The 261,500-nt window shown below is 42.2% G+C and overlaps 1 protein-coding gene and 1 long non-coding RNA gene across 2 annotated transcripts; both read left to right on the forward strand.

Moving 5' to 3' along the window:
- Positions 1 to 761: 761 nt before the first annotated feature.
- On the forward strand, positions 762 to 166,967 carry LOC142210731 (synaptotagmin-1-like). The gene is made up of 9 exons (XM_075280104.1): positions 762 to 1,159; positions 119,269 to 119,435; positions 130,473 to 130,654; positions 141,400 to 141,516; positions 143,493 to 143,660; positions 144,710 to 144,877; positions 162,490 to 162,607; positions 163,434 to 163,567; positions 166,509 to 166,967. Exons 2-9 carry the CDS (start codon positions 119,276 to 119,278, stop codon positions 166,716 to 166,718), a joined length of 1,257 nt encoding a protein of 418 aa, XP_075136205.1. The 5' UTR covers positions 762 to 1,159; positions 119,269 to 119,275; the 3' UTR covers positions 166,719 to 166,967.
- Positions 166,968 to 168,836: 1,869 nt separating this feature from the next.
- LOC142210732 (uncharacterized) lies at positions 168,837 to 172,160 on the forward strand. Its single transcript, XR_012716995.1, has 2 exons — positions 168,837 to 170,610; positions 170,896 to 172,160. It is a non-coding gene; the product is annotated as an uncharacterized LOC142210732 (long non-coding RNA).
- Positions 172,161 to 261,500: the final 89,340 nt, after the last annotated feature.

Consider the following 261,500-nt stretch of genomic DNA (forward strand, 5'->3'; position numbering starts at 1 on the left):
TTGACCATCATTATTTTTTGACGTCATATTAGTCAGCTGTCGAGTGGCAGTGTAATAGATGCTAAGCAGTGGAGATTGCCCACTGTTATTGATCATTGGTATTGGGCACTAATACCATCATTGGTGGGGCTACAGAGTGGGCTAGTGGAAAATCAAGACCTGTGGCAGAATAAGTGAAAAAAGCAGCTGTAAAGTATAGGGGCAGCTTTATTCTTGGGGACATGACAGTTCCTTTTTAAAGGTGTTTTAGGATTTAATAAAAATGGTGTCCTTTAAGTGCAGGTAACCATATAAAGTAATGGAAATCTTCACTCCTTTGCAGTAATAAGGTCACATATATCATGCATATGACCACTGCAGCCAATGGCTTTATTAGTGATGCTGGCATTTATGACCCATGACTGCTGAGGCCACTCAATAGCTATAGCGGTCACATGAATGATATACCCAGTGCTATTATTGCAGGACTTGACTGGTAGTATTGCAGCAGGCGGCATTTAAAGGGTAAGTGTTTTTCATTATTTTAAACAGTTTCTTGTACTAAACCCATTTTAAAGAAATCCTGAAAAACATCTTTAATTTAGCTGAGAGTTACAGATCAGATGATCCATATTAATGTCTCCATGGATGGTATCAGATAACACAGTGCACTCTGCTACATCTACAGACTCAGCTCTGCTTTATCTGTTGGACAGGAGGTGTCTGGACTGTAGTTATGATGGCAGGTCTTCTGGATAAATACATGAGGAGTATCAGGGCTCCGGCACACAGAGAGGGAATGAAGGCAAGTTGTTAGCAACAGTTAGCATTAGGATTGGAAGGCTTCATTCATTCTCACCACCCTGCCTGTTAGAGACAGATGGATGAGTCCTTATGATACAGAAGATTCCTGGCTGTGTATGTGTTTGTCTCCACCTCCCAGGCTTGCTGGGGCTCCACCTTAGCCAAACAAGTCTGTTCTGACTGCTTGGTTCAGCACGGTGGGCTGTGGACAGCTCCCTCCACCAGCACAAAGGCGACATTCAGCACCTGGGAGAGCTGGACAGCAGCACCGGCTCCAGTCTGGGAACACTTTCTCCAATCTTCCTTTTTGCTTGCTTTGACTTGCTCATCTGCTTGGAAGAAGAATAGAAGAACTTAGAAGAACAAGCGAGAACAGGTAAGGAAAGCTCCTTACACTGCTCGGCTCTGCTATGCCTAGAGAGATTATAGTGATTTACATTGAAAACAATGCTAGTGGCATTGACCTAATGGATGAATTATATATAAAGCTCTATGTCACCGATGTATGGAGTCCAGCCTTCTCCTTCTATTTATGGCATAGTGTAGGATGTGTTTCTTAACATTAACCCATGCTTGTAATAACAGCTATACGTTGTGTCATCCTAAACCATGGCACATGATGGACTTGTGTGTTATTTAAGCAGAAATTGTCTCCCGTAGACGGACAATAGTGCAACATGTGGATCCTCCATTCTTGGACTACAAGTCTAAGCATTCCTGTATAGATGCAGAATGACAGTCATATGTTACATTCTTGCTATTACGGCTGACAGGCATGCTGAGATTTGTAGTTCCTCATGTAGAGAGACCTTGGTTGCTTTCTTCTTAAGTTCTATATTAGATGCCTTTAACTAAGGTGTGGCTTGGGAGGTGATTTTAAACTGCCATCATATTACAGGATTCATGATGTGTTTCTGAGTATTGCAGTATATGCATGTATAAGATAATGTGACTTTCCATCTTCCTGTCTGCCACCATTAGATAATAGCAATATATCTGCTGGTTGGTATATAATGCTGGCTTGTAAGATCCCTTCTGTTATCTCCATTTGTTATTCTCTGGTTTTTAAGTTTAAAGAGCTCAGGGAGGATGATGAAGAAACCTTCAAAGTTTGCAGCGTGTTGGCATCAGAGGGATTGTCCCCCTCCACCATGTGTTTTAATGGTTGTGGCTAAGTTTACTGTATCAATATTAATAAATTCTGGATAGTTCTGGTTCTTGCTGTACAGATTAGATTTTTTACACTAGGCGGATTATTATCTGATGACATTACACAATATGTTTCTTACCATGCAACCTCAGTGAGCTTAGACTATTCAGATCATAGGAGCTATTGTATGTAAATCTATATCTGTAAGTCAAGTAGAACCACAAGAAAAGCAAAAGTAATGACTCAAATACCAATGTTAATATTCAATTACTGTCAGTGCTGAAAATAAGGGATAAATATTTAATTGGTATTTAATGGAGAATTCGTGCCAAGCACCAGCAGTTCTATCCAAGCCACACATGTAATACGGACTGTTCCTGAACATCTCTGTTGCTTTATCTTCCATGTATAAGTGCAGAGCTGCCATTAGTAAGACACCTCTTAGCGACTTGAAAGGGTTAAGTGCCTGTATTGTTCCGCACCTGTGCACATTGATGTACTGTGTCTTTCAGGTGTATTGTTGTGGAGGGAGCAAACAATCACTTGTTTATGAGTTCATGGCGAATATTGCTGGCAGATATCTCACTTATCTGATTTGTTACCATGACTCCACTTGGGTAGTAGCACAAAACACATTCCAATCTCAGATAGGACTAATGAAATACTCTTGTCTCTTGCTACCGAAATACCGATTCTGGTTTAAGGGATATATTTTAGGAACATTACTGAGCCTTATATAAGTAGAAGCAATATACATTAATACTTGTGACATATACTGTGTATACCATAGAAGTCATGGGCTACTCCCAGGGGGAAAATACAGAAAAAATATATTATTTATTCATATTTCAGCATGGTATTCAATAAAGGTTGATATCGTCTTCAAGAAGCCATTCCTTTACACATGATGTGTCTTTGTGGTACAATTCTTGATCCGTCATGTTGTCATACAGTGTGGCATGCAGGAAACTATGGCCTACTCCAGGTATTATGTAAGTGATCTTAGGGAGAGAGAATTATTAGATATTTAACGGAATAATCCTTTGTGTTCGACATATAATACAATATGTAACAATATGTAGTGAATGTTAGTACATTGATTTATTACAAAGTGACATAAGATGTTTGGACAAATATCTGGAACATAGCGTAACCATTTCTACTTTTGTGGGGCCCTAAAGGATTGTTTGCTTTTTAGATGAATTGTCATGCATGGCAATGGCTGGCAATGACATACACTGCAGTGGGTAGCAATGTATGGTAAGCAGTGGTGCATATGCCAAGTGTAACCACAAGGCCGATAAATCTGATATATACCAGAAGAGTGTCCTTTATGTAATCATTCTAAATAGTGTAATACACTGCATGGTATCATATTTTTAATGGTGTGAGCCTATTGGTTTCAAAATTGGTCAAAAATGATGGAAAGATGCCTTTTAATAAATGACTGTGATGTGTTTTCTTATGTAATCCTTTGTGGCACTAAACTTAGACCTGTGTCAGTCAAGAGGAAAGGAGAGTGGTTATGATGGGATTATTGAGAAATAACAGGACACGTCCTTTGACCTTGTTAGTTGAACTGAAAGTTTATATACAAAGTAATAACAATGGATTCTCATCTATTAGGCCGGGTGGGGAGCTGTGGCAGGGGGTGTCAGTCATTCTGGAGGACCAAGCATGTCCATTCATTACTTGGACAGACCATTTATTTAAGACCTAAGAAATGTTACCCATAAGACTATTGTTGGTCAATTACTTGTTCAACGGATACCTTCTTCCTACATCACCATAAACTTTTATCAATGTCCACTATATAATACCAGCCATCATATTTACCTGCTACATCCATTATAGGATTCCAGCCATTATACATGTATATACATCAAATAAGTGATACTAACCGCCATGTATACTTGCTCGGTCCACTACATGACGCAAGCCATTATATATACATGCTTCATCTGTTTTGTCATCACATATTTCTTCTGCATTCACTATATGATTCCAGACGTCATATATACTTCACTAAAAAAGAACATCATATAAAATGACATCACTGAAAAACACCTGATGCCAGATGTGTCTATGCTGGATGTAGGCAGGCCCATGTAATATGTGTTGAAAACAGCGCAGAATGCTGATAAAACAAACACTCACTCACCTAAACCTGTGCTGTCTTCACCATAAATTACATGGGCCCGCCTGTATTCTGCTCCGAGCCATGGTTTCATTTGGCAGGTACACAAGACTTTTTTCAGTGATATGATCAGCCATCATTTATACCTGCTATCTTCAATATATGTAACCAGCCATCTTATATACTTGCTATGTCCACTATATTATATCAGCCATCGTACATACCTGCTATGTTTACTATATTATACCAGCCATCATACATACCTGCTATGTCTACTATATTATATCAGCCATCGTACATACCTGCTATGTCTACTATATTATACCAGCCATCATACATACCTGCTATGTCTACTATATCAGCCATCATATATACCTGCTATGTCCACTATATAATATCAGCCATCGTACATACCTGCTATGTCCACTATATAATACCAGCCATAGTACATACCTGCTGTGTCCAATGTATGATACCAGCTATCATGTACAGCTGTTATGTCCAATATATGATACCAACTATCATATATACCTGCTACATCCACGATATGACCACCAGCAAACATATATACTTGCTTTATCTATTGCCACTGTCCTCTGGTATTGGCTGCTGTATTACATATATATAACATTACGCAGATGTGTGAATGGTCTATGTTCAGGCTGGAATGTAGGCTTCTTATAGGGTGTGTTGTTTTTCTGTGTCATTTCTTGTATCCACCACATGTCAAAGACATCTGGCAGTGACTACAACATAGATGTTGGTTGTTGTAATAGATGAAAAAAAAATGTCAGTTTTTTCATTTGTTCTGTTTCTGAAGCAGCAGCTCCATTGAAATAAAATGTAAATTGCATGATATTTATCAGATACAAGACTCAGGTACTGATGAATGCGAAAATGTTAATATTGCATTGACAACCTGAACATCTGTGTGTACATAGTACAATTGTGTTTATGGTGTTGACATTTCTAATGGAACCAGATACATAAAGTATCAGAATCATCTGGTCCTTAGGGAAGACCACCCTTTATTTTACCACAAGGCTGAGTCCTGGGACTCCTGCAAAATGAAAATAAATGTAACATAAGTACTTCAGTTTTCCTCTTCTGCTGAGTAATTCATATTCTGATTGATATATATATATATATATATGGTGGCACTTAAGTTTAGACACCGTGTGCCGAAAGTCAATAAATAGGTGGTGTAAACTGAGACTAAAAAGATGAACAAGATGTATTATCTAGAATTATCTGATGATTTTTAAAACTGTCTAGTCTAAGTCTTCGCTGTCTAAAACTGTCTGGTCTAAATCTGAATTAAGTCTGAAAAAGTTGTTTCCCAACCTTTTCAAACTTAGCATACCCAATGATAAAGCAAATCGTGTACCAAGAGACAAAAAACATCCTAAGGACACAGACAGTGTTGTGTGAAGACATGCCGTCATGTTCCCAAAGTGTTACAGTCCCCTGGTAGATTTCCAAGGCACGACTATTGGAAATAACTGGCCTAAGACATGGTTAGTAAATTCTCCACAATAATGTAATAAGTTAGGACCCAATGGTAGAAGGTTTGTCCCATTGATCCATCACAGGCAATTTCAAGTATTGACCGACATTATCTGACTCCTCTTCTCTATATTGCTAGCCTATGTTTCAATGATGGCACTGGGACTTTGGAAAGTTATTTTGCAACCATTAGTATAAGTGTGATAAGACATACCCCTAAATTAACAGAAAGAAAAGTCTGTTTTCTACACGGAAAACGGCATTTTGCCTGTAATGGACTCTAAGTCCACATAGCAGTTAAGTCTCTGAGTATGGAGATCAATACAGTGTTTCGGATTCCAATGGAAAATAAAATGTACTGTGAAATGAAATAATTCTTGTGCTACTTTGCCACCAATTGAAATGCTACCTGCTGATTCCTTTAGGAGCAATTATCCAAAGTGCTCTATTTGTTCCATTTAGATGAAGCTGTGAGCCCTTTGGATTTGTAGAGTAGTACTGTTTCATTTCCATGTTGCCTTAGATTGTGCTTTAACACCTATTAAAAGGGTTTTCCCTCAAACATAACCAGAATTCGGTGTGTAGACAATGAAACATTATTACAAATATAAATAGTTAAAAAGTTTGGAAAGTTTATAAGGATTTTCTCTACCCATCTTAGAGGGTATGACCACGAATGCATAAGGTTTCTAGTGTTCGGCACTTGTCAGAAACCCATTTATGAGGTCCTTATGGTGGCTGGGTTATCTTCTTATGTTTATATTTTTTCTGGCTGCTAGTTTGTCCTCAATAATGAAATCATGGATGTATTTCTAACAAATACATTCATAGCCGCATCCATTGGCAACTTATCAAGGCTAAGGACGAGTACTATTCGAAAACTCCCCTTTCGAATAGCATGCACCCATAGGAATGAATGGACCCAGCCAGCACGCAGGAGGTTAAGCGACCGGCCGCCGGCAAAGTCAGTGTGCCGGCTGCTTCCATTCATTCCTATGGGTGCGTGCTATTCGAAACGGTCGTTTCGAATAGTACTCGCTCATCTCAAATTGTCACCACTAAAACAAATAGAGAAAATCTAAAAAACTCTGCAACATTTTTCATTATTTATACTGTATTTGCAAAAATAATTCACTTTCAATTGCCTACAAATTTAAATATAGTTATGTTAATGGGAAAACCCCTTTAAATATGACTTACATGTAAGCAGAATTAATGTATGAATGTTCAGTCCCATTGAGAATCATTAAGCATAAAGCATGGTCACATATAGTCGTGCATGTCTCTATGTATAGAGTATAATATATCATACATCTGTGAGGACAGTCACAATGGATTGAAGAGCTAGTAACTGAGTAAAACACAATCTAATGAAATCTTTTCTAACATACTACATGTCAATTAAAGATTTTCCTAATGAAATTATGTATCTGCAATTCATATTAACGTAAGCTATGTGAACAGAAACATAACTCTTGACCTGTGTAACAATAGCACATTTTCCATCTTTAATGCAATGGTCTACAACCCAAGGCTCACATAATGGTAAAAAAACGGCCATGTGATAGCCACCTTTATAAACAGTCTACGTAAATCAGTTTTTTCTCATGTCTGTTTTTATAATGAACCATTTTGCAGGTCATCAAAAACATTGACGTTCTATCTTTGTCCGTTTTGAAGGCCACACGGCCTTTATTGAAGTCAATGAATATGCCATCATGGCCATCAAAGCAGATTTGCATTCAAGTATGACTGTTAAAAACAGATCAATGGGTTGGGTTAAAAAAAAAGATCAATGAAAATTCATCCTTTTTTTTTAACCATTAAAAACAGATGTAAAACAGGTGATACTTGGACATCAAAAATGGACAAACGAACATGAATCAGATGCAAATGGTTGCACAACAGCCATTCTAGTACATTGGTAAGGGATTGCACCTATCATACAGGATAGACCTCCACTGGATGACTGGTGTCCAGTGTATCAGTAGGGGAAATAGCTGAAAGAAGAGAACATGTTTTATTCCTTCATTACACATATTGTACTTAGGTTACATACTGTATATACGTATGTTCATACACAAAATCTCGGCAACTTTTCCATTCTTGCCGGCCTGTGGTCAATCAGATGATTTTCAGTCTGTCCTTTCTCATATAGCTACTTCTCATCTGTTTCAAGCTTTACAAATCCTTCTTTAGTATGCCTTATACCAATCTAAATAGGCGGATTTAACCGGGAAATTAGTAGGGGATTATGGTAGTTACCTTAATGAACCCAACTAAGTGAATAGCAAGTATCACACATTTCTTATACACCACTGTGTAGTTTGTAGTTATACATTTGTGGTTTATTTAATATTCATTTATCAATGCAATTCAATGTTGGGTAGATGACATATGCTATATTGTTACTTATGGTAAATCCATCTGTCCATACTGATACCCTTTCATTACCATTAAACTTATCTCCCAGATACATCCTATAGGTTTATACACATTTTGTATCTTGCTAGGGCATACCTAAAGAATATTGTTACAGTCAGTCTTGGTTTCCTAAGTAAGATAAGATAAGATAATCCTTTAATAGTCCCACAGTGTGGAAATTTCAGTATGTTACAGCTGCAAAGTAAAACAGATACAGGATAATACACAGTAATATATTACAGAAGTAGACACACATATGCTGAGAAAGATATACTAGGAGTCCATAGCAGCTAAGGAACAGAGAAGAAAGAAGGAGAACATTCATAGTCATTTAGTTCTCTGTGCGGAGTGATCTTCGCTTGGTCTGATGTAGATTATACAGCCTGATCGCGGTTGGAAGGAAAGACTTGCGATAGCGCTCCTTCTCACACTTGGGGTGAAGCAGACGGTCACTTACAGTGCTGTCAAGTCCCATCATGGTCCCATACATGGGGTGGGATTTGTTCTCCCGCATGGAGGTCACCACAGACAGTGTCCTTCTGTCACCCACCACCTGTACTGGGTCCAGGGGGCTCGCCAGGACAGAGGCTGGCCCTTCTGATCAGCCTGTCAAGTCTATTTCTGTCCCTGGTTGATATACTGCTCCCCCAGCAGGCCACACCGAAAAAGATAACTGAAGCAACCACAGAGAAAAAGGCCCTAAGAAGTGTCCCCTGGACTCCGAAGGCCCTCAGCCTCCTGAGCAGGTAGAGTCTGCTGTGGCCCTTTCTGTGCAGCGACTCCAGGTGATCAGCCCAGTCTAGTTTTGTAGCATGCGACCATGATCTTTATGCAATTGTTTGGTTCCCAAAGTAGCTTGGTTATGCTTGTTCTTCAATTAGTATGGTTATCTATGGCTCCTCATGTAAGTACCATATACTCCTCAAGCAGCGTGGATATCATATATTTCTTTATTTGCATTTATTTGCAATGGTTTTCCTAAAATTGAATATACATTCCTAGTTACACCTGTAGTTATTGCTAATTCTCCTTCTAGCAAGTAGCATGGTTATCCCTGTTTTCTCACCTTGGCATATACAATACTATGGTTATCTTTGCTCATCCTTATTTCTTCATATGGTTACTCTTGAGCAGCATGGCTATCGCTGGTTTCTCGTGTTTTATGGTCACTCTTGGTTAATATTTTAATATGGTCCATCCTTAGATCCTTATGTGGTCATTCTCAGAAAGAAGTATTGCCTTTGTATTGTTAAGCTGCATTATCACACTTGGTTCATGAAGTTATATGAATATTCCTGTGCTTCAAGTAGTTTGATCATGTGTTGCTATTAATGAAATTTCACATGGTTACCCTTGGTTTCTTAAGCTGAATTGTCACACTTGGTTCACTAAGTAATATGAATATTTTTGTGTTTCAAGTAGTATTACTCATCTGCTGTACTCATGGGGCTCTGAATGGTTGCTCTGTTTGTCGAGTTGCATTTTCACCCTTGGTTTTAGAGATAATATGTTATCATTGTAACTCTAGTAGTTGGGCCATCTGTTGTTCCTCATATGGTTATCAGCCGTTTCTCCAAAAAACCCAGTTGGTTTCATAACTTGTTTTAACATCCTTGGTTCCAGTGGCGTAAGAAAAGTCTTGTGGGCCCTGTGCAAACTTTTGTCCAGGATCCCGCCCACACAGTATTATATGTTCCAAACTGCCCCTTCCACTCTGGTGCTATTATTATACTTTGGGGTCACCCCAGAGTATAATAATCAGAGGCCCAGGGAAGGTGAATAAAAATAACAAATGCTACTACTCACCTTGTCCCACCTTTCCTTGGCATCCTGGCTCCGGTTATATTAAGCATCTTCAGCAATCTTCCCACCTTCCCTGCTGAGGCCTGTGATTGGTTCTCAGTGGTCACGTGAGGGCGCACTGACGTCATTACGCCACTGTGCCCCATTCGGCCGCTGGGGCTAATCAAAGGCCTCAGTCACATAATGAAAGAGAACCAGAGAGGACGCTGGGCCCAGGAGATGTGACTATAACTATTTGTTATTTTAAGTCACCTCCCCTAGGCTAGCATTGATTGAAAAGAGGGCCGGCAATATGACAGGTCCCCTTTGCATTTACAATATTTATAGTGGTTGGGGCAGCAGGCTTTCCATAACCGCTTACATAGTGATCCCCGCCGGGCCTGGTCGTGGTCACACTCCCTGCGACCATGATCTTTATGCAATTGTTTGGTTCCCAAAGTAGCTTGGTTATGCTTGTTCTTCAATTATTATGGTTATCCATGGCTCCTCATGTAAGTACCATATGCTCCTCAAGCAGCGTGGATATCATATATTTCTTTATTTTCATTAATTTGCAATGGTTTTCCTAAAATGGAATATACATTCCTAGTTACACCTGTAGTTATTGCTAATTCTCCTTAGAATCTAATGTTGTGGTCATCCTGGTTCCTGAAGTATAAAGAATTTAATATTCCTATCCTTTAGCCCTTGCTATATAGTTTTACAGAATTTCTTTGTAAATATGTATTAGTAGTTATTTAACAACCTGCTGTTCGACTCATCTGGAATATGTATGAATTGGGAATTGAAGCAAAAAATTGTATTTTTCAAGAAATCATTGCATTTTCTTTTGTACCAAAATTAACTAAAGGTTAACGTCTATTAATTTACAACTCATTTAATATATTTCCTGCCAGTTTCTAAGACGGTTTTTATCCAGTTTAGTCTAATGAATTCATGGTAAGGTAGCACTATGTGTTATTATTTTATATCTGGCCACAAAGGTCTGACACAATAATAATTCAACTGGTTTCATTGTTGTCTAGGAGCCAATATCCATAGTTGCACTGGGGACAGATTAGCATTTTGAGAACTGTTCCTAGAAATGAAGCATTTATGATCAAATCATCAAATGATTCCATGGTAGAACAAGCAATTTATCATACACTAATGTGTTGTTTTTGTTGGCAGTCAGTGTTAAGCTGGGAGGAGCGATCACTGAGCGTGGAAGCCGTGCGGAGAACCTTCCATATAGTAGCAGCTGGATAATAGAACAGCCAAAACTTCTACTTCCAATTATGATGTTGTTGCAGAGGTGACAACTGCTGTTGTACCAGTATGTGTAACATCATACATGTCAGCAATACATAGACAGGAAGATATATCTTATTAATTAAAACAATGTTCCAATAACGATGATAAATACAACTTACACTAGGTTCACACTAGCGTTCGGGTCTCCGTTCTGTGGTTTCCGTCTTCTGCATGTAGAAGACGGAAACCTGTCAGATCGGGTCCGGCCGTGAGCAGTGGTAAGCGTTTTATGCTCTCCGCCGCGAAACCGTTTTTTTTTTACTAAGTACTCTATGTCCGACTCTGTGTCCGATTAAAAAAAAAATGGTTTCACGGCGGAGAGCATAAAACGCTCACCACCGCTCACGGCCGGACATCTTTCAAACCCATTCAAATGAATGGATTTGAAAGAGTCCTGCAGGCTTCCGTCTCCTGCCTCTGTTTTGTGCAGGAAACGGAAACCTGCAGAACGGAGACCAGGCACAGATGTGAACGAGCCCTAAGTAATGTATCACAATGGGCTCATGCTTGGACCATATACTGATTACTGTAAACACAGAGAAGAAAGAAAAAAGAAACAACGACGAGCGCTAATAGCGTGATACTGTACCGGCAAGGAGGCAAAACAAATGGTAGGAGGCTCACTTTAAGTTGTTGTGACAATACCTCATAACCACTATGTAGATACAGTATGTAGGTGAGGGGCCTCCAGGAATATGGAGGCCACCTCTGTAGATGTAGGGACCTCTGTAGCAGCAGTCAAACCCGTGGTACGCCAACCGGCAAGTGGAGGCATCTGGAATATCTAAAGAACAGGAAAAAAGCAGGGCAAGAGGCGCACTGGTCCAAATGTCAAATCTTTATCACACAATGTGTTTCGGATCCGCACACTTGAGAAAGGGTTTTTGAACCTGAATGCATTATATGATAATAATGATTTTTAGGTTTTTCCTGTTCCTTGGATTTATTCCAAACACAGTCAACAATGAAGTCACTTTCTATGTATTCTCTCAAAGAACTAAATAGTAGCATCAGAACAATAGTAACACAAACATGCCCATAATACTATACGTGCCATAAAGAACAGCCATTATTGTATGATAGACTCATAGTCTATATTATTGACAATAATATAATATAATCACAGAACCAACAGAAAGATCACTGGCACAATAGCCACACAAAGCATGTGCAGGCCATAGCAGTTTGATGATTCGCTCACATAAGTTAAAAAAGCTTTATGTGAATTATTCTTTAATTCTACCTTTTCATTATTTCCAATTTATTCCATTTAGTGGCATACAGAGAGGAGAGGGGTGTCCACTCAGGACATTTGGGTCTGCATTTTGTTTACATATAAAGCACTAAATTCATAAGAAAAGGTACAATAGCGGCAACACGGTGGCTCAGTGGTTAGCACTGCAGCCTTGCAAAGCTGAAGTCCTGGGTTCAAATCCCACCAGGGACAACATCTGCAAGGAGTCTGTATGTTCTCCCCGTGTTTGTGTGGATTTCCTCCCATTCTACAAAGACATACTGATGGGAAAAAAAATGTACATTGTGATCCCTATATGGCGCTCACAATCTACATTAAAAAAAAGGTACAATAGACTAACGTTGTGACCAACTGGCAGGTGGTGGCAGCTGGGTTAGTGAAAGTTGTAAGCGTTCCTGAAGAGATACTTTATAGGGTTCTCTTGAAGGTTGTGATTATGGGGGGCAGTTATATGTATCATATTAGATTCCAGAGTATAGGGGATGCACAGGAAATGTCTTTGAGCTGATTTTGTAAAGAGCGGATAAGAGCAGAATGAAGGAGGAGAGATTGAGAAGATCACAGATTAAATTTGGGGAGGTAGTGGTAGATTAGGTGAGAGATGTGGGAGAGGACAGGTTGTAGATGGCCTTGTATGTCTAATGCACAAGTTCTAGAAACAGAACAGCAAATGGGATGGGAATTAGAACCAACTAAGACTTATTCCACTTTCTCCAAGGATCTTAGGATAATAGCTTCATGGTTTCATTCTAAGGTATAGTTGTTCTTGTTCCCATTCCATAACACATTCCTTATCTCCACTGATTTCAGTCTCCCTCCATATTATTAAAAAACAAGTATGCAACATGTTGGCTCAGTGGTTAGCACTGGAGCCTTGCAGCGCTGGAGTCCTGGGTTTGAATCCTGCCAAGGACAACATCTGCCAGGAGTTTGTATGTTCTCCCCGTGTTGGTGTGGGTAAAGGTAATACATAGAGATCATGAAATATTACACGATAACTAGTTTTCCATTTGCTGAAGTCAGTACATTTTCCACATAATAAACTACACTGCAAAATTTATCATATTTCTTTTGTCATGAAGTCAAATGTAAAAAAAGGAGTAATCCATAACAAAAGAGTGTTGCTAAAACTTAACTTTTAATGATACATTTAGGGTGACTATAGGGTTGTATCCCTCCCACACCCCCATATTGACTCCATGTTAAGAGGCTGGTTCCAATAGACAACCCAAATGTTAAGAATGTTCTAATTTTTTATGTATTTGTTTTGGGACTTGGAGTCTTAATGTTTTAACTTCCATAATAAATGTTATGTTTTTGTAGTATTTATAGGGATCTATGCTTATAGTTCTATAAACTTACATTTCCAAAACAAAACCAAATTGTATACTGCCCCCACTTATCCAAATGATTCACCAATATTCGATCAATAAGTAATCTTCAATAAACCATACCTGTAAGCAGTGTAACAAATAAATGAAGGTAACTAAGCATCAGTATATAGAAAGGCAAGGGGAAAATCATGGCAATAAACTGTTGTGGCCCCGCAGGAAGATCTGTGCCAAGTACGTATAGGTAATGTATAGAGATGAGGGAATATTGCAGGATAACTAGTTCTCCATTTGCTCAAGTGACTACATAATGAATCGAACTGCAAAATTCATCTTATTCTTTTTGCCATGAAGCCAAATGTAAAAAGGGGCTACAAATCTTCTGCTTCAATCTCAGTGTGCCTGGATATGATGGCCTGCCTTCTGTCGCCTGCAATAACTGCCACTTAAATGGGAATCTGTTGCGCTAGTTCCTTGTAGCACCTAAAATAGCCTTAATCTCTAGCAGCAAGCAACAGCTGGAAGATGACTGGCAGAGAGATTCAATGTCTATATGCAATTACTGGGACTCTCACTACACTGTGTTTGCACATGATTCATACAATAATGACTGGAAGCTTTTTAATTCCATATACTGTAATGGTGCTTGACTTTCTGAGCAAAACATCTATTCACATCTTAACTTCATTACTGTCTCTTAGCTTTAGCTGTGGAGGGATGTCATTTTTCTTTAATGCTTTTAAATAAGAATTCTTATTTTCTTATTGAATTAAAATATCTAATTCAATTATACAATACTACTAAATAATAAATCTACTAATACAAGTGTCCTCAGAGGGAATATTTGTGTCCTCTCAGGCTGCAGGAGCCATATTAATATAATAGGAAAAACATGATCTTGCTTTGTCAAAGACCATCTTTATATGTCACTAAATGAGCAAAATCTAACGAGTATCATACTGTGTTGTTAACTATACACATACTGTGTGTACTTCCCATGTCACCAAATTAGGAGAGATAATATAATACAATAAAAAATAATACGTTCAAGGCTAAGGTCCCACACTGCAGAAACGCAGCTTTTTTTGTTGCAGATTTTGTTGCGCTTTTTTTGAGCCAAAGCCAGGAATGGATTGAGCAGAAGGGAGAAGTATAAGAAGTTCCTATATATTTCTCATTCCTTTTGTAAGTACTCCTAGGTTTGGATATATTAAAAAAAAAATGCCGCAAATCTGCAACAAAAGAAGCTGTGTTTCTGCAACATGGGGCTTTAGCCTAAATTTGAATTCTCATCACATGAAGAGGTAAAAGATCACCAGTACTGGATCACTAGGATTCAGCACTGCAACCCTTTTACAGTTTTGCTGGTATCCTAGTGGTATGCCATCACTTTATGAGATGGGAATACCCCTTAAAGCCATAAAAACGTGAAAAGCTTAGGTAATATAAATGATACTGTAGATGAAACTTATAGTAGACCTCCAATGGATATTGATCTAGGAGCGAGTTGATGCACTGTTATTATTGTACACACTTCCTCTGTTGGTTTGTAGACATCACACAATCACAGTTTTAATAGAAATGTCATATTCTTAGGAAAATTATAGCATATTTAGAAGTTGGTGAAAAAAGAAGGTAACTGTGAGAACTACCAATCACAATAGAGGACACCAAAGAGAGAATCTACGTGTCATGTATCTCCCACAGGCCTTGTATTAGGTATAACACAATGTATCCCTTGAATCAGTGCTTCAACCTTTTTTGCACCAGGGACCGGCTTCAAGCAAGACCATTTTTCCATTGCTTGGCAGGGTGGGGCATGGGCAGGGTTTTGGTTATATGGGGGCTGGGTTAAAGGCAGGCTCCACTGTGTGGACGGGAAGGGTCTCCATTGGGATGCTCTGGGGGGCAGGTGGGTGGGAAATGAGCATCTGAGCGGACATGGTGAATCGCTAGACACCGAGATTGGATACTTTGTGCTAGGCCACGTTCTTATGGTAACATGTAAACTATAGGGTAGCACAGCGTCCTGTAGCTGCTACGTGGCCTAGTGCAAAGTATTCAGCTAAGACTGAGGTCAGCTTGCCGTGGACTGGCAAAAAAAAAAAAAAAAAACAGCCCGGTTCTGGTCCCCAGATCTGTGATTGGGGACCCCTGCCTTAAAGTGCTTGTGACCAGCCATTGTTTCCTCATGTCGACAAACAGCCTTAGATTGGGATTTCCTATAATAGATTAAATAATGAAATCACAGACAAGTTGAAAAGATTAGCTTATCATATACCACATCAAATAATTCAGTAAAGTGTTATTTTAGGACACTTTGGGTGAAGAACATACTCACCTCTGTACTTTTAATACTCTATTAAATTTTGGTGCTTCTTGTCCTTGGGGATTAATATAATTTAAAAGCAATCTAGATGCATTAAAATGTTGTTTACCTAATTGTATCTACTGCAGAGAAATCATGACGATTAGAAATAAAGCAGAGAGGAAACAACCAGAATGACTTGTAGTTATATGGCAAGTATGAACTCATCCATAGACTAGTATGGACTGTACTATGAGGAGGGATTATGGCACATTGCAAGGCATATATCAATAATATTAAAATGTAATGACCATGGAAGATGCTAAAGAGCAAATATTCCAGCCTGAGATTAATTCTGCTTTATTGCTTATATGAGCTCACATACTTGTCTACAAAATAAGCTTCAATATAGCACATAGGCTTATTTCTCTAATGCACTGATAACAGAAAAACATCATAGAAGCAAAGATCCAGCTGTGCGGTATTTCCATCAGGCCTGGAGGATAATCCATCCTTTTCTCTTGATCTAATTTTCTTACTTGGGTGATGGATGGGACTTAGCAAGCACCGAGTGGGAGTATGGGTGTGGCAAAATAAGTCCTCCATATGAAATCTGTTATTACTGTGTATTTCCAAGTATTGTGTGTCCCTGTAGCTGCATCACATCCTCCATTAACCTGACAAAGACTCCGCACAATATCCTGCAGAAAAGAGCCATAAAATTGCTGGAGCCAGGTATTTGCGTGGCTTGCCTGCAATGAAATAGCAGGGACCCTGTCAAAGACTTGCTTATATTGGTAAGTGCCATGCGGTGAACTAGCAGGAACAACACAAAGTACTTAGTGCGCCAATTTTCAATTAAATGTCAGAGAGCAGAAAGTAAAATAGACAACGGCTGTTCCTCTATCACAAAATAGCAGGAAGCTTGTAAATAGGTAGGGTGTTTAGTGGCACGGTGTGTAAAAAGCAGCAGTATTTTATTAACTGCACAAATTAGCCAAATATGAATTTATTATTGTCTTCTTTTAAAAAAAATATTAAGCTTCTATATAGTGAAACTATTAGGCAATGAAATTGTGTTACTATCAGGTATTACTATCTACGTCACTATACAGAATAAAGAGAGTCACTTTCCAAGTCATTGCCCTGTACACATAAATCTGCAGAGGTTATCTCAGGTTCTAGGGATAATATCGCTCCTTAAGGAGAGATCACCTTCTCGGGCGTATGGAGTCTTACAAAAGCCTTTTTTGCTCCAATGGGGGATTATGGGAAAAATATGCAAATCTGTTTTCCAAGATGTAAATAGGAAAACAGTGCCTCTGCTTGCTGCCCTCTAGGAGCAGCCCCCTTAAACATCATGCCCAACTTTTTCAACAAGCCTTTAATGCTATGATGCGGGGATTAACCAAATCAGTATCCCAGCTTTGGACAGTGCTGCTTCGATCTGGTTGGATCTCCTCAGCACAGTGTAGGGAAAAATGATTTGGCAGAGAGGAGAGACTTCTAGACCAGGTTCTGGGAATAATATTGCTCCTTAAGGAGAGATCACCTTCTCAGGTGTATGGAGTCTTACAAAAGCCTTTTTCGCTCCACTGAAGTTATCTCATGAAGACAACCACTTTTTCTAATTGAAGATGAATCGGTAGTAAGCTGACTTCTAAAGCCCGCAGTGAACTGCTCAGTAGAAAAGTTGTCTCATCTACATAATACCTGAATTGACTGGGTCCACCCGGGCAAATTCATTGCTAGTGAGGCTTGTCTATGACATATAGAAAAAGGTCTGGGGGACAACTTCTTTACCTCTTTAGTGAAACAACAAAGCCTTGTTTGCTACTTGCAGCCTCATCTCCATAACAATTAATTTTTAAGATAGTAATATCAATTAGTTGAATATTGGCCACTAATTTTGGCAGGACCAGATGACCATCTAATGTGTATGGCCCTGTCCCTGCAGATGTCAGGAAACAACTAGCGTAATCCCCTTTTGTTCTCTATGGAAATAATGCAGTTCCAGAGGAGTCTAGAAGTTGCTTACTTCTCTTCCATTGGTCAAGCTGAGTGTCCTTGTGTCTGCAGGCCAGAAGGAATATCTCTCAGTTTAAACTACATGTATGGCCAGCTTCAGAATATGAGACTTGATATTTTTTTTTACTTTTGTATGGAATATAAGGCTGCAGAAAACCTCAAATACTGTTACGGGAACATTATGTACCTTTGTATGGCTCTGATCTAACATAGAACACAGAGGTGTGAATCTATATGAAGGTGTGAAGCAAAGTGTTAGGTTACATCTTATGTGCTTGCAGGCCTATAGGAGGCATCCATAGTCAATGTACAGTACAGGGTGTATGCATGCTATGCTATACTATACCATACGATACTATACTATACTATACTATACTATACTATACTATACTATACTATACTTGCGACACTCAAAGAGCATTGAAGGCAATTTGGAGAACAACTCCTTATATATGGTTTTTCAACCATCTGGTCACTAGGCTTTCTCCTGTAAATTGACCCAGTAACAAAAAATATCAGATTCCCATAGTGATAGTAACTAGAGATGAGCGAATACCGTTCGATCGAGTAGATATTCGATCGAATATTAAGGTATTAAAGTTATTCGATTCCAAACGAATACCACGTGGTAAACGCAGTGAAAATTCAAATCCCCTCCCACCTTATTACCTGGCGTTTTTTTGCACCAATAACTGTACAGGGAAGGTGGGACAGGAAACAGGAAAACGTAGGCATCGAAAAAAAAATGGGAAAAAGTCATTGGCTGGCGAAATCAGGTGACCTCCGATTCATAAGAATAGCGTCAGCCATATTCGTGTCATTTGCGGTTTGGAGTTAGATAAGGAGAGATGTTGTGCTGATGGCGAGAAAGGATTTAGGTTTGGATAGGCAGGAAAAATTAAAACCAACAGCTCTTTTAAGAGCTAAAATGCTTCACCAGTGTATATACACCACTAGTATATACACTTAGCTCGTAAAATTTCACAAAAGCCCTTTTTAGGGCTCAAATTCTCCACCAGTGGTATCCAGTCCACCAAGAAGGTCAGCTGTAACGACACATTAGTGAGCGTAACCATCCCACTACTGTGTGTGATGCAAGAATCCCTCATCGCCATCAGGGATAATGCATTGCACGCTGAGGAGTCGGGGATAGGAGCAGACCCATCTCAGCAGGATAGTCACTGCACACTCCTGTCAGCTTCTCAGCCTGTAATGATGAAGGAAGAGGAGGAGGATGATGAAGTGGCAGATGAGATGATTGTCACACACGAGGCTAGCGGGGAAGTGCAGTGTGTCCCATTACTTCAGCGCGGATGGGGCAAAGGGGAGGAGGAAGAGGAGGAAATGGACAGTGACCAGTGGGGGCAGTGAAGTCATGCCAACTAACACCCTGGCACACATAGCTGACTTCATGTTGGGCTCCTTTTCCAGTGACAAATGCATTGTCAAAATCCTGGAGAGCAACCAATACTGGATTTTTGCAATCCTCGACCCCCTGTATAAAAATAACATATCATCTTTCATTCCGGTAGAGGGGAGGGCCAATCACATTTATGATTTCCACAAGCAACTTGTGCAAAATATGATCGAAATGTTTCCATCAACTCTTGTTGGCAGCAGAGAGGACAGTTCCTCCAAGGTGTGGGACACCTTAATGGCACCCTCTCGCCAAACTACCACCACTGAGGGACCTAGTGTCACCAGGAGGGACAAGCATAGGCGCATGTTGTGGGAATACCTGGCCGACGACAGCCCTGTCCTCTCCGATCCCTCTGCGCCCTACACTTATTGGGTGTCAAAGTTGGACTCCGACAAGGCTCTATTCATCCATAGAGCATAATATTAGGCTCCTACAGTCCTCAATTCATCCCAAGTGCCAAAAACTAAAACTCTGCTGTTTAAAGGCTCAATTCACCCAAAGGGCCATAAACTAAAACTCTGCTCCTACAAGGCTCAACTCACCCCAAGGGCCAAAAACAATGCTGGTGCAAGACTCTACTCACCCCAAAGGCCAAAAACACTGCTGGTTTAAAGGCTTAACTCACCCCAAGGGCCAAAAACACTGCTGGTTAATGGATCAACTCACCCCAAGGGCCAAAAACACTGCTGGTTAAAGGCTCAACTCACCCCAAGGGAAAAAAAACTCTGCTGGTGCAAGGCTGAACTAACTTAAAGTGCCTAAAACTATGCTGGTAAAAGGCTCAGCTCACCTCAAGGGCCTCAATCTCTGCTGGTAGCTCAGCTTAAGGGCCTCTAACTTAATTTGGAAGGGCTCACGTGAAGGGTCAGAAAAGTAAATTTTGGAGGCCTCACCACATCACTCACACATAAACAATGACAGTTAAGGGTGGGGGCTTTTGGATTTCCCATTGCCTATGCCATCTGTGGTTGTCACGGGCAACGTGATTTAAAGGGGTGCATGCTAATGTTTCTTTAGCTTTAAATTTGTGTTTCTGTCCAAACTATTGTGGAGGAAAGAAGGTTTCCAAATATTTTTCAACTTTCATAGAGGTTCTTTTGAGTGTCTAAGTTGATAGGCTGTGATATTGTTGTAACACTGGGACTTGGGCGTGTTAGATGCCCCCAGACATGCTTCCCCTGCTGTCCCAGTTGCATTGCAGAGGTGCTGGCATCATTTCCTGGGGTGTCATAGTGGACTTGGTGACTCTCCTTAGTCGAATTTGGGTTCCCCCTGAAACGAGCATTTTTTCCCCATAGACTATAATGGGATTCGAACGAATATCGAATATCAAATATTTGACTACTCGCTCATCTCTTATAGTAACACAATTATGATTATTGCTTCCTAGCCTTTGGTAAAGCTGCATATTTTAGTCATATCTCTATGCTAGTTCATTATTTTACTCTAGATTATGGAAGTAAAGGGCTTGTACATCAGAGACACATCTCTATAGGTCTGGCTGATTAACTTGCAGGCTACTGGATGAAGTAAATGTATTAGGGCCGAATGTCAGACTCAAAGGCATTGACAATGCTAATGGCTGGTTTAAGGCCTAGTGAGGCTTTTGCTATTTTATCCTTCAACCTCTTCCAGTAGCTGTTTAATGATCGGTTAGATGTTTCTGCTTTTTGATATGAAGAGAATATAAGATGTAGATGTCTACTTGTTCACTGGTCAGAAAAGGAAGGAAATGCAAACCGTGGTGTCACTGCCATAGAAACTGCTGGGGTTATGGAGTCTATGGAGGATATCATGGTGCTGAAAATCACCCACCTCCAAATGGAGATTCTTTTTTATGATAAATTATCAATTTTTACATTGTCCTTGGAGTAACATAACTGTGAAGAGGAGGAAGGTGAAGGGGGCTGGGGGGAATAGGCATTTTACTGTGTTCCTTCTCCACCACTTGTATAGACTCCATGAGAATCAGAGAAAAAGACACTGGGAAAGATGCATCATGCCTTGTATGCCAGAACCTGGACCCGCCAGCTTTATGCTCATTGTGCCAGTTTACTATCAAAAATGATTCCTGAAATCTGTGCCAGTTGTAAGTAGAGGGCACACCTGATATATGAGGAGGTAAGTGCCTTGTCATAGATGAAGCGCACCCTCCACTGGTGCCTGGCATTGAAATTCCGTTCTTCATAAATCTACCCTAGAGTATTTTACAAAACTATGGAACTACCATAAGATACATTTATTAGATTCATTATTATTTTTGTAACCTTTTCTAGACTTGTGACATGCTAGTTGTTGGCTGCCTGTCATTTATGATTATTTTATGCCAGGGCAGAGGTTTGTACCGCACGCAGTACATGGGTATAGTTACATTGAGTCCGACTTTGGCCGCATTTGTTTAAGTTCACGGCCAGTTTCTGGTACAAGTCTTTGGTACAAAATATACAAAAAAAATACTCTATATTTAAACCAACTTGTCAGAGAATATCCAAGCAGAAAAAAGACAGAAATAGTAAATCTGCCCCTTGTCTCATAGTGTAGATCTTGGCCTGAATCCATTCCCTGGGTTTTGTCTGAAAGAATCAACACCATGTCTAGAGAGATGTCCATAAGCATAATATGAATTGGCATCCAAGGAAGACTAGTATGTCCACTGGCTTAGGAATTCAGAAGTAATTAAGCTCAGCCACAAGTTGTTGGAGGGCATTTAGGGATAAGTGTAGATCAGTATAGATGCCACACTCTCTCAGACCACTCATTAGAAGTTTCATACTGGTACCAAAGGATTATTCACACAATGGAAAATAACGGACATCACACGGCAGCATTAAATGCAATGCAAGTGCTATTCACATGATCATTGTAATGGACCTTCAAAATATACAGTACAGACCAAAAGTTTGGACACACCTTCTCATTCAAAGAGTTTTCTGTATTTTCATGACTATGAACATTGTAGATTCACACTGAAACCATCACAACTAAGAATTACCACATGTGGGATTATATACTTAACAAAAAGTGTGAAACAACTGAAAATGTCTTATATTCTAGGTTCTTCAAAGTAGCCACCTTTTGCTTTGATTACTGCTTTGCACACGCTTGGCATTCAGGAAGTAGTCACCTGAAATGGTCTTCCAACAGTCTTGAAGGAGTTCCCAGAGTTGCATATTCAATAGTTTTTGTTTGTCTTGTTGCAGATTTTATTGCCAAATTAAAATTTCACAGCATAGTTACAGATATGATCATGGAACCCAACAGATGCCATTACAAGTCAGTTGAGTCCACCAGCCACCATTGGTGATCCTTGTGCTAACAATAGAAATCATAAACATAGATGTGAATAGACAATTAATTAGTTTGTCTGTCTTATATTTATCTATACACAGATGTAGCCAAGGTTAGCTTGACATTTTCAAATTAACTGAATAATTGCAGCCAACTTCAGCTTTATTTTTGCAATGAATTCTGTTGTTGAGATATCGCAATGAAGCAAGTTTTCAGATTCAAATGAAAGAAGGCTATCTATCTATCTATCTATCTATCTATCTATCTGTCTATCTATCTATCTACAGTATCTATCTATTTACAGTATCTATCTATTTATCTATCTATCTACAGTACAGTAGCTATCTATCTATCTATCTATCTATCTATCTATCTATCTATCTATCTATGCATCTAACTTGATGCCTCAGTTAGAGAAATGCAGAGGTATATATGAATATTACAAGACACATTACACAGAACAGATATTATCTGCCTCCATGTTCAGGTGGGGATTCATTCTATCACCCAGTAGTGGCAGCTATCGTTACATTGATAGCAAACACAGGGAGTCTTTTTCTGACCCCTAACCACAGCTCTGCTACTCTCCTTCCAGGCCGTGGTTTGTGTAAGTACAGTATTGCGAAGCTATTTAGGTAAAGAACAATATGTCTATGTTATCTATGTTTTTTTGTATATGTATTTGTACTCACATAAATCTCTATAATTCTGGACACTTGACAAAATCTGGTGTGTGTCGCTATGTATGTCCCTAACCCCCACTATCCATAGTGGTACTGTAGGTGTATAATCTATCCACCCGTACAAGTGGTCCCTGTGTTCTACTTGATTTACTTTGTAATCCTAGACATCACTATATATAGCATTTTCTCATGCAGCCAGGAATACGTTAAAAGCTGGCATGAACAATCTTTTCACATGGCTGTGAAAGTTAACTGTTCATTGCAGCCCTGCCGAGTATATTGTTCGTACAGAATACCTTTTATATCCCGTTTCACCATTGGACCCCACAGCAGCTACAGAGTTTGTATTATGTTAGAATAGCTTGGGATCAAAGGGTAACAATAGTATTCACATTTCCTGGTCATGAAGTGTTTCCAATACACATTCAGCTTTTCTACCTGTGTCTTCATTCTGCAATGCGGTGGATATAAAAGGCAATATTGCTGAGAAAAGAACTTTTATGTTGTTCAAACATAGTTATTGCATTTATTGCAGACACTAGTTTACATTTTATCTCCATTTTTTACATATAATGGCTACACGCTGGACGAGCTGAGGCCTATAATGACTCATGTAATGAACACTGTTGTCATCGGGTGTAGGGTAATGAGAAGGATTCACTCGGGTAATTACCACTGGTTTAGTCGAGGAGAATTTCATTTAGGGTCCTGGCATTCCATGTTTGCATTTTGTTTTAAAGCAGTTCAATATATTACACAGACTGGAAGGGAGAAATAGAATAATGTACAGATCAACAGACACAGCAGTATTTGCATGCAACAGGAACCAGGTCTGTGGGATGCAACAAGAACAGAGGGGATGATTCTGTAAGGGGGGTGGGGGTGGGGGGGGTTCACACTACAAGTGTCTTAGGCTTTACAAAGCAACATTAATAGGTAAATTCAGTGGGAGACAAATAATGCAGCTTAATGGCAAATTCACCTAGATATGTATTTACACATGTATTACTGCATAAGTAACCAGCACTAGATTGTTTAATATCCTGACAATAGAGAATAACTAAAGCTCTATCAATTAAGAAATCAAAAAATAATCACTCCAATAAAAAGTGGTTTTGACCATTAGTACACTGCCTGGCCAAAAAAAAAGTCGCGTTGTGCAACAAGGTACCGTTGTATATTGGAATAACAATTAAGACTTAGAGTACATTCAGATGACTGAGATGCAAAATGGCTGTGAAAATGACCATTTTGGTATCCATGAAAACGGACAAAAATAGGACATAACTTATATTTTGATGGTCATGTGAATAGCCCCCATACACTGACATTGAATTTAATGCTACCATGTAATGTCCGTTAAAAAAACGTTGTGTGAATGTAGTCTTATGCATTCGGGTTTCCATTTGGAGCAGCAGTACTTTTGTCTTCACATGCTTCATGTAGAAACTGAGTGGAAAACACGCAGACCCCATTATAGTCTATGTGGTCCGCGGGTTTCCCATGAATTTCCATTCATGGGGTCCCCAAGCATACTCCCTGAACGCAGATGTGAACCGGGCCTAATATCTAATATGTAAAAAGTAACGCAGCAAGATAAATGGAAAAGGAAACATGTTTCTTAGAATTGGAGGAATGCTTTAAAGGGGTTGTCCAGGAAAAACTGATAATTAACCCTTAAAGTAAACTCCCTCCTCCCACCTAACATCTAATTTATATCAATTAAAAAAATCTATAATTACCCATATCTCTGGAGCGGTCATGTGACCACCCCAAGGACGCTTTCTGATAATCCGAAGACGTTCCATTTCACCACTTCTCCCTCCCCTATCTCCAATACTTATCCAGCCTTCTTGTGTCTGGGGAACGGTGCCTCCCTTCTTTCTGTCTTCTAGCAGTGGGCAGAATAGATTAGCCAGTGAGATGGGGGAGCATGGGAGGGGCTAGTAATGGGCGAGTTCAAAAGACTTAGTAAGATAGTGAGGGTGGGAGGGGCTAGTAATGGGCGGGATCGGTAGTCAGTGAGAGTGGGAGGGGCTAGGGAGACAGAGGGATTCATACCTCCCAACCGTCCCGATTTCCGCGGGATATTCACAAATTCGGTGTCCTGTCCTGCGGTCCCGGTCGGCGGGAGGTATGTCCCGATTTCAACTCCGGAGGACGCTGGTGAGTTGAACATATAAGCGAGTAAAGCAGGAGCTGTCACAGCTCAGCTCCTGCCTTACCGCTGCACTCTGGCTTCGACATGTGTAGGTGCAATGTGATGACGTCACATCGGGCCTACAACTATGTGAGTGGAGTGAGAGAGCGGAGAGAGTGGCGGGGGAGTGTTGGAAGGTGAGTATAATTATTTGTTTGTGTTAAACATTGAGGGGAACGTAATGTAGGGGGCCTATGAAACTTGGGGCATACGAGGAGGGGGGGAGAACGGCATGACACTGGGGCAGATGGGAGGGGGAGAACGACATTACACTGGGGCAGATGAAGGGGGTAGAATGGCATGGCATGGCACTGGGGCAGATGAAGGAGGGGAGAACGGCATGACACTGGGGCAGATGAAGGGGGAGAGAACAGCATGACACTGGGGCAGATGAAGGGGGGAGAACGGCATGGCGTGACACTGGAGCAGATAAAGGGGGGGAGAATGGCATGACACTGCGGCAGATGAAGGGGGAGACATGAATCTGGGGAAAGAGATGGGGGGACATGAATCTGGAGGCAGAGATGGTAGGACATGAATCTGGGGGCAGAGATGGAGGGGGGGACATGAAACTGGGGGCAGATAAAGGGGTTATATGAAACTGGGAGAGATGGAGGGGGGGAATATAATTTACAGGTGACTGTAGGAAGATGAAAAATGAATGAGAATGGGCGGAGTCAACATAAAAGTGGGCAGAGATAAGTTTGCCACGGTGTGCACACGCACCGCATATTTTGTCGCTCTTTTGGCTCTTCAAAAGTTCGGAGGTATGGGGATTTGTTATGCAGTGAGAGAGGACGGGGGGAAGGGGGATGAATGAGAGAGAACTAGTGTAGAAACTACACAGGAAGCTGCACAGAAAGAAGCTACAGCATATAAACAAGCACAGAAGATGCATCAGCAATCAGAGATACCCAGAGATCACTCCAAACACTGCTAAAGCTATATGTGTGCACTTATTAACCCTTCACTAGCACTAAAACACCGTTATAAAAAAAAAAAAATTCTGCCCGGAAAATCCCTTTAACTTCCAATTATTGAATGCAGTTTATTAAGCACAACGCAGATTTTTTTTTGTCTTTTTGAATCTAAGGGCGAGTTTTTTGGCAGTGGATTTTGAGGCAGAATCCGCCTCAAAATCTGCCTGCCAAAACGGCTCCCATTGACTTCAATGCCCTATCTTGCGCGGATTCCGCGGCTGACTCAGCACATTCATTTGGGCCTAATCTGGAGCGGAATGCTGTGACGGGATGCCGCTACACTGCATTGGCAATCTGTTGTGGCTAGCTGCACGGTTTGTTCACATGCGGAATCCATTTTCCGCTGTGTGAACATACCCTTACTGTCTATATCTGACTGTCAACATAAGCTAAGTAAGTAGAAGTACATATATTAGGCATTAAGAAAGCTTAAATGCTTGTGTTGTTTTTTTTCAAGTGCAATTCATGTACGTGTGGTATTTGTAACCTTTGTTACATGCAATTATCCTCTCTGTGTTCCACTATCCTAGAAGCCGCTTAATTGGCACTAAATGACTGATACATGGAATAATTTATGGTAATTTATACCTTCCTCTCTTCCTCATCATAATAATTAAGGGAAATGCATAAAAAAACATGTTATTAATGTTAAATTGTTAAGCAGGCAGAAGATTTTTGGGGAAGAGGGTTAACTGGTGGGAAATATAATTTTTTTTTTTTTTGCGCTAATATAATGATTCATTTAAGATCATGAGTCACCAAGGAACAATATAATGTACAACTATGGAGTAATATGGAGAATCACAATAGGTGATATCATTATGGTGTTATGCTACATAGTCATGGGTGTGCTTCATTCTATGCTTTATAAGCTGTACTTACAGGGAGCAGTACTGAAGGTAACCAACCATCTGCTGGCTACAATTCTGACTCCCTTATTGCTGGTGGCAATTCCACATACAAGAGGCTTATACTTGAAATCTGGCTCGAGCACAGATTAAAATAGAAGACGGAATGATTACTCATCTTTTCAGACTTGTAGATGGATTAGTACAGTGGGGCAGCTTTATCATATGCCTACCCCATTTTTCTGACCAGCGGTGAAAAAAATGTTGCAACATGGGTTTTTACACCACAATTGCCACTGACAAGAACGTGCTGGTGGTGGAACATCAATCATGCCAGATTTATCATTTATATATATATAAAGTGTTTTTTTGCCAATGTATAGCACAATTATTTTGGCACCGTACTACGTGGTTCTGATAGTTAAGCACTGTGAAATCTAAACTGCATAAGAGTGTTCAAACATGAGGCACCTCACTATGTACCATTTAATGTAAGACCAGCTCTCTGGATACCTAAAAACATTCTTGAGATTATAAGTGCATATGTTAGTCATGGAGGGTTGGATATTCCCTATTTCTTGTTCCCCTGATATAAGTGATATAAGCAAGTTCTATATGATAACCCCCATATTTAATATACTTGGTAGGCCATAAACTATCCTCTTGTTGGACAAAGAATTACTAAATGTCTATAATCAGTGTCAGAATTTTTTTAAAAATAGCACAAGTTTTTCACATTACTGAAGACAATATGGTGAAACACAAGTTGTTTTAAACACATGTATGTTAATAGGTTATTATGCTATGTTACATTTAATAGAAAATTTCCTAGTTGTAAGATATTAATGTATGTTGTATAAATGCTAATGTGTATTAGCATTTACCTAAATGGATGACCACACACTAAAAACAAAGCCGCCACCAAGTAATTCTAAAAATTCTATAAAAATATGATATACTAGTTGTTGAGAACCTTTTGATGTTAGCACAATTACTGAGCAATTCAAGATTTTCCCAAGTTTTATTCTATCCCACTTGTCGACATTAAAAATCCAGGCCTAGTTTTTCTGAATTTTGAGTTGAACAATTGGTGATCTGATGAACTGCTAATCTTGTGCCACCAAATTTGGTGTCTGTAGCATCATATTTATCGAGTTGACTGCATTTACAGTGGCTGTCCATTAGGTGTAATCATTTTTTATAGAATTTTCATAAGAGAACAGAATAAATGCACAATACAGAATGCAAACAATGGTGGTAACATCGTGGTAACACTTGTGCAAATGGAAGCCTAAGTCCAAGACATGTAAAGGAAGAGTAGAACAGAGGTGAAAAAAGAGAAGAGGAGGAAGGGGTAAACAAAAGGACATTGGGAATCAACAGACACCAAAGGGGAAAATAAAAAAAAAAGGGGTGAGGAAGGGGTGTAGGAAAACAGGTAGAGTCATGAAAATAAGTTTGAGAATTCGGATGACTCCTGAAACACCACCCACGGGCGCCAGAGGGTCTCAAACTTAGAGGAGGTAGGGGAATCCACCGCAACCAGAGCCTCCATCCACCTAATGCGGAAAAGCTCCTGGAGCCACTCCATCAGAGAGGGGGTTGTGGTTGTCCATTTAGGGCCATTTCACATACCAAACACATCACAAATTGTCCCACTGCTAGGATCCCCAGAGATCAGCTCTGATCTGTATGGAAAGTTGGCAGTCACTCTCCAATATTTAAAGGGGTACTCCCACGTCGCATACTCACCCGTCTTCGTTCCTCTAAAATCTTCTGTCTTCCGGCTTTGTTTCGTCATTGGTGGGCGGGGTCACATATGCAAAGCCAAGCGGCGAGATGCCGCCGGCCCTGCGTGCGCGCTCATACACCAGTCTACCCTTCACAATGCAAATACAGACCCGACACCCTGTGGGTCTGTATTCGCATTGTGAAGGTTAGACTGGTGTATGAGCTTGCACGCAGGGCCGGCGGCATCTCGCCGCTTGGCTTTGCATATGTGACCCCGGAGCAGAGCGGAACAGCATTGCTTCTGCCGCTGCTGGCTTCATGCAGGGCAGAAGCATAGCGATGTGCCTGTGCCGGCGTCTAACAGTCCCCAGCATCCGCCTATTACAGCGGATGCCGGGGAGTTAGACGCCGGCACAGGTGAAGCCAGCAACATCGCTATGCTTCTGCCCTGCATGAAGCCAGCAGCGGCAGAAGCGATGCTGTTATTCCGCTCCTCCGCCCCCCAGAATAGCAGCATCGCTTCTGCCGCTGCTGGCTCCATGCAAGGCAGGCACATAGAGATGTTGCTGGCTTCACCTGTGCCGGCGTCTAACCCTGTATTGGCGGCCCCTTCCCCCAAAGGGTAAACTACCCCCCCCCCTCCAGGCTCGCTCCCGTGCACTTAGCCCCTCCTCCCTCCCCCCTGAGAGCAGCAGACACATCACTTGACTCAGGAGCAGCTACGTCAGGGCTGTGGCCACAAAAAAATGAATAAAGTGAGATAGTGGACAAACAAAGCAGTTTTGCTGAAGCAGTGTATTTAGGAAAAGTCTTACATTCACATTAATAAGCATTATAGATAGGATCCTTGTGACGGGACAACCCCTTTAAGCATTACACAATGACAACTTATAATGCGGGACAGAATAGATCTTCAAGGTGAAAGACTACTCTCCTCTGCACATGGAGGATCCTGCAAATGGGATCCCTTCTATTAACTCAGAATACCTTACTAGGAAATATGAAAATGTTTTGTTTTTTCTTAACTGGGAGACCTATTTAATGGAAAATACCCAATCATCTTTCCGTTAAGTACAGGAGAAAAGGATATGTTCCACTGAAAGAGTATAGCTTTGTGCTGTAGATAGGTCCCATGATCCATGTATAGCAGAATATGAGCTCATGCACCTTCCAGCTGTTTTACCTTTCCTTGCCTGTCTTCCTGCCGACTTGCTTTATGACATAAAAATGGAGAAGATTTGGCATGTGAAACATACTAGATAAAAAGTCACCTGAACAAATGGGTTCATATAAGAATAGGAAAATAGTAATATTTATAGTGCTGATAAACACAACTATAGGTCACCAGGCAAGAGCAGTATTAACAGGAAGTAACAGGGGCAAATTAAGAGTGTGTCTATACTTACATATGCATGCCGGTGAGAAGTGACAAAGCGTGGGCGCAAACGAATGAAAGAACTTGCACATTCTAAAAAAGCAAGCCATGGTGTGAGATAAAGAACAAGAGTGGAAGGGGTGGGGGAGGGAGAAAAAAGAAACATTCAAATGGGTAAAGATAGAAATGGGAAAAAATAGAGAATTAGAGCTGAATAGTAGAAAACAATGGACGGCAGAAGAATAGAGAACATAGTGCTGCAAGAGATGTTTTATATAAAAGGAAGCTGGCAGATTAGAACATGACGAAGTCCTTTATAAAGCTTGTAATATAACATGAAAAGCCGCTAGAAGTGGAGAGACAATGCATTCTCTGAAATTATTAGCTGTGCAAACCTATTATGGGAGGAAAATAACAGAATTAAGATTCTTTCATGGTGCAGACTGTCCTTTCAGAAGACTGGAGAGGAAGGGAGGACCAGGGAAAAAATAGTCAGAAGACTGAGTCATTTTAGTCATGCACTAATTGTGGAAATACATTAATAGTTACAGACCATGTCACTTCTTATACATCGAACATGGCTTCTGCGCGATCAGAAGGAAGGAAATGGTTTAGGAAAAGGCTGCAAGGCAGATCACACCAGCCATGCAACCTAGAAATGAATATGTGGATTCTATGCGGTGCAATGAATTGTGGGTATACAGAACTCCTAAAAATAATGTTGGCTATGAAGGATAACAAAAATGATGATTGTGATTCTACCCCATAGCAAATCCCCTATCCGCCAATCCACCATGACCGTGTTCGGCAGCAGGCTAAGAACATGAAAAGCTTTGATTTATATTATAGCAATAATGAACACAATGATGTTACGGTAGGTGGATAATACACATAGTGGTGTCAAAAGCCTAACAAGTATATTACAAATAAGAAGTGAATTTATTATAATCGGGAGTCGCTATAGGTGAGGCTTCAGTTCGATATTATGTTTTCACATTGTGGAGGAATATATATTCTGCTGCCATAGCCTTTGTTCATTTTAGACACCTGAGATTACCAATGGAAACCATAAATGAGAAGACACGTTGGGGAAGAAAAAAAAAAACACAAAAAGAATATTTTTATTTATTCACTTTTTGTTCTATCATTTATATTCATTTGGTGCTATAATAATTTTTTTGCATTATCATCTTTATCCATTTATTTATCATCAGATTATTATAACCTTATTATTCATGTTTAGATTGATTTGTGCTTTTTGCCATATTTAGTCACACATAATTCATCATCAATTTTTCACATTTATTATCATAGATTGATGGATTTACACATTTATTAGTCATAGCAATTATTTATTCCTCACTTTTGCATTCCTTTTTTCTAATGTCACCTTGATCTGTATATGTTTTTTGTAGGTTTTAAATCTTTATCATTGAGCATTGTTTTGCAGGATGTGACATGTACTACATCGTTCCACTACTATGTAGTTTGCCATTGCTGTGTTGCATTAGCGACGTCACAGATGTGGGATTTTTCTACTCGACAGTGCCAGACAGATTGTAAGCCCAATTTTTTCCTATCACTATGTCTTTGGAGTATGGGAGGAAACGCAGGCAAACACGGGGAGAACATACAAACTCCTTGCAGATGTTTTGTCCTAGGTAGGATTCGAATCCAGGACTCCAGCACTGCAAGGCAACAGTGCTAGCCACTGAGCCACTGTGTTGCCCTGGATACCTAATTATTCATCTCTTCTAATCAAGCAACAGCTTGATAATTATTCACCATCTATTAAGTCACTTGTCTGGTGGGTTGGACATTGTATATAAGACTGCTACACTATGGATGAAGTCAACCCCCAAAAGAAGGCTGCATCCAAATTTGCATTGAGGCTTGGTGCCATCTGTGAGTGTCATATTTTCTTACACTGGGTAAGAAAATGGGAGTAATTTTATTATAGTACATATGATTGGTTATTGTTATTTGTATACTACATTATATGACTTGTTATATTTGTTCTATTATTGGCGATCCCTTTTTTACTACCGTTATTCCCAGTGATTGCAATATCTTGCTGCGGTTGTGTTCACCAGTAAATCACTGTGTACCTCGTGCTTTAAATATATGTAATATATATGTAATACAGTATATATGTAATAAAATTGATATATTTTAATTATTTTTGGCATGAGCTCTTTTTTTGTGGTTGATATTAAGTATCTTTTAGTTTGATTCTGTTCACGGTATGTAGATTTTTATGATGTTTGGCCGTTTGTCTTGTAGCTATATCATTTTTTTTACAATAGGTAGTGGTCCTGTGGAAGGGGTAAAAAACATAATAAACCATTATACTTATTTTCCCTCTCCTCCTCTGGGCCTCCTTGTTGTGTCTGGTGCTCTCTCTGGGTCTATTCTACTTTTGTCCTCCTGGGTGATGTCACTGCTGAGACCTGTGATTAACCCTGGGGCGCATGACGTTACCCAAGAGGACCAGAAGTAGACCCAGAGAGAGCACCTGATGCCACAAAAACGCCAAGAATCTGGGAATAATAAATACAATAATGTCACAATCCAGAGATATTCCCTGTATACTGCACATGGCCTCTTTCAAGCAATGCCTATTTAAAGAGCTTTAGTCCCCCCTCAGTGATAAGGGATAATGCACACAGTGATGTTACAGTACAGAGTTATTGCGCATTGTTATGTCACATTACAAGAATAATAAACAATGTGATGTCACTGTACAGATTGTAATGTTACATTACAGGGATAATAAACACTCTGATGTTGTAGTGACTGCTCTAAATTGGGTGTAGGACCCCTTTTGTTAACCCTTGCCCTTTACCTGCAATGTAGTCTTGACTAGAAATTTGACAGCTTTGTAATCAAACACTTATTGGCCAAAAAATTGATTCTCACACTTTTGTCGGAACTGGAAGGGTAGTTCATCAGAAGCATTAGTAAGAAGAAGTGTCTCTCACAAGTGTCTTGCACAGTCCTTGTACACAATTGGCTGTCACTTTCAGTGATTCACGAGGTTCATAACTGTCTGTAGAAGTCCATTTGTCTTGCGGCAAGCAGAGTAACACACGGTGTACATTGTTGCATACTTGTAATGTGTGGCTCAGATTTCCATCAGAGTTCTTAAGGGCGACAAGTCAGTTCAGCAGGTGAGGTGAACCCAATAAGGTAGATCAGCCTTGAAGTCAATGGATGTTATAGTGTAGGACAGTCACATACACCTCCATAATAGTCTGCCCCAAAAAAAGTAAGCAAACCACAGATAACCACCCTGTTCTTTGTTCTGAGTCCAGACTGACCTCTGAACATCAGTAGAAGTATAGTGAGGAAAAGGCCAACTTCTTTAGTTAGCAACGCTAGGTGGGTGAACATTAATGCCAAGTACCGTGTCCCTACCCAAAACAGGCTGGCGACCTCTGTTTAGGAACATACAGTATACAGTGTTATGTTTCTTTTGCTAACTGAAATTTGATTGTTGTACTGATGTTCAGAAGTTTTGTGTTACTGCTTTGTAATGTTCCTGTCTACCCAGAGGATGTTGTGTTAAGAAGCAACTCAATATAATATAATACAAGTCTGTTTTCAAAGTGATTCCAGCAAAGGATGATGGGAATGCAAATTGCTTAGTTGCTATATATGACAAAGTTAGGCATATCACCTGTAGGGGTAATTGTCTTTAACTAGGGCTTGAGATATTTCTTTCCTGACCCTGTTGTACATTGTTAGCCAATATTAAGATGTGTCTGTGCCTTTAAAAAAATGACACTGGCAGATGCCAAGTAATTGGCTATATGATGTCTTTATAATGAGGATGGAATATTAATCAGGAGCTGGAGGAATACAAACTTCCACATAGTTGTCATGAGTTAGGAATGGCTAATGTATTGTAATACTGCACTGAATATTATGTAAGCAGGAACAGAGCTAGAGACAGCCAGTCTGGTTTCTGCAGTATTACATTTGTCAGTAATAATTACATCAGTAGATGAGTGGCCGCTTCTTAGGGGAATTAGTCATGAGAGTCTATCCTGCATTCTTACAAGTGGAATTTGGAGAACAATTTCCCTCTAAAGTTTTGTGAATTTTGTGCCCTCTCTTACACTATATTCACACTAGCACTGTCTCTCCGATGGATCAGGACAATGGAGGACCAGAACAACAGCAGCAGACCCCATTGTCTATTATGGGGTCTGTCGGGTGTCTTTCTTTTTAAAATGAAAACGGCAGAGGAAAAGGGCCTCTGTACAAGACTTTTTCCTCCATCAATTTTTCAGGGACACTGCAATCCCAACAGGGATTCTGGTGCAGATGTGAACGTAACCTTATTATGTGAACTGTTTTTAGAAATATAGATTAGTTTGATCACATTGAATTCATTTTCTAGAAATGTTAGTTAAGGGGCAATTCGTAAATAGGCTATGGGCACCAAAAGTGCATCAAAATTGTGTTATAAATTTCTGACTCAAAAGTGGTATAAAATTAAACTAGATAGTAAAGATACACCAGATATATCATCCAGTATTAGTGTATATTCAGACTATTTTCAGTTTATACTGTCTTACTTTTAGTAAATTTGAGACATTGTTTATCTATTGCTAACCAGTTATCTCTGCCCCTTCCTCTTTTTGTGGAATTTGCCGGCTGCCTGTGGCATGCATGCTACTGTATAGGATACAACTTGCCTACTTATACCTTTCTTATGCCTTAGACCTGCACCTGCACCAGCATCATCCTGCTCACAATGAGGATCGGTCTATATAACTACAGCTGCTAACAGGCTTCAATGATCATTTGGGGTGAGCAATTGGGATCGGAAAAGATCGGATTCCGATCAGTGATCTAGTAAATTTCGCGATTGCGATCGGAATTCCGATCCCGATCTTTTTAGGTGGGATTGAGGTCAGAGGTTATTTCCCACAATACTTTGCTACTGGCCAAGCATTGTGGGAAAAGCTAACAATGTTAGCTAGGTCCCATAGGAATGAATGGATGCAGCCGGCACACAGCCTGTGCCTGTGTCCGGCCGCTTAACCCCCTGCGCGCCGGCTGCGTCCATTCATTCTAATGGGAGAGTAGCTAACATCTCTAGTAGGTAGCTAACACTAACTTGCACAGATCGCTGGTCCAGTCCCCGCTGTTCTTGCTCGTCTTCTCGCCTCGCTGCCCCAGCCTCCCAGGTTAGTGTTACAGACCTAGGAAGAAGGTGAGCTTGTGGCTTAGGAGAGTGTGGCCATGTACCGCCCACACACTCCTAAGCCACAAGCCCCACCTTCTTCCTAGGTCTGTAACACTAACCTGGAAGGGGGGGGCAGTGAGGCGAGAAGAGGAGCGAGAACAGCGGGGACCGGACCAGCGATCTGTGCAGGTAAGTGGACACCAGGGGGGAATAAGTAGCCAGAGGATTTTTTTAAATCACTACGCAGCATGGAGTCTAACAAGTATAGCATTCAATTTTTAGACTCCATGCTGTGTAGTGAATTGGATCGTTTTTAAAATCCGATCTTCAATTATTAAAAAAATCCCATTGACTTGCATTGGGATCGGAATTGGAATCGGGTTCGAATGGAAAATGATCGGAAATCGTATTTTAAAAACGATCCTGAAATCTCAAGAACGGCTCAGCCCTAGTGATCATATAACCAATAGAGGCATATCAGCTGCTATGGGGGTCAAACACAGAAAGGACCTTCCCATATGGTGCAGTTAACCTTGACAATGGATGATGAAAGAGGGCATGGAAAATTAAATAGGGCCAAATTCTAGAGTCCCTTGTGTATCCCTTCTCAGCCTTTTGCATTATTTTCTATACAGTGATATCAGAGAATACATGATAAACCTTCTTGTTTGCCTTATTCCTGTATTTTAATAACTTGGGGTATATTGCCCTGGTACTGTGACATTTCTGTTTCTATGATGCTGTAATGTCAATAGTAGTTTATTGTGTACTGTGACATAACTGTGTGCATTATCCCTGTACTTTACCTGTTTTGTGATCTCTATTCTACTACGGTATTGTAACATCACTGTACTATTTGTTCTGTGACATTAATGTTTGCATTGTCCTTGGTCTGCAGCATGACTGTGTACATTGTCTTTATACTGTGACTTCTTTTTGATCAGTATTTTACTATTGTAACATCGCCGTACTATCTGTACTGTAGCATTAATGTTATTATTATCCCTGGACTTTGGCATCACTGTGCACATTATCCTTATACTGCGACTTCTATGTGAGCACTATTACACTATTGTACCGTCCCTGCATGAGTTATTCTTTCATTGTAGCATAATTATGTGTATTGTGCCAATAATATTTGCATTTTTTTTGTACTATGACTTCACTATATTTTATGAGGTCCACCGGTGTCTGCGGGTAGCCACTATTTTGGTGGTCGGGCTTTCCATTGTTTGGGTCCTTCAGCAGACCCGAATGACAGAGAGCCCAGCGCAGCTGTGAACATAGACCCTAACATTTTTGTCCTGAGGTATTACTCTTAGTACACTTTCAACACCATCCATTTACTGGTGTGAGATTGCAACAATATTTACAGCTTTTTAAAAGTTACATTTGCTAAGTCTGGTGTAAAAACAGCCTGGCAGACTAATCACACCCATTTTTCTACCCAGTTTTCAGAATTGGTGTAAGGTCAGGTCCACACAATCTGAAAACACAGCGTTTTGGCTATGGAGGAAATGATGTGGCAAAAAATGCTGTTTTTACGTTACCTGCAAAGTTGATGGGATTCTGGCTAATCCCATTCACACATTTGAAACACGTCAATCATACCTACGGAAATGTTTCTTTATAGGTATGATACGGGCAGAAAGCTTGCATAGGAATACGCAATGCAGTTCCTGCGCAATCTCGTTTGGCTATGGCTCCCCAGATGGGGCTTTAGCCTAAAAATGCAAAATGGTTCAAAATGTTGTAAGACTCAGATAGTTGTAAATCTCTATTTTCTATGACCTTTATACTAAAATACTGAAATGCAGGGCTTGATAAACACCCAATATTTTTCTAGACACAATGGGAGAGATTTATCAAGGCCAGTACTGAAAACGTTGTCTTCTTATCTCATGTCCATTGGAGGGCATGACTGATTATGCCTTGTTCACATCAGCGTTTGGATTCCGTCCGGGGGAGTCTCTCCAATGCATACAGTAAAAATAGGAAGATAAGATATAACAGTGGAAGACTCAATCCAGTCTCCCATGATTCTCAGCCAGTAACTGCCTGCAGACATATTGGAACATCACATTGTGCAGTATGAACTTAACCTGTCAATCTTAAATACTTATGAATTAATTCATGGCTACTGGAGAAGATGTCATGGGGAACCTAGTTCTCCTTTACTTTTATTAAACAGTAGGGTGCATTATAGATTTATTATGTAGTGTACTGAATTCCTATCATGAAGACATTTAAAACAAGGAGCATAAGTATGTTATATAATTGATATGTTCATTACACTTTGGTAACCTGCAGTGCTGCAAGATGGAATTTAATACAATCTTATCACTTATTCCCAGTAGGCAATGTAGTTATCGTGCAGATTCTCTGACAAAAAGTGTCCTTATGCATAGAAGCATACAGCAATTATCTGCTCGTCCTTCCTCATGATGCTTCATAAAATGTCCTATAGAAGAGGCTCCTATAAAAGTGCATTACTATTGGGACAGCACATTGTAATAACGGCTAGGCATTGAGCTCATTGTATCCAGATGATTGGCATTGACTATCCTGGGGTGCAATGGACGCTGACATTTATCAGGGAGCATTCAGTGCTAATTTGTAGAGGGAGCTGTTGACCGAATAAAGATGCTCCATTGATGGTAAAGCTTAGGGCACCATTTCATTTGACTGCAGAATTTATAAACGGAGCAGGAGAAGAAATGTAATTTGACAAACTATTAAGATAAGGCTATACTTAAAGGTCTTTGGCTCAAACCCAAAAGCTCCCCCACCTGCCATATCTGTGTATAATACCGGTGTGTTCTGATGTGGCTAAGGGGCCATTAAAGAGATACTCTGGATGTCATGACTTCAATTATTGGTGTGGGAACCAGAATATCATACACTTTTCTATTACACAAGTAATTCAAATTTTGCTCACACATCTTCATTATATTAGTGCCTCAAAAAAAAAAAAAAAAAAAGGTATGGTCTGATGTTAATCCTGTGACTGGCACAGCGGGATGGAGGGCCCTGTTCGCAAGGGCTTACAATCTATAATATCTATGATCTAAAAATGGCCATATCAGTGTGTGCTCTACTGTGCTCATTATATTCTTTAGCTCTCCATACAACATACCCTAAACCTAAAGTAAGATAGTGTCCCTAATTGGTGTGAATAATGCCCCAATTAGTATGGATATATTCCCTAATTAGCTGTCCACCCAATTAGAAACACTATCCACCCAATTAGAGACACTGCCCACCCAATCAATGTCTTCTTACTTTACGATTAGGGTTTTGTTGTGTAGTAAGTTAATGTTTTACATCATGTAAAAAGGGTATACCCGACTTGGTCAAACATGGAAGACATAGGTATATATGGCTCCTTCTCCCAGTCACCTGGGAATACAGAGATAGCTAAACATAGAGGTGAATAGGAGTAGGACTAAGCAATTAAAGGGGTTGGCCACTTTCAGACCAATATTGACAAATAAATGTACAATAAAAAGATATACAATTTTCCAATATAAGGGGCCACACGGTGGCTCAGTGGTTAGCACTGCAGCCTTGCAGCGCTGGAGTCCTTGGTTCGAATCCCACCAAGGGCAAAAAAAACATCTGCAAGGAGTTTGTATGTTCTCCCCGTGTTTGCGTGGATTTCCATCCCATACTCCAAAGACATGCTGATAGGGAAAAAAAAATGTACATTGTGAACCCTACGTGGGCTCACAATCTACATTAAAAAAAAAAAAAAAAAAAAAAAAAAAAAAAAAAAATTCCAATATACTTTCTGTATCAATTCCTCACGGTTTTCTAGATTTCGGCTTGCTGTCATTCATTCTGTTACTTCTAGAGGATAAAACTCTGACCATGGTCATGTGATTTACGGTCCATGGTCATGTGATGAGCACACAGGTGCTGCTCGTTACAGTCACTGCACAATAATACGACATCTGCCTGGTAATCAGCTGTGCACCTGTGTGTCATCACATGACCATGGACCGTAAATCACATGACCATGGTCAGAGTTTTATCTCCTCAAAGTAACAGAATGAACGACAGCAAGCAGAGATCTAGAAAACTGTGAGGAATTGATACAGAAAGTATATTGGAAAATTGTATATCTTTTTATTGTACATTTGTTTGTCAATATTAGTCTGAAAGTGGCCATCCCCTTTAATCATTTTAATTTAAATTAATTCCCCATTTCCAAGGATCATGATTCCGATTTTCATCAGAATTGTTAAATTGCTGTTTGCTCTGCCTTGGAGTTTGATATATTCAATGCAGGCTTTATCCTTAGTGCTGCAAACTATGATAAGCAGTTTCTTCCCTGTAGTCAGTAGTTGGGTGGTAAGATGAGGAAGCCTGAATATATAACTGACACCTTCCCCCTATGAGATCAGTGAATGTTATTAATCTCTTTAAGGCCCCACGTTGCGAATACACTGCGTATTACAGAACCTGCAAAGTGGATGGGAATCTGGCTAATGTAAAGCATCCTCTGTGATGCCAGAAAACCACTGGACACCCAGGAGAGGTGAAGCAAGGTGAGTATAAGTATTTATTATTTTCCCTCACCACCTCTGGGGCTCCACTTATTATACTCTGAGGTATGAAGAATGCCACTGGCCATTCAACTCTCTTTATAGCTGCATATGCCACCTGTTCAAACAAGCACATAATTGTTACCGTATATACTCGAGTATAAGCCGAATTTTTAAGCACAGTTTTTGTGCTGAAAAAGCCCCCCTCGGCTTATACTCGAGTCAAGCAAAAAAGCTTTCTGGATAAATAAAACGATCCCTTCATCAGGCTGGTATAACACAATATCTGAAGGCAAGCATATTTATACAGGAATACAGTGTTAGATGCAAAATAGATGGAAAGCAGAACATGCATATAAACAGTTCAAAAAACATTTATATCAGTTCACAGGAAGGTTCTCTGGGTTTATTGTTCCTTTGATCAGTCACATGGTGTCTAGTTGTTGTAAAACGTCATAAACTCTGTGACTGGTTTAACCCCATTTGGAGTGTGTCAAAGGTCATCATGAGTTTATTTTCCCATATCCTCCTATGTTTTCTACTTTTGAAATTTCCTCTTAAAACCAGGATCTTCATGTCATTGATGATATTATGGTTTTGATTGCAGAAATGTTTTGGCACAGGGAGGTCAATTCTCTGCTCTCTAATCGTATGTCGGTGTGAATTCATCCTCATCCTGAGTGTCTGTCCTGTCTCCCCTAAATACAGGCCCCCAGGTCACTTGGTACACATTATTAAATACACCACATTAGGTGGGCTGCAGGTGAATTTACCTGGGATCTTGTAGTCCTGATAAGAGTTAGGGATCTTTGTTTTATCCAAGGTTAGTATGTGCGGGAAGGTTTTGCACTTTTTCTGCCCACACGGAAATGTTCCTTGTTGGAGGTGACAGTGAGCTGCTGACAACCATATTCCTGAGGTTTGGTGGCTGTCTATAGCACAGGAGAGGGATGTCTGGAAATATGGATTTTAGATGGTTGTCTTTTTGCAGTAGTGGATGTAGTTTGCATGTGATTTCTCTCAGCATCTCTAGGTGTGGTTTGTATGTGACAACCAGGGGCACCCGATTGTTTTCCTTTTTGGTATTGTAATTTAATAAATCTGATCTTGGTATTCTCGTGGCCCTGTTAATTTGGTTATCAACTGTTCTTGGATGGTAACCCTGCCTCAAGAATGTGTTTTTGAGGCCCCCAAGGTGTTTGTCTCTATCTGCAGGGTCTGAACATAAATTTTATTTTTCATATTTTAATGCACAGCAATATAAATTATATTTTATTGTATATATCTGTAGCTGGAGTATAACACATCACAATAAGACACTATTTACACTATGGGTTTGTTTATTGAAGTACTTTTTTAGTGTAATTCATTTTTGAAGTGTCAATGTGAGTGTGTAAAAAATACAATGGTACAATATAGTACAAGAGCAACGTATAAATGCAAGAGAAGCTGAAAAGACTTCCATGTCCATTTCAGATGTTAAGAGTCTTAGCTTCTTATCTGGGATTATCACAAAGCGTGTGCACTAGGTGGATCCTGAATTAGTCATATACACTATAGTCTTTTACAAATGGCATTTTACAAGTAGCACATCAGTATGTTGGTTCTCTTGTTTGGGGCACTGCCACTGTAGACACAAATTTGGATTCCTGAATGGTGTGGGTCTAACTGCTAGGTTATCTAGAGATTAAAAAAATGGAGGTCCTGTATGAATGGGACAGCAGGTCACGATTGCAGTTTTCTGCTCTATTTAGCTCTATGGGTCTGTGCCCCTGTGGATAGGGAAAAACTTGTAATTACTAGAAGAGACCTTTAAAGGTATCCTATCACTCAGACACAATTTTTTCTAGGTACCACGTCGGAATAGCCTTAAGAAAGGCTATTCGTATTCTACCTTTCGTTGTCTTCTCTGCACGCCTCCGTTCTCCTACAATCCCGGTTCTTTTCGGTATGCAAATATTGCTTGCACAGTATTGTAAGCGGCCATTTTCTCATTGCCTGTGGGCAAAGGGGCAGTGCAAGGGGGAGGGGGAAGGAAAGGAGGGCGAGAAGGAGGGAGAGAGGAGAATGGAAGGAGTAAAATAAAAGAAAAAAGAAGAAAGAAGAAGGAAAAAAAGAAAGAAAAAAAAAGGGGGGGAGAGACACACACAGTAGTGTGCGGGGAAGGGGGGGGTGTGAGAGTGGGTAAGAGACAGTCTAGGTCATCAACTTCCACCAGGTCGCTCGGATCCCGACCCAGGGGGGCGGGGGATTAAAAGAGACCAGTATCCAGGTGACTGTGGTGTGCTGGAGTAGTGTCAGTCTGAGGGGGGATCAGAGTCAAGAAGCGTCTGATACTCTCCAGATTGCTGAAAGGTAAACCAGAAAAACCAGGTTCTGGTATGCGCCTCAGTTGTGCCATGCAGGAAGGAGGTGAGGTTTTCCATGTGCATTATCTCGTTAATCCTTCAAAATCCAGAGGGAGAGAAGGGGAGGTTCAATTCGCTTCCAGAAAAGTGGGATACATGCCCGGGCAGCGAGGACCAAAACTCTGAGCAGGGAGCGTTTGAAGACTTTTACAGGAGACTCACAGTGGTTGAGGAGAAACAGAGCAGGGCCCAAGTGGTGTTCTGATTGGCTTTGTGTCTCAAAGCTCTGACTCACTTAGCAGACCCAACCAGAGTTTGACTGGAAGGCATTGCAACCTTAAAGTGATGGACGTGAGCAGTGCTGCACTGAAGGGAACAATAGATACAAGTAGCAGAGGCAGGAACACAGATATTCACTGGTAGACTGACTGGTGGAGTGAACATGAATTTAACAATATTAGCATAAAAGACATAATTTTTAAAATAATTGTGGGGGACTAGTAATGTGATTTGTAATGAAAATTATTTATTTGATATCAGCACCATTGAAGCTATCAGATGAGATACTGCCGTTTCTGGGGGTAATAAATACTGAAAGATCCCTTTATAGAGGTGCCACTTATGAGGGCACTGTTACTGGTGCACTGTGAAATCCCATTTAAAATATATGTCCCATTGATTTCAATGACAGTTCACACTCTTAAAATATATACTGTTAGTATGTACAGTAGCAGAATGTCAATGGTTGGCGTGGCTTCCATGCATATAAATTGTGTATACAATGGCAGACGCTAGCTACAAGCTAGCCCAATTGGACAGGGATAATGATCATGAGGACCTGCAGCGGTGTATACCGCAGAACTGCAGCTCAAATCTGAAGCTCAGCCTTGCTATCCATAGCGAGAACATGTTCTATTCTAAATTCTAGATTCCCTTGAATCTCTACAAGTATCTGGCTATAAGAATTTCGGAGCCATTGAATGTTCATGTATTTCGTTTAAGTACTTTTTCCAGAATTAGTTAATTTTTTATTTTTTATCTAGGGATAGCAAAAGTTTTTTTAAGTATTTAAGTACTCCACAGTAAATCACGTTCTTCCATGTGTTCTTTGTGCTTTGGTCTTATAAATAACTGATCTATATGACGTCGGCCTACGTACAGTGTTTATACAATCACAACAAACCCTACCAAGCAGCTAATCCAAGCGGTGTATATACATTTCACAGAGATCTACATTCTCCTGGCCGGTAATTAAACCCTGCTTGTTTCTAGTGTTTAAGGTTCCCATGGCAACTGGGATTTTTCCCAGGCCTACGTACTTATGCTAACAGGTCCACCCACGCCGGCACTGATAATAATAAATAAAGAAATACAACTATTACCGAGGAACACGGAGAATGGAGAAGGCAGATCCACAAGTTCTTTTCGGATTTGATGCCTTCTGTGTCATTTATGATAAATGCTTTGTGGATGATACCTAAAGGAGATAATGATGTCCAGTAATGAGTCCTTGTGATAATGACAGCTGTACCTGTGATACCTAAGTCTCTGAGTCTGAATTTACTTACTAGGAATCAGACAGGGTTTAAGGACAGGGCTACATATCAATTTTGGGCACATTACATCAAGTCTCACGTGACAACAAAATTCAGCGTATTGTCATAAGATAATTTAAAAGATGCAATTTGACTGGACATAAAGGAACCACTAAACCGCAGGCAGGTTCCAAACAAGTAGCAGCCACATTTATATTACATTCTACAATGGCAAAGTCACATGTAAAGTGGGACTGGTGACCTCAGGCGTGTATCCATTGGTGAGACGCAGTCACCACAACAAGACCACTGACAATCATTATATGCAGGTCACAATAAGATATTATTAGCACATGTTCTTCTGTCTTCCGCTATGTTACATTAGATAAAATTGCTATTTACCCCCTGATGTGTTACGGCTTCTGACAACATATGCATTATTACTATTAAGGGCCTTAAGCCTTCTAGATAATTTCTGCACTGACGACAGCACCTTCATCTTTTTATTTCTGTTCAAAAAGGTTTTGTATATTCATTTTTCCAACTCTTTGAAGTCGTTTTTTTCTGAATATGCACATTTCATCCCTTTGTAGAAAAAGGAAAATCACCAAAAACAAACCACATCACAGATATACAAAACCAACCAAATAAGCCACATCTATTCATATCATTCATTATATCAGATAGAAGCTCTGACAACCAGAGAGAGTGGCTACAGTACAAAGACAAACACTTTGAACATTACAATTACTTAATATGATATAATACAAAAATATAACATCTACTAGCTGTACCTGCGACTTCGTCCGTGACCCCATAGCCCCGCTACTGTTTCCCCGGCTCCCTCATAACTACCTAAGCGCGCCCTCGCCCCCCCCCTCTTACCTCCCACCCGCGCCCCTCCCCCTTTAGAGCCTACAGTCACCTTGCACATTGCCAGCCCTGTGCCCACCACCACCCACCCTTGACACCAGTGATCCTCCCACCCCCCATTTAACCTGTGGAATCAGCCTCCCCCCCTACTCACCCTCAGCTCTCTGCTCCCAACCCCCCTCCCCAATCAACACTTGAACCCCCCCACCTCCCCCCACTCAACACAACAACTGTTGAACCACCCACCCACCCCAAGGAACATGCCATTGACAGAAGTCACAGCACTCACCTTGTAGATGCTTGTGAGGTCTGCGTATGGTGACCGCAACATGAGCCGGCAGCAGTGGGGAGTTTGGCAAGACGTTTATGTTGTGGTTCGCACAGTACGCGGGTACGGGCGGCTCAGGGCTGGAGGCGTGATCGCGCTGGGAAGACCGTGTATGGGTGGCTGTGTGGTGGAGGCGCTGCCATGTTGAGTGAAGTGTCCATGCATGCTGACCACACCCACATATCGGCGTCAACCTATGGGGCCGCTGACTTGTCTCCCTATCCAGCCCACACACCGGCCTCCACCAATAGGAGCTGCATGTAACAACCTGCGTTGACATCATGGCAGGGGCGATGTGGAGCTGGAGACAACTTTTGAGGGTTGCGGGGGCGTTTTGGGGTGAGTGACACACTTTTAAAGTAGCCTATTACCCCTTCCTGGACAATATGTAGGTGTGTGTGAAATTTCTAAGAGATCCAATCAGCCGTTCAGGTGTGATTGAGTAACAAACATCCAAACACACAAACCCACAAACATCCAAACACACAAACTTTCACATTTATAGGATTTGCAGTTAAAAAATTTTGGCCCTGCAACCAGTATTATTTTATGCGCAATATTTGGCCATATTTACAGAATACATGACTTCTATGATGTGAGTATTAGGAAATTTTGCAAACTGGACTAAAGGTCTTTCTTTCTTTATAGCTATGGCATTTTATATTGAGGGGGAACATGGAATCAATACTTAATCAATATGTTTTTAGTGGCATAAGATGCAATATAAGCCATTCTGTCATTAACATTTCCTACAGTTATTGCTGGTACCATCTTAAATACACCTAAGGTAACTCTAGAATCTAAATATACTGTAGATGGCCTATATTAGGCTGTAGCTATGGAGGGTGCTGAAGCATCAGTCGTTTTCAGATATCAGTATTTGAAGGCAAGGTTGGTTTTAGGGATGGTAAAATTGGTAGTAGGCCAGGGCCCTTAATTTCATAAGGAGCTCTTGAATAAAGGTACAGATGTTTCCATTTCTTTAGCTCAAATTTGGCTGAGAACTCCAATTTTTCAAGAATCCAATTCAATACAATATCATAACACCTTAGCGAACATGCCCTGCAATTCATGACACAGCTTCTGGATGGAGGCACAGAAACACATATATGATATAAATCTTATGATAAAGTATAGAACCATGTTGTTTTGAAAAGCCAGTCATCTTGTAACATACATAGCTGGACATATCGAGTCAAGACAAAAGATAAGGAAGGACACATTTATGTCTAAGACATAAAACTAAATCAGTCCAGTAATTGTAGCACTGTGTGGCCGTGTCACCGTGAAGAGAAGAGAACCATGGTGGATGGATCAGTCTGGCCATGATGTTAGATAGATGAAGTGGTCTGAAACAAAGGCAAAGAGCAATAAACACTAAGGGCACATATTTAGCATTATCTGACACAAGGAGCCAGAGCAGTGTATTAGGTAAAACACTTTAATTAGCTGAAGCAACATATGTAAATCTGATCCTGGAAATGACAATGCCTCTTTAATATGGCAAGCTAGAGTATGTAATGGCTACTCTGCTTATTACCCAAAGCTCCATTCTTTATTAAACCCAGTGCTGTCCTATCAGGAAGAAACAGGATTCTAAATAGTACAAGATAATTGTGAGACCTTGCTGTAGATTTTGTTTTGAGCTTCAATCTACACCTGGATTTTTCCTCTTTGTATGATCTACTTATAACTAAAAGAATTACATAAAAAAAACATTTATTACATGTGATGTCTACCCTCAAAAATCCATGAACTATGATCACTATGCTGTTGAGGCCTTGGAAAATGTGCATTATAGAGTTGAACTGAACATGGTCCCTGGATACATTGATGCATCAGCTGCATTATACACAGTTACCAAAGCTTTAGTCATAACTATTTTACATTACAAAACACCCATCTGATTTCAAGATCATATATTGTGATATATTTAAAGGGGTTTTCCAAGTGTGGTCTATTTATGATCTATCATTAGAATAGTTCATCAGTATCTAAACGGTGGGGGATGACCACAGATCAACCGTGTGAAGAGACCGCATGGTTTGGGTGAGTGCTTTTTACTGAAAACCAACCACTGGACCATACATGCATAGGGGCTGTTCTTGGTTTAGCAGTTCAGTCCATACATTTGAATGGGACTAAAATGCAACTCTGCCATAAGACTAATGAACATAATGGTATTGGCACAGGGAAGAGGATGCAGAACTGATTAGTGGAGGCCTAAGGGCCCCTTCACACGGCGGATACGCTCACTGCTTTGGAGCGTGTAAACGTTCCGTAGCAGCGGCGTCTAAAAGCAGATTGCATTGTTTTCTATGGGAGCCGGCAGACGCGCGCTCGCCATAGAAATGAATGGGCTGCATTTTCCATTCATTTCTATGGGGAGCGCACGTATGCCGGCTCCCATAGAAAACAATGGGAACTGCTTTAGACGCCGCTGCTACGGAACGTTTACACGCTCCAAAGCAGTGAGCGTATCCGCCGTGTGAAGGGGCCCTTAGTGTTATATCCTCATGATCGAATGGCCTAAGGATAGGCCATCAATGTTTCAGTACTTTAACTTAGGCACAGGTATTTGGAAAGAAAGGTAATTTGCATACCAAGACGCATGTCTTGTATAGCCATGTAGAGAACAAGTCATGTGTTACTAGCAAATTGACCTCTATCTCCTACAGGTAATAGTATGACAACACCCACAATAACCGTCACCCTGCTACTGTTCTAGACACATTGAGGGAAATTCACCAATCCCTCTATGACAATTTTCTGGAGTAGAGTAATGATAATGTGTTGTACATTAGGCACATGTCCCTTTCTTGCACCAAATGTGTACCACAAGCCCCGATCTCGCTCGCTTCATTGTGCTATTCTGTACGAAGCATGGATGGGCCGGGGCAGGTTGCGAGTTACTAACTGGCATATATTTCCAATAAGGCGCCGGGATATCTGATTCATAAAGAGGCAACAGCCTCTTCATAAATCTCTCCTTCCCCATAACAAATCTTTATTAAGGCTCGCCTACGATACCCCAGTGGCTGTAATTACAAGATATATTGTTGTATTCCTGATATATTTAATGTATTACCTTTCCTAGATATTTTTTCCAATGGTCATTAAAGTAGTCATTTTAATGAGGGGAGCTTATTTTAGAAATTGCTGTGTAATATCTGCCTGTCAACCTGCCTTGACAGTATGCATTTACAAAGACCAAACCATGTTACCCTAATGCAATTCCTTCTTTTGGTATTACTAATGAAGTAAATGACAGGACATTAGTAGGTATTATTCATCTTATATTCAATTAGAAAACTAATAGCTTGTTTAATGCTAAAGGATCTTCTTTTCATAGACGACAGAGGTCCATAATTGATGTTAAAGCTAGGAAGAGGAATTCTGTGATCCTTCACGTCCTTTTGAACTACAACTTTCCTCCTCTTTACTCACCTGGCTTTTTATTCCTGTAAGACTGTTTAAAGTGCTTCCCTTAGGTATTCTTGTAATCTGTTCATACAGAAGGAGAAGAGGCTGGCGTTCAGGTCATAGTGATAACTAGAGGTATTGTTTGTCATTTTGATAAATAACTGGTAGGGTAGACCAGAGAGTGTGGCACCAAAATAGTCAAATCCCTGGCTACCTGAAATGGCCAATCTTAGTGCAAATTTACCGGTAGCAACCTATTGTTATCGGCAACCTTGTGCTGTGATTGGCTACTAAAGGCAGCCAAGGATACAGCCGCACACTGTCTGGTTTGGCCATACATGTTTGAGAAGAGATGCAGAACTACATACAAAGTGCTCTATACACATAAATACTGTTCAATACTTCACTAACTGGTCCTTTTCAAATCTCTGGACCACGTTGAAAGAAGAAGAGTAGTTTTGGGCAAGCTTGGCCTGGTCCTCAGGTGAACAGGTGAATGGGCCCCTGAGCTTGGTGGGTCCTCAGTTTACCCTGGTATAGCATAGTACATTCATTGTATTTCATATATATACTCATTATACAGAATCAGTCAGCTTGATGAAGCTGTGTGTATGTTTATAATATATTGGGTAGATTATTAACGAGACTACCCAGTTTATTTTTATATACTGAAGACACAATGACTGGCTAAGATGACATCTAGCTGCAGAGTCGGTTCGACCAGTATCCTTCCTTCCTGGGACCCATCTTCAAAATAACACAACAATCATCTAAGTGGGTTGGTTAACACAATCTTTATTTAGTGTCCATTGGTCTCATCCCTCACAGGATATGAACGGCGAACAATAAAAGACAAATGCAAATGGAAGCCCTTCCATTGGGTATCTTCATTCAGAGAAGCTTTCTTCTGTCACTTCATTATTATGAAAATTAATTCACATGAAAATACAAATCAAGGTATGGTCTCTTCCATAGCCATCTTACCTACCAATCGTAAAGCACAGTGGGCAGTGTGTGAGGGCTTGCCAAAGTGCCAAATCACAATTGGCATGATCTATTGTCTGTACTTAGAAGCCAAACATCGCCATAAAACTGGACTGAAAGACGTGTGTACAATTAGTATGGGAATACACAATTTCATTATACATGATATTGCAATCACAAAATAATATGTTTTACATAAGTTTAGAAATTTTGTGTTGGGTAGTATTTATAGCCATCCTGCGCCACATGTGGGCTGGAGACCCCTGTTTTAATTGATGCCACTGCTAGTATGAGAGAGAGAGGGATCTTTTGTTTTCTCCATATACTGTAATGGAAAACATCACAGCAACTAGTCTGTGCCACTAGCTCAGGGAGAACTGAGAGAGATAATGCCTACAGAGGGGAAAACTGCTGAAAAATGGAAGATACAATTTATATAATGTACAGTAGTTGCTGTTGCTTCTTATGTACACACATGACAGCTTATCCTGAAAAGTCATGCAATATTTTATGTGCTTTAAAAACTACGGAGCCAATTTATTAAGACTGGTGAATAATCCAAGGTGTGCCAGAAATATTAGAGGTTTCTGCTTCTCACGGGGAGGTCTCATGCATCAGAAATAAAATCTACATCAGTCAAGACCTGGCATAGGTTTCTGGTTTAACTCACACCAGTTTTCTTGGATGAGTTATAGTAAACCTGAAGAGCCTCAACCCAGTGCCTAAATTGCCACGTGTCTGCAAAGTGGCGAGTAGGGTACAAAATGGGAAGAAAATTCCATGCACATGTGACAAAAATGACGGCTTATCAATGCCTTGTACATGAGAAAACTGGCAGCCAAGGCATGTGAAATTGGTCCCATTGCATAGGCATGAGATATCGCCCCTTGTTCTTAATAATCTACTGTCTTTAGGGTAAGAAGAAAACAACATGCATTTAAGGGAGATGCACATGGCATATGGGTCAGAAACATGAATGATTTATCTCTAGCCTGTACCTATGGGGATAAATAAGATTGTGCAACTATATACATACAATAGTAGGAATTTTTTTAAAATCATAACAATATGTAAAGTGGCTTCCTTTTTAGTCTAGGTCCACTGTCTATGAACTGCATTGCTACTTAATGCTCACATTCAGTAAGACTAGATTAATAAGGCCGGTATTACACACACATTAGCAATTCATTTCCACTACTTAAATTCAGTGTAATAAAATGGAATAGAATTGATACAGGGACATAAAAAACTTGTGTGGGTGTACATTGAACAGCAATAAATAAAATAAACTATCTTGTTCAGTTTCCACTAGAAAAGGGATCTAAATGTCCTCTACCATCAAGTACTTCAATACAGAACGTATCTACGTTCAGACACCTTGCACAGCAGACTGGGACTTGTAGATAAACCATTTTTCTTTTTGATTATTGCTCTATTTTGTTATTCTTATTTTAGATTTACTTGCTTGCAAGTGTATTAAACAAGAATAGTATAGCATTGTATTCATAGGGGACTTATACTGTAGGATGTCTTGTGTAGATAGTGAGTGTGGTATTGATCTTCACTGGAGATCAAGCAGAACACCATACAGTACATAGCATAATGGCTGTCCCTGGTATTGCAGCTCAGCCTAATTCAAGCTATGATATTTGTATGACTGATCCAAGTATGAGCCCCAGAGACTAGGGTCTGAGTATGATACATTAATGCCCACCATCAGCAATGAGCCTGTTACTAACCTATTTACAACAATTTAGAAAGGAGTCTGGGTGAGACGAATAAGAAGAGTATACAATGCAATACAAATATGACTATACGTATACAAACACACATTGGCTAATCCCATCCACATAAGGCAGAAAAATATCTGTAGTGGACGTGTTGCAATTTTAAAAAATGTGTTTTTGCAAATCGCAGCATGTCAATTATACTTACAGAAACGCTAGAATAACTGACAAAGAAAATCCGCAGTGGATTTACATAGCAGTTTTTAGCTGTGGCTAGCTACAGTATGTGGGGCTTTAGCCTGACAGTTTCCTTGGCTGTGTGTTTGGGACCATTGTCTTGCTGAAATGTCCACCCTTGTTTCATGTTCATTATCCTGGTAGTTGGCAGATCAAGAATATCTCTGTCCATTGGTCCAGTCATCCTTCCTTCAATCATATGAAGTTTGCCATTGCCGTATACTAAAAAAAATCCCTATATGATATGAGACCCTTTGGTCTTGATACATGCTGTGTATTATGGTATCTAAAAGATTCAATTTTGGTCTCATCTAACCAGACTATTCTCCCAGTATCTCACAGACTTGTGTAAATGTTGTTAAGCAAACTTTAAATGCACTTGATCATGCTTTTTGTTCAGCGTGGTGAGTGTGTATACAGGCCATGGAGGTTGAGCGCATTACTTATGGTATTCTGTTAAACAACTGTACCTGTTGATTCCAGGTCTTTCTGTAGCTCTCCACAGGTGATCTTTGGCTCTTGGACAACTCTTCTGGTAATTCTTTTCACTCCTCTGTCTGAAATCTTGCGAGAAGCACCTGGCCGTGGCCGGTTTACGGTGAAATTATATTATTTCTATATGCAAATCTCACTCTGCCAAATCAGTATCCCTGCACTATGCTGAGGAGGTCTAAAAGACCGAAACAGCACTGTCCATAGCTGGGAATCTGTTCCTTTTGGAATAGAAATACTAATTTGGCAATTAAATCTGCATCATGATAGTAGGCTTATTAACTGAGTCATGCATGATGTTAAGGAGGCTGCCCTCTAGAGGGCAGCATACAGAGGCACCGTTCTCCTAATTACATCCTCGAGAATAGATTTGCATATTTTTTACCCAGGATCCCTAGCAGAGAAGGAATGACTTGTAAGTCTCCGTACTGCCTATGTAGGCAAACACTCTCCCTAATGTGTATGATTATCCCCTGACCATTATTTCTATAGTACAGGAATTATATGTTGGATCTAAGAAGGGGTGCACTCTAAGTGGTGTATTAAAACCCCGAAAGACATTATCCATACCATTTTTAAATAAAACCTTCATGAATTATCAAGACGTGTGTTAACATCGAGCCTTGTATCCTGAAAAAGGAGCGCGCATCCTGTGTTTTTTGGGTGATCCATTCCCCATGACACTGGATCTGTATCCTTGACGACTCTGGAAACCCCAGATAGCCGTAAGCCAGTGGCTGCTGTCCTCTGAGTCTTTTTTGTGACATACAAACTTTGGATAAAAACTGTGACTTCACATAACAATAGAAAGCAACCATAATCTTTGAGCTGCTCTCTATATTATATATTGTACTGGTTCTACAAAAGGATTCTCTTGTTTTCCTCCTATTGTCGGCATTGAATACATCCATATATATGTATACAGCACCATGTCACTATCTACTATGTTACTAACCACTGTGTCACAATACTGCTCAATGATACTTTACACAATATATTGTTCACAGAAACAAATGTCTGGGCTTGTGCTGCTGACACATCTATCTACTTTCCACCGCATTTTATATTGAATACAAAATGAAGCAGAAAACATGATGAAAAAGGGAAATGTTATTAACTAGTCATTCTATATTCAGAAGGATATACAATGCCAAAGTAAAACTGTCAGTGCAACAAGTCTGTTATGCATATTACTTAGTACCAAATACAGATATAGTGGAGAGGTATTTGTCACTAAACTCTCTAGGGCTGTTTTATTTGTACATTATAATAACCCCTAGTTAAAGGGATTCTATACAAGAAATAGTGGGGGTCTGGCTTTCCGTACACCACTCTTAATAAAGTCCCTGACTGGCCCATAGTGTGCCTGAATTATTAAGGGGTATTTAATTATTCAGACGCAATCCTAGGTGCCAGAATGGAAATCTACGCCAGACAGCAACTGGTGTAGATTTCTAGTATAACTCACACCAGTGTGAATAACCTCTGGCATGACATATAGTAAATCTGTTGGGCAGACCATCCCTGCCCTGACCTGCCTTACTCTCCAAAAAGTGGGGGTGCAGAATGAACAACATGGTCTATCTTTGGCACAAGAAAGGGCAGTGCGCCAAAGATGTGCCACATTTGCACTGATCTACACCAGAAAACTGGTGTAAATGGGTTAATAAATTCCCACAAATACTTCCTAGTGGATTTTATGAGAATAAATACATTTTCCTAATATGAACCCACAGGGGTAAACCTACCACTTTCGCCGCCCGAGGCGAGCGACAGAAAGCCGCCCCCCCTCCCCCCGGGAGGAGGGGGCTGAGTGGAGGGGGCGTGGTGGAGCGCAAAGGGGGCAGGGCGAAGCAAAGGGGCTTAGCGGTGTTCGCAGGCAGGGAGAGGACCTGCTCTCTGCCTGAGCGTAAGGGGAGGCTGCTGGAGCAGCGCTGCTTCAGTGGCCTCCCCAATCTACCGCTCAGTGCTAAACCAGTCCAGGACAGCTTGTCCTGGACTGGCTTATGTAAGCAAAAATGCCGCCCTCCCTGGGGCCCTGGCATAGCGCCGCCTGAAGCGGTCGCTTCAGGTCGCCTCATGGGAGGTACGGCGCTGTGAACCCCATCCCTACTCACTGCATAACTCTCTAAATTTTGTTCTTCCTGGAGTGGGGGAGGGGGAACAGGTAAGCTGTAATGGACACAACCAGGTGCTGCGCTGCTTGCTGACCATGCTCTTGATAGCAGCTAGAAGTGAGCGAACACTGTTCGGATCAGCCGATCCTAACAGCACGCTCCCATAGAAATGAATGAAAGCACCTGGCACGCAGACTTTTTTTTTTTTTTTTTTAAATGTAGATTGTGAGCCCCATATAGAGCTCACAATGTACATTTTTCCCTATCAGTATGTCTTTTTTTGGAATATGGGATGGAAATCCATGCAAACATGGGGAGAACATACAAACTCCTTGCAGATGTTTTTTTGCCCTTGGCGGGATTTGAACACCAGGACTCCAGCGCTGCAAGGCTGCAGTGCTAACCACTGAGCCACCGTGTGGCCCCACTGGCACGCAGACTTTGCCAGCGGCCGGCCGCTTAACCCCCCGCTTGCCGGCCGCTTCCATTCATTTCTATGGGAGCGTGCTGTGAGTGTGCTGTTCGGAACAGCTGTTCTGAACAGTGTTCGCTCATCTCCAATAGCAGCCATTATGGGTTCTGTATCCTGTTCAAATCTATGGGACACAGCTATAGCGCCCATAACTAGAGATGAGCGAACAGTGTTCTATCGAACACATGTTCGATCGGATATCAGGGTGTTCGCCATGTTCGAATCGAATCGAACACCACGTGGTAAAGTGCGCCAAAATTCGATTCCCCTCCCACCTTCCCTGGCGCCTTTTTTGCACCAATAACAGCGCAGGGGAGGTGGGACAGGAACTACGACACCGGGGGCATTGAAAAAAATTGGAAAAAGTCATTGGCTGCCGAAATCAGGTGACCTCCATTTTAGACGAATAGTGGATTTCAAATCCGGGTCATATGAGAATGTGAACTTTGTGACTATGAGACAGGGATAGCTGTACAGGCAGGGATAGCTAGGGATAACCTTTATTTAGGGGGGAATGTTATTAAAAATAACTTTTTGGGGCTCTATCGGGTGTGTAATTGTGATTTTTGTGAGATAAACTTTTTCCCATAGGGATGCATTGGCCAGCGCTGATTGGCCGAATTCCGTACTCTGGCCAATCAGTGCTGGCCAATGCATTCTATTAGCTTGATGAAGCAGAGTGTGCACAAGGGTTCAAGCGCACCCTCGGCTCTGATGTAGCAGAGCCGAGGCTGCACAAGGGTTCAAGCGCACCCTCGGCTCTGATGTAGGAGAGCCGAGGGTGCACTTGAACCCTTGTGCACCCTCAGCTCTGCTACATCAGAGCCGAGGGTGCGCTTGAACCCTTGTGCACACTCTGCTTCATCAAGCTAATAGAATGCATTGGCCAGCGCTGATTGGCCAATGTATTCTATTAGCCTGATGAAGTAGAGCTGAATGTGTGTGCTAAGCACACACATTCAGCTCTACTTCATCGGGCTAATAGAATGCATTGGCCAGCGCTGATTGGCCAGAGTACGGAACTCGACCAATCAGCGCTGGCTCTGCTGGAGGAGGCGGAGTCTAAGATCGCTCCACACCAGTCTCCATTCAGGTCCGACCTTAGACTCCGCCTCCTCCGGCAGAGCCAGCGCTGATTGGCCGAAGGCTGGCCAATGCATTCCTATGCGAATGCAGACTTAGCAGTGCTGAGTCAGTTTTGCTCAACTACACATCTGATGCACACTCGGCACTGCTACATCAGATGTAGCAATCTGATGTAGCAGAGCCGAGGGTGCACTAGAACCCCTGTGCAAACTCAGTTCACGCTAATAGAATGCATTGGCCAGCGCTGATTGGCCAATGCATTCTATTAGCCCGATGAAGTAGTGCTGAATGTGTGTGCTAAGCACACACATTCAGCACTGCTTCATCACGCCAATACAATGCATTAGCCAGTGCTGATTGGCCAGAGTACGGAATTCGGCCAATCAGCGCTGGCTCTGCTGGAGGAGGCGGAGTCTAAGGTCGGACCTGAATGGAGACTGGTGTGGAGCGATCTTAGACTCCGCCTCCTCCAGCAGAGCCAGCGCTGATTGGTCGAGTTCCGTACTCTGGCCAATCAGCGCTGGCCAATGCATTCTATTAGCCCGATGAAGTAGAGCTGAATGTGTGTGCTTAGCACACACATTCAGCTCTACTTCATCAGGCTAATAGAATACATTGGCCAATCAGCGCTGGCCAATGCATTCTATTAGCTTGATGAAGCAGAGTGTGCACAAGGGTTCAAGCGCACCCTCGGCTCTGATGTAGCAGAGCTGAGGGTGCACAAGGGTTCAAGTGCACCCTCGGCTCTCCTACATCAGAGCCGAGGGTGCGCTTGAACCCTTGTGCAGCCTCAGCTCTGCTACATCAGAGCCGAGGGTGCGCTTGAACCCTTGTGCACACTCTGCTTCATCAAGCTAATAGAATGCATTGGCCAGCGCTGATTGGCCAGAGTACGGAACTCGACCAATCAGCGCTGGCTCTGCTGGAGGAGGCGGAGTCTAAGATCGCTCCACACCAGTCTCCATTCAGGTCCGACCTTAGACTCCGCCTCCTCCAGCAGAGCCAGCGCTGATTGGCCGAATTCCGTACTCTGGCCAATCAGCACTGGCTAATGCATTGTATTGGCGTGATGAAGCAGTGCTGAATGTGTGTGCTTAGCACACACATTCAGCTCTACTTCATCGGGCTAATAGAATGCATTGGCCAATCAGCGCTGGCCAATGCATTCTATTAGCGTGAACTGAGTTTGCACAGGGGTTCTAGTGCACCCTCGGCTCTGCTACATCAGATTGCTACATCTGATGTAGCAGTGCCGAGTGTGCATCAGATGTGTAGTTGAGCAAAACTGACTCAGCACTGCTAAGTCTGCATTCGCATAGGAATGCATTGGCCAGCCTTCGGCCAATCAGTGCTGGCTCTGCCGGAGGAGGCGGAGTCTAAGGTCGGACCTGAATGGAGACTGGTGTGGAGCGATCTTAGACTCCGCCTCCTCCAGCAGAGCCAGCGCTGATTGGCCGAATTCCGTACTCTGGCCAATCAGCACTGGCTAATGCATTGTATTGGCGTGATGAAGCAGTGCTGAATGTGTGTGCTTAGCACACACATTCAGCTCTACTTCATCGGGCTAATAGAATGCATTGGCCAGCGCTGGCTCTGCCGGAGGAGGCGGAGTCTAAGGTCGGACCTGAATGGAGACTGGTGTGGAGCTATCTTAGACTCCGCCTCCTCCAGCAGAGCCAGCGCTGATTGGTCGAGTTCCGTACTCTGGCCAATCAGCACTGGCCAATGCATTTCTATGGGGAAAAGTTAGCTTGCGAAAATCGCAAACTGACAGGGATTTCCATGAAATAAAGTGACTTTTATGCCCCCAGACATGCTTCCCCTGCTGTCCCAGTGTCATTCCAGAGGTGTTGGCATCATTTCCTGGGGTGTCATAGTGGACTTGGTGACCCTCCAGACACGAATTTGGGTTTCCCCCTTAACGAGTTTATGTTCCCCATAGACTATAATGGGGTTCGAAACCCATTCGAACACTCGAACAGTGAGCGGCTGTTCGAATCGAATTTCGAACCTCGAACATTTTAGTGTTCGCTCATCTCTACCCATAACCACTGCTATCAAGAATATGACATGGGGTTCAAAGTTTGCACCACAGGACTTAAGGGGCCTACACCACTGCCTGCTAATGTACAATATTAAGATATCAACCATTGTGGCGACTAGGATTTGTTGTAAAACTGCAACTCCCCAGCATTCTACGAATTGTAGTTTTGCAAGTATAGAGAGTGACAGGTTGGAGACTATTAGCTTAGGTAATGGAGCAGATATGTATGCACTTATATTTTGCACTACATAGTACATGATGATATCACAATGATTATGGCACACTCAGCTCCACTCTATCTGACAGGCTCAGCGCTGCTACATCTATTATTTTTTTCTTTGCTGATGGTGTTTTTGCAAAGGGAAAAAAATAAATGGTACACTGTGTCTGGCAAACCGTGCTCCCTCCAGACCTATATCTTATGACTCCACTGATAATATGGTGGACAGAGCAGAAGGATGAATAGACAGTTCTCTAATGAATGATGGAAAGCAATATTTAATAAGAGACATTGCCTTGCCTTCTAAGTGGGACTGAACCTTAAAACCCTGTGAAAACTAGAACAGCTCTGGGGATTGAAGTTGATAACATAATTGGATTCCTCCAGTCTTCTCTCATCTCTTGTCTCTTCCTAAGTCACTGCTTCCTTGTGTTTTCCCTTCCCTTCTCCTTCCTATAAACACTCTTCTTCTTTTGTTTATGTATGACTTTTTTTTTTCTTTTAAGTTTCAGTAACATCCTATTTTTATTTAACAAAAAAAAAAAAAAATCTGGATTTTTTTTGTCACTTGGGCTCTTTTTATCATCTTTGAGCTGATAGAGGATTGTGGGAGAGCGGTTGCCTAGCAACCTCTCCTCCTCTTAGCTGCTTCATATCCAACGTCTTAAAAAAAGAATGCCCTGGTAGAGGAAGACGTCTCTGCACAGACCAGGAGCCCGAGCCGTGTGTATGTAGGAGATCTCCTCTTCATTACTAGCACCAGATTCATTTGCCTGTGTTCTGCCTTGGAAACATGGAGGGCACCCTGTATCAGTAATAACAGCAACACCCCTAAATCTGCAGTGTGTTCATGAAAGGGATGGATAAGACTCCCTAAACTTCTTAATCAGCATAGCAGCCCTCATAAAGGATGTGTAGTTTATCATATACTGTATGTACATTGTTACAATACTGTAACCCCCTTCTCAGAGATGGCGGTATTTAGGCTGTGTTCACACCTGCATTTTCTCTATTCTAAATGATATAAGGAGTTGAATAACAAACAGCTGATTCTGTCACATGATGAACACCAAGGACGCCCAACGTACCCCATTGATTGTAAATGGCATTCATCGAAATTCTGTCATGGTGCTAGTCACTTTACCGGACAAAACAGCGCAGCTATTTTATCATTTCCAACAAAAAATCTGCACTTGAGACTCCTAATAAAACTTCCAAAGCTCATACTCGCCAACTCTCTTGGAAGCGCTCAACAAAATGGACTGCCGCATGAGCAGGCAAATTTCCAGCCCCTCCGGGGTTGCAATTGTTTGTTTTTGTCACTTAATTTACTGATCATGTCACAAGAAAGGGAGTGTGGTCATGCCCAAGGAGGCTTGGCGTCACCCGAAAATTCCCATGGCCAACTAAATGTTGGCAAGTACAACAAAGCCTTCGAGTTGCCAATGCTGTAATAGGTTATATGAATGTGGTAATACGGTGAATATGTACAATATAAATGACACACATATTTTGTTATACTGAGATTGTTTCCTGAACCAGTAGGATTTCAGTGGTATTATGTCTAACATTTAGAACATGTAGGTGATAGCTAAACTGTATTCATAAAATTACTATTGATTGATCGTTTTCTTGTTGATGGAATTTGGTACTTTATCGGTTAATGATCATATACAGTATCTAGCACATACTGAGAAACGAGCAGTGCTTTGTTCGGTCATCCCCATAGTGTGGCTGTCACAGCCACTACACCCAGGTTTGGACTGACTTACAGGTGAATTCCCCGGTGGGCCCCTGAGATAGCTGGACCCTCAGCTCACTGGTATAGCATAGCTCACTTCCCCTGCCGGGCTGCCATAGCGCTAAGCCAGGAAAGTTCGCACGCAGATTGTCCTGGACTGACTTAGGTCAGTAAAAAGGCCGCCCCCACGGCATAATGCCGCCTGAGGCAGTCGCCTCATTCGAGGTGCGGCGCTGGTGCCACCAGATGGTATTTATGTACCAGAACTAGGATGTCTCTTTACTTAATTCGCAGATGAGTTGAATCCTGGAAATATCTCCCGCCAACCGGGACTGCGGGACATGACCCACAATCCAGGACTGTCCTGCAGAATCTGGGATGGTTGGGAGGTATGTTGTTTATATGACCCTGTGGTCTCCATAGAATAGTCATGCAGACGCTCAGGGCCTCAGGGGGCCATGCAGTCCTGTTCAGGTAAATGAAGTCATTGAAGGCATTAACTGAACTAAATAAATACATAAAATTCCAAAAACACCCGGGAGCATTTACAAACAATTGTACATTTGCTGCTGACTTTTCTTTGGTAACAAGATGGATAAAGTATTTGAGTTCTACAATATAATATATTTTTCCTGAACAGGAGACATAAATCTCTTAAATCTACCTTACTCACCTCGCAGTCTGAGTCGGGGAGGTAAAACAGATGCCCTGCTCATTAAACAGGCCATGTCTTTAAATCCTTCCTGTACTCTTCCCTTGCTGATTTATGTCCCTTTTCATTTTGCCTATGTAAGTAGAGGACAGGACAGATGGCAGAAGCTTAGTTTAAAGTGATGTGCATCCATTAAAGGAACCAGGACTGCTCAGTGATTACACGCTTGCATGGAGGATTACTTCACAATGACAAAGGATTTCTTGTTTAATTGTCGGGGGTACTTTGAGATGAAAGGTAGATGCGAGTTGTGTTTGCTGTATGGAAATCACTTGTAGATCGCAGAAATTCCAACCAAGAATGAATCCAACAAACAGGCATTACCTGAAGTAAGCTAATGTGAACTGCTTCATAAATCAGGATGCAGCTGAAAATAACAATAATATGTGCTAAATAACTAACCGATGGGATTAAGTATCCCTATTGGAAATTATATTAGAGGTATTAGAAGTCGTAAAGGATGATTTTTAATGACCATGTTCAGTCCATGAAACTGCAGATTGGCTGCTGAACTCACTTTTGTGAGTCTGTAAATTCCAGGACTGTACACCCATGGTCAGCCTTAAAGTCACAACATCATAAATAGTTATAGTTGGTCTGGAAAATGCCGTCATTGCATGAACTATATTTCTCAGACTGAACATGGCAAATTGAATTGGCCCTATGAGGTTCAGTTATCAGGCAGAAGCCTGACTGTAGACGCTCAATGGCTATATGACTTAGAAATGCATTTTCTTCAAAATGAACAGTTGTGTGTTTATTACAATGCTAACTATATTGTGCCCCCTTATGTCCCAGCCAGGTGCTCCCTCTGTACATCCACAGTGTGCAAACCACAGTGCATACAGGCCAGCCTCCCCAGAATGTGTCAATGACAGATTCCCTTGCCAGTTATACTGGTTTTAAAGTACCAGGCCTTTCATTGCCTTTAACAATGCCTCCAGTGTTAGCCACAGTCCCTCCCAGTGTTGTCCAGAATACCCCTAAGTGCCTGCCACAATGCCTCTCATTGTCAGCTATAGCCATATTGCCAATCAAAATGCCTCCTCCGGTAAGTCACAACCTCCATTGCCAACAACATACATTTGTGAAACATTTTATATTGCCATTGCCAGTCTTGCTGTCCATCAGGTGGCAACTACAGCCACAGTAAAGAACTCCTCCCCATACTCTCTGCAGAGATATGGCCTCTTCAAAAGAAATTGGAACCAGCGTTCTGCTCTCCAGTCCTTATGGAGGTCCATTCGGCATGCAGTGGGGGATATGTATGAGGCATGGTTGCTAGTTTTTGTGTGAAATATGTTCCCACCATTGGCATGGGCACTGCATGTGTAATGTAGTACTCCCACTAGAAATCTCTGACTAAGCTTCAGCAGGTTTTTAGGGCTGAACTTAAACAGAAGAATAAACATCCAGGCAAAGGGTCTAAACCAAGAGGAGTCATCACAGGCAGAATCAAAAGACAAAACAGATATTCAATACAAAGCCAAAGGTCAAATCCAAGTGTAAACGTCAAGACAGAATCAACAGATAAAAGAATAACCAGAAGCAAACTGAGGGTCAGAGAAGTCATCCAATACACACATTCTGGGTTCCGAGCCAAACTAGAGTACTAAATTATCAGGTAAACTGGTTCAGGAGGGAAGGGCTGAAATTGAACAAACCAAGGAAACTTCTGAAATTGCAGAAGATTCTCAGGTTGACATGGTAACCTTAAAGAAATACAACTCCTGATAATCTCGCCCTGCTCCATAGAGTTGTATGTGTGAAGCTGAATATGGATATATTACAAAGTTTCTTACATTTAATTGAACTATTCATTTATGAAAAGTTGTTTAAAACTGTAGGTATGTTTTAAGTTGGTTTGGTTGATGATAGGTTTACCTTGAGGTACCACGGTAAGGCTGCTTAGTGTTTTGATACTTCTTGCTGATATCTACACTATTATAGTATTGCACTATAGGACATATATTAGTAGTTGGTTATATGTTCATACCTGTTTATGATATTTATATTACTTTTCATTGGTTAAGATTTTATGTATATTTGTGGATATGATTATAATGTGAACAGCTTGTTATTTGTTTGCTGCCTGCTGTGGCCATTAACACTCAGTCCCATGCATTTTGTGTGATCATATATCAGTGGTTAAGGCCCAGTCAGGCAATGCAACGATGATGGTATGGTCGATATTGAAGTTGCATTGTTATCAGGGCCGCCGATAGGGCAGTACTACCGCTACTGGCGTCAGGGGCCCGGCCAAATTGAAAAATTGGGGGGGCCCGGCCCCTGGCGCCAGCAGTCCAAGGGTTGGATTGGGGGACGGGGACCGATCGGGGCCCTGACATTTCGATCGGGCCCCCTGCAGTGCCCACTGCCCAGGCCCCAGGTCAGAGGAGGTTGTTTAAGCCAGTGTGCCGGGTGTGCTGCGGGGAAAGTTCCCCAAACGCGTGCCAAGATTGGCACGGGAGACCTACTGTATATTGCAGACACAGCAGCCAGTCCCCGTGTACTTGTAATGTAGACGGAGCGTCCTTACACTGCTCTGCTAGAGCTCAGGTGTAGGACACGCCCCCTTCTCTCCCTGCCCACCAATCAGAGATGAGCCTCTCACTGCACAGGATAAGGGACCTGCTGCTACACGTGAGGAGCTCCTGCCGTCTGCAGCCCAGAATAGGAGAGAAGGAGAGGAAGCTGAACAAAGTGAAAGTAAAAGAAAAGACCAGGTTAGTAACTATTCTTATTAATGTCAGGCATTTGGGGTTATTACTTTAGTTTTAGTAACTCCATGTACCTCACATTAATAGCAATTAACCCCATCATGTCCCTCATATTAACCCCTGTGTGGCTCACATAAGAGTTAATAACATGTGTGACATATGGGGGTACTATATAATGAAGATATTTACTTAATTATTACCTCCATATGTCTCACATATCAGTGTCCCTTATGTAAAGCACACAGGGGGTTAATGTGAGGGACATGATGGGGTTCACTGCTATTAATATGAGGCACATGGAGTTGTAACCTGTAATATACATGGCCAGACTCTTTATACACAACTGTGGATATAAGTACAGACCTATACATTTCTAAGGACCCATATATACAGCCATTCTTTTTGTGGCTGTGTATCTGGGCCAAATTGAAGAGCTGAAAATTATAGAGCAGGTCCTATATCTGTCCTATACATTCCCTATATCTGTCCTATACATCACCTATATCTGTCCTATACGTACCCTGTATCTGTCCTATATATACCCTATATCTGTCCCATACGTACCCTATATCTGTCCTATATATACCCTATATCTGTCTGCATTTGTGGCCCTGTCAATTAATTTTTAATGTTTATATCAGTGAAAACCACATGCGTGCCACTTGTATGCAGGAGGCGTAAGGCTGAGGCCCCACGTTGCATAAACGCAGCGTTTTTGTTGCAGATTTTGCTGCAGTTTATTTCAACCAAAGATTCAACCATTTAGAATCTATATTATTAACTATATGTATAATATGTACTGTTTTAGTGTCATTTTGTGCCATTTTGGTTGGTGGTGTGCCCCGGGATTTTTGAAGTGTAAAAAGTGTGCCGCGGCTCAAAAAAGGTTGAAAATCACTGGTTTATTGTCGCAAAATGAAGTAGTCTTAAAATGGTGGTGGTGGTGGGGGGCAGACACTTAGGCTGTATGGGGCCCCAAAATTCCTCATGGCGGCCCTGATTGTTATGTAATATAATGTCCAGGTAGTGGACACAGTGACCACAACCCGGTTATAAGTAATAAGTAGGTTTCTGGTGTACTAGAAAGAAGTATTGTTGAAACGAGTGAATGAACAAACAAGATAATATCAGAATCTCGCACTGAGCTGCCATTACACATGCTTCTGCTCACAGGGTCTTCTGTTAGGGCCCTCTGGGTGCCAGTATTCAGTCTCCACTCAGTTTATCTTCCCACTCTCTAGGCTACGTTCTATCCTCAGACTGTCTGCAACTCTCCACTGAGTGTCATATTTATGCCCAGATAAGTCTTCCCTGAAATCTGCCCCTTCTGGATTCTCATGCATAGCAGGTTAGCCAGATCACTTCCTATCGGCCCAGAAAAGTGCACCCTTTGCTACTACATCTGCGGTGAATCCTTTTCCCTTGTCATGTGAACTTTCATTCACTGGCTGTGTACATGTATGTTTTATGCCACTGGTTGGCGGAATAGGATGAGCAGGGTCCTCTTATTGCTGCATTATTTCACTGTAAAGTCAGAATGTAATTTCACATGGTTCAGTAATACAGATATCTAGCCCCATTTAAATGTATCCACCCTCATTAATAACATGAATTTGGTTGTCCATCTTTGAACACTATCCAGCTTTCTGATAATTTTTGAGTAGACAGGTGCCCCAAACAGGACTGCATACTCAAGATATGGTCACAACGTACTTCATAACGGGATTAATAAAAAAAAAAATAATATGCCTTTCCTAATAAAATAAAATGTTATTGGCTTCTGATGCAGCACATTGGCATTACATGCTATATTTTCACAGTATTAATATGTTTATTTTGTGCTCCATATGTAGACCATTATATTTATCAACACTGAACCTCGTGGTCATTTTACTATTAATATTGCCTGTTTATCCAAGTCACCCTCTGTTATCCAATTACAAATAGTACTATCTGTATCATAACCATATGACAGTCTCAAATGCTCTACAGCAGGGTATATATTCTATGTGGCCTCAAACCATTTGGTCACAGAAATGCTTGTCTGTGTCTAGTGGCTGTTTACATGTATTTTCCAAGTCAGAGAGAAAAGGAGTGCCACATAGTACAGATGTTCTGTGCCGACATCTGTTGGACCACCATGTTTTGGCAGATGGGCAATTGCCTGTGGTCTGGAGGTCTCTGAGTTCTTCAGCTAAGGTTAGCCTCAAAGCAAGGGAAGCTTTCTGGTTTCCCTAAAATGTGTTCCATGAGTAGTAATGTGGTGGTAATTCTTTGCTAACAACATTCACACTATTACAATCTCTATTCTTGTTAGAGATGTAGGGTGGGTTCACACCTGCACTCATCATCCAGTTTGTGTTATCCAGACGGTTTCCATCTTCTTCCCCACAAAAATGGACAGGAAACCCGGCGGTCAGTTTTCTAACTCATTCACTTGAATAGGTTTGCAAAAGTGACCGTTTTTTTTAACTGGACACAAAGTCCTGCATGTCCAACTTTGTGTCTGGCTAAAAAAATTGGTTTCCTTGCGGACAGGCAGAAGACGCACACAGTCAGTCACCTTTACAAACCGATTAAAGTGAATGGTTTGAAAACTGACCACCATGTTTCCATCTCCTGTCCAGTATCAAAGGGCCGAAGACGGAAAGTGACTGGATTACACAAACTGGACGTTGAGCGCAGGTGTGAACCCGCCCTTACCTATCGTCTCTGCATCTACCAAATCCAGTGTTTAAACTGACTGGCTCTCAGCCCTCCTTTTGTCCACTATAACTCCCTCCCCCGATCAGTTGCTGTCAAAATGTTATCCCTAGACATAATCTCTGTCTCTAGGCAATATTTTTTTGAGACTTATTTAAGTCTCATTTCCTAATTCAGTCTGTGTACCTTCTTGCATTTTTATTTGAAACTTTGTAACCTATTAATAGCATATTCTGTACCTCCAGATTTCTAGGTTTAATTTCCTTTTTGCATGCATTTCTTTAGTTTGTTAACTTTTTCATAAACGACAAAGGCTTAAATTTTCATTTTTTGCACTTACTACCCATAGAAATAAACTAGATACCTATGTGTACTCAATATCAGCTGCATCGGAAGGATTATTGCAATAATTTGGTATGGCCCCCTACACTAACGGGGAACTTGATGTAAATGGATTATTATACTGTTCTTAATAGGTCTTCTTGTTATCCCACCATGTTTGAAGAAAAAGTAAATAGTTCCCATTCATGGGCATTATCACATCGCATCACAGCTCTTCTGCTGATGTGTTTGCCTCTAGCAACTGTACAGATAAATGAGCAGGGTACATGACAACAATCTCTCTTCGGAATTATCGAGGGCTCTTTAAATTAAAGGAAGAATATAAAATCATCCTCTTGGAAAAATAACATCTGGGGAGATAATATCTTAAAGGAGATTAATCAGTCCGCAATGTGATTGTGCATTTACTGTGACGATGAATTTATTTTATATTAAAGTAGCATTTACTTGTATTATGAACTGTCCAGGGTTTCAATGTCACTATTTCCATGTCAGTGGAATCATCCTTTGGGCAGTGGTTTTATTACATGCTGTGCCTAGGGCAGCTAAAAAATTGGAACAATTTTCTGTTCTGAAGATGCTGGATTACTGGATTAGTTGTAAAACATGTGATAATGAAGCTGACAAGATAGGAAGTTCTTATAGATCATGTGTCTATAGGAATCTAAGGATACATACATGAATGAATAAACCCTTGGTATATTAAGACTATGCGAATAAACCACAGTGGAGCGATTCATGAAAAGCCCTTTTAACTGAATTTGGATATGAATAAATCAGCAATTTTCTAAATAATGGAGCTGCAATGCTGAATAATAGAGATGAGCGAGTAGTATTCAATCGAGTAGGTATTCGACCGAATACTACGGTATTCGAAATACTCGTACTCGATCGAATACTACTCGCTATTCGAATGGAAAAATTCGATGCAGAACCAGCGTTGATTGGCCAAATGCTATACAGTCGGCCGATCAACGCTGGTTCTTCTCCTACATTTAGAAATCTTCTCCACGCAGCGTCCCCGCGGCGTCTTCCGGCTCTGAATGCGCCGACTGCGTATGTCTGCGCTACAAGAAAATGGCCACTTTGACTGTAAGTGGCCATTGTCTTGTAGTGCGGCCATGTGCAGTCCGCTCTGCCCAGGCCTGATGCCTGGCAGAGTGAATTCAGAGCCGGAAGACGCCACGGGGACGCTGCACGGAGAAGACTGCACGGAGGATCCAGCCCGACCCTCACTCGTGGACTTGGTAAGTCCAATTTGATCAAATGTTGCTTACCCCTGAAACGAGCATTCCCCCCCCATAGACTATAATAGGATTCGATATTCGGGGGCTACTCGAAACAAATATCGAATATTGAGTATTTAACTACTCGCTCATCTCTACTGAATAACACAGGAATATTTTGGAAAGTGTACAGGGCTCTGGGATTACTTTGATTCGGATTTTCCTGCTGACTTCAAATTAGTTTTTCTTCAAATATACAAAACTGCATATGTACCAGAGATATGTTGTTATCCCGGTGGTGACAGCTGTTGAGTATGTTTGGAGGAGGTGATAGACTCCCTTGAAAGATTTTTTATTTATTTTACTTTAACTTGGTCAGGGTTCTAAGACTGAGTGCACACAGGGTTCTTTGGTCCGAAAACTGAGGCGGCCTCCACCTCAGATTCCGGACCAAAAAACATGTAGCCGCGACTGGATTCCGATGTACTGCACTGGCATCCAGTCTCGCACTCCACTCTCGATTAGGCCCAATGAATGGGCCTAGTCGGGAGGAGGGAGTGTCTTCAGGCCGAAAAGAATGAGCATGTCTGTTCTTTTTCCGGGAGCCGGAACAAACGGCTCCCGAAAAAAAGACCTGACTGGCTCCCATTGATTTCAATGGGAGCTGTCTTTTTGGTCAGGATTTTGAGGCGAATACGGCCTCAAAATCCTGACCAAAATACCTCATGTGAACTCAGCCTGATACTGCTATTGCCATAAGAAAGGGGATAAATAACTGAAATTCACTGACTCCACTTAATAAAATGCAACATGTCCTTGATTTCCCCAGTTAGGGCTAGTTCACACGTGAACTGCCCGCGCGGGTTTTGACACAGAGAGAGACGCGGCGAGCCGCGTCTCTCTCTTGTCAAAACCCGCCCGCCGCGACCATCGCTGTCGCGGCTTAACCCTCTGCTGTCGGCTCAAATCAATGAGCCGACATAGGAGGAAGCTGCGGGGGGCGGAAGCCGCGCGACTGAGACAGCGCGGCTTCCGCCTGAAGAAAGGACATGTCCTTTCTTTTCTCCGCTAGCAGCAGCTCGCCGCTAGTGGAGAACAGAAGCCCGGCGGTCTCCATAGACCACCATTATAAGGGGAGGTTTTGGACGCGAAATCCGCTGTCAAAAACCTCCCCTTATACTCACGTGTGAACTAGCCCTAATAGACACGAGGACAAATAGGATGCTCCTATTAGCAGTACATTAGATTTTCTAAATTTAGATTATCTAAATTAGCATTAGGGCACCCACAAGTCTTTTTATTCTCAGTTCACAACTAGCCTTGATCAGGCCCTCATAGAGAAAAATCATCAAAAATGGAGTTTATACAAACTGTTTGCATCAATGATGTGACAAAGAATTTGTGACAAGGGGATTGTTGTAAGCAGGGGTAGAATCAATAACTAAGCAGAGCCCTATTTTAATGTAGCCATTGGCGTCTTCTTCTTTATTATACACCTTATTAAAATGCATTATCTATATATAAAACATAATTAATGTGCTATAACTTGACATGATAAGTATGTAATATGCATGATGCTTTACGTTGACAAATTGCAATTAAAAGCTTTCTAATGAATAATATTGGAATGACACAATTGCTACTGTTCCTTTCTACTTATAGCCAGCACTTGGCAGCTCGCGTGCTGCAGCTGCCCCTTCTCTGACTTTCCATGTTAAGAGCCTGTTTCCATGTCAATCAGTACTCGTTAAAGAGCGTTCCCCGAGTCCAGGGCCAGCACAGAGACTGTATCCAAGAAGTGTCAGGCAGACGAAATGGAAAAATCTCATCATGCTGCTATGTAAACGTCAGAGTGAGCAAGCAGAACAAAACCTTTACATGGAATAGAATGTATACACGCTGAGCTCCAATCACTGTGGTGGTGTCAAATCCAACCACTGCAAAGGATAGTGGATACATGCCCCTGACTTCCATCAGACAACAATGTCTTTGACAAAAGACAAATGTTTATTGCACAATATTGTTACAGACTACATGACATAATAATATAATACAATTTATAGGCTGGACATAGCCTGATGCAATGGGGGAGATTTTAAGCATAACACTTCTGTCCTAAGACGTTTCTCCACATACCGTATATACTTGAGTATAAGTCGACCCGAATATAAGCCGGAGCCCCTAATTTTACCATAAAAAACTGGAAAACTTATTGACTCGAGTATAAGTCGGAGTTTTTGGGTGCAGTAGTTGCTGGGTGCTGTAGAAGGGGAGGGGGTGTTTTGGTTGTCCATCTGCCCCTTCCCTGAGCTTGAGGACTGTTTCCTCCCCACACACACACACTTGGAATTCAGCCTGGCTGAATATAGGGTGTCTGCAGTGCTCCTATTAACCCTTTCCCGACGGAACAGGAGCACTGCAGATACCCTATATTTAGTAGACCAGGCACTGTCAGACACAGGGATACCTAATGTGTATGTTTTTCACAGTAATTTTCTACTTTCACATGTATTCTAGGGAAAGGACGGATTTAGAACTTTTATTTATTTTACTTTTTTATTATATTTTTTTTTTTCACTATTTTATTGGAGATTCTATACATTACTATTGTGGCTGGTCATGGACTCCCCCCCAAAAAAAAAATAAAAAAATAAGAATAAATAAAATAAAATAAAAAAATAAATATATATTTTTTTTTTGCTTTACTTGAGTATAAGCTGAGGGGAGCTTTTTCAGCACAAAAACTGTGCTGAAAAACTCGGCTTATACAGTACTTGAGTATATACGGTATATTATTATTGCAATTCTGTTGTGACAATTTTCGTGACTTTTCAGATTCTGCATTTGATAACTTTCCTATCCACTTTTCAAAAGTAGGGTAAATGGTGCATATATGTAAAATTTAGCAAATTGTTTTGTATAAAAATAAACACAAAATGCCACTAAAGCCTATTTGGAGACTTTTTGATGCTGGACTTCTGTCTTCCTGGGCTTGGCAAACATCTATCAATGTATTAAAAAATTAGCACAAGAAAATCAACTTAAAGTTAAAATTTTCTGAACAAATTATTTAATTGATTTTACATACAGATGCATCATGACACCAAATATCAATATTATGCAATATATCATAACACCAGGTTATGGCATCCAGGATAGTTTTCTCTCCACACCCTTTCAATATGAACTTTGGCTTATCCCCCCCCCCCCCCTCCTTGTTTGCTGCATCTGCAGTTGCTCTGTACAGAGGCACTGTACACAGATTCACACCACCCAGTAGAAAAGAGGATGGAACAACTTATACTTGTCTCTCCCAGGCATCTTTATAGTTTGTATTTATGGTTTATATGACCTTGTTACATTAGGATTTAATTTCTATTACATTTATATTTGTTTCAGTATTCTTTTAATAGAGTAGAACACGGAACACAGACATGTTAGATATCCCAGGAGTCATACAATTTTCTGCCCTCCCACCTGGTCAGCCATGCTGTTCCCCTAGTGACTACTCCTAGCAGAAGAGGCATCCACATTCAATTTTATTAAAGGCAATTTTTTACCATCCCTGAGCAGATTTACTGAAAAAATGGAAAACGTACAGTGCTGCTGCCAACCACTACCTAAGGTGGATACCAGAAAAAAGAGCCCACACAGCAGCCTCCAGCTCATCCTAAATATAGGACTGCAGCTGAATGAATGGAGCCAATTCCTGAGCTCTATGACTATCTAGGTGTACAGAAGTAGCAAAGTTTAACTTGACACTTATCTATAAAATAAAATAAATATTTATCTATCCGTCTGTCTATCATGTATATCTGTGGGTATCTGTAGTGATTAAATTGTGCTCTCATTCTATATGTAAGTAATGTGCATCTATATGGGAACTTGAACTGAAATTGTTTCTCTAGACACAAGCTATAGTATAAGAACGGCTAACATATACAATCCTCTCCTCTTACTAATTGTTTATACAGAACTGTATAATGATGGAATTACAGTCTTAAATAGGTATTCTAACCAGAAGCATGTAGAATCTATCCATTGAATCTTTATGTCTGTCTGTTTTTTATGTGCAACCAAACAACTTATCTGGTCCTCACCAAATTCACTCATACACACGGTCACATGTGTCTTATCAGCCAATAGAAGCTCACGGGCACTTAGCCACCACATGCACACAGCTTTACTCCAGATTTCCATAACAACCCAGCTATTTTTCTTCACTGCTGTAGGTCAGCTTTAAAGGGGCAGGGTTCTGTGGATGACACTGTTACACAAGGTCACATACACACAGCTTTACTCCAGGTTTCCATAACTACTGATTGCAGAGTTTTGACGGATATTCAAACTGAGATACACATGATCACATGACGCTTATGGACCAATGGAAACTCACAGGTTCTTCAGTCTGCACATACACATAGCTTTACACCAGGTTTCCATAGCAACCAACCTATTCTCATGAGGCCACTACACAAACAAAAAATTAAATACATGCTTACAAAGCCGGGTCCTTCTGCTAGTTGATGATAAATGCCAGATTAGATCACTACTCTAAACTTTTCTAGGCTATATTTGATAATAGATATCCTCTGGACTATTTATTTTTAGATAGATAGATAGATAGATAGATATAATGTCAGTGGGTTTATTTCAAAGTGATGTTTCGGTTCACATTCAGAACCTTTCTCAAGCAAACAGCAGTGATAATGACAGATATATAAAGGGAATTCAATTCCCAGTATAATTAAACAATCAAAATTCTTATATCACAAAAATTACAAAAGTGCATCAGTGCATAAGTAATATCTACGTAAAGTGCAAATTAATATAGATGCATACATTCCTCAATTGGAACACTGAGCTATTAAGGAATGTAAGAACAGATTGTAATTTGTAGTATACAAGAAGAAAAAGATTTTTCCACCACCAGGAGCAAAACAGTAACAATCCAGTTACATGACAAGAATCTGTATAACTAATCATATGCTAAATAGTTGTAAGTCAAATTAATGTATTAGATAGCCAAGATGATTCTCTATAAAACAATGGTACTTTCATGTTTAAAGCTGTAGTGGATGGTGAGATATGAAGCCTGAAAGTCAAAAGTTCAAAACATTGTTACCCTTTTGCTTGTCAGTGTACGAGAAAGATAGATAGATAGATAGATAGATAGATAGAAAAAATTGTCAGCAATGTGCACCCATTGTTAGAGGCTTTGTAAGCTGCACCCTTGGACAGCACCCTCTTGTCATAGAAACGATGCTGCTTTGGACGACTTCTTTTTTAATAGATAGATATTAGAGATAGATAGATAGATAGATAGATAGATAGATAGATAGATAGATAGATAGAACCACAGGAAAGTGACAGCACCAACACATTGCAATTGATAAAAAAAAAATCGCTGCAAGGATCGATATGTCTACTTTAAAGATGGAGGAATTTTTTTTTACATAGATTAGATAGATATGAAATAGATAATAGGCAAGTAGAAAGTGGAGATTTCATTTTGTTTTCCTATTTGCCTGTGATGTGCGTGAGAAGAGTTCCTTTCCGCCTGGCTTTCATTTGTCTGGAGGCTGTCTTCTTATTATGACATTTGCAGCGATATGAAGTGATTCATCTCTGTCTTTCTCTCATTTGGATTTTTGAAGTTGGTCCAGAGATCATGGGATTGATTTACTAATGAAATCAGTATAAATCTGTGTCGGAGGTCTCCTTATTGTGTGCTGATGGAGCCACCGCACTGGAAAGCGCATCTGCTGTAAACAAGACTCTGCTTGGCGCATAGGTTGGGAATAAATTATAATTTTGCAATCGCAGAACCATTCATTCAGTAATAAAAGCGCAGTCATTTAAAGCATATCACAGAATCCTGACAGGGTCCTATGATCTGTTCCTCATAATCTATATTCTGGTTATTAGAGTCATGATTAAACAAGTCACATAGATATAATTATCTGCCTGAACAGTTCATTAAAATCCAAATCTCTTGTTTTTTATGATGATAAATTAGCATTGTCACCACTCATGACACATCTCTTTTACTATATACGTTTATTTCCCATAATATAACAATTCTTAATTTTTTTTCCCCAGTATTTCACCTGGAAATGTATAAAAATATTGACAACTGAGCACTACCATTCATTGTCTAAACACAGTATGACATTGTCACCTGGATTGTACAGTGCCAGAGGAATACTCCTCATTGATAAGGGAAATTAGAAGAACAGATTCATTTATACATTTCATGAGAGAGGGACGGTGAAATGTAGTTTTAAAGAGGACCTTTCATGTCATGATGAATATGTGGTTTTAGATACCACTGGAAAGCAGGCAGTGTACTGAATTCAGCGCACTATCAGATTTCCCGGTATGTGCCTCGGGACTGGAGATATCGGTGCCAAAGGGGCTGGGTTGTGAGGAACGGCTGCCCAACAGTACTCTTCTATAGCCTTGTATGGTCAGAGAGGGCATTCCTTAATGCCCAGCCATGACACTAGGCTGTGGGGAATGCCTTATGACTGTGGGGAGATATCAGTGCCAAAATTAATGACTTTGATAACTCCATCCCCTGGGCACAAAGCAGGAAAGCCGATTATACAGCGTACTGCTGGCTTTCTAGCGGTGTACATAAAACCACATATGCATGAGGACTTGAAAGGTCCTCTTTAGGTAAAGAATTTGATTGGTTCATTGTGATAAATTGTGGTTAGACACTACTTTAGTTCCAGATAGCCAATGCTGAGTAAGCTTGAGTAGGTCAAAATTATGAGGGGAGAAAAGGTTTAGTTTGGATAGAATTAGAGGTTAGAAAGAAGAAGGACCAAGGTTATTTTTGTACTTGAAAAGCTAGGAGGTGAATGTTCAGGAGAATATCTTCTACCAGCAATTGAACAGCAAATAGTTATTATCATTTTTTTCAACATTTCATTTTAGATAAGTTTGTCACTGTAGTTGGCAAGAAAGGGATATTTGGAGAAAGTACATTTTTCGGGGAATGGGGGACCACCAAGATAATGGGATTCCTCCAAGTTATATATTCTTTTGTTGAATTACTGGGAGATGGTCCATTGTAGACTAAGATCTAAGCTGGATAATACGTTTGGGCAACATTCAATGAAAGGTTCCCTTAAATTGGTGCAGTATACCTGAGGTTACCATTTTTGAAAGAACTTGGCAGGAAGATTATTCCAAGAAGTTCCACTATGGTGACTTTCCCAGACTTGGGTTGAGGGGTGCCCAGTGTTAAGATCGTATTTGGTGCCTTTTTTCACTTCAATGAATATATAGTGTTTGCCTCTCCCACTGCCTGCAGATGAACGGGTCCTGGCTTGTTCCACAATCTTGACTTCTAATATGGCACACTTTCTCCCTCGATAGGGGCTGGCAACTTCTGTTCCTTGTCTCAGGGCTTTAGCTGGACTGCTGGGCAAGTTTCTGGTTCACTTCTCTCAGGGTCTGCAATGGGCTGACTAAGCAGATGTTCACTGTTTGGATGCTAGCATATAACTGACCAAAGGACAGTGGAGACTTCCGGTCTCTACGCCTTAGCCTAGGCCAGTGAATAGCCAAGAATCTTACAAGTCCCTTTAAACTAGGAGTCAGACCACAGTGGAAGGGTCCTACAAAAGGGGGGAAACTAACATAAAGGGAAGCTGCAAAACATACAATACGGGGAAACAATTATCAAACAATATGTACAAACTATATGCAAATACAGTGGCACATAAAATAATAAATGTAAAAACAATCTAACCAGTATCCACCAGGATGCTGCATCATGTCATTCTGTTGAATTGTCTTCATGAGAAACGTAAGTCCATAACCAAACTGGAGATCGGCTAAATGTAGTCACAACTGCTGAACTGGACCATGAGTAATAGAAATGAGTGCAAAACCCAGCACCACAATGGGGGTCCAGTTAAGGACTAAACCATGCGATTGTCATAATATTAGAAAATGAAGATATAAATAATACACATGCATCTCAACATTTAAGCTCCAATTCTGTTCTGAATAGAAATGCCCCCAAACTGCATCCAAACACCCCTTTATACAAATCTATATAGGCCTCACCTTCTTGTGGTCTACATAACAAGACTGTTTCCCAAGAAATGGGACTTTATTGAATTATGCCTGTGATGGAAGCATATTTTATATATCCTCTGGTCTACCAGCTTAATGCATGTGAATAAAGCAACAGAATCTTTGAACTCCCTTTTGCATATTAAAGTATACCGTAATTATAACGTGCTCGACATATCCATAATATTCCCGTAAAATGGTGTGAAAGCGTGATACATGATGGTTTTAATATGTATGTTACTTTTAGGTTTACTTTCCTGACCACACAAATACCCAGCGTGATGAATCGAGCTCTCCTGCATCTCCTTTCACAGTCACTAATGCTGGAGGGAATTATTATGTAATGGCAGCAGAACTCCACACCAGTCTTTCTTTTAACACATTTTCTTTGATGCAGCTAATGATTTCATATCTGTTTTCATTCTCTGCCAAGTGGTATAAAGAAAATCTGACATTTTAGCACATGTTGCAAAACCATAAAACGTGATGTTTATTAGCTTGTCCTTCATATATCTCTGACTGACAGGCTGCTATAATGGCCTTACATTAACTGCAAAAACACAAGAAAAATGTTAAAATAAAAAAAATATGTCATAGATAAATAGATAGATAGACAGACATAGGGTCTGTCACAACGGTACTCTATAGTAGCATGAAAAGTATGTAATGGTCCATAAAATCTACCTTCTATGTAATACTATATAGGGCTTGTGCAAGTCAGATTAGGGGGGGGGGGGTTATATGGTTAATGTTGCCCCCACTGTTCCCATTACATCCAAGTGCTTGCAGTGTAGAAGTTGCAGCAAAGTTATAGGCTGTCAAAACCAATGGCATCAGGAGGAATACGGAAAGTACTTGTAGGGGGAAGGATACTTTCCTTATTCCTCCTGACTGTGCAAAACTATTACCTGTTGATTGACGAATATTAAACGCTTCCTTCAAGATTTATATGTCAATGCCAAACGATTGTAAAATTACTATTACTGTGGTCCTATTTATGTGACCTTATGTTATATTTTGTCGTGCTTGTTGTTCTTTGAAAATTTCTATAAAAACTATTGAAAAGAAAACCAATGGTATCATAGTGTCAGCCTGCCCTCCTATTTATCATGGTAAAGGAGTTAGATGATTGTTCATTGTAGTTTTCTTTTAGGGGGGTGCTGTTTTATTGTGATCTTTAACTGTGTGCGGTACACTAAGAGGAGCACTTAAGCTGTATAGGACACTATTACAATGTGTGGGACAGTGAACTATTATTTTGTGGTGGGCCACACAAGAGGGAACAATACCAATAAGGAAAAAGTTTTAGGGTATGTTCACATGGAGTTTTTTGCAGGCAGATTTTGACACCACCAGGTGATTGAATCCACCTCAAAATCCGTCTGCAAAAATTACTCCCATTCATTTCAATGGGAGTCTCTAGCTTTTTTTTCCCACTAGCGATTTTTTTCTGCTAGCAGGAAAAAGAAGTGACATACCCTATCTTCCCGCAGATTCCGCGGCTGAAGGCTCAAGACTCCCTCCTGATTAAGCCCATATATTCGGGCCTAATCAGGAGTGGGCAGCGGGATGGGGCTAGCCATGCGGAGAAGTCACACGGCGGAAATGTTTCCACCATGTGAACAAGTCCTCACTGTGAGACGTATGCTAGCAAACATTGCTGACTACTATTGCTGTTTATAAGTACTGTCCTCTGGCACTACAGAGCTAGAACAGACAGGGTAGGCTGTACAGTATAGCAGAATTTGCTGAGCAGAACAGTGAATGTGGCTGCTGAGGAGGAGAGGAGACTACAAGCCTTTCATCCCAATAACTATCAGCCATATCTTCTGCTCTGCCTCACGTAAAATAAAGGGAAGTACAGTGTGCATAATACTCCATGTATGGGCCAAAGCTTCATAATGACTTTTTTTTTTAATATCCTTTGTATGCTCTTGGTATCCATTATACATTAATGACCTAATATACAGTACTCTACTCCTTCATAATAATACTACCACAAGCAAAATTGATCTAAATTAAGTGGAAGACAGCCATAGGCCATTAATAGACTACAGATTGCGTCATACACCTTATAGACAAACTATAGGAAGCAATCTGTTGTTTGTCAGTGATCTCCAAAGGCAATTCCTAGGAATTCAATTATCCCTGCAGCTGCCCTTTTCTAGTGCTGGATCAGAAGACGTATATATCAGAGAAAGTATATATCAGAGAATATAAAATAATGGAATTCTCTATTATATTAGCATACATACCCTCAAACCAGAGGAGCTTCTGAAGTGCTACATGTGTTATATTCCATAATGTAGTAGAATACTAGAGAACTTCAGAATCTGGAGACTGGATGGAAGCTTTGAATACAGCAGAGAGCAAAATCACAGACATGCCGGTGGTGAGAATAAAATGTAATTTCCAATCTAGACAGGATCTTCATCACATGTACAAAAAGATAGAATTGTTTTTGTCATGCCAGCAAAGTGTGTGTTATCGCTACAAGACAGTACTAAGGCAGGAAGAAGGTTCTCTTTCTGTTCATCTTGTTCTGCTACACAGACATATGCTTCACGGCTGTGGATAAAAAATGGAGGAGCCAGTGCTGAAGGAACCTGTGGCTGCGAAGTAAAATATAAGGGAATTTTAGACACAACTTTAAAAAAATACCCTAAAATTTGTTTTTTTGGATACCAGGAGATACCAAGAACTGGAAATATTTTTTTCTTTATAAGGCCAAGGCCACAGTAAAAAAACGCTGTCGGAAAAACTGCGACAGTTATGAAAATTGCAGCATTTTCGCTGCGCATAGTTTTTTTGCAATGTGTGGATGGGATTAAATGATAAAATGCTGCGGTTTGGCCATGTGGAGACACTGCCTAATACTTTGGAGGTTTATGAATTATGCTTTGACTGACCGAGTCCTAGGCTCCAGAAGAACTACACCCCAATTCAGAACTTCTAACAAGACTGCCATCTACCATGTGCCATTTATAACAATGTTGTCTTTTTATGTGACAGAAGGTTTGGTTTTTTGCATCTTCTAAAAATTACATATTGGTGCATGGCCATTTTTATGTATAACAGGCCTGGTTCACATCTGAATTCGGGGATTACACTTGTGGACCCCAAACGGAATACCAAATGCATTGAAAAGCAGTGATCAATGAAAGCACACAGACCCCATAGACTATAATGGGGTCTGCGTGTTTTCCATGTGGTGTCTGCATGTATCATGAGGAGAGAAGAGTACTTCAAGCATTACTTTTCCCCAATGAGACTCCCCAAACGGAATACCAAACACAGATGTGAACCAGGCCTTACAAAACTTTTGGTGTATGCAAACTAGGTATGTTGTGGCTTAGTGGAGGGGACATGGCCTCCCACAGTACAGCAGATTTACTATAATTTTGCTTTTGTGATATGTATTTTGTGGGGAAATGTACCAACCTTGTATTTGTAGTGTTATTATAGTGTTTTATTAATGAAACAGCAGATCTTTTATGTTGGGTAAATTCTGACCCTCTGTAGGCCATATTGATGGAGATGGAAAGGGTTTCTCCTCACCAGGGTGGGAACGCACTGGGTGTAGAAATGCTGCATAACCTACCTTGGAGGAGTTAATATGAGGTGATAAACAGCACCTGTCTCCAGCCAAACATGGGCAATACTAAGGCGACAGGCACAAAACCATGTGTGTGTTGCCATGACATGATTAAACGGCATAGGAAGCACATGGATGACATCTGTGGCTGCCCATTCCGCTAAGACCCCATTCGTTGAGGTCATGGGCCACAGAACAGACAGGAATAGGTCCCGTTATAAGTTTTGCTCACTGCCCCATATATAGGATCATGAAAATACATGGTATGTATATACGGCCATAGAAATGTATGGGTCAGTATGCTAACCTTGAAAAACACCGTCATGTGCATGAGGCCTAAAAGTGGTAGACTGGTGAGTAGACCGGTTGCTTGACTACAAAGTGAATGTTGGCCTAAAAAAGTCTGATGAGACCAGGGAGCAACTGAGGTAAAGAAAGATGACATAGAGGAGCTAGTAATGAGTTTCCTCTCCTGTGGTAATAAAAATAATGTCTGTACTCAGAGTCGTCCACCACCCACTCGTAAATCAAGCAATCCTATTAAAATCACAACCTGTTCCCTTCTCCACTACGTACAGTATAGACAAGAACACATCTGTTCAGTAGAGCTGGATATGAGACTGCAAAAGGTTACATCTCTCTCCTATAGATTGAGCATGTCCTCTATATTTTACACTCTACTCATCCATGGGTGTCAGAGCCCCTACCCTTTTCTCCCTGGAAGCAGAAAATGACAGAAGAATTTTGAACACAAGAAAATGACTGTACACATGTCACCTACAGTCAACAATGGCCAGTTGAATAAGCCGTTAAAATGTCATTTCTAATTCCAACACAGCAGCATTCTGCCTGAGGATGTATCTCTGATTAGAGCGACTGCCATTTATGCGAATCCTGATGTTCCATACAAATCATGTTTTGTAACTGTACTTTAACTCCCTTTGAGCTGTTTATAGTTATTTATAGGCACAGTTGGAAGTAAATACACATTTGAGGTGTTCGTTTAGGGGTTGTACCACTAATGACGACAACCCAGATTTACTAATGTCTGCTGCACCTAGAAACTGGTCAAAAATGCAGTCCAACTTGGTAAATTTTTGGCACAATATGGTGAATCTTATTTATCTCCCGTGCCCCATTTACTGAACGAAAAGGGAATCTAGGTGACCCTAGTGCCCCAGATTTACTATAACAGAGACTCTTAGTAATTCTGATGTAACATATTTATTATAAAGCGTAACAGTTTTCTAGTGTGATTATACAGGAAATGTACGCTAGTTTGTAATTGGCATAGAATTCCATTGTCGCACACAGGCATGTGTTGATATACTAAGATGCCCATGCCTTTATTGAGACTGACATACCAAATGCCAGTCTTAAGAAAACTGCCAAATTCTTTACAAATGAAAGAAATTTGCAACCAGGGGCATAACTACCAAAGAAATGGCCCTATAGCAAACTTCTGATGTGGGCCCCTATCAGTGGAACAGCGCCCCCTTTCCTGGCCTCCACACAGTGTAAAGCTGCTTTTTTCGCATACTATAATGTCCCAAAGTAGCCTCCACACAGTATAGTGTCCCCTAGTGGCCTTTCAGACAGTATAATGTTCCACTGCGCTTCTTCCATACAGTATAATGTCCCTTAGTAGCCCCTCCACACAGTATAATGTCATATAGTGGCCCCTGCACACAGTATAATGTTCCATAGTGGCTTCCATTCAGTATAATGTCCCATAGTGGCCTCTCCACACAGTATTGTGTTGCATAGTGGCCCCTCCACACTGTATAATGTCCCATAGTGGACCCTGTACACAGTATAATATTTCATAGCAGCCTCCATACAGTATAATGTCCCACAGTGGCCCCTCCACACAGTATTATGTTCAACAATGGCTCTTCTACACAGTATTATGTCCACACAGTATTATGTCTTATTGTGGCCCCAACGGAAATTAATGGGGTATACCACCCACAAACTATTATTATACTCAGACCCAATGGACCCCATTATAGTCTATAGGGTTCATGGGTCATGGCTTTTTTAGGGTTTCCGTCCTTCAGGTCCACTTTTATATTTTACAAATTTCTAAACAAAGAAAGGCTAGTAGTAGCCACAATGCATACCAGTGGCATCCACACAGCAGGAACTTTAAAATCCTTACAACTGCTTAACCCAGCCAGAAACTACTAATAAGTGTCAGCCAAACACGACTCACCTAACTTCCCCTGCCCTGGAGTAAGTTACTTCCAGACTGTACACATTAGGTTGACAATCCATAAGAATCAACAAGTTCAATCAATACACATTTAATATATACGGACTGCTTTAGAGACAAAATTCATATAGAGTATAGGAATTTTCAGGTAAATAGAAAAAAGGAAAAAAATTAGTCAGTGGCAGTATGATAGCTCCATGTACCATAACTTTAATGGGGCTGATTTAGTCAGGGGGCCAACTGTACAACTTCATGCAATCATTTACCTGACTCCCATTTGCAAAGTCCTAGAGTTATACCAATGCAATTTTTTTTAGTTGCAAATTTGCTGTCTGAAATTTTTGCTTAAACTTTTTTCTGTCCTGTCAGCAGTCTGGCTTAGTACAGTAAGATGCTACATTTTTGGTGAACGAGACCCTGATGGAAACATCGATAAGGATAAGTGATGGCCTTCCTCTATTCCTAGGTGTCCTCTTAGGCCTCTTATATAATAATAAATTGGGTAATTTTTTTTACTAACTTGCCGACTGCCTGCTGACAGTACACGTCCTGCAAGTCAGCAATTATCTCTGCAAAGAGGTACAGGACCCACACCCAGCAATACAAAACTATGTGTCAACTACGTAACAGAGAGAGGAAACTATTTTAAAAAAATTTAACTGGTACTTTGCGCTATTTAAAAAAAAAAAAAAAAAACTGAAAAAAGTGGAAAAACATAAAATTTCTTTGCCTTTATTTAATATTATTTTGGATACTAAAAAATAGAATTACATGCAAAAATCAAAATTACAAAAAATATAACCCTATGTTTCACTAAAAAATGATGAAGCTAATATTCGAATAACCCACCCAAATGAAAAGTAATAGGCTTCAAAATTGCATGTACCAGAAACCAAAAATGTGTCCAGTCATGAACTAGGTACAATAGCCTAGTGCTGCAGTGGTTAAATAATCTATCCAGTTTATTATAGGAATGCATAGGCAGATTGAGATGTATAGAGTGCAGTGATTGTACTGTCCCATGCCCCCTGGTGTAAGCAGTGATGGGGTCAAACCTGGCTCAGGGGACACAAGGTGATTTATCATGATCCTGGGGCCAGTGATAATGTGACAGCCATAGAGATAATGTGATAGACCTAACACTATAACTCAGGCTGGGTCACTTATAGTGCTGTAGCTCCAAATAATGTACAGTAACTGTGCCAATGACAGTGGGATAAACCCCAACTATTGTAACTGTGGTGGGGTCAATCAAGGGTATAGCCTCAAATACTGTGACTGTGGTGAGGCTAATGGCGGTGTGATAGCCAACAATAAAGTAACTTTGGCAGAGTCAATGATAGCTTCACCAAGAATGAATTCCTTCTAAACATATACCTCATATTGCCTAGACAAAATAAATGAGATCTACTACTTTAAGTGGCTTTCTAGCTGGATTACGGTATTTCTGGCATGTGATTACAGAGCTGGAATGTTACACAATTCAAGGGTATTTTAACAGGTTTAAAGTTGATGTTCAGGCATTAGCTTTACTGATCTGACGATTAAGAACTGATATATGGCGGTGTATCTATTGGATTTCCAAAAATTTGATTCATATGTCCAAATCTCCAGTCCTCTGAGAAAGTGTTTTCTTCCCTCCAAATTTTAGCTTGTGGTTAGCTGTCCTCCAGTAAGTACATGTAGAGGAATATTTACTAAATGTTCAGTAGCTATACATAGGGAAAATACCACTGATGTAAATGTCAAGTAAATGGCGTTTCTATAGGCACACAAAGACTTCCATAACAAAAACAGATGTGTACAGTATACCTGTCCAAATTGTGGCAAAAGGAAACTTATAAATGTATTTTTGTCATCACTTTTAACAATATTTCAGAGACCACTTTGAGGACTTGTAAGTGTAATAAGCTTGCTATTTTGGAGACATATTTGTGGCAGTGTGCCTGGATGAAAAGTGATGAACAAGAAGTGACTTTCCCAAAAGTCAATGAAAATGATCCTGTTATGACAGCAGAATATTGTACAAATTTGGCGTTGTTATTGGAAGAAGCATTGGTGTTTTTTTTCTGTATTTTGTTGTTATTCTGCCAACAGTGTGGCGGTGAAAAGTGACAACTGCAGAATTTGTAGAAAGATTTGTGTCAGTGTCGCTTATAGGTAAAAGTGATAGAGAATTAACTTTATTTTTTTTATTTATTTTTTTTAAAAAGCCATGTGTGGCAACATGAGTAGTAGTAGAGTATGAAATAATGTTATGGACCAGACTGGCTGTTTATGAGTAGTAGGCAATATCAGCAGTAAAATAAATGGAACATGATACAGGGAGACAGAGGAAGGGACAGATCTACTCAGTGGCATCAGCTGGAGATTTGTGAAAATCCTCATGGATCCATACCTGATTCCTTCAGAATAAAACGTTGGGGCAGCCTTGAACACCCTCTCAGTCATTACACTTGATGCTGGACAAGATAAAACTCCCATGGTGACTTGGAGAAGCTTCTTCCACTGCTCTAAGCTATTGGTCCAGAATTCCATGGGGTTAGTTCAGTTTACTTAGGTGAGTTACTTACCATGGGGCACTGCAAGGATAAAAACTTCTAGTTCATCATGACCATGGGATTCTTGCACACCTTCATAATTTTCACCTATAGTGCTCCTACCAGCATGACTACCAGTACCACAGCTCCTGCCACTACTGCCTCCACCACCAACTCTGCCTGCCCTACCTACAAGAATATGCTGACTGTTCTTAACCAACTCATCAAAAAGAAGAGGAGGACTTGGACTAGAAGAAATATCTTTCTTAGTAGGTGCCACATCCCTACTAGGGATCTGTGTCAGTGGATATGAAGAAGACATGGTTGACAGTCCAGAAAGACCCTGAGGTAAATTACATGTAAGAACATGAGAGTAGGAGGAACAAAGATAATACTAACTCAAGATCACATCTGCCTTAGATGCAGTATCCTCCTGTGACAGAGATGGGAAATCAAAGTATTGAAAATCTTTATTTTCATTTTTAGGAAGTACAACAATCCCTCAGCTATTGCTAAAACTATAGGTAGTGTTGCTGTTGTCACCCACATTCTTATTGTTAGTACTTGCACATGTATTTCTTCCTCCACCCCCTTTACCTTGACCCGTGCCCTATTTTTCCAGTTATTTTACTGGTCTGCTTATATAATAGCATTTGGCAACAATTCTGATATTGTGTGTGTTGTTTTTTGTCATTATAATAACACTTTTTCTGTATTGGTTAACAAAAAAAAAACATTGCCAAAAATAAAACTAAATGAAATGAAATGTTTTTTTGCTGTGATAACAGCAATTTTTCTGTATTGGTTAACAAAAAACACCATTGTCAAGAAAACCCTTAATAAAATTAGTTTGTACACTGTAGACTAAAACACACTGCTTGAATCTCCTTGGTTTTTTCATGTGATAAGAGCACTTTGTATGCATTGGTTAACAAAAAAAAAAACATTATCGCCAAAAAAAACTTTAATAAAATGAGATTTTGAGTTAATTCTGAGGACAGTGAAAGTTCACAGTTCAGCAAGATGCTCTAACTCGCAGGAAGAAACTTCTCGTGGGATAAAGGAAGCGAACAGTTCCAATTGAAGTAAAAAAGAAGCGAGCTTTCTTGCCGCTGATTCCACGGCACGACACTCCCCTCCCGATTAGGCCCATTCATCCGGGCTTAATCAGGAGTGGAATTCCGCGACTGGATGCCGCTGCAGTGCACTGGCATCCATTCACGGCTAGCTGTTTTTTAGACCAGATTCTGAGGCAGCCTCCGCGTCCAAATCCAGTCCAAAAAACCCTGTGTGAACCCAGCCTAATACTGGCAGTTTATGAACTTGTATTAAGAACGTAACAGATGTATGCCTCTATTCATAGATGTGTTAATCATAATACGTAGAGACTTCTGAATTTGGTTGTAAAATTATTTGACTTTGAGCTTTGGACCACAGTATAATCATTTTGTTTGCAGTGAAATTACTCATATACCCATCTGCTTAGTGTGAACCTGTATACTCAAGAAAAATCTGTACTTAGATGAGGCTCATGTGGCTTTTTAACACTGGTTACCAAATATGTAACATGTTATTTGCATTTTGTTTTATGATTATACATCTATGGAAGCACAACATGAAGCTTTTGGCCCTAGTGCATAATCTAGAGCAGGGCTTTGAAATTCACAATCACAAGCATCAGTTTTCTGTGCGGAGTGATCTTCGCTTGGACTGATGTAAATTATACAGCTTGGTCGCGGTTGGAAGGAAGGACTTGCGATAGCGCTCCTTCTCACACTTGGGGTGAAGCAGACAGTCACTTACAGTGCTTACAGTGCTGCCAAGTCCCATCAAGGTCCCATACATAGGGTGGGATTTGTTTTCCCTCATGGAGGTCACCACGGACCAGTATCCTTCTGTCACCCACCACCTGTACTGGGTCCAGGGGGCTCCCCAGGACAGAGCTGGCCCTTCTGATCAGCCTGTCAAGTCTATTTCTGTCCCTGGTTGATATACTGCTCCCCCAGCAGGCCACACTGAAAAAGATGGCTGAAGCAACCACAGAGTTGAAGAAGGCCCTAAGAAGTGGACCCTGGACTCCGAAGGCCCTCAGCCTCCTGAGCAGGTAGAGTCTGCTGTGGCCCTTTCTGTGCAGTGCCTCCAGGTGATCAGCCCAGTCTAGTTTATTGTTGAGGAGCACACCCAGATACTTATAAGTCCTGACTATCTCAATACATGTCCCTTGGATCTCCACCGGGGTCGGAGCACTTCTCCGTTTACTAAAGTCCACCACCATTAATCCTGAGGTGGTTCTGCTGGCACCATTCAACAAAATCCTGGTTTAAGTCTCTGTATTCCCTATCGTCGCCATCAGTGATAAGGCCTACTATAGCAGAGTCATCGGAGTATTTCTGTAACAGCTGGATGAGTTGTGCCTAAAGTCAGCAGTGTACTGTATTAGTGATGAGCGAGTAGTATTCGATCGAATCCCTCACCGGCATAGGAATGCGTGTAATCGGCCGAACACCAAAGAGTTAAACACTTTGAATATTTGATGTGTTTAACCCCTTGGTGTTCGGCCGATTACACGCATTCCTATGCCGGCGAGGTATTTGATCGAATACTACTCGCTCATCACTATTAGTTATATGAGATGCTGATCCCTTAATTAAAATGGTTGTGTTGCTTATATAGTCATTTTTATGCACATAGCTCTTCCTCCCACTCCCAGAGCTCCAACCTTGCACTTTTAGATTGTACTGTCCATTCATGGGAGGGAAATCTACAGTGTGGAAAGTCTGGCATCATTAAACACATATAAAAGTACTTAAATACTGTGAAACACATACACATTAGGTATCCCTGTGTCCGAAAACGCCTTGTTTACAAATCTACAAAAATGTTTTTCCCGTATGGTAAACACCGCAGCGGGAAAAAAAAATCAAAAGTGACAAATCGTCCTTTTTTCACTGTTTTGGTTCTGATAAAAATTTGAATAAAAAGTGATCAAAGCAATAACAATTCCCCAAAATGGTAGAACTAAAAAGTAAACCTGACCCTGCAAAAAAGAACGCCTTATACATCCCTGTACATGGAAATATAAAAAAAAGTTACCAGTGTCAGCATATGGCAACTTTTAGAAAAAAAATTTTTTTCACAGCTTTAGATTTTTGGTAAGAGGTTAAAGCAGGGGTAAGGAACCTTCGGCTCTCCAGCTGCTGTGAAACTACAACTCCCAGCATGCTCCATTCACTTCTATGGGAGTTCCAAGAACAACAGAGCAAGTATGCATGCTGGGAGTTGTAGTTTTGCAACAGCTGGAGAGCCGTACGTTCCCTACCCCTGGGTTAAAGTATAAATAAAACCATATACGTTTGGTATCCTCAGAATAACACGGAAACATAGAATACAGGTGACATGTCATTTTGGCTGCAGATTGAACGCCATGAAAACGAAGCCTGTAACAAAGTTGCACAAATGCACTTTTTCTTCAAATCCACCCCATTTAGATTATTATTCCAGCTTCCCAGTACATTCTGCAGAATAATAAATGGTAGCATCATGAATAACAATTTGTCGCGCAAACATTTAGACCTCATATGGCTCTGAAAATGAAAAAATAAAAAAGATATGGGGTTTGGAAGGGGGGGATGTCAAAAACAAAAATCGAGAATTCATTTGGCAGGAAGGGGTTAAACAATACCCCCATAATAAGAAAGAAATGCTGCATGGCACATTAGTTTCTCACTGATTCCATATAAGTGACACATGGAGGTATAGCATAGGCCAACAGTATCATATAAACAACACAGATTCCTAATACAGCTCTGTGCATGAAACCTTCTATCATACCCCATGAGAGTAATATATTAAGATCATACGGAACTGTATACAATCCAAGAAAGAATCCAAGATCACACCTTATAAATGAGCAAATACCTTTGTACTATAGACTGGCAAGGCTGTTTTAACACATTGGTGGACCTAATATAAAGGTTTCATAAGTGGGACACCTGCCCCTCCATCACTACCCACTTCTATACCATCTGAAACCTGCCAAAAACTTGGATTTCATATGGTGACACTCAATAGGTGACTGTTACAGTTGTGTGTATATATATATATATATATATATATATATATATATATATATATATATATATTTATATAATAATATTTTTTTTTTAACGACAGAACCGCTAGACTGCCAGACACTGCAGTGAGGTCCACAAGCCCCTGAGGGCAGCCGTGTGCCTGAAAGAGGCAGCAACACACGTGCACCAGTTAACTTCACTGGGTGAATGCGTTTGTGCAGCTACAATGTGAACAGGCTGCAATGAGGTTTTACACCAGTTGACCTCACTGGGCAAATGGGTTTGTGCAGCTTCAGTGTGAACAGGCTGCAATAAGGATTTACACCAGTTGACCTCACTGGCGACCTGCACCTGAGAATAGGCTGCAGCAAAGGCTGCCAAAGGTTAAACGTCATCCCCGTCAGCAACACAAATGGCTCCACAACAGCTTGGAGCTACAACACAAGTGGACAGTTACACATAGGCTTTTCTGATTCCCACTGGCAGAGCCAAGAAATCCTGACTAGACCCCTAAACTGCTCCTGCCTATAACTGGAACCTGGCCTTAACCTCCTGTCTCCATGTTTTTTGTGAAAGTGTGAGCACCGGGCAGGCGTCGACTCACTATATAAAGGGAAGTCCCCACCCAGCAAGGGCGGTGGCCATGACCTCATCAGTCATGCTCATTATGGCCAAATGGGACTTAACCTCTGAGCGGCTCGGAAATGTCTGAGCATGCTCAGTAGGGAAAAACCTGGACTTATACTCCAGTTGCCTCACTGTCCGACATGGAAGGCGAGAATTGGGTTGGCCCGCAGGTGGCGCTGTGCACCTGAAGGCAAACCTGTGGGAGCCCATCCTAACAGTGACAATGTGTTATCTAACTGATTGAACTTTTCTGCCTATCAGAAATGTTTTATACATTCATCCCTAGTAATAATTGTTGCTATTATTGCTACTATTTTAGCATGTAACGGATATTGCTAGAGAGACAGTTGGAGTATTTTATTCTATAAGGATCAGGTATGAACAGGACAGGGACAGTGGAAAAATGTAAACTTTATTGATGACTTTGTGTATGTGTTGTGTAAGTGTATGGCGCAATTCTTTTGGTGCTGCAACCTGGACAATGGTAAAAATCTGAGTCACAGTACCAGTAAAGTTCATTGGTTATGTTTTGTTCAGAGGAGTATTTCAGAAGAATGCCCGTGATTAGGCTCAGAGGAGTATTATATTACATTAACACTCAATGTGACAATCAGAAAGTAAAGGTATAGTATGCTCCGTGATTGATAGGAGAGGGGATAACATGGATAGAAGTCTGCAGTCTGCACCAGTGGCGTAACTAGAAATGGCAGGGCTCCATGGCGAACTTTTGACATGCCACTCCCCCCCCCCCGACTGACGCCCACCGAAGACCCCGACTGAATCCCCCCCACATTCCTGCACTCTTTATTATGCCCCATAGTGGCCCATGCACACAGTATCATGCCCCATAGTGGCCCCTGCACACACTATTATGCCCCATAGTGGCCCCTGCATACACTATTATGCCCCATAGTGGCCCATGTACTCAGTATTATGCTCCATAGTGGCCCCTGCACACAGTATTATGCCCCGTAGTGGTTCCTGCACACAGTATTATGCCCCATAGTGACCCCTGAACACACTATTATGCCCCATAGTGGCCCCTGCACACAGTATTATGCCCCATAGTGACCCCTGAACACACTATTATGCCCCATAGTGGCCCCTGCACACAGTATTATGCCCCATAGTGACCCCTGTACACAGTATTAGGCCCCATAGTGGCCCCTGCACACAGTATTATGCCCCATAGTGACCCCTGAACACACTATTATGCCCCATAGTGGCCCCTGCACACAGTATTATGCCCCATAGTGACCCCTGCACACAGTATTATGCCCCACTGTGGACACCCATGAACAATTATTATACTCTGGGGTCTTTTCAGACCCCAGAGTATAATAATCAAAGACCAAAGCGGAGTACCAACATAAAAAACACTGTTACTCACCTATCTCCGGCTCCGTTGCAGTCCTCGGTGGTGTCGGCCATCTCCCGCGACGTCACATGACCTGGGACATCACATGACCCGGGATGCAGGCCCCAGTCATGTGACATCAGGGAGAGTCACAGAAGTAGGCCCAAACCTGCCCGGAGAGGTAAGTAACAGTGTTTGTTATGTTACCTTATCTCCCCTGGACCTCCGATAATTATACTGAGGTCTGCAAAGACCACTGAGTATAATAATGATGTTTGTGGAGCCATGGCGTTGGTAAGTAAATAGGGCCCATTACCAGCTGGAGTAACTCCAGCCAGTAACGGCCTATTAAGAAAAGAAAAAAAACACAGCGGTAGCGTCTGTCGCCGGGACCCTAATGTCCCGGGCCCTGTGGCAGCCGCTACCCCTGCTACCCCGGTAGTTACGCCACTGGTCTGCAGTTCTGCTTCATTCCCCTCCTTCAGCAGTGCTAAGATACTGCCTGAAGCAAGGGGGGGGGGGACTTTTAGAGTCCCATATCTCAGGATCAGCTAGGGCTATGAAGATGAGAATCTCATCTTTAGAATGATACCAATAGCATCATGATAGTCCTTACAGATTTGGAGCGATTCCCTGTGAAAAACACTGTCAGGAATTAAGATCTGCAATGGGAACATTGATTTCACCAGTGAATTGCTCTGGATCTATAAGCGTATCATTATATAGACTCCCTTCTTTAAAATGAATCCAAGGTCATCTTCCTAGCCCTACAGTTGTCCCCACAACTTTAATGTCCCTCTCCTACCACACAAAAACAAAAAATACACTAATACTCACCTCTCCTCTCTCCCCTACTGTCTTGGTCCGGTGTCTTCAGTGAGCTGCAGATGTGTTGTAAGTGACGTCATCACATCGCGCAGTAGCTCCCAGGGAAGAAAGGATGAATGCTGAAGCAGAGAGTAGAGGGCTCCTTGTCATCATTGTATGCAGGACTGTTCCACTGTCTCAACGGGGCCCCTGCTACCATAGTGCCCGGTGCAAGTGCACCATTGACGCAATGATTAACCCCTTCCCGACATGCGCCGTAATAGTACGGCGCATGTCGGATCTGTAACTATGGCGACCGCCCGGGAGCCAGGCGGCCGCCATAGCCGCCGGGTGTCTACTGCTTTAAGAAGTAGACAACTGGCTCTAATGTCTCCGATCGGTCCTAGGTATTAACCTAGGGGGTCTAATAAATGCAAAAAAAAAAAAAAAAGTAAGAAAAAATATAAAAAAATATAAAAAGTATTAAAAGTTCAAATCACCCCCTTTCCCTAGAACACATATAAAAGTAGTTAAAAACTGTGAAACATATACATGTTAGGTATCCCCACGTCCGAAATCGCCCTCTCTACAAATCTATAAAAATATTTTTCCTGTTCGGTAAACGCCGTAGCGGGAAAAATAGTCGAAAGTGCCAAACCGCCTTTTTTTCACTGTTTTGATTCTGATAAAAATTTGAATAAAAAGTGATCAAAGCAATAACATTTCCCGAAAATGGTAGAACTAAAAAGTACACCCGGCCCCGCAAAAAAAGACGCCCTATGCATCCCCGTACACTTACGTATAAAAAAGTTACGGCCGTCGGAATATGGCGACTTTTAGAAAAAAAATTTTTTAACACAGTTTTGGAATTTTTTTTAGGGGTCAAAATGTAAATAAAACCATTTAAATTTGGTATCCCTGGAACCGTACCGAAACACACAATATAGGGGACATGTCATTTTGGCTGCACAGTGAACGCCGTAAAACCAAAGCCCGTAAGAAAGTCGCAGAAATGCATTTTTTCTTCAAATCCACCCCATTCTGAATTTTTTTCCTGCTTCCCAGTACATTCTACAGAATAATTAATGGTAGCATCATGAAGAAAAATTTGTCCCACAAAAATTAAGACCTCATATGGCTCTGGGAGCGGAGAAATAAAAAAGTTATGGGGTTTAGAAGGAGGGGAGTCAAAAACGAAAAACGAAAATCAAAAAATGCCATCGGCGGGAAGGGGTTAAAGTGGCCCTGTAGACGGAATAAATCAAAGGTCAAGATGCAAAATTATATTTAGTGGTTTATTATTTTAAATTTTTTTATGAATTGAAAAAATAAGTTTTCCACGTTAGTTTTTCTTTCCAGTCCCTGAAAGATAACTTTTAATTAGATACCTCGACCCGACATGGAATGGTCTAGATACTTTGAACAAGTGTGAAGGATTCTTATTAAAGATTCATGGCAGCTGCTTTTTCTAAACTTACATTATCCCAGTAGAACTGTCATAGCACAAATCAAAGCCCTCTACATCGCCACAGAATGTCCCCGTATATTTGTTTGCCCAGACTGTTTCCTTCAGACACCTGCCAAGCATTGCAGCTTGTTCCATTACATCTCCCATCCTAATCTTCTCCTGCACTTATCCATACACATCATTAAAATGAAAACTTGCAATCAGCCCGCGGTTCTTAGATTATATACACTGCAATGCAATATTATGATGCTAAATCCACATTGATTTCCCACTGTGTGTTTTCTTAGCCACCAAAATATATTTCTATCTCAATAGGGCACCTGCATATAGCTTGAAATTATATCCAGATTTTGCTAGATTGAGGTTTAACTCAAATGTTTTAACAAAACACATAGCCCATTATGAATTCTACTTGCAATCCAATGACAACCTTGAAGGAAGTCTTAGCAGTAAATTGGTTATGAACCTAATAACAATACCATGTAGAGGTGATTCTACCGTTTCCAAATATGCCTCTGCTTTTCAGCCGTGATATCCCATTTTTATGCAAATCGACATTTTATTCATATGCAAAGAAAAGTGCTTTGCCTGGGAATCTAGAACTGAGATCTGAAGCAAGCTAAGGCACAGCCCAAAAGCACATTCTCTGTATGGAGCTCCAAAGCTAAATAACAGAGGCATATTTGGAAACTGTAGAATCACCTCTACAAAGTATTGAGATTAGATTTATAGTGAATTTACTGCTGACAGACTCATTTTAAAGTGGTTGTTCTACCAAAGACAGCTCCTTTAATATAAAATCTTCTACACCAGACCCCTCTCAGAAAACTCATAAGTTTGCCAGAGGAAGATCCAGTTAGGGGTTGTTACTTCTATACTACACTATACTTCTATACTATACAGTATATGCAGTCGCGCGGATACATATGTAATACATGAAGAGCCCAAGTCTCCAGGAGCGAAGGCTGCTGTTTGTTAGACTCTCCTTCACATCTATTGTTGCTGTCCCATCCCTACATCTACATACCTTGGTAGAGGCAAAGTGACTTGTTGGCATCCCCCCCCCCCAGCACTCAGCACCTAGGATACATTGCAGCATCCCAGAGGTTACTACCTATATTGTCTCTGGCTGTGTTATGTACATGTATTATGTGTTTTGTATAGATTTGCAGCTTCCCTTATGTGTTTTTCTCCCTGGTTCACCCCACTGTTGGTCACTCCTTCACTTGGTACAAACCTGGCCAATTACAGGCCATTGGAGAGGTTTGGGAGACAAAAGTCTCTGTAAAGAACCGTATCAGTGTTGTAACAGTGAATGTTGGCACTATGACTCTGTGGTTTCTAACAGCCCCTGAGGGAGAAGAGATATACAGCCCAGTGCTCTGTCAAAGACCAAGCTGAGACAGGGATCGTCGGTCTGTTTTCTGTACAGACTTTGTGCCAGGAGGAAAGAAGGAGTCCCATTTGCCAGGAACTGTGTTCCAGGACCCACCTCATAAGGTATCTGAACCCAAGGGACTTCCTTGCTGCCAGCCTTCAGAACTATCTACTGGCTGAGGCTAGGCTTGCAATAGAGTTGTTGGAATGGAGAACAAAGCACCTACCTACGATCTCCAATCCTGAGTGAACCTAACAGTTGGTAGACTACTACCCCCATTAGGAAGCTTCACCTGTTCACAGTTTTACAGTTATCCATGGTAAAATTACTCTGTTTCACTTCGTCTCTGCATCCTGAGTGGTTACTTAACTGCCTCTTGAATCTTGATTAACCATCAAGTCCCTTCTGAACACCATCACACTGTTTCAGGGTAAGAGAAGGCCCCTTTCCAACTTGTGGCACGCCAGTGTAACTACTACCACCACCATCTGGTAGCATGCAGGTCCCCCTCATCAGTGTCCGGCCTATGAGGTGTGCTGGAGGAGATCTGTTGAGGGCACTCGTCCTATCTGGTGACATAGTTATTGCCACTACTATTCCTATACTCTGGTTCACTCCATCTGGATTGCGGCAACATGTTCTAGTTTAACCCAACCTTCAACTACCCCTCTGCCCACCACTATGACATTGTGAGGGAATTGCCTGTTTAGCAGTTCCACAATGGCTGCTTCTGAAACCAGGAAGGAAGAGAATGACAGAGACAGTTAGTTCTAAAGTTGACACAGTCCAGGTCCCTGCCTACTTACCTCAACTACCCTAGGCGGTAGCAGGCAACTGGGCGACAGTCCCTTCTCTTGATTACACAGAACAGGACAAGACAAAACAACACAGAAGCAAAGTCAGCAAGCCGAGGTCAAACCAGAGAGACAAACAGTACCAAATCAAAATCCAAAAGAATAATAACAAGGGAAGGTCAGAAGTCAGCAAATTCAGTATCATAGCAAGAGAACCACTTATCATGGACAGAGTGACAATAGCCAGTAAACATGTGTAAGCTTATGACCAGTTTATAGGAAGTCCCAGAACCCACCACAGACTTGATTGGCAGATAGACTGTCAATCACAAAGGTAAGGGTAAGATTAACTATTAGAGGAGCAGAGGGAAACCAAAGTGAAGGAGATGGGTGTGATGGAAAATCAATTACAGAGGTAAGGAAATAGGACAGTGTTCAGACAATACAAGAACCCAGAGCAAGGAATTATAGCCGGACACACCTCGACTCACAATGCGGCCAGGGGATGGCACAGAAGTTCGAACGGGTGTAGACGGCACAGCCATCCATAGATCCTATAAGGACAGAAGTTTTCCTTATGGCACAGTCCTCGTATAAACTAAATTTCAATTTTCATCCAGTTATGTTTTTTTATTAATATTTTCACAGATCATTGTCATGTAATCCTGCGGTGAATTTTGAAGCACACCGATGGATTATTAATAATAGTTTTATGGTAGGCCTTGTGGATAGTGGATGTAACACACCAATAATTTCAGTGAAATGTACTAAAATTAAAGGAAACTGGTAGAGATGGGACTAGTTGTGGCCCATTTTTGCACCAAAAACACACCACTCCCTTCTTTCTAATCCACACTCATCATCAAAATTGGGTGGCGTAGGATGGACAAAATGGCGGGCTGGATGGGGAAGTTTAAGACCGGTATATTTACTATAACTTGCACCAGATAGCTGGCATGAGTTATATAAAAAATCTCTACTGTTCCTGACTGGTGTAGATTTATATTCTCAAGCACAGTCATGCAACTGAATTATTAAGGGGCCGGCGCCAATATGCAAATAAAGGAAAAGAAGGCAATCCAATGAATATGCTAAAGTGATGATGTCTGGCATATAATTATGAAGCATAGAACATAGCAGGCAGTGGTAAAGTAGTCTCTTATCTTCCGGTCAGGTGTCTTGGGAAGCTCAATTGTACTTTGCCAATACCCAAGACATGAATGACAGTAGATATGTAAATCAGATGAGCCACCTGTTATGACGGGCACAGAGTTTATATAGCCCTCTATCTCTCCCGATATCTTCTTATGGAATAGATGGCCAGAAAACTAGGATGGGCAAAAAGCTTTCCAGAATCAAAACAAACATCTATTTTGCCACTTGTACTGGCATTGCCTGGCACCTCCCTTCCACAAGGCTAAAGCTGAGACTTGACTCAGGGCTCGTTCACATCTGCGCCCGGCACTCTGTTATGCAGGTTTCCGTTTCCTGCACAAAACAGGGCAGGAGACGGAAACCTGCAGGATTCTTTCTCACCCATTCATTTGAATGAGTGAGAAAGCTGTCCGGCCGTGAGCGGCGGTGAGCGTTTTATGCTCTCCGCCGCGAAACCGGGTTTTTTAATCCGGACATAGAGTTGGACATGCAGTACTCTGTGTCTGGATTTAAAAAAGCGGTTTCGCGGCGGAGAGCATAAAACGCTCACCGCCGCTCACGGCCGGACCCGGTCTGTGGTTTCCATCTTTTTGGCATGCAGAAGACGGAAACCACAGAACGGAGCCCAGAACGCAGGTGTGAACCTAGCGTAATTATGGTGAAACTAAGAAGATTTAACTGTGAACACAAACTGCAAATACAAGATAAAATACAATATTCTTAACATTGTAAACATGAGTTTCTTAAAGTTTAACATTGTGTGTTAAAATGATAACCAAGTGGCATATGTTGTACAGAAATCTCTAGTTACCCTGTATGAAGGTGAATGGTGATTTGATATCCCCGAGTCCAGCTAGCCAATCTGCCGTTCCTACTGTGCTGGCCTCTTAGAAATAATACCTCATTTTCAAATTTTGGAATCTGAGAACATACAATAGAAAAGAAGGCATTTTCCCCTTGGCAGGATGTCTGTGTGGGTGGCTGGATGTGACAGCAAATTCTGCTCACAAGGAACTGCTGGGCTTTCCTTTGCTGCCAGATTTAAGCAGGTCTTTTGTGCCTCGATGCCCTTTCTGTACTTTTCTTCTATAATCACCTTCCATTTACAAGTATTCATCTACTAAACCGTAGCATTTAGCATAATCTGCTTGCCGTCTCTTGTAAAAATCCTGCTGGTCATTAATGTGACGGATATAAGAAAGGCTTCTTGTGTCTCTTTTTTTTTTCTTTTGACTGATTTGCTGCCTTTTCTTTTGGTTGAGTAACAGTGCTTTTACATTGTATAAAAGTACTCTTGCACTTTCGTGATATAGAGTACACATAATGCTATCAATGGTACATATTGATGATGTTTTTACAATGAATACTTGGTTATGTAAATTTGCTTTATCATGGATTTGATCTTTAGAATGAAGAGTTTCAATTATATATACGTTTTACTTTACAATACTTAAAGAGATTCTATCATTAGAATACCCTTTTTCAGCTAAATACATGTAGGAACAGTCTTAAGAAAGGCAATTCTTCTCTTACCTTTATTATTCTGGTCCCCGCTGCCGTTCCTGAGAAATATCTTCTTAGTTCCTTATGTAAATGTGTTTTGCCGCAGCACTGGGCGTTCCCTAGCACTCAAACAGCACAGGGAACGTCCCTAGTGCTGCTTGAAAAATCTCCAGCGACGCCTTTGTCTTCTCCGCCTCTACCCCTTCTCTCGCCTTCCCATTGTGTCTTCGTCCAAAAGCGCTGACTGCACATGTCCGTTGCTGTTTTTCCGGTGGCCGAAGAGAAGAGTCCACAGGAAAATGGCCAACGGACATGAGCGGTCGGCCAGGCTTTGTTGCCAAAAGTGCTACACCCTGTTAATATTGGTCTTAACAGTTCGTGGAGGGAGACTGGTGATGTCACTTACTTACATCACTGATTCCTTACCAGTGATCGCTGAGGCCACAGAATGGACTCAACGGTCACATGGGACGAAGGACTTCTGACATGGGACCAAATGGACATGAGTGGCAAACAACGGGGCACCAAGGACACGTGATTATACTTTTTTTTCCTTTACACCTCCCCCAGCCTCCACAGGAATTGTTCCAACTCTTGGACAACCCCTTTAATGTTATTGGCCATCTTGACTATTGATATTAAATGTAATACATAGTAAATACTGTATATGTTGGTGCATAAGTATTTACTAGAATAACACGTCTATTAGGTTTCTAAATAAATATACCTAAGCTGGTTTCCCTGTGACAAACAAAGATATTCATTCTCCTGGGAAGAATATTCCAATATTAGCACCTGCGCAGCGATGCCTATCAAATATGATTAAATACTTCCTGAATGCGTAATGAGCTAATATTTATTTTAATTTGTTATATTACTGTTTGACTATCCTGAAAAGAAATGTATTTGAAATGAATATGTAATGCTGCCAGCAGAGGATAGCTATTATTTGTGTTAAACACCTTGTTAAAAATGACTTATGAAGTAATGAAAGAACATTTTGACCAATTTATAATTAAAACATTATCTATAAGACAAGTACTACCAGATTACAAGACAAACTGGTTTCATTCTGCAGCATTAGAAGTCAAGGAATAAAGTTTAAGACTTTCTGGATGTTTAACTACTTAGATTCCACTAATGCTGTGCTTCTATTGGAATTTGGGATTTTAGCTTCTAGAGTGATTATATAGGTGTAAATATGTTGGGGCTAATACAGTCCTGGTGCAAAGTGACTTTAGTACTAGATAATTACATTGATAATTAAATTTTCAACCATACATAAGAAAAGTACATCAACAACAATTGTTTCATGCCCATTGAATTATTTACCTGAAAGGTTCTATTTACGAGCTAGAGGGAGCTGTGTAACACAGTGTGTTGCTTTTTTTTTTTTTTGTTAAATGAGCCCCATACGGATCACAATGTACTTTTTTTTTTCTCCTTTCAGTATGTCCTTGTAGAATAGGAGGAAATCCACACTGGCGAAATTCAAACCCAGGACTACAGCACTCAAATGCTGCAGTGCTAACCACTGAGCCACCATGTTGCCCCAGTCTGTTGCTTTTTGATAAGGAGGCTGTTACATCCACACCCGTTCAAACTTCTGCACTGTCCTCTGGTCTCATTGTACGACACAGGAGGTGTGTCCGCTCATGATTACCTGCTCTTGGACTCTTGTCATTCTGTGTTGGCACTGTTAGGGTTAACATTTATGTAATTGTGATTGACAGCTTATTTGCTAATCAAGCCTGGGGCGGGTTCTGGACTGGCCATCAGCCCACACATGGTTGCTGACTATTGTGTCTCTGATCTTGCTAAACATTTTCCTTGCTCTTATATTGTTTTTACTGACCTCTGCTTTTTGGCTTTTTGACTAATCTTTTGGATTTGAATTTGGTACTGTTTTGTCTCTCTAGTTTGACCCTTGGCTTGCTGACTCCTCTACAATTTTATATTCCTATATGAACCAGTTCCATGAACCAAGGTTTCTCTATGAACCAAGGTTTCAGAATCCATTTTAGAATAGTTATGTAACATTGTGACATAATAACACTGGGGAACAATTTGTAACACAATTTCTGTTGAGCTGTTTTATAGTTTATGCATGCTGGTTTCAAAACTGTAGTTAGTTTTCTTCTACCATGTCAAGTATTTTCCTTATGAGAATATGACCACTCTCTGAGCATGGATCACAGGAAGAACTATTGCTTCCATATTGTCTGATACAAACCTTCTCCGATGCGTGCCGGGTGAATGACGAATAGGAGAAAAGCGAAAGCTTTATACTTGTCTGGCCTTGTTCAGTTACGCCTGAGATAATGTAGTGAGACATTGTGTGTCACTCTGAAATAGTGCAGTGCATTCCGACATGGAGTCTAAGTTCTTGTTTATATACAAGGTTAGCAGTGTTTAGTGTTTGAACTGAAACTTTTCCTTATATTTACTTCTGCTAGTTCACGTCATAAGTGCCGATCGAGTAAATTTCACAATCGCGATCGGGTTCCGATCCCGCCTAAAAAAGATCGGGAACGGAATTCCGATTGCTCAACTTACCTGCACAGATCCCCGTTCTTCTCGCTCTTCTTCTCTCTTATTGACATGCCTTCAGAGCTCCCTGCGTGCCCCCGCCTCCCTAGATTAGTGTTAGAGATGCTGGGAGAAGGCAGGGCTTGTGGCTTAGGAGAGCACTCACGGCACTCTGAAGGCATGTCAATGAGAGAGGACCGGATCGAGAAGAACGAGGAGCAGCAGCAGATCTTTGCAGGTAAGCGGACACCAGGGGGACTAAGTAGCCGGGGGATTTTTTTGCAATCACTACACAGCGTGAAGTCCAAAAATGTAAACAATTTTTGGACTTCATGTTGTGTAGTGAATAGGATCATTTTTAAAATCTGATCTTCAATAATTAAAAAAAATCCCATTGACTTGCATTAGGATCGGAATTGGGATTGGGATCGGGTTCAGATGGAAAATGATCGAAAATCGGATTTTAAAAATGATCCTGAAATTTCAAGATCAGCTCAACCCCACAGTACATTTGTCAGACATGCCTATTTTGCCTATTTTAAAGTGAAAACTGGTGATCAAGATAAATCATGGGCCCCTCACAAAGTGTGTAAGCAGTGTGTTGAGAGTTTACAGATGTGGATCAAGGGAACATGTGATAAACTTCCATTTGGTATACCTATGATTTGGCGAGAGCCCAGAGATCATTCAAGTGATTGTTACTTTGGTATAGTGTAAATGTCAGAATATAACAAGAAAAACAAATGTAAAATATAGTATCCGAGTTTACCTTCAGCTATACACCCAGTGCTTCATTCAGCCGAAATCCCAGTGCCAGTTTTCAATTAATTACCCTCTTTGGAAATATGGGAATACGAGTCTGGTGAAGATCAAAGTGACCCCAACGATGAAGATTTTGAAATTGAAGATGATTACGTTCATAAGGGATTTGAGCAGCATGAGTTGAATGATTTGGTATGAGATTTGGGATCCAAAAAAGCTTCAGAGCACTTAGCATCAACACTGCACAAGAAAAACTTGCTTGAAAAGAGAGCTAAGGTATCCTATTTTTGATCAAGAGAAAGTGTGTTTCTACAATACTTTCGAAGTAATAATGGATTTGTGTATTGCCATAACGTACATAGTTTGAAGGAAGAGTTGGGAATTTCAGCCTATAATGTAACTGAATGGTGACTGTTTATCGATAGCTCAAAGCGGAGCTTGAAGAGTGTTCTCTTTTACAATGGAAATGTATTTGGTTCAGTCCTGCTAGGCCATTCAGTTCGTTTGAGTGAAGAATATGGATCAATGGATCATTTGTGTTGACCTTAAAATGGTCTGCTTCCTTTTTGGCCAGCAACGCGGATATACCCAGTATCCCTGCTTTTTGTTTATGTGGGACAGCTCGGGAGAAGCATTGGGTGCAGTCGAATTGGCCGCCAAGATCTGACCTGAAACCTGGTGATCCAAACATTCTGCATCAGCCACTTTTCGACATAAAGAACATTATATTTTTTATCGGAACAATGTCAGAAATTCAAAAGAATGCTTGGTTGTCATTCAAAAACATTGTTAAAGACTTTCTTGGAAATATGCGAGCACAGAATTATGCCAAAATTGTCCAACAACTCTTGGAGACCTTCCAACTGCTAGGCTGCCACATGAGCATCAAACTATTTTTTACATAGCCAACTTGCTAACGTCCCGGAAAATCTTGGTGCAGTCAGTAATAAGCAGAGTGAGTGATTCCTCCAAGATTTGAGGGTCATGGAGACACAGTATCAAGGTAGATGGGATGTACATATGATGGCTGACTACTGTTGGAGCATCAAGCGAGAATGTCCACAGATTAAACACTCCAGAAAAAGCTATATGCGAAAATTTGTAGCTTAATATGTAAATACCGTTCGATAAAAAAACAACTATTTGTATAAACACAATTTAACTTGCAGTAACTATTATAGCCTTTGTATGAATAAAATTATTCTTTGTAAACAGTATATTTGGTACGTTTTTACTTTATTTTCCTTTACTTGATGGACTAATGTCTTTATCCAACCTTATCTACTATGTGTATGTAACTATACACATTTTGTATGACTTTTGAGGGTATATGGTAGCTTAAAAAGTTGACATGATAGACAAAAAATGTGGTTATTTATTGATCCAGAGGCCAAAAGTTAGTTGAGAACAAGTCACAGATTTAAGACAACGAAATTGCTGTTCCCCAGTGTATAATCACCCTTCTACGAACTTCTGTTGATCAAAAGATACATGGCACGTCCTACATTCCTTCCATGGTTTGTAATCATATCCTATTAAGGAAATCTATTTTATGATTCTCAGAATTATCATTTTATACATATAAATAATTGTTACACAATGTTGGACAGAATGTCTGGAGAAAGGGAGGAAGGGGGAGTATAAGGGTGGATGGTCAAAGGACGTGTTTTCTAAGATTTTTCTTAGGAAAGTAAATATGTTGCCTAATTTTACGCCAATAACGTGTCATTCAGTTGACCAATACCTTTGTTTGCTGCACATTATAAAATAGACCCTGAAAGGCTGAATTTTATTCAGAGCTATTCAGACCAGTGATGATCTGACAATACAATCTACTTGACGAACAACTCTGACACCCTGTATCAACTTCAGACTTACTGTGACATCATGTACCATAAGAGGCCCTGCTTAGGCCTTTGATTGGGCGTCATTGGCACTTGGGTTACATTGATACCACAACGCATTGACCCAGCATTTTCATTTGTGCATTTGTGAGGTGAGTAGAGCTGTTTTAGTTTTACTCACCTCTCCTGGGCCCATTGCTGGAGGCTATGGGCCCATTGCTTTGTTACGTATATAACTGCTAATCTTTATTTATTTATCAACGCAGTGCTGCACAGCCTAATTACCAATGAAGGCTCGCAACCCCCTGGGTGGTCGTATGAAGACCCACAGTTTTAGAACTGTCAGTTGATTTGAGCTGTCCTTTCTGAGATCAGCTATAATAAAGGGAGAGAAGACGTGCTTTGTGATATGTACATTTATATGATATAAAGCAGGGTTTCTAAATAAAAATTGTAATAAATCCTAACAAGACTCAGGAGAGACAGAGGTCCCTGACTGACCGTACAGGATAATTGACAGCTTTCCCTGTATCAGCATGTGTACACAGAAGGCTGTCTGTAATCCTGCATGGGCGAGGGAATCAGTACTCCTTATGTCTCTCCTAGGAGTCCTGTCAAAATTTATTACTCCAAAATTCACTGTTCTACATGATGTCTATATCACAGAGTTTAACTTTTCTTCCTCTGTCATGTGCTATTCTCTGACATGACCACCTGACAAATTTCCTTCAAGCACTGGACAATGCAAATTGTATGGGACAGAAAAAATGTGATAATTACATCCCCTTTGTGAAATGCTCCTTTAATCCCATTTCGTAGCCTGGCACAAACATAGCAAGGGGACAACCGACACTCATTCTAAGGAGCCACTCAGAAAGATATCCTTCCAGTTGTATGAAGAAATGAGCATATGTCTTGTGAGCAGTATATATTTGATGAAAACTTTCTTCTCTTACATTGTAAGAGACTTTCATGTCTTGCATCACAAAGTCGGGAAATTATTTTCTTTGGACTGAGGCCAGCACTGGTGGCGGGAACGTATACTCCCATATCAACATGAAGTGGTCTCCTGTGACAGATACCCAAGGGAATGGAGGAACGGCTTTATTACATGTTGCGCTTTTGTGCTGTTGTTCCTCTGGGTAGATTTTTATTATACTACTTGGTGTGATAGTAGAAAAACTATATGACCAATATTAGATTAAAAAAAAAACACCACTTCTATTCCATTGATATTTAAACAACTACATATGAAAGACTAGTAATATGCGGGTGTTTGTATAAGCAGACTATGCATTTATGACCTTACTGGTCTTTATTCATAGCCATAAGAACTATCTGAGCACCCCTTTTCTACATGTCACTTACTAGATCTTTAACTTCGTGTTTCATAGTGTGATATTTGGTCTTGGTCTCCGGCACACTTGCCATGTCTTCATTCACAACCTCATTTTTCATTGCTTTCTTAAGAGTCACTATGCCACCATGCTGTTTTGACATTCAAGACCTAAGCAATTTGAGATTAAAACAATGTTCAGGGCCATTTTAACCCCATATTCTAGAAGATCAGCCATTTCTGAATAGGAGCCAGGGGAATCACTTGGATCCCCTTGGAATTTGTTAGATACTCGGCTACCTGTCTACCCATTGGATTAGTTATTTTCGTGGACTATTGAGTGGAGTTTAATAAATATATACCATAAACCTATACATAAATATATATATATATATATATATATATATATATATACTGTACATATCTCATAGTTGCCTGCTTCCTACAGTACAGTTTGTAGAACCTTTGCTCTCATCACTATTTTTGTAACCGACTTCCACATGTTTACTGATAAGTGAGTCACTGTGCACCATTCTTGCACACCTAACTATAGCATAGACATGTAACGCCTATTTGTACATAATGTTGGCTAGACATTAGTGACTATGGACTATACCTTTTCAGTCATAAACAATATGTGAAAAGGAATAGCAATGATCCATCAATGCTCTTGAATTTTTCCTCTGCATCTTGAACATATTGGATTAGACAAGGATTACTTACAGCAGTGAAATCTAGATGCATCAGAATGTGGTACCTTCAAGTGAGTCTTTATTATAATATGTTCATTGGAGCATGATCTATCTATCTATCTATCTATCTATCTATCTATCTATCTATCTATCTGTCTGTCTGTCTGTCTGTCTGTCTGTCTGTCTGTCTATCTATCTGTCTATCTGTCTATAGTATCTATCTACAGTAACTATCGATTGATCGATCTATCACTATTGTTAATTCTGTGTAGTTCTATTAGATGTTTAAAAGTGACAGCCTATAAGTTGTCAAGAATTGTTTCTTATTTTTATTTCCTTGTCAATATTTGCTTCTCTTTTTTGTTGCTTTTACTGTTTTTCCCTCCATAACAGGTACAATTTGTAACCATATCCCCATCGCCATTGTGACTAGTCAGTAGCTCTACAGATATTGCAAAACTGTTACTTGCATCATGTATGAGCATAGTATGAGATGACATGATGGAGGTTATATCTTTGAAAGAGCTGAAGAACCTAAGCTTGAAGGCCACTGCCCTATGTATGTGCAGTTACGTTCACCAGTTAGGATTAGGAAGAGAACATTATGAACTAATTTACATATTTCATGCTTTTGAGTCTAACTTAGCATTTTTACTATATTTATACATTTTGTCTGTAGTCTTAATTTGACCAAATGAGTGTCTCATTCAGCTGTGAACCCAAGAAAGAAGTTGTCAGTTTAAAAGAAAAATATATTTAAATAGAAGGAACTCCATATTTTTAGATTTATCAGTCCTCAACAGTCCATTGTCTCTGTCTCTCAATGAGCATCATGTAAGGGTAAGTTCACACGGAGTAAAATGGAGTATATTTTGGAGTGTAATTTACACGTGTAAAATTACACTCCAAAATACACTCCATTTTACTCCGTGTGAACTTAATGCTCCATTTTTCCTTTACCATTTACCATTGCAGTGGAATCAAACACTTGCTGTAATGTTGTCTCCTATTTCAGCATTGGAGCAATCTGTGATTAACTCAAATTTGGAGGAATTTTCTAACCAATAAAAAAGCCTTGTCCAAAGCAGACACCGCCAATACTAGTAAAATGATGAATTTCCGAAACCTAGCATGTGTTTAGCTATTTTTCAATCAACCCAATGTTGGTCTATATATGCTGTTGGTATATTATGTGAGCCAAGACCTAGAGCAACCCTGCAGTGATAGAGTAGAATTATTCCTTATATTGTTCCAAACCACTGGCCACCTGTATTTGCACAAACCAAAGCAGGTATAGTGTGCAGTGATATAACATGAACCTGGACAAGAGAACTTGAGGCGCTCAACATTTCTAGTTTCTGCCAATGTAATCATTTTAACAAATGAAATCTGACAAGTTCGTGAGCTGCATGTTTTTTTTAAAAAAAAAGGGCAAGTATGTTATACTCTGCTGCACATTGGGATTTCCTGTTGGTATATTCAGTCTAGTATATTCAGAATAATGTTTTATTAATGTTCTTATGTCAAGCCAGAAAGCTAGATCAGTGTAAAAGCATTAAAAATGTTATGTATCTACAGCTCCTATGCAGATCTATCTGTCTCAATAGCTACAGAATGCTAACAAACTCTGAAGTCTGATCCTGCAGTTATACTGTACTTACTCCTATGCAGGGTCGGACTGGGGTGTCTAGGTCCCACCAGTGGAATTGTTTCTAGGGGCCCACCACCAGGACCCTGCAGACCAGCGATGCCGAGACAGAGCAGCTAAAGGTAATACCATCTCGGGAGCCATGCAGCTCACCTGCCATACAATGTGCAACAACATACTACCTAAACCTACTGCTACACTCTGTATGGAAAGTGAACAGCGCAGCTCCTAGAAATGTTACCATTACCTGTAGCCACACAATCCTGGAAGAGCTGATCTGCAGAGGTCCTGGATGTTGTATCATCACAGATGTAATATTGACGGCCTATCCTAAGGACAGACCATCAATATTATAAAGATGGATAAATCCTTTAAAGATTTGTCCAGGAATTGGATCAACCCATGTGCCTGATGGAAGGTGTAAAATAAAAAAATAAATAAAAAGCGCCTTCACCTGTCCCCATTGCTCCATTGTCCGCCGCCAGTGTCCATTTAGTCTCGTGCCGGCACCTCCTTGCTGGGAGTCCTGCACCTCATGGGACCACTGAAACCAATCAGATACAGGATTTCCAGAAATGAGGCCATGAGACCGAACGGACACAGGCAGGAGGATAACGGGGCACTGGGGACAAAAGCTCAATGAAAACCACTGCGTCTCACGTCTGCGCCTAATCTTTAAAGAGGACCTTTCACCATTTGGGGCACATGTGGATTAATACACTGTAAGAAAGGCGTTTATGTCAGTCAATCAGTAACACCCTTCCTCACAGTAGCGTCTATTGCGCTGTACTGTGTGAGGGGGCTTTGCTTACCGCCTAGTGATGACGCTGAGCGGTGAGGAACGCTTCTGATCTCACAGTACAGTGCAATAGGTGCTGCTGGGAAGAAGAACGTTCCTGACTGACTGTCAGAAATGCCCTTCTGACAGTGAAGAGCTACGGTACCGGCACTGATAGCTCTTTACTGGGGGCACAGAACAGGAAAGCTGCACTGAATTCAGCACACTGTCAGCTTTCTAGCGGTGTATAAAACCGCATGTGCCCCAGGAGGTGAAAGGTCCTCTGTAACATCTCAATATACTGTACATCACACTAAAAGGATAAGACCTAACACAGCGTCCCACAGCCAAAAAGCACTGCGGGAAAACCCCCGGCAGCAACACATCAGTTTTTCCTGCAGCGCTTTTTTCAGAAACTCCACAGAGGTTTGCTCTGAGGACTTTCTGTTTCCATTATACCTATACTGCAACACTACACACTCATACATATACATTCATATATACTCACACACTCACACATATATATATATATATATATATATATATATATATATATATATATATATTTAGCATATACACATTTATGTACATTCATATACTATATATACTCACATATATACATACACTCACACATTATTATAGCATACTGTATATACACACACATACCTGTATACAAACATACAGTCCTCACACAGTATACAAGACACATGCTTTAACCCTTAAGTACTATCATGGTGTCTATCATAATGATATGTGTGTGATAGTGGTGTATGATAGACACCATGATAGGACTTAATGGTTAAACAAATGTACACATATACATATTAAACATTACATTTTACTAAAAAAAAGGAAAAAATATACTCACATTTGTGGATCATTGCAGCAGCAGCAGCAGCAGCAGACTCCTCTGTCCCCACACAGGCCGATGTAAGCGATGACTCACTGCTGGGAGGGGGAGGGGAAGGAAGTCCGGGCTGCAGAGAGATGGCTTCTAAAGATTGCAGGGACAGCTGCTGCCCCTGGTGTGCTCCGGAGTCCGATGTATACTTTCCTTATATTAATAGGGAAAGTATAGCATCGGCAGGAGGCCCCTCTGTGTAAGTGTCGGGGCCCTGGGAAACTGGCAGCCGGCATCTTTAGTAATTACAGCGCTGCCGGCATCCTGGGGCCCCGAGCTTACCGATCGCGCCCCTGCCACTAGCAGTGCTCAGTTTATCAATGCAAATGCACTGGACAGGGGCCTGAACCAGCCCCTGACATCCCGATCGGGCCCCTGACCAGTGCTTCTGCATTGACGAAATGAGCACTGTCAGTCCAGGCTGGGGCCTACCGGGGGATTCCCCGGTACTCCGGCGGGCCAGTCCGACCCTGCTCCTATGTATTTTCTGCTTCTTGGCAACATATTGAAAATATGGAGTCTAGGTCTAGACGTCAAAGAGTATGATTCTAATTTGTAAACATTGAGTCAAATAGGTCCACATAGAATACTTGGATACGTGTATTGTTCTGTTGCTGATTTGGCTACTCCCGTGCTCTCCTGATTTGACCCAGGTTGTATGTTTCAATTTGATGTAAGTTTACTGATCTGATGTTGGTCTCCAAGTGCACCTATTTATTGACATTTAGACCCCACGTAGCTTCCCGCAGCAAGAAAGCACTTCGGGAATCAAGGTGACAATGCTTCATGGTTCTTCCTGCAGTGCTTTGCACAGAAAATTTGCAGAAGTTTCCTCTACGGACTTTCTGCTTCAATTATACCTACAGGGAAACTGCCGGTAGTAATACAATCAGTAGCGTAAGTCCTCATGCCGTATTTCAGTTTGATTTTATACAGATTGGTAATAGGGCATCCTAAAGATGTATACATCTGCTGGTTTCAATACCAATCATAGATTTAAAAAAATATAGAATCCCATTCCCTATGTTCATACATTTTTTAGTAGGGAGCCATAACTTGGTATTGTTTTTTGGGCAATTTTCTGAGGAGTTAGTTATAGGGGTCTCACTGACTACATCTATCCTGCCATACCAAGGATAAACCAATGCTATTGTATCTCCTAACAAGTCTATATAACTGAGGGTTATGGCCTTATCCTGCCAGGTGTCTCATTTATTATCATATATACAATCAAGTGATTGACTTGATGCCCCTGGTTCTGGAGCAGCTGATTCTTCCATCATGTTGATTTTCTACTTGAAGCCACATAGGTTATAGCTTCTCATTTAGAGTTAAGCAGATGTGACCTAGTGTTTTGTTGACATGTTTGTGCCTAGAAGTCTGGTTGCAGACAGATGTATACCTAAGGGATGATGAATGTCCAGAAATAGAATAGTAGAGATGTACAGTAACAGATTTCTGCTTACAACTCAATACAATTATAACTAACGAACAGTAGACAAACTATCAAGAAATAAGGGTATATTAGATTTTACCCTATTATATAGTAATGACTACTTGAGACTATGTTCACACTGTTGTTGTTTAGTTCATTGTTCTCATCCATCATAGGATCAGTACAACACGCAGCAATGTGTGGATGGGATTTGCAGGGACTGTAAAACTCCATTTTTTTTTTGCTTTGCTAAAAAAAAAAAACTGCAGCAAAATCTGCAAAAAAAAATCTGCAATTCCACAATGTGGGGCCTCTGCCTTAGGTTTTTTTGTTGTTGTTGTTGTAGATATTGGTAGATGGGCCTAAAGTATTGTATAATTGTGCATCTGTTGATAACAGGCATCGATTCGCTTTTCTGAATCATGTGCCACATGTATTAATAGTCATGCGCCTCTTAATAAGTTTGGTACTTTGGTACTGTACTTTGATGTAAGATCAAATAGCTTTTTGAGCCATAGCTTTCTTAGCACATGCTTGAGATGTTGTGAACATAGTAACATAGCAACATAGTTTGTAAGAGTGAAAAACACAATCTATCCAGCTCAGCCTATTATTCTGCAGTGTTGAACCAGAAAAAGGCAAACACTGCATAAGGAAGAAATCAACGAATATCATTTTAAGGGGTAAAGTTCCTTCCTGACTCCAAATCTGCCAAACAGAATAAATCCCTGAATTATTGACCTGTCACCAGAAGTCTAGTAAGAACTATAACCTATAATATGGTTCTATACTTTCACTTAGAGATCGCAAACCTCGCAACATTCGTTACAACAAATATTCGTGAGGTTCATCTGTCCAATTCATTTTAGGTCAAACTTGCTCAGCATGAATGAAAGTTCTATTATAATAAATATAACATTGTACTCTTTAGACCCCAGTGTGTAATAAGTGGACAGGGATACAGAGGGAATGCCAGATGCCATGGAGAGTCCAGGAAAGGTGAGACAAGTATAACTGTTTATTATGTTGTCGCACCTCCCCTGGGCCTCCAAAGTATAACAGTGATTTATAGTTGAAGAACCCCAAAAGTTTTGGAGTTTTTGGAAAATGTGGGTTGAATCTGGCTTGATCCGAACCAGTTCACTCATCCCTGGTCTCACTGTTCTTGTAGATGTAGAAACCTACCTAGAGGATGTCCTATTATTAAAGTTACCGTTCTGTGTGTAGATAGATCCTGTCATAGATCTCTGTACTGACTTTTAGAATTGATTATTAGGTCGTTCTTAGGTGTTGTCCCTTGACCCTAATTTTAATATTTTGCCTTTATATTTAGAACACCATTCATACATTGGAAAAGAGTTTACAAAAATACAAAACCTGTCCAATAGACATTATCGTAGTGACTGCTACCCTGCCTGTGAGGGTTTACAATCTATAGGGGAAGGGGTTCAGAGACAGTAGGTGAGGGTAGGAGCCGTTTATGTGGTGTGTTTGGAATGATATGTGTATATGGCTACCACAACATCTCTCTACTGTATGAAATGAAAAAAAAACTGGCTAAATATCTAGTCTTCTGGAGCTTAACCCCTGATGAAGCTAATTAATGAATAAGCTTAGCAGAAACGCGTAGGGAGTGAAAGTGATTAACTAACAAGCAGACCATAGGGTAAATAGTAAAGGGTCAGAACAGGATACAATTTTGTCATCATTCTTCCCTACACAAGGTACTTACTTACCTGTTATTAGCCTAACAGAAGCCATTCAGACCAAAAGCTCAAATACATGTTAATGATGAATAATAGGAATTTTATCATTAATTTGCTAGGCAGACATTGATGTTTATATGGGAAGTGCAGGAAGATTACTGAAGGATTTGTTAGGGTAATTCTCTATATATGTACTTACATTTTTATATGAGCCAAGGTTTCTGAATCCATTTTGGTATGACTATGTAACATTGTGACATAATGGTCACCCTTGTATGAACCTTTGTTTTGCTCAAATGATACGTGATACACCAGACATTCCAGTCCTAGTTTGCAATCTTGAACCACGTCCTATTACGGAAACCAGATTGTTATTCTTAGATGTTATCATTTTATCCAATTGTCCAGCCATATTTGGGAGAGGATGGTTATTTTGGCAATTGTATTTAGCCTAATTTCTCAGAATTAGCATTTGTGCCGCTTAATTTGATGCCAAAGACCTGTCACAATTTCATTGATGTACTTTGTGTATTGAGCTTGTAAAATAAACGATTTCTGGGTGGAACGTTTGCAGAGCTCTGACTAGACAGTGATAATCTGACTATACAATCTACAGGTAAGAACTGATTACTCTAACAGATTCCTTGAAGAGGTGGGTTTTTAGGGCTCTTGAATGTGGTGCTTGAGAGCGACAGTTCTATGCATTATGGTGGTGAGTTCCAGAGCATGGGGGATGTATGGGAGAAGTCTTGGATATTTCATTAAGAGCAGATGAGGAGAGGAAAGTAGGATCAGAGAATTGGTGCAAAGATACATCAGGAGATTAGGTGAGAATTATATGCAGGGGCAAAGTTGCGAGTGTGTCATAGAATGGTGGTAGTATAGCACGTTTGGTACAACTAAGAAATGTCTCCCACAATATTATTCCTCAACACCATGAATTGATAAATCTGCCCCAATATTCCATGTGTGGTCTGACTAGAGATTTGTAAGGAGACACAAGTATGTTTGCGTCACATGCATCCGTGCTTTTGATCTACCCCATAAACCTTTTATGATATAGGATTTTTTTTCACTCTCTTTTCTAGTACAGGGTGGAGGGGAATATAGTGGGTGCAGGGAAATATTTCATTGGTGGTCATTGTATCGGTATATGTCCCTCTGTTGAAAAATAATATAATGTTGTAATTTTCTAATATACAATAATTAAATATATATAATTTATTCACATTATGCATTAATTATGCAAAGTTGTAAACAGTTCTTGGAGCTAAAATGAGTCACATGCTGATTTTAGGTTCCAAGCAAGAGCTACAGTTCCCTCCAGCCTGTGGTTTCTTCTCTCTTGAGTGCTTAATGATGACTATGAATCAGAGATTTGACATTTCCAAAGCTCTTCTCATTGTTTCTGTTACAACTTCCGGTTTGATTTCATACATTCATATAATCTACACCATTGATCCAAGTTGAATAACAGAAAGTCAATAAGTAGGGAGTTAAAGAGAGAACTACAGGAGGTGCTTTGCACTTTGATTCCATTAAGAGAAACGTGTAATACATATGTTTGGGAGCAGACTATTTTCTGAAATAAGTAAAAGTTGCCTAAAGCTTAGAATTGTAATAAATTAAGAAAATAAGCTGTAGTTACTCATCTCTCCCCTGCTGCTTCCAGCACCACCTCTCGTGGGTACCTTGCCAGATAGTGGTGATGTCCCATATATCTCCCATCGCTGTTGTAGCCAGTGATTGATGCAGCAGTCACATGGAGTATATGGACACGACATCTCTTCAGCCAAGTAAGAAACCAAGCAGTAACTAAGATAGCCAAATGGGGAGGACCGGAGTTGTGGCACTGGAAGCACAGGGGAATAATATAGGTGAGTATACTTTATTTTCCTATGTTTTCACATTTCCTATTCTTACGTAACTTTTAATGTATCTGATCACATAACCATGTTCACATTTGTAAACAATTAAAAGCTAAACATTTTTAAACATAAATAATTAAACATTTACAGAGCTCTAAAGATTTTTTCTAACCATCTTAGTGGTGGTCCTCTTTTGTCTTGATGTGACCAGAAGCTTTCTATGGTCTGGCCCATGTCAGAATCCCATTTATTTATTCCTTATTGTGGGCGGGTTATATTCTCTTACATATAGAATCTCTGCCTGATATCCTGGCCACAATAAGAAAGTCGTGACTGGAAGGTTCCCTTCAGGCTTCACACATTGAATTAGATTTGTCTAGAGTGTTGCTTTAATTGTCTACAAATTAAATTTGGCTATGTTCATGGAAAACCTCTTTAATAGATGGAGTTCTTCTGCTAAGGCTCCTTATTTATTAGCCAAAGTAGAGTATGTTTACTGTGAGAAGGTGACAGGTAGAATGCTGAGTCCCGCTATATCAGGCCCTGGTTTCTGACCTATGTGTGGTCCATGGCGGATCTAGAGTAGACCTCAACCCAGGTATGGATACTAGGCCCATTACTGGCCCATAAAAGGCTGCAGATCCTGCACTTCAGGGCAGATCCAGGGAGTGAGAGGAGATATCTGGGTCTGTCCTATTGCTCTGAGTCCGCTGAGACTGTATCCTGCTTATTGGTTTGTTCGTGTGGTTGGTAGTAAGCCACACATATAGTTAGTTTGTTATTACTGTTTAGTTAGTTGCTCAGACAAGCAGGATTTTGTTTCTTATTATTTTGCCTGAAGTTAAGGGTGTGTTTTATTTAGCTCATTTTGTGTCTGAAGTTAAAGTTTATTTATGTTCCTGTTTTTTTTTCTAAACAAACCCATTTCCTCTATATTTTATGTCCCTGTCTTTAACTGGCCAGGACCGCACCACTCCTGCTACCATCTCTATACTGTAAGTCTATTGTGTAATGCTTAAGTTTTCCCTGTTCCCCTTGTATCTTGTAGTGAGGTTTACATGTGTCAAAAACTGAAATGTAAAATATGTGACTACATAGATATATTTAAAGATGTAGAGGTTCCTCATTTGTTAGTGTATGAAAACAATTTTGCATCATGTATTTCTTTGGGTCTAATTTTGTCTTGTTTTCCAAGGCAGTGTAAGGACAGAGATCAGTTTAATATTCAACATTGTATTTTTCTGGCACATAATTTTGACAGATGTCTTCTGCAGGATGTGTCACATCAAGAAAGTTGTTTTTGACATAAACCGATAGCCAGAAATGTTTGCAGTACCACAGACATTATTATGACTCAAACACTGAAGGAAACAAAGGGGCAGATTTGCTATTTCTGGATTTGTTAATTATATGGATTGACGGTTTAATTTTAGATTGATTTATTATCTTGGAACATGTGCCTACTTTGTGAGGACTCTGTCAAAATGAATGGTTTCAAATGGTCAAAATGAATTGGTTGCCCAAGGATTTGAGGGTATGGCATTTATTGGCATCAGAAACTTATTCTGAAGTTGGAAATTGTTTGACTCTGCTTTTATTCACTTTCTATGTGGTTAAAGTGTTGCATTTGGCACAGACAGTGGTTCTTTTTTTTTGTGCAAATCAATAATATTTTTTTCTAAATTCATTGGGACCAAACTATGACCTAAACCACATGGGCATCCTTCATAAAAATTGCCCCAAATACTCTGCAGGTTGCAATAATGGGGTGATGCTAGCTGCTACAAAAGTCAGTGTCTATACAATGATGCATACAAGGAAACTGATATATGCTTCATGGCAGGATTGTGTTGGAAATCAATATTTGACACACTTCTATGAACAAATCATATAGGAGGATGCTACTAGGTCAAAAAAGCAAATCAACATACATACTTTATATAGTAAGACTAAACTTGTCATTTAGGTGAGTTGTCCAGGGTCAGAAGGGTTGGTCTATGGGCGGTTTCTCATACTTTAGCTCATGCTCATTTAAGTACATGCGACTGAGGCTTTGTTCACATCTATTCCATTAGGAGCCTCTGTAGCAGATTTTGTCAAAAAAAAGGGACAAAATAATAGAAACCTGACAGACTCCATAATATTGGGCTGTTTTCATCCCTGTGACAGAACAGATTCAACTGCTACGAAAGAGCAGAACAATGAAAAACAACAATGCTGCATAACTGCAATACCAAACACAACACTTTAACCCCTTAAGGACCAGGCCATTTTTTGGTTTCGCATTTTCGTTTTTCCCTCCTCACATTTCAAGAGCCATAACTTTTTCATTTTTCAGTTCACAGAGTCACATGATAGCTTATTGTTTGCGGGACAAATTGTACTTTGTAATGGCACCATTCAATATGCTGTGCAATGTACTGGGAAGCTGGAAAAAAATTCAGAATGAGGCGCAATTGGAGAAAAAATGCATTTGCGCCATTTTCTTATGGGTTTAATTTTTACAGCATTCACTGTTTGGTACAAATGACATGTTACCTGTGTTCTACGTGTCAGTACAAACGCGGTGATACCAAATTTATATAGTATTTGAAATTTTTTGATACTTTTAAAAAAATTATAAACTTTGCAAAATAGAAAAAAAATTTGTGTCATCATGTTCTAACACCTGTAACTTTTTCATATTTCCATGTATGGAGCTGGTTGTGGTGTCTTTTTATGCGGGACAAGATGACATTTCTATTGATACCATTTGGGGAAAGATCCGATGGTTTGATCACTTTTTATTCAATTTTTTATAGGAGGCAAAGTGTTGAAAAAAACGCTTTTTGGCTGTTTTTATTTTTTTTGCCGCTACGCCGTTCGCAGTACGGGATAAATGTTTTAATATTCTAATAGCTCAGGCATTTTGGAGCGCAGGGATACCTAATATGTTTATGTTTAATGTTCTTTAATTACTTTTATAGCTGATCTAGGGAAAGGGGGGTGATTTGAACTTTTATTTTTTTTTATTTTTTTAATACTTTTAAAAACTTTTTTTTTTCTTCTGTTACATTTATGATCAGACCCCTTAGGTACCTTGAAACCTAGGGAGTCTGATCGCTCATACTATTCACTACAATACTACAGTACTGCAGTGAATAGCAGAATCGCAGCACTTCTATTAGACGATGCCTCTGGCATCGTCTAATAGATCTAGTGCAGAGACAAGCCTGGAAGCCTTCAATAGGCTTCCGGCTGTCATAGCAACCGATCACCGCCCTCTTGTGACGTTCAGGAGGGCGGCGATCGGCAAAACATGGCGGCGCCCATGCCGCCGGCGCCGTTTACACACTGCGGTCGCGTTTGACCGCAGTGTGTAAAGGGTTAACAGCAGCGATCGGCTCGGGCACCGACTGCTGCTGTTAGTGGCAGGTCCTGGCTGTATTATACAGCCGGCATCTGCCGTGTATGGAGCGAGCTCAGCGTGTGAGCTCGCTCCATACATCCCCATGCGACCCATGACGTACAGTTACGTCAAGGGTCGCTAAGGGGTTAAGATTGCATGCGGTGCTGTTTGTAGAAAATAGGATTTTTCTGTTCCTAAACAAGCCCTTTAACCCTTTTTTCTGCATATTATGGCTTTGTGTAATACAATACCTATAAACTGCTATGGGCCAAACTGCTATGGGCCTATACTCTACTTTTCTGTGACTCCAATTTGATTTGTTGTTGGACATTAGAAGAAGAGTCATGACTCTCTGGACTTACGCAAAAATGTATTACTAAATACTATTACTATACACTTTGTGGGGATGTTAGCTTAGTAGAACCAGTGGTGCGGACCCAAATAGTCAAGACAGGGACACAAAATGCAGCAAACTGGTTTATTTAGAAAAACAGGAAAATAAATAAACCTTGACTTCAGGCACAGAATAAACAAAACAAAATACAGCCTTAACTTCAGGCAAAAACAATATAAATACGTGCTCATCTGAGCAACTAACTAAACAGTAATGATAACCTAACTATACGTGTGGTTTACAACCAGCCACACGAACAAAACAGGAGCAATATTGTCTCACTAGACTCAGGGTTACAGGACAGAACCATACGCCTCCTTTCACCTCATGGAACTGCACTGCAATGCAATACCACAATCACGTCAACTATATTGTGCAGGTGCTTCCAAACAAGAGCTAAACAATCATAAAAAACACATATTTGTAAATCATACTTCTGATTTTGCAGATTAAATGTCATATGTAACAATGCAAAATTGATGCCATTGTATTTTCCCCAGAACAGTAATGGCTGACTTGTCTAAGTCCTGCATGTAATAATGCTTCGCTCACCACGGAGACACAGAAGCATCTGTTTCCTGTAAGAATGACATTATCATGGCATCTCTGAGGTGATGCTGTCTGGAAGCCATGGTTTGATTTGTAAATAGCAGCCACCAGGTCCACTGGGGAGTCTCTCGTAGTGGATCATGGGGAGGGTTGCTACGGAGATGACTTGTGGCGATGCAGCAGAGCTGTGTGATTCTATAACAAGTCTCAGCCTTGAGATTTCTAATCTCTTCCCTCTCACAATGTGCCCTTCTTGAGTGGATGAGGCAAAGATTATTATGAGATGATTACATTTGTATAATTCTAATGGTATTCTGCTAAATTAAAGTAACAGTAATTTTTTTTTTTTTAATGTAGATTGTGAGCCCCATATGGGGATCACAATGTACTTTTTTTTTTTCTTTTCTATCAGTATTTCTTTGTAGAATGGGAGGAAAGCCATGCAAACACAGGGAGAACATACAAACTCCTTGCAGATGTTGCTCCTGGTGGGATTCAAACAAAGGACTCCAGCGCTGCAAGGCTGCAGTGCTAACCACTGAGCCACCGTGTGGCCCCTAAAAGTCACAGTAATTCTATGCAATGATATATTTTAGCGGAATTTATATAAAGTTTGTGATAAAAGCCATATTCAATTTATACATAGTATCAATATATATAAAAGATCATGCAATGTAGATACATTGTTTTTATTATACTGACCCTAAGTTATAGCCTATATTATACTATAAAACTGTATGGCGTGTTGCTGTAATGAAGAGGGGGGCAATAAGTTTCTTCTATGGGGAGTGGATGCCTTTATTGAATGGAAAAATATTACATGTCGAAGATTTTGATCCATGGTTTTATATGGATTGCCAGAGTTGATGTCGGGAAGGAAGTTTTTCCCCTGACATGGGGCAATTGACATCAGCCTCATGAGGGTTTTTTTTGCCTTCCTCTGGATCAACACCTCAGGGTTATAGGTTGGTCTTGATGGACTTGTGTCTTTATCCAACCTCATCAACTATGTTACTATTACTGCACATTACTAAACCAAACTTAGGAACAATAGAAGATTACAGCTCTGAAGGTAACATAATTGTGATTGCAGTTCTGGACTAAAATACATGCTGTAACTTTGGATATGTACAAAATAATTCAATGTATATGCAAAGCTATCATGGCAAAGCTGGCCATGACAGACAGCTGAACATGTAAAACATGCACAGGTAAAGTTTGTTAGCCACTCTTTCTGCTCTGACTAATAGATCTCTTTTGGCTAAACAGCAAAGCGCTCATGTAGCCCACTTCATACAAGTTTCAAAGAAATCTCCAAGAAAGGGGGCTAAAAAATTCATATGAGCTGGTGACACTGACCACATTACGTTATAAGATATGCTTCCCTGTAGGTTCCTGTTTATTTGTAATATACTGTACATTAAATGAGTCTTCATGACAAGTTGTAGGCTCCATTGACACATCAGCAATCCAGCATGTACTGTATATCTGCATTGGAGCCTCAGGTTTCTGAGCAGAGTGGCTGCGGATGTGCTGCAGGTTGTCATTCACTCTACTCATAATATGTAGCATGTTTAATTTATGGTAACACAACCGCCATATACATGCACAGGATTGTCATCAGTTTGGCTGCAGATTTTAAGGGGAAGCTTCTTGAACAGAACTGTAAAGTGCCATATCTGGTGCTATGAATTGATGTTAGAATTGTGAACGAAGAGTCTGAACAACTTATCCATTGATTTGATAGTGAATAAAAGCAACTAATAAAAGAAATGCAATAGTTGTCCAGTTTACATCTGTGATAGGTGCACATGGCAAAACCAGACACCATATGGCGGCGCACTTAATGAAAACTCTGTGTGTCGTCCCAAAGGCTCCCAACACACAGCTCTGCCATCTGCATGTAGCTCTGGTCATGTACACCAAGCATGCTAGATTATATCGGACCTGGAAATCAAGTGGACTGGACATGATTCAGATGGAGAAAGCAATTTTGTATTCCTGTACTGTCTGACGCCCATACTATAAATGCCTGTATCCTCTTCATTTTCATCTTCTATAATGTTTGTACTACAGAAAATATATTATATTGAGCAGTGAACATGACCTTTATGAGTACATCTACTGACATCTAATGTGTTTCCCACTAAGAGCTTGTCTCTCTTCATGTGAAAAGCCATTTCATATTCTACAATTCAATTTTATTTTTCCACAGCTCAACAATGAGCCAGGAGCGCAGATCTGCCGACTATGCATCTGAGCAGACAACGCACTCAACAGCCTTGCAGGAGCCCCACCAAAATGGCACGGATATATCAACCAAGCACAACGTCTTCTCCGACATGAAGGACAAATTTATGAATGAACTGAGCAAACTACCAAGTAAGACAATGTACTGGGTTCATTTTTATTTTATCTGCTTGGGAAAGTGACAGCTAAAAAAATGTTCAGCCTGTGACAGTCGTGGTCCTCAGTGAGCGGTAAGAATCAATGCATCTCCATTTGTCCTGGAGGAGAGACTGTCACATTGAATTGTTACGGCTATATAACTTCAAAGGAAGTAATGGTTGTGATGGAACATTAATCACGAAGTCTACACTGGCAACTGTGCCAAAAGGTTATTGAAAGGCTATGTAGGAGCAGAAGGCCGAGGCGTTAGTGAAGTAACTTTAAAGCTCTCCAATGAATTGGTAATATGTTTTAGCAAAAGCAGTGCTGGCATTACATCTATCATGGATAGTGCATATCCTATTGAGATAAACTGTATGCTCTAAAAGACCCAGTTTTCCACTTGTACAAAGGAGTATAGCTACAGAGGCAGCAATGTCACCTAAGCCCTGGTGCCTGAGAAGGTCCCCTCTGCCCCATAAGGAGGTACCATTGTTATAAATGGCCTATGGTAGTAGGGCAGTCCTAATGCAGATTGTATATTGTGAAAGTTACCCTTCTCTTTCCATATCCGTGCCCCCAGTCTAATTGCTGATCATCTGTGTGCAGCGTCTGCTGCTTGGCTCAGTGAGTAAGATACTCTGCAGACGCATGAAGCCAGACAGACTGTATGCTTTTAATAATTCAGCGATACATTCCCAGTTAATATGGCTTCTACTGAGAACTGATTTGCATTATCTCCATTCATTAACAATTGATGTTGGTGATACACACATGTTCACGGCCTTGCCATCCTGTTGTTTTCACCCTTATCTCTTTTTCCTATTTAATAATACATAATAGGAGAAGGAATATGAGGATTATAATGTATTGATGGATGGATGGATGGATGGATGGATGTCTGCTTATTAGAAAGAAATGTGTGGCAATTGAAGATAATGGTTGAAAATGTATATTTCATAGAAAATTGTACTTATCTCATTGCAAAGTGGTAAACAATGAAATGACAAAGAATGTTGAGAAACAGAGATGGGATACGATTTCTGCTTTTGCAGCTCATATCTTTCATAGCTGGTTACAGCTACATACACCCTATACATATACCACCACATTAGCAACAGTGCCTCTAAGAGGTTCCACATACAGAATGCTATGATCATGTGGCAGCCACATCTACCCCTGCCACAGATGCCCTCACACATCCAGTTTTTACCTGGAGTCTTCTGCCACTAAAATCACCTCTAGAAGAATGATATGTTGCCGTAGGGGCTGTTAGTGACATAGTGAAAATATACATTTGAGTCAGTCTACATCTGTGTCAAGTAAAATCTGGCTGCCGAGAAAAATTATAGAAATGAGCTGTTCAGTGTATCCAAGTGTGACTGTAACTGCTGAAGCATCTGTATTCACCTGCAGTCGCCACACATCAGGACCAGTCACACTTTACGTAAGGAGGTGCAAAGCTGGGTGGTGACCATATGTCCTAGATGTAAGGGACCTGCTCTTATGCATACAGATTAAGGCTAAGGCATAGAGATGAGCGAACAGTAAAATGTTCGAGGTTTGATATTCGTTTCGAGTAGCCCCTCAATATTCGACTACTCGAATCGAATATCGAACCCTATTATAGTCTATGGGGGGAAAATGCTCATTTCAGGGGTAGGCAACATCCGATCAAATTATACTTACCAATTCCACAAGTGAGGGTCGGACTGGATCCTCCAAGAAGTCTTCTCCTTGCAGCCTCCCCGCTGCATTTTCCAGCTCTGAATTCACTCTGCCAGGCATCGGGCCTGGGCAGAGCCGACTGCGCATGCCAGCGCTACAAGCGGACATGCGCAGTTGGCTCTGCCCAGGCCTGATGCCTAGCAGAGTGAATTCAGAGCCAGAAGACGCCGCGGGGAAGCTGCACGGAGAAGACTTCTAAAGGTAGGAGAAGAACCAGCGTTGATTGACCGACTGTATAGCATTCGGCCAATCAATGCTGGTTCTGCATCAAACTTTTACATTCGTATAGCGATTGAGTACGAGTATTTCGAATACCGTAGTATTCGATCGAATACCTACTCGATCGAGTACTACTCGCTCATCACTAAGGCATCACAAAGCGGGCTGCAGCAAAAAAACACTGCAGGAAAAAACATGGTGGTAACATATCACGGTTTTTCCAGCACTTTTCACAGAAAGTCTGCAGAGGTTTCCTAGGCGGACTTTGTGTTTCAATTATACCTATAGGGAAACCACTGGCATTTCTGTAGGTATAACTGATATGCTGCAATTTCCAAAATCGCAACGGTTTTGGAAATCGCAGCGTGGCCACTGTGCGTATTTTTCTGCAAGGTTTTAAGGTGTGGATAGGATTCTCTAGCGGTTCCACTGAGGCCAAACCCCTGCGTTTACGCCATGTGCGGCCCCCGGCCTAAAGGTGATTTTTCCAGCAGCAAGATTACACATTGGCACAAAGTAGTATGTTCACTATGTTACTAACCAGCCATACAGCAGCAAATTAATGGTCAAGAAGCGAGTTTGATGATGGTAGACTGCCTTTTCACACTGACATAAATCCAGCTATAGTTTTCTCCAGGAGTACCAAACACATATGCCTTCCAAGAGCAACACTGACAATCAAAGAGTTTCCTCAGGAGTTCTAGCTACCTAAGACCCTGTGACAGATTCATGGGCCCTTGAAGATACAACTGAGGTCATCTAGGATGTAAGTCCCTTCAAAAAGGTAGAGAAATAGCTATGACCTGATGGCAATAGTTGCTTCCTAATATACTATTGTAACTGCCTCCTGTGGACACAGAAACATTTGCACATAGCTACTCCCTAGTCCAGGGCACACAGAGCATTGACTACAATTTCTACAATTAGACTACAATTTCTATGGCATGTGCCGTTGGGCTTAAATCCCCCAATGGTTATAATGTTTGTAGTGCCTTCACATAAATAGCAGAATCTTGTTACATACGTTACAACAAGTGGATGTATGATCCCAGCTTTAAGAATGAAATGCGTCTAGTACATGTATGCCTGTAGACAATTCCTTTATAGCAGCATATCAGTACTAAATGAGTTATTATCATGTTAGATTGGTATTGATGGATCCAGTTTTACTCACAATTAAAATAAACTACTGCATAAAGCTGGAGGGAGATTATCGTAGAGCATAACATAAACACCAACAAAATGGCTGTGATTTTCCAATAATCCTAGTGTAGATGCAATTATATTAACTACAGGAGCTGGGCTGGTAGAAATAGGCAATTATATTATTCCAGGAATATTATAAAGAAATAATCGCTGAAAGGAGGGTTGTTATAGTTTAATTATAGGTAGTGGAGAGAGAGCGCGAGAGAAACAAGGCTGCCTGGAAGCGATGCAGTCGTGTGGTGCAGGACCGATAACCATTGGCAATAACTCCATGGAGTTTTACAACAAATTGCAGCAGTCTTGTAATACAGTTTTCAGCTACATAGTAAGCACATAAACACATTGTATATGTAATATAATAACTTTATATATTATTCACTATAGGCGACAGATCTGACATGCCGTATTTCCACCACATTTTGTGGATATGTTATATCTGTACTTTTCATATGCGGCACCTCAACCTGTTTATTTGTGGATGGCGTGCTGTCCAGGGTTGATCATTTTTGACATCTGACTTCTTTTTTTAATTTCACTTCCGGTAATTTTTATGTCTCTGGGTCCATGAAAAACGGATGACACACAGATACCATCCATTTTTTCACGGACCTATAGACTTGCATTGAAAACCACAATTCCCAACCACATCGTTAAAAAAAAAAACCAAACCCATCTCTGATACTTTTTTCAGATCCACATAAAAAAATGGACGTCTGAATGAACACATTGTAAGGAATGGGTATGGGGATTGTGGACATGTGAATATAGCCTTAATGATGTTACCAATAAACTGGCATAGACAGGCCTCCATACTACGGTATTCGCTCATCTATCTATCTGATAAATAAGTAAGACGTGTTCAAGGAGACAATCCAAGACATTGATGGCAGATTATGTTACTTTCTTTATAATACAACCGTGGCACAGTATGCTTGTTGGCCATAAGTCACGGTGAAAAGCACAATAAGCTTACTGTTAGCGTTGGGCTGACGTTCGTCGGGCCTACCCTTCAACAACCCCAAGGAAATAGACCACAATACTCTTCAAATGTTGGTGTCTTCAACTAGATCTTTATTGTTTAAGAGCCTGGACCCACCATAGGATCCTCAAACCCTATGGTTATAGTACACTTCCATCTTAAACTGTGTTGGCCCTGTCTGGTCAGAGATTGCTCTCAAATTATAACGCATTTGTTAGTGGTGTACACACTATATGTGAGCTGTGGGAGGTCAGGAGGAATTCCTGAGAAAGGAAGTGTCCCAGTGGTTGCAGGTACCCTCAGAGGTATCAGGACCCCAAAATACAGACTGGAGCCACCTGTGAACAAATGGGAATACTGTGGTAGGGGGCTTGCCTCCTTAATACCAATGGCGGTACAGACATTTCATCCACGAGCTGTAAACTGAAGAAATAGTCCTGCAGGTACAACTTTTTCTTCTGTTAGAAAAGTAAACAAACTAGACAGAAGAAAGCTTCTATCTTGTTACAACAATTTAACATTACAGTGAATGAAGATGGATGGCGCGTCTGCATCATTCTGTTGGTGTTTCATTATGTTGCTCTGATAATGGATCAGAGCAAAGGAAGAATGATGAATAGATTATGATGGATCAGAGAAACAGATCTCAATAACAGCAGTGTGAACTAACCTTTAGTCTTATATGCATCAGCATTAGAAAAATGTCTGATTTGCATCAAAGAATGTCTAATATTCCAGCCAAGCCTAGGTCACTATATAGCCCAATACAAACCATTACAATACAATGTGTACAGCAACCACATGGTATATATACTGTATATGTACTACATTGCCAGAGTTAGACAGAATGTGTAAACATGGACATTTGGACAAGTTATTATGTTTCAGAAAAGTGATGAAGCGTTAGCTGTCTGTACCTGCTGGTTAAAGATGTCATTACATGTTACAACGCAGCTTCAGTTGTTCTGTTTTGTTTCATTCCATTTCACTCTTTCATCTTTTCATTTGTTCATTTATGCATTTTCCATTCTTTTCTTTGCTTTCTCTATCTTTAAGATCATGCCAGGAGAGGTAAGTGCTCCTACCACCAATCTTCAACATATCCATCATTGTGCATGTCTGCTGATATGTTGATATTATTTTACCTGTAACTAGATGACTGGTTGCTGGTTTTGTGTCTGTTGCATTCTGCATATGGAAGTGTGGCTGCCTCCATTTTGATCATGCACACCCCCATGTGCCCAAGGCTGGTTTTAGAGAATTATATGGCAGAAGTACATTTTCGTTGAACTCATTTGGGGGTCTATGTGCAGGTTCACTGAGAAGTGAGGCTCCGTAGTGTATGGTCCCAGCACCTTGTCACTGGCAAATTGTATTTTTACATATGACATCATCTTATCCATTTCTGTTTTAGCTCTTAATAGATATGTCTGGACACATAGAGAAGAGATTGGGAGCTTTTAGAGTATTGTTCTTTTTATAGATACAGTCAGTTACAAGTAATAGTGCTCATAGGAAGAATGCTTTCTCTCTAATGCCGTCCATTGGCAGTAACTACTTGATATATGCAACCCTTTAACAGGCCTTGCAAGATTAACCAAACCAGTGTCTTCTCCAAAAGGAAGAGACCTACCCACAGACAGTACTGTAATAGAGTATGTTAGATGGGCAGAACTGAGGTTGCCTTTCAGTACACACCGTAGTGATATAATGATGTTTTACCATTGATTTTGCACAAACTTGCAATATTCATCAGACATGTCACACAAAGGGTTAATATAATGACTACGGATCATAAAATCATGGTTACATCAATGACAGCTGGATATCTTTTTTTCCTGTAAAAATAATAGAATGTTTTACTAATACCTGAGTAATTGATAACATCACATATAACAAAAAAAAAACCAAAGATGGTGTACACGTCACTTCTGGAACATCTGTGCTGTGGAGGCACACGCCCACGAGGATCTAACTGCACTGTTTATCTAAATGATACATAGTGACTACCATGTTATGAACACTGCAGTTTCTTCAAACAGCTGATCTGATATCTTGAAAGTCAAATCCTAAAAATAAGTCTAAGGGTGCATTCACACTGAGTAAACGCTAGCTTATTCTGAACGTAAAACACGTTCAGAATAAGCGGCGTCTAAAGCAGCTCCATTCATTTCTATGGGAGCCGGCATACGAGCGCTCCCCATAGAAATGAATGGGCTGCTTCTTTCACTCCGAGCAGTCCCATTGAAGTGAATGGGGAGTGCCGGCGTATACGGCAAGCTCTGCTCATGCCGGAGCGTACACGCCAGCACTCCCCATTCACTTCAATGGGACTGCTCGGAGTGAAAGAAGCATCCCATTCATTTCTATGGGGAGCGCTCGTATGCCGGCTCCCATAGAAATGAATGGAGCTGCTTTAGACGCCGCTTATTCTGAACGTGTTTTACGTTCAGAATAAGCTAGCATTTACTCAGTGTGAATGCACCCTAAGGGTGCATTCACACTATGGATACGGTGACTGATTCTGAACGTTAAAACACGTTCAGAATCAGCGCGTATAAAGCAGATCCCATTCATTTCAATGGGAGCCAGCATATGAGCACTCCCCATTAAAATGAATGGGCTGCTTTTTACTCTACGAGCGCTCCCATTCACGTACACGCGAGCCCTTCCCATTCACTTCAATGGGAGCGCTCGTAGAGTAAAAAGCAGCCCATTCATTTCAATGGGGAGCGCTCGTATGCCGGCTCTCATTGAAATGAATGGGATCTGCTTTATACGCGCTGATTCTGAACGTGTTTTAACATTCAGAATCAGTCACCGTATCCGTAGTGTGAATACACCCTAAAGTCTAAGGTTCCATGTTGTGATCCATAGTCAAAAATACTGCAGAAAAGACCGCGTCGGAAACACTTCACCATTTTTTCCGCATCGTTTTTCATAGAAAATCTGCAGTGTTTTCCTTAGTGCCAAAATAACATCAATGTAACAAAGTTATTTGGGATATTCAATAGACTTTTAGAAAAGCTAGTAAGCAGAAGATATCTGTGCGGTGACCTTTACACGAGGCACTGTCCTACTAAAGCAGCAATTGTAAGCTTTGACCTTGTCTGAATTAAATATCACTCTGTCCATTAAAGTGTGTGTATAGAGGCAATACTGGCTGCAATGGTGCCGTAAACCTGAGGAGGCTTCCTGAAGTGAGAATAACCAAAAATCAAATTTACTTTAAAGCAGCCGAGCAGACACAGCAGCGTCCTCTCTGCAGGCTGCGGCTGTTTCCCCGTCTCATTCACATTTATTCTAAATGTTACAATACACAGGTGTGTCTGAGAACAGGCAGCCACAATACACAACTCAATGGCTCAGTAGAGCAGAAAGGTATCTGACAGTTTTTAAGGTTACAGAATAACCCAAGAAAGGATCAGTTAAATTATTTACAACTTACTGAGTTGTAGCATCAAAGGGAAAACTAACAAAATTTTACTCGTATTTTCAACGAGGAGCTTTAAAGATATTATAAAATGTATGCCATGAAATGTAATGCGCTTCGATATTTTGTGTTGTAATTCCTCTATATTTTAACATCCAATCATTATTGGTTACATCTAGAGATGAGCGAACAGTGTTCTATCGAACACATGTTCGATCGGATATCAGGGTGTTCGCCATGTTCGAATCGAATCGAACACCACGTGGTAAAGTGCGCCAAAATTCGATTCCCCTCCCACCTTCCCTGGCGCCTTTTTTGCACCTATAACAGCGCAGGGGAGGTGGGACAGGAACTACGACACTGGGGGCATTGAAAAAAATTGGAAAAAGTCATTGGCTGCCGAAATCAGGTGACCTCCATTTTAGACGAATAGTGGATTTCAAATCCGGGTCATATGAGAATGTGAACTTTGTGACTATGAGACAGGGATAGCTGTACAGGCAGGGATAGCTAGGGATAACCTTTATTTAGGGGGGAATGTTATTAAAAATAACTTTTTGGGGCTCTATCGGGTGTGTAATTGTGATTTTTGTGAGATAAACTTTTTCCCATAGGGATGCATTGGCCAGCGCTGATTGGCCGAATTCCGTACTCTGGCCAATCAGTGCTGGCCAATGCATTCTATTAGCTTGATGAAGCAGAGTGTGCACAAGGGTTCAAGCGCACCCTCGGCTCTGATGTAGCAGAGCTGAGGCTGCACAAGGGTTCAAGCGCACCCTCGGCTCTGATGTAGGAGAGCCGAGGGTGCACTTGAACCCTTGTGCACCCTCGGCTCTGCTACATCAGAGCCGAGGGTGCGCTTGAACCCTTGTGCACACTCTGCTTCATCAAGCTAATAGAATGCATTGGCCAGCGCTGATTGGCCAGAGTACGGAATTCGGCCAATCAGCGCTGGCTCTGCTGGAGGAGGCGGAGTCTAAGATCGCTCCACACCAGTCTCCATTCAGGTCCGACCTTAGACTCCGCCTCCTCCAGCAGAGCCAGCGCTGATTGGCCGAATTCCGTACTCTGGCCAATCAGCACTGGCTAATGCATTGTATTGGCGTGATGAAGCAGTGCTGAATGAGTGTGCTTAACACACACATTCAGCTCTACTTCATCGGGCTAATAGAATGCATTGGCCAATCAGCGCTGGCCAATGCATTCTATTAGCGTGAACTGAGTTTGCACAGGGGTTCTAGTGCACCCTCGGCTCTGCTACATCAGATTGCTACATCTGATGTAGCAGTGCCGAGTGTGCATCAGATGTGTAGTTGAGCAAAACTGACTCAGCACTGCTAAGTCTCTGCATTCGCATAGGAATGCATTGGCCAGCCTTCGGCCAATCAGCGCTGGCTCTGCCGGAGGAGGCGGAGTCTAAGGTCGGACCTGAATGGAGACTGGTGTGGAGCGATCTTAGACTCCGCCTCCTCCAGCAGAGCCAGCGCTGATTGGTCGAGTTCCGTACTCTGGCCAATCAGCACTGGCCAATGCATTTCTATGGGGAAAAGTTAGCTTGCGAAAATCGCAAACTGACAGGGATTTCCATGAAATAAAGTGACTTTTATGCCCCCAGACATGCTTCCCCTGCTGTCCCAGTGTCATTCCAGGGTGTTGATATCATTTCCTGGGGTGTCATAGTGGACTTGGTGACCCTCCAGACACGAATTTGGGTTTCCCCCTTAACGAGTTTATGTTCCCCATAGACTATAATGGGGTTCGAAACCCATTCGAACACTCGAACAGTGAGCGGCTGTTCGAATCGAATTTCGAACCTCGAACATTTTAGTGTTCGCTCATCTCTAGTTACATCCAAAGGCTAATAACCCACACAGCTCTAAAGCTGATTGCACACGACTGTGTGCAAACTGTGGGCTGTGAATGAACGGAACAGGCGGCACGCAGGCAACACACGTGCGTCATAGGAGCCGCGGAAGGAGGGATGCAAAATGATACAGGAATAGGATCTGTTCCATATCTTTGGACTGTCGGCCTGCACACGTGACTGTATTATACATGGTCATGTGTACGGACTCTTAGAAAGGAATGGAACAGTGTGCTATCTGGGAAAAACCTGCAAGAGGGCTAAGGCCTCATTCTTATCTGCGTCAGTAATCTGTTCAGGGGAGTCTGCTTGGGGACACCCCCCCCCCCCCAAACGGACTACCGAACGCATTGGCAAGCGTTGTGCAGTGAAAACACACAGACCCCATAGACTATAATGGGGTCTGTGTGCTTTCTGCACTCTCCGCACGAGTCATGCAGAGAGGAAATAGATAGTGAACTACTTTTCTGTCCGCATGTTCTGTGTGGAAACCGGGCAGAAAGAGTACAGAACCCGTGTGCATTCACTGTACACTGCTTGCCAATGCATTCGGTAGTCCGCTCAGGGGGGGTCCCCATGCAGATTCCCCCGAACAGATTACCAACGCAGATATGAATGAGGCCTAAGGCTGAAGCCCCACACTGTGGAAAGCTGCTCTTTTTTTGTTGCAGATGTTGCTGCATTTTATTGAACCAAAGCCAAGAATTGCTACAAAAGGAATGAGAAATATAAAGGGAGCACCTACGTATTGTTCTCCCTTCTCTTCAATCTAATCTTATCTTTAGCTCAAAAAAAACCACAACTAAGGCTCAGGCCCCACATGGCGTCCTGCAGCAAAAAAAATGCTGTGAGATAAACCACAGCGGCAACACATTGCAGTTCTTCCCACAGTTTTTGCGATTACGCCACGTGCCGCTCTGACCTACAACACAAAATCCTAATGCATTTTAGTTAGTTTATCTGCCCTTTATCATGATTTGATGTAGTAATACATTAATTTGTGTAATATCTATAACACATGCAGATATCTATATATTATGTATATTTATTAATGTATTGATGAGCAGGATTACATGCGGTGTTAAGATATTTTGAGCCAAATAGACATAAAGTTCAATCAAACATATAATAAGATCCATAAACAGCTATTTGGTTTCCCAGCAAAACAACTAGTAAGGTGATGTTACAAAGATGCATTATGTAAAGGTATTATTTCTATTAATACTACCGTTTTAAGCGTAAAAAGGACAATATTTACCCTTTTCAGGTAGGTGGCACAAGTAAATAAACCGTAATATAATCACCTATCATTTGATTTGACCTAAAGGGAAGTGTAAATGGAATATTAATCAATGTTACTTAGTTTCATGCTGTGTTATCCACATCTGTGTATGAAATCCACAGCACAGATAATACGGTATTTCGTTCATAGTGACTTTGGCTCTTCAGCCAGCTGGAAATCAAAGTCTAGAGAATTTAGTTCTTCAGTATTAGAAAAATGATGAGTTTCCCACGACCGATCTATATTGCATGGTCTGCATAGGTTTATGTTTCACAAACCAATAATAACATAATCTATTTTGTATTTTTTTCCAATACCAGTTCCTCCATGGGCGCTGGCCACCATTCTCATTGTGGCTGGACTGCTGCTACTATGCTGTTGTTTCTGCATCTGTAAGAAGTGCTGTGGCAAGAAGAAGAAAGGCAAGAAAGGCAAAGATAAGGTCAAGGCCCAGATTAACATGAAAGAGGTGAAGGACTTGGGGAAAAGTTACATTGATAAGGTAAATCGCTATCCAGTTGTGTCAGCACCAGAGATAGAGTGTTGTATTACTAAGGTATTCACTGTGATCTAAGAGAGGTAGCAACCTTTTTAATATCAAAGAGTATATGAAAAAGTTATCAAAGCATTATATGGTCCAAAAATTTAAATACCCTATTACATCTTGTATACCGTGCATACTTTAGGCTATGGTCCTATGTAGCAAACTGCAACTAAAAAAATTGCGGCGTTTCCACAGCCAGGTTCAGGGTATGTTCACATGACGGAATTTGTGTTCCGCGTGTGAACACTTCCACATGGCTAGCCACGATGGGATGCCGATGCAGTGCAGTGAAGTGGAGCTGGATTTTGAGGCGATTTAGCGTCAACATCCGCTCCAAAAAACTCTGTGTGAACATACCCTTAGCCAGAGAAAAAAAATCGCCGCGTTTTACAGTACTTGCAAAGTGAATGGGATTCATGAGAATCCCATGCCAACTTTGCAGAAAAAATTTGCAACACGGACACACTGCAACTTTGAAAACCGTCGTGGTTTTGAAAATTGCAGCATGTCAATTATATCTACGGAAATGCCAGTGGCTTACACGTAGATATAATCGTAACAGAAAGTCCGTGGAGGAAAAGTCAGTGAACTTTCTGATCAAAGCACTTTGGGAAGAACCGCGATACGTTCACGCTGCAGTTGTTACCGCAGCGCTTAAGTGTGCCGTTTCCAACCTGTGGGGCTTTAGCCTTAGCCTCAGCTATATTTTCGGGATTGTCCAAACTAATTTAATACAGCTACGTTGGAATGCTATGTTAGGCTAACTCCCCACGATTTGGAAACACGGCAATTTCTGTTGCAGATTTGCTGCTGTTTTTTGAGCCAAAGTCAGGAGTGGCTTAAAAAAGAATGGACATTATTAAGGAAACAGCAAAATCTGCATAAAAAAAACCGCTGCATTTACACAACATGGGGCCTTAGCCTTAATGGGATGTGCAGCAAGGATGGAAATAGTATAATCATTTAGAGAAATGCCTGTCTTAAGGCCAAGAGGCCACACTGCTGTTTGGCGAGTCCCATCCACACATTGCATAAAAATACCCACAGTAGAAATGCTGTGATTTCTAAAACCGTCTGCATGTCAATTTTACCTACAGAAATACTGGTGGTTTCTCTATAGGCATAAGTGAAGTGGAAGGTCCACAGAGGAATCCACTGCAGACTTTCTGTGAATAGCACTACGGGAAAAACCGCAATTCATTTCCGCCACTGTTTTCCCCACCGGAGTTTTTCTATGGCCCACTACATGGAGCTTTAGCCAAAAGGAATCTGTCAACAGGTTTATACTGTCCAAGGGCAGCTTAAAGTAGAAACAGATGCTTTGATAATATTAAATGGCCAAGCTAAATTTGGAATCTGCAGTTCAGCCAATGGTGATGGCCATGGTGTTCATGATCTCCCTCTCTCTCCAAAAATTCTGCCCAATCCTATACAAAAAAATTATAATTTTCTTTATTCTTTATTTGTTTTTGGCATATATCTACATGTTTGGCTATGGACAGTGGCCATCATACTGAACATCATAATTGTTTCCGCACTAAGGTGTTAGCCTTTTGCCTTGGCAGTCATACAATCTGGAGTGACTCCAAACTACTTATGTGCTAAAGGTATTTTCTGAACAAGAACTGAAGCATTTGTTGTGTTATCCGATGCTGTATCCAGTTGGATGACTTCTGCACCATGATACCCAGAGGAGTGCGAGTTTTGTTTCTTCCTTTTCATCTATCATTGTGATGTCTCATTACTGTCACCATTTGTTAGACAGCAGTAAATTGGCAATATGTTGTGAAAGCTGCAGAAACACTTACTCTGAAATTCTATGATAAATTGGCAAGCTGGTAGGTATAATGTGAGCCAAAGGATTCAACTGTCTGGATTCCAGTTTCAAGTTGCTGCCTATGCAATTATCGCCATGGGTGGCCATAGGACAGGTGCTCTGTATTACTATTATCATCTTGCATTGTCAATGCTTCAACACGTTACACTGAGCTGTACAAAAAGATTACAGGTATAGACCAAAACAACATGCAAAGATGCCCGTGCTGTAGAAGCCTATAATCTAAAGGAAAAATGGGAACCAAAGGGAGACAGTGGGGGTGAGAGAAATATCTGGCAAACACAACTGATGACGAAGATGGAAAATGCACAGTTGGCAAGCTATATATTCCCTGGTTATGTAATGGTATAGGAACTGCTGAATAATGTGACATAACAGCTACAGCGAAAACCCCTAAAAATCAGACATTTATAGGGATTCTACCATTAAAAACCTTTTTTCTGTTGATAAGACGTCGGAATAGCCTTTAGAAAGGCTATTCATCTCTTACCTTTAGATATGATCTCCGCAGCGCCGTTCCTTAGAAATACTGGTTTTTACAGGTATGTAAATTAGTTCTCTCATAGCAATGTGGGCGGGCCCCAGTGCTAAAAATGCAATGAGGGTGTCCCCACTGCTGCTCGAGAACAGGATCCTGTGACGCCTCTATCTTTTGCTGGATCCTCCCCTTCTTTCCTCATCTTTCTTCAGTGGCATAACCTCCGACGCCTGCACAGTTGGCTCTGCCAGTGAAACAATAGTAGAGCCGACTGCGCAGGCGTCGGAGGTGACGCTGCCGAAGAAAGATGAGGAAACAAGGGGAGGATCCAGCAGAAGATAGAGGCGTCGCAGGATCCTGTTCTTAAGCAGCAGTGGGGACACCCTCAATGCAATTTCAGCGCTGGGGCCTACCCCCATCGCTACGAAAGAACTAATTTACATACCTGTAAAAACCAGTATTTCTAAGGAACAGCGCTGCGGAGATCACATCTAAAAGGTAAGAGATGAATAGCCTTTCTAAAGGCTATTCCAATGTCTTATCCACAGAAAAAAGGTTTTTAATGGTAGAATCCCTTAAAGAATCTCTCATCCTTTCTGGCTCATCATATACATGCCAACACTACTATGGTCTAGATCAGTGATTGCGAACCTATGGCACGCGTGCCAGAGAGGGCACGCAGAGCCCTCCATGCGATCACTGCCTTCAGTTGTATGTGCAAATGCACATACAGCTGAAAGCTGTCAGGGTAGGCCGCGGATCGCGCGACCGCGGCCTACACTGGCTGCAGAGTTTGACCTCTGCCCCGACGCGGGCGCGATGACGTCATCAGCGCCGCCAGTGACAAGAAGGTGGATGCCGGCGGCTCTTCAGGGGTGAGTATGAGAGTGGCTCACTGTGTATATGATGTTGGGGGGAGCGCTTATAATACTTGGTGGGGTGTATGATACTGGGAGGAGTGTATAATACTGGGGGGGCTTATAATACTGGGTGGGGTGTATAATACTGGGGGGGGAGTGTATAATACTGAGGGGGCTTATAATACTGGGGGGAGTGTATAATACTGGGGGGGCTTATAATACTGGGGGGAGTGTATAATACTGAGGGGGCTTATAATACTGGGGGGAGTGTATAATACTGGGGGGGGCTTATAATACTGGGGTGGCTTATAATACTGGGGGGTGTACTAAAGAGCATATAATACTGGGGGGGGGGCTATTTATAAGCACACAATACTGTGTGTGGATGCCACTGTGGAGCATATAATCCTGTGGGGGGGGGGGACACCTACTGCGGAGCATATAACACTGGGGGGCTACTGTGGTACTGTGGAGAATATAATATTGTGTGGTGGGCCCACTGCAGAGCATATAATACTGTCTGGGGTCCCCTCACTATTTATATACGCCTAACGGTCTGTACATACTACACTCCCCATGTACTGTTGTTTAAGGAGTCTAGTTGAATATCAGACTGTCAACTTACTGTGGATCTGACAAAGGGGTATAGCCCCGAAACGCGTTATCCTAATAAATTCAAAAAAAGTATATACAACGTTTTTTGGTGTGCGCCACCAGGTTTTTTCTTTTCTTTTGTTCTTATAGTCTCCTACCGATTGTACGTTTCCAGCCAGTCGGCCAACTAGGGTGTGCAGCCATCTCCTATACTCACCATTATTAAGCCATTCGGCTCTTGACGATTTTACTATTGTTAGACCTTTTTTTTTTTTTTTTTTTTTGGTTTTCGATCATGGGGAGCGCATTAATCTGAATTTTGTTTTTTTTTCTGCTAAATACTCTCAAAGTTATTAGATATTTGATATAGTTGTAATGTGTGAAATAATGCTTTTTAGTTTAGGTAAACTACTTTCTGTTCCATATGGAAAAGCTTTTCAGGACAAATCCTTCAATAGGATTATGGGTTGAGAATTACAGAACAGCACACATTAATCTCAGTTATCAAAAGATGTTCTTCACAAGTAACAATTACGGGCTAAAGCAGTCTTAAATCCATGGTTTCTGCCTATAGAAAATCCACTGCAGTTCTGTTACTTGCTCAGAGCTCCATCAGTTCCCCTGTTCCTAATGATGCATAGAAGTAAGTGCATTACAGGAACTAAATATCAAGGATAATAAGAGCCCCATTGCTCGGATAGGACTAAAAAAAATGAGATTTCTGTAAATGCTTTTGTTTAGACCACTTTAAGTGTTTTTAGTCACCATTCAAAACCAATAATCTACCAAATTTGAGCATTTAATTTTTATGCTCCATTACCAAAGAATGAACCAGTGGCCTATGATAATGGATGCATGACCAATCTGTATGATTCACATATGAATCATATTCTGTACAAGGCCAGTCTTCAATAACTGGTGAATCATGGAATTTGGTTCACACAAGTATTTTTATTTCTGTTTTTGTCACAGTTCGCCTTGGACTGTCCACTTTCACCCACAACCCACACCCTTTTCAGGCCAGGACAAGCCGAATTTCCCATGATTTTTACTGATGATTCAGTACAATTCCAGCTAAGTTATCAGTTTCATACAGGATGGTGGCCAAATAACATTTGCATGCAGTTGTTTATATACAGTACCATTTCAGCACCTTAGGTTTACGGGGTAGAAATAGCGCAGTTAAGATTCGGTCACAAGATGGCGGCTTCACTGGCATAGTGATTAATGGATTCAAATCCTCTTGCAGGCCCAGGGGTGGTGTAGTGATGAGGGGGTAGCACTGAGATTATGGTACTCCTGTGTGATGGTGCTGAGAGGGAATTTGTTATTTGTTGTTAGTGGCAAAGGAAAGCACAGGAGACAGGTTGGCGGTTGAAATGGCTTTGTCTACAAGGAAACATTCAGTTACAAACATAACCCTTTCCACTGTGGAGATCTGGGGCAACCCTTGGAAACTAAAACTTCATTTCCATCCATTTTTGGGGAAATGCAGGTTATGGCAGGTTATGGCACCTAGGTTTACTTATACACACAGCACTGGATCATGTCACTAACTAGCAGAAAAAAGAAGCGAGAGGCTCCCAATGCTAAAGTCAATGGGAGCCATGTTTGGCAACGGCTTTTGAGGCGGATACCATGTCAAAATCTGCTGCCAAGAAACTCTGTGTGACCGAGCCCTTAGCAGCATGATTAACCACTTGCTGACTGGGGAGCCCATTTATACAGCTTTGGAAGTCACCATGATGTAGTTTCCACCTGGCTTGGGGGGAAGGGGGGTCAAGAGATCTGCCAGGTGCAAGGGAACTGCATTAGCTATTGGGTTCTAGAGGGCCCAGATTAGTTCTCATGTGCATACTAAGGGCCCCTTCACACTACTGATATGCTGCCTGATTCTGAACGTTAAAACACGGTCAGAATCAGCACGTATAAATCAGATACCATTCATTTCAATGGGGAGCCAGCATATGAGCGCTCCCCATTGAAATGAATGGGCTGCTTTTTACTCTATGAGCGCTCCCATTGAAGTGAATGGGAAGCGCACACGTGTACGGCTCACCGTGTGAAGGGGCCCGGCGCTCAGCTCAGTCCGAGCCATACACGTGAGCGCTTCCCATTCACTTCAGTGGGAGCGCTCGTAGAGTAAAAAGCAGCCCATTCATTTTCAATGGGGAGCGCTCGTCAGAATCAGGCAGCGTATCAGTAGTGTGAAGGGGCCCTAAGAGGGTGTATTACTCCTATCACTGGGGCTAATGTATCAGTTTCAGTTACACGGGAGATCAGTAATGTAATGTTAAAATGCTGCCAAAGGTCTATTATAATCTTATGAGGGTACAATGTATAAAAAAAATAAAAATTAATCCTATGGAAAAGGAGCGGCACAGAATGCACAAATAAGTTTAAGGTTTATTCTTGGCTGAAGTCCCGATATGTGTTACAACATGGCTGACTCTTTAACAACAGGATATTACGATGAGATGTGAATACTGTGTGTGGTCACCATTTAGTCTGAGGTTGTGCTCCAGGAGCAAATTCTGGAAATTTACTTTCATTGTGACTGCAATGCATAATCTCCTAATATCTCTTCTTACACTTCCCTTTCCAATCTATTTGATCTATTTCCAACTACAAAGCTACAATTGAAAGTTTTCCATCTTGTGTAAATTTACTTTAAGAAATAAATAAGTCTTCAAGGAAGCAGCTCTCACCAAAACAATGCAAAGTCATTTTTCTCTATGTCTACCTCCTGCTCTACTAAAATTAAATGCTTTTTGACTGTGAAATCTGAATGTTTCTTGCCAGACATCATACTGTTCCTTGACACTTCATTTCACATGAGGGTTCAGCAATCTCTTCTGTTTGAAAATGAAATTATCTTTTGTCCTCCTCAATCTTGTTTTCACCAGTTTTCTTTCATTTTTGAGAATTACTTAGAACAATGCGGCTCCTACGGTACATGCTCATTAGTCACTCAGGCTGTCACTTGTGATCTTGGCTGCCTTCCCTTTGTCTTCACCTCTCTACCTGTCATCTCAGACTGTCTCATTTTCCTGTCGAGTTACGTATTTCTCATGTAAAACTTTTCTTAACTGAATATTTGCCACAAAGAAGAACAGCCTGCTAGCAATCCTCTAGCACTGTGAAATGTGCTTTCCTTAATCACTTAATTGTCTTATGTCATATGACCCAGGACTAATACTCCATCTAAGCTGGGCAATCATCAGAATAAACAGCTAAAAGGTTAATGAGGGCTCTTGACTGAAGACTTACATTCTGATGGTTTTCCCCAGTTTTTAACCCTTCCTGGAATTATTGCTTTGTAGGGAACAGCATCACTTCAAGACAACATCTAGGGTTATTTGTGTAATCCAAAAGCTCCCAGAGTTCACCAACATAGGGTTTATGCACGCGGAGGCATTAAGCTCCATTTAAGCCATTATAGAGCTCCCAAAGAGTTGTATGAGCCCTCAGCTGTAATTGCATGTGCCTCAAATTTCATTCAATAAGGTATGCAGAGATCTTGTTTCTGTCAGTTTCTGTTACATCTAATCGGATGGCATACTCCTTTAAATTCTGTATTTACAATCTCCCCAAGAAAAGGATATAGTGAAACCTCTCTGAACCATGCAAATAGATGTTGTATTTTATGTACATAGATACATAAAACATTTTTCCAGAAGGATTTTCGCTTACTCATATATTTTGGCAAACTGCATTCTAGCTTCTTTATTTTTCTATGTCAGCAGTGGGGTCCTCTTAGATCTCCTGCCATAGAACATGGAACATGATTGGGGCTGTTTATCCACCATCTGGACTATCCTGCGTTGCAACCTTTCACCAACTTTTCTCTTCCATCCATGTCCAGGGAGATTAACTACAGTACCATGGGTTGTAAACTTCTTGATTATGTTGCCTACCTTGGATAAAGGAACAGCAAGATCTCTGGAGATGAACTTGCAAACTTGAGATTGTTGATATTTTTCCACAATTTTGGCTCTCAAGTCCGCAGCCAGTTCTCTTCTCTTTTTTTCTGTTCTGCATGCTTACTGAGGCACACACAGACACGTAATGCAAAGATTAAGTCAACTTCTCTCCTTTATATCTGGTTTCAGGTGTGATTATTATTTTTTATATTGCCCACACCTGTTACTAGCCACAGGTGAGTTTGAATGAGCATCGCATGTTTGAAACAAAGTTATTTACCCACAATTTCGAGAAGGTGTTGACAATTTTGTCTGGCCCATTTTTGGAGTGTGAAATTATGTCCAATGTGCCTTTTTTATCAATTTTTTTGTGTGTTGTTCCAATACTTACAAAGAAAATAAACATGTGTATAACAAAACATGTGTAATTGCAATAACTTTCTGGGAGAAATACTTCATTTTCTGGAAAAAATTCCAGAGGTGCCAAAAGTTACAGCTATGACTGTACATGTGTATAGGGTTAGAGAAATCTACCACATTGTGCACCACTAATACTTGTACTATTTGAGTGTGGCACCGTTATTGCCCTACGAATTAGACCAAATAGTGATGTAAGTTCAGCTTAGTAAAATAGTCATATATTAGGTGATACAATGAAATATGAGTATAGCCAAATCTGTAGAATGAACAATAAAATATGCCTGTACTGTGGCCAAAACCAGCATGATTCTGTTCATACAAGTCTTGTTTTACAAGATCCATGACAATTGTTGGATCTACTTTTCCCACCAGTTTTACAGCTTTATAACTCAAACATCACTGGTATCCTCTAGGGGTGTTAAGACTAGAGATGAGCGAACACTAAAATGTTCGAGGTTCGAAATTCGATTCGAACAGCCGCTCACTGTTCGAGTGTTCGAATGGGTTTCGAACCCCATTATAGTCTATGGGGAACATAAACTCGTTAAGGGGGAAACCCAAATTCGTGTCTGGAGGGTCACCAAGTCCACTATGACACCCCAGGAAATGATACCAACACCCTGGAATGACACTGGGACAGCAGGGGAAGCATGTCTGGGGGCATAAAAGTCACTTTATTTCATGGAAATCCCTGTCAGTTTGCGATTTTCGCAAGCTAACTTTTCCCCATAGAAATGCATTGGCCAGTGCTGATTGGCCAGAGTACGGAACTCGACCAATCAGCACTGGCTCTGCTGGAGGAGGCGGAGTCTAAGATCGCTCCACACCAGTCTCCATTCAGGTCCGACCTTAGACTCCGCCTCCTCCGGCAGAGCCAGCGCTGATTGGCCGAAGGCTGGCCAATGCATTCCTATGCGAATGCAGAGACTTAGCAGTGCTGAGTCAGTTTTGCTCAACTACACATCTGATGCACACTCGGCACTGCTACATCAGATGTAGCAATCTGATGTAGCAGAGCCGAGGGTGTACTAGAACCCCTGTGCAAACTCAGTTCACGCTAATAGAATGCATTGGCCAGCGCTGATTGGCCAATGCATTCTATTAGCCCGATGAAGTAGAGCTGAATGTGTGTGCTAAGCACACACATTCTGCACTGCTTCATCACACCAATACAATGCATTAGCCAGTGCTGATTGGCCAGAGTACGGAATTCGGCCAATCAGCGCTGGCTCTGCTGGAGGAGGCGGAGTCTAAGGTCGGACCTGAATGGAGACTGGTGTGGAGCGATCTTAGACTCCGCCTCCTCCAGCAGAGCCAGCGCTGATTGGCCGAATTCCGTACTCTGGCCAATCAGCGCTGGCCAATGCATTCTATTAGCCCGATGAAGTAGAACTGAATGTGTGTGCTAAGCACACACATTCAGCACTGCTTCATCACGCCAATACAATGCATTAGCCAGTGCTGATTGGCCAGAGTACGGAATTCGGCCAATCAGCGCTGGCTCTGCTGGAGGAGGCGGAGTCTAAGGTCGGACCTGAATGGAGACTGGTGTGGAGCGATCTTAGACTCCGCCTCCTCCAGCAGAGCCAGCGCTGATTGGCCGAATTCCGTACTCTGGCCAATCAGCGCTGGCCAATGCATTCTATTAGCTTGATGAAGCAGAGTGTGCACAAGGGTTCAAGTGCACCCTCGGCTCTCCTACATCAGAGCCGAGGGTGCGCTTGAACCCTTGTGCAGCCTCGGCTCTGCTACATCAGAGCCGAGGGTGCGCTTGAACCCTTGTGCACACTCTGCTTCATCAAGCTAATAGAATGCATTGGCCAGCACTGATTGGCCAGAGTACGGAATTCGGCCAATCAGCGCTGGCCAATGCATCCCTATGGGAAAAAGTTTATCTCACAAAAATCACAATTACACACCCGATAGAGCCCCAAAAAGTTATTTTTAATAACATTCCCCCCTAAATAAAGGTTATCCCTAGCTATCCCTGCCTGTACAGCTATCTCTGTCTCTTAGTCACAAAGTTCACATTCTCATATGACCCGGATTTGAAATCCACTATTCGTCTAAAATGGAGGTCACCTGATTTCGGCAGCCAATGACTTTTTCCAATTTTTTTCAATGCCCCCGGTGTCGTAGTTCCTGTCCCACCTCCCCTGCGCTGTTATTGGTGCAAAAAAGGCGCCAGGGAAGGTGGGAGGGGAATCGAATTTTGGCACACTTTACCACGCGGTGTTCGATTCGAACATGGCGAACACCCTGATATCCGATCGAACATGTGTTCGATAGAACACTGTTCGCTCATCTCTAGTTAAGACGTTAATGTAAAATTATGGAAATTCTAGAGATTTCCTTTAGGAATAAACAGAATATTCAGTGTTACCTTAGTTTTCCAGTAAAGTAAAAACCTTTTCCTTTGCATGCTTAGTTTTATGTAGAATAGGTAGATGTAAATCTAACAAAACTTCCTGTTATATTATGTTTATCACAATTTGCAATTATTCTGCTTGTTGTCAGTAAACAGAACTATAAATGTTCTTGTGCAGGTTGTGAAAACATACAGACTAAAGACGTTTTATGCCTTTGTGTAGGTACAACCAGATGTTGAAGACCTGGACCCCTCTCTATTAGATGGGAAAGAAGAGAAGCCACAGGAGAAGTTAGGAAAGCTGCAGTATTCCCTGGACTACGACTTCCAAACTGGACAGGTATGGATTTAATACATTGTGACGATGCTAAGTGTTCTGGTTCCCTGGACCTATTTATAGTAACATAAGATTCTTGAAAAGTCTAATTGCTATCCATAAGTACAGTGACGCCTCTTTGAATCATACGCACAAATTTTCTCAGAAATATGGTCTTTTATAGGGATGGTCCTCAAAGAAAAAAAGGAGGGAGTGTCTAACGGGGTCAGCAAGCATGTACCACCCTGCAAACCCCCAAATAATGATGAAAGAGCCAATAATCATGTATTCAATGCCTCAGTATATTACACAGAACCAGGTATCACACCAGCATATTACACAGAACCAGGTATCACATCAGTATATTACACAGAACCAGGTATCACACCAGTATATTATACAGAACCAGGTATCATACCAGTATATTATACAGAACCAGGGATCACATCAGTATATTACACAGAACCAGGTATCACATCGGTATATTACACAGCTATTTTGGTATTGGTGAACTGTTCCGAATCATTTTCCAACTGAGCCACTCTGCTGAACCCAGCATAATCCTAGGGATTAAGGGCCCCTTCACACAGAGGATATGCTGGCTGATTTTGAATGTGTAAATGTTCCGAATCAGCAGCGTTTAAAACAGGTCCCATTGCTTTCTATGTGAGCCGGCATACGTGCGCTCCCCATAGAAATGAATGGGCTGCTTTTTCCCATTCATTTCTATGGGGAGCACGCGTATGCCGGCTCACATAGAAAGCAATGGGACCTGTTTTAAAGAGGACCTTTCATCAGATCGGGCACATGCAGTTTTATATACTGCTGGAAAGCTGACAGTGCGCTGAATTCAGCGCACTATCGGCTTTCTCGATCTGTGCCCGGTGTAAAGCGCTGATTCGGAATGTTTACACGTTCAGAATCAGCCAGCGTATCCTCCGTGTGAAGGGGCCCTAAGAGGGCACAAGCCACCTTATCCTCCTAAAAGGTCAGAGCACCGTGTGTTGTTCACACATACAGGGCTTTTATGGTGTCTTACATTTTTACTTCTGCCTTAATTTGATTTAAAAATAGTGCATAACACTGTCAGTGCTCCTAGGATTCTATCTATCCATTTTCTAGATGTCTAAGGCAAATACATCTGAAGTTATGTCAAAGTGACAGTGACATGATTGTCTATAGAAAAACGGACTGTAAGCAGTGGATTCAAACTCCGAGTTTAACTATACACGGCTCTGCCACTCACTTTTATGCATTTTAACATTTAAAAATTCTCAAAAAAAACCTTTTTGGGGAAAGATACTTGCCTGTGATTTATTTTAGACACACATGGTGGTGATATTGCAATGGTATTATAGAAAAATTAGTCCATTTTGATAACCTGTAAGTGCTACAGGTTTGTTATGTGGGAGAACACATATATTTCCATTCCATCAAGGACCTGGAAACAGACTCTTGTTCTAAATAGTGGTAATGTCCCATGTGCAAGACCCTACTGATCAATGTTCATTTTTATATAATTGTGGCTATTAGGAACCTTCAATTTATGACTCTGTGGTGAGTCTGCTTAGCATTTTACACTGGGATCACACCTGCGTTAGTGCCCTAGAACAGCGATTACACTCAGACACTATTGTACCCCATTGACTATAATGGTGTCCACAAGGGTATCCCCCGTTTTCATACTAAAAGTGGCATAGAGAAAAGTCATCAGTGCAGGACCTTTTTTCTCTGATCTTAGGCAGTTTTTGCGACTGAGTCGACTCCGGCGCAGATGTGAACACAGCCTTAGCTATATTACTTGAGGAATTTGAAACTTGACATATTCCTGTGAATTATTATACAAAATTCTGAAAACATTATAATAGGTAGATATTAATTTTCCACTTCTCTAAGAAATGTAAGTACTATTTGAGCCAAATATGGCATGGAGTTTAATCTAAAATTTCCATTTTTTTATTTATTTTTTTTTTTTTTTTTTTTTTTTACACCTTTCTCAGTTGGTTGTGGGAATCATACAAGCTGCAGATCTACCAGCACTGGACATTGGTGGAACTTCTGATCCCTACGTTAAAGTATTTCTTCTCCCAGACAAAAAGAAGAAATATGAAACAAAAGTGCATCGCAAGACTCTTAACCCCACCTTTAATGAATCCTTCACCTTTAAGGTAAGAGTTGATCTGAAATGGTTGAATACAACAGTTTTATACAGAGCCATACAGCTTTCCACTGAAGTACATGAGCCCTCTACTGTACCTCTTTACGCTTCTGGTTGCGCAGAGTTATATTGGGATTTTTAATTTGGAATTTCACATGAATTTGACACAAAAAATTCTGCCACATTCAATCGGCTCCTGATGTACAAAGATATGTGAAAACATTGATTCTAGATGAGAGCTTATTCCAGTATATACTTTTTCTTCTATTTACGCTGGGTTCACACCAGCGTTCGGTGTCCGTAGTCAGGTTTCCGTCTTCTGAAGACGGGCAGAAGACGAAAACCTGTCAGGACGGGTCCGGCCATGAGCGCTGGTGAGCGTTTTGAGCTCTCTGCGGCGAAACCGGTTTTTTTAAACCGGACACAAAGTCCTGCATGTCCGACTTTGTGTTCAGTTTAAAAAAAAAAAAAAAAACAAAACAAAACAAAAAAAAAAACACGGTTTCGCCGCTGAGAGCTCGAAACGCTCACCGGTGCTCAGGGTCGGACAATTTTCAAACCCATTCAAATGAATGCGTTTGAAAAATGCCGGCAGGTTTCCGTCTCCTGCCTGGTTTCGGGCAGGAAACGGAAACCTGTATCAACGGAGACCGGGCGCAGATGTGAACGAGCCATAAGATCTACTCCTGGCTTTGACTACAAGTTGAATATATGGAAACTCAGACAAGGAGAACTTCACTGAAAGTTTTACCTTTCTCCAAGAGTTATATATTAAGTTTATTAACATATTTTTCAAAAAAGTTGCAATTTGACAAGATGTTTGAGGTTTACAGACCCTGTTGTCTCCAGCACATAGCTATTGAGTGTCATTGTCTTAAGCTGTCCTACAGTCTCTTAACAGACTCCCTTCTGTGTTTTCCAGCAGATGGTGTATTTCCTACGCAGATGGCTCATGAGCATGCTGCTAAATTCTGTTCTATCTAGATTTTTTGGGGCCAGATATATTTCATTTCTATATTAATTTTGCCGAAATAATTGTGTTTAATTTTTTTTTTCCAGATCCCTTATGCAGAACTTGGAGGAAAGACCTTAGTCATGTCGGTATATGATTTTGACCGATTCTCTAAACATGATGCGATTGGTGAAGCTAAAGTACACATGAACACTGTGGACCTGGCTCATGTTATTGAGGAGTGGCAGGATCTCCAATCTGCTGAAAAAGAAGAGGTAACTTAAAAGCTGATTTGAGTTCTTGCAAGCCATGAGAACCTAACAAACATTATTTTTGTTATTCCTTGAATGAAAATAATGGGGGAATTTAATAAGCTAAAAGCAACTGAATTTTGGTTCAGTAGGTGCAAAAAAAAAAACCTTATACCACATTTCTTATTCATTTTAGACACTTTTTGCACCTCACTTCACAAGTGGTGTGGCTTATCAGGAAGCAGGATGGCTTAATGGAAAGTAGGGGTTGCTTAAAGAGGACCTTTCATGTCCTCGGGCACATGTGCTTCCATATACTGCTAAAAAGCTGTCAATTACTTATAGCTGTTCACTGTCAGAAGGCTGTTTCTGACAGTTTAACTGGGAATGCCCCTCCGGACAGTACTGTCCATTGCACTATACTGTGAGGTGGCATTCCTTACTGCCCAGCCATGAAGAAAAGTGGTGAGTAACGCCTCCCCAGTACTAGTCTATGGACGAGCGGTGTCAGAGGGGGGCATTGCTCACTGCTCTGCATCATGGCTGGGCGGTAAGGAACACCCCCTCACAATATAGCGCTACAGACACTGTCAGGAGGAGCGTTCCCAGTTAGACTATCAGGAACGGGCTTCTGACATTGAAGAGCTATCGGTAGTGGCACCAATGGCTCTTTCCCCAGGGCACATAACGGGAAAGCCGATAGTGTGCTGAATTTGATACACTGTTGGCTTTCTAGTGGTATATACCACCACACTTGCCTGAGGACAGGGTTCTCATTAAGATGCACAAACATTCATCATAATTTTGTCCCAAATTAAGTCAACCAATTAGTGGTATAAATTTAGACAGTACATTAAATATATCATCCAACATGAGCCATCATGGTAGTAGTAAATTTACCCCAGTATTCTGCTTTATCATAATGCAAGTAATATTTCTACTAGAGATGAGCTAACCAATTTGTAATGAACTGATTTTGACCCAACTTTTGGGATATGTCGCAGGCAAATTTAAATTGCTGCAGAGCTGTTTAGTTAGAGCTATTTTAGACAGAAAAATCATAGGAGTGAAGGGGGAGAAGCTCTGCATTCTGCTTTGTGACTGCAATGTTCACTGTGGTACATACACAATGGCCACTTTACCTTTTTCATTATTAATAATCTCATTATGTGAAAGCGTAACTAAACTTTTGGACAAAATTTCTGCCAGTTTTTGTGTTGTGTTATTAATAATTTTTTTCAATATATATATCTCGGACATTTCTTTCAGAATGCTAGGTTGTAGATAAAATGCTAGGAATGTACAGAATAAGGCAATAAATCAATTAATAAACCAGCAGGAGAATCCTACTCAACCCTTCCCTAGTCCATAGAGCTCTATGTGCGAGGCTGAAGACAGAGATGAATATAATGCAGTTAGATTGAAGATAAGGAGGAGGAGAACAGTTTATTAAAATGAGAAGAAAACCGATCTAATATTTTTTGGAACAGTGTTTTTTTTATTAACCAATACAGACAAACTGCCATTATCACTGCAAAAATCCAAACTGACTCATACAATGTGCTCTAATCTAATGCTCAATGACTAGGAAAACTTTTTAGTACTAAATTTCATCTTGTTAAATATTTTTTGCAATGGTGTCCTTTGTTAACCAATAATATTGCCATTACTACAAAAAGAAATCCAAGCTGACTCCCACAGTGTGTTCTAGTCTAATACTTACTGGCGAGGTTACCTTTCAAGGCTAAATCTCCTTTTCTAATTTTCTTCAAATAGAGTTTCTTATAAAAAGAAAACAAAACAAATACAAACAGTGTCTGCACTGTCACCAATAACTATTGCATAGGCAGTGAAGTAAAATGATTCAAAGACAAAAACAGGACAGAGCACAGGTTAAAGGAGAAGGACAAAAGACCTGTGCTAAAATTACATCATCCATTCCTTGTGTCCTAAGTCCTCTTCCTCTTCTTGATGAATTTAATGAGAACAGACAGTAAACTTTGGACGTAGGTAAGGCAATGCTGAAGGATATGACTGGTGGTGGTGGTGGAGGTAGTAGTACCTTTGAGAAGGCTCAGGCCACCAAATGTGTCAACAACAGAGACAACTGCAGCTTGATTGATGATATATATCTTACAGGAAACTTTTACAGTTGGGTAATGAAAGGTAGAAGAATAACAACAACAACTTCTACCTCTTGGTCACTTTTGGAAGACAGGCCAGCTTTTACAGCTGGTAGACTAGGCACGCCGATAGAGTGCCAGAAATGTTTCTTGAAAGTCTGTAATTTCGCCACGTTAGATCGAGAAGGTTCTATCTCCACTTTGTCAAAAACTAGTCAATAGTGGTACGCGGTTCTTTGTACATCAATCTACATGCTGTTTGAGCGGTATAGCATTATCTGTGATATTCACTGAGAAAATGTGAATGCAAAATGGTTCCATCTCTAAGTTTCTTATCTGTTCAGAATAAAAAGGTTCTATCTCCTTCCGCCAATAAAGCAGCTGTCTGAATTGGCATGAGCATGCGGAGATTGAGACATCCACTTTGGTGGAAGGATTCTGTTGACGAGGCCAATATGGCGTTTAGCAAGCGTACACGTGATGCTGCTGAAATAATTGAGTATTTGTAAGAATTCTCTGATCTTAGTTGCACATCTGGATCTGAATATTGCCGATCAATAGATGAAGACACTGAGAGCTGTTCTTCGTCATAGGAGTTTTCCTCAAATGTTACAGTTGTGATCCAACCACTGGGAGCCAGCTCTTGTAAAATATTGTAAATACTGCAATGTTAGGCCTGGTTCACATCTGCATTCGATATTCAATTTGGGAAGTCTGCATGAGGACCCCCCAAATGTAATTCTGAATGCATTGACAAGCATTGAGCTTATGAAAGCACAAGGACCCTATAGACTAAGTACTTTTCTTTTCGCATAACTCCTGCGGACACAACATCGAAAACACACAGACCCCATTATAGTCTATGCAGTCCCTGTGCTTCCATTGCTCACCGCTTGTCATTGCTTGAAACATTTCATGTAATTATATGATATATGCTATTTTGAAGATTTATAGATTTCCCAAATGTCATGAACGCAACTGTAGTGCCAAATGCGAAGAAGAATGAAATCAAATTGATCTTCTAGTGGATGCCAGCAGTTGATTTTGTTTATTACAAAACTGTATTGAAGATAAAATAATTTGTCGGACATGCAGGGCTTTGTGTCCGGTTAAAAAAAAAAAAAATATTGGTTTCCCCGCGGACAGGCAGACGGGGAAACCACCCCGCACCTCTGCACATGAACAGTCACCTCTGCAAACTCATTCACTTAAATGGCTTTGAAAGTTGACTGCCGGGTTTCCGTCTCCTGTCCAGTTTCGCGGGGCAGAAGACGGAAACCAGCGAATTGGCCAAGCCGGAGACCGGGCGCAGATTTAAACTCACCCTTACATCCAGGGGTAGCGTTTGCTCATACTCAGGACCGGGGGTGACTATTATCCCTGCACCCCGCCAGCTATGTCACTACTTTTATTATGTATTCTGTAAAGCAGAACCTAGTGTTTTTCTATTTATCACAGGTAGTTATCAAAAAACTTTCTTATGAGATGAATACTACCAAAATTTGCATCACTAGGAGATGGGGCAATCAAGTAAAAATTATCAAAAATATAATAATGCATTAGGCAAATGAGAATGTGTAAAAAAAAATAAAAAAAAAAACGCCATGGCCTTTTCAGCATCCGCTGAATATATAAATCCTAATGCATGTTGGTACGTGCATTTTTTTCGTTTGCAGGGTCCCCAGTGAGTAATGATTCCTTATTTACCTTTAAATTAATAGGCTCCCTGCAGAGCACGGTTGTTGTATTTTTTTCCTACGTGACATTAGGTTTTCCCCTATTTATTCGCAGTGTTATGACTAACTTTAGCTTAATCACCAATTATGTGATGCCAGGTGATTTCATAGCTTTCATACTTGTATTCCAGGAAATAGCTGTATCATATTAGTTTGAGGGCATCAACCATTTATGGCCAAAGGAATAAAAGCACTGCGGAAAAAAATTGCGGTTTTTTTGCACAACGCTTTTCACAGAAAGTCTGCAGAGGTCTTTCTGCTTCCATTATACCACCAGCATTTCTGTAGGTATAACTGACATGCTGCGGGGCGGGTGTGTACATGGGCGGGGCCGGTCATGTGGGCGGGGCCGAACGGATCGTGAGAGCAGGAGACAGCGACGTTCTGTGGCCGCCCAGGGATCCCCGGTGTCTGTTTGTTCACAGCGCAGGCTGAGAGTTATCTCTGGACATTGGCAGGCTGGGGCTGGAGATGACTCTCAGCCTGCACTGTGAGCAAGCAGACACCGGGGATCCCTGCATCCCGCGATCGACCCATACGTCCTTTGCAATCTACATCGCGATCGACGTATTGGGCACCCCTGCTTTAGCGCAAATATCAGAAAATAGAGAGCAGTAGAACTAGCAGTTTAAATCCTATACAATGCCGAGAGATAGGCCCCAGATATCCAAATGTCTTCACCAGTGCCAGCTGCAAGGCTAGATGGACTTTGCTGAGTTTAGGTTCCAAGTTATCACCACAAAAAAATGTACAAGAAATAAACACTCCACTATCAGAAATCAAAAAAAGAACCCATGATGAACTTAGAAGGCAAATCAGGATCAGGAGGACAAATCAGAATAGTAAATGTCCAGGCCAGTAGTCAGTTCAAGAGGAAACGTCTAAGCCAGAGTCAGAAGACAAGCAGTTTTCTGGTATCAAGCCAAGGGTCGGTTCTGAGAGATCAGTATGAAGCTGTGTAACACAAAGAGATAGGTATGAAAGCCAAATAAGGTAAAATAAATTGCAGACACCTGGCTGAGAAGGAAGTGAGTTTAAATATACCTCCTCAGCTGCTAATTGGATAAGACCAGAGAACTCTGACATTACAGAAACTTACAAGGTTGGAACCGTAATGTTAAAGCAATAGTTGCTGACCTAAGATTTCTGGCAGAAACAATGTGAAATAAAAATACAGACTTGGCTTTACATCTGGGACAGAATCCACATTTTCCAAAGAATCTGAAAACAGGGTCTTGTGTCTCATGGCTTTTTATGGACCATTAGGTCTCCTGATTTCCTATAATCGCTCACCTGTGCTGTCATAAGTTTTCCTTTGTTCCAAATATAGACTTTTTGCAATGTTCCTAGATCATCCGCTGCTGCAATGTTTGTGGTGGTCAGTAACCCTGGCTAGCTAATTAGATCAATCATTCTTGAATTATCGCCTGAGACTTGTTCTCTCTCTGAGCTTCCTGGATTGCACATTATGATTCCTGCATAAAATACGCTGAGCTTCCTAGATTGCACAACACAATGACTATACCAATTCCACAGGCTGTACTGATACAGTGGAGCAAACTCCTCTGTGACACTGGGCGCAACAATTAAAGTACTTAATTTGTACCATATGATATCATATATTTCATCACATATGGCAGTAGGCATTTAATTATTTCTTACGGCCCTGCCACTTGTAAGCCAATATTTATTATTAAATTTTCCCTATACTTCACAATAAATTAAAAGTAGCAAAATTTCTGGCAAAAGACAGTGATAGGTATAGAAGGAGGAGGAAACACACATGCCACACCATCCATCACTGCAAGTAACAATAAGAATGTGGGTGGAAACAGCAACATTATTTGGTCTTGACAGCTCCTCTTGTAGCCATAGTGTTATAATCTGGGGATCACTGACGATGGACTGGCCCCTGACTGATAACTTCTCAATCAAGTGTAAGGAAATAAAACACAAAAACTAGAGTAATGAGAAGTTTGAATAACTTGTGTGTGGCTACAAGTAGCCATGGGCCTGACTAACCAACCTGAGTGGGTGCGAACACAGCCGGAGAAAAAAACTCACCTACAAGAGAAACAGAAAACTTGTCTAGTTTCACATTTAGCAAGGAGAGGTAAGATACAGAGAAAGTCCCCCACAGGTGTCCGACTGGACTAATGGTGAATACATGGGAGCACAAAGTATAGAGGAGAGAATAAACGTGAAACACAGCAAACTGACACTATGCAAAGGGATAGGATAAACAGAATTTTTCACTTTCGTCCTACAGCAGCACAAGCTTCTGTATTGTGCTGCTGTTAGGCCTAAGGGAAAACAAATTATCTACATAATCAACAAATCACACACATACACAAAAAACCTACAAAAAGTCCAAACTTCCATTAATAAAAAGACTAGGGTTCGCTGCACCTATAACACTATGCTTGGAACAAGGTGCTCAATGCTTATCAAATATCCAGATAGTATGAACAGGAGGCAAGGTAAGCTGAATGGGCCAGGACTCAGACACAGATGAATGAAACAGTTTCAAGCAGACAGATCATTTCAGGAACACAGGAAACTGAAGTTTAAGACCAGCAATTGACAGCATGCAAAGGGGAATTAAATAGTCAGGAGCAGGAGTAACCAGAGAGGGGATAGGAAGCAGCACTTAGAACCGCCCACAGCTTGTAATGAGTTTTCAGCACTGCAGAGGACTTAACCCCTTCAGAGGCAAAGATAATGAAAACAACGCACAACTCAATGCAATGCATCATGTGATCCATGTATGAGTGGTACCGCAGAAATAGCATGCCCAGTGTGAACATTCCCCTGCAGCGCGACAGATGATTCATGGGCCAAATGCCATTTAGACATTCCACACCTGAACCTAACAGGCTGAGACCACAAACACCGGGTCAAAACACATAGCATTGTAAGTCCTGAGAATGAAGCAGAAATTGAACATTAAATGACTTTAAGTCTCAGTTCAGTGTGTTCCTATTTCGATTCTGCCTCTTAACTTTCAATTTCCCAAGCAGCCTATCTGATCAATTAACCTTGTCTTTTTTTTTTATCTGAAGGAGGCAGATGTAGAATTGAAAGATATGACTACTGGTGATAGTAGCAATGGTAGGGGATGTGGTACTGATAGCAGTACTGGTAGGGACACTTAGAAAAAATGTAGAGTTGGAAATTATGAAAAGATGCAAGAATTCCAAGGCCAAATAAAGAATCTTAAAAAAAGTATCGATGATGCTTCTGTTGCAGAGAGCCACTAGCCATCGGATCAGGCTGACAACGAGACGACATCAAAAAAAGAGTATGCTACATGTGGTATTAATAATGAGCTAAGCTAATGTGCAAACATAAGGGTATGTTCACACATCAGTATGCCATCCGTCCGTTTGAATTCAGTTTGACACTTCAAAACGGACTGATACACATACTGAATGTATACTGACACCTTTTTATGCTGATAGCAAACGCTGTCTGTCCCATCTGCGTTGTCCTCTCCGTAATGCAGGTTTCCGTTTCCTGTATAAAACAGAGCAGGAGACGGAAACCTGCAGGAGTCTTTCTCACCCATTCATATAATAAATGTCCCTGTGTCCTCCTTATCTCTACTCTGTTTACAATTGCTACTTTTAATCCCCTTATCTGTCCTCTAGGGGATGCACAGCTTTCGCTATCAGCATAAAAAGGTGTCAGTATACAATCAGTATGTGCATCAGTCCCTTTTGAAGTGTCAAACTGAATTCAAACTGACGGATGGCATAGTGATGTGTGAACACAGCATAACTTTAAAAAAAAGCGCCTGGCAAACCTAAGGCAAGCTTGGGTGGTGTTCATGGCTTTGTGTGGTCATCTCCTGTGTGAGAATTTTCTGAACAATATCAAATGACAAATCCATGGCACTGTGGAAGATCTCTCCATGAACTGGCATCACTAGCTCTTTTGGTAAATTAAAATTGTCAGTGGCAAACAAAGAGAGCAAGACCACTCTATTTCTCTCTGTGGTTTTATAGCCAAGTCAAATCCACAACTAGGACATAGTCCTTGTTATCATCATCACCATCATCACCACCTCCTCCATTTCAACATCAGGAATCCATAAGGAAATGTGTGTCCAGAAACAACAATATGTCTCCTGCCATCTGGTGGTTCATCAACTTAAAAGGGTTGTTCAGGATAAAAAGACAATTTTACATTAAACTAAGCATCCCCCCCCATCCTCTATAAATCACTTTTATTATCAAAAGTGAATATTTATCATGATCGCTGGGGCGGTCACGTGACTGCCCCAGGCACATCTTTATAGTATTCTCTGACTCTCCGTCTCGCCGCTTCCAGAGACAGGGGTCACATACTATATTCCCCCTGTCTCTGCTCCCCTCTCCTCCTTTCACCAGTCCTCCCCTCCTGTCTACCACTTTATAAGCACATACTATGTGGTACACTGCTCATGCACAGAAAAGTGTCTGCACATTTCAACTCTTCATATGCAGCTATGAATACCCTGTTGGACCTCCAGGGCTAAAATTACCTGTCCTTGACCTACCTAATGTTGCAACTTGCTGTAATTCTACATTCCACATGCTGGACTATCTGTAGCAATAGACAATAAATGATTACAGGTACAATGAGTTATTTTGAAATCAGCCATTGGAGTTTCATCAAAAAAGGGTGTCACCTTCTGAGGCCCTTTGAAGAGGCTACTTAATTTGCCCTGGCTTGCTGGCTATTGTGACTTTGTCCTTAGACTTTGTCCCTGCTAAGATCCTCTTCTGCTTCTATTGTATTACTGACCTCTGGCTTTCCCTATTGACTATTCTCTTGGATTTTGATTCTGTACTGCGTTGCTCGACTGTTACCGGACCCTTGGCTAGCTGACCTCCCTTTTGTGTTTGTTTGTCTTGTCTGCGTTCTGTATTGTCACCAATACAGGAAGGGCTTTGTCGACCAGTTGTTGCCTATTGCTTAGGATAGCAGGGGGATTCAGCTTAGAGCTCACTGTCTTCTGTGCCTCTTCCCCGGGGTTCACCAGCAGCTACTGGGGTATTGCTGCTCCTATTGCAATTCCCTTACAGTATCATTTTGACTGTGTGACTTCTTTATATCTGCCTCTTACAAGAAAACATGTCTATCCCTCAAGGAATAGAAGAACCCAGCTTGCATTAGAATTTTCTCTGAAATAAGGTAGACTGATCATCTTACAAACAAGAACTACAAATGTCCATTGATCTGCTGACATTTAAAAGAATCTTCACCAAAAAGTCATTGTTCTTTGTGTGTATAAGTCATTAGTATTGATTTTCTCTTTTTTAGTATAATAAAACTGTAACGGGATATAAAACATTAACTCTTGTCACTTATACAATTTAGTTAGAACAATTTTTCACGTTAAAAAAAAAAAAAAAAAAAAAGTGTAATAGTGTGAAACGAGTAAAAGTGTTCAAAGAGTGTAGAATTACAGAATCCCCAAAGGAGAAGATTTGGGATACTGTTTAGGATTGTGACTTACCTAATATTCTGTGCTGCCTTAAACTTGCCCTGATAAGAATTTTGAGAGAGACACCCCTATACAGGACAGGTATAGGCAGTCTGACATGCCTGGCATGTCATGGTGTGACCTAACAAATGTGGGGGTAAACCATGTAGGCCTATTTCTACCACTTATTACACCAGAATTCTAGCACATTTAGCTTAGTAAATATCACACAATGTAACTAAACAGAAATAAGTCCAGTCTGCAGGCAACATGTTATACAGAAGGAGTTGGGCAGAATGATATATATAGTTTTGGGGGAAACTATTCTGTATAGTTTGTGGTTTATTGATCTAAAACTCTGCTTATTCCAGGCTTAGGAATCTATTGGGTGATTCTACTCAGCCATCGACAATTATCGTCAATATGCAAATGAGCTTTTTGGAGCAATGAGAGTGTCGCTGCTTACCTCTTTGGAGCTATATTACAGCTGCAAATCCCATTCCAATTGTGGTCCAATGACCTAAATTTATAACATCATAGACCCCTATGATCCTGCTAGTTTGGGTCATTAGGCCATGACTGGAACTTCCTTTTGTAGTCACTCCTAGGAATGACATTAAAAAAAATGCAACAAAAATCAGCTTTTCTGCAACGTGGGGCCTTGGCCTTAAGGAGTTTTCCCTCTTCCAAAGGATAAACCATTAAAGTCTTAAAGAATAGGTACTTACATCTGGAACACACGGCCATCATGAGACAGGGGCTTGGAATCCCTATCCCACAGCTGCTCTGAATGGAGAGGTGTATGCCTCTTCATTGACTTCTATGGGAATTACATGCAGAGCAGGCATACTTGGGTATTTTCAGAACTGCCAAAGAAATGATAGCGAGAGCCAGTCATGTCCTGCCACATCTTCATTCACATCAGCTGCAGGACAAGACTCTGAACCCCATTCTGAAGATAGATGATAGGATCTGCATTTATCATACATTGATAGTTTATCCTGTGGATATGCTATTAACCCCTTAAGGACCAGGCCATTTTTTGGTTTCGCATTTTCGTTTTTCCCTCCTCACATTTCAAGAGCCATAACTTTTTCATTTTTCAGTTCACAGAGTCACATGATAGCTTATTGTTTGCGGGACAAATTGTACTTTGTAATGGCACCATTCAATATGCTGCGCAATGTACTGGGAAGCTGGAAAAAAATTCAGAATGAGGCGCAATTGGAGAAAAAATGCATTTGCGCCATTTTCTTATGGGTTTAATTTTTACAGCATTCACTGTTTGGTACAAATGACATGTTACCTGTGTTCTACGTGTCAGTACAAACGCGGTGATACCAAATTTATATAGTATTTGAAATTTTTTGATACTTTTAAAAAAAATGATAAACTTTGCAAAATAGAAAAAAAAATTTGTGTCATCATGTTCTAACACCTGTAACTTTTTCATATTTCCATGTATGGAGCTGGTTGTGGTGTCTTTTTATGCGGGACAAGATGACGTTTCTATTGATACCATTTGGGGAAAGATCCGATGGTTTGATCACTTTTTATTCAATTTTTTATAGGAGGCAAAGTGTTGAAAAAAACGCTTTTTGGCTGTTTTTATTTTTTTTGCCGCTACGCCGTTCGCAGTACGGGATAAATGTTTTAATATTCTAATAGTTAAGGCATTTTGGAGCGCAGGGATACCTAATATGTTTATGTTTAATGTTCTTTAATTACTTTTATAGCTGATCTAGGGAAAGGGGGGTGATTTGAACTTTTATATTTTTTTTATTTTTTTAATACTTTTAAAAACTTTTTTTTTTCTTCTGTTACATTTATGATCAGACCCCTTAGGTACCTTGAAACCTAGGGGGTCTGATCGCTCATACTATTCACTGCAATACTACAGTACTGCAGTGAATAGCAGAATCCCAGCACTTCTATTAGACGATGCCTCTGGCATCGTCTAATAGATCTAGTGCAGAGACAAGCCTGGAAGCCTTCAATAGGCTTCCGACTGTCATAGCAACCGATCACCGCCCTCATGTGACGTTCAGGAGGGCGGCGATCGGGGAAACATGGCGGCGCCCATGCCGCCTGCGCGGTTTACACGCTGCGGTCGCGTTTGACTGCAGTGTGTAAAGGGTTAACAGCAGCGATCGGCTCGGGCACCGACCGCTGCTGTTAGTGGCAGGTCCTGGCTGTATTATACAGCCGGCATCTGCCGTGTATGGAGCGAGCTCAGCGTGTGAGCTCGCTCCATACATCCCCATGTGACCCATGACGTACAGTTACGTCAAGGGTCGCTAAGGGGTTAATGTCTAAAATAGAAATAGCCCTTTATTTATGGCCGTATACAAAGGGGGATTATGATGTGATCTGATGAGGGTCTTCCCTGAAGCCGACCATGTATGTGTAGAATGGATAACATCAGGAGTAGAGATGAGCGAATACCGTTCAATCAAGTAGGTATTCGATCAAATATTATGGTATTCGACATATTCGATTCCGATCGAATACCATGCGGTAAATGCAGGAAAAATCTGTATGCCCTTCCCTGGCGCTTTTTTTGCACCAATAACTGTGCAGGGAAGGTAGCACAGGAAGCAGGAAAACGTAGGCATCGAAAAATATAGGAAAAAGTCATTGGCTGGCTAAATCAGGTGACCTCGGATTTAAAAGAATAGTGGCAGCCATATTCGTGTCAGATGCAGTTTGGAGGTAGTTAGGGTGAGACATTGTGTTGAGGATGAGAAAGATTGTAGCTTCTACTAGGCAGGAAAACATTAATCAACAGCTCTTTTCAGAGCTACACTGCAGGAACAGTGTACACATATACTGAACCGGCCAATGATGTGTCAGGGTAGCATCAAGGGACGGGGACGTGGAAATCCAGCTGGGGATCCAGGCCACAGTCCAGCTACTGGAGAGGGGCAGCTAGCAGTGCCCCTCATCATTAGCACAAAGGGACGGGGACGTGGATGTGAAAATCCAGCTGGGGATCCAGGCCTCAGTAGCTTGACTGCGGATCCAATTAGCTACTGGAAAGGGGAAGCCAGCAGTACCACCACTCAAAGAAGCAGGATGCAGGGTACCCCGCTGACGAGGCCCGAGTACCAGGAACCTATCTTGGAGTGGATAGCAGATATTGTGGACCCACAACCAGCATGTACCATCAACCGTCAGTGCCCATGGCACTGTGGCTAACCTCCCTAGATGTGGACGGAAAAGAAAAATTGACAAGAGATTTCAATGCAAGATTGTGCGGATGGTGGATAAAGAACCTTGACTAACATCCAAACAAGTTCAAGCTGCCCTGCAGTCCGAGGGTACAACAGTGTCTACCCGTATTATCCGTCGGCGTCTTAAAAAAGCCAGGCTGGAGTTTGCTAAAACTTACCTGAGAAAGCCAAAAACGTTTTGGAAGAATGTTCTCTGGTCAGATGAGACAAAAGTAGAGCTTTTTGGGAAAAGGCATCAACATAGAGTTTACAGGAAAAAAAAAAGAGGCCTTCAAAGAAAAGAACACGGTCCCTACAGTCAAACATGGCGGAGGTTCCCTGATGTTTTGGGGTTGCTTTGCTTCCTCTGGCACTGGACTGCTTGACCGTGTGCATGGCATTATGAAGTCTGAAGGCTACCAACAAATTTTGCAGAAAAATGTAGGGCCCAGTGTGAGAAAGCTGGGTCTCCCTCAGAGGTCATGGCTCTTCCACCAGGACAATGACCCAAAACACACTTCAAAAAGCACTAGAAAATGGTTTGAGAGAAAGCACTGGAGACTTCTAAAGTGGCCAGCAATGAGTCCAGACCTGAATCCCATAGAACACCTGTGGAGAGATCTCAAAATGGCAGTTTGGAGAAGGCCCCCCTTCACATCTCAGGGACCTGGAGCAGTTTGCCAAAGAAGAATGGTCTAAAATTCCAGCAGAGCATTGTAAGAAACTCATTGATGGTTACTAGAGATGAGTGAACACTATTCGAAACATTTGTTTCAAATAGCACGCTCCCATAGAAATGAATGGCTGCTTCCATTCATTTCTATGGGAGTTTACTATTCAGAACGGCTGTTTTAAATAGTGTTCGCTCATCTCTAATGGTTACCAGAAGCGGTTGTTCGCAGTTATTTTGTGTAAAGGTTGTGCTACCAAGTATTAGGCTGAGGGTGCCAATACTTTTGTCCGGCCCATTTTTGGAGTTTTGTGTAAAATGATCAATGATTCGACTTTTTTTTCATTCTCTTTTGTGTTTTTTCATTGCAAGCAAAATAAATGAAGATATTATTACCAAAGAGTTTGTGCTTGCAATCATTTTCTGGAAGACACCGAGTATTATCTGACAGAATTGCAGGGGTGACAATACTTTTGGCCAACACTGTATGAACTATTAAATTGTGTTTTTATATACAGTATGCTGTGTAATCTGGAAAAAGTTAGATTTTGGTATCACAGTCACAGTTTGGTAGGTGCATTATAGAATTTTAACATATTAGTGAATAACAGCAAAATCCTGCTTGTCTTCTGTATTACGGTTTTTGGGAGTCTGAACTCTTGTTGTAGTTGATGTTTGCAGTACATATAGTATATATATATATATATATATATATATATATATATATATATATATATATATACACAGTATATACTATGTCTACACCTTAAGCTATTTAAGCTATTATTTTAAATGTATTTTGTATATGAATGTGAGATTGAACATGAGTTTTAGGTGCAAATATGTGTTTTAGCGTATTTTTTCAACAAAATTATTTGTGTTTGTCACAAAGTTGCATGAAGGTGGATGTGGCTATCGATGACCCATTAAAACATTTGTAATGTTCAGGTTGTCTACTTTCAAAAAATATATAGGGTTTAGGGGGTTCACTTACTTTTCATGGTGTGTAATTCCTACATTTTATAGGATGATACATTTTTAACATTTCCAGTTTCAAAGCAGATTTTTGTTCCTTCCAGTTCTGGTGATTTTCTGAAGACACGTGCATGCGGGTGTAGGCCATAGTGATATGTATGAACTCTGCACATGTTGAACTCTTATTTTTAGGAGGTTTGGTGCATTTAATTTTTTGTTTGGTTTCCGCTTTTAGCAACTAATATACATTTATTTGCATTTTTTTCATAAAACATTCACTTTAAATCAAAATTGCATGAAGGTGCCTGTTCCTATACAGTACCAAATGGCATTCTGACAATGCTGCAGGTGTCTACTTTAAGATAATATATAGGTATGGGGGGTTGGATGCTTTTTTAATGTTGCAATTTAGATTTGATTTGTCCATCTCAAAACTGTGAAAATTGCTCTGGCTACTGGAGGTGCAAAATTTCCAGAGACCCTTGGCAGTGAAAGGGTTAAATAAGTGCATGCTAATATTTTTTTTACTAATGTAGAGGAAAGAAGGTTTCCAAGTATTTGTCCACTTTCATAGAGGTTCTATTGAGTGTGGAAAGTGTCCAGTTGATAGGCTGTGATATTGGGGTAATCCTGGGACTTGGGCGTGTTAGATGCCTCCAGACATGCTTCCCCTGCTGTCCCAGTTACATTCCAGAGGTGTTGGCATCATTTCCTGGGATGTCATTGTGGACTTGGTGACTCTCCTGAGTCGAATTGTAGTTTCCCCTGAAACAAGCATTTTTTCCCCATAAACTATAATGGGATTCAATATTCGGTCGAATAGTCGAATATTGAGGGTCTACTCGAAACGAATATCGAATATTTCACTACTCGCTCATCTCTAATCAGGAGTATTATCTGAGAATTTCACTACTTTAAATATAAATCTAACTTGCAACTTGCTATTCTGTATTGTCACTGATAAGCTGCTGCAAAGGCTATTAAATACATAACAAAAAAGCTTTTTTCATACCTGGAAATGGAGATTATCTGCTGCCATTCAGTTTCTCCTGGGAAATAACTTATTATAAAGAAGACTATGCACATCTTGATGCAATTTAAATATTGTCTGGGCCCTGGGCAATTCTATGAGTCAAAGAAGAAAGACAAAATCTTTAGAATATGGCAGGATTACAATTTCACTGCTTTGCAGATTTAGCTTTGTCTATATTAGCATTTAAACTACTTGTCATAAGGTGTATAGAAAACCCACTTATCTAGGATGGGACTGATTCCATATAATAGAATGAGGATAACACAACTGAACTGATTCATCGATTATTGAAATGATACTATGGCTAAGGATTCCAATAAGAGCTGTATGGCTATCCATTTCTCTGCTTTGGCCAATCCTCAATTGTCAGAAAGGTCTCTTGGAATTGAGCGAATAACTAATTCCCTCCATGTTGGGACCCTCAGTGATCAGCTGCAAACTATGGGGAATGTGGCAGGAAGAGTTCAGATTATCCGCAGCGCCATTATATGTAAAATAATGCATTACACAATGTCCACTCAACTCACTGGGTTGTCTGTCTAATGTAGGACAGGACAGATCCTCCAGAAAGAGAGATGTTTTTTGTATCTTCACATTGGCCATGAGATGAGGATCCTAAACAAAGAATCACACCCTATTAAAGTGTCTTCCCGTTAATGACATTTCTATAGAGGATACACACAGTAGGGGCTATTGAACCTGGATATTACGGGATCATCAGGTACCTCTGGGAGTAGCTGCTGGATTTTAGAAGACCCATATCAGTCTTCCCCTACAATGGTGGCTTACTGCAGATCACTGAGAGTACTATGTTCAGCCAAAAGTCAAAGCCGCCAGAGGAGAATCATCTTTGCACAAAAAAGATGTCATAGATAAGGATGATATTGAAATGAAAGTTTTTTCATATTAAGTATGTAGTATTAGTATGTATTATATAACTTTCATGCAGGAGTCACATTACTTATTGCACGGCACACTGACTACTCTTCAAAAAAAATAAATCTTGACAATACAAAAAAGGTTGCTGACCCCGGCTATAGACAAAACAAGCTACTGCTTAACTGAAGGTATTCAGGAAAGTATCAGTGCACGTATGCTGGTGTCACAACTTAGGACATACTCACTTTCTAATAAGCCACACTCATTTGTTGTACATGTTTTAAAAATTTTCTAAAACACTTGATAAATTCTGGTTCCTCTTGTATGCATTAGTAAAACTATCCCGGTATCTCTGTTTACTGTCATTATTGGACTGGCCCACAGGGGATCGAATACATGCCTGAATGTGTTCCTGACCCATGAGGGATAGTGGGCCCCTACACTCAGGGCACTACATATAGACAGGTATCATACAGTAACCTCATGCAGCCTAGGCTCCCATATAATAAAGTGGCAGAAAACAGACTATCCAGGTTATAATATATAGAAGTATTGGGTGGCTGAGATGTCATCTAGGCACAGAGGTTAGTAAACTACTAAACTCCCTCCTGGGCTCCTTCTTCTATTACTGTGGGGCCCTATAACCAATTATCTTACTAACAAAGCTAAAGGGGCCCTAGTCTAAGGCAAGAGTGAGTCAGCAGGCTACTGAGAGGGTCACAGAAGAGAGATGGTCCAAGGTAAGGGCTAGATAGCTGGCTAAAACTAAATGCATTGTGTGTCAATACAGTTTTAGGAATTTGTGAATAGAAGGCAGGTAATATTTGCCATTAGCTGTATACTGGGGCCTCTAAAATGAAATCTATTAGTGGGCGCGAAGCACCCATGTCCCACACTGCTTACTGGCAATTATATTTGAACTCTTACCCTTGGTTCACATCTGCATTTGGTAATCCATTTGGGGAGTCCGCATGGGGACCCCTGAATGGACTACCGAATGCATTTGCAAGCAGTGTGCAGTGAAAGCACACGGACCCCATAGACTATAAAGGGGTCTGTGAGCTTGCTGCGAGATCGCCGCATAAGTCTTGCGGACAGGAAAATAGATTTTAAAGTACTTTCCTGTCTGCATTTTCCCTGCGGAGATCTCGCAGCAAGCATACGGACCCCATTATAGTCTATGGGGTCTGTGTGCTTTCACTGCACACCGCTTGCAAATGCGTTACCAACGCAGATGTGAACGAGGCCTCAGAGAAACGCTATTGCCGTGGATGCTACTGCTGATGTGTATCTCCTGAGTAACCTCTGTAGTTTTCTATGTGGACAGCAGGATGTCATTGACAGAGTTTTACTTGTGTGGTTTCCTTTTTACTATTTTAGCTGTAATCTATAATATATTATATTATCTGTTTATACTGTGGGGGGGGGGGGTTACTTTCTTTCATTGGTTTGCATCTCTTTTGTATTGTATATAGAATACTTTTTGGCCACTATTACTTCTGCCATCACACAAATTCTTTTTTATGTTTTTGTCATAGCAAGAAAAGTTGGGAGATATTTGTTTCTCTCTGAGATATGTGCCCACCGCAGGGAAGCTTACTGTGATTGTGCTGGAGGCCAAGAATCTGAAGAAGATGGATGTAGGAGGACTTTCAGGTATGTTCACACAAATATAATATGGGGTCCGTTTGATTTTTTGGGGGATTTTTTTTTTTTTTTTGGTTTACAAAAGTGATGGAACCCCAGGTAGGATCCCTAAACAGTAGCGTGAACATAGCATGACAAACCAAGACTATGAGCAGAAGATGAACCACCAACTTCTACTTCTACCCCAGACTACTCCATGATCATGAGCAGGCAAAACAACCATTCTGTATTTTTATCCTATATATAATCATGGTTGAAAACCTGTTGTAATAACCTACAGAGATCCCTTTTAAAATGTACACAAAATATGTAACAGAGTCATAATAACACTAGGTTCAGGTCAGGTCTTCGTTCTGTGGTTTCCGTCTTCTGCATGCAAGAAGACGGAAACCACAGACCGGGTCTGGCCATGAGCGGCGATGAGCTTTTTATGCTCTCCGCTGCAAAACCATTTTTTTAAACCGGACACAGAGTACTGCTGTCCGACTCTGTGTCCGGATTTAAAAAAAACGTTTCGCAGCGGAGAGCATAAAACGCTCACCGCCGCTCACGGCCGGACAGCTTTCAAACCCATTCAAATGAATGGGTGAGAAAGAGTCCTGCAGGTTTCCGTATCCTGCCTCTGTTTTGTGCACAAAACGGAAACCTGCAGAATGGAGTGCCGGGCGCAGATGTGAACGAGCCCTGACAAATAGCAAATTGTGCTGTACTACCCCTGTATTCATATGCCATGACTTCACAAACAGAACAGGCTTATCTTATCCTTAACAATATATCAAATTCTCTTGAATTGTTTCCATGGGTTGTTCTTTTTGTTTTGTTTTTATTAACCTAGATCCATATGTAAAAATTCATCTGATGCAGAATGGCAAAAGGCTCAAAAAGAAAAAGACAACTATTAAGAAAAACACCCTGAATCCCTATTATAATGAGTCATTCAGCTTTGAAGTTCCTTTTGAACAAATCCAGGTGAGTCACCATATTGTAAGGTCTTTTCAATAACTTGCTGAAAGAGTAGATTGAGATTCCTCGTGTGTTCTTTAGCACCAGAATAGTTTCAATCATTACACTAGACAACAACAATATATTATTATTATTATTATTATTATTATTATTAATCCAGGTTTATAGTTTTAGATCTATGTTAATTTGAAAGTTGTCTTTAAAAATAACAAAAATGTATTGAAAAGGGCCTACAGGGGGTCTGTAACATAATACAATGTTGCACACCTCTTCCTTATACTTCTCCAGTTCAGTCTTGACGTTGCCCACATCCCCATTGTTCTCCATGTACTGGTGTGTGACATGAACTGGAAATGTTTGAAGTTGCTCACTCGGCCAATCGCTGGCTGGTTCAGGTCCTGCCAAGTGTTGGGAGACACCAGGAAGTGGGGAGTAGCACAGACCCAGGCAGAGTTGGGAGTGGAGCAGTGGGGGATCATGTAAAGATGAGTAACATTGTTTGTTAGGACCCCCATGTGTAGCCTTTTTCAATATATTTTTTATTTTTTGACCTCCAAGGTCTTTTTATATCTTGTGTTGTTCTTACATCTTGACTTCCGAACCTTTTTGCTACAAATCCCCATACTCTGTTAACAAGCAATTGTGGATTAGAAATGTGTCTTTTTTCAGGGAATATTACATTGTGTATGTTTGCCACAGCGGGACTTTATGAGGGGAGGTATAATTGTCCTAGACATGAGGTTTAACCACCTAGGATCCCCACCAACCTAAATGTATCTTATACAGCAGGTAACTATGTTCAGTGGCACCAAAGTAACAGCAGTAGGATAACCCATCTGGACCATTTACAGTAGTATATGAGATCTACAGAATATTATTACATAATAATATTTGGGCTTTACATGGAACTATTTGTGCACTGCTTGGCAATATGACATGAGCAAAGAATAGTAGACTGATTATTTAGCTTTGGTTTGCTATGGATGCCCACAGCCCTTAATTCAACAAAAATGAATGTTCGTGTGCATCAAAGTCTCCCTAGGAATATCTGAATGAAAGGATAATAGTTTTTATGGCCCATAAATATCTGATTGGTTGGTGTGGACTGACAGGCAACCCTTAGACTGTCAGCTTTGGACAACTACAGTATCACTATAAAAGGCAGAGAGCCACACTGTTGTGTATAATATACAGTTAGGGCCAGAAATATTTGGACAGTGACACAATTTTCGCGAGTTGGGCTCTGCATGCCACCACATTGGTTTTGAAATGAAACCTCTACAACAGAATTCAAGTGCAGATTGTAACGTTTAATTTGAAGGGTTGAACAAAAATATCTGATAGAAAATGTAGGAATTGTACACATTTCTTTACAAACACTCCACATTTTAGGAGCTCAAAAGTAATTGGACAAATAAACATAACCCAAACAAAATATTTTTATTTTCAATATTTTGTTGCGAATCCTTTGGAGGCAATCACTGCCTTAAGTCTGGAACCCATGGACATCACCAAACGCTGGGTTTCCTCCTTCTTAATGCTTTGCCAGGCCTTTACAGCCGCAGCCTTCAGGTCTTGCTTGTTTGTGGGTCTTTCCGCCTTAAGTCTGGATTTGAGCAAGTGAAAGTGTCTCATCTGTCCATAGAATACTTTTCCAGAACTGAGCTGGCTTCTTGAGGTGTTTTTCAGCAAATTTAACTCTGGCCTGTCTATTTTTGGAATTGATGAATGGTTTGCATCTAGATGTGAACCCTTTGTATTTACTTTCATGGAGTCTTCTCTTTACTGTTGACTTAGAGACAGATACACCTACTTCACTGAGAGTGTTCTGGACTTCAGTTGATGTTGTGAACGGGTTCTTCTTGACCAAAGAAAGTATGCGGCGATCATCCACCACTGTTGTCATCTGTGGACGCCCAGGCCTTTTTGAGTTCCCAAGCTCACCAGTCAATTCCTTTTTTCTTAGAATGTACCCGACTGTTGATTTTGCTACTCCAAGCATGTCTGCTATCTCTCTGATGGATTTTTTCTTTTTTTTCAGTCTCAGGGTGTTCTGCTTCACCTCAATTGAGAGTTCCTTTGACCGCATGTTGTCTGGTCACAGCAACAGCTTCCAAATGCAAAACCACACACCTGGAATCAACCCCAGACCTTTTAACTACTTCATTGATTACAGGTTTAAGAGGGAGATGCCTTCAGAGTTAATTGCAGCCCTTAGAGTCCATTGTCCAATTACTTTTGGTCCCTTGAAAAAGAGGAGGCTATGCATTACAGAGCTATGATTCCTAAACCCTTTCTCCGATTTGGATGTGGAAACTCTCATATTGCAGCTGGGAGTGTGCACTTTCAGCCCATATTATATATATAATTGTACTTCTGAACATGTTTCAGTAAACAGCTAAAATAACAAAACTTGTGTCACTGTCGAAATATTTCTGGCCCTAACTGTAGGCATCAGAAGTGGCCCAGTATATAGCTGATAGCACCTGGTTGCTTCACTTTCATCTCTTCAATAAGTTCATAGCCCAACCGGTGTTATTTGAACAATATGATGTTAAGCCTCTCTGCATGTGGATAATGCTCACTTCAGGTGGAAGTAGGAGACTTTCAATCTCCATCCATGACTTAGGCTATGGTCTTCATAGAATCATAGAGGGCAATAGCACCATGCCTAATGGGCATTGTTGAACTGGGCTGCTCAGGACTTACCTGTGAAATTCATTCAGTAATAACTTGCTGCTTGGCCCTTGCCTTAAACTAGAACCCACTTAGTTCTGTGAGCCAGGTATATGTGCCCACGCAGTAGGAGGCCTCAAGATAGCCCTCTGAGAATGCAAGACATTGTAGCAGTTTCCATTCTTGCAGGAAAATGTTATTTTCTTGTTTCTTTTTTCTTGTTAATTTAGAATTTTTTTTAAATATCTTTATTTTTTTTTAATTTCCACAGAAAGTGCAGGTGGTTCTTACAGTGCTTGATTATGACAAATTGGGCAAAAATGAAGCTATCGGAAAGATCTTTGTGGGCTGCAATGCTACAGGGACTGAGCTCCGTCACTGGTCTGATATGTTAGCTAATCCCAGAAGGCCTATCGCTCAGTGGCATACTCTACAACCAGAGGAGGAAGTGGATGCCGCCCTTGGATTGAAGACCTCATGATGTCACTTGCTGTGTGTGAATGAGTGGGAATGTCTGTGGGCGCTTGGTGGTACTTGTGCGCCACGCGCTGCTGTGTGTATATACTTGTTCAAAGCTGTAGCTGTGACATAGCTTTGAGAAACCTCCTGTTTCGTGGTTATTTGTATATGACTAATATTTATATGACTTGGCCAAGAGGCAGTATCCTTTTTCAAAATATCTCAGCTGGTTTAGTATGAAAACTAAAATACTTGAACTGATAATTAAAAAGTCTTTTATTATATACGTTATAAAGGTAGGGAATTCCTATATGCATTTTTACAGCTAAAATATTTGCAATGCTGGGTTTTTAGATATTATATTTATAGTTTGACCAGTACAGCATTAGAAACTTTGCCTTAAAATTCATATAGGTGAAGTAAAGAAGGTCAGAAGAGCTAATGTGCTTTTAGGAATAATGTTCACGTAGAATAGGGATGACATCATTGGTGTAGTCGCCATGTTGTTCTACGTAATGGAAACAAATAATTTATTTTGTACTGCCAGGAAACCAGACTTGTGAAAAAGTATCCATATATGCTAAACTTGTTTCCTTAAGGGAATTGGTAACTAAAAGAAGATAAAATAAAGGCATTCCTTTTTTTTAAGTCCTCTTGCTCAACAAGTGTATTGGTTAAGATGATGGGGGAGCTGGGGGTACCCACCGTTTTAGCAGCAGAATTAATTTCGGAGTTGAGAAGAGCAGGTGAGCCACCCTGAGATGATTGGAAAGCAAATCCATGCACACGACGGGATACAGAGGTTTATATACATTACCAGTGCTTTGCCACTAGCTACTGTATGTCCCTGCTGTTAAAATCAGTGAGTATTCACCTTCTTCCAGCTCCTCAGCCAAGTCTTTAAGTTCCAGTTGCAACAGCCACTCCATTTAATATTCACTGACTACACCTGAGGACTATACATGTGCAGTGGTTATAGGACATTCTACCTGCCATACTAAATGTGCAGAGGTGGTTATAGGACGTTCTACCTTCCTTACTAAAGACTGCATTTCTGTGCTACCCATTTACCAAAAGTTAGCATAGAAAAAATAAAAAGGAAAGGCTTTTGAACTTTTGGGACGTATGTATGATATACAATACAGTATGTCATGTGCTTTCTAAGTACAAATGGGTTTTAGGTCCCAATATTAAAATAAACTCATGAAGATAATCCTTTAGTAAAATCTCTTCTTTTACCCTAGGTATTTGCCCAACAGAGGCTTACCGGCAGTTGTAAATGGATGGGTATCACACCAGGCCATGTAACACATGTATGGGCTGGGTCTTACAGAGTGGGAATGAGGAATGCTTCTCAAAATCAGTGACAGATTCTACCATGTGACCATACCCACAATGGGGTGTAAACCAGATCCATGATTAAAGCAGTTTGCTGGGATTATATAAAGTTTGTGTATGAGCAAGTAACGGTCTAACAAAATAACCAGAACTCACCTGTGAAATCTCCCTCCTCCTTCATGTCTCTGCAATGACATCATTCAGGTGACTGCAATAGCCAATTAGTGGCCTCAGCGGTCACATACCATACATGTAAGTGTGACGGCTTACAACAGTCATCAGTTGCAATCGTTGATAAGTCTACGATTATTGCTGCAGGATGGGTGAGGACCACCAGCTAGGCAGCACTGGAGTGGAAGGAGATTTCATAGATGATTACAATTTTTAATTTTTTTTATTTTATTTTAGACCATTCCAACTGCAAACTACTTAACAGCAAAGAAAAGAGGGCCTTTCACCACCTCCACCAAATCCAGTTGTTAGCATCTGTTAATAGGCACTGCTCCACCGATTCTGGCACAGTGCCCCAACCATTCCTGAGCAGTCAGTGTTGTTAGTTTTGGTGCCTGATATGCTACATTGGCTTTGCAAGAAGGGCAGTGTCAGACAAGATTCTGAGCTCTGATACTGGATGCCTCTGGTTGGGAATCTGAATCACACCCCCTTGCCTGACACCGCCCTTCTGATATTACAGAGCTTAAATAGCACATCAGGCACCAAAACTAACTGTGTTTGTTGCTATGACCAGTGGGGGCTAGACAGAAAATGCCAACTACACTGGAATTAGTAGATCAGTGCCTATTAACAGATGATAACAACTTGGATTGATGGAGGGGGTGAAAAGTCCTCCCTCTTTAAGGCAGTGGTCTACTGATCCAAGTGAATATTTTGGTAGGCATGGCAGAAGACCTACAAGATGGCTGGTACGCAGCCTTGTCTGTCCTATTAAATCTGGGACCAGAAGAGTTAAAAAAAAAAAAAAATAGACTAACTCTGCAGTTCAGATGGAAAGAAAGACTATAAGCCAAGGGAACAGAAAGCTGAGGTCTAGTTTTCACCCACAACTGAATTCGCCAGGTAATTTAGACCATCTTTAAGAATGAGTGCTTAGTTTTAGGCTCATACTTGGATTACCAGTACCAAAAAAATAATAAAAAATAATAAACTTTATTATTTCATGTTAAAAACGAGATGGCACTAGTATACTATCAATGTATAAGGACTTCTTCTTAAGGTTACACATTCTCTTTTGGAAACAGGAAGCTTACGTGTGAGCTATAACTACATATTACTGAACTAACTGAATTTATGCAGGGATTATTTAATCTATAGTTATTTTTACTGATAGAAACACTTTATACTGTACCCGCTATTCACTGCCACGTCCAATAGTGCTAATATTTAAGGAGAGAAAACATTGTAAGGTTGAAGTTGAGCGAGAAAGGATTATGCCTCTTTCTACAGCTGTCAAGGGTATCGTTGTCGGGGGTGTCACTACAATAAATACATTACTACATACGAGTAAAGGAAAGTGTATTCGCTTCCAGATGACTGATTGTGACAATCAACATTCTATTTTCTTTTTCTTTTACAGTCAATGGAAAATAGGACTGTATGGAAACAGTCAAGCACAATATGTTTGAAAGCAGGGAATCTTTACAATGGTCAAGTCCCCACTTGTTGCCTTAGTTACTAAAATGTGCAGATATTTAAGTGCAAAAAAAATCAGCTTTGTACCTATATAGCAGATTTTTGCTTTTCTTGATTTCTTTTTCATGTCACTCCTTTAGATTGTAAGCTTATAAGCAGACCCCATACTAACAAATGGTCAGGGCTCCTTTCTACATCTTGGATCCCTTTGTGTATTCTTGGTGAACACAGAAGGCAATATAATAATTCTTTTCCAACAAAGAGCACTACTTTATCCATGGGATATTTATGGTATTGCAAGGGAGGCCATTTACTTGAATGAATATAAGCTGCAATACCAGATTCAGTCTATGGAGTGGCGCTGTTTCCAGAAAAAACATACCTTTATTGTAATCTGTAACAACTTCTTTAAATGGACCGTGTTTGCTTATTATATAAGGTCCTGTCTATTTAATGTAATGGATATTGTATATGGTCTTTAGGGTTATGACTGGACAGCAGGTGAAGGTAAGCTCTTTTCTGGCTGCAATACCACCTATACTGTCCAACGGTTCATATGGGCAGGGAAATCCATATATCACATTCAGGTATATATTGACTGTGGCTTTGCTTGTCAATGCTTTTTCCAAAATCAAACATTTGCTATATAGGACATTTTTACACAAAATGTTGAATAGCTCATAACTCACTACTTCAGATTTTCATTCCATATTTTTCAATCTATAAAATAACACATTTTTAGTCCTATTTTGTGCTATATTGCTGAATGTTAAGCCAGTATCTGTAATGTGGGCCAATATTAGCATCCGTATAACTACAAAAAAATCCCAGACCACTACAGTTCTACTGGACTGACTTTAGATCACTATAAAGCCCTGATAAACAGGGGTCATGTACATTACACTTAGGTAAGCAAACTTGCTAAGGTCCAGTTCACATCTGCATTCTGGGTTTCCATTTGGTGAAACCAATACACATAGAAGAGCGGTTACCTGGGGAAACATGTGGACCCCATAGACTATAATGGCATGTTTCATGTGGAAACCACAGAAACCATAGAAATAGAAACCACACGGACCCATTATAGTCTATGGGGTTCACGTGTTTTCCGAGGTAACTGCTTTTCTATGCATATAGGTTTCCATTCAGGAAGGTGCCCAAACGGACTCCCCGAATGGAAACCCCAAATACAGATGTGAACCAGGCCTTAGACTCATATAGATCAGTGAAGAAAGGATAGGGTATGATCATTCTTGTCATGCCCTATCCTTTGTTCCCCGGGGGGCAATACATTCCCACAGGTGTCTGCAAAAGGTTTACTCCATGATCCATATTGAAAACGTATAGATGTTTTGCAGAGTATATGTGTATAGAACAGGTCGGGAGAAGATCTACTGGCTGAACTAAATTAAAAACTTCCTTCCCACCAAGCAAACTATCATAAAGCTACCAAACTCCTTCCATAGTAGAAAACAAACTTTGCACCCATGGAGAAACTCTTTAAAATCATCAATATGTGCAGAATTCTAAGACTTTCTGGTTCATATATGTCCTTCCATAAGCTACTGGACCTTGACCATTGATGTGTACGCAGTATGCTCAAACAACACAAAGTAGGGATTCTTCATAAAGCAAAAGTAGGGTTGTAACTTTGGACATTTGTTACATTTTGTGTACCAAATCCAGTGGACCAAATTTTATCTGTTTTGATACTTTAGTACTACATTTTGTGATGATGATATTGTGACACTCCTTTACAAGCTGTCTTTCTTACGGATATTCCTCTACTGTCATGGACTGTGATTTTGTTTTCCTAATATTATGTTGTTACCTGTTTTTATGTAGCTCTATTCTTCCCATTTTGCCCTTCGCACAAAAATAATAACTTTTGGGGGGCGATTTCTATTTATCACAGGTGGCACCAGTCCCTGCAACCCTTGACCATCCATTAAAAACAGATTTTTCTTGTATAAACCTTTCAACAATCTCAGAAATACGCAACTGCCTAGCATTGTTTACATAAGGTTCTGGATTCATCTACAAAATACTTCTATCCACCTAATCTTGTGATGCCAGCAGTGCATAATATATTGTATTTCCTTTATTAAAGACCCCATGGTTGAAACATGAGGTTTAAATGTTTTATGTTCAGTGTTTCTACATGTTTTTCCTTTATCAATGACCTCCTATATAGCTTCTCACTCTTCATCTGATGGCCATGTGTTACAAGAAACCGGCCAAATCATAATATAATGCATATACCAACAGAGGAATTTATTTCTGCATCAAGTGGACCATTGTGGATGAATCAAACAGACCTTATTTTCCCATCTCTCCTTCTGTGGTTTTCTTGGAATCCTTCTGTTCTAGCAGTAAAACTGTACTTTATAAAGGTTCCCTTTTGAACATATTTTAATATTAATGTATTTGAATGAAGCGTTGTCTGTTAATGAATAAATGAAAGCTATATATTTAATATTTCGTCCCTCTTTTTCTGCCACTTTAGCCCTTGCTATTAATCTGGGCAGTCTTCTCTAGTCATTATCATAGATGAACACACCATCAATATAGCCTATGTGGGGAAGGTAAATTGGGAGAGGCTGTGAAGCAAAACCAAACGGTCAAGACAGGGACACAAAGTATGCAGCAAACTGGTTTATTTAGAAAAAAAAACAGGAAAATAAATAAACCTTCACTTCAGGCACAAAGTGAGCAAAACAAAATACAGCCTTAACTTCAGGCAAAAAGCAAAACAAAAAACCTGCTCGTCTGAGCAACTAACTAAACAGTCATGCTAACCTAACTATACCTGTGGATTACTACCAACTACATGAACGAAACAAGCACTACTTTGTCTCACCGGACTCAGGGTTACAGGACAGACCCACACACCTCCTTTTACTCCTTGGATCTTCATTGGAATGCAAGAACTGCAGCCTTTTTCTGGCCTAGTAATGAGCCAAGGACTCATACAAGGAGCTGAGGCCTACTCAAGACCTGCACTGGATCACACATAAGTTAAAACCTGGTGGAGATATAGCACGATTCCAGCACTCTGCCTGTCACCTTCTCGCAGTAAAGATCAGTAGGAGACCCTGGAGAGATCGGCATTGGATGGGTAGGGGATTTGAGAAATACTGTGGTGGTTCTCCAGGACATTCCTCTCCTAGTCTTTATGTTTGCTTCAGTATGTGTGAGTGTCAGTTATGTGATAGCTTAAAGGGGTATTCCCATATACATGGTGTTTTATAAATTTGAAGATAATTAAAAGTTAAACATTTTTGCAAATATAAGTAATTAAACATTTTGCAGAGTTTTAAAGATTTTCTGTAATTATCTTGTGGTCACAGTCTGTGGTCTTGGTTGGTTACCAGTAGATACGACCATGAATGCAGGAACTTTCTAATGTCAGAAAATCAGCCATGATTTCTTTATTGTATCCGGGATATCTTCTGATACATGTAGTGTCCCTATCTGATAACTCAGCTACAATAAGAAAATCATAGCTGGGTTCCTGACAAGTCCCAGACCATAGAAAGTTTCTGCATTAGTGGTTGTATCCATTGGCAACTGATCAAGACAACAGACTGTCACCACTAAGAAAGTTAGAAAAAATCTTTAAAACTCTGCAGAATTTTTAATTACTTATATTTGCAAAAATGTTTGACTTTTTACTTATCTACAAATATAGATATGATTATGTACATGGGAATACTCCTTTAAATAAATAAATCCTTATAAGTACAGGGTTAATAATAGCAACCTCACATTGCACATGACAAAAAAATTCCCCTTGCGTGGCAACTATACCCATCTATACCCAGGTTTTAAAGCAGGAAATGATTTGTGGGTTCCTTGTTAGGATGTTCTATAGGTGTTTCAGCATAAGTTTAACACCTAATGATAGTCAGAATGGGAATTAGTAGTTATGCGGCGTTCACACATGCACCTTGTACCTGTGCGCTGTGATTCCGCCTAAATCCCAGTAAATACTGCTTGGGGACGGCTTGCCAGCATTTTATTTAAAAACCCATTCATACCAAAATTACGCGCACAAAATTATGCGTGTTATACGCCTGTAACGACCCATTGAAATGAATGGGATCTGTTTTGAGCGCTCACATTCTGACACGTGTATACGTGACACGTGTATACTCTCGCAGGCATACATTCAATCAGGTGCTGGAAGGTTTCTTGGGGAATGGCAGCCCATTCTTCATGGAGTGCTGCACTGAGGAGAGGTATCAATGTAGATCGGTGAGGCCTAGCATGAAGTCGGCGTTCCAAAACATCCCAAAGGTGTTCCATAGGATTCAAGTCAGGACTCTGTGCAGGCCAGTCCATTACAGAGATGTTATTGTCGTGTAACCACTCCGCCACAGGCCGTGTAGTATGAACAGGTGCTCGATCGTGTTGAAAGATGCAATCGCCAACCCCGAATTGCTCTTCAACAGTGGGAAGCAAGAAGGTGTTTAAAACATCAATGTAGGCCTGTGCTGTGATCAGGGCCAGCTCCAGGTTTTTATGGGCCCTTGGGCGACAGAGCCTCAGTGGGCCCCCTTGTAAAGGAGGCGGGGGAGTCGAGACACTGTGCGTTGCAGATGAAGCGAGTGACGTCATGCAGGAGTGTGGCGTCACCAACGCCATACCTCCCAATCTTTTAAAGAGTAGAAAGAGGGGCAAAATGTGCGCTCTGCGCGCCGCTGCAAATTTAGCTCCACCCGCTTTTATGTTGATTCCACCCATTCTCATTCATTTATTATGTGCTCCCACACAGTATAATCCTCCTACAGTCACCTGTAAATTATATGCCCCCCTCCATCTCTCCCCCAGTTTCATATACACCCTTCCTCTGCCCCCAGTTTCATGTCCCCCCTCCATCTCTGTCCCCAGTTTCATCACGTTCTCCCCCTTCTTCTGCCCACAGTTTCATGTCCCCCGTCTCTGCCCCAGTGTCATGCCGTTCCCCCCCTCCCCTTCATTTGCCCCTTCAGTTTCATTGGGCCCCCTCCATCTCTGTCCCCAGTGTCATGCCGTTCTCTCCCCACCCCCTCCATCTGCCCCAGTGTCATGCTGTTCCCCCCTCCCCTTCATTTGCCCCCCAGTTTCTTTGGGCCCCCTCCATCTTTGTCCCCAGTTTCATGCCGTTCTCTCCCCACCCCCTTCATCTTCTCCAGTGTCATGCCGTTCCCCCCCTCCCCTTCATTTGCCCCCCAGTTTCATGGGCCCTCTTCATTATGTTCCACCTTAATATGTAATACAAAACAAACACTTACACTCACCTTCTATCACTCACCTTCCATCGATCCCCCGACGCTCCTCTCTCTCTCCCTCCAATCACATACGCGATGCAGGAGCTGTGAGATCAGCTCCTGCTTAGCTCCGGCCCGGCTTGCGTGTGTAGGCGTGATGCGATGACGTCATCGCGCCTACACACGCAAGCCGGGCCGGAGCTTTAAAGCAGGAGCTGATCTCACAGCTCCTGCATCGCGTATGTATTCCAGCTCATCGGCGGACGGACGCCGATGAGCTGAAATTGTGACAGGCAAGTGCTGGGGGGCCCCCAGAGGCTCTGTGGGCCCCGGCACTTGCCCGACTATGCCGTGCGCTGACGCCGGCCCTGGCTGTGATAGTGCCATGCCAAACAACAAGGGGTGCAAGCCACCTCCATGAAAGACACGACCACACCATAACACCACCGCCTCCGAATTTTACTGTTGACACTACACACGCTGGCAGATGATGTTCACCGGGCATTCGCCATACCCACACCCTGCCATTGGATCGCCACATTGTGTACCGTGATTCGTCACTCCACACAACGTTTTTCCACTGTTCAATCGTCCAATATTTGCGCTCCTTACACCAAGCGAGGCGTCGTTTGGCATTGACCTGTGTGATCTGTGGCACCCAATCACCTGACCACATTCGAAGTCCGTGAGTTCTGTGGACCGCCCCATTCTTCTCTCTCACGATCTCTAATGTCTACTGAGGTTGCTGATATGGAGTACCTGGCAGTAGGTGGCAGCACATTGCACCTAATATGAAAAACTTATGTTTTTGGCGGTGTCTGGATACTTTTGATCACATAGTGTAGGTGGAAAGCATAACCTAACAAAGAATAGTCAATCAGGCAACACTAAATAAAATATAGAAAGTAAGCATTGCCCAAAGAGCACAAGATAACACTGACTTTAAGAAAACACACCTTCATGGGAAAACAAAGACAGAATTATACAAGTAGAAATGTAAAGAGAACATATTTTAGACTTCATCATTCCAAAAGTTGTGAAACGTGAAACATTTTCAATCAAGTGACTCAGAGTCTCTCAGGAGAACATTAATTCACTCGACACTTACCCAATATTTCTCAAGTAATGGAGTTCAAATCCGATGCCTTGGTGGCTGTTTTTAGCTATTTTTAGCTCTGGGTTACCTTTGACCATATAATCTTGCATGCCTATTAACTTAAATAACATTAGTGAAAACTAAAAGATATGTAAAACTGGAAACAAAAGGAAAGCAATTCCTATATCTGACATATAAGATGTAAATATGTCTTCACTAACAATATAGACTCATTCTGTATGATGCTCAGAATTTGTGGAAATAACACCTTGAAGACAGCACCTATAACAACTGCAATGGTGTGTTATTAACCAGCATTTACTATGACTAGAAGAAGATAAGTAGGAAATGGCTGAAAATATTAATTGCTACCAATAACATTGAGTTATATTGTAATAGTAATATTGTTCCGTTTGGAGAAAACAAAGAATACAGAATATATTGTTTTGAGTTTGCTGTTTTTATAAACCCTGTGCAATGCTGGTGGTCTGAGCATTCAGGTATCTCTGCTTTCCCTGCCTGGCTCTATCCCAGCGCCTGGGACACCTGGTACCATTGGGTCATAATTAGAGATGAGTGAACACCGTTCGATCGAATAGGTATTCGATCGAATATCAGGTCGTTAGAGGTATTCGTTTCCAATTGAATACCACGTGGCAAACGCAGTACAAATTTGTATCCCCTCCCACCTTTCCTGCTGCGTTTTTTGCACCAATAACTGTGCAGGGGAGGTGGGACAGGAACTACAACATCGGAAGCATTGAAAAAATTAGAAAAAAACAATCGGCCGCCATCTTCGTGACATTTGCGGTGAGAGATAAGGAGAGAAAGAGGTCTGCTGAGGGCTAGATAGGTATCAGCTTCTAGTAGGCAGGGAAAAACGGAAGAAAAACAACAGCTCTTTTCAGAGCTATATACTGCAGGGAGAGGAGTCGAGCTTTCCACGGGGTGTCCTCCCAAAACAGGGATACACAGCAATTCAGTACAGATATATAAGCTCAACCCAGCTTTGCAGGCGGTGTCCCCCCCAAAACATGGATACAGAGCAATTCAATTTCCAAACACCTAACAGGGATACACAGAAATTCAGTCAGGCTATGTACGCTCAATCCAGATAATCACAGTGTCGAACCCCGAAAACCTAGGTGGGATACACAGAAATTCAGTCAGGCTATATACACTCAATCCAGTTTTTCACGGTGTGTAACCCCAAAACCTACCTGGGATACACACCAATTCAATCAGGCTATATAAGCTCAATACAATTTTTAAGGGTCTACGCCCCAAAGCTAAGTGGAAGACAGCCATTCATTCAGTCCATGTATGGTCAAACCTGTTTTTAATGCTGTACCCCCAAAGCTAAGTGGTATACACAGCCATTCAGTCAGTCCATATATGCAATATCCAGCTTTCCTCTGCTGTAACCCCCAAAGCTAAGTGAGAGATAGCCGTTCATTCAGTCCATGTATGGTCAAACCCATTTTTAATGCTGTACCCCCCCAAAACCTACCTGGGATACACAGCAATTCAGTCAAGCTATATAAGCTCAATCCAATTTTTAGGGGTCTACCCCCCAAAACTTAAGTGTGATACAAAGCAATTCAGTCAGTCTATATACGCGAAATCCAACTTTCCCATGCTGTACCCCCCAAAGCTAAGTGGGAGACACAGCCATTCAGTCAGGCCATGTATGGTCAAACCTGTTTTAATGCTGTACCCCCCCCCCCCCCCAAAAAAAAAAAAAAATCTACCTGGGACACACAGCAATTCAGTCAGGCTATATAAGCTCAATGCAATTTTTGGTCAATCCAGTATTGTTTGCTCTCCATGATGTGAACTATGCCTTTGTCTTTTGAAAAGCAACCCAACATGAAGTCAGCAGTGTATGCCAGTGTTTTACTTGGCATGACTTCTCTGTCCCCAACTTTAAGGGTCACTCTCCATTTCCTCCATTTACCACTCCCCTTCACACCATCCGTGCTGAAGCAATGGGATGCACTGAACTTCACCCTCAAGCCTTGTGTGGGACAGTGACATGAAAGGCCACTTCATCTCCCTCGTCTTCCTCCGCCAGCCAACGGTGCGAAGATGACAGGAGTGTGCTCTGAATGTTTTCAGCCTAGCAGAGGCTACTTTTCACTTACGAAAATGGCTGCACTTTGACCATTATATACAGTTAGGGCCAGAAATATTTGGACAGTGATACAAGTTTTGTTATTTTAGCTGTTTACTAAAACATGTTCAGAAATACAATTATATATATATAATATGGGCTGAAAGTGCACACTCCCAGCTGCAATATGAGAGTTTCCACATCCAAATCGGAGAAAGGGTTTAGGAATCATAGCTCTGTAATGCATAGCCTCCTCTTTTTCAAGGGACCAAAAGTAATTGGACAATGGACTCTAAGGGCTGCAATTAACTCTGAAGGCGTCTCCCTCGTAAACCTGTAATCAATAAAGTAGTTAAAAGGTCTGGGGTTGATTCCAAGTGTGTGGTTTTGCATTTGGAAGCTGTTGCTGTGACCAGACAACATGCGGTCAAAGGAACTCTCAATTGAGGTGAAGTAGAACATCCTGAGGCTGAAAAAAAGAAAAAATCCATCAGAGAGATAGCAGACATGCTTGGAGTAGCAAAATCAACAGTCGGGTACATTCTAAGAAAAAAGGAATTGACTGGTGAGCTTGGGAACTCAAAAAGGCCTGGGCGTCCACGGATGACAACAGTGGTGGATGATCGCCGCATACTTTCTTTGGTCAAGAAGAACCCATTCACAACATCAACTGAAGTCCAGAACACTCTCAGTGAAGTAGGTGTATCTGTCTCTAAGTCAACAGTAAAAAGAAGACTCCATGAAAGTAAATACAAAGGGTTCACATCTAGATGCAAACCATTCATCAATTCCAAAAATAGACAGGCCAGAGTTACATTTGCTGAAAAACACCTCAAGAAGCCAGCTCAGTTCTGGAAAAGTATTCTATGGACAGATGAGACAAAGATCAACCTGTACCAGAATGATGGGAAGAAAAAAGTTTGGAGAAGAAAGGGAACGGCACATGATCCAAGGCACACCACATCCTCTGTAAAACATGGTGGAGGCAACGTGATGGCATGGGCATGCATGGCTTTCAATGGCACTGGGTCACTTGTGTTTATTGATGACATAACAGCAGACAAGAGTAGCCGGATGAATTCTGAAGTGTATCGGGATATACTTTCAGGCCAGATTCAGCCAAATGCTGCCAAGTTGATCGGACGGCGCTTCATTGTACAGATGGACAATGACCCCAAGCATACAGCCAAAGCTACCCAGGAGTTCATGAGTGCAAAAAAGTGGAACATTCTGCAATGGCCAAGTCAATCACCAGATCTTAACCCAATTGAGCATGCATTTCACTTGCTCAAATCCAAACTTAAGGCGGAAAGACCCACAAACAAGCAAGACCTGAAGGCTGCGGCTGTAAAGGCCTGGCAAAGCATTAAGAAGGAGGAAACCCAGCGTTTGGTGATGTCCATGGGTTCCAGACTTAAGGCAGTGATTGCCTCCAAAGGATTTGCAACAAAATATTGAAAATAAAAATATTTTGTTTGGGTTATGTTTATTTGTCCAATTACTTGTGAGCTCCTAAAATGTGGAGTGTTTGTAAAGAAATGTGTACAATTCCTACATTTTCTATCAGATATTTTTGTTCAACCCTTCAAATTAAACATTACAATCTGCACTTGAATTCTGTTGTAGAGGTTTCATTTCAAAACCAATGTGGTGGCATGCAGAGCCTAACTCGCGAAAATTGTGTCACTGTCCAAATATTTCTGGCCCTAACTGTAAGGCACAATGGTGTAAGTTTCAAAGAACCTTTGCACCAACAAGTTGAAAACGTGGGCCATGTGTGGACCATGTTTGAGTCTGGCAAGCTCCAGATCTTCTACCAGGTTCTGGCCATTATCACATACCCAAACATACATGGGCCCAGGTACAGTGGGGAAAACCATATTGCCATATCATCCAGGATGGCATCCCTTACCTCGGAGGCAGTGTGCTGTCTGTCCCCCAAGCTAATGAGCTTCAGCACGGCCTGCTGACATCTCCCCAGACCAGTGTTACAGCGTTTCCAGCTCATAGCTGGGGCCGAGGTTGCAGTGCAGGAGTAGGCTTTCAGAGAACCCCTGCCATGAATTTTGGGCTGGGAGAGGAGATAGACCACCCCAGTTTGCACCCTGGGCCCAGACTCCACTACATTCACCCAGCCTGTCATTACAGAGAAGCAGCATCCCTGACCGCAGGCGCTTGTCCATGCATCGGTGGTCAAGAGGACCTTGCAGTAAAGTGCGGGCCCGACTGATGTTATGGAACACGTGCAGGCGCAAGGCGGGGACAGCACACCAAAAGAAGTAGTAACAGCTAGGCTCAGCATAGCGAGGTGCCACAGCTGCCATCTGGTGATGGAAGGCCTGAGTATCCAGAAGTATAAACGCCAACATCTCCAGGGCCAGCAGTTTTTAGATGATGCCATTGAAGGCTTGGGCATGTGGGTGGCTTGCGCTGTACTTCTGCCTGCAATGACACGCCTAGGAGATGGGGAGTGGCTGGGAAGAGGCGCATGATGGTGCAGGCAACAAGGGCGGATGGGGGTGAACTCCCCAAAGTGTCAGAGACAGATGTGTAGGTGTCCAGGCTGGAGGTCTGGACTGTAGCACCAGCACTGTAAACAGTGGAAGAGGCAGAGTCGGCAACGCCGGGCGACGATTGTCCTGCGTTTGCTCTCTCCCACTGAGCCCAGGGCTTGCCTTTCAAATGACAGCGCACGCAAGAGGTGGTAAGGTTGCTCTTTTCAGAGCCCCTACTCAGTTTAGACTTGCAAAGTGTGCAAACCGCACTAAATTTGTCATGTAACTGACATGTAAATGATGGGTCTATCCATTGGCTGTTCATTTTGATGAAAGTCAGCTGGTCAACACTGTCAGCTGACAACCGGCTGTGCTTATCCGTGATGATGCCACCGGCTGTGCTGAAGACACTTTCCGATAACACGCTAGCGTCAGGGCAGGAAAGGACCTCCAAGGCGTATAGCGCAAGCTCCAGCCACAAATCCAACCTGGATACCCTATAAGTGTTGGGCGCAGAGGGATCAGAGAGGACAGGGCTGGGGTCAGCCAGGTACTCCCACAACATGCGCCTATACTTGTCCCTCCTGGTGACACTAGGCCCCTCAGTGATGGTTTGGCCATTAATGTGTCCCAGACCTTGGAGAGTGTGGTGGATGTGGACCAGATGGCAGTTTTTAGCCTGTTGGAGGAATAAATCTGCCAACATGGGTGAGTTTTGCGCAAGTGGCTAGTACACGGAAAATCTTTGGCCTTGCTGCCTCTGGACATGCCTCTGCCTCTAGCCCCTTTTTTACTGCTTAGCTTGCCTCCACATCTACACTGCTTTCGCCCCTAGACATCACCCATGTCCATGCCTCTGCCTTTAGCCACCTTTTTTCCTGCTTAGCTTGCCTCCACATCTACACTGCTTTCCCCACTAGACATCACCCCTGTCCATGTCGGGTCAGTGGCCTCGTCGTCCACCAACTCCTCTTCCAATTGCTCACTCTCCTCTTTCTGCAAATCGCCCATAACCCCCAGCTTGCCCTGTTGGTAACTGTGTCTCGTCATCATCACTGAGGCCCAGAAACACCGGTTGCGGGTACACAACCACAAAATTGGTGGGAAATGGCGGATGCTCCAGTATTTGGGCCTCAGAACACACAAAGTCATCTGGTAGCTCCTGCGATTCAGGAAGTGGTTCAACAGAGGGAGAGACAGTAAAAGGACCCGAAAATAGATCCTGGGAGGGGGCAAGGGTAGGCTGACTCATTGGGCATGTTGGGAGGAAGGAGGGGCAGACTTTTGGGTATGAACACGACTGCAGGTAGTGGCTGACTGGCTGGTGGAAAAGCAGCTGGAAGTATTATGCACTAGCCATTGTAACACCTGTTCCTGGTGCTCGGGCCTGGTTTGCATTGTACCCTGCATGCTGCTTAACACAGCTGTCATATCAGGAATTGTGATGAGCGCATGCTAATGTTTCTTTCGGTTTACAGTTATGTTTCTGTCCATATTAATGTAGTGGAAAGAAGGTTTCCAATTATTTATCCACTTTCATAGAGGTTCTAGTGAGTTTGTAAAGTGTCCAGTGGAAAGGATGGGATAGGATTTCACATAAGTCTGCCACCCATGGGCACTCATGGTGCAGAAATTGAGGGAGCTGACTTTGATGAACCCTTGGGTTTTGGAGATGGAATGCCATCAAAGGTCTCTGCTGCTCACATACCCTGCTTAACATATGGTATGTAGGGTTTCAGCGTGTGGTGACCTCGCACAACAGCCGGTGCTTCAGGCAGATGTAGGCGTTGCTAGAGTGTTTTGAGGCTAGCAGCAGCTACTGTAGACTTGCCAAAGTGGGCGCACAAGCGCCGCACTTTAACCAGTAGCTCGTGTAAATTGAAGTACGTTTTTAAAAACCGTTGCACCAATAAGATGAAAACATGGGCCAGGCATAGACCGTGTTGGAGGCTGGCAAGCTCCAGAGCCGCAAAATCACGGCCGCAAAATAACACGGCGTATACAATCCTAACTCCCATTGAAATGAATGGGAGCTTTTTGCAAGCGCAATCTGCTGACACGTGTATACGTGCCAGATTGCGCTCCACTTTCCTCCGTGTGAACGCACCCTAAGGGCCAAAAACTCTGCTGGTGAATTTTTTTCAGTTCCAAAGGACTCTGTGTTTAGATTGGGCTCAGTCACAGCTCCAAAACATGCCTTGGAAGGCAAGGTTTCCTTTAGTGGCTCCATCTCAGCAGGATGATGATGGTGATGATGATGATGATGATGATGATGATGATGAAGCTTGGTTAAATCTGGTGTCGGAAGGGAAAGTGGTTTCTGATCTACATTTAAAGTACTGGAGCATGTTGTATGAACTATTAACACCTGATCAGAACCCTGTAGAGGTAATGTAGAGTCCGATATTAAAGGTAGTAGTGGTTGCAGCCAATTCTCCACCTCCACCTCCATCTCCGCAAGGTCCTCTGAATAAAAATTACCCCCAGGACTTGATGCCAAAATGTTATCAATTTCCCAATCACAATCCAGGTCAATGTCTGGGTCCTCACTCCAATCCACTGCATCAATCCCACACAATGAGAGTGATGGTTCTGGAACCACCGTTTTAGGGGCAAAGAGTTTTAAAGGGGCTAACACTCTGCTGGTGCAAGGCTTTACTCACTCCAAGGGCCAAAAACACTGCTGGTGGAAAGCTGGACTAAGTTAAAGGGCCTAAAATTCTGCTGGTAAGAGGCTGAAGTCACCTAAAGGGCCTCAATCTCTGCTGTAGCTCAGCTTAAGGGCCTTTAACTTACTTTGGAAGGGCTCACGTTAAGGGCCAGAAAAGTGAATATTTGAAGGTCTTACCACATCACACATACACACATATCCACAATGACAGTTCAGGGTGGGTACTTTTGGATTTCCCATTGCCTATTCCATTGGTGGTTGTCATGGGCAATGTGATTTAAAGGGGTGCTTGTTAAGGTTTCTTTAGCATCAAATTTGGGTTTCTGTCCATCCAATTGGGGAGGTAAGAAGGTTTCCAGGTATTTTCCCACTTTGATAGAGGTTTTTTTGAGTGTGGAAAGTGTATAGTTGATAGGCTGTGATGGTGGGGTAAAACTGTGACTTGGGCTTGTTAGATGCCCCCAGGCATGCTTCCCCTGCTGTCCCAGTTGCATTGCAGAGGTGTTGGCATCATTTACTGAGGTGTCATAGTGGACTTGGTGACCCTCCTGAGTCGAATTGTGGGTTCCCCTGAAGCGAAGCATTTTTCCCCATAGATTATAATGGGGTTCAATATTCATTTAAATAGTCGAATATTGAGCGGCTATTCAAATCGAATAATGAATATTGAATATTTCACTGTTCGCTCATCTCTAGTCATAATACTAATTGTTTTCCAAGGGCTTGGGTATTGTCTTCTGATGCGTCAATCATTTCATAACCCTGCATACATAAGGCGCCTTCCCTCACAGTAAGATGCCTAAGCAAATTTGGCTCCTAGTTTGTCTAGTTCCTACAGGTCCTTTGTATTCTGACTACCTAATTTGTCCTTACTTGACCATGTTTACCTGACTCTGAACCTGTGCTGACTCTGAACTTGTGCTGCTACTCTCCTAATTTAAAGTCTTAAAAGGAGATTGCAAAAGAAAGGGAGTAGGCGTAATACTGGGTTCTGTAATTTATACTGAAATCTTGTCATTCATCAAAGTTGTATCATATAGCCTTAGTGGTGGAACTGATTCGGTGGGTAGATAATCGTGGAGACCAGAGTGAGGTTTGAATTGAGGCTGGTGCTACCAGGGCTGATTCTACGGACACCCACAATGGGCAGTCTGTGGTATTATGGATGAAGCATATTTGTGATAGTCAAGCTGCAATGTAATACTTGTATAGATATATAGGGGATGGATAAACCTCTAATTCCCTTATGGTAGATTTCTCTCTGTAATCCTGCTATCAAGGAGAAAGTTACCGGGGTTGGCAGAGTACGAAAATAGTGAAGTATCCTTGGCAGAGTGATCATTTTATTTGTGTGGATTCTACCAATACAGATAGGGTAATGTCATGTGTTGATATTGTTCATTAACTTTGGGCTCAGAGCAGCATAGTTCCATTTAAAGTAGCTGTTGAAGGAGTTGCATAGGACAATATAGTTATCTCGTGTCTGGAAGCCAAAGTTTAAGGCTATAAGCTTTCTAGATGCGGATGTGGACATTACCATGCATAATATGGTTTAATGTTGGTTACATCATCCGCAAAAATTTAACTTTACACTCATGTCTCCCATTGTGCACGCCAGAGATGTTGGGATGAACAGCATTAACTAGGGGCTAGATAGCAAGGGTGAATAGAGTGGGAGATAGGGAGAGGCCTTGACGGGTGTCTTGATGGATTTCAATAAGAATCGGACAGTCCGTCAGCAGTTTTAATATGCAATGAGATGACAATAGAACGCACAGAGGGCCCGTTGGAACTGGCCTATAACACCCATAAACCAGAGAACTTTTGCAAGGTAACTCCTCGATAAGCTATCAAAAGCATTGACAATGTCTAGGGCCAGTAATGAGATAATGAGAAATTCAATCTAATCAGAGTGAACTAAAGATGAGAGTAAGCAATTCAGGCGGGAAGCAATGATAGAAGGGAAAGTCTTAATACCCAAATGTAAAAGCAATGTGCTATCTATATTAGGCTTGGGAATTACTGTTATAGATGCACTCAGTATATCCTGAGGAAATTTGCCCCCCTTCAAGACATAATTAAACATCTGCAGGGGGTGAGGTGAGAGTAGAGTTTTATATTTCTAATAATATAAGTATGAAAAGTAGAGATGAGCGAACACTAAAATGTTCGAGGTTCGAAATTCGATTCGAACAGCCGCTCAATGTTCGTGTGTTCGAACAGGTTTCGAACCCCATTATAGTCTATGGGGAACAGATACTCGTTAAGGGGGAAACCCAAATCCGTGTCTGGAGGGTCACCAAGTCTACTATGACACCCCAGGAAATGATGCCAACACCTCTGGAATGACACTGGGACAGCAGGGGAAGCATGTCTGGGGGCATCTAACACACCAAAGACCCTCTATTACCCCAACATCACTGCCTAACAACTACACACTTTCCACATTCAAAAAAACCTCTATCAAAGTGGGAAAATACCTGGAAACCTTCTTTACTCCCCAAATGGATGGACACAAACCCCAATTTAAGCTCAACAAACAGTAACAACCACCCCTTTAAATCACGTTCCCCATGACAACCACAAATGGAATAGGCAATGGGAATTCCAAAAGCCCTCACCCTTAACTGTCATTTTGAGTGTGTGTGTGTGTGTGTGTGTGTGTGTGTGTGTGTGTGTGTGTGTGTGTGATGTGGTAAGACCTTCCAAAATTCACTTTTCTAGCCCTTAACATGAGCCCTTCCAAACAAAGTTACATGACCTTAAGCTGAGCTACCAGCAGAGATTGAGGCCCTTGGCATGAGTAGAGCCTTGCACCAGCAGTGTTTTTGGCACTTAGGGTGAGTTGAGCCTTGTACCAGCGTGTGTCCCTTAACATCAGGCGGGCCCTAAGTTCTGCGCTTTGCACAAAAGTTCCACATTAACTAGGCTGAATGGTACAAAGATTAGTAGGCCCGAGAACCAGGAACAGGTCTTGCAATGGCTGTCGGATAACGCTTAAAGCACATTGTCCACCAGCCAGTCAGCCTCTACCTCCTCTTACCCAACAGTCTTGTCCTCCTTCCACCCAAAATTCCCAATCTTCCCAGAACAATAACCCCAACTGTCCCTGCTCCCCAGAGCTGTTCTCCCTTCCTTTGACTGTACCGCAACCTGCCCCTCCATTTCGCGATTCCACGGACCTAACAGACGAGTATCTGTGTCCAGATGCTCAAACACTAGAGTCTCCTCCATTCCATCTCCGGTCGATTTGGTGGCGGATGACCAGCAACCCACCCTCATCGACGACGATGAGACGCAGTTGCTGTCAGGGCAGCCAGTTGACATGCGCATTGTGCAGGAGGAGGAGGCGAGACAGGAGTTGGAAGAGGAGGTGGTGGACGACGAGGACACCGACCCCACCTGGACAAGGCAGATGTCAAGCTGGGAAAGTAGTGTGGATGATGAGGCAGGTGCAGCACCAAAAAGGGTAGCTAGAGGCAGAGACATGTCCAGAGGCAGAGGTCAGCTGCTTTGCCGAAGCCAGGCCAGACCCGGAATGTCCGAAGATGTTCCCTTTTGTACCCAGCCCAGAAAAACTCCCCCATCGAGGGCACGTTTCTTGAAGGTGTAGAGTTTTTTCAAGGAATGCGCCGAGGACAGATATAGTGTCGTCTACACAATTTGCCTCTCGAAATCGAGTAGGGGCCCTGAGAAGAGCAACCTGTCCACCACTTCAATGCACCGTCATTTGGAATCCAAGCAATGGAATCAGTGGCAGGCAGCAACGGCAGGACAAACGTCGCCCGCCGTTCATGCCACTGCCTCTGCTCACAGTGCTGGCGATGCACTCCAGAGGACGAGCCAGGACATCACTTCATCTGCCTCCGCCACTTTGTTGACTTCTCCCTCATCCTCCCCTGTTTCTGTCTTATCTCCTTCTCCTGCACCATCAAAGGCACCATCAGGCGCTTCTTTACAACAACCCACCATCTCTCAGACATTGGAGCGCCGGCAGAAATACACCGCTAACCACCCACCCACGCAAGCCTAGAACACCAACATCGCTAAACTGCTGGCCCAGGAGAGGTTGGCGTTCCGGCTTGTTGAAACTCCCGCCTTCCCGGACCTGATGGCAACTGTGGCACCTCACTATGCCGTCCCTAGCCGTCTCAACTTCTCCCGGTGTGGCGTCCCCGCCTTGCACCAGCACGTGTCACTCAACATCAGGTGGGCCCTTAGTTCCGCGCTTTGCTGCAAGGTCCACTTGACCACCGACACTTGGACAAGCGCCTGTGGTCAGGGATGCTGCAGTGCTTATCTTTAATGACAGGCAGGGTGAATGTGGTGGAGTCTGTTCCCCGGGTGCAAACTGGGGTGGCCTATCTCCTCTCCCAGGCCAAAATTCATGGCAGGAGTAGACTGAAACCCTACGACGCTGCAACCTCCACCACAGCTACTAGCGGCAAACGCTAAAACACTGGTGTGGGGAGACGTCAGCAGGCGGTGCTGAAGCTCATCAGCTTGGGGGACAGACAGCACAGTGCCTCCGAGGTCAGGGATGCCATCCTGGCTGAGATGGCATTTTTTTTTCCCTGCTACACCTGGGGCCTGGCATTTTTACGCCTGTGATAATGGCTGGAACCTGGTAGCGGCTCTGGAGCTTGCCAGCCTCCAACACGTTCCATGTTTGGCCCACGTCTAACCTAGTGGTGCAAAGTTTTTTAAAAACATACCCAAATGTACCGAAGCTACTGTTGAAAATGCGGCGCTTGTGCGCCCACTTTTGCAAGTGCACAGGAGTCGCTGCTAGCCTAAAAACACTCTAGCAAGGCCTACATCTGTCCAAACACAGGCTGTTGTCCGTCATTCACACACGCTGAAACCCTACAATACCATATCTTGAGCAGGGTGTGTGAGCTGCACAGACCTTTGATGGAGTTCCATCTACAAAACCCAAGGGTTCCTCAAAGTCAGCAACCAAAGTTTCTGCACCATGAGTTTCCAGGGGTGGCAGAGTTATGGCTAGGGGAAGAGGCATGGATAGGGATGATGTCTAGGGGCAAAAGCAGTGTGGATGTGGAGGCAAGCTAAGCAGGAAAAACTGGGGGTACAAGCTAAGGCATGGACTGGGGTGATGTCTAGGGGCAAAAGCAGTGTGGATGTGGAGGCAAGCTAAGCAGGAAAAACTGGGGGTACAAGCTAAGGCATGGACTGGGGTGATGTCTAGGGGCAAAAGCAGTGTGGATGTGGAGGCAAGCTAAGCAGGAAAAACTGGGGGTACAAGCTAAGGCATGGACTGGGGTGATGTCTAGGGGCAAAAGCAGTGTGGATGTGGAGGCAAGCTAAGCAGGAAAAACTGGGGGTACAAGCTAAGGCATGGACTGGGGTGATGTCTAGGGGCAAAAGCAGTGTGGATGTGGAGGCAAGCAAAGCAGCGAAAATGGTGGCTAGAGGCAAAGGGATGTCCATAGGCAGCAAGGGCAAAGATGCAAAACTCTCCCGTTTCAAGAATTTTCCTGACTTGTTTCCCCACAAAACATTCCTGGGAGGAGGGCTGAAACACCACCCTCCTCCTCCTCCGCTGTTAGATTGACCCCAGCTACGAGCTGAAAACGCTGCAACACTGGTGTGGGGAGACGTCAGCAGGCTGGGCTGAAGCTCATCAGCTTGGGAGACGGACAGCACATTGCCTCTGAGGTCAGGGATGCCATCCTGGATGAGATGGCAATTTGTTTATCCCCGCTGCCCCTGGGGCCAGGTTTTTTAGCTTGTTGGAGGGCTCTGGAGCTTGCCAGCCTCCAACACGTTCCATGCCTGGCCCACATGTTCAATGTAGTGGTGCAATGATTTTTAAAAACATACTCCAAATTAGCTGAGCTAAGGGTGAAAGTGCGGCACTTGGACACCCACTTTCCCAAGTCTACAGTACCTGGAGCTAGCCGCAATACACTCCAGCAAGGCCTACATCTGCCTGAAGCACCTACTGTTGTGCGAGGTCACCACACGCTCTAACCCTAGATACCGTATGTTCAGCAGGGTGTGTGAGCAGCAGAGACCTTTGATGGAGTACCAGCTACAAAACCCAAGGGTTCCTCAGAGTCAGCTCCCTCACTTTCTGCACCATGAGTTTCCATGGGTGGCAGACTTATGGCTAGAGGCACAGGCATGGATAGGGGTGATGTGTAGGGGCAAAAGCAGTGTGGATGTGGAGGCAAGCTAAGCAGCAAAAACTGGGGGTACAAGCAGCCGGTGACATCATCACTGACAAGCACAGCTGTCTGTCAGCTGACAGGCTGACTTTCACCAAAATGAACAGACAATGGATAGACTCATCATATACATGTCAGTTACATGACAAATTTAGTGCAATTTGCAAGTCCAAGATGGTTTGGAGATCTGCGGAGAGGAATCTCACCACCTCTTGCGGGTGCCATCATTTGGAAGGCAAGCCCTGGGCTCAGTGGGTGAGAGCAAGCGCAGGATAATCGTCGTTTGGCCTGGCGGCCACTGCCTCTTCCACTGTTGACAGGGCTGGCGCTGCAGTCCAGACCAGGAGCCAGGACACCTCCACATCTGCCTCTGACACTTTGGGGAGTTCACCCTTATCCTCACCTTTTCCTGCCATTTCTCCTTTTGCCCGCGCCATCATGCGCCTCTTCCCAGCAACTCCCCATCTCCCAAGCCTTTCATTTCATGCTAAAGTACAGCGCAACCCACCCACATGCCCAAGGCTTCAACGGCCTCATCTCAAGAAATCTGGCCCAGGAGATGTTGGAATCCCGGCTGGGGGACACTCTGCCCTTTTTGGGCAGAGTGTCTACTGCGCCACCGCACTGTGCCGTCCACACCAGCACTTTCCCCCAAACATGAGGCGGTCCCTAAATTCAGCGCTTAGCCCTAAAGTTCCATGTGACCAGTTATGAATGGACAAGTGCATGCGGACAGGGACGCTAACTTTCAATTTGGGCACAGTGGTTGAATGTAGTTGAGGCGTGGACCGGGTCGCAAAATGTGGTGGCCTGACTTGTCTCCCCACACAACATTCCTGGGAGGAGGGCTGAAACACCACCCTCCTCCGCTGTTAAATTGACCCCAGCTACGAGCTGGAAACGCTGCAACACTGGTGTGGGGAGACGTCAGCGGGCCGTGCTGAAGCTCATCAGCTTGGGGGCCAGACAGCACACTGCCTACAAAGTGAGTCATGCCATCCTCGATGAGACGGCAATGTGGTTTTTGCCACTGCACCTGGGCCCAGGCATGTTGTCATGTGTGATAATGGCCGTAACCTGGGATTGGCTCTGTAGCTTGGCAGCCTGCAACATATTCCATGCCTGGGCCACGTTTTTAACTCATTGCTGCTAATCTTTTGAAAAAGGTACCCCAATGTTCCTGAGCTACTGGTGAAAGTGTGGTGCTTGTGCGGATAGTTTTTAAAGTGTATAGTTGCCGCTGCTAGCCTCTATGCACTCCTACAACGCCTGTACCTGCTGGAACAACGGCTGTTGTGCGACGTCTCCACACTGCTGGCACTAAACATATCATGTGTTGAGCAGAGTGTGTGAGCAGCACAGACCTTTGATGTAGTTCCAACTCCAAAACCCTCGGGTTCGTCAAAGTCAACTCCCTCAGTTGCTCAACCATGAGTGGCCATGGGTGGCAGACTTATGTGAAATCCCATCCCATCCATTGCACTGGACACGAAACATTAGCATGCGCTCAGCACAACTTCGGATATGGCAGATGCGTTAAGCAGGGTGCAGGGTACAACACAGACCAGGCCCGAGCACCAGGAACAGGTGTTAGAAATACTGCAGCATCTGCCATTTCCTTCCAATTTTGGGGTTTTGGACCCGCCACCGACTTGTCTGGACCTAAGTGGGGATCATGAGACACAGTTGCCATCAAGGCAAGCTGTGGTCATGTGCGGTTTGCAGTAAGGGGGCAGTGCGCAATTGGAAGAGGAGTTGGTGGATGACGAGGCCACCGACCCCACATGGACAGGGGTGATGTCTAGGGGCTAAAGCAGTGTAGATGTAGAGGGAAGCTAAATCAACAAAAAACCTGGGTAGAAGCAAAGGCATAAACTGGGGTGATGTTTAGGGGTGAAAGCAGAGTAGATGTGGAGGGAAGCTAAGCAGCAAAAACAGTGGGTAGAAGCAAAGGCATGCAAAACTCTACCCTGTTGGAAGACTTATTCCTAGGTCTGGAACACGTTAATGGCCCCCCTGGACAAATTACTGCCACTCAGGGGCCTAGTGTCACCAGGAGGGACAAGTATAGGCGCATGTTGTGGGAATACCTGGCCGACACCAGCTCTGTCCTCTCCGATCCCTCTGTGCTCTACAGCCTAAACTTATTTTCTCATCTTTTTTTCTGAACTGCACATCTCTTGCCTGCTTCCTTTGGGATCTTAGAAATGATGGTCCACTTCCACAGATGGTAACTTCAATAGACAGTGTAACGGGAGTAGCTGAGGGATCGCTGTCTTAACCACTTTTTGGCACAAAATTAACTTCCAAAGCCAAATATGGTGCAAGTATATGATGCAAGGACACCTACACACCTATCTCTGACACATTGGGGAGTTCACCCTCATGCGCCCTTTTGGCCTGCACCATCATGCGCCTCTTCCCAGCCACTCCACATTTCCCAAGCTTTTCATTGCAGGCAGAAGTACAATACAACCCACCCCCATGCCCAAGCCTGTAACAGCCTCATCGATAAACTGCTGGCCCTGGAGATGTTGGTGTTTGTTTATGCTTCTGGAGACCCAGGCCTTCCGTCAGCAGATGGCAGCTGGGGCACCTCCCTATGCTGGGCCTAGCCGTTACTAGTTCTCTTGGTGTGCTGTCTCTGCCTTGCGCCTGCATGTGTCCCATAACATCAGTCGGGCCCAGAGCTCTGCGCTTTGCTGCAAGGTCCACTTGACCACCGACACATGGACAAGCGCCTGTGGTCAGGGATGCTGCAGTGCTTATCTTTAATGACAGGCAGGGTGAATTTGGTGGAGTCTGTTCCCCGGGTGCAAACTGGGGTGGCCTATCTCCTCTCCCAGGCCAAAATTCATGGCAGGAGTAGACTGAAACCCTACGAAGCTGCAACCTCCACCCCAGCTACTAGCGGAAAACACTGTAACACTGGCATGGGAAGATGTCAGCAGGCCGTGCTGAAACTGATCAGCTTGGGGGACAGACAGCACAGTGCCTCCAAGGTCAGGGATGCCATCCTGGCTGAGATGGCTTTTTTTTTTCCCTGCTACACCTGGGGCCTGGCATTTTTGCGCCTGTGATAATGGCTGGAACCTGGTAGCAGATCTGGAGCTTGCCAGACTCAAACACGGTCCACGCATGGCCCACGTTTTCCAACTTGTTGGTGCCATGTTTCTTTGAAACCTACACCATTGTGCCTGATATACAGGTCAAAGTGGGGCCATTTTCGTAAGTGAGAACTAGCCTCTGCTAGGCAGAAAACATTCAGAGCACACTCCTCTCATCTTCGCACCGTTGGCTGGCGGAGGAAGACGAGGGGGTTGGAGTGGCATCTGATGTCCCTATCCCACACGAGGCTAGAGGGTGCACTTCAGTGCATCCCATTGCTTCACCACAAATGGTGTGAAGGGGAGTGGAAAATGGAGGAAATGGAGAGTGACCCTTACAGTTGGGGCCAGCAAAGGCATGCCAAGTAACACACTGGCACACATGGCTGACTTCATCTTGGGTTGCTTTTCAACACATATTTCACATCATGAAGAACAAATAATACTGGATTTTTTCAAGCCTCGAACCCCGGTCTAGGTCTAATGTCTGTTCCTTTCTTATATTAGGGGAGAGGGAAAAAAAATTACTTCAGTGATACGTTTAGCGTACATAGACTGACTATTAATGTGTATTCCACTTAGTGTTGTTAGGGTTACACACCGTCACAACCTGGCTAAAGCTTCTATAGCTGTTAATAAAGTCAACATAACTTTACGGTATCCAAAAAGACAGCTGGTACCGACAGAGAGCAAGACAAATGTCACCCAAAGCTGTGAGCTCTGAACACCCACAGTGACTTTGGCGTCATCATCATTATAAGGGAGCGGGTGGTAATAAATAACTTGGCAGTGCCTAAAACCCAAAAAGCTTATACAACTATATTTACATTAAGATACACAAATGAAACTTTTCAGTAGCATGTCATGAGACAAGCTGATAAGCTCTTCCTTTGTGCAGTGCTATTTGAAAGTTAAACGCTGCCTTTATTTTAATTCTGGAGAAGGTGCAGACATTAGATTTAGAACATGTTGTCTTCATTGTCCAAATCCTCTATATAGGTAACGTGTTTTTCGGGCCGAGCTGTCTGGGAACGAGCTGGTGCAGCACTGACAACCTGGGTGAATGTGGCAAGAGCCTGAGATGTAGGGTGAATGAATCCCCAAATTATTTGTGGAATTCCCAGTGAGACAATGGCACTGTATACCAGTAGCAAAAATTGTGGGTGCACGTAACCCCCATATATTCTTTGAATTCCCAGTCAGACAATGGCACTGTATACCAGTAGTAAAAATTGTGGGTGCACATAACCCCAATATATTCTTTGAATTCCCAGTCAGACAATGGCACTGTGTACCAGTATTAAAAATTGTGGGTGCACATAACCCCCATATATTCTTTGAATTCCCAGTCAGACAATGGCACTGTATACCAGTATTAAAAATTGTGGGTGCACATAACCCCCATATATTCTTTGAATTCCCAGTCAGACAATGGCACTGTATACCAGTAGTAAAAATTGTGGGTGCACATAACCCCCATATATTCTTTGAATTCCCAGTCAGACAATGGCACTGTATACCAGCATTAAAAATTGTGGGTGCACATAACCCCCATATATTCTTTGAATTCCCAGTCAGACAATGGCACTGTATACCAGTATTAAAAATTGTGGGTGCACATAACCCCCATATATTCTTTGAATTCCCAGTCAGACAATGGCACTGTATACCAGTATTAAAAATTGTGGGTGCACATAACCCCCATATATTCTTTGAATTCCCAGTCAGACAATGGCACTGTATACCAGTATTAAAAATTGTGGGTGCACATAACCCCAATATATTCTTTGAATTCCCAGTCAGACAATGGCACTGTATACCAGTATTAAAAATTGTGGGTGCACATAACCCCCATATATTCTTTGAATTCCCAGTCAGACAATGGCACTGTATACCAGTATTAAAAATTGTGGGTGCACATAACCCCCATATATTCTTTGAATTCCCAGTCAGACAATGGCACTGTATACCAGTATTAAAAATTGTGGGTGCACATAACCCCCATATATTCTTTGAATTCCCAGTCAGACAATGGCACTGTATACCAGTATTAAAAATTGTGGGTGCACATAACCCCCATATATTCTTTGAATTCCCAGTCAGACAATGGCACTATATACCAGTAGTAAAAATTGTGGGTGCACATAACCCCCATATATTCTTTGAATTCCCAGTCAGACAATGGCACTGTATACCAGTATTAAAAATTGTGGGTGCACATAACCCCCATATATTCTTTGAATTCCCAGTGAGACAATGGAACTGTATAGCAGTAGCAAAAATTGTGGGTGCACGTAACCCCCATATATTCTTTGAATTCCCAGTCAGACAATGGCACTGTATACCAGTATTAAAAATTGTGGGTGCACATAACCCCCATATATTCTTTGAATTCCCAGTCAGACAATGGCACTGTATACCAGTATTAAAAATTGTGGGTGCACATAACCCCCATATATTCTTTGAATTCCCAGTCAGACAATGGCACTGTATACCAGTATTAAAAATTGTGGGTGCACATAACCCCCATATATTCTTTGAATTCCCAGTCAGACAATGGCACTGTATACCAGTATTAAAAATTGTGGGTGCACATAACCCCCATATATTCTTTGAATTCCCAGTCAGACAATGGCACTGTATACCAGTAGTAAAAATTGTGGGTGCACATAACCCCCATATATTCTTTGAATTCCCAGTCAGACAATGGCACTGTATACCAGTATTAAAAATTGTGGGTGCACATAACCCCAATATATTCTTTGAATTCCCAGTCAGACAATGGCACTGTATACCAGTATTAAAAATTGTGGGTGCACATAACCCCCATATATTCTTTGAATTCCCAGTCAGACAATGGCACTGTATACCAGTATTAAAAATTGTGGGTGCACATAACCCCCATATATTCTTTGAATTCCCAGTCAGACAATGGCACTGTATACCAGTAGTAAAAATTGTGGGTGCACATAACCCCCATATATTCTTTGAATTCCCAGTCAGACAATGGCACTGTATACCAGTATTAAAAATTGTGGGTGCACATAACCCCCATATATTCTTTGAATTCCCAGTGAGACAATGGAACTGTATAGCAGTAGCAAAAATTGTGGGTGCACGTAACCCCCATATATTCTTTGAATTCCCAGTCAGACAATGGCACTATATACCAGTAGTAAAAATTGTGGGTGCACATAACCCCAATATATTCTTTGAATTCCCAGTCAGACAATGGCACTGTATACCAGTAGTAAAAATTGTGGGTGCACATAACCCCAATATATTCTTTGAATTCCCAGTCAGACAATGGCACTATATACCAGTATTAAAAATTGTGGATGCACATAACCCCCATATATTCTTTGAATTCCCAGTCAGACAATGGCACTATATACCAGTAGTAAAAATTGTGGGTGCACATAACCCCAATATATTCTTTGAATTCCCAGTCAGACAATGGCACTATATACCAGTATTAAAAATTGTGGGTGCACATAACCCCCATATATTCTTTGAATTCCCAGTCAGACAATGGCACTGTATACCAGTAGTAAAAATTGTGGGTGCACATAACCCCCATATATTCTTTGAATTCCCAGTCAGACAATGGAACTGTATACCAGTAGTAAAAATTGTGGGTGCACATAACCCCCATATATTCTTTGAATTCCCAGTGAGACAATGGAACTGTATAGCAGTAGCAAAAATTGTGGGTGCACGTAACCCCCATATATTCTTTGAATTCCCAGTCAGACAATGGCACTGTATACCAGTATTAAAAATTGTGGGTGCACATAACCCCCATATATTCTTTGAATTCCCAGTCAGACAATGGCACTGTATACCAGTATTAAAAATTGTGGGTGCACATAACCCCCATATATTCTTTGAATTCCCAGTCAGACAATGGCACTGTATACCAGTAGTAAAAATTGTGGGTGCACATAACCCCCATATATTCTTTGAATTCCCAGTCAGACAATGGCACTGTATGCCAGTATTAAAAATTGTGGGTGCACATAACCCCCATATATTCTTTGAATTCCCAGTGAGACAATGGAACTGTATAGCAGTAGCAAAAATTGTGGGTGCACGTAACCCCCATATATTCTTTGAATTCCCAGTCAGACAATGGCACTATATACCAGTAGTAAAAATTGTGGGTGCACATAACCCCAATATATTCTTTGAATTCCCAGTCAGACAATGGCACTGTATACCAGTATTAAAAATTGTGGGTGCACATAACCCCCATATATTCTTTGAATTCCCAGTCAGACAATGGCACTATATACCAGTAGTAAAAATTGTGGGTGCACATAACCCCCATATATTCTTTGAATTCCCAGTCAGACAATGGCACTGTATACCAGTAGTAAAAATTGTGGGTGCACATAACCCCCATATATTCTTTGAATTCCCAGTGAGACAATGGAACTGTATAGCAGTAGCAAAAATTGTGGGTGCACGTAACCCCCATATATTCTTTGAATTCCCAGTCAGACAATGGCACTGTATACCAGTATTAAAAATTGTGGGTGCACATAACCCCCATATATTCTTTGAATTCCCAGTCAGACAATGGCACTGTATACCAGTATTAAAAATTGTGGGTGCACATAACCCCCATATATTCTTTGAATTCCCAGTCAGACAACGGCACTGTATACCAGTAGTAAAAATTGTGGGTGCACATAACCCCCATATATTCTTTGAATTCCCAGTCAGACAATGGCACTATATACCAGTAGTAAAAATTGTGGGTGCACATAACCCCAATATATTCTTTGAATTCCCAGTCAGACAATGGCACTGTATACCAGTAGTAAAAATTGTGGGTGCACATAACCCCAATATATTCTTTGAATTCCCAGTCAGACAATGGCACTGTATACCAGTATTAAAAATTGTGGGTGCACATAACCCCCATATATTCTTTGAATTCCCAGTCAGACAATGGCACTATATACCAGTAGTAAAAATTGTGGGTGCACATAACCCCCATATATTCTTTGAATTCCCAGTCAGACAATGGCACTGTATACCAGTATTAAAAATTGTGGGTGCACATAACCCCCATATATTCTTTGAATTCCCAGTCAGACAATGGCACTGTATACCAGTAGTAAAAATTGTGGGTGCACATAACCCCCATATATTCTTTGAATTCCCAGTCAGACAATGGCACTATATACCAGTAGTAAAAATTGTGGGTGCACATAACCCCCATATATTCTTTGAATTCCCAGTCAGACAATGGCACTGTATACCAGTAGTAAAAATTGTGGGTGCACATAACCCCAATATATTCTTTGAATTCCCAGTCAGACAATGGCACTGTATACCAGTATTAAAAATTGTGGGTGCACATAACCCCCATATATTCTTTGAATTCCCAGTGAGACAATGGAACTGTATAGCAGTAGCAAAAATTGTGGGTGCACGTAACCCCCATATATTCTTTGAATTCCCAGTCAGACAATGGCACTATATACCAGTAGTAAAAATTGTGGGTGCACATAACCCCAATATATTCTTTGAATTCCCAGTGAGACAATGGCACTGTATACCAGTATTAAAAATTGTGGGTGCACATAACCCCCATATATTCTTTGAATTCCCAGTCAGACAATGGCACTGTATACCAGTAGTAAAAATTGTGGGTGCACATAACCCCAATATATTCTTTGAATTCCCAGTCAGACAATGGCACTGTATACCAGTAGTAAAAATTGTGGGTGCACATAACCCCCATATATTCTTTGAATTCCCAGTGAGACAATGGAACTGTATAGCAGTAGCAAAAATTGTGGGTGCACGTAACCCCCATATATTCTTTGAATTCCCAGTCAGACAATGGCACTATATACCAGTAGTAAAAATTGTGGGTGCACATAACCCCAATATATTCTTTGAATTCCCAGTGAGACAATGGCACTGTATACCAGTATTAAAAATTGTGGGTGCACATAACCCCCATATATTCTTTGAATTCCCAGTGAGACAATGGCACTGTATAGCAGTAGCAAAAATTGTGGGTGCACGTAACCCCAATATATTCTTTGAATTCCCAGTCAGACAATGGCACTATATACCAGTAGCAAAAATTGTGGGTGTATATAGCCCCAATTCTATTGCTAGGGGACTTGCAGGGTATTTCTGAGGTGAAGGTGGGGGGGCACACCGTTGGAACGGGGATTTGGGGTGTATATATGGGGTATACGGGAATACACTGTCAGTGTGTTCCATTCAGGATCCTGGGAAAGCTGGGTTGCGGCGATTGAGCCCGTCAGTGCCACGTTACACTGACAAGCTTCTCCCTGGAATTGAAGTTATATGTAACCCCAATATATTCTTTGAATTCCCAGTCAGACAATGGCACTATATGGCAGTAGCAAAAATAGTGGGTGTATATAGCCCCAATCCTATTGCTAGGGGACTTGCAGGGTATTTCTGGGGTGAAGGTGGGGGGGCACACCGTTGGAACGGGTATCGGGGGTATATATCGGGTATACGGGAATACACTGACAGTGTATTCCATTCAGGATCCTGGGAAAGCTGGGTTGCGGCGATTGAGCCCGTTAGTGCCACGTTACACTGACAAGCTTCTCCCTGGAATTTAGCTCTTATAAGAGCTGTTGGTTGTCTTCTCCTTCCTATCCTAGCCTGTCCCTGCCTACCCAGAATCTAACCCCTAGCTAACTGGACGGAAACCTCCGTCCCCGGTGAATTGCAAGCTCAGAATGACGCGAAGCTGGGCGTCGCTGTTCTTTTAAATTAGAGGTCACATGTTTTCGGCAGCCAATGGGTTTTGCCTACTTTTTTCAACGTCACCGGTGTCGTAGTTCCTGTCCCACCTACCCTGCGCTGTTATTGGAGCAAAAAAGGCGCCAGGGAAGGTGGGAGGGGAATCGAGTAATGGCGCACTTTACCACGCGGTGTTCGATTCGATTCGAACATGCCGAACAGCCTAATATCCGATCGAACATGAGTTCGATAGAACACTGTTCGCTCATCTCTAATGAAAAGCCGTTGGGTCCCGGGATTTTACCATTCTTGAAGGTGTCAATTGTCATATCTGATTTAATGATTACCTTATTTAAGGCTGTCAGCTAAGCATTATCACGGGGAAAAATGCAAGCAATGCAGTAAGGAAGTCGGTGTTGGGCGGTGGTAGGACTGGAGTACAGTTTCTGTTTCTGTGAAAGTGTCTGTGAAAGCGTTTGTATATGGAATTAGGGCTCGTTCACACGGGGCAAGAGGGGGCAGATTTTGGCGCTGAATCCATGTCATAATCTGTCCCCTCACAATAGCGGTCTATGTAGACCGCTAGCAACATGCTGCTCACGGAAAAAAGCGAGCTGCCCCTTCTTCAGGTGGATTCCACAGCTGATTCAGCCCCAGCGTCCGCCTCATGGCAGTAACCTCTGAACTGGGCCTACTTTGGGGTGGGAAGCCGTGACAGTCATGGCAGGCGCATTTTGGCCCTATTCTGACGCAGCTGCCCGCGTCAAAATCAGGACCAAAATCCACCATTCTGCTGCCCAATTGAACTAGCCCTTAGGGTTAGAGCTGAGCCCACCACCTGATTCCTGTTTTCAGTATACCAGTTGGCCAGCATTTTGTCTGCCTTATTAGCATATTTATAAAACTTGGTCTGACTACAACGGACAAGTTGCAGCTTAGTATTTCTAATGCTTTTAACCAGGTAATGGAAGGGGTGTTGCTGCAAAGTTAATTCCAATTTAAGGAGTCTATATTCCAGGTCAGCCTGCGCTTTGGTCTGTTCCCGTTTTAAGCGAAAAGCTTTATAATTATACCCCTAATGGTTTTATGGGCAGTCCAGTTGATGTCAGAGGTCGTGTATGAGACCTTATTATGTTCAAAGAATTCAGTTAGTGCATCTGAGATTTGTTGCTTGATGTCCAGGTCTATGAATAAGGACTCATTCAGTTGCCATAATTAAGGGCCTTTAGAGGGGGCTTGAAAATTAAAATCGGTCAGATCATGATCTGAATAGCATGAGGTCATGGTCTGGCCAGGTGCAAGGTATACGGCAGGCATAGGCAAATGTATGGAGTAGTGAAGTGGACAAGAGCATCCAATCTATCCTGGTATAGTGCTGGTTTGCAGGGGAAAAGTATGCAGAACATCTTTTATTTCTGTTAAATTCACACCAGTAGTCTGATACATTGAAGCATTGAAGGGCGTGCCGGATCTTGCCCTTGGATTTATAGGACAATTTATCTGCTGAGGGAGAAGAACGAACCAGAGTCGAAGACAAAAGTTAAGTCAACTAAACTATCTTAGTATATGAAACTGGGAAGTCATTGTGGCATAGGAATTGACTGGATCTGTTGGTCAAATGGACGACAGAGTAAAATAATGTACAGCCTCTGCCATCATAGTCCACATGTATGAGAATTAAAACAAAAACCACTACTCCCCCAATTTTGGTTTAAATGAGTTCGTGACCTAATAGGCTGTAGCAGAAATGAAAGAATTTAGGGATGGTGGTGGCAGTGAAGAGAGACTCCTGAATATTTGATATCAGGTTGCTATTTTTCATACCTGATAGACCGTGCAGTTCTCTACAACAAAATGGCACTCGGGCATGCGCAAGTACCGCTCAGAACGGAGAGTTTCTGCGCGTGCACGGGATTTCAACCACCCGGAGCGAGACTACAGAAAATATAGGCGGTACAGGTCATGTGGAGGAGGAGGTCTTTTGGAATACAAGCAACGGAGGGGCATTTCAGAGGTATAACACTGGGGGTGCTCGCTGGCCCTGGAGAACGCCCATGCTGCTCGGTGAGCCTCATCTGTATATATTATTTACCCGTTTTTACTAAAAACTGGGGGGTCTTTGGCAGAACTGGAGGAAGCACCTGAATAGCCTTTTTAAAGGCTATTCAGCATATGCTTACCTCAAAATCACTTTTCTAAATGATAGAATCCCTTTAAGAAAGTAAGAAATGTAAGCAAGAAAGTTAGCAATACCAGATCTATGATTTCTGAAGTGTAATGGTAAGAGACAGGGTGATCTGATCAATTCTGGGAGGGTATGCCAGGTTGTAAAGTGCTATCTGGGTTTCCAATTTTTGGGAATCTGAAAGCAGGGTGAAATAACGCACAGAAGGCAAATGAAGGGGCAGTAACTGTAGTACTATCAAATAGCTGACGTGGGTTTGGAAGCCATAGTAGGAGGCCGAAATAGCCAGACATGGGTTGGAAGAATAATTGGCACCAAGGAAAATACAGAAGCACATGTCTTGTGTTTAACATACTGCAGCTTTGACAGTGATTGGAGTAAAGGCAGCAGAGATCACTCATTTATCAAATAGCCAACAAATATGGTTGGTGGCCGAGCTGTCCAATTGTTGTGCTCCTGTATATTGAAGGTAGAGTATAGAGGAAATCCTGCTCACAATTCTGGGAGTAAGATGGTGTGTGCAAGGGCACATGTAGAGGCCTAGTTTCAGAGAAAGGAGGCTCCATGATGGCCACTGCCAGCAGAAAGAAGCAAGAGCCTCCTTACATGCAGAATATGGTGCAGGAAGGAGTGCGGGCAGCAAGTGATGGATACCGCTGCCGAACCACAGTGACACCCGGCATGGATCCTTACTGGGAGCCACCAACAGGAGAGTGAAGGTGCTCGGCTCTTAAGTCTGTGAACACACTTGTGGACTTGCTAATTCCCCTGATATACATTTATGTTGAGCAGCCACTGAAGTGAAAGGAAACAGCTGTGGGGTTTCAGCAGCGGAAAACAAAAAGGTCTGTTGGCGGCCGAGTTGGTAAATTCCAACAGAGGCCCCAGGATCTAGGAGTGACTGGTGGCCACGTGGCAATAAGGCCCCAAGCAGTTTAGGTTTGTTAGAGTTAAGTCCTCCATCTTTGTATTTTGTGAGCCATCTTGTACTCTTTCACATATAAACTGTATAAGTATGTATTTTTCTGCTTAAGTCAAGGAGGCCCCTTGTTAGACTTTAAGGAATGTGATAATGAACGTTAATGCATAGGTTACTAATCCTTCTCTCAAGGGCCTCATTTTAAGAAGATGCAGCTGACTTTGTATATCTCTTATCTCCTTTACATGATGTATGGACACATAACCAACAAAAGTATTAATCTTATGGTATCTGGGCACTCTGTCATATTTTATGGTATATGAAGGTCACTTAGAGTGTGTATAGACACAGAGTCTATGGAACCTGTCATCTTATCTCTTTTGCCATGATATATACATATAGACATAGTCTGGGATGTTAGCTCACATATAAGTATTTGGAATCCTTTGTTTCATGGGAAAGTCCATCCCAGTGTGGAAAGCTATAATGAGATGCAGATTATAATGAGCCTCAGCCAATAGCCATGTGCCAGGCTTGTCTTATATCTCTATAACCAATCATGTTGTACTGATTAGAATAGCCAAGCCAGCTCTTTGTCTGTAATGTATTTAAACTACCTTTTTCTTACAATAAAATTAGAACTCTTGGGCGTGGCTAGGCATGCACGCGAGCGGACGCCTGTGATCCGAGCTCCGCTTCAGGCTCCGACACTTTGCGGTGCATTACTGGCAAACATGGGCAAAACTCGCTCCCAGAGGCATCGGGAGACTCCTCTTACCTCCGCGCATACGGAGAGCTCCATCCCGGACTTCTTCGCCCCCCGCGGCGAACGGCGTGGGACCCTGGACTCTGCGGCCTGTAGTGCTGGCGGGCCGCCATCTTCTTCCTCCTCCTCCCTCCCTGCGCGCCAAGGCCTGGAACATGGCGGCGGCTCTCTCCTCGCACTGGACCCTCGGCTGTCGGCTCCTGCACGCCTGGATCCCTCGGCTATGACGTCGGGACTCCCTCAGGTACAGCAGCATCATGCCTCTTCATCTAAGGGGAGTGCAGCCCTGGACGTGGCCATTTCCCCAACTGTCTCCCAGCAGGGAGCTGCATCCCTGGCAATGTCTCCATTACCCGCTCAGGGTGAGGTGGCTGCAGGCACCCCTGGGTCTCTCCTACATACCCCCCCTCAATTGAGGCAGGTCACCCCCCCACATGCTGGCCCTCTGGACACTGCGGACTGGGGTGCTAGCCCCCCGCACAAAAAATCCTTCCTCCACACCCCACATCCTGCTCAACAGAGCCCTCAGTCACCCTCTGAGGATGCCTCCTCTGATGAAGATTTTTGGCCCCCTGAAACATGTAAGAGGCCCTCCCGCCCTGCTCCTACCACTGCGGCCTTGCGGGCGGATGCCCCCTCTTTTGTCTCACATCTCCCCCCCCCCGATGAAGCCGCTCTTACTTTACAGAAACACCCTGAGCTGCAGGCTCTTCTAGCCCTAAGTAGGAGGGACATGGACAGTCTTGCTTCTGACCTTAAGCGCGCTTGGCGCCATGATCTGCGTGTTGTGAAATCTGACATTTCGGACCTGCAGCAGCGGGTACAGGCCCTAAAGGACTTTAAATCTACAGCTGCCTCCTCTATTGATAGTCTGCAACGGGACTCTGATGCTCATTCTTCCCAATTGCGCAACTTAATCTCCCATATGGATGATATTGAAAATCGTAATCGCCGCAATAATATACGTATACGCGGCCTCCCTGAGTCTGTTCAGCCTGCTGACCTGGCCGCTATGCTCACTGGATTATTTAATTCTCTTCTTGGGCGCCCGCTTGACTCTCACATTGAAATGGACCGTGCCCATCGGGCGCTACGCCCTCGCAGCTCTGATGACTCTAAACCCCGAGATGTGATATGCAGGATCCACTTCTATGCTGTCAAGGAGGAGATTATGCAGAAGGTCCGCAACAGCCGCACTGTGCCCTTTGAAGGCCACGATTTGTCTATTTTCCCGGATCTTTCTAGATTTACCCTTCGTCAACGCTCTGCCTTGAAGCCTCTTCTATCCATCCTACAGGAACGTAAGATACCGTACCGCTGGGGCTTCCCGTTCGCTCTCCAGGTTCGCCATCGGGACCGTATCCTTTCTCTGGCTCACCCGGCTGATCTGCCGACCTTCCTTCGTGTCCTGAATCTTCCGCCTCTACAGTTGCCGGACTGGTCTTCACTTTTGGCTGATCCTAATCACACTGGTCCTCCTCGCTTGCAATGGGACGCGGCTGATCATCGCCCATTGGATCCACCCCGCTCCCAGACCTCTCAGCGCGGAGGACGGTCCACTTCAACACGATTGTTGCCTCCGTGACCTATGCTTGCGGTCTTCCTCCTCTCTGACAGGACGCTTTTGCATTTCTGTTCCTTAGTTGTTCTGCAGTTATGTTGCGATTCTGATGTGACTGTTTTTGCCCATGTTCTTGTTTTTTCAGGTCTCTAGTAATGTTATTGCACCGTGTTTATTGTCGTATAGGCTCTGTTGCAAATTTCATGTGTCGGAGCCGGAGTACTTCTGCTCTGGATTGTTCTGTTTTTTCTTTTTCTCTTTTTTTTTTTCTTTTCTGATTCTTGTCTTTCCTTCATAAACCACAAAAAAGGGTAAGTATGACATAATAAACACACTAATAATAAAAATCTCAAAAAATCTTCATTATAATAATTTAACACATACACAAAATAGGACGATGCAAAGAAAGCAAATGTACACATACACAAATGGGTATAATGGATGCCACAACAAATAGTGGTCCCTGTGAATACTGCTAGTTTCCCTCATGAGCCATACTAAAGTACAAAATACACACTCTCGTATTATGTATTGAAATTCACATAGGTGAGTGTTACCATCATAAACAACTATATAGGACACAGTTATAAATTCTGACTCCCAGTATTTTTATGTTCACCCCTAAGGATGAACAATAGAAACTATAATATCAAAGACTACAGGTCCTATTAAGATTTATCTTACTTCCTGTATACAAAGAGCGGCGTATACATTGCCCTCAGAGGTCTAGTAACCACCATATGTTAGAAGAAAGACATGTTGCAAGTACAAGAAGATTTGTATAGACACTCACCCATGGGGAAGGTAATCAGCAGATCACCAGGGACGGGCACCCACTACCCAAACCCCGACGCGCGTTTCGGCGCAGAGAGCCTTCGTCAGGAGGAGGAGGAGGAAACATACATGCTCCCTATTTATATGCCGGCATATAACATTGGGGTCCAATGGGAGCAGTCCCAGCTGCTCACAATAAACTCGCATCATTGCGAGTGTACGCCGCGGGCGAATGGCGGCGCATGCGCATGGTGGCACACGGACAGAACACATGACCGGGACCCGAGGTATCGCGGTCACGTGACCGTGATCTCGCGATGTTACGGCTCCGGCATGTGTTCGTGCGAGCGCCCACCAGGCATGCGCACTCACCCGTTGCAGTATGTTATACAGTTACTATGGACTCATCCAAAGGACCCCAAAGACTATGGGTTAAAGAGATAGTAACCCATATTAAATTCAGAACAATGGAAGTATACAATCAAGATACCTTTACAGGCTAATAATTACATTATGTACCAGGTGATAATGTGTATTATAAATACATTAATAAAGTGCAAATACAATTCAAGATAGCACCAGGAGACAAAAGGTGCTATATAAAATATTACAATATATATGAAAATTGTGTATTAAATAACAAAGGTGACACATATATTGGCCCTTGCTAAATGTGATACCAACATTAACCAATATGGTATACAAAAATATTAAATATTATATTTAAATATATATTCTATCAAAGAATGTTTTTATATACTACATCCATAAACAGTGATAATACATTACAGTGATTAAAGAGAAAATAATAAAAAATAAATAAAAATGAAAAATACATAATAATAAATAAATGAAAATAAAAAGTAAAAATAAAAAATTTTAAAAATAAGATGAAAGTGATAATAATAATAATAATAATAATAATAATAATAATAATAATAATAATAATAATAAAAATAAAAAACTTGATTGAAGACTTCCGAGAGAACACTTATTAGAATTTCCGAAAGGACACATACATGGCAGACAATATCTGTAACAGAAAAGACAATATAAGTACAAATACTATAAAGAAGATATTTTACCATTACCGACAAACAAACAAAGAACAAACAAAGAACATATAAAAATGTCAAAACAGCGCTCATGAGCTCATAAAAAGGAGCCAAAACCAAGAGTTTCATTTAAACCATTCGGGGCAAGGGTGCCAAGTCTCCAGATCCATTTTGTTTCTAATTGAGCTAATCTCTTCTTTAGATTACCCCCCCGGATGTTAATAGGAAGGGTATCAATGCCACAAACTTTTAATAAAGATGGATCTTTATTGTGGTACAAAGAGAAATGTCTTGCTATTGGCTTAGATCTATCTGTATCTAGATCCGTAATGGATCTGATATCTCGTACATGCTCCCGTATACGTAATTTCAATTCCCGAGTAGTTAGACCAATATAGATCTTGCCGCAAGGGCATGTAGCATGATAGATCACAAATTTTGTATTGCAATCAATACGACATCTAATCTTAAACGTTTTATCTCCCCTTGCGTTGCGAAATTCTGTTGTCCTAACCATATTGGGACATGCTACACAGCGTCCGCAAGAAAAATTACCCACCTTTGGTGGACCAGCCCCGAAAATTCTTGGTTCTTCGATTTCATAGTGGCTCCTGACTAGTATATCCTTTAGATTTTGAGCCCTACGAGAAATAGCAGTAGGATAAGTAGGGATATATTTAGCTAATAGGGGATCCCCCAAGAGCACAGGCCAAAATTTTCTCAATACCTCAACCATTTCACCCCATCGCGAATGATATTTTGTAATAAAACGTACCCAAGATGGGCCTTGTCGCTTTACTTTAGAGGAGTGGATTAATTCAGTCCGTCTAGAATTTTTTGCCCTCATATATGCTTGTTTAATGGATCGTTGGCTATATCCACGATTTGTAAAACGTTCTTTAAGATCAGATGAAAATTTTTCAAAACTTTGATTCGTAGAGCATACCCGTCGCATACGTAGAAACTGCCCTGTCGGGATAGCTTTGATAACCTGTGGAGGGTGAGAGGAGGAAGCCAATAAAAGTGAATTCACCGAAGTGTGTTTTCTAAAAATCTCCGTCTGTAAATTATGACTATTGTCCTTGAAGAGAGACACATCTAAAAAATCAATTTTAGTATTGCTGTAATTATATGTCAAACGAATATTACGATCATTTCTATTGAGTGTGTCAATGAACTCACCCAATTGTACATCTGTACCCTCCCAGACGATCAGGATGTCGTCGATGTACCGCATCCAAGAATGGACGCGGCACATCGACGAGTCCCGATCGTCCGGGAGGAGGTCCCTCTCCCACAGCCCCAGGAACAGGTTAGCATAAGAGGGGGCACAGGCCGCCCCCATTGCTGTTCCCTGGAGCTGCAGGTAGAGGGACCCTTTAAAAGTGAAAAAATTGTGTGTGAGAACGTATTCCAACAAAGTTAGTATTAATTCGCATAAATCAGGGGGAAAATTACTCACACTTAGAAAAAATCTGGTTGCACGTAGACCGTCTTCATGACGAATACTCGTGTATAAAGATTCAACGTCACACGTTACAAGTAGTGTGTTCTCATCTAGGGGCAGGTCATCAATTCGCTTCAACAAGTCACTAGTATCCCGGAGAAACGAAGGGAGAGTCTCAACCAACTGTTTTAAATAAAAATCTATAAAACGACAAATGTTTTCAAATGGTCCATTTATACTCGAAATTATAGGCCTACCCGGTGGTGTAGTAGAGTTTTTATGAATCTTGGGTAAAAAATATAAAGTTGGTACTGATGGTTCATCCACTTTCAAGCTATTATATACATCTCTAGAAATGACATTCCTCTCCAAGGCGGATTGAAGTATAATTTCAAGATCTCTACAAAAAGTCAACATAGGATTAAATGTCAGTTTCCTATAATGTTTCATATCATTTAATTGTCTAAAGGCTTCCGCTTCATACATTGAGGATGGCCACACTACTACATTGCCACCCTTGTCCGCAGCCTTTATAAGAATATCAGTTTTCTGGCTAAGGGATTTCAACCCAGATCTCTCTTCCCTAGATAGGTTGTCATTTCTGACATGCCATGGTATTTTCTGGAATTCCTGAGATACCAACTTTACAAAAAGATCAACAGACGGACAGATGGATAAGGGTGGAAACTTTTTTGATGGGCGTCGTATGCATTCAGGTACATTCACAACAGATGCTGTTGTGGAGGGAGGAGAGTTAGATTCCTCATAAAGCTCTTCTAAAATGCTTAGAGCTACATGCTCATCCTCACCTATATTAGACTCATTTGGAACGTCACTTGCAGGTAAATCTGATCTATGAAATAATTTTTTAAAAATAAGTGACCTTCCAAAAAGGTGCAAATCCTTAATCGCTGTAAACCTGTCAAAGCCAGCGCTTGGCGCGAAATTAAGGCCTTTTGACAAAACTGAAATTTCAGAAGGGGATAGTGTATATTGTGAAAGATTTATTACCTGTAATTGATCCTGTCTCTGAGTACTCCTTGTATCAGGACGTCTTTTAGATGACCATCTGGATTGATTCTTTTTACGTTTGTTGCCAACATTCAGCCTTCGTTGACTTTCCGTATGTATCGAGGTATCTGATTCATTTAGGGACGAAAGGGATGATTGCGAGGTGGTTCTCCTCATATCATTTGGACGATTTTGATGCCATCTATATATTTTATTTGTTTGAAAATCCGTACTATCCCTATTAAATTTTTTTGTTTTTATTTCACAAATCGTTTTCTCCCAACCTTTAAATTGTTCATCCAATGTCTGATTAAATGACATTAAAGTATCATTAGTGGATATAGTCCTTAGTTGACTCTGAAAATCCTCAATTTCTTTATCTAGTAAGTCAATGGAGTATGTATTATATTCCACTAATAGATGCATAAATGATAGAGAGCAGGTAGTACAAGCTAATTCCCATTTTTTGATAAATTCCTCATTTGTTATTGGAAAGGACGGGAAGACCTGCACTCTTAACCCTCTAGGAACCAGCTTTCTCTTGATGTAATTTTGGAGAAACGCTCTGTTCCACCATATTTTGGTTCTTTTATGTAACAAACTCTTAATTTTCTCCTGTATCTCATGAGCACTGCTTTGACTGGTAAAACCATGTACTGTACATTCGTCCTTAAACATAACATCCAATTGGGAGAGCCAATTCCGCTCTCTCGCTTTATAGTCCATCGGGCTGATGCTATGGGGATCTGTGAAAAACACAGTATAAATATCAGATTGTAAGACACAAAGCAAAATCGGAACACAAAATAAACGTAGATATATCAGTTCCATTATGTATTCTACGCCCTATAAACACATGTCCTTACCACAAAAAGCTCAAACATAAACCACAAAAAAGGGTAAGTATGACATAATAAACACACTAATAATAAAAATCTCAAAAAATCTTCATTATAATAATTTAACACATACACAAAATAGGACGATGCAAAGAAAGCAAATGTACACATACACAAATGGGTATAATGGATGCCACAACAAATAGTGGTCCCTGTGAATACTGCTAGTTTCCCTCATGAGCCATACTAAAGTACAAAATACACACTCTCGTATTATGTATTGAAATTCACATAGGTGAGTGTTACCATCATAAACAACTATATAGGACACAGTTATAAATTCTGACTCCCAGTATTTTTATGTTCACCCCTAAGGATGAACAATAGAAACTATAATATCAAAGACTACAGGTCCTATTAAGATTTATCTTACTTCCTGTATACAAAGAGCGGCGTATACATTGCCCTCAGAGGTCTAGTAACCACCATATGTTAGAAGAAAGACATGTTGCAAGTACAAGAAGATTTGTATAGACACTCACCCATGGGGAAGGTAATCAGCAGATCACCAGGGACGGGCACCCACTACCCAAACCCCGACGCGCGTTTCGGCGCAGAGAGCCTTCGTCAGGAGGAGGAGGAGGAAACATACATGCTCCCTATTTATATGCCGGCATATAACATTGGGGTCCAATGGGAGCAGTCCCAGCTGCTCACAATAAACTCGCATCATTGCGAGTGTACGCCGCGGTTCTGAATTTAATATGGGTTACTATCTCTTTAACCCATAGTCTTTGGGGTCCTTTGGATGAGTCCATAGTAACTGTATAACATACTGCAACGGGTGAGTGCGCATGCCTGGTGGGCGCTCGCACGAACACATGCCGGAGCCGTAACATCGCGAGATCACGGTCACGTGACCGCGATACCTCGGGTCCCGGTCATGTGTTCTGTCCGTGTGCCACCATGCGCATGCGCCGCCATTCGCCCGCGGCGTACACTCGCAATGATGCGAGTTTATTGTGAGCAGCTGGGACTGCTCCCATTGGACCCCAATGTTATATGCCGGCATATAAATAGGGAGCATGTATGTTTCCTCCTCCTCCTCCTGACGAAGGCTCTCTGCGCCGAAACGCGCGTCGGGGTTTGGGTAGTGGGTGCCCGTCCCTGGTGATCTGCTGATTACCTTCCCCATGGGTGAGTGTCTATACAAATCTTCTTGTACTTGCAACATGTCTTTCTTCTAACATATGGTGGTTACTAGACCTCTGAGGGCAATGTATACGCCGCTCTTTGTATACAGGAAGTAAGATAAATCTTAATAGGACCTGTAGTCTTTGATATTATAGTTTCTATTGTTCATCCTTAGGGGTGAACATAAAAATACTGGGAGTCAGAATTTATAACTGTGTCCTATATAGTTGTTTATGATGGTAACACTCACCTATGTGAATTTCAATACATAATACGAGAGTGTGTATTTTGTACTTTAGTATGGCTCATGAGGGAAACTAGCAGTATTCACAGGGACCACTATTTGTTGTGGCATCCATTATACCCATTTGTGTATGTGTACATTTGCTTTCTTTGCATCGTCCTATTTTGTGTATGTGTTAAATTATTATAATGAAGATTTTTTGAGATTTTTATTATTAGTGTGTTTATTATGTCATACTTACCCTTTTTTGTGGTTTATGTTTGAGCTTTTTGTGGTAAGGACATGTGTTTATAGGGCGTAGAATACATAATGGAACTGATATATCTACGTTTATTTTGTGTTCCGATTTTGCTTTGTGTCTTACAACTTGTCTTTCCTTCGTCTATATCTCTCTTCTCCATTTGCTTGCTTTCTTTCTACCACTCCTTGGCTTGCGTCTTGTCTTCTTCGTCCCCACATAGTTTGGTCCCTGCAGAGCGGGGCCTGTTGGAGACCTGTGCTCCTGCCCATTTAGTTCCCTTTGAGGGCAACCCCAAAGCCCTCTTCCTTTTCTTTCTGTTTATCTCCCTCCCCTCTTGTTTTATTTGTTGTTCTTCTTGACCTTTTCTAGTTGCTTTACTCTGTTGGTCTGTCTCCCGTTCTTCCCCCCCTCTTCCCCTTAGGATGGCGGACATCTCTGTGTCGTCCTTTAATGTTAAAGGTCTTAATGTTCCGGAGAAACGCTCGCAAATTCTGTATGATGCCCATAAGCGCAAAGTGCAGATTCTGTGCCTCCAGGAGACACATTTTTTATCTGAACGTGTTCCGGTGATCAAGAATCAATGTAAAGAGAAACTTCACGTCTTTTGCAGTGTCAAACAGGAAAATTTTATTGATAAAGCTAGTAAAGCCAGTAAATGTTTTCGGTCTCTTGGACCTTCGTCAGACTCTACATAAAAAATATAAACAATAAACATAAAGTGACATTGGTATGCAGGTAATGATACAATATCAAAATTGAATAAGGAATAGACACATATATACATATATACATAAGGGAAACCATGATGTAGCGATATGCAGGGTTAACAGCAATGGTCATGAAGAGCTGCTGGTATTACATGTGCTAGTTAAGGGAAGCAAGTGAAAGTATCAGAACAACAGGGGATACAATAATAACAACAAAGTTTCACCTGATTCTTGGAGGGCAAAAGGTATTCCTTTATGAGCCAATATAATAAACAACGTGGCCACAGTCCAGCCTAGAATGAGCATAGTACAACTGTCAGATATTGATGGTAGGTATAGCCAATTCGTGCCCATAAATAAAACTGGGGGGAGTAGCGTAGAAGACTTACCTCCTGGAGACCAGACCACTGCGGGCTTGGTCTGGTCTCCAGGAGGTAAGTCTTCTACGCTACTCCCCCCAGTTTTATTTATGGGCACGAATTGGCTATACCTACCATCAATATCTGACAGTTGTACTATGCTCATTCTAGGCTGGACTGTGGCCACGTTGTTTATTATATTGGCTCATAAAGGAATACCTTTTGCCCTCCAAGAATCAGGTGAAACTTTGTTGTTATTATTGTATCCCCTGTTGTTCTGATACTTTCACTTGCTTCCCTTAACTAGCACATGTAATACCAGCAGCTCTTCATGACCATTGCTGTTAACCCTGCATATCGCTACATCATGGTTTCCCTTATGTATATATGTATATATGTGTCTATTCCTTATTCAATTTTGATATTGTATCATTACCTGCATACCAATGTCACTTTATGTTTATTGTTTATATTTTTTATGTAGAGTCTGACGAAGGTCCAAGAGACCGAAAATGTTTACTGGCTTTACTAGCTTTATCAATAAAATTTTCCTGTTTGACACTGCAAAAGACGTGAAGTTTCTCTTTACATTGATTGATACGGGTTGGGACCCTAACTTCACCACCAAAGTCTACTGTATCCCTAGACGAAGGTGATCAAGAATCGGTACTTTCCGCTTTGGTTCCACAGTAGTAGCCAACAAGGTAAGGTCAGGGGTGTAGCTGTCTTCTTTCATAAGAATTTACCGATCAAAGTCTTAGATTCTTTGTCTGATGTAAATGCCAGGTACTTATTTTTGATCTGTGAAATTTCTGGGGTGATGTACACTATTGCTAATATATATGCCCCTAATACTGATCAGGTCCCTTTTCTCTTGTCTACGCTAGCGGCCCTCCAAGATTTCGCTAAGGGTCATTTGATTGTGTGTGGGGACTTTAATCTTGCCCTCAACCCCTTATTGGATACTTCCTCGGGCAGGTTCCAGCTTTCGTACGGAGCTATTAATAGGGTTAGAAGTTTTTTGAATTCTATGCTTTTGTGTGACGTCTGGCGCATCTTCCATCCTCTGGACAGGGACTATTCCTTTTTCTCTCCCCCGCATAACTCGTATAGTAGGATTGATTATGTTTTCCTCTCTCATGATCTCCTCTCGTTGGTGACTGCTTCCGCAATCGACTTGACTTTCCTCTCTGACCAAGCTCCTGTTTCTTGCTCTTTTCGCCCCCCGTCCTCGTGCCCTCGTTCTAATACCTGGAGACTGAACGAATCTCTGCTTCTTGATGTTCAATGCTTAGCTGATCTGAAACTCTCCACCTCTCACTTTCTTCAGGATCACGCGCACGATATCACCTCTCCCCCCATCCAATGGGAGGCCCTGAAGTGTGTGCTTCGTGGGGTCCTGATGAAACACGGGGCTCGCCTGAAGAGGGAGGCAGGTCTTAGACTTCGCTCACTCTTGTCTGATTTGGCATCCTTGGAGACCCAGCACAAGCGATCTCTTCAGCAGTCGACGTTGGCCGCTCTAACGACCACGCGTCAGGAAATAAAAGCTTTGCTCGAGCACAGGCAGCAGAGATTGCGTCAATTGGGACAGCGTTCTTTTTATGAGTGGGGAAACAAGGCGGGGCGCCTTCTTGCGAGAGCTGTACGTGATCGCCGTGCTGCCTCCCACGTTTTGGCCGTTAAGAAACCGTCGGGCGCCATTACGCATATTACATCTGACATTGCCTCTGCTTTCTCGGATTATTATAGCTCCCTCTATCATCTCCCTCCTCCCGGCTCTTCTCCCTCTTCTTCGCCTTCCACTCCTACTTTAGCGCAATATGTGGCGGCAACTGCTTTGCCGTCCTTGTCACGTGATGACGCGGCTCTGCTTGAGGCCCCGTTTACGGCACAGGAATTGGAGGCGGGTATCTCAGCTCTCCCGGGAGGTAAGAGCCCCAGCCCTGACGGCTACACGGCTCGGTTTTATAAGGCTCTTACAGCTGAGCTGCTCCTGCCCCTTTTGCGCGCTTTCAACTCAGTCTCTTCTGATACGCCCTTCCCCTCCTCCTTTCTCCAAGTGCACATTACCGTTTTACCTAAGGAGGGTAAGGATCATACCCTCTGTTCCAGCTATAGACCCATCTCCCTTCTTAATACCGATGCAAAATTATATGCCAAACTGATAGCCAACCGACTCAGCCCGCACATGGGGGATCTTATTCACCCAGATCAAGTAGGTTTTGTCCCCTGTAGGGAGGCTCGTGATAATACCTTGAAGGCCTTCTCCGCCATCCGTCATGCTCAGCGTTCAAGTACGCCTATGTTACTTTTATCCCTGGATGCGGAGAAGGCCTTCGACAGGGTGGACTGGAGATTCTTAGAGGCCACGCTTCTTCAACTAGGACTTGGCCCATCTATGCTCACCCGCATTCGAGCTCTTTATAATTTCCCTGTGGCTCGGGTTAGAGTTAATGGCTCTCTCTCCTCTCCTTTTGTTATCCATAATGGGACACGTCAGGGCTGCCCCCTGTCCCCCTTATTATATGCCCTGGTCATGGAACATCTTTTGGTGGCGCTTAGGAAGAACCCTGATATTAATGGCCTGAGGGCAGGAGGCTTACACTTAAAGGTTTCCACATTCGTTGATGATGTCCTCCTCTTTGTCACACAGCCCCTTACGTCTCTTCCTTCTATTCTCAAAGAGATTGAACTTTACAGTTCTTATAGCAATTATAAAATAAATCTCTCTAAAAGCTCTGCGCTTAATGTTTCCTTGCCTGCGGCGGATCTCAGCTCTCTGCGCGCCTCTTTCCCCTTCCAATGGTCTCACAAGTCGATACGATATTTGGGAGTTCAGCTTCCTAGTTTCCTTCCAGACACCTACTCACTGAACTTTCTTCCCCTTCTACGCATGCTGCGAACTGATCTCGATCGTTGGGACGCTAGGCGCCTCTCCTGGTTGGGGCGCATCAACATACTGAAAATGAACGTTCTCCCCCGTCTATTGTATCTCTTTCAAACGGTCCCCTGTATACTTCCGGCGTCTTTTTTCGCGACGGTCAAACAGGCTATTTGTAAGTTTATTTGGTCTTCTAAACCCCCTCGCATTGCTCGGAGTACTTTATCCCGGTCTAAGAAGTAGGGAGGCCTGGCAGTGCCTGACTGCTCGAAGTATTACCTCGCAGCGGTCGCCTCGCGTATTCTTGATTGGCATCACTCATCTTGCTCTAAGCTCTGGGTTGCCTTGGAGGAGTCTCTGAGCCCTATACCGCTCACGGCGCTCCCTTGGCTCCATAAGAAATATTGGACAGACTGCAAACCATATCTGCTTCCGTTTGTTGCGAGTCAAACTATGGGGGGGTGTCGAATTTATAGTGGTATGCGGTTGCTTTTCTGGAATGATGGCCCTCTGACTCCGGTCTCGGGCAACCCCGACTTTCCAGCTGCGTTTAGCTCTTCTTTTTTGGGTCGCCCCCCTACCCACCCTCTCCTTCGGCTCACGCATGTTACTTCTGCCTCCGCTCTCCTTCCCCGCTCAGACTTGTTGGCTTTAGCCTCCAGACCGGATTCAATGGCTGCCCATTGGCACTGCTCCCAACTGTCCCATTTTTACTTCTCCTTGAAGCGTTCACAAGATGTTCATAGGCCACTTCTGCCCTTGGAGCGCCTCTGTCTCTCTGCTTCTCGGCCGGAACACACGGTCTCTCTGCTATACAACTCCCTGTTGGAGAGTCCGGAGGATGGCTTACCACCCTTTGTCAGGGGGTGGGAAAGGGAGCTGGGGGTGGCATTCTCGCCGGGTGTGTGGTCATCAGCCATCGAGATGTGTCATAAATTCTCTATCTCCTGTAAGGCTCAGGAGACCAACTATAAGATCCTCTCTAGGTGGTACAGGGTTCCGACTCTGCTCCACACCATCTTTCCGACCACCTCAGATAGGTGTTGGAGATGTCTCAACGACCGTGGCACGATGGCTCACATCTGGTGGGGGTGTCCCCTTCTTCGCCCTTATTGGGATGGCGTGCGAGGGGTTATTCGTCAAGTGACGGGTGTTGTTTTGGACGATGATCCTGCCCCTCTTCTTCTTTCCCTTTTCCCTCGAAAATTTCGAAAACCCATTCGCAAGTTATTGGGGTTTATGTTGGTAGCTGCTCGTTCAGTCATCCCGAGGCTGTGGAAGTCCCAGTCCCCCCCCCCCCCCACACTCCTTTCCTGGCTAAAGGAGTTCCTCCATATCCGTACCATGGAGGATATGCTGGCGATGCTTCGCCCTGATGACCGTCTTCACCGCCAGACTTGGCTGCTGTGGAACATGTTCTATTACTCCTCAGATTTTCGTTCCCTTTTTCCCTCCTCACCCTTGTGAGCCTACCTACTTTATACATTTTTTTCCTGCTATTTGCTTTTCTGGTTCTCGTATAGTTTTACCTAGTGCTCTAATATTGAAGATCACTGCTTTTTCTGTTTTGCTATTACAATTTGTTATGGCTTTTGTTACCCTCACTTCTTCAGTTACCTGATTAACTGTATTGCATTGTTCATTGTAACTCTGCTGCGTCAGAGTCCGCCTCCCCCTCTCCCTGTTCCTTTTCCCTGTTCCCCTATATACTTTTTCCCTTTTTCCTTCCCATTGTTTCCCCGACTTTTCCCTCCCTTTCCTCCCTCCCCTTCCCTTTTGTTTACCCCTTGGAAAAATCTTTAATAAAAATTTAATGTTGAAAATTAGAACTCTTTTGATACACCACCATCTTGTGTCTTAAATCAGTTCTCCAGGCCTAAAGAAGATGGCTGCAGTCCATCTAGGCCTGTTAATTAATTATCTAATTAGGACCTCTACAACATACGGAGGGATCCATATGTCCCTATCAGGTTGGTGGATGGTCGTGATGCCCTCCGACACCCTGGTAGGGCCTCCAGCATCAGAGCGGCTTCCCCTGACAACAAAATGTGTAGTGGCCTGAATGGGGACAATCATTTAAGGTGCAAATTAAGGGGGCATCCACACTACGTAACGCCAGCGTGTATCACAGCCGTACACGCCGGCGTTACAGCAGGGCTGCCGAACACTTCCAATTCATTTCTATGGGAGCCGGCATGCGAGCGCTCCCCATAGAAATGAATGGGCTGCTTCTTTCACTGCAAGCAGTCCCATTGAAGTGAATGGGAAGTGCCGGCGTGTACGGCAAGCTCTGCTCATGCCATGCCGTACACGCCGGCACTTCCCATTCACTTCAATGGGACTGCTCACAGTGAAAGAAGCAGCCCATTCATTTCTATGGGGAGCGCTCGCATGCCGGCTCCCATAGAAATGAATAGGAAGTGTTCGGCAGCCCTGCTGTAATGCCGGCGTGTACGGCTGTGATACACGCTGGCGTTACGTAGTGTGAATGCCCCCTTAAGGTGTTTGTAGCCGGAATTCCAGTGAAGCACAGCTAGCAGCTCTAGCATCAGGCCACGTCCCCCTGACAATATTTTAATAACACACATTATAGGTTACATTTGCAAAGTCTCATTTTTAGATATAGGATAACTAAAATTGCAGGGTTACCTTCAACCAAAACTTGAAAAAACATTTCCTTACCCAGGGATGAACCAGCAGCACAGATCTTCCATTGAGCATCCTGCATGCTGTGCATAAACTGAAGAAATAGAAACTGGCTGTACGCTTTCTTTCCCATATTCAGTACATTCTTCTAGCAGTGGCTCTTTATCAACATTCCCACTCATAGGCCTTATTCACACCTTAGTGTTTTGGTCAGTAATTTACAATAGTGATTGTAAAGGCAGGGGCGAACAAATAGTCAGAAGCGAAAACTCATTCAAGTGGTCTGTCTAATAATGTCAACAATCACCCAATGGACAAGTGTTTGCTCATTCATTGGGTATTCAGATGATTTCAAGAGGACACAAACATCATCATCCTTCGCCTCCACAATGCCCTGTCTAATAAGGACTGTATTGTTGACAGACAATGAAAGTATATTCCAGGTGAAAGATCACTTTAGCAATTGTTCCCTTTTCATGTTTTCTGCATCACCCTATATAAGTGGGCTGGTGCCTACATTTTGTAGCCAATCTGAACTTGTTCATAAATATCTTTATTTCTAAAGCCAAAACCAGTGGAGACTACAGTCATGGCCAAAAGTTTTGAGAATGACACAAATATTATATTTTCACATGATCTGCTGCCCTCTGGTTTTTATGTTGCAATCATATTATGAATAACAAAAGCTTATATTGACAGTTAGAATGAGTTAATGCAGAAAGTCCATATTTGCAGTGTTGACCCTTCTTCTTCAGGACCTCTGCAATTCTCTCTGGCATGCTCTCAATCAACTTCTGGACCAAATCCTGACTGATAGCAGTCCATTCTTGCACAATCAATGCTTGCATTTTGTCAGAATTTGTAGGTTTTTGTTTGTCCACCCGTCTCTTGATAATTGACCACAAGTTCTCAATGGGATTAAGATCTGGGGAGTTTCCAGGCCATGGACCCAAAATCTCTATGTTTTGTTCCCTGAGCCATTTAGTTATCACCTTTTATGGCAAGGTGCTCCATCATGCTGGAAAAGGCATTGTTGATCGCCAAACTTCTCTTGGACGGTTGGGAGAAGTTGATCTTGGAAGACATTCTGGGACCATTCTTTATTCATGGCTGTGTTTTTAGGCAAGACTGTGAGAGAGCCAATTCCCTTTGCTGAGAAGCAACCCCACACATGAATGGTTTCAGGATGCTTTACAGTTGGCATGAGACAAGACTGGTGGTAGCGCTCACCTCGTCTTCTCCGAATAAGCTGTTTTCCAGATGTCCCAAACAATCGAAAAGGGGATTCATCAGAGAAAATGACTTTACCCCAGTGCTCAGCAGTCCACTCCCTGTACCTTTTGCAGAATATCAGTCTGTCCCTGATGTTTTTTCTGGAGAGAAGTGGCTTCTTTGCTGCCCTCCTTGAGACCAGGCCTTGCTCCAAGAGTCTCCGCCTCACAGTGCATGCAGATGCACTCACACCTGCCTGCTGCCATTCCTGAGCAAGCTCTGCACCGCTGGTAGCCCGATCCTGCAGCTGAAACACTTTTAAGAGACAGTCCTGGTGCTTGCTGGTTTTTCTTGGGCAATCTGGAGCCTTTTTGCCAACAATGGAACCTCTCTCCTTGAAGTTCTTGATGATGCGATAAATTGTTGACTGAGGTGCAATCTTTCTAGCTGCGATACTCTTCCCTGTTAGGCCATTTTTGTGCAGTGCAATGATGACTGCACGTGTTTCTTTAGAGATAACCATGGTTAACAGAAGAGAAACAATGATGCCAAGCACCAGCCTCCTTTTAAAGTGTCCAGTGGTGTCATTCTTACTTAATCATGACAGATTGATCTCCAGCCTGTCCTCATCAACACCCACACCTATGTTAATGGAGCAATCACTGAAACAATGTTAGCTGGTCCTTTTAAGGCAGGGCTGCAATGATGTTGAAATGTGTTTTGGGGGATAAAGTTCATTTTCTAGTCAAATATTGACTTTGTAAGTAATTGCTGTTAAGCTGATCACTCTTTATAACATTCTGGAGTATATGCAAATTGCCATTAGAAAAACTGAAGCAGTAGACTTTGTAAAAATTAATATTTGTATCATTCTCAAAACTTTTGGCCATGACTGTATACATATGTAAGGTATATTGGGAAGATTTACAGCTGTTCTGTGTTTTATGTGACCGTCAAAAATCAGGACTTTTCTCTCTGCATTTTTTGGGTGGAAACTCGACAGACCCCTTTAGTCTATGGGGTTGCAGGTAGAGATGAGCGAGTACTATTCGAAATGGCAGTTTCGAATAGCACGCATCCATAGGAATGAATGGATGCAGCCGGCACGCAGGGGGTTAAGCAGCAGGACGCCGGCCCCGTCTGCGTGCCAGCCGGCTCCATTCATTGCTATGGGTGTGTGCTATTCAAAACTGTCATTTCGAATAGTACTCGCTCATCTCTAGTTGCAGGTAAACGCTGTTTAAACAGGTTAGGTTTCCATTCTTCAGGTCCCCAAGCGGACCCAAAGAATGGAAACCCTGGTGCAGGTGTGAACCTGGTGTCAAGTGAATAGCCCCCATTTACTGACAATGAATTTAATGCTACCATGTGACACCAATTACAAAAACGTATGTCACACGGCCGTGTAAGTGTAGCTTAACAGCCCAAACTGACTGGATCATAGATCCCTTCAATGCCGTTATTTCTGGTTATGTTGGACCTGCAGTCTGGTCAGGACATTCAGCTGTAACATGGATGTTGAGATCCTGCTCAGCTTGCAAATTACACTTATAAGATTTGATGTTATGTTGGTATTATACCATTAAGATGGAGAGACAACAAACAGCAAAAGATAGGAATATGTGAAACATGACAAGGCTCAGAAATGTAAAGCAGATCTGTCTGGCAATTACAGATTAAATAAGGGCAGGTGGAACAACGCTCATGAAGAAATCTCTGCTGAGACCATTTTTTCTTCTATTATCCTCTTCAGTTTATGGCTCTCAGTCTCTATGGAGGATTCATAAAGTAATCAAACCACAAAATCAACAGTGCCATCTATAGGCTAAAAAGATTACTACCTCTGACCAAAGCCAATAGTGTATTTCATTACTAGCATTACCCGTGACTTCGTCCGCGCCGCCCTTAGTCCCTACCTAAGATGTATGTGTTTCACAGTATGTAATGAGTTTTCAATGTGTTCTAGGGAAAGTGGCGTTTGTTTGTTTGGTTTTTTTTGGAGGTTTTTATTTTTGGTCTTTTTTTTGCAAATTTTGTTTTTATTGCACTCTCTAGGGGTCTCGAACCCCTGGGTGTGTGATCAGTAATGCAATGCATTATAATGGTAATGCATTGTAATGCATTGCATAATACCGGTGCTTCCATTGCAGGCCATGTAGCATAGCCTGCAATAGAAGTGCCGGTTTTATGCCATGCATTGCAGAATACTGACGATTCAATTGCAGGCTACGTAGCATAGGGTGCAATAGAAGCGCCGGTTTGATGCAACGCATTGCATAATACTGGCACTTCTATTGCAAGTTATGTAGCATAGGCTGCAATAGACGCGCCAGTTTTATGCAATGCATAGGCTGCAATAGAACCGTGGGTTTTATGCTATGCTTTGCATAATACCGGTCGGTGGGTGCAATGATCGTCCACATTAACCCTTCTAGCGCCTCAATCACAGCTGACCGAGGCGCCATTTCCTCTGCAGGTGCGTGGGCGCTGCTATGTTCCTTCTCCGGGGTCGGCGTTCAGTTGCTATGGCAGCCGGGAGCGTTGCGCAGGGTCCCCGGCTGTCGGTCTTTCACTCCTACTGCAGCCTATGCTACGTAGCCTGCAGTAGAAGTGCCGGTTTTATGCTATGCATTGCAAAATAGCAGCGCTTTTATTGCAGGCTACAAAGCATAGGCTGCAGTAGGAGCGAAACACCGACAGGCCGGGGCCCTGTGCAAGGCTCCCGGCTGCCATAGCAACGTGACGCCGGCCCTGAAGCTTAGTCCGGGTGCCGGCGCGAACAAGGAACATAGCAAAGAAGGAATATTGCAGTGCCCACGTGCTGGCGGACGACATGGCGCCTCGGTCAGCTGTGACTGAGGCGCCGTTAGGGTTAATGGGTACGATTGTTGCGGACAGTGTGCCTGAGCTATGATATTTATATGGAAACTATACCCTTTAGGAAAGATTACAGTTTATTACCCACATCGATACCTTATCTACAGTAGATTCAGGTGAAAAGCTTCTACTGTAGTAAATGACAGCTTTACTACACAGCCAAGTCCCAATGTATAGTAAGTAATATTGTGGATGTGATGTGACTTATTTCTGTGTTGCTTAGTTATACAGAGGGTTCTCCAAACTCTCTCCCATCGACTTCTATCACTTTATCCCTTTAACCATACAGGGGCTAGGTTCCCAATCTGTAGTATGTGTATGTGTGGGTTATTATTAAAGGGGCTCTATCACTGGGGAAAGTCATTTTTATCTAATCACATCCTTGCACAGCCTTTAGCAAGTCTATTCCACACCTACCTTTAGTATGTATATTGCCTCAGTGGTTTCTGAATAAGTCCGTTTTTATTCATATGCTAATGAGCTTTCAGCCAGCTCAGGAAGTTCCCAGCAGCCTCCTCTCTTCTATTATCTTCTATGTGTGTGAAGCAAACAGGAAGCTGAGTCATCAGCAGCAGCAGCAGTCTCCCATAGGAAACAACAGGAGAGGTGTGCACGATGTATCGTGCAACAGTATTATTAGCATATGAATAAAAACGGACTTATTCAGAAACCATTGAGGCAATCTACATACTAAAGGTAGGTGTGAAATAGACTTTCTAAAGGCTATGCAAGGATGGGATTAGTTAAAAATGACTTTTCCCAGTGATAGAGCCCCTTTAAGCAGCTCTGGTCTGAGCTTTAGTAAATCTCAGTCAAATCTAGAGAAAACATGGTTTCAGTAAACAAGTAAAATCTTCTTCATCTGTCAGTAACCAGAAGATGAGGCCTGGTTCACATATGCGTTCGGCATTCCGTTTGGGGAGTCTGTTTGGGGACCCTCTGAACGGAATACTGAACGCATTAAAAAGTGTTTAGCTATGAAACCACACGGACCCCATAGACTATAATGAGGTCCATATGTGTTCTGTGCAGTGTCCGCACGAGCCATGTGGAGAGGAAAGTACTTTATGTAGCACTTTTCTCTCCGTGTGATTCGTGCGGACACCGTGTGGAAAACACACAAACCCCATTATAGTCTATGGAGTCCATGTGGTTTTTTTGGCTAACTGCTTTTTAATGCGTTAGGTATTCCGTTTGGGGGGGGTCTTCAAGTGGACTCCCCAAACGGAATACCGAACGCAGATGTGAACCAGCCTTAAGATAAATCTTACTGCAGCATAAAACAATATCCTTAACAATCTTCAATTTTATTAGCTTCTGAGTTTTCTCAAGGCAAAGACATTGGCTCAGATTTATGCAGCATCCCAGAGCGAGCTGCTATATGTTTTATGTTTGTCACTTGTACCCCGGGGTTGTCTTGTTTGTCCTCTCTTCCGTGTTCAATGTCAAATGCTAAAACGTGCTATTTATTGTATATTTGCACTTTTCTACAGTTTGAATATTGCATCTCTACCTCTTGTCCGATCAAAGACCGCTGGGCGGGGTTAGAAGAGAGGGTCCAGTCTAGTGCAGTCCAAAGCAAGTTCATGCTCATTGTAGCTGTTGCAGCATTTCCCCATACATGTTCCCTGCCATGCAGAGGCAGAGGGAGAACTCAGATAACAATCCAGCAGACACCAGTCCAGCGTCTAGGAGGTAGTCTTCTTATTCCAGGTTCGTTCCACAGGCAGCCCCTGAGATAGGGAGTTATTTGGTGCATCTCTGAGAATCCCAGTTTATCCGGAGATAGGAGAAAGTCTGTTTCATCTCCGAGAGATATCTGCTTTTCCGTGGCAGTAGGAGCAACAGAGGTGTCTGACAGAAGAATTTCAGTCAAGCCTTGTTTTCAGGTACTCAGGTCTCTGTCAGGACGTTTTGCCCCATTGTTCCCCTACCGGTTGAGGTAGGGAGTGGTACGAATGGAGGAGAAGGTGAAGTGTATTTACTGTAGAGTCTGTGCCAACCATGGTCAACACCTCCTAAGGTCAAGGCTTTGGGGAATGTAAACTGCTTCTGTACCCATCTGCAAGCTGCTGGTGAATCTGTTGAAGCTGTTCAATAAAAGAGTTCTTTGGTCTACCTGCAACACTGGACTCCTGAGTCGTTACCTGCATCAAGACCAAGGGCCCTTCTGAACAAAACCTTAACGGCTCAGCCTGGATAGGTCCCCTCTCCCAACTAGAACTGCCCCGGGGGAAACAAGACACTATCGGGTTAGTGCTGCAGAATCCTCTTGGCTGTGAGAGTGGAGTGTTCCCGGACTATCAGGTGGCACAGCCAGTGTGATCTTACTCTCACTTCCCGGTCTCCTCTACTGGGTTGTACATTGCATTTACTATTAAGATAATGACTTGACTATACGATGACACCTCTAAGGGCCCCTTCACACGGAGGATACGCTGGCTGTAAATGTTCCGAATCAGCAGCGTTTAAAACAGGTCCCATTGCTTTCTATGAGAGCCGGCATATGTGCGCTCCCCATAGAAAAGAATGGTCTGCTTTTTCCCATTCATTTCTCCGGATGCAGATCTGAGTTAATACCGGGACATACCTCTCACCGACCGGGACCGCGGGACAGAACACCGAAATCATGAAATCGCGGAAATAGGGACGGTTGGGAGGTATGATACCCTATTAAGCCATATGGAGTTCGTAGAGGTGGCCCCCTCACGTGACCCTTTCTTGGTACCAGAACATGACAGCAGCTCCTGCAATACACAGAGCCCCATTCTTTTACTAGCATCTTACTTAAACAAAACCTACAAAATCTGTTAATAGCTGCTGAGCTCATAGAAAGTTAGGGAAGACAGGTTTCCATGGAAATGTGTCACATAGACTTGCTACGTTTCTACAGTTTGAGAGGCTGTCCTATGGTAGTAAGTTATTAGAAAACATGACTGTACTAGAGCAATACTTCCTAGCTGATAATTATCCTATTATAACACAGTATGGCTACAAGGTCGTGCTTCTACAACATTGCAATACTTTACATTCCCATCTTTTTCAGGATTTTAGAGAATAACATACGTATACAGCATGTGCAATACAATAATATAATAAACTGTGTTACATGCAGAAAGGTATATTCTTACACAACTACAAGTAGTATATATTCCCAGATTTCCCAGCAAATTATTATTGAAAAAATAGATCTAAGTAAACTGTGTGAAGAGAGTGTTACCCCTGGTTCTCATCTACGTTCGGTAATCCATTCGGGGAGTCCCCCCCCCCCCGAACGGACTACCGAATGCATTGGCAAGCAGTGTGCAGTGAAAGCACACGGACCCCATGGAATACAATGGGGTTCGTGTGCTTTCTGCATGCTCTCCACACAAGTCATGCGGAGAGGAAAGCAGTTCGTGAGGGACTTGTCTGTCATCTTTCATGCGGACATCGTGCGGAAAGCACACGGACCACATTATAGTCTATGGGGTCTGTGTGCTTTCACTGTACACTGCTTGCCAATGTGTTCGGTAGTTCATTCGGGGGGTCCCCATGCGGACTCCACCAACGGATTACCGAACACAGATGTGAACCAAGTTTGTGGCTATATCCACACTACTGAATGTAATGTTTTGCCTAAGGCTTATTGTCACAAACATGAGACTGTGATAATACACAGGTGTGAGCATGGGGCCATAAAGAAGAATGGGTCAGTGTGCTAGCAGTGAAAAACATGAGCCAAACCCAAGAGTGGCTTCAAAAAGAATGGGTGATATAAAGAATCACTTATACCTCTCCTTTCTGCTAAATCGCTAAATCCACTCCTAGCTTTGCTGGAAAAAAAGCATAATCTGTGTTTCAAAAACCTATAGAATTTTTACCTATAATTAATATAATTTAATAAGGGAAGAAAAACTGCAACGAAACAAGCTGCGTAGAAAATGTGATGCGCTTTCACTGCATTTTTTCCTGCAGTATTTTTTAGCTGCTTTAAGGCATGTTGCAGAAAAGCAGATTTTTGTATTGCAGATTTTGCTGGAGTTTTTTGAGGCAAACCCAGGCATGGATTAAGCGGAAGGCAGAAATATAAGTGGATTCTATAAATTTCCAACTCCTGTTATAGCCACTTTTGGGTTTGGCTCAAAAAACACAGCAAAATCTGCAACAGTAAGACTGAGGCCGGTGTCCCACAGGATGGAAATGATGCGATCTGCCCGCAGCAGAAACACCGTGGGAAAAATCATGGCGTTTTACAGTACAGGCAAAGTACATGGGATTCAAGCAAATCCCACGTCCACTTTATAGTAAAAACGCTGTGCGGACATGCCATGATTTCCAAATCCAGTGCGGTTTTGGAAAAAGGAGCATGTCAATTATAGCTACATCTGGGTGCGTTTTACCTGTGCCTCTTCTGTGAAACTACAGCCATATACCTAGCACATCAGAAAAGCTTTAGCTTAAACTATGCCCTATGCACTATGGTGCTGAGATGCACCAGAAATACACCAAAGATGTGACTCAGTTACGCGAGTGTCTGGTCATAACCACAATAGTAAATCTGGGCCATGGAATGAAGTTGCAAGACACAATGACACTGTCAAGTCTGAGAACATGAGTCAAGATTCTTATACTTTATATTGTAGAAATACTAATTTTTCCTTAATGAGGTTGCATGGATCTGAGACAAAGGATCTTGAAGCCCAGAGGGAGCTTGTTTACCCTGCCTCATGGTGGAATTCTTCAGGTCAGAGGAGGTGGTGCCCAGCTGGATGTCAGAGGTCTGAAGCCAATGAGAGATGGACAACACTCAGGAATTCTAAAGGATGCATTAACCCCTCCTTTCTTTGTCTCTAAAGTGTGTGTACTTTCAATAAAGAGTCAGTTGTGCTGAGCTGGGCTAAGGGGCTAGCATGGCTGATTTGATACGGAACTCTGTGTCTGTCTCATTATTAGTGATTTGTGCACAAACATGCTCATTTAATTTGGACTGACTGATTGATCCATGATATAGTCAATATTTTGGCTTTAACATTTTGGTGCCCTGCGTGTGAGGACTACGCAGAAGGAGATCCAGTGAGGCTCTGACCCACACCCGCGTCACCTTAATTGAACCCCGTCATTTTCCGATGAGAGTCCGGAATCTCAGTTGATCACGGTGAGTTTACTTATATTATATATATGTATCCCCACCTGTGAATCGGGAATTGATGGATGGTAGATTTGGTGTTCAGATGGGTCAAATGCCTGAAGCCCATATGGGACGGGCTTTCTGGACCTCTTTTCTGGTAGGTAATTAGAACTCGGCATTACTGCTTTGTGTCTCATGTGGCTCCATTGGTCAGAATTCTCAGTAGATGGACTGAATCTGAAAGTTGAGAATGTATATGGTCCATATTTAAGTCAAAAGAGCCTGTCCCTGCGGGACATGAATAACCCCCATGATTTTATTGTGAAGAGCGCAGGCAAGCAGCATGTTACAGGCAATGAAAAGGTTAACAGCACGTGAAGTTGTAGTCAGTCCCAGAGGCGTAGTGAGAGACAATGGAATGTTCACAGCATGGTTTAGAGGCGTGTGCTAGGGAAGAGAGGGATTTTTGGAAGTTGAATGTGAATCCTTGTAAAACCAGTGACAAGTTCAGCTGTAAACGACCTCACTGTATACTACTATTATGATGTTTAGAGGATTATATGTTTAAACTTTGGTTGGGATCTAGTAAAGTAAATTGCAAAAGTATAGTTTAAGAGGTTCTGAACATCTGTGGTGATTATAAAGTGGGGTTTGCTATGAAAATATTCAAAAAGTTGCATGGATTTCAAAGGAACATGGTTGGGCATACAAAGGGTTAATCTCAGTCAAATGTACTGACTATGTGTATACAGGGATATATCCAAGTATATGATGGTTATGTTATATTCTGTTTGTCTGTTATTGTCATTTAAACTGTTGCATCTGAAAGAAAAAAAAAAAACATGTTAGTGGAAAGTTTTGAATCTCTATAGCATGGGTATGGGAGATCACGCAGGGGGAACTGGCCACTCCCCTTTTGTCATCTCCACAATCCACAAGTTGGGGTTTTATCCCAAGTTACAATTTTTGTGCAAGAGTTCAGGGAACAAAGGAAATTCTGATTTTGTTTGTGTCTATGTTCAATGGTTGTGTGTTAAACTTGTGTTGTAACTTTATCTTGTGTTATGTTATGTTAATTATGCTAATCACATCTTTCTTTGTCTCAGCAGTATATATATATTCACACCTATACTGTGTAAACATTCACTATCCGCCATTACGGATTGGGTGTCATTGTTCCACAATGGAATGCAGGAGGAGGGGTGTCGCCCTGGTGTTTCGACGCCATCTTTGATTTTAACACTGGACCCTCCCAGACGTACACAGTATACTCTGCTCTGTTACCTTCTGTGTTATTTTGTGATGAACCATACTCCTATTAATCAGAATTGTTCACCATTGTAGGATAACGGTTATGAAAATTTAAAAAGGTGTCCCAAGTTTTGAACTTTAAAAAAACAACAAGCAACATGTGTGTGTGTATGCTGATTGATCAAAAGATGTAGCACAGATTATTTTTGTAATGATGTTTTGGTTTTAGGAAGTAAAAAGAGAGGAAACTTATTTTGTTCTATACTAGGTGAATTAGAAGCCACCTCTATGTCTGTTGTGTGATGTTCTTTGTGTGTAATTGTGTTATGTGATCTGGAGACTGCTGTGATCCTTTGTTCAGTGTTTCTGCCTTCTCTGCTAACGAGATTGTATGAATGTGTTTCTGTTCCTTTAAGAAGTGTGCCCTGGAGCTTGCTGAATCCTGTAGTCCTACGCACACACTGCAGTCTGGGGAGGGGGGCATAGACAGCACAGGGGGTCGTAAATCTTGCATTGCAGACTTGAGATAACAGTGGCTGGACAAGCTTAGCTACAGTGTGTTTTTTCTTTATGGTTCCTACAAGTCCTTTCTAACTGGTTAACTATTAGGCCCTGAGTTGTTTCTAAAACGCCCCATCCTGTTTATTGTTGTTTGTAGCTGTTAACAATAGGTTCAAGGGGGGAGTAACTGAAATATATAAGTATTTTCTGCTGACAATATAGAATAGAGCAACATGATTATGTGTCACAAGAGATTGTTAGTTATTTGAATTATGAACCTATTGTTAACTTTTACTTTTTGAGTTCTTTGCAGATTTGATGTTTCTTGATTTGGGAAAGATGGTGGATCCTGCATCAGATATGCCACAGTCACCGTATATGAGGTAAACCAAGCGTAAGGAGACCTATTATGGGACTCCATGGGTCTCAGTTGAACTTGAAGCCATCACTTGAACATGGTACAATGTCTGAGGGTAGGTGGTTGATATAGTAGAATTATGGTCCGATCTGGAGGGCAAGAACATTTTGTGTGATGGAGATTCTGCCACTGCTCATAGGTGGGTATAGTCATAAGTCATGGCACACACCAAGGCTGATAGGAAGGAAAGTAGGGTAACATGTGGGCAGACACTGCTATTAGCCCAGCTGCACAAGCCTAGGGGACATGTAACTACAGGGGTTACCCAAACTCTTCTTAGCTCTCTTTTCAGGTTTTACGACACTGATGCACCGAAAATGGTCCAGGAGGAAAGGAGACTTGGAAAGAGGAGGTACAAGTCCTGGTGTCTGGTGGTAAGAGAGTATGTACTGAGAACATTGTTCCCACTTATGGCATAAGCAGCTTCTTACTAAGTGTACTGTTTAGGAGAAGCCATGTGTGACCTGGTGAGCGGAGGATGGGCAGCTGCAGGATCTAGCATCACTACAGTCAGATATATATGTAAGCCCATATGGCAGTGATGGCGAACCTATGGCACGCGTGCCAGAGGGGGCACGCAGAGCCCCCTCTGCTGGCACGCGTGCTGTCGCCCTGATCGCTCACTAACGGCGAATCCGATGCAGGATTCCCCGTTAGTGAGCGATCGCTGCCTTCAGCTGGTTGTGCAAATGCACATCCAGCTGAAAGCTGTCAGTGTAGCTCAGTGTAGGCCACGCGTACTACGCGGCCTACACTGACTACAGAGTGTGACCTCTGAACAAGCGCGGGCGTGATGACGTAAGTCATCAGCGCGCGCAGTGAACAGAAGAGAGAACACCCGGCAGCTCTTCAGGTAACTATATTGTGTTTGTTTGCACTGTCAGGGGAGGGGGGCAACGGTAGACATTTCATGTTGTGTAGGAGGGGGCTACTGTAGACTTTCATGCTGTGTGGGTAGGGGGCTACTGTGGACCATTTTATGCTGTATGGGAGGGGGCTACTGTGGACCTTTCATGTTGTGTGGGAGGGGGCTACTGTAGACTTTCATGCTGTGCGGGTAGGGGGCTACTGTGGACCATTTTATGCTGCTACTGTGGATCTTTCATGCTCTGTGGGAGGGGGCTACTGTGGAACAGTTCATGCTGTGTGGGAGGGGGCTACTGTGGAGTATACAGGTATAATCCTGTGTGGGGGCCACTGTGGGCCAGATTGTACTGTGTGGGGGGCCACTGAGGGGCAGATTGTACTGTGTGGGGGGGCCACTGAGGGGCAGATTGTACTGTGTGGGGTCCCCTCACTATGTATATCACACAGTATTTGTTTTATAGCAGACGTGAAATTAGTACAGGATGTAATAACATTGCACGGTAACTATAAAACAGATCCTGTGCGATGTAAATAGTGAAAATTAATTGTTTAAAAGTACAGAATGCAGAGACCTTTACCTTTCAGTACAAGATCTGTAAAGCCCCAGTCACATGACTGTAATTTGTGGGTCCGCAATTGTGGACCCACAGAGTTTTAAGGTTAAATTGCCGTGTTGGCACTCCGTGATAATTTATTTGGTTTTGGGTTGCAGTTTAGGCACTCGGTCTCAAAAAGGTTCGCCATCACTGCCATATGGCATGCGTTAGGCCAAAGAGTCAGGCCTGAAGCCCTTGTACCTGTTCCAGGGATTGCAGGTTAAGTATATGCTGTTGCTAAAGGTGAGACGGTATGAGTATGTGCTTGTGTAGTTGTTTCTCTTCAGGATGGTCTGGGGCATATCTGGTGAAGAAAATCACCACAAACGAGACTGCAGATAGACGACTACTGAAAGATGTAGTGTGAGTAGTATCCCCGAGAGCATCAAAATGCTAATGGAACTTACCATACGGGTAATAAGGAAAATACTATGCTATATTATGGGTATATAATAAGTGTTTCACACCCCTATGCTGTTCCTAGAGTATTGGAAAGTATTTGTTCCATGTATTTGTTTTCTCTGTAAGGTACATTCTAGACAGGAGAAATTAGCCTTAGCCCTACATTTGGATTGTGTTTTTCAAAATTGTCTCAGATGTAATATGATGTGCTGATTGACTATGTGACGAATTATCAAAAACATATGATTAATTTATATTCTTGAGTTTTTCCCTTCCCTCCAGAGTCTGAGTCAGTGGAAGGAACTTATGAACTAAAACCCAAAGATTGGATGGAGATAAAGAGATGAGATATGAGATCCTGAGAGGAGAAATATCAAGGACTGTTGGATGAATCTGCACTTGTGTTCCTGTTATGTTTTATGCAACGTAGAGACTGATCCTTTTAGTGATATTAATCTGTGTATTCCCGTGTCTAAAGGGGATGATAAACGAGGCTGTGGGTTTAGACAATGAGACTTGAGGCTGATATGGAGACAATTAAAGTGTATGATGATGTAAGTGAGAAAGTTTAAGTGAAGTGACATAGTTGGAAGCCGTCTGTTTATTTAAGAAAGGTATTACGTTTAATGCCGTAACATAATTACTGGACATAGAGGCTGTCACGTCTGTGGAAGGAATCAGGACAGGTGTCCACGGAACCCTTAAGGTCCAGATCGTCTGCTAGAGGCAAGACACTCCCTGGTGGAGTGTGGGGGATACACGTAGAGCTGCAGTTTTAGGTTTGGGGACCTGGCCATAAGACCCTTGGTGAGAAGTAGGGAATCTTGTGTGCAATTGTAAGCCTACCACCGGTGAGCAGCTGCACCGGTGTAGTATCTCTCATTAGTGATCATGTTATGGTGTTTAAGCATAAACATACTTTGCTCAGTGAGGCACAGACGGCAGTAAAGTTGGTCGAGACTAGATAGATGGAAAGAAGCATGTTTATGGTCCAGTTTCCCCTCGAGAATACACGGAGTTACTTTAGGGACTGTTAGGATCTGACCTTCCTATGTGAAAGCCCTTTAAGTGGGAGCTTATCTACAAGGGATAAGTTGTCATGTAAGAGGTGAAGTGGATCGAAACACATTGGAACAGATCAGGGGGTTCATAAGCTCAGGGAAAAATTAGTATTTAGGGGGGAATGTCAAGTCTGAGAACATGAGTCAAGATTCTTATACTTTATATTGTAGAAATACTAATTTTTCCTTAATGAGGTTGCATGGATCTGAGACAAAGGATCTTGAAGCCCAGAGGGAGCTTGTTTACCCTGCCTCATGGTGGAATTCTTCAGGTCAGAGGAGGTGGTGCCCAGCTGGATGTCAGAGGTCTGAAGCCAATGAGAGATGGACAACACTCAGGAATTCTAAAGGATGCATTAACCCCTCCTTTCTTTGTCTCTAAAGTGTGTGTACTTTCAATAAAGAGTCAGTTGTGCTGAGCTGGGCTAAGGGGCTAGCATGGCTGATTTGATACGGAACTCTGTGTCTGTCTCATTATTAGCGATTTGTGCACAAACATGCTCATTTAATTTGGACTGACTGATTGATCCATGATATAGTCAATATTTTGGCTTTAACAACACCACTATCACATTCAAACCCCTTCAGAACAGGGTTCAGGTCCCACCTTCTAGGAATTGGTGTGAATCCCAGCGATCATAGGTTTTCACCTAAACTGTGATTAGCTGATTTTTTTTTTTTTCTTATAGGCTAACCTACAGCTTTGGTACAGCTACGTGATCTCTGTAAAGCTCACATCTGTCCAGTGCAGATGTTAGGGAGCGTTCACACTACCATTGGTGTCCGACAGCTAGTGTCCGCTGCTAATGTCCGTTCAAAATCTTGTGCGTTCTTTCCCCAATCTACAACCTGTTTACCATTAAAGGGGTTGTGAAAAATTTACATATTTTTTTAAATTAGGGGATGTGAGCCCAATCAGCGGCCTAAGGAAAGGGACCTGGGACGTCACAGCCAGCAAGAACTTATACTGCAAGAAAACATCATAACAGCAGGACCAGACCGCACTAAAAGTCACTGGAGCACCGGGGACAGGTAAGTATGCTTTTTTTCATCTCCCCCCGGCCTAATTTTTTTTTTTTTTAAATGTATCCTGGACAACCTCTTTCGAACTAATGCTGCCTGTCCTGACCTTGGCTTGTCCTTTGACCAAGTCTCTGCCTGTCACGTGTGGAGACTTCTTCAAAAGGTAGCGACCTGGTGGTTTCTCTGCAGTGAAGGCCAGATCTTTTTAAACAACTGGTTGTCAGGGGGCCCAGATGTCGTACCCTCACAATCTTCAATGGATGACCTATCTTAAGGATATGTTATCAATTGATAAGCCTGAAAACCCTTTAAGTACTGCGCAAAGAACACCACTGGTAACCTTAGATTTTCAATGGCTGAAATGGCCATAAATGAAACTTGTCTATATTCTTAAATAAAGCAGTGACTGTGCCCGCAGTCCATTACAGATGGCATAACAAGTGCAGAATAAATGGTGGAAAATGTATATAATAAAAATAATTGTTCTCGTATATAATAATAATTGTTCCTTTCAACAAAAACAAATTCTATTTATCGCCGTACTTTATTATTAATAGAATAGATAGCGACAGCCATCTTTAGAGGCTTAAACAACCATCACACTAGTCTTCACCATGTCTCTCCAAATAATGGACAAGAGTTTCTTTTCAAAGCCGCCTGGAGGGTTGTCTATTGCTTAGATGCATCCTGGTGACCCTTCTGGATTTCTGGAGAACATGGGAATGTAAAGTTATGGCCACAGATGACACGTGACATGCTTCAGTGAGGGTGGTGGATCTTATATGCTCCTTCTATAGATTCTCCAGGACCAGCTTTATGTCCTTGCTCTGGGATGTTCCATTTCCCACAGAGGACGGTTCCTCCAGCTTAATTCTAAAAAACAGATTAAATATTTCATTTGTCTTGATGGACAGCACATACTCAGCAAGCTAACATATCCCTACATCTGAAAATGCCGGAACTATTAAAATATACATAAAAATATTTATCCCATATGGTGAAACACATTAATACCTGAGTTATTTTTTTGCTGCTTTGCCTTTGGTTTTCTATGTTCATATGCCAAATCATCAAACATGACAGCCAATGGAAATACTATACAACAACAATTACTGAGAAGATAGCTCCATTATAGCTCTAGTACTGTACTATAGATGCAACGTTTTGGACTGGAGAATGGTCCTTTAGTCCTTCCTCAGGCTGAATTTCAGTCCATGAAGTGTAGTGCCTGGATGGCTGATTTTGGTCTGCTGTTTCATGTTCTTCTCATCTGTACACACAACCCAAGGCCGACCTACAACCATAGGTAAACCCAGCATTACACATATAGCATAACAGTAGCATAACCTAATCTACCCCATAAGGAAAGTGAATGCCCAAATAGCTTAAGTGGCTCAGTGACCAGTGCCATCAGACAGAACCTATAAAAGACCATACCAAAGTATCCCCCATATATTGTCAGAACTGCCTTGTCAAACTCATGTCCCAACTAGTAAAGCACCTAGACCTGCTCCTTGTCATCTTCTATACCATCTTATGGTATCTCCACCGGCTTCTACCTCTGGTCACGACTCCAAGTGTTGCCTGTTCCATCCAAGGACTTCTCTTCTGGTCACTGCTCCTGATGATTTTGTTGTTCCATTTCAGGTCTGCTTTGGCTGCTACTCCTGGGTCAAATACAACTTTAACACTTCCATTTTGACAAACCCAGCACTGCCATTCCCATGTTCCCAAGCCTGACTCTACCACTACTATATTACCAAATCCAAACTCTTGTCAAGGAGAAAAAGGAAATCAAGAGGATTAAAGCAGACAAGGCCAGAGGACCTGATGGAATAAGCGCAAAAGTTCTTAAAATGTGCGGTGACCAGCTGGGTGGTATCATTACACACATGTACAATATGAGTCTAAAGCTGGGAGTGGTACCTCAACTGTGGAAGACATCTTGTGTGGTACCAGTCCCAAAGAAACCCAACCCGATGGGCTACAATCACTACCGACCTGTAGCACTGACATCCCACCTGATGAAGGTCCTAGAGAGACTGGTCCTGGCACACCTACGCCCCATAGGGAGCTCCACTCTGGACCCCCTCCAGTTTCCCTATCGGCCGGGCATTGGGGTAGATGACGCCATCATCCACCTTCTTCACAGAGCTCTCTCTCACCTGGAGAAACCCGGGAACACTGTGAGAATAATGTTCTTTGATTTCTCCAGTGAGTTCAACACCATTCAGCCAGGGCTACTGAGGGAGAAGCTGAATCTTGGTGGTGTGGACCGTCACCTGTCCAACTGGATCCTAGACTACCTGACAAACCGCCCTCAGTATGTGAGAGCCCAGGACGGTGTGTCTGACACTGTGATCTGTAGTACGGGGGCCCCACAAGGTACAGTTCTTGCCCCATTTTTCTTCACACTGTACACAATGACTCTGCTATAGTAGGCCTTATCACTGATAGTGACGATAGGGAATACAGAGACTTAAACCGGGATTTTGTTGAATGGTGCCAGCTGAACCACCTCAGGATTAATGCTGGGAAGACCAAGGAGATGGTGGTGGACTTTAGTAAACGGAGAAGTGCTCTGACCCCGGTGGAGATCCAAGGGATATGCATTGAGATAGTCAGGACCTATAAGTATAATAAACTAGACTGGGCTGATCACCTGGAGGCACTGCACAGAAAGACCCACAGCAGACTCTACCTGCTCAGGAGGCTGAGGGCCTTCGGAGTCCAGGGGCCACTTCTTAGGGCCTTTTTCAACTCTGTGGTTGCTTCAGCCATCTTTTTCGGTGTGGCCTGCTGGGGGAGCAGTATATCAACCAGGGACAGAAATAGACTTGACAGGCTGATCAGAAGGGCCAGCTCTGTCCTGGGGAGCCCCCTGGACCCAGTACAGGTGGTGGGTGACAGAAGGATACTGTCCGTGGTGACCTCCATGCGGGAGAACAAATCCCACCCCATGTATGGGACCTTGATGGCACTTGACAGCACTGTAAGTGACCGTCTGCTTCACCCCAAGTGTGAGAAGGAGCACTATCGCAAGTCCTTCCTTCCAACCGCGACCAGGCTGTATAATCTACATCAGTCCAAGCGAAGATCACTCCGCACAGAAAACTAATGATTATGAAGTCTTCCTTCTTTCTCCTTCTGTTCCTTAGCTGCTATGGACTCCTAGTACCGTATACACTCGAGTATAAGCCGAGTTTTTCAGCCCAGTTTTTGGGCTGAAAAAGTCTGCCTCGGCTTATATTCGGGTCATTACGGTAATACCGTAGTTACAGACCCGGCATACAGACACGGAGGCGGGTGCCGGGCCGCAGCATAGCCCCACGCTCCTGGCAGAAGTACCGGGGCCTTTTAGCAGAAGTCCCGTAAGTACTTCTGTAGTTTGAAATAACAGCATTGCCATGGCGATGCTGCGGGCCCGGCTCCCGCCCCGGTGTCTGGATGCCGGGCTGTAACTACGGTAGCTGCGTAGTCTGTAGCTGTTCCAGAGCGGTCGCCATTAGAATCGGCACCTCCACTGTAACTCTTACAGTGGTAATGGCGGAGTTACAGTGGAGATGCCCTTAACTGCGGGGAAGCGGCAGGCGCCGCCATTCCCCTGGAGAGAGGAGAGAGCGGACGCAACCGCTCTCTCAAATGTGGCATTGAAGCGCTGAGGGAGATCCCCGGCCGCCGTAGCTGAAGGGGGGATCCCCGGCAGGAGCACGTACCTGGAGGAAGAAATCCGCCGCCAGAGCTGAAAGAGAGATCCCCGCAGGAGCGCAGACCCGAAGACCTCGGCTGTCAGATTTGAAGGGAAACTAAGGCCAGCAGAAGCGCTGAGGGGAAATCCAGGCAGCCGAGTCTGCCGGGGATTCCCCTCATCGCTTTTGCAGGTGACCGAACACACTTCCCCTTCAGCTCCGGCAGCCGGGGATTCCCCTCAGCGCCTCTGTAAAGGCTCCCCGGCTGCAGTGCTTTTCTTTTGCAGGCTGCTCTATGCAGCCTGCAAAAGAAATGACGATTTTTGCAATGTATTGCAATGCATTAGCATTGTAATGCATTGCATTAGTGATCAGACCCCCTGGGGTTCAAGACCCCTAGAGGGTCTAATAAATGCAAAAAAAATAAAAATTAAGTAAAAAAATAAAGTATAAAAATTTCAAATCACCCCCCCCCCCTTTCCCTAGAACACATATAAAAGTAATACTGTGAAACACATACACGTTAGGTATCCCTGTGTCCGAAAACGCCAGCTCTACCAATCTATAAAAATATTTTTCCTGTACGGTACACGCCGTAGCTAGAAAAAAAAGTTATCTAACTGCCCCTTCCCTGAGACTGTTTTTTTCCCCCCACTTGGAATTCAGTCTGACTATAGCCAGGCTAAATATAGGGGATCTGCAGTGCTCCTGTTCCGTCGGGAAGGGGTTAATAGGAGCACTGCAGATACCCTATATTCAGCCAGGCTGAATTCCAAGTGGGGGAAAAAAAACCAGTCCTCAAGCTCAGGGAAGGGGCAGACAGACAACCAAAACACCCCCTCCCCTTCACCCAGCAACTACTGCACCCAAAAACTCTGACCATTTCAATTTTTGAAATTTTCCAGTAGCTGCTGCATTTGCCCCCTAGGCTTATACTCGAGTCAATAAGTTTTCCCAGTTTTTTGTGGTAAAATTAGGGGGGTCGGCTTATACTCGGGTCAGCTTATACTCGAGTATATACGGTATATCTTCTCAGCTCGTGTGTGTCTACTTCCGTATTATATTACTGTGTATTATCCCTGTATCTGTATTACTATGCTGCTGTAACATGCTGAAATTTCCCAACTGTGGGACTATTAAAGGATTATCTTATCTTATCTGCTACATGTACTGTGACCATCATATTGTGTTCTTGTACATCACATCCAGTCACTGCTTCACACTCATACAAACTCAGCTCAACCATAGGCAACGCCAAACTCACATTTGCTATACAGATTTACTTATCTAGTTTCTTCTCTGACCTTGTCCCTATTCCAATCCCGGTTGAACTCACTGCCATAGCAAATACTGGAAAGATATAATACCACTTACCCATATACTGTACTATAGGTCCAAGGTCTGTGGCGAGGCCTGCACTTTTTATTCTTCTTCCGTTGTGCACTTCTCTTCACTGCATGTAGATATGGTCTAAACATGGCTGCTTATCACGAGTCATGTGACCTGACATGCCTATCAGTGGCCTCAATAGAAATACCCTATGCACATGTGTAGTGCTATGCATATTGTATCTCTGAGGAGGCGACTAAATAGGGTCTGTGATATAAGCGATCCAATGATTCCATGTTAAAGCCCCCTGAAGGGATGAGGGATAAAAAAGCTCAAAATTTTTAAAAAAGTTATATATATATATATATATATATATATATATATATATATATATATACATAAAAATTAAAATCACTCCTGTAGTTCACATATCAAAATAAGTAATTAATAAGTTAGGTAATTGATATACAAAGGAGATTAGAAAATTGTACAACTTCTCATTATGCAAACAATAACATTTATATGGTCCTCACTTGGGCACCATTTCTTTGATCCTCACTCGGGCACCATTTTTGGTCCTCACTCGGGCACCATTTCCTATGCCTCTCTTGGGCATCATTTATTTGGCCCTCACTCAGGCACCATTTCTTTGGCCCTCTCTCGGGCACCATTTCTTAGGCCTCTCATGGGCATCATTTATTTGGTCCTCACTCGGGAACCATTTTTGGTCCTCACTCAGAAACCATTTCCTAAGCCTCTCTTGGGCATCATTTATTTGGCCCTCACTCAGGCACCATTTCTTTGGCCCTCTCTTGGGCATCATTTATTTGGCCCTTACTCGGGCACCATTTCTTTGGTCTTCACTCAGGCACCATTTCTTTGGTCCTCACTCAGGCACCATTTCTTAGGCCTCTCTTGGGCATCATATACTTGGTCCTCATTCGGGCACCATTTCTTAGGCCTCTCTTGGGCATCATTTATTTGGCCCTTACTTGGGCAACATTTCTTTGGCCCTCTCTCGGGCACCATTTCTTTGGCCCTCTCTCGGGCACCATTTCTTTGGTCCTCACTCGGGCACCATTTCTTTGGTCCTCACTCGGGCACCATTTCTTAGGCCTCTCTTGGGCATCATATATTTGGTCCTCATTCGGGCACCATTTCTTAGGCCTCTCTTGGGCGTATTTATTTGTTCTTCACTCGGGCAATATTTTTGGCCTCACTTGAGCACCATTTCTTAGGCCTCTTTTGGGTATCATTTATATGGACCTCAATCAGACACCATTTCTTTGGTCTTCACTCTGACACCATATTTGGTCCTCATTTAAAGCTTCCATTCGTTCTGCCCCTATAGAGCTTCATTTGTTTTGGCCATTATATGGCTACATTTCTTTAGACCCCTTTAACTTTCAACACCATCTATTTTAGGCCCTTATTTGGCATCATTTATTTTTGACCTCTTGTGTCTCCATTTCTATGGACCTCATTCAGGCACCATTTATTTGAATTTCATTCTTGAAGGCTTCATTTTTCTTGGCCTCTCTATGGCACTATTTGTTTTAGTCTCTCTCGGACTACTGTAATGCTATTTTCAGTTGTCTATAACAGGGATCCCTATACAGGGATCTGGTCTTCGCTGCTACAATCCCCAGGTTGCATCTGCAGAGTAGCCGCCAACCAGCAGAGCAGAGAGACTGATGTAGCCTAACCTAGTAGGGGTCGGAGTCTGGTGTGCAATATTTTTTAGTAAGAGATAGTGAAAAATTAAAAAAGAAGTTTTAAAGAATATTTTTTTAAAATATAAAAATTTAAGTCACCAACCCAAACCACATAAAAAAAACATAAAGTTAGGTATCGCCATGGCTAAAAAAAAGCCCATGCTAATAAAATGTGGGAAATAATCAAAATGGCCAAATCGCTGTTTTGTTTTCAAAACAGTGATCAAAAATGCCAGACATTCCCCAAAATAGTATCAATAAAACCTACAACTTGTTCTGCAAAAAAAGTCTCTTGCACAGCTCTATAAATGAAACATTGGTGTAACAATTGTGGTTGCAGGGGGTTGCTGGAGATGGCCAAGGCCCTGAACCACTTTGATAACAGTCAGGGAAATCCTGGTTCCCCAACCACTGCATATTGTAAATGAAAAGGGGCCCGGCATGTTGCTGGGACCATTTTCAATAGATGCTAGCCCAAGGAAGGTGACCTAAAATCATAAATATTGGAAGGTGACAAATTAAAAACAAAAATGCTAAAATTGAAAGATACTGCATCCATAAGAACTGAATGAAAAAATTAAAAAGTTCTGGCTCTCGGGATGTGATGGCAATAAAACTAAATAAAAAAAATAAAAAATTACTTATTACTTAAGTCCCAGAATAGGCTGTATTCTTAAAGAAGACCTTTCATGTCCTCAGGCACTGGCAGTATTATATACCGCTAGAAAGCTGCCATGCACCCTGGTGCCAGAGATATTGGTGCTGTTAGTTTTGGTCATAGGGGGTCGCTGGAGATGGCCGGGGCACCAGACCACTATGATAACAGTCGGGGAAAGCCTGGTTCCCCAACCGCTATGCATATTGTAAATGAAAAGGGGCCCTGGCATGTTGCTGGGACCGTTTGAATAGATGCTAGCCCAGGGAAGGTGACTTAAAATCATAAATACTTATAATCACTGTATGGGGGCCACTGCTTGGCATATAATACTGTGTAGGGGCCACTCTGGAGCATATAATACTGTGCGGGGGCCACTACTGGGCATATAATACTGTGTAGGGGACACTGTTCGGCATATAGTACTGTGTGGGAGCCACTGTGCAGTATCTAATATTGTGTGGGAGCCACTGTGCAATATATAATATTGTGTGGGGGCCACTGTGGAGCATAAACACTGTGTGGGGGCTACTGTGGAGTGTATAATACTATGTGGGGGCAACAAATATCAGTGCTGTTAGTTTCAGCTCAGCGTCAGTGCTGGGCAGTAAGGAACACCCCCCCAAACAATACTCTTCCTTAGCCTTGCACTGTCAGAGAGGGCGTTTCTTACGATGCTGAGCAGTAAGACCCACCCATCTGACAGTGAAGGGATATCGGTGGCAAAACTAACTAGCGTCCCGTCAAACCTGAATTCAGCGCACTGTCAGCTTTCTAGCAGCATATAAAACCACCAGTGCCAGGGAACGTGAAAGGTCCTCTTTAAGGGGTTAAAGGCTCTATTTGTTTTGACCTATCTAGTGGTTCTGTTAGATTTAGGGCTCTATAGAGCATTAAGTTTTCATAGCCTCTATATAGGTCACCATTTGTTGGTTTGACCATTTTAAGGCTCCATTTTTCTTTTCTCTTTAGCTCTTTATTTAGCACTTTCTCTAAGTCATTTTTATGATCCTTACTTCGGTTCTGATTTGCACACCAGACTTTTGACCCCTTTAGGTCTCAACTTGTTTTGGTCTCTCTAGGGCGCATTTCCTTTAGGCATCTGTTGGTCATCTCACTTGGTCTCCATTGCTATGGACTTCGCTAGGACACCATTTCTTTAGACCTTTAGGTTCCAATTCTTTTCACCAATTTAGAGCTTCACTTGTTTTGGCCACGTTCAGTCTCCATTTCTATTGGCCTCTTTAGGGCATCATTTATATGGTCCTCACTCGGGTACCATTTCTTAGATCTTCATTCGGGCACCATTTTTGGTCCTCACACGGTCACCATTTCTTAGGCCTCTCTCTGGCACCATTTCTTAGGTCCTCACTCAGGCACCTTTTCGGTCCTCACTCTGGCACCATTTCTTAGGTCCTCATTTGGGCACCATTTTTGGTCCTGACGCGGACACCATTTCTTAGGCCTGTCCTGGGCACCGTTTCTTAGGTCCTCACTCAGGCACCATTTATATGGTTCTCACTCGGGCACCAATTCTTTGGTCCTCAATCGGGCACCATTTATATGGTCCTCACTCGGGCACCATTCCTTAGGCCTCTCTTGGGAACCATTTCTTTGGTCCTTACTTGAGCACCATTTCTTTGGTCCTCACTCGGGCACCAATTCTTTGGTCCTCAATCAGGCACCATTTTTGGTCCTCACTCGGGCACCATTTATATGGTCCTCACTCGGGCACCATTTCTTTACACCTCTTACAGGCTCATTTCTTTTTTGCCCTTTTAGGGCTCCATTTTTTTGACCCTTTTAGGTCTCAACTTGTTTTGCCTCTCTAGGACACCATCCGTTTTAGGCCTCTATTGGGCATCATTTATTTTGGACCTTTTTATGGTCCATATTCGGGTATTATTTTTTGTTCAACTGCAACTTTTATAAAAGCTTTAACATTAGGCCAGATAAACAGTTACAAAAAAATTCCAACATTGTGAAAGTTTAAACAGTAACAAATGATAAATTGAGAGACAGAGAGAAACAACAGACTAGAGAACAACACAAGAAGGATGTTGCGTGTAGTGGAGGAGACGCTGTGCCGTATGGGTCGCCCAGTCCCTCAAATCTGCTTGGGTTGCCACTAACTGGCCGGGCACAGCTAAGGCCCGATTCGCAAAACGAGCGGTAAGGGTCTGATTGCGGGGTAACAAAGCTTGGGCCCTATCTGTCCTATCCTTTTTGAGTCGCACTACCAACGCAATGCAGTGTCCCACATGACTGTACTCATGTCGCGGCACTCCGCTCCGGATTAGGCCGAAATGAATGGGCCTAGTTGGAAGGAGGGAGTGCCTTTAGGCGGATGTTGCGAGGCAAATCCGCTTGAAGAATGAGCATGTTGCTTCTTTTTTTCCTGGAGCCGGACAAACTGCTCTCGGAAAAAAGAACTGATCGGCTCCCATTTATTTCAATGGGAGCCGTTTTTTTAGTCAGGATTTTGAAGCGGATTCCACCTCAAATTCCTAACGAAAATACCCCATGTGAACTCAGCCTAAGAGTAGGTCTCACCCTGTCCACTGGAGGCAGATGTGTTGTGTGCAGCAGTAAGGGTCGGCACGCAGTCCGTGAAGTCACAATAACCGGCAGTAGGGAAAGGAAAAAACGGGAGAGGAGAGAGACGTACAAGAAATATAGACAGGGAGAACATAACACATATGCAGTAAGAAAACAAGTTATAAGCAAGACTAAATCTCCTGTCAGGGGGGAAATCGATGAGTGGTGTGAGTCCATATGCGAGGGACTCAGCGCCCAGTAGGGGGAGGGGGGGCTTGCTATGTTTCCATGTTAAAAATAGGCAATAAAGTAATAGTAAACAGTCACCTACCTCTTGTAATCTTCATCACATACCTGTAGGAGTATAACCAGAGGTGCAGCTTTAAGCTCCTGTCCTCAGTGCAGTATCTGTAATGGAGACCATATTAACAATGTGCCATATAAAATTTTCTGGAACCTTCCCAAGGTTAATACTTGACAGGATACAATATATATACATATTGGACCATATTCACATTTTGGTCCTGTTTACCCTTTATTACCTTTGGATCGCTCAATAAATAGCTATAAAGGTTAATATTTGTCAAGATATCATATATCACATATTAATATTGGACCATATTCATACTTGGTCCTGTTTTGGTGCTGTTTTTCCCTATTGTTTGGGTCTGTGTACATCAATTTAAATATGTGTTAAATATTTATATATGTATTGTGTTGATTATGATATTGGATATATCCAGTAGCAATCTTCATATACTGTTCAATGACATATACAGTTACAGTCCTATGAAAAAGTTTGGGCACCCCTATTAATCTTAATCATTTTTAGTTCTAAATATATTGGTGTTTGCAGCAGCCATTTCAGTTTGATATATCTAATAACTTATGGACACAGTAATATTTCAGGATTGAAATGAGGTTTATTGTACTAACAGAAAATGTGCAATATGCATTAAACCAAAATTTGACCGGTGCAAAAGTATGGGCACCTCAACAGAAAAGTGACATTAATATTTAGTAGATCCTCCTTTTGCAAAGATAACAGCCTCTAGTCGCTTCCTGTAGCTTTTAATCAGTTCCTGGATCCTGGATAAAGGTATTTTGGACAAACAATTCAAGTTCAGTTAAGTTAGATGGTCGCCGAGCATGGACAGCCCGCTTCAAATCATCCCACAGATGTTCAATGATATTCAGGTCTGGGGACTGGGATGGCCATTCCAGAACATTGTAATTGTTCCTCTGCATGAATGCCTGAGTTGATTTGGAGCAGTGTTTTGGATCATTGTCTTGCTGAAATATCCATCCCCGGCGTAACTTCAACTTCGTCACTGATTCTTGAACATTATTCTCAAGAATCTGCTGATACTGAGTGGAATCCATGCGACCCTCAACTTTAACAAGATTCCCGGTGCCGGCATTGGCCACACAGCCCCAAAGCATGATGGAACCTCCACCAAATTTTACAGTGGGTAGCAAGTGTTTTTCTTGGAATGCTGTTTCTTTTTGGACGCCATGCATAACGCCTTTTTTTATAACCAAACAACTCAATCTTTGTTTCCAAAATGAAGTTGGCCTCTCCAAATGTGCTTTTGCATACCTCAGGCAACTCTATTTGTGGCGTACGTGCAGAAACGGCTTCTTTCTCATCACTCTCCCATACAGCTTCTCCTTGTGCAAAGTGCGCTGTATTGCTGACTGATGCACAGTGACACCATCTGCAGCAAGATGATGCTGCAGCTCTTTGGAGGTGGTCTGTGGATTGTCCTTGACTGTTCTCACCATTCTTCTTCTCTGCCTTTCTGATATTTTTCTTGGCTTGCCACTTCTGGGCTTAACAAGAACTGTCCCTGTGGTCTTCCATTTCCTTACTATGTTCCTCACAGTGGAAACTGACAGGTTAAATCTCTGAGACAACGTTTTGTATCCTTCCCCTGAACAACTATGTTGAACAATCTTTGTTTTCAGATCATTTGAGAGCGGGCTGTCCATGTTCGGCGACCATCTAACTTAACTGAACTTGAATTGTTTTGTAGAAAGAAATGGTCCAAAATACCTTCATCCAGGATCCAGGAACTGATTAAAAGCTACAGGAAGCAACTAGAGGCTGTTATCTTTGCAAAAGGAGGATGTACTAAATATTAATGTCACTTTTCTGTTGAGGTGCCCATACTTTTGCACCGGTCAAATTTTGGTTTAATGCATATTGCGCATTTTCTGTTAGTACAATAAACCTCATTTCAATCCTGAAATATTACTGTGTCCATCAGTTATTAGATATATCAAACTGAAATGGCTGTTGCAAACACCAAAATATTTAGAACTAAAAATGATTAAGATTAATAGGGGTGCCCAAACTTTTTCATAGGACTGTATATAGCTCCCATTTATCCAGGATTCAGTGAGAAAGTCCTGAGATATATTCTGGCGTCATCTCTTCTGTGTCCTTCTGTGTGGGGGCCGTATTAAGGGGCACATTAAAATGTGAGGGACATATTAATGGGGATTAGAGATGAGCAAGTACTGTTCGGATCAGCCGATCCGAACAGCACGCACGCATTGAAATGAATGAAAGCACCTGGTACTTCCGCTTTGACGCCGGCCGGCCGCTTAACCCCCCGCGTGCCGGCTACGTCCATTCATTTCAATGCGTGCGTGCTGTTCGGATCGGCTGATCCGAACAGTACTCGCTCATCTCTAATGGGGATATTAACCTGTGTAAAGGCCACATTGAAGGGAACATTAAACTGTTGGGGCCACTATGAGGAGGGCATTATACTATAGGGGCTACAAGGACAAACTATACAATGTGGAGAACATAAGGGGGCATGATGTCATGTCAGGGCTACGAAAGGGACATTAGCTGGAGGCAGGCCTTACGATACCTAAATACACTAACAACAACCCTAATATACACTATATACACTGATATGTAATAGGTCCTTCTATAGAGTAACAATTCACATATGCAATGATTGATTTTCATATGTCCTCATATACATAAGTACCAGGGGTATATCTGTAGAGAGGTTACAACATCATACAGGCCCTCAAACCTGCAGGGGGCCCCTCTGTCTTGTATTAAGAAATCCTTGTAAATATATATCACAATTTAGCTACTACAGATTTTACATTGGGGCCCAGGAGCTTAAAGCTACTACATTTTTAACATCAATATTCACATACAAACATGAGTATATGCAGCCATATACAATATCAGACACATGCCCCTGTATACAGAAACATGTTGCTATATATACAATGACAGATACTTGCCACTAAATACAGTGATTTCCACATGTCCTTGTACGTAGTGAGAAGCAGATGCTCACATACATATATGCCCCCATATACAGTGTCAATGCCCTAATGGATTGATAGACACATGCCCCTATATGTACTGATATCCCCATATCACTATATACGATGAGAGACGCTTGTATCCATTGTGGGGAAGTTAGCTCAGTAGAAGCAGTGATGCAGACAAAAGCAGTCAAGATGGGGACAGAAAATACAGCAAACGGTTTATTTAGAAAAAAACAGGAAAATAAATAAATCTTGACTTCAGGAACAAAAAGAGCAAAACAAAATACAGCCTTAGGGCTCGTTCACATCTGCGTTGTGAACTCCGTTCTGCAGGTTTCCGTTTCCTGCCTAAAACAGAGGCAGGAGACGGAAACCTGAAGGAGTCTCTCTCACCCATTCATTTGAATGGGTGAGAGAGATGTCCGGCCGTGAGCGGCAGTGAGCGTTTTATGCTCTCCGCCGCGAAACCGGGTTTTAGAATCCGGACACAGAGTTGGACATGCAGTACTCTGTGTCCGGATAAAAAAAATCCGGTTTCGCGGCGGAGAGCATAAAACGCTCACCGCCGCTCACGGCCGGACCCGGTCTGTGCTTTCCATCTTCTGGCATGCAGAAGACGGAAAGCACAGAACGGAAAGAAGAACGCTGGTGTGAACCTAGCGTCAGCGGAATTTCACACCACCGCTGTTGTCCGCCCCAGGGTTTCTGTCCTAAATGCCGGGGAAACTGGACAGAGGGCGGCTTGCTGGCGGTCAGCTTTAAAGCACATTCATTTGAATGGGGTTTTAAAAGTAACCACCAGTGTCCGTATGCAGCCTCTGTGTCATGCAAAAAAAAATCTTTCCAGGCAGAGAGGCTGTATACGGACACTGGCGGTTACCTTTAAAAATCCATTCAAATCAATGGGTTTTAAAGCTGACCGCCTGCAAGCCATCCCCTGTCCAGTTTCCCCGGGGTTTAGGACAGAAACCCCGGGGCGGACAGCAGCAGTAGTGTGAATGCCCTCTTAACTGCAGGCAAAAACAAAATAAAAAACCTGCTTGTCTGAGCGACTAACTAAACAGTAAGGTTACCCTGTTAACAAAACAAGCCTAACTTTGTCGCACTGGACTCAGGGTTACAGGACAGACTCAATAACTCCTTTCACTCCAAGGATCTGCATTGGAGTGCAGAATCTTCAGCCTTTTTCTGGCCTAGTAAGAGTCCATTCACACGGAGGAAAATGGCGCTTTATTTGGTGCTGAATTTTCCACGCTTTTTTTTTCCACTAGCGGAAAAAAAAGCTAACGGCACCCTTTGAAGTCAATGGGAGGCTGTTTTCAGCGTGGAAAATAAAGCACCATTTTCCTCTGTGTGAATGGACCCTTATGAGCCAAGGACTCACATCTGGAGCTGAGGCCTACTCAAGACCCACACTGGACCACATATAGGTTAGAAACCTGGGGGTATAGCGAGATTCCAGCACCCTGCCGGTCACCTTCTCACATCACATATAGAGTGAGAGACATATACCCCCATATACAGTGACAGTTACATGTCCCAATATAGACACATGCCCTAATATATAGTAACAAACACAAGCCCTATATACAATGTCGGCTATATGCCCCATATATATTAATATACCCATACCATATAGAATGACAGATGTACCCCTATATACCGTGTCAGACCCTAATATACAGTAATAAACATATGTCCTATATACAATGACAGATGCATGCTCTCATATATATTGATATTCAAATACCACCATATACAATGCAAAACACATGTACCCATATATATGTAATGGCAGACATATACCCCTATACAGTGATATACATGTGCCCCCTCCATATACAGTGACAGACCCATGCTCACATATTGGTAATTGCCCCCATTCCTTCCTTCCTGCTCCCCTTTGTTGCTCAATAAGCAGGACGGTTTAACTGACTGATCTTCCACCTCTGAGGACCACTAAGGTCCCGAGGACGGTCTTTCTCACTCTCCCTAGAAATTATTAAAGGAACTGTTTTCCCACAAGACAAACCCCTGAGAACAAATTAACTGCCCACCCCACTGTCATTGCTACAGGGGCAGAATTCATTAGACTGCACCCAATATAATGGGCTGCCCAACTGAGCCCTGGGTAACCCAGTGAGGGGACCGGTGAAGCTCTACCCCAGTTCTCACCTGTCTTACAGCAATCCTCCAGCCACAAATGTTGACTCCCTGGTCTTCCTAAATCCTGCAGTAAGTGACATCCTTCTGGTCAAGGCTCGGCTGTTCCTGTACAGACTTGTCCCTCCTCCTAACTCACAAGTGGGACACCTCAGTACTGGAGATCTTGATGGAACAATTGCTTGATCTTATAGGCTGAAAATGGCCACCTTACTGGTCCTGGTTACATGGAATCACTGTGACAACCAGAGTCATGGAACTGTGAGACTGTGATCTCATGATGTGAACAGCCCTGAAATTCTGATGTCTGCAGAAATGGAGGGATTAAAGGTCCTTATTATTTACGATCTACCTTGTAGACATGTCCTGATATCTTCTTATCAAAATCACCGGACGTCTGCTTTACCGTCTAACTCTAGGGAAACTCAAATGTCAGCTACTGTCCCCAATATGTCACCTACCAGAATGGCGCCATTTTGGAGACCCACTGCTGTCCTCTACTAGGCGCAGCTGAAACCTGTACTAACCATAACCACTAACAAAGCATGAGCCACCCAACAGCTTGTATAGGAAATATCCCAACTGTCACTAGTGGTGATACCGGAGGTGTATCATAGTGTGATACCATACAGGAGGAGGGGGAAATGCCACAAATGCACCAAATTTCTCAAACTAACAATAAAGTGGTATAAAATATTTCTTGTTATCTGTGTAGACACATTTCTCTTCTTTCTAGCAAACCTAGAGTTGTTTTTTAATCTGTTATCCAAGACCAAGGCATAATGGATACTGACACCTGGCCCCGCACTGGGCTGCCATATACAAGGTGTACGGACAAAAGCAGACCTGCTCCTATTCAAGTAAATGGGAGTACGGCTGCAGTTCCCCAGCACCACCACTATAGTGTACAGAGCCGGGAAGGGGATTTTATTAAGATGAGTGTTTACTATTCCAGTCTTAATAAAGGCCCCAACTGGTACGAGGTGCGCCTGAATTATTAGGAGGTTCCAACCCTGTGTACCATAATGGAAATCTATGCCAGTAAGGAATTGGCGTAGATTTTCTGTATGTCTTACACCAAATTTCTCCACGTCAGTTATACTAAATATATTGGGCCGATGTGACCCTGTCCCAGCCCTGCCTGCTCTCCTCCCCCTCCACCAACTATCACAAATAGTGGTGAGTGTGGTGCAGAATGAAGGATGTGGCATATCTTTTGGGCAAGGCAGTGCGTACGATGGCAGTGTGCCAAAGATGTGCCACAATTTCACCCATTTACCATAAAACTGGCATAGATGAGTTGATAAATTCCACCCGGTGTATAGACACGTACACTGTAGAGCTGGCACTGCGAAACTGCTGCTTTGCTCCCATTCACATGGATAGGTACAGAGCAGCTTCCTGCGGTATACTTTTTTTTGGCCTTCTGGGATCCGAATCTGCAGATTGGTGCAATCTGATAGTAACAACGTAACCTGGGGAGTGTAAGTCATCAGTATCCATTATACCTGGGTCTTGGGCAAACATTTTAAAGGAAGTCTGTCGCCAAAAGCCAACATGTCAAACACAACCATGCAGATAGATAGGTTACATATATATATATATATATATATATATATATATATATACACTCACCGGCCACTTTATTAGGTACACCATGCTAGTAACGGGTTGGACCCCCTTTTGCCTTCAGAACTGCCTCAATTCTTCGTGGCATAGATTCAACAAGGTGCTGGAAGCATTCCTCAGAGATTTTGGTCCATATTGACATGATGGCATCACACAGTTGCCGCAGATTTGTCGGCTGCACATCCATGATGCGAATCTCCCGTTCCACCACATCCCAAAGATGCTCTATTGGATTGAGATCTGGTGACTGTGGAGGCCATTGGAGTACAGTGAACTCATTGTCATGTTCAAGAAACCAGTCTGAGATGATTCCAGCTTTATGACATGGCGCATTATCCTGCTGAAAGTAGCCATCAGATGTTGGGTACATTGTGGTCATAAAGGGATGGACATGGTCAGCAACAATACTCAGGTAGGCTTTGGCGTTGCAACGATGCTCAATTGGTACCAAGGGGCCCAAAGAGTGCCAAGAAAATATTCCCCACACCATGACACCACCACCACCAGCCTGAACCATTGATACAAGGCAGGATGGATCCATGCTTTCATGTTGTTGACGCCAAATTCTGACCCTACCATCCGAATGTTGCAGCAGAAATCGAGACTCATCAGACCAGGCAACGTTTTTCCAATCTTCAATTGTCCAATTTCGATGAGCTTGTGCAAATTGTAGCCTCAGTTTCCTGTTCTTAGCTGAAAGGAGTGGCACCCGGTGTGGTCTTCTGCTGCTGTAGCCCATCTGCCTCAAAGTTCGACGTACTGTGCGTTCAGAGATGCTCTTCTGGCTACCTTGGTTGTAACGGGTGGCTATTTGAGTCACTGTTGCCTTTCTATCAGCTCCAACCAGTCTGGCCATTCTCCTCTGACCTCTGGCATCAACAACGCATTTCCGCCCACAGAACTGCCGCTCACTGGATGTTTTTTCTTTTTCGGACCATTCTCTGTAAACCCTAGAGATGGTTGTGCGTGAAAATCCCAGTAGATCAGCAGTTGCTGAAATACTCAGACCAGCCCTTCTGGCACCAACAACCATGCCACGTTCAAAGGCACTCAAATCACCTTTCTTCCCCATACTGATGCTCGGTTTGAACTGCAGGAGATTGTCTTGACCATGTCTACATGCCAAAATGCACTGAGTTGCCGCCATGTGATTGGCTGATTAGAAATTAAGTGTTAACGAGCAGTTGGACAGGTGTACCTAATAAAGTGGCCGGTGAGTGTATATATATATATATATATATATATATATATATACTGTATATACTAGCTGGTAACCGCGACTTCGTCTGCGGTGATTGTAGAAGTGGGTATATACAGGCGTGGGTAAGGTTTTCGTAGTGTGAATAAGGTATGGGATATGAAATGTAAGTTTGTATCTTGTTTTTGCTATAATTCAGAGAATACGTGAGACTTTTGTGTTGAAGTTAATTTGTATTTGACGCTAGGTTCACACCTGCGCTCAGGGTCTCCGTTCTATGGTTTCCGTCTTCTGCATGCCAGAAGACGGAAACCACAGACCGGGTCCGGCCGTGAGCGGCGGTGAGCATTTTATGCTCTCCGCCGCCAAACCGGATTTTTTTATCTGGACACAGAGTACTGCATGTCCGACTCTGTGTCCGGATTATAAAACCCGGTTTCGCGGCGGAGAGCGCAAAACGCTCACTGCCGCTCACGGCCGGACAGCTTTCTCACCCATTCAAATGAATCGGTTTTGCGTGATTGAGTAACAAACATCCAAACACACAAACCCACATATTTATATATATATATATATATATATATATATATATATATATATATATATATATATACAGTCCTATGAAAAAGTTTGGGCACCCCTATTAATCTTAATCATTTTTAGTTCTAAATATTTTGGTGTTTGCACCAGCCATTTCAGTTTGATATATCTAATAACTGATGGATACAGTAATATTTCAGGATTGAAATGAGGTTTATTGTACTAACAGAAAAAGCGCAATATGCATTAAGCCAAAATTTGACCGGTGCAAAAATATGGGCACCTCAACAGAAAAGTGACATTAATATTTAGTACATCCTCCTTTTGCAAAGATAACAGCCTCTAGTCGCTTCCTGTAGCTTTTAATCAGTTCCTGGATCCTGGATGAAGGTATTTTGGACCATTTCTTTCTACAAAACAATTCAAGTTCAGTTAAGTTTGATGGTCGCCGAACATGGACAGCCCGCTCTCAAATGATCTGAAAACAAAGATTGTTCAACATAGTTGTTCAGGGGAAGGATACAAAACGTTGTCTCAGAGATTTAACCTGTCAGTTTCCACTGTGAGGAACATAGTAAGGAAATGGAAGACCACAGGGACAGTTCTTGTTAAGCCCAGAAGTGGCAGGCCAAGAAAAATATCAGAAAGGCAGAGAAGAAGAATGGTGAGAACAGTCAAGGACAATCCACAGACCACCTCCAAAGAGCTGCAGCATCATCTTGCTGCAGATGGTGTCACTGTGCATCGGTCAACTATACAGCGCACTTTGCACAAATAGAAGCTGTATGGGAGAGTGATGAGAAAGAAGCCGTTTCTGCACGTACGCCACAAATAGAGTTGCCTGAGGTATGAAAAAGCACATTTGGACAAGGCAGCTTCATTTTGGAAACAAAAATTGAGTTGTTTGGTTATAAAAAAAGGTGTTATGCATGGCGTCCAAAAAGAAACAGCATTCCAAGAAAAACACATGCTACCCACTGTAAAATTTGGTGGAGGTTCCATCATGCTTTGGGGATGTGTGGCCAATGCCGGCATCGGGAATCTTGTTAAAGTTGAGGGTCGCATGGATTCCACTCAGTATCAGCAGATTCTTGAGAATAATGTTCAAGAATCAGTGACGAAGTTGAAGTTACGCCGGGGATGGATATTTCAGCAAGACAATGATCCAAAACACCGCTCCAAATCCTCAGGCATTCATGCAGAGGAACAATTACAATGTTCTGGAATGGCCATCCCAGTCCCCAGACCTGAATATCATTGAACATCTGTGGGATGATTTGAAGCTGGCTGTCCATGCTCGGCGACCATCTAACTTAACTGAACTTGAATTGTTTGTCCAAAATACCTTTATCCAGGATCCAGGAACTGATTAAAAGCTACAGGAAGCGACTAGAGGCTGTTATCTTTGCAAAAGGAGGATCTACTAAATATTAATGTCACTTTTCTGTTGAGGTGCCCATACTTTTGCACCGGTCAAATTTTGGTTTAATGCATATTGCACATTTTCTGTTAGTACAATAAACCTCATTTCAATCCTGAAATATTACTGTGTCCATCAGTTATTAGATATATCAAACTGAAATGGCTGTTGCAAATACCAAAATATTTAGAACTAAAAATGATTAAGATTAATAGGGGTGCCCAAACTTTTTCATAGGACTGTATATATATATATATATATATATATATATATATATATATATATACACTCACCGGCCACTTTATTAGGTACACCATGCTAGTAACGGGTTGGACCTTTTGCCTTCAGAACTGCCTCAATTCTTTGTGGCATAGATTCAACAAGGTGCTGGAAGCATTCCTCAGAGATTTTGGTCCATATTGACATGATGGCATCACACAGTTGCCGCAGATTTGTCGGCTGCACATCCATGATGCGAATCTCCCGTTCCACCACATCCCAAAGATGCTCTATTGGATTGAGATCTGGTGACTGTGGAGGCCATTGGAGTACAGTGAACTCATTGTCATGTTCAAGAAACCAGTCTGAGATGATTCCAGCTTTATGACATGGCGCATTATCCTGCTGAAAGTAGCCATCAGATGTTGGGTACATTGTGGTCATAAAGGGATGGACATGGTCAGCAACAATACTCAGGTAGGCTTTGGCATTACAACGATGCTCAATTGGTACCAAGGGGCCCAAAGAGTGCCAAGAAAATATTCCCCACACCATGACACCACCAGCCTGAACCGTTGATACAAGGCAGGATGGATCCATGCTTTCATGTTGTTGACGCCAAATTCTGACCCTACCATCCGAATGTCGCAGCAGAAATCGAGACTCATCAGACCAGGCAACGTTTTTCCAATCTTCAATTGTCCAATTTCGATGAGCTTGTGCAAATTGTAGCCTCAGTTTCCTGTTCTTAGCTGAAAGGAGTGGCACCCGGTGTGGTCTTCTGCTGCTGTAGCCCATCTGCCTCAAAGTTCGACGTACTGTACGTTCAGAGATGCTCTTCTGGCTACCTTGGTTGTAACGGGTGGCTATTTGAGTCACTGTTGCCTTTCTATCAGCTCGAACCAGTCTGGCCATTCTCCTCTGACCTCTGGCATCAACAACGCATTTCCGCCCACAGAACTGCCGCTCACTGGATGTTTTTTCTTTTTCGGACCATTCTCTGTAAACCCTAGAGATGGTTGTGCGTGAAAATCCCAGTAGATCAGCAGTTTCTGAAATACTCAGACCAGCCCTTCTGGCACCAACAACCATGCCTGCCACGTTCAAAGGCACTGAAATCACCTTTCTTCCCCATACTGATGCTCGGTTTGAACTGCAGGAGATTGTCTTGACCATGTCTACATGCCTAAATGCACTGAGTTGCCGCCATGTGATTGGCTGATTAGAAATTAAGTGTTAACGAGCAGTTGGACAGGTGTATCTAATAAAGTGGCCGGTGAGTGTATATATATATCCTACTAATATTATAAGTGTGAAAGTTTGTGTGTTTGGATGTTTGTGAGTTTGGATGTTTGTTCCTCAATCACGCTAAAACGCCTGGACGGATTTGCGTGCAATTTTCCACAAACATAGTTTTCCCTTAGGATTGAGTCACAGGCTACTTTTGGTGCCACTAAACAACATGGCTTCCTAGCAGGAGACTCACAAAAGCAGGACTCCTAGCCCCAGCTATAGACTCACACACACTGCCTGGCATTTCCTGCCTCAACCTGCCTGCACACTCCTTACTGTCACCTCAGGAGTAGCCCTCACTCACTATATAACAGATGTCTGTACTACATACACAATACAACAGATCACATTGTCTGTATTACTACATACACAATATAACACATCACATTGTCAATGTCTGTATTACTACATACACAATATAACACATCACATTTGCTATCCCACCAAACTTTTTAAAGCACTTTTACAGTTTCACACGTCTGTGTCCGTCCAATTCTCAAATCACCGCAGACGAGGTCGCGGGTAAAAGCTAGTATATATATATATATATATATATATATATATATATATATATATATATACACACTCACAAATCTCAACAGGCAATGACATCAGTACCTGCTTAATGTATTTACAGTCATATTTACAAAAGTCTCACAATACACAAGTAACACAGAGGTTCTGCTAAACCCTACACTCTTAGGCTGTATTCACACAGAGTAACGCCAGGCGTTTTTTGTGTGTTTTTTGCACATAGCGCCGCGTATACGCCGCGTTAACGCCGGGCAACGCCACCACAATATAGCGCGGCGTTAACGCGGCGTACACGTGGCGCTATGTGCAAAAAGCACACAAAAAACGCCTGGCGTTACTCTGTGTGAATACAGCCGTAGGCTTATACAATCTTTCAAAGGTAAGTTTACCATTGATCTCAGAGCTGGCAATGTTTAGTCCTCCAGAGAAGAATAAACAGTGGTGAACCTAGCCTCTCTGCTGCCTAAGGCGATCAAAAGATGCTCCCCCCCCCGTATTGGGTCGGTCTATATGGTAATGCCCAGACGTCACGTGGTCTGGGATATTACCATATAGGCCCAAAGCTTGTGCTAGCAGTACCATACAGGCCCAAAACCTGTGCTAGCAGTAACAGGCTAGACTATTACTACTAGCACAGGCTTCGGGCTATATGGTACTGCTAGCACAGGCTTTGGGCTTATATGGTAATATTCCAGATCACGTGACGTTTGGGCATTACCATATAGGCCTGAAGCCTGCTAGGATAAACATCGGATCCCCAGAGAGGTAAGTAACACTGTTTATTATGTTCCCTCACCTCCCCTGGGGCTCCGATTATTATACTCGGGGGTCTGAAAAGACCCCTGAGTATAATAATAGCGGTAGTGGGATTGCAGCTTGGCCTGGACCTACACACTGCCAGCCTCTGCGGCCTATAATAGAAGGGGAAGCGGGGGCGGCAGTGAGCAGACCCGGGGAGGTTTGTAAATAGGCCGCTACCTGCTGGAGATACTCCAGCAGGTAGCGGTCTATTATAAAACAAAAAAAAAAGTTATTATACTTACCAACATGAGCGCGGCTCCCACTGTCGCATCTTCTTCTCCCGGCAGTAAGATGTCTGCGTATCACCGTAGGCGGCGTGATGACACCGCCTATGCTGATACGTAGACCTCTGAACCAGTGCAAGGAGAGTGGCAGGTCTCCTTGCGCTGGTTCAGAGAAAAAAAAAGTAAAAAAAAAAAAAGAAATCACCCGGGCTGCCGCCCCCCTCTGGTCCGCTGCCCGAGGTGACCGCCTCACCTCGCCTCATTAGAGGTGTGGCGCTGAGAATACATATACACATCTGCTATGTGTTTGATTCCTGTATCACTAACTTGGTCAAACAACAAAAAAGAAAGACACAACATAACCCAAAACGTATCCAGGGATATGCTCTACACTATCTAGAATGATCTTCATCTTCCTATGAGGCTAACCACTATGTCACACCAACCTGGTAGCTCTAACTCTGCTGGATTCTGACACACAGAGCACAGCCCATAGGTTTACTTTGGGAAACTCAGAGATGTTACTGACATGTGAAACTGGCCCTACACCCATTGGTCACCACTGTACTATGAAAATTGTACTTCACTCATCAGTTGTCACTACTCTATCAGTCCGCTAGTGTCCAGTTGTCCGTCATCCAGTTCCAGATCTGAGCAACTAGCTATCAGTCCTCTCAAACACAACCCCTTCCCAAAAAAGCGACAACAGCAAACAACATGGCATGCAACACTCACTAGCAAACTTCTCTATATGGCCCAATGTCACCCCTCTCTCTCAGGGCGCTGATTCCAATTTATAATAACTGTTCAACTATCTTTGTACAACAAGGTGCTGCTTCCCTGCTATAAGACGCCAACACATGGCACGTAGCCCAATTGACCAAGCACTCCATTAACCAAACAACACCACTAGCAACTATCCTGCGCACAAAGACAGTTTTACCCGCAACTGAACTCACATGCACACATAAAGTGAAACTCCAGCTCACACAGGTGTTAAAGAGGACCTTTCATGGGTTTGGGCACAGGCAGTTCTATATACCGCTGAAAAGCCGACAGTGCGCTGGATTGTCGGTTTTCACGATCTGTGCCCCGGGTGAAGAGCTATCGGTACCGGTACCGTAGCTCTTCACAGTCAGAAGGGCATTCCTGCCAGTCTGTCAGGAACGTCCTTCTCCACAGCAGTGTCTATAGCGCTGTACAGTGTAAGCAGGGAGAAACGCCCCTTCCTTCTGCTCACAGTGCTCGTCCATAGACGAGTATTATCAGGAGGGGAGTTGGCGTTCCTTTCCACTCACACAGTACTGCGCTATAGGCGCTGCTAAGGAGAAGGACGGTCCTGACAGACTGTCAGGAACGCCCTTCTGACTGTGAAGAGCTACGGTACCGGTACCGCTAGCTCTTCACCCGGGGTACAGATCGTGAAAGCCAAAAGTGCGCTGAATTCAGCGCTGTCGGCTTTCCAGCAGTATATAGAACTGCCTGTGCCCAAACCCATGAAAGGTCCTCTTTAAACATGGTCTTAGCAACCAGTATCTTCCATAAAGCGACATCCAACAGCTAATCATATATATATTGCCAGTTTCTCATACATAAGGCTTGTCTTCAGCTTGAGCCCAACACCTGGTTTTTGTTGTCTTCTGTGATAAGATATTACACTGCTGCACTTTAACCCATTGCAGAAGTTCGGGTTAACTCTGCCACATATGTTTAGTGATAATACAGACACGTCCCATACATTGTGATATCCACATCCCTCATTTACACTGACATCCACATACGACCCCCCACTTCTGTACATGACAGTAAGCTTTAGACTGCACCCAATAAATTAATGGGCTGCCCTTTTGGGGTCTAGGTAGCACAGTGAGGGGGATAGGTGATGCTCTACCCCAGCTCTCACCTGTCTGACAGCGATTCTCTGACCACAAATGGCCACTTCCCGGTGATCCTGAATCCTCAGGTGCAGTAACTGTGTGACGTCCTTCTGGTCAGGGCTTGGCAGTTCCTGTGCAGACTTTTCCCCCCTCCTAATTAGCAAGCAGGAGACCTCAGTACTGGAGATCTGGATGGAGCAGTCTATTGGTCTAATGGGATGAAAATGGCCACCTTCCTCATCCTGGTTTCCATGGAATCACTGTGACAATAAAGTTCATGGAACTGCTATACTGTGATCTCATGGTGTAAACAGTCCCCAAACACTAAAATGTCAATTTTTAAGTATGTACATCAATGGTGCCATTCTGAAGATCTACCGCTGTGCTCTACTATGCCTCAGCTGAGGCCTAAACTTTCCATAAGCAGGTGTCGCCCTGCAGCTTGTATAGGAAGTATCCCGACTGTCAGTAGTAGTGATACCGGGGGTGTATCATAGTGTCACGCCATACCAGAATAGCATACCTCCCAACTTTTAAAGAACAGAAAGAGGGAGAAAATGTAAGGTGTGCTATACGCGTTGTGGCAAATTTTGCTCTGCCCACTTTTATGTTGACTCCGCCTATTCTCATTCATGTTTCATGTGACCCCACACAGTATAATCCTCCTACAATCACCCATACATTATATGTCCCTCTAATTAAAATGTTCACTTCCAACTGCCCTGCAGTATTAAGTCCCTCTCCTAGTGTCCCAGTTTAAACATGAAACTGGAGCAGCTGGAGGTGGACATTAGCAGTGGTGGTAGTTGGAGGGGGACAATAAATTAATGGCAGATGAAGTGGGACATTAATCTGGGGGCAACCAGATGCGAACAGGTCCCCCTCCAGCTACTCCCACGGTTTAATGTTCCCCTCCAGTTGTCTCCAGTTTAATAGCCTCCCTTCATCTGCCCCATTTCATGTCCTCTCCTCCATCTCTGCCCCCAGTTTCATATCCCCTTTCACCTGCCCCCAGTTCCATATCTCCTTTCATCTGCCCCGTTTCATATCCCCCTTTCATCTGCCCCAGTTTCATTCCCCCCCTCATCTCTGCCCCCAGTTTCATGCCCCCCATCTCTGCCCCCAGTTTCATGTCCCCCCTCCATCTCTCCCCCAGTTTCATGTTCCCCTCTCCATCTCCACCTCTAGTATAATGACGTACACACACACACAGAGACACACACACACACTCTCTCCACACACATCTCTTCACTGCACGGTGTGTGTGTGTGTGTGTGTGCTATACAAATATATATCTTAACACGCCTCGCATGCCACATCGTGCAAATACGGTCTGAGCAGGGTAGTGACACCTCGACCTTATATATTTATTCTAACTCATGCCAATTTCTTGGTGTGAAATATAATGGAAATCTATGTCAGTTCCTAACTGGCATATGCTGGGTTCACACCCGCTCCCCAGTCTCTGCTTTCAGTTCCCGTCTCCTGTCCAGTTTTGGGCAGGAAACGGAAACCTGCATAATGTAGATCCGGGGCGCAGATGTGAACGAGCCCATAGATGTAAATTCTGATGCATAGGTAAGCAGCTGATTTATGAAGAGGCTGGAGCCACACTGCTTCCTGTACATACTAGGTAGGTCCTCAATATCTCCATTCTAACTGCAGGTAGGTTCATTGTCTCGGTGTGTTCTGTACTTACTATGGGTAGGTCCTCCATACAATAACTCCATTGTAACAGTCTAACTACTGTATTGACTAGAATGGAGGTGCTGCAGGTAGGTTCATGATCTTATTGTATTCTGTAGAAGTGGGTCAGCATAGGGTCCATGGCAATAAGCCCCACCAACAACAATATTAATAAAACAACACAGACATTAAAAAATATATACATATTTTATTGAACTAAAAGTCACCACAAAACCCTAATTAACAATTAAAAAAAAAAATTCAAAACATTTAAAACACCTCCACTGGCAATCAATGTAGTCTATCAAAGCCAAAAAAAACCCAAAACACCCACAATGACGCTACTTACCTGTCTCGGTCTAATATTGCTTGCCTTCATGGAATAAATCAACCAATGTCTAGGATCACATCTGCCCCAGGCTCTCCGCCATTTAGGTCTGTTGGAGGACACAAATGATGGAGAGCCAGAACGCTAAAACAGCGGTTACCAGTGGACACCGGCAGAACCCATAGACTATAACTCAAAGTGGCAGAGAGAAAAGTCCTCCATAGTTCCCTGCCCCCCACCCCTCCCCCTTTAGATTCCAGCAGTACATCAATGATCCCTGCCCCCACTCCCCTCTCAATGCTGGAAGAACCCAAAGGACCCCTGCCTCCATCCATGCCAGCAGCACTCTTTCTTAGATGCCATTGGCACCCTAAGGATCCCTGCCCCCCTTTAAATAACAGAAGTACACAAAGGACCGTTGCCTCTCCACCCCCTTTAGATGCCATTGGCACCCCAGAGACCCATGCCCACACCCCCTTTAGATGCCAACAGCACCCCAAGGAACCCTGTCCACCTTAGATGCCAGCAGAAATCCCCTAAGTGCCAAGGACACCCCAGGGATCCCCCCCCCCCCTATGCCAGCAGCACCCAAAGGAATGCCATCCCCCCTTTGCATGCCGGAATTTCCCCACACACACACACAAGCACTTGGAGTCTAACAACACCCTAAGGACCTCCCTCTTAGATGCCAGAAGCACCCCAAGAACCCCTTGCTCCCCCTTAGATGCCAAAAACAGAGACTCCTATTATACCTTAAAGGGGCTCTATCAGCAAAATGATGCTGCTAGAGCCCCACATATGTGTGAATAGACTTTAAAAAGGCTATTCAGGCATTGCTAATGTTATATTA

Source organism: Leptodactylus fuscus, chromosome 6 (genome assembly GCF_031893055.1).
Source record: "Leptodactylus fuscus isolate aLepFus1 chromosome 6, aLepFus1.hap2, whole genome shotgun sequence".
NCBI classification, from domain to species: domain Eukaryota; kingdom Metazoa; phylum Chordata; class Amphibia; order Anura; family Leptodactylidae; genus Leptodactylus; species Leptodactylus fuscus.

Bases quoted from the DNA above. Each gene is read 5' to 3' on its own strand.
- LOC142210731 (XM_075280104.1), top strand. From the start codon at position 119,276: ATGAGCCAGGAGCGCAGATCTGCCGACTATGCATCTGAGCAGACAACG. The intron at 143,661-144,709 runs GTAAGAGTTGAT...TTTTTTTTCCAG, and splicing joins ATGAATCCTTCACCTTTAAG to ATCCCTTATGCAGAACTTGG. The intron at 163,568-166,508 runs GTGAGTCACCAT...TAATTTCCACAG, and splicing joins TTCCTTTTGAACAAATCCAG to AAAGTGCAGGTGGTTCTTAC.